General features: G+C 52.0%; 4 protein-coding genes and 2 long non-coding RNA genes across 12 annotated transcripts; 3 read left to right on the top strand and 3 right to left on the bottom strand.

Moving 5' to 3' along the window:
• The first annotated feature begins 23121 nt into the window (after nt 1-23121).
• UBE2QL1 (ubiquitin conjugating enzyme E2 QL1) lies at nt 23122-58858 on the top strand. The gene is made up of 2 exons (XM_082725878.1): nt 23122-24436; nt 57580-58858. The coding sequence occupies exons 1-2, from the start codon at nt 23645-23647 to the stop codon at nt 57709-57711; spliced, it is 924 nt and encodes a 307-aa protein (XP_082582004.1). The 5' UTR covers nt 23122-23644; the 3' UTR covers nt 57712-58858.
• A 40447-nt stretch (nt 58859-99305) lies between these two features.
• Nucleotides 99306-110400, bottom strand: LOC309861635. Its single transcript, XR_014310080.1, has 3 exons — nt 110197-110400; nt 109227-109315; nt 99306-100358 (listed from the first exon to the last, which is right to left on the bottom strand). It is a non-coding gene; the product is annotated as an uncharacterized lncRNA (long non-coding RNA).
• Nucleotides 110401-116824: 6424 nt separating this feature from the next.
• NSUN2 (NOP2/Sun RNA methyltransferase 2) lies at nt 116825-145160 on the bottom strand. The gene is made up of 19 exons (XM_082724134.1): nt 144789-145160; nt 144515-144672; nt 143767-143871; nt 138548-138653; nt 136021-136092; nt 135194-135278; nt 133610-133802; nt 131761-131835; nt 130610-130740; nt 127601-127674; nt 126885-127015; nt 126403-126499; nt 123481-123665; nt 123160-123252; nt 122328-122463; nt 121939-122019; nt 121623-121761; nt 120390-120429; nt 116825-117724 (listed from the first exon to the last, which is right to left on the bottom strand). Exons 1-19 carry the CDS (start codon nt 144891-144893, stop codon nt 117373-117375), a joined length of 2358 nt encoding a protein of 785 aa, XP_082580260.1. The 5' UTR covers nt 144894-145160; the 3' UTR covers nt 116825-117372.
• A 43-nt stretch (nt 145161-145203) lies between these two features.
• Nucleotides 145204-203729, top strand: SRD5A1 (steroid 5 alpha-reductase 1). Of its 5 annotated transcripts, XR_014309875.1 has the most exons (10): nt 145216-145705; nt 157287-157453; nt 158423-158524; nt 160384-160534; nt 174710-174815; nt 183495-183567; nt 184184-184355; nt 186170-186329; nt 198594-198759; nt 201772-202065. XR_014309875.1 is itself a non-coding variant. In XM_082724135.1 (5 exons), exons 1-5 carry the CDS (start codon nt 145425-145427, stop codon nt 165979-165981), a joined length of 768 nt encoding a protein of 255 aa, XP_082580261.1. In that variant the 5' UTR covers nt 145204-145424; the 3' UTR covers nt 165982-167697. The 5 variants fall into 5 exon arrangements, 1 of the variants encoding a protein (XP_082580261.1); XR_014309874.1 differs by lacking the exons at nt 198594-198759; nt 201772-202065 and adding an exon at nt 203399-203729; XR_014309876.1 differs by lacking the exons at nt 184184-184355; nt 201772-202065 and adding an exon at nt 199985-200481.
• LOC309861333 lies at nt 181144-218966 on the bottom strand. Of its 2 annotated transcripts, none has more exons than XR_014309878.1 (4): nt 210680-218966; nt 184166-184334; nt 183623-183780; nt 181144-183229 (listed from the first exon to the last, which is right to left on the bottom strand). It is a non-coding gene; the product is annotated as an uncharacterized lncRNA (long non-coding RNA). The 2 variants fall into 2 exon arrangements; XR_014309879.1 differs by having other exon boundaries at nt 184181-184334.
• A 2138-nt stretch (nt 218967-221104) lies between these two features.
• On the top strand, nt 221105-268195 carry TENT4A (terminal nucleotidyltransferase 4A). 2 transcript variants are annotated; one of them, XM_082724876.1, is made up of 13 exons: nt 221105-222451; nt 248898-249021; nt 249998-250044; nt 251198-251318; nt 253458-253565; nt 254724-254852; nt 257206-257419; nt 259401-259527; nt 260607-260707; nt 261772-261944; nt 262297-262455; nt 264327-264491; nt 265945-268195. In XM_082724876.1, the coding sequence occupies exons 1-13, from the start codon at nt 221718-221720 to the stop codon at nt 266134-266136; spliced, it is 2394 nt and encodes a 797-aa protein (XP_082581002.1). In that variant the 5' UTR covers nt 221105-221717; the 3' UTR covers nt 266137-268195. The 2 variants fall into 2 exon arrangements, with proteins under 2 accessions (XP_082581002.1, XP_082581001.1); XM_082724875.1 differs by having other exon boundaries at nt 221106-222451; nt 265942-268195.
• Nucleotides 268196-283744: the final 15549 nt, after the last annotated feature.

Genomic DNA, 283744 nt, shown 5'->3' with positions numbered 1-283744 from the left:
TCCTCAAATGGACTGTACACTAAAACAAAACAAAAAAACACATTTTAATCACCAGAGTTTATAATCTGTTAATAAGGGCTATGGCGTGGACACTGAGGTTTTCAAAACTCCTCCAGGTGATTCTGATGGACAGCAACAGCCCAGGAGCCCTGAGCCTCAGTCCTTCTTTGACTCCCTGCCCTGGGAGAATGCTGTGCTGTCCTCTAGCCCCCAAATATCCATTTGTCTCTGAAGGTCAGTCTAGAGCAGGGTTCCCTGTTCTGACTGGACATTAAGTCATTCAGTGAGGTCTCCAAAACTCTTGTTAAATCGCTTTATTATTATTATTATTATTATTATTATTATTATTTCTCAGGTAATTCATATGTGCAGCCCATGTTAAGAATCAAGGGATAAGAAGTCACAATCCATTCTCTAATGAGTAGAGCTGCTCTCCCAGCCAGGCCTTGAATGATCTCACAGATGGGATTGGGGTGGTGTGATACTATAATTTATAACAGGAAATAAATATTTGGTCTTTCTCTCCTCCTGGCATAGAGCTCAGAAAACCCTTGGAATTCCCTGAAATGCTGACATCAGTTAAGGTATCTTTTTTTATGTCAATGACATGACTTTTGGAAAGCACCTAAGGCTGGGGCTGGTTGTCCACAAAGTCAATCCTGGGAATCTAGGGTTGGTTCAGTCCCATCCCCTGACCTCTGGGAAGCGGAGAGGGGCTGGAGACTGAGTTCAATCACCAATGGCCAATGATTTAACCAATTGTGCCTACTTAGTGAATTCTTCATAAAACCCCATAAGGACAGGTTTCAGAGGGTTTCTGGGCGGGTCAACACGTAGAGGTTTGGGGGGAGGGACGCACCTGGAGAGGACAGGGAAGCTCCACACCTTTTCCTCGCACCTGGTCTCCTGCATCTCTTCAGCATACCTGACTGAAGTTCTAGAGTTAGGTCTTTTTATAAAAAGCCAGGAATCAAGTAAATAAAATGTTCCTTTGAGTTCTGGGAGCTGCGCTAACAGGGGAACGGGGGGAAGCAGTCGGGGACCCCCGAACCGCAGTGGGTTGGTCGGAACCGCAGGTGACAACCTGCACTGGGCCTGGAGTCTGCAGGCCGACAGGGTCCGAATGGACAGCAGGTGTCCCAGAGGGCTTGGTGGTGGGGAGCCCTCGCATGTTGGAACTGGTGACCACTGTTCGGTGGGCACTCATGCAGGGCTAGAGGTGAGTTCACTCTTCCAGTAGCTTGGGATGGCTGGGCCTTTGCTGTTCACAAACCACCCTCTTGAGTGACACTCGAGATGAGCCTTGGGTTCTCCCACCTATCCTGGGACTTTGGGTCATAGCAAACCAAAGACCCCTGGGGAGAAATGCCTTCCCGACGTCAGCCCCCTGCCCCGGCCTCTCTTCGGAGCTCATTCATTGGTGGCATCCGCACTTCTACAGAAAGGAAGAAGAAAGCCATCTTTTCCCTCTTCAGGTTCCCTCTTTGTATTCAAGGGCATTCATAATTAGAGCAATTTTATTAAATCTTTAAAATAAATAATCCCAAATTACATTTTAACGTAGCCTGTTTCATTGTAATTAAAGTGCCCTGCTAAATGTGTATCACCCAGAGGAAATCAAGGCCTCCATTTACATTTCTAAAACAAGTGTGCAAATTCTTACTTAAAAGCACCTCGGCTCAGCCACCCCTTCCTCCAGGAAGCCCTCTGTGACCTCCCTCAAAGTAGATGAAACCCCTGGTTAAGGACCTTGTGGCTCTGTAGAACTTTTTTCCCTGTCACTCAAGAGTCCGCAGCTCTTGATTCCTGGTTGATCTGATTCCTCTCTGTCCGGGGAGGACACAGGCAGCGAGGTGGCTCCCTCTTGTATCCCCAGGGCATGGCACAGCGGCTGAGACACTCAGAGGATGAGCAGCGCTGTTCCTCCTACTCCAGAGAACAGAGCATGTGTCCCTGCTCCCACCTTAGCAGCCTTCTCTGAAAAGGTGGGACTCGCTTTCCTAGCACCCATGGGGCTATTTGATTTTGGCTTGTTCCTTTTGGGATGGTTTTTCCTCAAGATGATCAAACCCAGAGCAGGGGACATATCATCGTTGAAGGGGTCAGAAAGCACCCCGCAAGATATTAATCAATGCTGCCATGGTGGGCAGGGGCTAGAAAGAGCAGGCCTTCTTTAAAGAGCGTGGGGCTCTTTTTCCTGATTCCCTATGATTGATTGTATCCTGGAAATTACCAGACAGAATTACAATCTTAGCACTTGTTTCGGACTGAATTATTTCTCCTGAAATTCATACACTGATGCCCTAATCCTCAACGTGACTATATTTGGAGACGGGGCTTTTAAGGAACTCATTAAGGCTAAATGGGTATAGGAGTGGGTCCTCATCCGATAGTATTGGTGTCATTAGAGGAAGAGAAAGAGGCATCAGAGCTCTCCACACACAGAGGAAAGGCCACTGCAGGACAGTGGCCACCAGCAAGCTGAAGAAGAAGGTCTCTGCAGAAACCTACCTGACCTCAGACGTCCAGTTTCCAGCACCATGAGAACATAAACCTCTATTGTTTACTCTGCGCGGTCTGTGAAACTCAGTTCCTGCAGCCCGAGCAGACTAATTCAGCGCCTGTGTCTGCTTTTTCAATAACTATGTGTTTGATTTTATCAAATAAACCTGGGAAAGTAAGCAAGATGATTGACTTCTGAAAGTGGGACTGTTCGGACACAAAGTGTGGAGTTGATATCCCTCACACCGCAGCCTTGGATAGCAGGTGGCAGCGGCTAAGACTTCACTCACATTGGCCTTCAGCTCTCCTGACCTCGTGTGATCCTTTACACACTCTCTATAACTCAGGTGTTCTCGACGGGGAGCACTGTTGTCCCCTACCATGGGGACAACAATGACCCAAAGCTAGGGTCATTTGGCAATATCTGGAGACACTTCTGGTCGTCACAGCTGAGGGCACATTGCTGCTGGCTTCTGGCCGATGGGGACAGGGATGCCACTAAATGCACAGGACCACCCCTCCCACCCCACTTCCACACAGACTGACCTTGCTCCAAAGCGTGGGCTGAGAAGCCTGTTTTATTTCCAAAGATTCAAGTTCTAAGCCGTTGCCCTGTTTTCAAACCGCAGCTTCCTTCAACGAAACCAATCATTTGCTGAGGTGTGTGGAAATTCTATTGTAGAGACAGAAGAAAGTCACGGAAGAAGAGAAGAAGGAATGAAGGAAGGAATCATTAGCGTTCAGTGGGGTTTATTAAAATCAAACAGTTAGTCTTATCACATCATAGTGCGAATAAAACATCAGCTACCAATAAGACGAATGTCCTTTTTGATGCGGACTTTGTTACCTTGGCGTGTTTTCGGACGGGTCTCACATGATAACAACGGCAAGGGAGAGCCGCACGACATTCTCTCTGTAAATACAATGTCACCCAGCAGAGGGGCTGGTGATTACAGCCGCAGGAGACCAAGCTTCCCAACACATGCTTTTCCTGCTCCACATTTTACAATTTAATAATATCTCATATAATTATACACTGTTACAGGCTGTGATGTCAGAGGCGCGCTCCGAACTCTTCTTTGGTGGTGCAGGGGGGTGGTTCGGTGGCTGTGCTGCACCCAAATGCTTTACCGATCTTCAAGATGCGCTGGTCTTTTTATAGATCTAACTAATAGAAACAGAGAAAGCATCAGCAAGACAGCTGCTACCAAGGACCTCTTTGTGTTGAATGTCCGTGCCCTCCGTGGTGCCCGGGCACTGCGGCATTCAGGGAGGTGAGGCTCGGCTTCATAGCATAGGGCTCCAACCATGGAAACAGTCTGAACCTGCGAGACACGCGCCCAGTCAGTGCACTGCTCCCGACCTTGTCTTGCTCCAGACCCTGCATCGGAGTTTCCCTGGGCTGTCGTAGCTGAGTCCCGACAGCTGGGAGGCTGAGACGGCAGCAGTGGGCTGCTCTCAGGCTGCAGACCCGAAGTCTATGGTCAAGGTATGAGCAGGGCCATGCTCCCTTTGGAGGTGCTGGGAAGAGTCTGGTGTGGGCTCCTCCCCAGCGCCCGTAAATGGCCATCTTCTCCCTCCCTCCGTGCCCGCCCCTGCATCCACATTTCCCCCTTTTATGAAGACAGCAGTCATATTGCGTTAGAGCCCCCTTACTGACCTCGTGCTGCGGACTGAATATTTTTGCCCACCCCCCAAATAAGGAGATTGAAGCCTAAACTTCCAGTATGATGACATGGTGGGGGGTGGGCGTTTGGGGGTGCTAAAGTCATGAGCGAGGAGCAAATGCTTGGTGCCGGCCTCAGATGTAACCACTCCACAAGCAGGCACAGGTTGAATTTACTCCTGCTTGTAGGATGTACCAGGAAGGACGTCTAAACAATTTGTTTCACGGTGGGGTGCTGGAGGTCTGACCAGTTCCAAAAGCCACTTGCCTAGCCCAACCTCTCTTTATTCTTTGTAATTCTAGAAGATTAGCATTACCGTAGCTCTTCTAAGGACCTAAGAGCTCTACCACTACCCTGGAGAAAACCAGAAAGCCCTGGTGTGTCACGAACGTGTCATTGGGAAACTTGCTTCCATGCAGGACTTTGTATTTTCAACTTAGGAGACAAGCCCAGCCCTTTGGCTTTGGCGTGACTTTGTCTGAGTGCTGTGGTTACGGTATTAGAGATCCTCTCTCTGATTATTCGTGTTCTGTTTTCTCTCAATACAGAATTTCTTGTCTGTGAAGCAGGCGGTGACCCTGCACAGCTCTCAGGGGGATATTCACTCTGTCATCTCGGTGAAGACAGCTTTGAGGGCAATGAGCCTCATCCCACAAACCTCAGATGAATGAGGACCCACAGGACCCGTGTTCTGCCGGACCCTGACTCCCTGACTCGGAAGCACGTGCCTGAGTCAAAACCCCCGATGAAGTCATCACTCTCCCTCCTCACTTCTCGGCTTGCTCCCCTTGACCCATGTCCACCTCCCAGTCTGGCCAGAACTCCTCAAGCAAGACAGATGGCGTGCTCTGCCTTACAAATCAAAACATAACATATTCCGTCGATTTAAATGATGTCCATGACTTTATGCCATATTAACAAATGGAAAAGCACTCTCACGGCAACGGGGTGTATTTCATGGAACAGCCGTGGCAGACGCAGGCTTGTGATCAGGGAATTAATACAACACAGGGTCTGCCCGTGGCCCCCGGGATGGCTTTTACCATCGGCCTCATCCCCTTCCTACCAAGGCCTTCCAGACGAGCATTCCAGCTCATTTCCTCACCTCCGGTTACAGGGTGCATTGTGCCCCCACCAAAAACTGAGACTGCCGCCCTTCCCCCTGGTACTTGTGAACGTGACCTTATTTGTGGATAGGCTCTTTAGAGATGTGCTCGAGCTCCGGGAAGCCCTGGGTGGGTGAGTGCTAATCTGAAGAGTAGTTTCTCTAGAAGAAAAGGGAATGCCGTGGGAACACAGACACTGGGGAGGCCGCCGTGGGGTGTGGGAGGAGCTCGGAGCAGAGCAGCTGCAAACCTAGCCGTGCCTGGACTGCGGGGTACCCGCAGCCGGGGGAAGCAAGGCGCACGGAGCTTCGGAGCCCCGCCAACACCTCGGAGCCACGCGCCTGCCCTCCAGAACCAGGAGGTGCTTCCAGCCACCCAGATCACAGCACCTGGTTCCAGCAACGCCCGAGGCACGGCGCCCAAGCCGCCGCCTCAGCCAACCATCTTCCGAGCTGAGATTGGGCTGGGGTACGGCGGCGAGGCACAGCCCATTTACCTAAAACTCATCCCGGCAAAATTTTGCTGAATTCATTTTAGGCCAAAAAACAAAACAAACAAACAAAACTCCTCTGAAATGGATGAACTCCTCCGTGCTCCAGGCGGGACAGATGACACGCTTACCGCTGCTTGCCCGCGGGTGGGGACTTGGCCTGAGCAGCTGGAGTGCGAAGTGGAGGGGTCCCTGTGGGGGGGCCAGACCATGGCGCAGGGTGGCAGCAAGCCCGTGACTCCTGGCTGGCTCTGGGACCAGTGAGGGCCGCCAGGCTGGCAGGTCCAGCCGGGGTGTTGGTGTCACCTCCGGCCGTCTGCTCCTCTCTCCTTCAGCAGCCCCCTGCACTATGGCTGATCAGCCTGGTTCAACTTCTTCCCTCACGGGGAAGCGGTTACCTGCATGGGCCATGAGACAATTAAGCACTCACACTTGGAAGGCCAAAGAGGGACTAAGGGAAGACCACAAAGGAAAGAGACAAACCCCTGACCCACAGCCATCCCCGCCCACTTAGGACCATATTGGATCCTCCTGGCAGCTAGAAAGGATGGATTTTATGAAGCAGGTGCGTCCTTATCAGTCTGCTACAATGATGTCCATTAATGGCCACAGCCTCTCAATCTAAAGGATTGAGACAAAACAGAGGTGGAAGAAGTTGTGATTAGCTTTGTGTCTAAGCAGGCTTTTCAAGGGTGACAGGGACCCACCCACCCCATAGCCCTGGCTCTCAGTGGAGTTGCTGTCTGGAGTCTATGATCGGGATAGTGGTGGTCAGCTTGCTGCCTATCCCGGCCAAGTGCATGGGTCCTGGAGAAGAGCCTCTGACACCCTCCAGGATAACTGTGCCTCTCTTACCACCAAGCCCAGAGTCTGGTACAGGAGTAACTCACTCTACTCACTCTAGGTGACTCCATCAGTACCGGCATTTCCCAGGATTATTCTGCCAAGTGACCCAGGTCAGCTCTCTCTCAGAACCTGCCTTGTGCCCAGCAAGGTACCCCTGGGGGTTCAAGAGCCGGCATATGGCCCTGTAGGAGAGCACTGTCCACACTGGGCCACACTCTGCTACAGCCACCCAGTCAGCCACATAGGCCACCTTGGGCACTGTCCACAGCACTACCGTGGATGGGCCACGGAACAGAAGGACAAGCAGGCATGCTGTGTGGAAAAGCTTCCCCTTCTTAGGAGGCTGATGAGTTCATGCTTGCTGCTTGGAAGAGCGGCTCTCCGAGCTCCCAGCAGGGTCCAGGCCCCCTTGACGAGAGCAGCGTGCCCCACCTGGGCCGGGACACTCGGCACGGCAGTGGCTGTCTACCACCTGTCCGCCCAGGCCAGCAAGCCCAGCCTGGCTGCACAGTGACCTGCAGAGATTTACAACCACCCACGGCTGAGCGTTACCCAAGAGGTTCTTTTTAATTTTCCCTTGGGAAGTGGACATCCGATTTTCCCAAGACAGACCCCCACCCTCACCCAGATGAGTCTGTGTGTCGCCAGGTTGAAAAGAGATAAATGAGAATATAAACCTCTGTCGTCCTAGTATTACATCTTACTCTTTTCTTACTTTCTTTCAATTACAAGTCCTAGCACAGTCTACCCTTTGAACAAATGTCCCATGAATGAATGAATGAGTGAGTGAATGGAGGAGGGAGGGAACGGAACCTTTCTGTGGCTTCCTCGGTTGAGAGGAAGAGTTCTAAACCTGTCTGCTAATTCCAGGGATGTAAGGTGGTTACTTCCCGTTACATTTTCATTCCCTGGAACTTGTCATTTGATAAGAAAGGGGAAACGCTGTGTGAAAAGTGAACAAGGGGTTTTTCACACTTGCAAAACTGACAAACTGCAAACCTGTCTGACTCAAATAAACCGAGAGTAATTTGACTTCGGAATTAGATTCACCATGAGGGTGGCTTGTGTGAATGGGAAGCAAGCAGAACCGGTGAGTGGAACAGGGTCCAGCGAAACTGTCTGCCGGGGTAGCTGTGCCACTGGGTGTGTCTTCGTTAAGTAAAAACCCCAGCATCTGATCCAGCTCAGCCCACTGGCCTCGAACCTTTACACAGTAGGGATAACCCTTCAGACAAGTGGGAGGTTAAGAAATAATTTTGAAAATACAGAAGTCATGAAGGAAAGTAGGCACAAGTTATGTGAAACCGACCAGTGTAGGATTCTTCAAGGAACTGGATGTAGACAAACCTCCAGTCTCAGAGATGAAAGCATTTCTAAGTGGGTAAACAGAACAGTGAAATTACTGACTGAAAGAACAGAAGGAAATGGGTTTTCATAAAGAAAATACCAGCCTTTTTATTGTTAATCCATCTTTTTACTCCTCAAGAAAATATATTTAATAATGCTCTTACATTAGGCTTCTTTTTTTATTAAAAATGTGCTATGTTAATTCCTATGCTGGGCTCCAACGAATTAAAATGTCCTTGAGAACAAGATGATGCGCCTCTTCCTCCTACCATGTACCAGCGCAATGCCTAACGCCATTCTGCTGGGGAACACATGCCTCGAGCATCTTCATCTAATTATGTCATCTATGACAACATATGCATGTACGTCTATGATATATAAATAATATTGTATGGTATGTATTATATACTGTATGTTATAATTGCACTAAATGTAATTATTCTATTTATTATAGAATATCATAATTTATTGTAATATTTCCGTACAGTGTAATTATATTTATAATTACCTAAATATAAGGTAGTTAGAAGTATATCATATTGGAGACGCGTAAGTCTCTCTGAACTTGATTAAGACACAATTTGTATAGCTTGCGCCTAAAGATCTTTGGATGGACGGATGGATGGATGGATGGATTGATATTGATAGATAGACCTATATCTTGAATCAAATGACATTTTTTTATAGAAGAACTAGAAAAGAGTTAACACGCTTGATATAACTACAGTTCGTAAGATTCTCCCAACATTTCTCTGAAAAGACTTCTTTTAAGGCTTCTTTAAAGACTTAAAGAACAGCCTCGCATGTTCACAAGTAAATATATAGAATTCAATATACACCAAATTTATGCTCGAATGGTCAAAGGAATTAAGGATTTGGTAAATTCCCAGCACCAATTAGCTTCCTTTGGGATAGTCACAACCTCAAAAGCACGTGCTTTCACTTAAGTCTCTAAGAAAGTAGTTCTGGGCAGGGTCTCTCCTGTGCTAAGTGCCCATCCTTCTTAGGGCTGAGACAGGTGAACACAGAGACAAGGTGGGGAGTTGCAGTCCTGGCGTCTGGAGAGTTCTCTGGACTCGCTCCATGCTCGAAGGTCCCTATCTAGAAACTCAATCCTTTTAGGTTAAAATAGGAGTCCAAGCCAGAGTGATTTGGCCCCCAGGGAACATCTGGCAACATCCAGAGACATCTGCCGTCCTCACAACTGGGGCAAGGGCTGCTCCTGGCGGCTGGTGGGCGGAGACCAAGGCTGTTCCTCCGAGTCCCAGAATGCACACGGCACCCCCACAGCAAAGAGGTATTTGGCCCAGAAAGTTAATACTATCAAAGTCAGAAAACTCTGGGTTGAACTGATGAAGCTTTAGACACCTGAAATGAAAATAGGGGTGAAGACGAGGCCGTCCATGTCTTTGAGGTCACTAAAGGACTGGCCACAAATGTCGCCTGAGCGCCTAATATGTGCCAGGAACTTGGGAGAATTTAGTATGTCGAATGCTTGACAGAACCATGGGGAGGCGAGCTGTTACCTTGTTTTTATTAATAAGGGAAGTTAAGTTTCCAGAAGTTAAGTAATGTGCCCCAAATTATGATGGTGCCCATAGAATCAACCCAATACATTACTCGCCAGAAGCCTCTACTTATCAAATCAAAAAGTCTTGCCAAAGCACGAAAGATGTTAGTTTAAGGCTAAGAAAAGTATGGACTGCCTCACAGGGTCATGAGCAGATATACAGAATTCAATACTCACAAAAGTTGGTCGAAACTAAGAATAAATATAGCTTCCCAAGTGCTGTACGAATGTACTTATAATATTATTAATGGCATTTGTACAGGAAAGTAGACTGGTGGCTGCATGTTTCTGAAATCAACATTAGAAAGGACTGTCATATCTTTCTAGAAGCTTCCGTAAGACTAGGCCAATTCTGGGTCTCTCACTCAACAGCCAATCGACAATTGTTTGTCCATTAATCTGAAATTCTTGGTGCTCTGGTCAAAGACAAAATTCAACAGAATGGGCCACGGAGATTTCCAGGCTTGATGATTTGTACGTCAGATATTCTTGGGTTTTTTAAGAGAAAGGGAAGATGAAGGAAGGAAGAAGCCAGGGAGGAACGGGGAGGGCAAGGAGAGACGGAACGGAGTGGATGAGGCCGGCTCAGGAAGCGACAGGATGGGGGCAGTGACATTTAAGAATACATAAGCACGTTCCAACCACCAGTTCAGGGAAATCTCCTCGAAGGCAGGGTCATCTATTCAGGCATAGTTTCCAGATTTCTCCACTCATGTATTTCTATTTTAACACAATTTTCAAATCTGGATATAAGAATACAAGTCCCAAATCTGAATATTTTTAAATTGTACTTTTTTATAGAACTCAGCAGTCTGCAACCTTTAAATCAGGAGATTTCACCTGTCCTCATGACCACAGACCTGGTGACGTTCTCGTACCGACAGGAGGCAGCGCACAGTCTCCGCTCTGCACGCGGACTCCGCCTATGTCCCACGCATGGCTTTCGTGTATTACTTTTAAAAATAGCCCACTTGGGTTCCGTGCCAGAGCTGGCTCCTCTGTGGCTTCTGCATTTGCTTGGAGAGGTTCCCAGGCTGGAGGGTTCGGTGGAGACGTGCGGGGGAATGCAGGTCCTAGCCGAACCTGCTGCAGCGTTAGGCTCAGGAACAGCTAACCAGAGGCCCACGGGATGGCTTTTGTTCCCATCCCTGAAGCTTTCCAAGAGGCCCTGCCACTCGGGAGCCTGCCTCCGAAATCCAGGGTTGGACCAGATGTGTCTTTGGGGTTCATCCAGCTGGGGGCAGGGAGAGCAAATAGCCCCACAGATGCCAGCCTTTCCCCCACCCAACAGGGGCCGAACTCAGCTAAGCTGGGCCACCTCTGGCCATGCTCCTCTGCCCCCTTCTTTCTCTTACAGAGCCCTGGGGGCCTAACTCTTCCACCCTTCAATAACAGTGTGAGGGGACAGGGAAGGAAAAAACCTTTTTATCTCACTGGGTGCCTTGTCTGTGTTGGGGAAGGGAAGGGAAGGTGGGGAGGGGAGGGAGGGGGGAGGGGGTGGGAGATTCCCCTCTGCCCCTCTCCCTCCACTAAGGACACAGCCCCCATCAGCACAATCCCTGGAGCCTTGGGGAGCATCTAGGGTCCCAGGGGCTCTGCTGGGTGTGGAGAGGTCCGAAGAGAACGGGAGGTCCTGGTCACGGGCAGTTCATAACTCGCTTGGGGAAAAGAAAAAGCCAAGCCATCCATTAACGGGAGGTGCTTTCCGATAGAGGCATGAAGGCAGAGCAGTGGCACTCAGGTTCCTCTCCCGCCCCTTCTGTCCCAGGTCCCACCTGGCTCCGCGGAGAGTCCCAGCACCGCAGCCTGGGGTAAGCAAGGGAAGCCCCAGGGGTACCAGCAAAACAAAAAGCCAGTGAGCTCCCTGGGAACAGAGGTTCAGTGTGTGTACTTGTCTGTCTGAAGGGTGGTGAGGACCGAGGGTAGAATGACGGTCCAGGAAATCGTTCCATACCCTTAAGTTTCCAAGGCCACTGGGCGCCTTTTCCCTGCACACGACAGTGTCCCAAGGACAGCCACATTCCGTGCTCCAAGCAGACTTCAAAGTAAGCCTTGACAACGCGGTGCTTCCCAAACTAGCCGGAGAGGAGGGTGGAGAACAGAAGCCACAGCCGTCCAGAGCAGACACGAATCCCTGTGCAACCACATCTCCCCGCGTTCTGCACAAACGCAGAAGGGCGACTCCTTCAGCAGGGTGTGCCGCTTTACTGGGACTCCCACAGCAAAGCGCCATCTCCTCACAGTTCTGGAGGACAGAAATCCAAGATCAACCCTGGCACACACAGGGCTGGTTTCTTCTGAGGCTTCTCCCTTGGGCCCCGAGATGGCCAGCTGCTTCTCTCTGTGGCTTTCCGCGCTCCCCGCTCCGCGGGTGTGGTCTGTGACCGAATCTCCTCTTCTCATGAGGACACCAGTTGTCCTGGCTCAGGGGCTCACAAATGACCTCAGTTTGCCTTAATTCCTACCACAAAGGCCCCCGCCCCCCATACAGTTGCAGTCTGAAGTCCTGGGGGGCTGGGACTTCACGGTGTAGGTTTGGAAGGTGGGGAGGACACAGTTCAGCCCACAACGGGGGGGGATGTGCGAATGTGTGTCTTGGGCTGGGCAGGGACACAGCACTCCTCTCGCCCCGACCCACACTCGTGGAAGCATGGCTGAATAACCCGAGTGACCGTACACCAGGGGCCACAGGTAAACTGAGGAAGGTGAGCTAAGGGTGTCTCATGGGGAGCGAGGCCCTCGGTGCGAAGGAGAGATCGTTATCCAGCAGAGAGAGTGGAAATGGGGGGCAGCGGGGGGCGGTGGGGACACAGGGCAAGGTGAGTAGGGGGAGCCCTGGGGGCAGCGGGGTGAACAGGAGGGCTGGCGGGGCTGGAGTCCACACGCGGCCCCGGTGCTCAGACCAGGCGGGCAGGTCAACGCACACATGTCGTGAGAGGAAACGGCTGAGAGCCCTGGAGAGCGATCCCCGCCTCAGGGCCAGCGTTTCCTCTGACTCAAAAAATACAAATACATTGGCACAACAATGCTCTGCCCTTCCGGACAACATTCTAAATTCTTCCATCTGAAAACCAAAATGGTGTTTATATAATGAGTTTGAAAACAAAAAGAAAATATTAGAAGGCTTTGTTCATGAATTCTGATAAGGATATTACTCTGTTTGGAGGCGTCCTAATTATAAAGCTACACAATAAACCTAATTCCCACAGAGCTATTCTTCTCTATCAGGCAGATGGCAATTGCTTTTTAAAATGTGTGTGTGTGCGCACGCATGTGTGTGTGTGCACGCATGTGTGTGTGCATGTGCGCGCGCGCGCGTGTGTGTGTGTGTGTGTGTACAACTCGTGGCTTGTCTGTTTAAGGTATCTGTTTGGAGGAAGCAATATCTATCTTTTCAAATTGCCTAATTTTTTATTCCGCGGAGGCTAACTCTGAATAAAATCTCTTTTCAAGAAACATATTGCTGCCTAGATGAAAAAGCAGTGCTAGGAAAATAGAATATATTCTCAGAAAAGATGAGGTTGCAGAGGGATGGTTTCCGAGGGAGGTGGTAGAAGCCTCTCCCATCCCCCACTCCCATCGCCCACTCGGGAGTGCGAAGGGCAGCAGGAAAGCGTTGGACCATCATGCAGGCGGCAGGCCAGGCAGGTTGGGATGAAAGAGGCCCCCAGGTTTGGCCACATCCCGGTGGGAGGTGGAGGAGGAGTTCCAGCGTTTTGGGAACAGCCGAGTATTGGTTACTTCCAAAGACTTAGAGGGTCATTCCCTTTCTTTAAGAGAGGGCTTCACATCGAGCGCTCCAGCCGTAGCCCAGAATACTGCTTTCCTGCCTGTAACATGTTTCCTGGAGACAAATATTTTGTGGCGGAGAGAAGGGGTTACCTTTCATTAGTGGAGGACGGTATAGGGCAGAATTATAACACTAGGTCCAAGCTTATTAGACAGAAGTGAAGTCGAGTTAGCATTTTCTGAAAAATGAAAGACGCGGCTAGACTAGACCAAAAGAGGACAGGACACTAATAAGCAAATAGCGCCCGGCCGGGCATGGAGAAAGGGTAAGCGCTATTTTGAAGGCCTTGCATACCTTCAGAGTTAAATGCTAATTCGGCCTGGATGTCCACTCACCAGTGACCACCCTCAGGGCAGGAAGGGTGACTGCTGCCTCTGAGCCACCCAGGCCCAAACAAAGGTGCGGGAAGGGGAGGAAGGCCACCTAGAGCAGCAAGAGCAGCACCAGGCGTCAGGGAGCCTCGCGGAAGCTGCGCCCGTGCCCGCGCGGAAGCCCCGCTCTCCTGGCTTGCTCGCCCACAGAACGACAAGCAGCCCGGCCTTCTCTGCCATGTTGACTCATAGAGCCGGTTTCAACAGAGAGATGCAAGCCCCAGGCAAAGAGGAAAGGGTCGTCGCAGTATCGTTGTGCACTAAAATACAGCACCTTGCAAGCACGATAATGGGACATCGGAGACATTTTTAAAAGGGTCCACTTGCTTCTAATGAATTACTATAGATTTTTCTGTCATGGTGCCTGTGTATGCAACAGCCCATCTGCCCCACACACGTACATTTCTTGCAGAAATGTTTATAATTAAAATTTACATTTATAACAAGCTAAAGGACAAAATGAAACCCAAACATGGGTTTAGCGGAATAGAGGCAATTCAGAATCAGCAGCATAAATCCAAAAACACCGCTCGCTCCTGAAATAAATATCTGATGTCTCGATATCCTGCTTTCGTCCAGTTAAACACTCTTGCACTCTGGGATACTGTGGGATTCCAGAATCATGATGAGACAACAATAGCCTTACGCCTTAATTACGACCTCCGCATTCCATCAAAATCGTCATGATGCTAGACACTGACTCGTCCCATCCTTTCTCCCCTCGATCACATTTACTGTCAGGTAAGCTAGACGTGAGTGTGTCGCCTTCCCCTTCCGGCCCTTTCCGTGTGTTTGAAAGACTTCCACGCCAGAGCTGCCCGGTCAGCGGATTTGTCTGTCTGTCTGTCTGTCGGGGGCTCTTGTCACACACCACAGACACAACCCTTCCCTAACCCCCCGCCAGGGATACCAGGAAAAGATCTGAGCTCAGCGACCCTGTGGCATGGCCTCGGTCTTGGCTGTTAAACAGCAGTTGTGACTCTTTCCGGTATGGGGTAACCAGTGGCGTGTCTCCCATATGGGGCCCTACAGTTTGTGGGGTCATGTGGCTCCAGGCAATGTGGGATCTCGCTGAGGCTGGCCGCACCCCTGAGACCCACTGAGAGTCAATCCCCAGCTTACCAAGTAAATTCATAGGACAGTGGGGGCAGGAATCAGCGCTCCAACAACGACCACATAAAATGACGGCTCAGGAGACGCTCTGCCTCCTTCTTGCCTGCAGCACCAGGTTTCGACTCAAAGGGAAGCTGAGAAACATGTTTCTGGAGAGGCAGCATCACCGGTGGGGACTGCTGTGATCAGGACACCGGCTTTTCTACTTACGAACGCATTCCTGGATTAACCCATCTGCACGCGCATCCAGTCCCTCGGGAAGAGCGCGTTCAGAAATGCACCCACGGGAGGACGGCAGACCGAATTTTATCTCAAATGGCTCCTGAGGATTATCGCTGACTCTATTAAAATCTCTGGTTTTGCTCTTTTAGCATTGTTTCAGACGTCCGTTCTTTGTTTAGAATCGCTTTTTCTCAAACGTTTGGTGGAGTTTTATTCCCTGTGAGTCTGTGATTGCCCGGGAATTCCTGCCCGAATCCTGAGGGAGGCTGATCCTGAGTTTCTTGTCTCCCAACGTTGGAGGTGAGGAGTATCCTTCCAGAAGGAACCAACTGGCACTGGTCACCCAGGGGAGCGACTTCCCCCTCATCCTGGGGTCTCTAGCTCCACCACACTTTCTCCAAAGTCTGGGGACATCTTCCAGCCCTGCCTGTTGCTGACACAGCCAGGAGCCCCTTGGTGACTCTGGGGAACCCCTCCTTGTTCTTGTTCTCCACTCAGAATGAAACGGCTCCAAGCTTTGTAGAAGAGCTTCTGTGCTGTGGATTTTCCATTCTTTGACAATTTGCTCCAATCTGCTATTGTCTCCCAAGGGCTCCTCCAAATTTCTTGTCCACAGATGAGCCTGTTGCTTGTTTCGTGGCAATTATGTTGGCGGGAGTGTTAACTGGACCAGTCAACGTGGAAAGCATTTAGAAGATACTTGTCAAGTTAAACACACGCCTAGCCTTTGAACAGTCCTGCCACTTCTCGTCACAGACCAGAGAGAAGTGAAGACGTATGTTCCAGAAGACCTGCCTGCGAGTGTGCATTGGTGCTCTATGCACCACGCTCAAAACTGCAAGGATCCAAATGTCCTTCCCAAGGAAGGCAGATGAACAGATCGTGGGATGTTCACGCAGTGGATTCTGCTCATCAATACAAATGAACGATCGACACACACACAACATGGACGAACCCACTTTATGGTGATGAAAGTCACAGCAGAGCATGCTTCTGGTGGAGGGAGGGGGTGAGGTTGGGGTGGGCTGGACTAGAAAGGAACTTTCCGGAGTGACGGGACTAGTGCATATCTTGATTGGGGTGTAAGTTACGCAGATGCATACATTTTTCAAAATCCACTGGGATGTGCAGTTAAAACCCATGCACTTCATGGTATGTAAATTAATCCTCTATTTAAAATAACTTTTAAAATAAGATGCAATTTCTGAGCATGAAATATGCAAGGTTTATTTTTAATTGTATTTTTCAAAGCTGACGTGAGGCAAGAAGACATTCACTGTCTTACACTGCTGGTAAGATAAACAGCAAAGAGGCTCAAGAGATCCCACTACGTTCTAATGCTTTGAAAATGCGTAAGATACAGATAATATATATTCTCAGTTTCAGCTAATTCTAATATTTCACTCACCACCCCTCAGCTGTGCCAGGAAGCAGAACTGACTTTCCTTTCTCAGAACACTATATTCCGACCTATATTTAGACCGAATATTTAAGGTAACGTTGAATAGAGATGCCACCTTGACACACAATATCAACTGTCATTTCACACTTCCACACAACCAGAAGGTAGCTGCCTTGCCTCAAGCGAAGATGAAAAGGACAGGAAAAATGAGATGATTATCTCTGGAAATCTCTTTACCACCAAGCGGGTTTCTTCTTCAGAAAAGAACGCATGACTCATTTCATCACTCAAGCTTTCCTTCAACTGCCAGGCAAAGTCTGTATTCCGTAATTACAAAAGCTGTCTCAGACCCGTCCCTCTCTGGCCCAAAAGCTCAGCATAGCCCAGGAGGAGCCATGCAGAGATTGCCACAGTGATGGTTCTCCCCGGCGCCTCCAGGGAAGCTACATACCCCCACCTGTGGCACTGAACCACCAGACTCTCCAAGGTCCAAAATGAAGGAAGGTGTTGTGCCACGGGGCTGGCTCCCTGCGGATGCACCAGTGATGGCAGAGGCCAAGCGGCTGTGGACTCAGGCAGCCCTGGGGCCGTGCACCTGCTGCCCTTCCGGCTCCCACAGTGGTTTCTTGTGTGGCCCCCGCGCTCCCACTCTAGGATGTGAGCGGCTAACACCTTAGGGGAACACCCCTCTTTCCTTTGGCTCCTTTGGCACCCCCTTTCTTCTTTTGTTTCTTAAGCATTTCAGCACCCTTGTCACCAGCTACCTGGGTTGACTCTCTTGTATGGAAACACAGCGTGCTTCTGTGCTCCTCGTCAGACCCCGATTAACACAGGGCTGAGGACCAGGAGCAGGTTCCAGCACTGGGCAGGCTCCCAAACAGCACTGAGCTTGGACCCAGTGATGGGCTCCATGCTGAGGTCAGTACATAGAGCAGCAGCATCACCATTCTGTAGTCACACCATCTGTGGCCTGAGATGAAGGACGCAGGAAGCAAGGAGCAAGTAGCTGTGCCCTTGACGATTGACCGGGGCAGGAATGCTGACGCCACTGGGGGTGCTCAGGAGGGCTGCGTCTGACTGCCTGGGACAGCTCACAGGAGAAAAATCACAAGCCTCAGGATGGGAACTCTGAGCTCAAGAAGAGTCAGAGCTGGCAGAATGCCCCATGGGCGGCCTAAAGGCTATCCTGACTCTTACAGCTGTAGGACTGGTACAGCCAAAAATCAATCCCCAAATCTGATTCTTGGAGTTGCAGAATTAAATAGTGCTTTGAATTCACAGCTTGGCCAACCCTCTTATGCAGAATTAGGGCATCAATTGGGAAAAGCAACACCCTGACCACTGAAATGGGTCCACTGGGTTGATTTAGAAAGTTTTGAGAACCTACGACCCTAGTATCCTTTGAGCGTTCCTTGTGCTCGCTTCGGCAGCACATATACTGAAATTGGAAGGATACAGAGAAGATTAGCGTGGCCCCTTTGAGTGTTCCTTGCCCAAAAAGTAATTTCTCCTCACCTGGTTGAGGACACTAGCTAGCCTTCCTTTGCCTGAAGACACATAACAATCTTGCCCAAGGAAGTTGACTTGTAAGGGGAGGGCCGATTGTCCTCAACACTTACCCACCACGTTTCATTGCCACCAAACCTGGAGCCCGGCTCGCCCTGAGGGGACACGTGCCATGTTGGGTCCAAGAGGAGAGATCTTATACTCCAAAGCAATTGCAGGATGGTGTTAAATTGTACTGGCAGAAACCTGTGTCCCAATCCAAAGGGCAGAGTGGGGAATTGCTCGGGGGCAGGTCAGAGGAAATGCCAAATAAAGATTGCCTGCATGCATGTTCCAAAACCCTTCATTCTACAGCTCCGCTCTCCTAAATTGACCTTTAGGAACTTTACTAGGAAAGTACACGTGGTGAGGATTCCTAAGTGACTCCCAGGGTCCAGACCTCCGTTTCCTTCTAGTGAGCGGGAGCTGGCACCTGCTGTCCAGGGCAAGACTGCTCCTCCCAAGATCCCTCAGAGTCAGGTGTAGCATGAGTATGAGTAAAGGTGGTGTATCTAACCTCCAGGGCATTTAAGGACAGTCATTTCCACAACCAGGAGAAGACAGCAATTGAAACCACCAAGAAAGCTGTGTGGCAACTGCCCTGTCTGTCCCGTTACATACAAGAGAAATTAACTTCTTATTTGAGCCTCCGGATTACTTCTTGTTAAAGCAACTTAACCAGTGTTCTAACTAATGCAAGCACTCTTTTAAATCATCAGTCCTTCTAGAGAACTACGCATTACTTAAAATTTCATATGAATTCGTTTAACCAAGGCCTTTTCTTCCAGAATTCTTGAAGTTAAGTCAGACAGCCCGGTACTCAGAAAGCTGCCCGCTGGGCACTTACGGCAGACAACCGTAACTGATGGCCACGTTCTCCAAACCCGACACCAGCCCTCATCACAGCACCGCAGCTTCTACTCAGTGATCCAAGTTGGTGAGGACAACAAACCCACATACTATCCTGAGTTAGGTTTGGATGGGAAAATGGTAAGTGGGTTGGTCCCTGAAGAAAAGTTTTGGAAATTAAGAGCAGCGTGAGGGCCCCGTGAGTTAAGAGTGAGGGAGAGCGACTCGTGAAGCACACTCCCAGAACACGTGCTCTGTGGGGACACCATTCCAAGCCCGGGCCGTCACCTTCAGATCCCAGTTATAGAAGTCAAGAGTCCTTGCTTACCGACTGTAGAGTTTATCACCCAAAAAGGAATGTATAAATGTCCCCCGAAGATGCTCCAGGTTGGTCAGGAATTTGTTTTAGAGGCCATGTGGCTTGAATGACACCGGAATTATGCCCCTGAACCATCCCAAGGGAGCTCCTCCTGCTCTAGCTGGGCTAAGAGCATCTAGATGGAACCACCAGCCCTGGGCTCCAAAGCCCCCCTGACCCAGCCTGAAGCAGTTACTGCCTCTGAAGTGAGTCCGCCCACTCACCAGGAGGAACGCTCACTGGGCCCTTATCTTCTAACCCAGTGTCCTGCTGTTACATCAGATTGGCGGAGACCTCGATGTCTCTCGATTTACTCATTTATAAAGGGGAAATAAATACAGCACCTACTTAGTAGGTACCGAAGTAATGAACATTAAGTAAATACATGTCAGCGGTTGGGATGGCACTTGGGATGCGGCAAGTGCATCTAAGGGCTAGCTTTGATGGTCTGTAAGTGAGTGGCATAAATTTGTTATGTGAGCTGCTGACATCAGAGACCCACCCTACGCTGCCTTGGAGTGAGTTCTTCTGGAAGGAAATGTTTTTGAGTTTTGATAGTAATCTTACCACCTCCACTTGAGAGAATGAACAGTGTGTATGCGTTGGGGGCAGGTGTTTTGACGTGGTCTGGCTGATGCCTCTGTGATTACAGGATTGGAACTCAAGAAGAATTAGACAAACTGGGGTGTAGTCCTCTGAGGCAAAGAATAAAGGGGAAACCCCCACTTTGTCATCTCTTTAGAAAAACTGTAACTGGAGAAAGCTGGCCCCTTCGACCATTGATTCAAATGCTCATGGGAGAGTCATTGGCAGAGACAGTGCAGTTCCCAGAAGATCAGTGACCAAGACAACCAGCTTCCGTTCCTCCCTCTTTTCCTTCTATGGTAGCTTGGCAAGGTTCTTCCTGCAGACATTCCCGAAGTGTCCCCTTCCCCACCCATCACTACTCGAGAACAGAGAAGCAAGAGACTCACAACTGCCTTAGAGATTATTTTATTTAACTAAATGCTCTCAATTTGACTGTCTCAATGTAAACTTATCCTATAAGCTAATTTTTAAATTTGTTAACAATTTTTCATTATAATTGTAATATATTCCTTTTCAGAGTATTTGAGAATCAAATAAAAAATTAGCTATATCAACAAAAGGTAGCCTCTACACATTACTGGCTGAGTAGGTATCCATTCATCTATCCCTTTCTCTGGAGTGGTAGAACTTTCTAGAATCTTCTGAGATAAGAGAGTGAGGGAGGTTTGCAAACCGTCCGGGCTCGCCTCCCAGCCCTGCACCTCCCTACCATGCTGTCACAGAAGCAAATGTTTGGATCTGTCGTCATTGTTACCATGTAAATTTTTCTCCAACTCCTCTTTTGTTCTATGCATAGTTTTATGTTGTTGTAGCTACAGTGTGGATAAAATTTTGCTCTGCTTTCTCACTTGAAATTATTATGTAGATCATAAATATTTTCATTTTGCTATATAATCCTCCTAACTATAATGTGATTGCTGCATAATACACCCTCAAGTAGATTAGGTAAAGTTTACTTGCTGCTTCCCTTCTTGTTATAAATCTAGGTTTTTTCCCATTTTTTCCCTAACATTTAGCTTTAGTCCTTTCAAGACTTGATGGAGATTCTATAAGCATGATGGATAGGTGCGAAATAAGATGGCTACCATCTTGGGTATTGGGCAGTCCTGCATTGGCTAGCACTTCATTCTCAAAAAGTATTTACATTCAGGTAATAAACTATGTGACCACTCTAGTAATAATCCCATTCAGACATAGAGGTTTTATGTTAACTATCTGGGATTTCAGCTACACCATTCCCAAATCAGGTAGAAATGGCTACTGTCGCTGCCACAAATGTTGGCAGCGACAAATGTTTCTCTGAGGCCTCACTCACCCAAGCTCAGCTGACATCAGTGATGACAGTTACAGCCATTTCTTACCCGCCAGGGGCTGGCGCTGATACCCCACCCAGTCTGTGTTATGGCTGTGCAAGGTGTGGTCAGGAACAGCTGGTCAACCCAGACTACAAAGCGGAGAGGCGGGGACCAGGGTGTAGGTCACAGCACAAGGCTAAGCTGAGCATCCTTCGAACGGTTTGTTCATCAGTACAATGGCTCGGATAAAACCCAAGAGGGCTTCTGAGGCCATAAAATGAGAAAACGTGCGATGCCTGCCCATACCCCCCTCCAATCTCACCATCCACCACATACCTCTCTTCTTGCAGATTAAATGAATTCATAGTACTAGACAGACAGACATCATCATCTTCCTTTTCAACCTATCCTTACAAGACAGCGCTGGACAAAACGAGGTTACCAGAAACCCCCATGAGACCTAGACAAACAGACCTGCAGTCACTTGCAGCTGAAATTGGATCACCACCCCTGGTCCTGCCTGGACCCCCACACTGCTCGGAGGCCTGCCCACCTGACCACAGCCTCCAGCATATGCACCTTTGTATACAGTCCTCTCTCCAGGGGACTGTGCCCCTGGATCACAGTCCCACGATGGAGAGGATTATGCTAACACCTGTTTTTCCCTGTAGGCAACCCCAGAAAACCTAGCTCCAGACCCATTCGGTCTCTACTAGTCCTCGCAGTGACCTGAAGAATTATTTTTCGCCATGAAAATACTTAATAACTTGGAAAAAGTGAAAATAATAAAGAGGCTTTAAAAAAAAAAAATGATGGCGCCAGAATGAACAGGCTCTGCTGATGAACTCAGAGGCTCCCCAAGTCGGAACCCAAGTCCCGGAGAGCAGTGAAATGTACAGTTCTTAGCTATTGAGATTTAAGGGGTCATTTCTCCAATATTTCTGGGAGATGTGCACGCCTCTCACCACTGCGCAGTCCGGCCGCACACCCGGGCCTGTGAGCGGCCGCGCAAACCTCTGCAAACCTCTGTGCTTCGCTGGTCCTTGGGTCGTCCCAGCTTCTGGAGCCCCGAACAAGCTTTTTGCTTGAAATTTCACCAGATAAAAATAAGTTTCAATGGGTTAAAGGCAGAAACGGAGAAGAGGGGTGGAAGCGTCCAGGTTGGAGAAGGATCCCCTCTCCCTCCGCGGGCGATCTCCTTGTGGGCCGCGGGTACCCGGGACTCCCTTGGGGGAGGGGGGCGCAGAGGGGTCGGCCCTGCGCCTTGAGCACCCGCCTGCGCCGGATGCGTTTCCCCGGGCAGTTTTGGGAACGAGTCGAAAGGCAATGCTCCGCGTTCCCCTCCTCCCCCTTTCTGAACGCCGCGGCCCAGTGGCGTGCTGGGCAGGAGCGGAGCCGGACTGGAGGGGGTGATTTCGCGCAACGTTCACCCCTTCAAGTCGTGCCTCGAGGGGGCTATTCTGGAGGGGCTCCGCGGCGGGCGCGCTGCCCGCGTCCTCCCCGCCAGGCCCCGGTTACTCCACAGTCTTTCTGAAAGGTCCCCGCTGCTTGTCCCGGGTCTCGGGCCTCCGCCGGCCCGGGACTGCTGTGTGGGCTGCCGGGCTCCATCCGGTCCCAAGGAACCCATAAACAGGTTGCTTCTACCGTTTCCCGACACCCGTTCCCCTCCGGATTGCTGTAAGGAGGTGAAGCCAGGTCGGAAGCTCGGACCCGGGGCCGTGGCGAGGCGGGATCCCGGGCCGAAGGACCCTGAGCCTCCGCGACCCCCATGAGTGCGCGCGCGCCCCTCCTCTCGCGGCTCCCCGGCCTCGCCCGGCTTCTGCGGCCGCTCGGCCCCGCGCCGCCACTCCGCACCCCGCGCCCGGCCGGCCCGCCGCGCGCCGCTGTCTCCCCCCAGCGGCCGTGGCGTGTCGCCGCGGGAGCCGGGCGGCGGGCGGGCGGCGGGGGCGGCACGGCGCAGGCAAGCCCGCGGCTCCGCCCCGCGCCCCCCCTCCGCGGCCGGCAGGGCCGCCCCCTCCGCGCCGCGCTCGGCTCAGACGGAGCAGCCGCCTCTGCAATGTCAGCAGCCGCAGCGGCGGCGACGCGAGCGGCAGCGGCTGGGGCCCCGCGGTAGCCGCCAGAGCGGCACGGCCCGGCGGGCGCGCACGGCGCGAGCCCGCGGCCACCTCGCTGCCTCCGGGGCGCTGCGGGCGGTTCTGCGCGCCCCGGCGCTGCGCTGGGACTCGAGGCCAGCCCGGCTGCGGCCGCGCACAAAGGACCGCGGACACCGGGCTCCGGGGGCTGCGCCCAGGGACCGGCCGGGAGACGACCAGCCGCCCCGCGCCCGCCGCACGCCCGCCTTCGCCCGGCGGCCGGAGCCCGAGCCGGAGCGGGCCCCGTCATATGACAGCGGCGACACAGCGGCCGGCGAGCGCGCGTGCTGCCCACTCGGCTGCGCCACGGCCGCCGGCGCCGGGGGTGGCCCGCGCCGCGCCCCGCTGAGTGCTCGGCCGTCGCCGCCGCCTCCCCGCGTCCCCCGCGCCCCGGCTCTCGGGCACCGGGGGCAGGAGCCGAGGGGAGAGCCCCGCCGGCGCCGAGCCTAAAATGGCCACGCTGCTCCGCAAAATCGGGCTCATCCGCCTGCACAACCGGGACACCGAGGACCCCAAGCACCACCACAACCACCGCGGCGGCGGCGGCCAGCAGAGCGCGTCGCTGCGCGGCAAGGGCGGCGCCAAGAGCGGCGGCCACAAGCAGCAGCAGCAGCAGCAGCAGCAGCACCCCCCCGGGGGCGCGGGCGACGCGAGCCCCGGGCCCGGCAAGGGCAAGGGCAAGCGCGCGGCGGAGCCGACCCCGCGCGACAAGCCGCCGCAGCCGGCCGCGGGGGCGGCGGGGGCGGCGGGCGCCGGGGGCCCCCGGGAGCGGGCGGCGGGCGCCAGGGCGGGGCCGGGCCCGGCGGCGGCGGCGGCGGTGGCTGCGGGCGGCAGCCTGGTCCCCGCGGCGCGCCAGCAGCACTGCACGCAGGTGCGCAGCCGGCGGCTCATGAAGGAGCTGCAGGACATCGCGCGCCTCAGCGACCGCTTCATCTCCGTGGAGCTGGTGGACGAGAGCCTCTTCGACTGGAACGTGAAGCTGCACCAGGTGGACAAGGACTCCGTGCTGTGGCAGGACATGAAGGAGACCAACACCGAGTTCATCCTGCTCAACCTCACCTTCCCCGACAACTTCCCCTTCTCGCCGCCCTTCATGCGGGTGCTCAGCCCGCGCCTGGAGAACGGCTACGTGCTGGACGGCGGCGCCATCTGCATGGAGCTGCTCACGCCGCGCGGCTGGTCCAGCGCCTACACCGTGGAGGCCGTCATGCGCCAGTTCGCCGCCAGCCTGGTCAAGGGCCAGGTAAGGCGCGCGGGCGCGCGGGGAGGGCAGGGGGCGCGGGGCGCCGCGCGGCCGCGGCGGGAACAGGGGACCCGCCTCCGACGGGGCGACGCGCCGCGCCCCGCAGCGCCGTCCTCCGGCCCCTACGGTCCCACCCGGTCCCGGGTCTCCGCGGCTTGTCGCCCGCGCTCCCGGCCTCGCGACCGTGAGCTCACTGTCCGGCTTTTCCCCGGACCCTCCGCTGCCTTCCTCCCCGGTTCCTCGCGCGCCTGAGCCCGCGCCGTCGTCCCTCGCGCCCCATCCCGCCACCCTCTGTGCTTATGGCTTTCTCCACTGCCCACCCACCTCTGGCTCGGCCCCTTTGCCCTCCACCACATCGTCGGATTTCCCGCCCCCTCTCTCCCTTTCTTCCCTCCCCGCCCGCTTCGTCTCCCGCTCCGTTCCCGTCCCGTCCCCATCCCCCCGCCCCCCTCATCCGCTTCTCCCCACTTCGGACCCCACCATCGCTTGGGGGTGGCACTTTACATGTACTCAGGATCTGAATGCTCAGGCGAGTTTATCACTCGCCCCCCTCCCCGCGCCTGCACACACGCGCACACACACACGCACACACACACGCACACACAGGAAGGTCTCCTCCCCAACATCTCCGGTGGGTGCTGTGCAGCTGGGTGCTCTGTGGAGGCCTGGCCAGCTGCTGAATCTGCTCCCTCCTCTCCTGGCTCTTTCTGAGCAGCATCTAGGGCAAAGGTGAAAACTGTGCTCTTGAGAAATTTCGCGGGGAGAAGCTGAGGTGAGGAGGTGTGGTTTGCGTGGTTCCTTAAGTGACAAGGCCAGACTCTCAAGGAAACGCTTGGCACCTGCCCCCTTCCAGAACCATCACCTCCCTGCCGTTCTTCCTCAGATCTGTTTCTTCCCTGGGGTTCCTCCTGACTCCAGGAGTTTAATCCTTTATGAGGGCTTAAGATGTTTAACTAAGTGGTGAAATCTGGGCTGGGGGGCAGGGAGCTGGATGCCAGAGTCTTCTGTGCCAGATGGCAGCTTTACCAAAAGAAATCCAGGGAACCCGAGCGCAAGGAATGAATGGGTCTTCTGAAATGTGTTCCCCCCTGGCTGCAGACAGGGGCATGACCGTTTGTCTTTCCACACTTCTGTGTCCTTGATCATGCTTGAGCTGGTTGATATTTTCTCAAAATCAATAGCAAACAGTTAATAAAATCATACTTTCATAGGGGCAACTGTAGATTTATGGAGAATCATTGTTTTATTTAGCAGACCCCGAATGACCTCTCGGTTAGATCATTCTGCAGCCTGCATATCAGAAGCATGAGTCCCCTGTCACCTGCCTGTGTCCCTTTTACTGCAGGGTCTCTCACACCGATCAAATCGTGCTGGTTCTGCCAAGTTCACTGGAGGTGGAACCCCTGGGATTCCACTCAGATAGCATCCTAACGCCAGTGCAGGGTGCCAAGTAACTATCCTGCCAGCCTATCTTTTCTGGGATTTACATTCATTTCTTCAGTTAGGAAAGGGATGGATATGACAGCCCTGGAAAGACATCTTTAACTGAGAGAGAGCTTTTTAATGCTTTATCGTGAGAACGTTCGTTCTGAATTCTTTCCGTTCAGTGCTGGATCTGATGTAAGGTGCCTGAAATTAAATACGAGCCACAGGAATGGGGGGGGGGTAGCTTTATTTTTTGAACAGAATTTATACAAATGATGTGGGAAAATATTCTGAAAAAAAATGACTTTGTTACCTGTTTCTTAAATCATTGCTGAACAGAATTCTTTGGAACAGTGTCTTACCTTCATTCATTCTCCACAGTGAGATGACTTTGGGGACCAGGGGAAGAGGAATGTCGTTTTGCCTTAAAGAGCCACAGAATCGTGACATTTTAGGTTAGGAGGAGATCCTAGAGGTCCCTTGGGTCACAGCCTGCATTTTGAAAGATATAGGAAAGTAAAGATTCCAAATGGGAAATGAGGAAGTTTCTCAAAAAGAGATACATCTTTGTAAATCACACGATTTCCCTGTGTAAATTAGTGCTACGCATGCACGCCTGTGCACTTCTCTTAAAATAAGCAGGTCCTTGGGTCCGTGGTCCTTTCCTGCATGACTGAAATTGAGTCTTGCACGCCAGTTGCAAGTTAGAGACTTCAGTGTTGAAAATAATTATCAATATTTTTATTTATTATTTTCAAAATATCACTCAGTTGAACTCAGGGCCCTCCACCAAGCATGTTGTATTATCAGCTGGACTGTAAAAGATGTAACTGAAGGCAGGAACGCAGCAACTTATGAAAACATCAGTTCAGTTCCTTTGCATTTTCTGCGCTGACTTCAACACCCAGAAGACACAGGTGTGGGATACACACAACCTCTTCAGAATGCAGTGTGAGAATCAGAGAAGTGAAATCATTACGCTTCAAGACTCTGTGCTCAAAAGGATTCTAAGAGTGTTTCCGGGACCTGAGCAGTTCCTTTTATGAAGTCCCTGCCTACAGACTGTGCAGTGCACATACTATAGTTACCAAATTATTTCCGTAGTTAAAGGTAATGGGGTTTGGGAAAGGAATCAAAGTACCTGATTAGGTATTCAAAGAGAACCGGGACTGCTACCAAACCAATAATTAGTTTAAGAGAAAGAGTCATTCTCCTGTAGCTGAGTTCCTCCATCTGTTGGCTTTTCTTTTTTAGGATTCGTTTCTCTTAAGCAACAAAGTTAAAGGCTTGTTTTCCTCTTGCATAACTGCTCAGCTTAACTCTCTGAATTGAGGATATACTAAGTTCGTTTTGTTTCTATGCCTTCAGAGAAATCGCCAAATAATTTTAAAGGTTCCATTGGTAATATTGACAAAAGATTTGCTTAGCAGTTTTGTGCAGAAAATAAAAAGTTCGGGGTTATCATGCAATGTGCTAAGTTCAGTCATTTCATGAGACCCTCCCCTGCCTGGTTGGCTGTGCTGCCGTATGGACTGTGGTTGTTTTAAATGAAATTCCATTCGTTGCCTGTATGACGTATTCTATGTGCAGATAGCGACGCATCTGCCCTGCCTGTTACTGTCTACTACTAGTCCTCCTTTTGACTAAACGGAGACATTTTAGGTAATTCTTTTGGTTTTCTGCAACTGAGTGAACAATTCCCATACTCTTAAAATGAACTGGTGAAAATGCTAAAACTTCAGACCATTACTTACATCCTTCATCGTTTACCAAACCAAAAGAAGATCTATAGCTCGAGGGGAGGATTTCCGACATTTGGATCTGTAAAATGTTGGTGTGGAAAGTTAGGTCGGTTGCAGGGTGAGCCCAGGGTTTGCACCTAGTAGGCAGCCCCACGTGTGAACTCCATTTGCGGAGATTTCCGAGAACAGGGTCTAGAAGCCTGGGCTCAGGAGCATCAACGTTGGGAGGGCCCAGCCCCTAGGAAGTGCAGGGGAGTTCACTGGCATATACACCGGGTTCGGAGCCTGGGATCATGGAATGACAGCACAGAGACCCTCTGCTTGCAGTTATTCAAGCAGAAGGGTCCCCAAAAGCCGTTCAAGGGGGCTCTAACTCAGAGCTCCGTTTTCGCATCACTGTACCTCCTGAGTGTCCCCTTTTCAATTAGTTAGACGCTGCCAGGGGCAGGGAACCAGATGGCTCTTGAAAGACTGTTCCTCACTCCTCCTCTGCTTTCTCGGAGCCAAGCACACGACGCAGGCCAGCAGGCAGACGCTCTGCTGCTGGCGGCGCCCTGCTCCAAGTCCAGTCCCCGCCAGCTAAGTGAGCCCCCAGGCTGCTTCGCCTGACTCGGTGCTCGTCTCTCGATGGTCTCTGTACAGGTGAGGGAACTGTAGCTCCACGGTCAGGCGAAATCGATACGTCTCGTTCTAATTCTAGCAGTGAGTGGCAAGGCTCTGGAACCCGAGCCACCGTCAGGAAGCCGGTCAGGCAGGGCAGGGCCAACCCGGGGGGCCACCTCAGCTGCTGGCTGTGCCCGGGCAGTCGTCCGCTCACTGGGACCCGCGCGAGAACCGTGCGTGTCTGCAGAGAGCTGACACCCGGCCGGGCGTCGGCAGAACGGTGAGAGCAGGCGACCTGAAGCATCTCAGATCTTAGCTTTTGAGCTCCAGACTGGTCAGCGGTTCCAGGACCGTCTGTTTGCCTCCTGGATCAGTCTCTGGGATCTCTAAATAAAGGAAGCTGGCAGGGTCAGAATGTGCTAGAAAAGGAACGGGCTCTGCATGCCAGCCATTTGACGATACGCCGCATCTCCTGAGCTCGAACTTAGGACTTAAAACCTCGGCATCATGCGTGCCTCCGAGAACCGTGCTCACGCACCGGTGCACACACATACGAGGGCCGCCTTCTTCAGAACTTCTTCCAGAGGTCGAGGCCTAGGAACAGCATTTTACTTCCGACTGGAACATCTGCAGGTGTCATCAGAAAAGGTGATGAAGGTCACCAGCCCTCTGGGTCCCAAAGTGGGTTGGCTTCCAAGCTGTTACAACTGACACACGTTTTGTGTGAGACCCCTAGGGCTGCTGGGTGGCTTAAACAGCAGAAATGCGCCGTCTCACGGTTCGGTTCGGGAAGGCAGACGTCGGAAATCAGGTGTCAGCAGGGTGGGGCCCCGGTGAGGCCGTGCAGGGGAATCTGTCCGCGGGTGGCGCTCGGTGGCCGAGAGAAGGCTGTCGTCTTCTGTGTCTTCACGGGCTTGTCCCTCCGTGCGTGTCTGTGTTCTCATTTCATGAGTACACCCGTCGTATTGGATTAGGGCCTACCCTAGCGATGTCAGCTTAACATGATTACCTCTGTAAAGACCCTGTCTCCCAATACAGTCACATTCCAAGGCGCAGGGGACGAGGACTCCCAATGCAGGGATGGGGGGGGAGGGTCACAGTGCAGCCCAGAACAAGCCCAAACAGGAATTCTGTAACTAATTCAACCTCGTGTCTCTAGAGGCTTTTGCTGGTTCGCAAAGTGCCGTGAACACAGGACCACACTGCGGGAGGCCCGGAGGACCAGCCTGGAGCAGAGTTGGCAGCCCCTGGGGAGAGGAGTGGTTTGGGGGCAGGTGGGGCGTCAACACGGATAACCTGGCTGGGAGAGGGGAGGGTGAAGCCATGAGTTCACCAAGGAGAATGCATTGGCGCGGAGATCTTATGAGTCACTCTGTCATCTTGTCCTGTGCCAAGTGTAGGTGACAGAGATAATTGCCCACCCAGGATGACTCTGCGGCTTGAACTGTTTGAAGAAAAAATAGCTTGTTCTGATATCAAGTAGGACGGGCAGGAGGACACAGGCAGGACTCTGTAACCTAAAAATAGTCCCATGCCAAGTTGGCGGGCTCCCATAGCTCGCTCCCCGGCGAGGGCTCACAGCCCGCGGCTGACGGCACAGTTAATAATAGTAGCGACTTACTTTACCCTGAGTCGTGGACTTTGAGAATCTGAATTTGCGAGACGAGAATGTCACTGTATTTCTGTTTATTTTTCTGATTTAGATGAAGGGATGTGAGAGGTTTGTTCTTCTTACTAAGGGCCAGCATAGTTTTGGGGGGGCTTTTGTTAGTGGAAAATGCCAATAAGTAACAATAATTCAAAGTTTGTTTTAAAGCATGAGGCCCAGAGCAGAGAGTTCTGCCCGTTTTCTTCCTTAGGAACAAGCGGGTATGAATCCATGGTTAGAAGTAAGGTAGTGCCATTTGGGGGACAGCTCAGGAACCAGCAAAATAGCTTTCATGTGTGTTTTGTTTTATTTTGTTCTGCTTTTAAAGCAGCTACTAAAAAATAAAATAAAAATAAAAATAATTTTTAAAAAGCAGCTACTAATAGTGGGTTGCTGGAGCCACATTTCAGATCTGGTGGAAGTGAGATCTTTGCTGGGTTGACAAGGCAGCAGGGAGAGACAGGGCGGGGTGCAGAAGGTGTAAGTCCTTTGCTCTCTGCCAGTGGTCCTCAGCCGCCCAGTCAGTCAGACGCCCTGGGAGGGCTGAAATCATTCCCGTGCCTAGCCCGACCCTCAGGGAGTCAAACTTCCTGGGCCTAGGATCAGGCCCAGGTGGAGGCTTGGAAAACTCCTGTGTGAGTCTAACATGTGGTGGGGGTGGAACGAACCACCACGGACCGACATGTCCCCTTTCCATGTCCCCGTCCCCACCAGCGGCCACAATAGGAGCTTCAGGTGGCGAGGACGGGACCGACCTCGCACCTTCCCTCCTGCTGCCTTGGCGGACGCACCGTCCTGGGTGAACTCTGGCAGAGCCCCCCGGAAGCCCTACTTTCGTAGACAAGCCATCCCAAAGCCACGTCCTTCTTCCCTGGACCAGGGGGGAGTGTGGCCTCGGAAGGACGTGTGCCCAGGAGAGCTCAGTGACCCTGAGACACAACGGGGAGGGCTCAGGAGCTCGGCCTACCCGGAGATAACTGGCAGTAACTCACCGGTGCCTGTGGCACAGGTATTGAGTGCCTACTGACTACTCTGTACTAGACATTTACTGGACACACGGTGGCACCTAAGACTCCCATGGAGTGCCACCGCGGAGAAGTAACCAGAGGGGACGACGGGAAACCCATTCATGTTCATCTTCGGCATCCCAGGCCGCTGCAGTCAGACCCGGCGTGGACACGTGCCCGTTCATTGAGTGTCCGTGGACCTGACCGCCGGCAGTGGCTCATGTGTGCCCTGGGGACTTGGGAGACGTGCGGTCCTGGGGTTAGCAGGGTTCAGACCTGCGTAATGTTTGCAGAGGGAGCCTTCAGGGTGGCCTGAGTTTCTGAATGTTACTGCGTCGCCAAGAAATGGGAAGATCGGGCGTTCCCAAAACACACAGGGGAGTCGCTGTAATGGCAGAAGCGTTTCCGGTGACCTCCAGGCTCTCCCAGCGGCGGAGTCAGCAGACTACAGTAAGGGTGAGATGTTCGCCGATTCCGCCTCATCACGCGTCGCTCGTCCTTTCGTTCCTTCCTCCCTTCCTTCGGCACCCGTGTACCAAGGGTCTGGCATGCCGCGGCTCCGCAGCCACGCTGCCCGGGGCACTCCCGTGACACCCCTTCACCATCCCGAGTGTCCTCTCTGGCCCTCCTCCTGGCTGGCTTCTTGCCACTTTGGTGAGGCCGGGGGGAGTACGTGGTGTAGGAGGACCCAGGACCCCGGATGGAGAACACAGAGGAGGAAGCCAATTTGGGACCCACCAGGTGGCAAAGGATTGGAAGTAGAGGGCAGGGCATGGCTGTGGGAGCCGAGGGAAGCCACCCGACGTGCCCCGTCCCCACCCGGCGGGACTGACGTGGCCAGGGAGCAGGATGAACGGAGACTCCTCCTCTCGTGGTTTCCCGCCTGCCTTCTCTTCCCCACCCGCCCTCCTGCCTCATTAGAAGCTCGTCGTCTCCTGCCTGGACCCGGGCCATGCCCCGTGCGGTTTCTCTGTCTCCTTCCGTCCTCTCTGCCGCCGTCCTAACTCCTCCGAGACACAGACCTGGCCCTCTCACATCCTTTATCCTGACCCTTACGGAGTACCCCAGGAGCCCCCGCGCGCTACCCATGCACAGCGGCCCTCCCCGCCCGCCGTGGCCCCCGTGGAGGTCTGTCCTCCTCCAGCCGCCCCCAGCCCTGGCTGGTCCTTCCTGTCCGTGCTCAGCTCACAACCACCCCTCCCTAACGTTCACGCGGTGAGGCCCAGCCATCCTGGAAGCCCCATCTCCTCTACGAAAGGCCCTCTTCTGAACAACCTCACATTTTCCAGAAGACACGCCTGGTCTTATCCTGCTAGATGCCATTGACCTATGCCAACTCTATTGTCCCCCCATGGCACAACGCCCCACACACCGTGTGCGCCGAGTGAGTTGTTGGCCATGCAACGTGCTGATCTGAGCAGACACCCCATTCCCTTCCCTTTGTCCCTGCTGGCAGCAGAAGGCTGCCGCTCTGGGGCCGGTACTTAATGCAGACGGGCTGCCATGCAAAATGTTTTCTGTTGGCCATTGGAGCCAGTCCTTGCAATGGCCTGTGAGTCAAGTGCTGTCATTATTGCCAGTTCACGGAGGAGAAAACAGGCTCGCTGAGGTTGAATCTGTGCCCCAAGCCGATGGCTTAGTGAAAAGCAAAGCTCAGTCCTCATCAGGCCGTCCAGAGCTCGGGCCACCATGTTTCCATGAGCTTCCATGGGCAAGGCGGAAGCCACCCCGCCAAAGAGCCCGTGCGGTCGGCTGCTCCTCGTAGGTCCCTGTGCACCTTCCAGATGTCTTTGCAGTGATACTTTGCTAGGTTTGGATCCACAAGGAAGGGATGACATACCCATTGAATCTACTGAATTATCTATGGGCCCAAATAAGCTCATGGTACACATTGTGTGACCTAGAAGAACGTTTTACATCTTTCAGAACCGTAGGAGAAAAATAATTATTGTTGTTTTATTTCTTGTCTCCAGGAAAGGGAGAGGCATTTCAAAATTTCTGAAAAACTCAAGAAAGAAATGCTTTTTGAATATAATGGCTACATTGGTGAACCCACTCAGATTGAAGAAATTACTGTAAGATAAATACTAATTCTCTGTCACAATATTTGGCAGGCAGTCTGGAGATTTTTTTTTTTTAAATTAAAAGTTCTTTGATGAGAGAAATGAGGAAACAGTATTTTAGAAGGGATTGGGTTACACTTTAAGTTGTAATGTACCCAACTCACTTGGGAATCAAAGGAAGAATTTACAGAAAAATAGTAAGGCAGTGCTTTCTGGCTTTTTTATTTTGAAAAGCAGACGTTTCCAAAAATCAGAATATGGAGCTATAGAATTGACTCTATATTGGTTCTGATAAAAAGCAGCCATTCTTATTTTATAAATTTGGACATGTTGTGCACTTAGTTATTAAAACAGTCATTTTTGCCTCGCTGACACATAGGAGTTAGCATAAATTTTGAGTGTCAGGCTGGATGCCCATTTTTGCTTCCCAGGAGACACCAGTCAGAAATTGGATGTAATGGTACAAAATAAGTATTAATTGCTGCAAGGATTAATCTGTGTTGAGGTGTTTCAGGATAATGACATACCCTACTTCACTCTGCTTCCCAGCCAGGGAAAAGTAGAAATAACATGGAGGAAACTTGGAATTGAATGTATTACAAGTTTAAGTTCATCGTAACTAGTTGAATATTATAAGCCTTTAAAATGTAACTTTCAAAAGTCATCTAAGTACTAGAATCATATTGCTTTCACCTCCCTCTGTGGACGGGGGCTGTTTCTCAGGGAAGCTGGCTCTTCAGCAGCTCGCTCCCACGCAGAGAGCACCCCCCTGGGGTCCGGGAGCCCCCAGAGTCCCACCTGGGGAGGGCAGAGCGACTGCGTTAGGGTCCTGGGGAAGTGCCCTCGCCAGCCCGAAACCAGCCCAGAGGAGCCCCCCAGAATGGGCCCAGCGGCCCCACCCCTTCCAGAACCGCTCGTTTCTTCTTGGATCACTCGCACAACGTATACTGTGAAACTTCATCATCTCAGCTCCCGGGAGACCGTTTCTCTAAAGGTAGGATCCAGCCATGAAGTTGTATGAAGCTTAAAGAAAATCATCGTAAATTAAACGGATCTAATAAAAAGAGAGTTTGAAATCCGCTGGATGGAATTAGGGTGATTTTTTTCAAGTAATTTTGTTGAAAAGGGGATCCTGGCCTCGGTGTTCTCGTGGTCCGGAGAGATAAAGGTCATTGTTGGTTGTTCCCCCACATGCGTCCGAGAGGAACCGGAGAACTCAGAGCCCCTTCTTGCCACCTGGAGGACCGCATGCCCTTGGGCATCAGGGGGGGCCCGTGGACCCCTCCTCGGAATAATTTCATTTTAAACGCACAGAATAAAATTCGCAGAATTTCAAAGGAAATCAATTATGTCGAAACACATGTATCACCTTTTTAAAAGTGTTGGACTAAAATAGGAAATTAAGAAGTGCATCTTTATTCACGTATTTAGTGTTGAGATCCGAAGACGGATCTGACAGCTCCTCTAATTGGACGTAGTAAAAGGCCTTTCAAGTTGTCTGCACCAACTAGAATGTGATTTTTTTTTTAAATCTATTTTTCTGTTGGTGACAAAGTCAAGGCATTGCTCACAAGGCTGCAGTTTGTTACCTTCAGTCATAATTCAGTGAAGTGCTGGCTTGTAGTGAGGAGGTAGTGAAAACAAACTCATGTTTTCCATCCAAGTTTACGTGGCCCCAGGTGAAGAACTCCAAAGAGCAAGTGACTCTCAGTGTCCGCGGTTGTCTTGGGAAAGCTCTGAAAGGTTATACAGCTTCCGGCCAGAACCCTGGGCTTGGGGTTGAAGGTCCAGCGTATATGTCATTTCCACCACCACCCTGCTGGGTGGACTGGGGATAAAGCCATGGACAGCAAGGCCAGCACAGGGCTCCCACACCATCTCTCCTCTCCAACCTGCTTTGCTGCTGGGCAGCTAGCCACCTCCTCAAGCCTCAGGCACCTCCCCTGAAGATGAGACGTGTAACCCCATTTCCCAGGTGAATCGTGATCCCCAAGGACGTGATGTACAGAAGCACCACACACGGAGGAGGCGATCAGCGGCTGCTCCTTCTTTCTCAGAAGGCGAATACGTAGTGAAATAAACACACAAGAGACGTTTATCCAAGACCCAGACCTGGACTCACATTCAAATCCCATACACACAGGATCTGCTTTCGTAACTGTTAGCATTTCCGGGCAAACGCGACATCCAGTTGGCTCAAATTGTTTCACACTCGCCCACGATCTTACAAACAGTCACAAAAATCTCAGGATAGCCTGCCACCGCCGTCCACTGCGGGCGTCTGTTGGTTTCCATCCTCGAGTCATCGTCTCCGCCAGGAGCTGATTCCTGATCATAACTGTGACCGTGTATTGTCCCACCACAATCTGAGGGCTGCCATTCACCTCTCTGGCTTTGCTCTCTAAGGATTCCATGTGTTAGTAGTGTCTTTAAATTAGCTTAATTTTCCGGGCTGTTGCTAAGTCACAAAGTTACACACGAGAACGTTATTTAATCCCTTTCTTCTACCGTATCTCGTGCGCACCATGTGCTTTTGTTAGCCGTTAAAGTATTGAGATGCTACCTTCATTATGGAACATGATAGCCACTGGACCACTTGGGTTACATTTTGTTTCAAGAGGAAGACCTGGCTCGGAAGTGAAATTTGAAATTGTGTAAAATGCTCTGGACGCCAGCAGTGGCCACAGATCAGCGGGATCGCCTCTGATCGGTGCACAGAGAAGTTCACTGTGCTCAGGCTTCCTTTGCCTTTCTGAAACACCTTCAGGAATGGCCTTTCCCTTAGTGGAATTCGAGGGAAATCTAATTGAAATGTTCAGCCCACAGGATTTGCATTTGCTCAGAAACATCCGGGAGAAGATATGTGACACTGTGACGGTCGGAGGCGAATCAGCCGGGAACACTGGTGTCTGCCTCACATTCTTGCAGCTCAGTTAGGGCCCTGAGTGTTGGCCCCAAAACCAGGGTCATCTTCCTGCCTCGGACAGGAGAGGACCCGGATGTCACCAGCATCCTTGCGACCCCTCGGATTCCGGGGTTTAGGAGCAGCATCGTCACAAGGAGAGGGGAAGACGCACAGCGTGCCGGTCCCCCAGGATTTATGCACTGTTTCTGTTGTACTCTTGATGGTTTTCCCGTAGTTGAGCCACACTGATATCTGAAACCCAGCCTCTGATGTTGTTAGAGCTGTGAGTGTTCTCCCCCCTGGGTTTCTCAGCCTGCTGCCCACATCGATCTAAGAGGGGGTGTTCTCTTGCACGTGAATCTGTAGTATGGAAATCAGTGGATGGGCTTCGGCGAGTGTGAACCATCTTCAGCATCACAGCTGGCAAACAGAGACAGTTCTACCCACCATGGCTCAGACCGATTTCTCACATTTCTATGTATTTCTTTTTCTCTCCCATCATCACCTCTTTTGGTTGAGATCATGTCAGTGGCCCAACCCTAAGAAAACTAGAAAAGGACCTCAGCCTGCACCCTGGGGCTGACCACACACCCGTGTGTGTCTTGGTGGCTTGCTGGTCTCCTAATCAGAGAAGCCACAGAGCTCTCCCGGCCTCGCTGGAAGGTCAAGCCCAACAGGCTGTGTACCCACGGTTACTCAACATTTGAGGGTTTTGCCCTTGACAGGGCTGTAAGCTGCATGAGGGCAGGAGATATATTTATCCTCTAAGCCCTGTGGAAAAAGGGACAGAGGGCACCACTTCGATACTGGGTCTCGCTCAGCACCTGGCTAGGAAAGACAGTCACACCTGGGTGTGGGAGGAGGTGTACAAAGGATGCAGACATCTCTAAGAGGCAGGAGTGCAGGGGAAAGGTGCGAGGGTTCTGCCAGCAGGTGCCGGCCAGGGCAGTGTCTGGGGTAGTCCTGCAGGAGCAAGACAGACCGCCATCCCAGAGCATTGTGGGCACTCAGCTCTCCCATATCCAGAGCATCTCCGCGGGCATGGCTTTCTGGAGGTCCAAGACAGGGACAGGTTCTGGCATGAGGAAGATGACAGGCGGGCAGCCAGGAGGGGCCAGGCAAGGACCTGTGTTCTCGAGCTCTCGCTGGTAACGTGCTTGAGCAGGACCACCGCTTCTCAAGCAGGACCTGGGGACTTAGAATTCCAAGGTGCATCTTCTCCCGTCTCTGCAGTGGAACTTGGTCTCATCCCCGTGGCACCGTCAAGTAGGAGTTGTCAGAGACCCAAGTCCAAGAGACCTCTCATTCGTGAGAAGGCGGTCCTCCGTGAAGGTCTGGGCAGGAGCAGCTGGCGACGGACCCCAGGAAGAAAGCGCTGCTTTCTCTCCGCGCGTCAGGACAGAAGGGGCTTCATCCGAAATCCCCGCCAGGCCACCCCTACAGGTTCAATGCAAGCTTCAGCTCCGTGCTGTGGAATTAAGTTGCCCCCGAGTGTTCGGGGAAGTGGGAAGATCTCCGCAGGAGGGAGAGGCCACTGACATTGCCGGCTCCTAAATCTACCGGGAAAAGCTCTTATTTTACAGTGTGTTTGGCCTCGCGAGGAAGGGGGCCGTGACGCTAACGGGTCTGTGGAGTCAGGCGGGGTTTGAGAGAGAGGCAAGGAGGGAGACCTCCTGCAGTCGTCTTTCCTTTCAGAATATTCTAGAAGGTATCGCTCAGGTTGGATAAATGAAACCTTTAAAATCTATCTTGCAAACCTTACACATGCACATATGTTCAACGTCTCACATGGTAATCTGAGGAAAGCCTGGGGGAAGAATGCGGCTTGGGAATGTGTGCAGAGACAGGAAAGGACCCCCGGATGAAGAGGAGTGTGGTGTTTGCTGGGCGGGGTGCCTGGGGCAGGACACCCTTCCAGAGTTTGTTGGCTGGTGGTGTGACCACGACCCCCTCCCACACTCCATGGACTTCGGCCCCCGTCGGGCCACAAGGGACCAGGAGCTGAGCCTTGAGCCAAAGATTTCCCAAAGCCCAAGCTTAAGCTTAACATTTGTGTTGACTTTCAGCTGAAGGTTTTTTCCAGAATATTCTAAGGGGTGTGTGTGTGTATAATTTGTAGAATCACATCATTAAACAGGGCTGGGAAACTAAGCGAAGCGAACACACTCACCTGTAAATGAGGATTTCACTGATAGTGATTGAGCTGTGATAACATTGGCATTTCTTTGCCATTTAAATATAATTCTGCAAGAGATTTAAAATCCTGCACCAGAGAAAATTCCAAAATCCCAAGGTGAGAGCAGTGAGTTGTTATCCCATCAAAGGCAAAGAGAGGAGAATAGCCCCCGTCCGGTTGCGGTGGAACTTCCAGCACGCGTACGTTCTGTCTGCTTGCCTGCCTGCCTGCCTGCCTGTCTGTACGGCCGCTGTCGTCAGAAGCAGCTGACGGCAGTAACGCCTGCTTCCTTGCTCAGACTCTGTCCACACAGTCGTACTGGAATCCCAGAGCAAGGTGAAATAGCAGCGAAACTGAGATTATGGCTAAAGAAAAGTGAGTATTTTAAACTCATAACGGAAAACCAGGAAATCGGCAACATGGAACTTACCAAATTGCTGTCCCAGGACCCGGTGTTCTCAGCCTTGACCTCCACCGCCCTGAAAGAGGAGAGATGCTGTGGAGACTGAGTCGGGGGGCGGTGGGGGGGGTCCTGCACTGCCCCTGCCACCAGCACTCTGGGGGCGCCCTGAGGTGCTTCTCCTAGCCCCCCACCACGGCTCCCCCAGGACCCAGGTCCCAGCAGCTCCAAGTCCGGGTGAGCAGGGAGGCCACGGCTGGAGGACAGGGGTCAGGCCCCATCCTGCTTGGGGACCAGCGCGGGAACCCAGGACCCGTCTCCCCAGCAGCTCCCTTGTACCGCGTGACGCCCACTCGGACTTTCCAAGTTAACCCCCATCAGGCTTCAGTGAAAATGGAAATTGGACTCATCATTTCCCCAACTTCAGACTCTGATCTTCCTCCTGTGCAGACAAGTGTCGAACCCCACCCCTGCACTGACCACCTTCCCACTCACTACCCGCTGTGGCCCTCTGCCGTTCAGCCTTCCCTAGGCCTCCCCCACCCTCCCCTCAGCCCTCCGCCCTCTCCCCTGCTCCCTCCCCACCTGCTCAGCCCTCTGAAGAGGGACTGGGAGGAGGGAGACCCAGCTCAGTGCCCCAGCAGTGGGTCTGCCTGTCCCTTCAGCTCCGCACGCCCTCCTCACTCTGTGGAACCAGAATCCACGTGGCAGGCACCGGAGGACTCAGTGAGCTGCCCCAGGGAGGAATTTGGCTTCCCTTTTAGCACCCCAAGGCCAAGTCTCCTGTTGGAATCCCAGCATCCAAGCAGACCCATCTCCGCCTCACACCCTCCCTGCTGCCTCTGCCCCGCGGGTGTCCGGGCTCCCGCTGAGTGCTCCTGTGTCCCTGCGCAAACTCCAGAGCCTTCTGCCCCTGCCTGCTGGCCACATGCGTCCTCCAGCAAGCCTGGCAGTGCCTCCCAGCCTACAGAACTGAATGCCCCCCCCAAGGGAGAACCTCCCCCTGTGGGGAGCACTACACAGAGCCCAGGGAGACAGCCCAGCCCTGCCGCTGGTGGTCCCTCCACAGCGACCGTAGAGAGACTGAGGTCATGGCCTTCAGGTACTGCAGGATCGTGACTCATCAAAGGAAGATTACTGGTGGTGAGCGGGCTGTAATTGCAGTGTTGGGAAGGTGGACAGTTTTAGCAACAAAATGATACTCGATCCAAAGACGTTCGCTCGTTGACACCAAGTACCAAAATAACCTTGGCCCCAGCCCCGTGTGCGTCCCACGTGGCCTGAGTTTTCTCTTCTTCTCTCAACACCGAGTTTACTGGTCATGGTGTTTCCAGAAACGAGAATTGGCTTTAGTGTTTTTGGTTTGAATCACGTGCCCTTGAACTGTCGTCATCCTACTCCCCCGAAACCCCGGAGGCGGACGCCTGACGGAGGGCAGGGTGTGGGCTGGGGGAGAGTGAGGGACCCCGCTCTGTAGCCGGCGGTTCCTTCCCTCCAGCAGTTCCGGCGTGAACGGTGGGGTGTGAAGAACTTGTCGGCAAACATCTGTTCCTTCCCTTCTTCCTGGCCTCGTCCTGACTGGAGGTTTCCGAGCCTCTGTGCACTTTCATTCCGTCCGGCTCTCTGCCTCTCTCCTGCCCTCGCCTCTCTCCCTCCCTGCCTCCCCCTCCTCTTCCTCCTGCCCACCCTCTCCCCCTCCCTCATGTCCTCTCCCCCTCCCCTCCCTTCCCCCCTGTCTCTCCCACCCTCCCTGTCCCTTCCTCCTCCCTCTCTTCAGCGACGACCTTTCTGGTTGGAGCCTGTAGTAGCCTGTTTGATTACTGAAGGCCGCTGGCGTCACAGGGTACCAGACAGGTGGCTTAAACAACAGACATTTACTTCCGCACAGATCCGGAGGCTGGAAGTCGGAGACGGAGGTGTGGGCAAGGGTGGTTTCCCCGCGTGACTGCCGGTGCCCACTTCTCCCCTGGTCTTCACCTGGGCGTCCCCCTTTGCAGGTCTTTGTCCTGATCTCCTCTAGAAGGACACCTGTCAGATCGGCCCGGGGCCCCTCCCTACCTTGGCTTCGTTTTACCTTAATCACCTGTGGGAAGATGCTGTCTCCAAATGCAGTTAGATTCCAAAGCCCGGAGGGTTAGGACATCAACATGTAAATGTTGAGGACCCAACTGAACCCAAGGCAGAGGCTTTGCTTCAAAGCACAGAGCAGTGTCCACCAGGGCTGTGAGCTTGGAGTCTCACCTCCCTGTTGCCAGGGGCCTCGGGGTCTCCCATGTGACAGCTGGGCTCCGCGGGGCTCCTGTGACCACACATTCCTCGGCAGGAGCTCCAGCTTTTCCAGAGCACTTTAATTTTCTGGGTTTTCCCAGAATGTCTCCCCTTTCTACTTTTTCATGATCATCGTGATTGCCTTTATTATTTTTTGAACCTAAGCAGGCTCCACGCCCAGCATGGAGCCCAACACAGGGCTTGAACTCATGACCCCGAGATCAAGACCTGAGCTGAGATCCAGCGTCGGTTGCTTAACCAACTGCACCACCAGCAGCCCCTTCATTATCTTTCTTTTTCCAGACTTTCCTTCTCCTTCCCACCTGTGGTGGGTTCTTCTCCCTGTGCTTTTATGGGGGGAAGGGACCCCATCCATCATGTGGGGCACTGCCCCAGCCCCCCATTCCTGCCGGCTCTATTTGTTTGGCCCCATTTCACTGTTCCACAGTCCCCTTAGTCACCCCACCCCTGCTCCCATGCCACTCCCCCCGTGTCCCCTGTTCTCACCTCTCTCTCCAGACCTCACTGTCTCAACAAGCCTATCATCGCTGGACTGTCCCCTCTCCTGTGGCTCCTCTCTGGCTTGTGTTTCTGTGTTCCACTTAACCCCAGGGTCTGTGTCTGCCTCGGGGAAGCCTGGTCTGCTCAGTCCTGGGGGCAGGTAGCCCAGAGAGGGGCCTCCCCAGCACACGTGTCCGTCTGGGGCTGCAGGGAAAGAGGATGTTGGGCAAAGAAGAAGATGTGGAGCGTGGCAGGGTGTGCAGATAATTCAGAAGGACCGGAAGGTTGATGGTTATTTCCAACACCAGCGAGAGTCGGCGATCCAGAAATTCCATAGTAGTGGACGGCGGAAGGTCAGACGTAGAAAGAAGATGTTTTAACCAAATGGTTTTTCTGCTGAAACCTCCAAGTGGCTGCATTCTTTAATCAGAACTTGCTTTTATCATTTCAGAGGTCCCCATCAAACCCTGACATAGGATGCTTTCTGAAAACCCTCAGTCCCATTTTTACAGTAATTTTACTCATTCGAATTACATTTGCATCAGAAAATGACTCTTAGTTGTTACTTTCATCGATCGGCTGGTTTCGGTGACCACCATATCCAGCGCAGAGGTTTGGGGCGGGCACTTTGCACATTGCATGCTTTCCTATTTTATTCAAACTAAAATATGCCCAAATCTCTCCACTGGCCTGCCGCCGAGACCCCCGAACAGGCAGGGATCCCCCTCCTGGAGGACGCCCCAGCAGAGCTAACAGAACGGATACGCAGAGACGTGGGCCCCTCCCCCAGCTTCCTTGGACTGCTGTAGACCTACAGCCCACCCTGAACACCCCCGGGCTTGTCTTCCCAGAGCTTTGGACTCTGGAGCGAGCAGACGGGCTCCATCCCAGCACTGAGGGAGGGCAACAGGCGGTTGAAGCCTTCCCTGCCCCTCCTCAGTCCCGAGCACCTGATTTCCGTGTCCAGACTTGCATCTGGCATAAGACACACGGCATCACCCCCACACCCGGCCGAGGGGCCCCGATCCCACGGGTCCCACGAGCAGAGAGTTTTTCCACAAATGTCGCAAACATCGGAGAACCCAGCAAAATATCAAAGCACCGGGTCCCTATTATATATAATCCAAGGCTTTCATTAAATATAAAGGCCTATTAAAGTGTGTAGTTTTCTTATTCCAACAGTATACACTTAGATGATCACATGTGAATTTCAGGATGACACCCCTGACTTTCACAATATCCTAATTAAAATGGTCTGTAGGGTTTGTTTCTCCCCCACATGCATTTAACCAAACAAAGCAATTAAGTGAAAAAGAAACTGATTTTCTCTGTTTCTGTTGACTTTGATCTGCCTTCTCGGTGATCGTGGTTTCTTAGGGCAGTGGACGGCCCCAGCGCAGTCCAGTTTCCCAGCTTTACTCCCCCGGGTCAGCTGCCCTCCTGCAGTGGACATGAAAACAAGAGACGTCGCAGGCAGAGAGTCAGGCCAGGCCCTGCATTGGTCAGTGGCCTTCTGGGTTCATGAGCGCCGGTGACAAGCCACCAGCTCTCCCGGGCGGGGGCTGAGTTGCAGGCCGGTTGCTGTGTCCCAGCTTCGAGTCCAGTTACCGGAAGGTCCTTCTGAGAAGGGGGATGGGCCTGAGACAGGATGACACCTGGATGGGCCCCTCGGAACACGGGCCCTTCCCCGAGGGCTTTCTGGAAAGAGGCCTTCTCCATCTCCAGATGCTCCAGTCGACGCAGGGCCCGTGAGGAGCGACGTCTGGACATCAGAGCCTCCGTCGCCATCACCACCGTCTTTGCCGTCAGCATCTTCACCGTGACTTGGGATTCTCGCCGTTCGTCGCTCCCAGTTTGATGAAGGGGTCAGAAGCAGCGCAGACGGAGTAAGAGCGCACGACAGTCTCTCATGTCCGTTCTAGCTTCTGGAGCTCTTCGGAGTTTTTCTGATTACAGACATGCCTACTTTACAAAATGCGCGCAGTACCAGCAGTTACGAAGTAAGGGACGGAAAGCTCTGCGATTCGGCTGGCCAGAAATGAGCCTGAGGACGGTCGCCGACCCCTTTCCTCATCTGCTCTCTGGGGAGGACCCCGGCCGCCCTCCGGCTCCTGTTTTCGCAGAACTGCTGCCGCCCGCCTCCTTGCCTGGCCTTCCTCGGAACACACGTGCAGACTTTCCAGGGAGCGGGGCCCAGGCGCGACTCGCTGGCATCAGGCCTGTGCGTGCTGACCTTCTCGAGGGATGGCCGGAATCTTCCAGAATGGCTTCCCTGGCCAGTCCACACGCTTCCTCAGAAAGCCTCGGTGTTACCTTCCATCCTGAGTCTTGCCCTTGACAGCGAGCAAGTGGTATCTTATCTCTGTTCTAAAGTTCTCTGATCACCGGTCAGCTCGGACGTTAAACCCTGCTCTTACCAGCTGTTCTGTCTTTTCTCTGAATGGCCTGTTCCTATTTTCTCCCCAATTTTCTTTGGGTTTTCTGGTTATCTGGCTTTTTCTTAGAATTCTCTGTTTGCCAGATATAGTTTCTTGTTTGGGTTTTACATGTTGTAAGTATTTTCTTCCAACATGTGCATTTTCTCTCTGTTGTTCTGTCTCATCTTTTATTGGGAAAAAAAAAAAAAACCCTCTACTTCCGAGCTTGCTCCTTTCTCCATCTTTCCATGGTAAAAGCTATCTGCGAAGACCATTACGTCACAAGATTTGCCCTTCTATTTTCTTCCACTGGCTTTGTAAACTTGCCTTTGCATTTAAACTTAGCCCATTGTCTTCCCCACACGCTGTTAAGCAGAAGTCCAACTTCCTTCCCCTCCGTGAAGTGAGCATGGTTCCTCAGCCTTGTCTTCTGGCCCACCTGGCCCTTTTCCACTGCCTTTTATTTTATTAATTTTATTTTCTTTTTTGCCATTTTTATCCTGTGACAAGTCCCCATGTAAATATGACTCCTTTACCTGCATGCTTCTGGACACATACAGTTCTGCCTTTAGGAACAGCCGCCCCGTCTAACATCAAGTAGACAAGACCCCTTCTTTGCTCTTCTTTGCTTTTTGTGAATCACGAAAGTCCCATGTAAGTTTTTTCAATGACGAGTTTTGCATGTAGTGGGGATTTACTTCCTGCCGCAGAGCACCCCCTGAAATCCAGCAGGACCAATGAACACGTACTTCCTGCACACGGTCTGATGTGGCTTGGGGCCCCTTTCCACCTTGTGGCTTCTCCACCTGGAGCACGTGGCCCTGGAGCTCACAGGGACAGGGCACAAGAATGGGCCAGCACCTCCGCTCCTCACGGCCCCCACCCGGAAGGACGTGTATCACCTCCGCCTCAGCCCACTGGCCAGCACTGGCCACAAGCTGGGCTCCCACTGGCGGGAGCTGGGAAGCACATGGCGCTTTGTAAAGCATTAACCTGCCCAGCACGTGCAGTTCATCAGAATGCCCATGTCTCAGACTCAGCAAGTTGTGCCCTTTAAATACGTGCAGTTTTCTGTATGTCAGTCATACCTCAGTAAGTGGTTTAAAAAAAATAGCGAAGGCTTTAGGATTTTCGGTGTAGCAGTTGTACCGTAGACCAGTAATGAGATGGCCAAAACCCTCCATCCCGGTGCCACAGAAAACCTCTCAGTGTCGCGACAAGCAGCCAGACAAAACCAGAGCAAAACCATTGTTTTTGCCGGTTCAGATATGAAGGCGTAAGAAGTTTGATTTTTTGTGTATTTGGATCTTAACACAAGCCAACAGAAGTATGAGATAACAAAGCGGGAAGATTCGTTCGAGAAACTGGCCTTTGCCATTGAAGACATCACTGCAGGATCTGCCTGGGGCCAGCTGCTGTCTCGGGGAACAGGTGTTTGAGTGGTTTGCTCCCAACTCCCCTGGCATCTCGTTAGCTGGCCCCGTGACCAGCCCCCACAGACGTTTTGACGGCAAACATGACCGCATTGAGGGAGATGTTTTCAGTAAACAGGAGACATTGACTTGGAAATTCCGGCTTGCTGAACATGTTCGCTTATCCATGACACTCACTGCAAAGTTGGGCTAGACGTTGAGTGCGGGCAGAAGTTTCTAGCCTGCTAGCGCCAGGGGACACGGGGTCCTAACGGCCACCGCCCACGGTCACCATCTGTGGGGGCACCTGTCCAGCGTGGAGCACCGGTTCTTAGGCTCTTTGGAATGACAAGGGCAGGCCGGGAGCGGGGTGGTGGGAACGCGGCAGTCTGCGTGCTGCTGGGAGGCCTGGAGAGGCTGGGATATCCGGGCTTTCACAGAGGTGGGGACCATTCTTAGAGCCACAGGGATGCTGGTGTTTCTGGGTGACCGTCTGATCGCAGTTTGCAGAATGCTCCATTTCCCAGAAGTTTGCATCGTGGGGTTCCAGCCTCTTCCAGACCCAGGCTGGGGGTGCGGAGGGACGCTGTCATTTACCATTTCTGTGCCACCGAGAAGTCACTTGCCTGTTCTTCTCCACCCGATCGTTTGCACAACCGTGAGAAGCGTACCTCGTGGGTGACGCGTAGATGAGCTAACGTGGGTAGAACACCACACAGGACACCCGCGGGGAAGTGTGTGCTGCCCTTGCTTTGGGATTCTAGCCTGGAGGTCAATGTCGATAATTTTTCAAGGTTCATCATCTGGCCCTCAGAAAGCGTGTGTACGCACCCAATATAAGTAAATAAAGTGACCTTTGTTTTTCCACAAGGGACTGGCACAATTGGATAGATTTAATGTTGAAATACAATCGGGAAATGCTCAGTTAAAAACTGCACCAATATCATGCAAACCTACTCATGATCTAGGCACATGCAGGGTGTGGGCCGCCGCAGGGGGCATCCCATATTTACATTCCTGTCACCTGCTGTTGCTGTCTCCAGCACAGCATAGCTGGGAGCATGGACACTGGGGCCCGACTTCTTGAGCTCAAGGTCCAGTTCCACTGCCTACCTACTCTGTGACCTTGGCACTTGAACTCAGTCTCAGTTTCCCCATCATGAGGGAAGTCGTAGCAGTTCGTCCCTAGTGAGGACTGAGTGAGTCCGTACACAGCAAGCTCTCAGGACAGTGACGGGCATGAGCTTTACCTATACTGCATTCTAAAGTGTGCGCTGTTTGAAGATCCCCAGTGATGTATATAAAAATCAGTGGTTGAATTCTTCACTTATTATAATTTCTACTTAATCAGAAAGAAAAGGTCCTGTGGCAACACCATCAGACCAATAAGAGTAGAAATCAGAACATCCCCAAAGTAATGACCTAAAAGTAATAATAGCCATCCCAGTTGCTTATAGAAAATCACTTTAATTTTTATTAGGTCAGCCAAAATCAGTCCCTCAGTTTTCTAAGCTGTTCAGCCAGAGCCCAGAAATTTGAATTTAGAACCAACTTCCGTTCTTGATTGCAGTCTTAAGACTGTTTTATAACGGAACACTGCGTCTTCCAGAAAGATCCCTACTCTTGGCTTTCTCAACAGTTAGCTCTTTTGTGCCCTCTCTTTGCCCCGTGTTTTCCTGCAAACGGAAGATGCGCGTGTTGGGACTCTCACCTGTGTAACGCCGGCCGGTATGGGAAGATGGGGTCCTGGTGTGTTCCCTGAAGTGGTTTGACTCCTTTACTTTTATCCCCTACACATAGCACACTGCCGGTGGATGCTAAGTGCTCAGAGAGGCCAGTGTTCAGTGGAGGGTGGGGGTAGGAAGGGCAGGTCAGGGATCATGGAGGGGTGGGAGCCGGCGGGGGCCAAAGGAGTGTGGGGTAGGGACTACAATGCGAGGAGGAGTAGAGTCCAGCCTCGGGGGCAAAATGCTGAATTCTGGTGGCTTCACGTCCACGGTGCAGAAATGCAGCTTTCCGGAACGGGCCTCCGTCGTGGGTGCTGGATTTTCCCTCTGGCCCCGCAGGAATGTGTGACTCATGACGATGCTCCTCTGTGTTTAAATCAGTGCGTTCAGCCTGCTGGGCCTGGGGCAAAGTTCCTCACCCAGCAGTGACTGACCGGACTCGGAACGCTCGCGGTCCTCCGTCTGGGGACCACAGGGCAGCTGGTGGCCCTCCCCACCTCTTCCCCCAGCAGCATGTGCTCTGCTAATGGCCGGGAAGTGGGGGAGTGGGCCGCCTCCCCCCAGCACCCTGCCCCTCATCAGTGCCTCATTAGCGACCAGCGCAGGAAAGATCAGAACTGTGTTCTCAGGGCTCCACTTACTGACTCTGCCGTGTGTGCACGTCCGAAGTTCTCCAGCGCTTGGAGGCCTGCACCGCCCCGGGGAAAATCCGCGCACAGACTCCATCATCGGCTTTGCTGCGAGGACTCGGCACCGATGGTCCCCTGCGACGGGGGAGGGACAGCATCCCCCACGGGCACAGAGCCCGCCCCGGGATCACACCAGGACTCCTGAGCGTGTACAGAGAGCGCACGTGCTCTGGGATGTCCTGGGGGCCCCTTTTCTGTCCCTTTCACGACTCGGAGTGACCTTCAGCCGTATCGGGTTAGTGAGGCCCGTCCACTCACTACGTCCTTGGCAGGAAAATGGACTTTGGATTCGTAAAGGCCAATCACAGCTGTCTTCTCGGGATGCTAGCTGCCACCCACGGGGACATGCCGTGCCCATGGCAGGAGTGGCCCCCTCCTGGCCTAGAGACGGGTAGAAACGGCCCTTCCCCCGGAGTCCAGGGATGCTGGGGTCTCGGGAACCCAGAAAGGCCCTCTCCACCCTTCCTCACGAGGTGCAAAGAGAATTAGAGCCCAAATCGTAGCATTTTCACATTTACATTTTTCGGGAAAATATTCTCAAGATTCCCAATGATTTCGAAGTCTCAAGAGCTTTTTTTATTTAATGTTGCAGAATTTCCTGTAGGGTTTGGAAGATCCCATGCCAGCCGTGTCACGCGGCCAGGCCTTTCTCTGTCCTCGCAAGTCACAGGGCTCGGGAAGGGCACGGAGCCACGAAGGGCTACCGCACGCCGCGAAGTCACACGTGCCACGAAGGGCTACTGCACGCCGCAAAGTCACACATGCCCCCTGAGACCGGACTGCATCTCGAGGGGAAAACCACGTTACCCTGGTTGCCTGTGAAAACCTTGTGTTACTTCTTGATGTAATTTTTCCAGAACAACACGGTTTGGGATTATTTTGTCAGACTCAGGAAGCTCCCGCCGGCAGGCCAGAAAGCAGAACACAGCTGCCCCCGTGCTGACGGACGAGCCCCAGCGGCGGCCCCCCAGCGGCGGCCCCCCAGTGTCTCATTTCCAGTGACATTCATGGTCTCCCTCCTCTCTTTGGAGCTCCCGGCAGCGGCGTGTGGCCGTCACTGTTGTCTAGACGAGAGAATGCTCTTCCACGCGACCCGGAATGACAGGCGTGGGTGGGGGGTGTCGCTGGTGATGGGGGCGCGGGGCTCGTAACATCAAGCAGAGCCTGGCTGGAGGCGGGTCGCCCCTCGCTGTCGTGGGGTGAGGTGGCAGGAGTGAGTGACCCGTGCCAGCCGACCTGGCTTCTGTGGGGCGGAAGGCAGAGGGGAGCAGCGTGCGCCTCTCACCTCGCTGGCAGCCGTCAGCGCGGCTCATTCCCAGCTGCCCACGGGCCCTGCCCTCCCTGGAGGAGAGGACGATGGAGGCAGCTTGGGGCATCAGACCAGGTGGGCGGCCTCAAGTCAGCGTGAGTGGGGTCCCGGCGCCCAGAAAGGAGGGTGCCGTGGGGACTGAGCCACCAGGAACGAACGGGTGGACTGAAACCCCAGCGGGCACCGGGGAAGAACTTGAGCCTCATCCTTTTCAAACTGTGCTCCGGAAGGAAGGGGAAATAGGGTGCGTGAGGAAGGTCCAGGGTGTGGGGTGATGGCTGGCCTGGGCCCCGACCTCGGAGGTCAGGCTGGCAGGGAAGTGCCATGTTTCCTGCCAGTGGTTCACTCAGGGTAGAACGACGCGGAGCAATTGTCCACAGGAGGACAGGGGTCATCGAGGCCGAGACAACTGACGCACACCTGCTCGTCCCAGCGGAGCCAGGTCCCCGGGAGAGAGATTTACATGACCGGAGATGCACTGCATTCCCAGGCAGCGCCCAGGGAGTCCACCATGACAGCAGGGACAGACGCGTGCTCCTGGGACCTCGCTAGAAGCCCACATGTAGGCAGCGGGACTCGGCTCATAAGTCGAAGACACTGAAGGAGCGGCTGTTTGGGGCTGAACCGATCCTTTGGTCTCAAAAATGGAACACGGCATCCTTGGCTTGGCCCGTCAGTGAGCTCCCTTTGCTTTCTCTGTCTGGCAAAAATGGAAAGGACAGGCGGCCAGCCGTCGTGAGGGACCGGGACCATGTGCGAACACGTGTCTCACCGAGGAAGGCCCACCTGCTCAGAAGACGTAGGATCCAGGCTCGAGGAGGCGACCGAAGTCCACACTGTGGCAGGAAGAATGGGCAGGTCTAGGGCACTGATCCACTCAGGGTTTAAACAAATGCTGGCTACTGTGGGATGGCAGGCCCGGAGCTCCATGTTACAAAGCAGAGGGACATGGGGGTTCAGGGACCTCAGAGCACCCCGTGTCCAGTGGGAGAAGGGCAGGCTGGGCCAATTTTATGGAGTCGATGGCCAGTGTCTTGTTGTCCTCCTGTCGCATCCACAACCGTTATCTTGTTTCCGAGAGCCTGGCCTTGGGCTCCAGCACTGCCCTGAAATCCTGTGAGACTCTGAGCACGCTGCTTGACCCCTCTGTGTCTGTTTATTCAGCTGGAAGTCAGAGGCGATTACAGCGAAGCCGCCCTGGTGGGCTTCCAGGGCGGGTTTAACAGGTGTGTTCAAACCCCGTCCTGAGAATGATGTCTGCTGCACAACCATCACGGCTGCCTTTAATAAGGACGTCTAGCTGTCACTTACTGCGTTCCAGTGCTGCTAATGAAACCCACAGGGGCCCAGATGCTTATGCAGAAGTATAAGTATTAGTGGAATCTCCAAAAAAAAATTTTTTTTGAAACGATTATCTGAAACAATTTAAATTTTTAGTGAAAAGGGTTTTTTCTCTGCTTCCTTCTTCCAGGGCAAAGACCATCTGTCTCAAAAAAAGATTCAGTAATTGCTAGAACTTTCTTTAAAGTGTAGAGGAAAGAAATGCTCATGTTTTGCATGCATCAGAAATACCCACGAACCCTGCCTTTGGTGCTGCCAGTGGCTTGAGGATGACTCACAATCATAGTAAATAAGGCGGCTCCAGTTTAGCCCCTACTGAATGTTACCAGAGTTTGAATGAAACTGACGCTGGCTTTGACGTCCCGAGATGCTCACAAATTGAAGAGAAGATTGAGTACATTCATTACCTAGTCATTGGGAAATATTGGAGACTCTGGAAGAAAATCGGTTACATAAGATTTCTCAATGGAAAATTCTAGAATGCTCTGGTGTAAACAGTCCTTCCTGAGTGAAGTGGCTTTGTATCCTGGGCGATATTCTGGAACGTTGCTCTCGTGAGAGTCAGTGCCATGGGAAAGCTGGTCAGTTGTCTGTCCTCCTGGGACAGTGAGCTTGACTCCGGCCGAAAGTGCTCATTCATTCACTCACCCCTGCCTGCGCCCACCAGGCTCCTGGGTGAAGCCCTGTGTGTCGCCCTCACCTGCTCTCACCTGATGCCTCCAACAAGCCACATGAGGTCTGTTGGGGGTTGGTGCTTACTAGAGCTTTGGGAAATATAGGTTACTTTCTTGGGACTTTTTTATAGCCAGGCTGTGCTTGAGAACCAGACTTGTTTGGTATCGAGGTGCAGAGATTGCTAAAGTATAAGGCCAAGGAGAGTTTTTAAAGTTTCGATTTCATTCAAATCAAGGAAGCGTCACACACACAGCGTGGGCGGTTTTCCGGCACTCACTGGGCATCTGTGTGCCGACTGCCAGCTGTGGCATTCCCGTTGCCCCCTCGATTGCCCCCGCCCACTCTACCCTCGGCTCCTTGCTTCTCCTCTTGCCTGGCCCCCCAACCACTGCCCTCTCCCTCTCCTGGGCGTGTGTGACTAGTGTGTGGCACCAGCTCCCCCATCACTGTGCCCCACCTGGCGTCTCCCCACTGCACACAGGCCCATTCCTGGTTCTCCTTTCTCCAAAGGCTCACTGCCGAGGCAGGTGTCACTGTGTGCAGGACTCGGGGTGGAGACAGGCGTAGGGAAAGAAAGTCACTCAAGAGTCAGTGGCCATGTCCCCTCCTTCCTCTCTCCCCCTGGGGACCCTCCCACATCTGTCATTTGGACCTTGTGGTGAGAGAGCCCAACATCCAGCAGCCTCCTCCTGCCCTTGGTGCTGTAATGGTGAGCACTCTGGACTCTGCATTTCTAACACACATCCCAAACCCAGTTCTGAAAGGAACACAAGATCTGATTCTGGAAACCTGTTTCCTCCTGGATCAGAAACCCAGAGTGCCCCAAGCCTCCCTAGCCACAGAACAGATTCTTCTCTAAGTGGCCAACATCTCACACCTGACCAGCCATCCATTTCCCAAGTGACACATCCCTAAAGAAAACCCAACCCTGTGATCTGCCCCCCACGGGAGAGGGCCAGACTGCAGGGTGGTGGCTGAGGAGCTATCACGACCGACTGCCTCTGGAGTGAGAAGCGTTGTGTCCCCCACACATATGCAGAAAGACTGAGCACCCCACCACCACCTATGGATGTGTCCTCCTCACCCAAAGGATCTTAGCAGACGTTAAGTTCAGATGAGGTCATGCTGGGTTAGGCCGGGCCCTAATGCAATGGTCAGTGTCCCGGTAAGAGGAGGGAAGTTTGGAAACAGACCCACAGGGAGAAAGTCACATGAACATGAAGACAGAGATTGGGGTAATGCATCTGCAAGGCAGGGGTTCCTCATGAGGGGAGGCGTGGCACAAATTCTCTTCTAAAAGCCCCAGAAATAGGAAACGTGATCCTGGGCTTCTGGCCTCCAGAACTTTGAGAAAATAAATTTCTGTTGATTTAAGCCCCCTGGCCTGGCCTTCTGTTCCAGAAGCCCCAGGAACGAATGTATGTCCGGTCCCTGATACCTCTCTCTCTGTCCTCCCAGGAACACCAGGACACACACTCCCCAACTTGTCCTTTGAGTCCACCCCCAAGCTCCTCCTCCAGGCAGTCTTCCCCGCTTGTCTAGCCACCAGACCATGGAAAGTGCACCCATGTGCGCTCGCCCAGCACACTCCCTGCTCAGCCCAGAGCAGGAGCTACCAGAGGACACTTGGCCGTTGTGGACACGTCGTGGTGATCACGGCTGGCCTGGAGCTGCTCTGGCATCTGCTGGGCTGGGCCCAGGGACACTGCTGAGCAACCGACAGCACGTGGTTCAGCCCCCACAGCCAAGAATGGTCCAGCCCCAGATGTCGGTAGGATCGCATCATTCTGCCCCTCCCCCTTCTGCCCTCCCAGTCCCTCGGCACTCCCCCTCCCTGCCTTGGCTAGTGCTGGACAGACTCCCTGGCAGGCAGTGGTGGGGGTCTCCCACTGTAAACTGACCGTCCTGCACATGGGCTCATGAGGCCCAGGGCTTCCCTGACTCAGCCGGAGTGCGGGGCTTCCCTCAGGGTTGCTGTTGGCTTCCGTCAGCGGCCATTTCACCACAGGGACACTCATAGCCCTGCTTGCCGCTCAGATATCACCAGCACAGCCACACACACTCACACACAAGCACAGAGGAGTCCCTGCACACCCATGATTAACTGTGTGCATACTTGTGCACATACAAACACATGGTACTCATGCAAAAGTCTGTCCTTGGTATGGACAAGGTATGTCCTTGGGCATGCACACACATGTGTGCACACACACTCAGATGCCCACGTGTGCACACACCCATGCAAGGCCTGGATGCATGCCAGCATGCAGATGTGCACGCGCACACTCAGGTACCCACATGTGCTCACACGCGTGCCCAGGTCCGTGGTAAGTGCTTCAGGATCCTATCAGCGTGTTCCACACTCAGCTTCTGTTCGATCCTGGGACAGGATCCAGCTCAAGTCCTTCCCTCACTGGCCAGCAGCTCCGTGTAACTATCTGGATTTGGAAACACTTCTTTGAAGCTGCCTCATCTGTTACAGGGACAACAGAATTATTGTCTCCAGAATTGTGTGATTGATCGGCTTTGCACATCGGGCCTTAACGAGAGGCAAAATCATGGCTGCCTTTCCAGGCAGTGCTCCTTTCACAGATCCCGAGAGGGCGCCTCCCCACGCCCAGCACCTTCTTTGCTCCAAGTTTCTCCCACACACAGCCGTGGTACGGAGCGAAGCTGACCCAACACAGCACACATTAGAAACCCGTGTTAGAGGGGTTAGGGATTACGAGAGCTCTTAGACTAACAATTACATGTTCAAAGTCTTTGAAAACGAGTAGCCACTCTGTAATTCAGCCCTGGAAATGAGAGAAAGAACCCCAAAACTTCTCATGAGGAGTCTGGAAAGAACAGAAGCCTATAATTCACAGGCAAGTGAAATATAGAAATGCCACGAAAGTAGGTTTGCAAGGAAAAATAAAATAGTAAAAGAAAAAGAAAAATCTAAAAATATCTAAAAGTAAAAGTAAAAGAAAACCTAGAAGTAAAAGAAAAATCTGATCAAGGAAGAAACATAGAATGAGTGTATTTATCTCCTCCTGTTATAATAGACATGATTGAAAAAGCAGGGGAATGAACCCCATAAATGCCAGATATGGGACTTGCCTGAGGACACTGTGACAGGACAAACCAAGTCATACTGGCCATGCAAAGGACAGAAACTGTGTGTGTGTGTGTTTTCAAGAGGCCAGAATGAAGCCAGCTTTGTCAAAGGGTAAGATGGTCTGTGATAGTCCCAAAAACAAAAAGCTCCATTTATTGTGTCCGCCCTGTGCCTGGCACTGTGCCAAGCATCTTACGTGTATTAACATGTTGAGTCCCTATAAAAATCCAGGGTCATATCACACTATTATAGGTTTATTTTACAGATGAGGATATTGAGATTCAGAGAGGTTAAGTTACTCACCCAAGGTCACACAGCCAGGAAATGTCAGAGCAGGGATCTGAAGCCAGGTCCGCTGAATTCTGCACTCTCATCCCAACACACACACACACACACACACACACACGGCCTCCAAGCCCCAAATTCGCCAAGTGTCTCTTCCATTGCTCTCTGAATATAGCCAACTGTTTCAGCTTCTGCTTGTCACCATGGCCTGGTAAGCACCTGCCACCCGTATGTGAAGGCTCAGCTCAAGTATCATGAAACACAGACGTCTTCCTCGATGCACAGACAACCAGGGCTGCCCCCCCCCACCCCCCAACCCCACGGTGGAACCCATCCTCCCCTCTGAGCTGGGTGAGGGCCAGAATCGTTTCCACCATAGAAAGCCCTGCTGCCAGCCATTCTCAAAAGGGGCTGATTTTACCTCTGCGGGGACATTTGGCCTGTCTGGAGACAATGCAGTTGTTGTAACTCTGGGAGGACCAGCGCCTCTAGTGGTGAAGGCCAGCAATGCGGCTTAACGTCCTACCCTTCACAGGACCATCCCCAGCAGGAAGGAACGGGCCCATGACGCCGACCGGACTGAGGCTGGGAAGCCCTGATGTCCGCCTTCTGTCTCAGCGACCCATGCCGTGATGGGCTCCAAGTCCCCACAGGCAGGGGCCACTGTCACTTTGTCTTTCAAACCTTGCACCCGACTGACCGACTGACCGACTGAATGAAACTCGGTGCGCACTGGGCTCGTGGAAACCACAGAAGACCAGGGGACTGAACGGAGGCCCTGGGTTTGGAGCTGCTTCTAGTCGTGTAGAAAAGTGTAGAAATGTGTGGCTGTATGAATTTTTCATGTTGGATGATGATGATTGGCCCCAAAAAGCTATGGGGGAAAAAAAAAGACAAGCCGAAGTACCAGCTAACGGTTTTGTTTAACAAACACAGCCCTAGAGAACTGTATTCTCATCAGCCCTGTTCCACATCAGTGTTATGGAGATGTTTTTCAGGTCTTTAGGGAAACGTCCTCGGGTTGTTCATGACCACACATTTACTGTTGGGGGCTCAGGAGAGGGAGGCTGTTTACTCATCTAAAGTCTTGGTGACCCCACAAAGCTCTCACGGTGGGTTGAGCAAATTGTCACATCCAGGTTGTTTCGCATTAAATGCAAGTAGAGAGGTATTTTAGGAGAAACAGGAGTTATTCCAGGAAACCCTCCAGAAGAGACTTTTTGGCTATTAGTTATATGGAAACAGAGGAAGAAATATGAATGTCATGACAATGAGAAAAACAGTTCTCAATTAACTGTAACAATTTACAGTTTTCAAAGTGTTTCTAACTTCAGTATCTTATGGTGTTCCTAATGATGCTAGGCAGTGAACATGGTCCCCGCTTTATAGAGGAAAATATAGAGGGTCAGAGCCCTTGGGCCAAAGGTTACCCCACAGTCCATGTTACAGGAGACGGCCCTGGAGGGGCAGAACGGGAGCCAGCTCAACGTCGGATGGCCTTGAACATCAGGGCCCTGGGCAGATGGAGCATCCCCTTCTTGGTGCACTGGGCGTCTCTGAGCACCACAGCAAAGGCAGCTTGGCCACCCTGGAGGGGCTGACCCATGTGAGTGCTGCTCCCCAAGCTCAGGGTTTCCCTGGGTGATAACTCAAGCGGCCAATCAGAAGAGGACAGAAGAGATCTGTTAACGAGAAACTGGCGTGCCAGAGACTACGGAGGAGGGGAAGGTCTTTGCGGGCAGCTGAGGGCCTCGAAGGCCCAGAGATCTCCAGCGGGCTCTGCCTCCTGGTCGCTGAATGGACCGAGTGCTGGGGCTTTATGAAGTTCATAATATCTCCTGCAAAGAAAGGGACACAAAGAGTGCTCTTTTCATTCGGGGTTTTCTGTTGTGTTTTGGAATAGTTGGGACTTTCATAAAAAACAGGAAAAGTGTGTGTTCACGCCAAAAACGACGGAATATTCCAAGATTATCGTAAGCTTATATTTGTCTGGCTGTTTTCAGTTCAGAATTATCAAGCCGTACCACGAACCTCCGGTATTCTAGACCAGGATGGCAGAGATGGCTGGAATGTGCATTTTATACAGAAGAACGTGGCCTGACATTGCTTCCGCTTGGTGCAGAGATTGCTGCGGCATCCTTGCAAAGATGCATGTGCTTGTATTTAACGAAACGACTCCAGACTTCAGTCTCACCCCATCAGGATGATAATTGTAAATGTATTAGTTATTCATGGCCCCTTTTCATCAAGTGTTACTATACCATTTAAGCAAAGTAGGAAGCTCTAAAATTAAAACTAGGAGTCAGATCCTGGAGAGGCATGGGGAAGTTTCTGGAAGGCAGTAAATGTCCTTCTCCTGCCTTCTTCTTTTCCGTCTTCTTTGTCCCTTTAGAAGCGCATTTGACGTGAACCGAGCAGCAGGTTAGATGAGGTGGCATTAATGGGCCTTCGTGGGCAGATGGACGAGTTCAGCCAGAAAGATGTCCGGAGGGGGCAGGACACAGCTGTAACGCTGGACTTCCGGCTCCTTCCCTGGGCATTGGTCTCCGTTTCCAGTGTTGAAAAGACAGATGTTGAACCATATGCCCTGAATTTAAGAGCATCACACAGTCCTCCATTCCTAGTTTTAGTGCTGTTTTCCCCGTGAGTGGCAAGGCCGGTATGGCTGTTTTCCCACCAGCACTGTCCATGGGCTTCCAGAGACGGCTGTGAGCGGAAGGACCTTGCCTGCCTGTCCTCACACAGACCCAGGCGGCCGCCGCCCTGGAAGCCTGTCCAAGGGAGCACCAGCCCGGCTGCTGGTGCTGAGGCCTGGTTCCGGCTCAGGCCCACAGGTGTGCCGTCACCGAAACGTCACTGCAGACACACATGTCCCATCTTTCGGGCAAGAAACACCGGCTCCCGGTGAGGGGGACAGGCCTAGCCCCCCGTCCCGGGATTGTATAAGGAGCGGCGGACCGTCCCCTTTACTCCCTCTGGGGACTCTCGGACAGCCTCGCTCCTCCCCGGAAACGGCTCCCCCACCCGCCTTCGCATGAAGCGGCCCCCACGTGACACGAATTACAAGAAATTCACCCGCTGCTCCTGGGCTTGAATTTTAAGAGATTGGAAGTGTGCGTGCGAACCTAGAAATGTGCACATCGAACTGAATTCCCGTCTCAGCGTCCTGTGAGGGGAGGGAAGGCCTTGGGAGCCCCGCTGTGCCCCAGGGACACCCCGTGTCTCTGCGGGTGGCGGATGCTCCCTGGGGCAGCTGGCCCTCTGTCCTAAGCCGCAGGGACCCGGGGTGGTGGGGTGGGGGGTGTCGTGTGGAGCAGGTGCTTCCCAGGCCAGGAATGAGGTGTCGGAGGAAGCCGGGCTGCGCCCCTCCCTCACGCCCGCCCGCGGCCCTGCGCTGCTCGGTGCCATCAAGCGGGCTTCTAACCGGGCTTTTCTCTCCCTCTCCTGCAGGGGCGGATCTGTAGAAAGGCCGGCAAATCAAAAAAGTCCTTCAGCCGCAAGGAAGCCGAAGCTACCTTCAAGAGTTTGGTGAAGACGCATGAGAAGTACGGCTGGGTGACCCCGCCCGTGTCCGACGGCTGACGCGCCCGACGCGCGGGAGACGCTCCAGCCACCTGTCCACTCACACGAGTTCCCAACATCTCCTCCTCAACACCGAGCATCCTCACCCTTTTCTACTCCAGCCGGAACTGAATCCCGAATGCCAAGGAGACGTTTAAGTTATTGATGAACAGATGTGTTTGCAGGGAAAGCGAGGGAGCCAGCACCGTTCGGGATTAGGTTCGAATGTCAATGAGCAGCCATCTCGACGTCACTTTAGAACCGATGCTGAGATGGTGACATTCCCCAGCCCGCCTGCCCCCCCACCCCGCCCACCCCTCACACGGCCCTTGGCTTCTTCCCAGACAGCAGCTCCGAGGAGCAGGCAGGAGCCCCAGGGCCCGCTGCTCGACCCACTTACCGTACACGGCACGTTCCCACGTACCAGGAACGCCCCGCCTCGCTGTGCTCTGTGTCTCTGTTGCTCTCCCTGGCAGGTCGACCTAACCTGGAGACGTGTCTCCCTGTGGCCCCATGTGACGTCATTCGTGCTATGACCTTTGGCTCCTGAAAACACAAATTTCATATCGCCAGGTTCTTGTGATTTAAAACAGCGACTGCCGCGTTGGTGAACATGGGGTCCCCGTGCGACACGGCTGGGCCCGGTACGGAAGGCAGGGCTGCTGCGGCCGCCGTGGGCTCCCTGGGGCTCCGCAGAGGGACAGCCCCCTTGGTACTCCGAAACGCTCCTACGACTCCACATTTGTGTTTCTGTCTCTTCCCAGTGGGTCAACCCACCACCACAAGTGAGAGACACTTCCCCGTTCCCTGAATCATCGGACTCATGTTACTCTCCATGCTAGTGACAGGGAATGCCAGAACTGCCAAAGGACACCACGTGATGGTCCGAGGGCTTGCATGACCGGGTCTGTCCCTCACCCTCCCGTCACTTGTGTCCCCGGGGGCTGGGCTGTGTGATGCGTGAACACCCTCGCTGTCATAGCAACTCGCCGTTATTCCTTCACCCACATGTTCATTTTTCTCTTCTGTTAAGTTACTTAGAACTTTCTAAGAAACTCCATGAAGTGAGGAAGCACGGTTTATAACAATACGTGGGAAGAGGTAAAAATGTTCATCCCAGGTGGAAAACCTTATTGGACACATTTTAAATAAAATCATGCATATCTGACACCTGCCTCCGGAATCCAGTCACTGGGGGCTAGCCTTCCCTTTAAAGCATTTCATCAGTCTTTAAAACTCAATATTCCAAATACCACGACGACATTCTCCAGCGAGGTACAAAAAGTGAGCCTTAGGAACCCACAGTCTCCGCAAAAAACTCAGTGCGTTAACATGGTCCCCGGAAGCAACCAGGGAGGCCACCCGAAGCTAACAGGAAGTGTGGAGGGTTGATTTGGCCAAACTCGGGTCCTGCCGATGCCATTTCCCCACTGGGAGGGAGAAGAAATCTTTGCTGGTCACATACAATTCTTCAGGGAGCTTCGGTAACTTGGGGACCTGTCTGCTCGCCCAGGGCTGTCAGAGGTCCGTGAGACCTGGCCTCAGAGGACAGGGGTCAGCTCCCGGCACAACCGGTCATTCGCCAAATCTACTCTCTCCTGCTGCTTTCGTTGATATTTTTTAACCCCTTTCTCATACACCGCTGCCTCCCACGCCGCTCTGGCCAGACGAGACGGCCGTGCGTGCGGGACGCCTGCCTGGTCTCATCCCCCCCGCGTAGTGATAGTCACGAAAGCCCATGCCCGAGAACTGAAACCATTCCTTCCTCTGATCTCCCAGGCGGAATTCTCCATCCTGGAACGCTGACCTTTAGGGCCTGGTCTTGGGCCCTCGGGCTACTCCTTGTCATGGGATTCTGGTCTGGATCCCAAACAGATAGGACAGAAGCCGCTTGCTGGGGAAAGCACCTGAGCTTACCTCTTCCCAATGTTTCCCTCTCCTGATGCAAAACGTAAAGCAACTTTCTGTTAAGAACCATTTGGATGCATCTGGGTACACAGACAGTACATGGTGCGTACACACACATGACGTGCAGAACACGTATGTGACCCCACGCAGCCCGGGCGCTTCCGGGCTGGCTGCTGGCCGACTGAAGACCGAAGCATGCCCGAGGCTGAACTTGCCCTTCCTCCAACTCTCTAAGCTCCGGCCCACATGAACGTACGCACCCCTGTCCAGTTGTCCCCCTGCTGTCTGTCTGTCGGAGGAGCGGCTGTTTCTGGGTGTGCCCCCACCCCCCGCTGTGAGGGACAGCCAGGACGCTTGCGACACCCTGCGGCTGGGCTCAGTCACTGCCAACAGCGACGGGGAGACACGCGGCCCAACCTCTCTGCACACCCTGAATTTGATTTCTTGTGCATGTGACTTCCAGTCGGTTTGCCAGGCACTGGAAGTTGTCGAGGAAATGTTCTTTAGTGGAAGACATTCCCTTTTTCACTTAAATGAGTAAGACTCATTTTCAAAGCAGTGGAGAACAGTTGAAAATGCGACTACTGTTTTGACTCTGAGTTGGAGGAAATTTTTCAGCGGCTGAAGGCATCACTGTAAGCAAACAGGGCCACGCTAGCCAGACGGGGGAGCCTGGCCGTGGCCGTGTCCCACTGTCCCACCGTGTCCCACAGGAGGGACCTGCCTGCCTCGGCGCCCAGGGTGGGCGGGAGGCCGGCTGCAGACCCAGCAAGCGGCTGCCAGGGCTCTCCTTTCCACACAGGCCGAGAACGCCGCTCCTCCTCCGACAGACAGCAGGGGGACGACTGGACAGGGGCGCGCACGTTCACGTGGGCCGGAGCTTAGAGAGCCGGAGGAAGGGCACGTTCAGCCTCGGGCATGCTTCTCCTGCCCGCCCAGAGGCTTTCCTGGGCCCCTGCCGCGGTCCTGGGGTCTGCGGTCCTCGCCACAGGCCACGGGCTGTTCAAGTTCCACGTGAGCTGCAAGAAGATGGGCCCGGTCCCGCACACACAGACACGCACACGTCTGCAACACACACGTAACACACACGCACACACAGACACACACGTATGCCCTAGAAGACTCCCAGACTCTAAAATCCATTACTCAGGGGGAAAAAACAGAGTTTAGGTCCCCATGTTTTAGCTCTCAAGCTCACTCTATCAAAATTCAACCTTATTTTTTGAGAGGGAAATCTGCGACTATGACAAAGACCTGTTAGAAGGACAGGCGCCGCTGTGTCCATGGGACTTGGCAGGAATGCCACCTGTTTGAGCCTCAGTTTCTTGGGCTGTTAACTCCCATGAGACTCATCTGAGAACTGACCTAAACCCTGAGGGAAAGTGCTTGGGAAATGCAGAATTTGTCACGTGACCTTTGCGTGTGGCTTTTCCAGTGTGGGGAGCTCTGTGTTAAACAACCAGTTTTCATCAGAACACATAGAAAAAAAGGTTCCAGTTGAATAATTACAATGTTTCAATAGAAATAACCTGTGATGATACTGTGTTCTGTCCCCAGTCCCCTACTGTAAGTCAGTCAACCAGACTTACTGGTCATCTCTCCACTAACTCTGACATAGGGAAGGACAAGTTCTAGACATGCCTCCTTCCCTAGAGGAACTTAAAAGGCAAGAATAACACACAAGAGGGACGCCTGGGTGGCTCAGTTGGTGAAGCGTCTGTCTTCAGCTCAGATCATGATCCCAGGGTCCTGGGATCGAGTTCTGCATCGGGCTCTCTGCTCAGCAGAGAGTCTGCTTCTCCATTCCCTCTGCTGCTGCTCCTCCGGCTCGTGCTCTCTCTCACCCTCTAATAAATAAATAAAATCTTAAAAAACAAACAAGTGACACTCGTGAGCCACCAACACGTGTGGGGACCAGAGGCAACTAACCGCTACACAACCCCACTGACCTGGTAGTCTTGGTCCGTACACAGAGGTCTCCAGACTCCACAGAGGAGTCAGGGCTGAGTGATGGCTGAGCAAGAGGGAAGAAAGGCAGGTGTTGACGCGGGAGAGGGCGGGGACGCCCCTGTGGAAGACATAATGTTCGTCCACGCTGGCCCTGGAGAGGAGGCCTGGGCACTTCTGACCACTCTCACCTGTGGAGCCCATCTCTATAGACCCGATTTCAGGAGGCAAGACGAGTCAAACCTAAAGCCTAACCTGGCGTGGAGGGCTGGCCCCTTCTCTAGGATTATATTTCCGTGTTTCATCTGAACCTTCTAACAGCATGAAAAATTTTAATGGAATGTGATTTCTAGGGGGCAGAACTTGCTTTCCAACCACATGAAGGTTGAACCACGGAATCTCAGAGGTCCCTTAGTCTACCTTCAGACACTCTGCAGGGGAGGAAACCAGCCCAGGGCCATGAGGCAATAACCCCTTGGCTCGCGCTCACTCTGAGCTCACCGTTGGCTTTTCCTTGAGCCACAGCCTTCCCAGCTGGTTGGGAACCACCCAGAGTGATCCATTACGCAGCAAGAGCAAGTTGGTGAGAAGTGGTCTGGGGAGCTACAGCTTGGAGCTCAGCCCGTGTGATGGTCATCAATGCCCTTTCCCTCCAAAGACTTTAATACAATATGCAGCTTTCCTGGCTTTAGGTTCGGCTCTACCTTATCTTTCTGACTTTTGCAACCTCCAGTGTATATAGCACCAAGTATGCTGGCAAAGAGACATAGTCAAGGCAGCGTACTTGAACAGAGTGCAGATACAAAGGGAAGCGAGGTTTAATTGCAAGGTTGTAACAAGCCTAGACAAATAGCAGAGTGCCTGGGGCAGGGGTCAGTCTCCAAGGTCATCCTCTTGGGTCCGTGAGGCAGTGTGTGTTGAGCAAATAAGCATTCGCACTGCTTCCCACGGCAGACTGACCCTGTTTCTCCGACAGAGGGTGCTTCCTCCTTTCCTCTATGGGAGGTGAATCAAGCGGCTGTCCGCTAGGCAGTCATGCAATCACTTTATGTGGCTGGATCTCGGCGATGTCAATGACTGAGCAACAACAGAACAACTGGAGCTGGCGGTGCGTGGCTTTACCTGGTCTGCCAACACGACCTTGTTTCATGCACCTTGTCTCCATGGTGACCTTGGTAGGATGCCGATCTACATATTTTGGGGTCCTATAAGCTTTCAGACTGTCCTCCCAATTCGCACCGAAGCTTTGGTGTAGACTCTTGCTAAAGTCGTCCAGATCTGTGCTCCTCAAAAGGACGGGGGAGGAAGTAGAAAGAAATGCTGACTTTCAGCAGAGGGTGGACGCGGGAGTCAGAGAAAATGGAGGCACTGTCCTTAGGGGAAAAAACAACAATTCAGAAAAGTAAGACTTCAAAACCAATAAATGTCTTCCCATGGAATGTTTGTTGAAGTCCTTGCATGGTCTACGTTCAGTATTTGCTGGAATGTGTCTGGGTCTCCACATGCGTTTATCCAACACCGTCCGCCGTGGGTGGTTTCCCGTCATGTGCTGTCCTCTGATCTTTCGTGCTTTGATTTATTTGTGGTTTGCTAACTCGGAACTTTGAAGCACGTCACGAGTATTCTCTATAGAAATCAATGAAATGGAACGGAACCACACCTAATTAGGCAACACTGTGATTTAGATCCCTTCTTCCGCTGCCGTTTGCGTTGTAAAGATGGTTGAATGTGCTTCCAGAGAGTTCCATTCAAGTTGAAACCGTATGGTTAGCACAATACTGTAACCTACGCAAATGCGGGATTATAGAGAGACTCCTTCGAAAAACTGTTACAGAGCAGCGATTCTCGAACCTGACACTCGTCACGCAGACTAAGTTCAATCTGTTTAAAAGGTTATTACAGCTAATTTTTCACACTGGTATATAAATTGGCTTCTAGTTTTTATTTTAATCTGTGTATCAGAGAAACTTCCCAGCCTTTGTGTCAATATTTGAAATCATTTTCCAGTCAAGAGCACATGCTTCTTTGAAAATCTGAAAATGTGACTGTGTTAGTATTGAGCAGTGACGGCTCAGGGATCAAACAGTCTTGAATCCACCTTCTGCCTCCTCTCCCACGTGGACAAGGAAGGTAGCCGCTTAGACTCTCAGTCACCACTTTCTTACCTACAATAGGATGTGAGCCTCCGCGGTGGAGGGTGGCAATGACAAGACAGGCGGTATGTGGGAAGCATGAAGCCCTGCCTGGCCTGGAACAGAAACCCAGTATGTTCTTTTAGAGATACAGTGAGAGTGGCCCGGCAGGATCAAGTCCACAGCTGGAGCTGTGTGTTGGAATCCACTTGAAGTTGCTCTTTCCATCCCTTTGGGTGAAGGCATGGTGGAAGCCCCCTCGAGAGGGCTTCGGCTGGGAATTTCTCTTGGGCAGTGGAGGTGGGAAGGTGGCTCACCGCACACTCTCCCGGGAACGTACTCCCTCCAACTGGGTGGGGGAGTCGACGGCACGGGCTTGCGCAGTCTCTGCCCAGGGACGCAGTTTTCTCAAAATTTAAGACCCAATAGTACTGCACCTGCACCCTGACATAAAGAATTTAAGGTGTGGTTTCTGAGTCAGTAGGTAGGGGCTGATCAAAATGCACAAAATGGGGGCTCCTGGGTCGCTCAGTCCGTTCAGCGTCCAACTCTTGATTTCAGCTCAGGTCATGATCTCAGGGTCCTGGATCGAGCCCCACACTGGGCTCTCTGTTGCGTGCTCTGCAGCGAGTCTGCGTCTCTCCCTCTCCCTGCCCTCCACCCAGCTGTACCCACTGTCTCTCTCTCAAATAAAGGAATAAAACCTAAAAAAAAATTTTTTTTAAAGCTGCACATAGTGCCTGGGCTTGACCTCTGCTTTGTTTGTCCCTTAAGTGTCTGTCTTAGAGTCGCTCCCACTAGAATGAACCCAGCATGATAATGGAAACACGGGATTTTATCCGACGCATGGTGCCGAGTGCCCAGCCTACAGCGGGGAGGGATCGCACACAGCCTTGTAGGGACCGGCCAGCCTAGAGGCGACAGAGTCAGGATTTGAAAGGACAACTTTTTTTTTTTTTTTTTTTGGTTTAAATTCATCCCAGAACATTTTTATTCATTTTTTTAAAGATCTTTTTGTTTATTTATTTATTTGAGAGAGAGAGCACGAGCAGAGGCAGGCAGAGGGAGAGTGAGAAGCAGACTCCCTGCTGAGCAGGGAACCCGAGGTGGGGCTCTATCCCAGGACCCCAAGATCATGACCTGAGCTAAAGGTAGAGGCTTAACCCACTGAGCCCCACAGGCTCCCTCCCAGAGCGTTTTTAAAAGATTTTTGGGAGGGCCATGAAAGGTTTTCTAATAAATCATTTTGAAGGTTAAACTAACAAAATAATTCTAGACAACAAGAATAAACTTTCCCATAGCAAACTATTCCTATTTTTTTTTCCTGTTCCTACATTCGCAAAGCTTTCAATTTCTCCAAGACCTTTTAGAACTACCTTCTCCTGTCCTCTCCGTAGGCCACGTCCTGAGGTAGGTTTGAGGCAGCCCTCGCCAAGCTTAGAGCCAGGAAACAGGCACGAAAAGTCTGAATTGAGTATTCTGATCTGATTTTACTTAAACACGGTCAGTGGGTTTCCCGTGTCACTAAAACATGACATTAAGTCCGTCGTGAGACACCTTTTACGTCTCTACCTTCAGGGAGCATTTGTAGCTACGACTTTCCGGAGTTTGCCCCTTTGAAGCAATGCAGATGACCCTCCGTGCGACGGGACTCCTGCCTTCTGCCCTCTACCGAATGCACGCACGTGCGCACGCACACGCACACGTACACGCACACGTGCACCGGATTCATGAATCTAACGCTCTTTGTTTCAGGGCTGTCTTTTCGACGGACCCTGCTTTCCGCATCCGCCAGTGTCGCTTCGCCACAAAACGTCTTCCCTATCGCCTTCCCAAACCGGACACAGCCCCATGCAATCCCGTGCTGCCTCCGCTGTCCTCCGGCCATGAGCGCCTCCCCGAGGGTCCCCATTGTCACCTGCTGTGTCCTCTGTCCTGTCCCCAGAGCCCTGGGCTTCCAGGCATCCAGGGTCAGACTTTCCCACCACATTCAATTTGGGGAGCGGGGGAGGGTGAAAGTTGAATTTAGTCAATGATGGCTTGGAGCTTGCCGCACTCACTCGAGAAGGCGCCGGCAATAAAAGCTACGTCTGCCACTCCTAACCTCCGTGCGATGATTTGCTTAACGAATGAACCGGAAAGGTCTCGGAGATCACTGGAAAGAACTCTGTCATTTACTCTGGCTCCGTCGGCCCGCGGCTGAGTCCCTGCTCAGACTCTGATCAAACACGTCCTTCCCCGCACACAGAGGCTCTGAAGGGAGAATATCCTAGTGACTCCTAATAGTGAAAAGATTCTTTATAACCCAGACACCTCATTTTTCAGAAGATTTTTTTAAGGTGCAGGACATTGCATTCGGAGTCCAGGGTCTTTGCCCAATAGCTTATAAAACTGGGACCAGAAATGGGGACCTTGTTGCTTCTAGTGCTGCTGCCCCGTGTAAAATACACCTATATACGCACACGTGTGGGAGGCATCTGAGAACCAGGGGCTATCTTAGAGCATGAAGGAAAAAATACATATAAATATATAGTAGTGGATTGAATTGTGGTCCCCCAAAAGATATGTCCAAGCCCTAAGCCCCAGAACCTCTGGAGTCAACTTTATTTGAAAAAAAAAAAAAGTCTTTGCAGATGCAATTAAGGTCACGATCCCAAGATGAGATCATCCTGGATTCCAGCGGGGCCCCAAATCCAAAGACAGGTGTCCTTATAGGAGACAGACTCGGGGAGATTTGAGACACAGACACACAGAGAAGGTGATACGAACAGGGCAGCAGACTGAAAGGATGGGCCAATGCCATGGACAGACGGAAAGGCCAGAAGCCAGGAGGAAGGCATCCCATGGACTCCCCGCTCCAAGCCCCCAGAAGGAACCATGCCGGGGTCGAGCGGCCCTCCTTCGTGGATCGGTGGCTTCCCTGATGCTCTCTCACCAAAAGCTTTCCCTTTGAGCTTCTCTCTTTAAAGCCCCCAAAATGTGTAGGTACCAAGACTTTAGTGACACTGGCACTTTCTTAAGTACAGAGCAAAGGTCACCATGGTGCGACGGTGGGTTCACAGTGCTGGGAGGAAGAGACCTGGAAGAAGTTGAAGGCTTACGGAGAGCCGACCAGCAACAAAGATGCCCTCGCCGAGTCAGCCACACCCGAAGGGCCACAGTCCTGTATGACCCCCTTCCCACGATGGGGACAGACTCATAGAAGATGCGTGACAATGGGACGTCACCTCTGATTATGTCCTGCTGTATGGCCAGAGGGAAGACGGAGTCCAGCCTGCGTGAAACCAGAGATTCTCCTGCCGACTGTGAAGAAGGAAGGCGCCACGTGGTGACAAGGGGCCGCGCGGAGCTGACTCGAGGGGGTTTGGGAGCTGAGAGAGGCCCCAGCTGACACCCACAAGAAGCAGGGGACTCAGTCCATGGGTGCCAGGGACGACACTCTGCCGAGAACCGCCTGCGCTTGGGAGGAGACCCCAGGCTCCAGAAAGGAGTGCAGCCCAGGAGACACCTGGATCGCAGACGCGTGAGACCCCGAGGCAGGGGCCCGGCTGAGCCAGGCCTGGGCTCCCTGAGCCACGGGGATTTCGAGGAAATACATGTGTGTTACCTTAACTGCTGAAAGTCACGAAGTAATAAAAAAAAGAACATACCAGGCAAACCTCACATTTTTCCCTGTTCTACCCCTACCGGAGACGTAGTCCCCTACTCAGTGGTAAAGAGAAGGTTCTGGTAGAGGAGGGTGGGCCTTGCCCAGATGTCTAGTTGTGGTTTCTTTGGGGGCCTTGGCCACTGTGTTTGTTTCCTGGGGCCACCACCACTGATCGCCCCAAACTGGGAGGGTTAAAACCACATGCTCTAGAGGCCAGAAGTCCAAGGTCATGACACGGGCAGGGCAGGCCCTCCCTCCTCAGTGAGCTCCAAATCTCCTCCTCCAGAGAGGCTGATGGTGCCTGTGTGCCCCTCCCCCGCCAGACATCACAGCTCCACAGTGGAAACCCAAGCTCAGGTCCGTCTTCGCGGCATCCAGGTGCTGGTGGGAGTTGGGGTGTGGTCCCGGCCGTGCGTTGTCCCATCCCCCATGTGCGCTCACCCACGGCCCAGCCACAGGAGGGACACGTGGGCCCAGAGCTTCTGTGAGGGAGACTGTGGGGAAGAGGCAGGAGGAGAGGCCGACGTGGCTCTGCTGTCTGAGTAAGCCTGAGTCTGAGTAAGCCTCGACGGCAGCTCCAGGTTGGCTCAACTTCCCCAGGAAACCCCCCCATCAACTCCTTCAAGGGGTCAATCACCAACCGCCCAAGTGCACCTTCCCTTTAACTGGATTTCCCTCCACCAAATCAGATCGCTCTGAGTCAGGCAGGCCTGCCGGGAAGAGTTCGTGAGTCACCAGCTGAGGGCCATGGTCCCACCGTGTGGTCCCACAGATGCCATCCCGTGTTCCTGGCTCGGATCCTCGGCGGCCGGCCATCCACTTGGCTCTGGACAGGCAGCACCTCGGGCACATGACATCAGGGGAAAGAGAAACAAGACATTAATTTTGCTATAAAAAGTCAATCTCTTCCTGGAAGAAAAAGTGCCAGCCCTATAAATTCATCCCCAACAACTGCTAGGAAACATTGCTGCCCCCTGAGAAACAAACCTTCCGGGACGCCCCCTTAAGCCCCCTGCAGCCCCTCCACCACACTGCCTGGGCCTAAGTGCTCCGGGACCCCAAACGGCGGTACTGCCCGCAGCCAAGAGAGAAAGCCCCCCTAGCCTTTCCCCTCCTGTGCGGCTGGTCACCCTCCCTGCTCACTCACCTCTCTCCACCAGCAGAAAGTCTGCACCTCCCCCAGGATGAGTCCACACGGCGTGTGCCCCCCACACGGCAGAGCCCCACGTCCGATGCTCTCACAGCCATCACTGATTTTCACCTGCTGCAGGGGCCCAGCCCCGTGCACAGACCTGGGAACCTGGTGGTGCCATCCCGGCTGGGAGGCCTGGGGAAGGGTTGGCTAGGAAGAGAGAACCACTCCAATTAGAGGGAGGTCAGGAATCGGGACCAGGGAAGGAGAGCCCGGCATTTTTCCTTCTGTGGCTGGAGCTTCGGAGGGCGTGTGGGAATGCAGGGGTGGGTCTAGGGGACGTTCATCTCTTGTCTTCCCCAGGCTGACCCGGGGGCTCTAAATGAAGCCCTGAGTACGCGTGAAATCATCAAACTATGGTTGGATCAGATTCTGTCCCTGAGATCGGGAGGGAGCAGCAGGGCTTCCCGAGTAGAATCTGGTTGTGACGGGTTCCCCTGGAGCCCACAGTCCCAGCGACCACGGCCACGCAAGCCTGGGGGGAGGAGTACTCTTGGCATGATGGCCACATGGCCCCCCGGGTCTGCTTCGATTCCAAGCCTGACACACAAGATTGCTGTTTCTCAACCACACGCAGGACACAGACCAGCCACGTAAGCAGGACCTGTCCGGAAATACCCGCCCGCACTCACCCTGTAATTACCGACCGCCTCTCACATGGAGAACTGCATTTTCTTTCTTTCAATGGCTTCTTTTTCTTCCCCAGGATTCTGAACGCTGGACAGAGCAAGAGAAGCACCAACAGAGGCTTCCTGTCCCGCTGGGGGAGGCTGGCTGGGACCTACAGTTCATGCGGGCGCGGGGTGGGGGGACCGCGAGCCCCGGTGGGGCGCCCGGACGCCTGGGCCCGCGGGCTACAGAACTCAGACGGGACGCGGGGGGGGCCGCGGGTGCTTCCTCCAGTTCTCCATGTGGGCTCTCTTTTCTTTTTTCCTTTTCCCATTTCAGAAAGGGGGAAAAGCCATATATTTCCTGTAGTTTTTTTTTACTAAAAGAAAAAAAAAAAAGAAAAAGAATAGACGCTGCCAGAGCAACGCGAGAAGGAGGCGGCGGGACAGGACCCGGCACACAGGACTCCGGAGGGCGTCGGCGTGGGCCAGGAGGGTCGGGAAGACATTCAGTGGCTTTACAGTGCCGTCGCCGAATCACGCAAACAGGGGGAGCGAGGCTGAGAGACCCCGATGTACCCCAGGCCGGTAGGGGGTCGAGGGACGCGGGAACAAAAGAAAGACTCCAGCACGAGAGTGATTCCTCCTCCGGCCCCAGCGGCCCTGCCGGAGCCCCACACGGGGGTGGGGGTCGGTGAGCCCTCCTGCCCCCGCTCCTCCGGCACCCTGCCCATCACTGCACCTGACAGGTGACAGCATCCACCCTGGCAGGGACCGGGGGCTCCGACATTCCAACACAGCAGTTGCTCCGTACGTGCCTGTGAGCAGAATGGAGAGGGTAAGGAAGTGAACTCCCCGTGGGTTCTGACGCGGCGGCCGAGCTGGCCCTATAGAAGCCACAAGAGAGGAGGATTCCTGGGTTATGGAGCCACGTCCCTGCCTCTCGGGACGCACTTCCCACCCCAGGAGGGTTGCCAGATCCAACAGAAAATAACCACACCCCCCCCACCACAGGAAGCTCAATTAAAAGTTCAGCTTCAGACAACAATGGAGAACTTTCCAGGGTAAGTATTGCGTGGGAAATACTGATACTAAACAATTTTATTAATCTGAAATTTGAATTTAACTGGGTGTCCCATATTTTCTCTGACAGTTTATTTCACTGCCCCCCGTGCATCCCGGGTGATGGACAGAAGGAAGACTCTTGGGAGGCGGCCGAGCACAGGCCCTGCAGGGACCGGACAGCCGGCTCTCCCTCCGTGCCCTGCTCCCGCCTCACTGCCTTTGTGACCCCAGAGCCCTGACTCCCTAGCACAGCATGAGGGGGGCTCCCCTCCCTGTGAGAAGTCCCCAGGGCTCAGTCCAAGGGCACCTACACCACGGGCTGGAGGCAGCATCTCCCTGTGCCCACTCCTGGCCCTGGACACAGGCTGCCCCTCTGCACCCTGCTCCCTGTGCCTTGCGCCTGGCAGCAAGTCCCCAACCTACCTTCAAATACTGTGCGGCCAACAAACGTGCCCACAGGAGGTGGTCGGGAGAACTCAGGGGCAGCAGGTGACCCATGAAACTCGGAGCAGAATGCCCGGCAGAGCGAGCCAAAGTCAGCACAAGCCCTGCTTTCTGGTCACCTTGGTGCTCCCCACGGTACAGGACCCTGAGGCCCAGCCCCGGAAGTGGGAGAAGGCAGGACCCCAAATCCTCTGCCGCGTTCAGGAGTAGAGCCGTGCTGAGTTAGGAGCCTGAAGCTGAGTTTCTTCTTGCTCAGGAATAACGTGATGACCCCCCAGTGCCTGAGCTCAGGCAGCCTGACCCTGGCCGTCCACACTCCATGACCAACCTGCCCCCCCGCCCCGCCGGGCCTCCACATCCCATGACCAGTGTGTACTCCCTCAGGCCTCCATACCCCATGACCAGCATGTCTCCCGCCTTTGCCCAGGGCCTCCACACCCCATGACCAGCATGTTCCTCTGTCCTGCAGAGGTCTCAATGGGACCCGTTTCGCAGGGAGGGTAACAGAGTGAAGCTTTCCTGAAGACTCTACGTGTCAGCTCAGAGTCATCGCTAGGAACTTTCCAGAATCGAGAGCACTGGGTGAGGCCATCAGGGAACATCACAAGTGAGCAAATACAGACTCACTTTCCACATGGCACCGGCGTCCTGTACCTCCGAGCCCAGCTCTGGAATCTCGGCCAGCCGGTGACCGTTCCTGATGATTTCCCAAAGGCCCCCATGGTTCTTCCACAAGTCAGTGCAGCACAACCTCCTTCCCTTGTTGAGCGACGTGCCTAGAGGTAGAGTGAGGCTGACACGGTGCCCTGGGCTCGGGGGCATCTTTCCCGAGCCCCTCCCCGGCTCCTGAGGTCCTGGCGTCCGGGTTCAGGCAGGCGGAGCGGGCAGCAGCATCCGGGGCATCTGAGCAGGGGACAACCGCCGGGCGTGCTGAGGACCCGGCTGATGTCAACCCAGAGTGTCCCCAAGGGTGCCCCACAGCGCCCTATCCAGTCAAGATGTTTCTCCCCACAGACGCCTCCAGAGGAGATGGGGTCCAAGCCTCTCACCGGGGAGCGTGCCGGCCGGGGCTGCAGGGAGCCGGGCGCCCGGTGCGGTGCCAGGGAGAGCTGGTTCCACGCGGGGCAGAGCCACGGCCTGAGACAACCTCGGGGCCGAGGGCCGCAGGGCAAGGGGGCTGGGCAGAGCCGGCGGCGGCCTGAAGGCCTGGATTCGGGGACACAGAGAGCTCCGTAATGCCCGGGGGGAAGGAGATGGCATCCGACAGAGAGACACACTCGCGGCTCCCCGGCCGGTGCCGCCAGCTGTGGTGTAGACCGGTCTGTGTGGATCTGGGGGAAGCAGCCAGCACGCTGCTGTGACCACGTGAGGCCACACGAAGGGAGTTGATTCCAAGTCCAGACCGCGTGCTTCTCTGCTCGCACTGTGCGGGGCAGGTGGCGTTCTGAAACCTGCCCCGCACCCGCACACCTCATGAGTCTGGATCGTGCGTGTTTTCCTGATGTGCGGTTGCACTTACAGGACAGGAAGGAAAATTTCAGAAGAAACCAATAAGGCTAGACTCCAAATCCAGAGACATCAGGAGGCCCCGGGCCAGAACCCTGGGCAATTCCTGTCCCCAGGGGTGTCTGTCTGGATCCGTGGGGACAGGACGCAAGACCTGGATGAACCCCTCCCCCACAGCCCGGGCCCCCGAAGGACTCCCCTCTAGTAAAGGTGCGGGAGAGCAAGTTGTGTGATGCACACACTGAGAGGCACGTGGGAGCAGCTGTTGCAGGGAGGAGAGAGTGCAGGCTCCTGTGGGAGGGGACAGAGCCACCGGAGGTCACTTGGCAATGGCGGCTGAGATCACCAGTGGTGGAGGCGATGCCACCACCACGAGGAATCCCAGGACCTGCTACACTGGGGTCGTAGGCCCAAAGGCTTCGTCACCAACAGGCAGGAAACAGATCGTGGGGGGAGGTGGGGGTCACCAGCCCTCAGAGCATAGGGATGGAGAAGGGCAGGGTGGTGTCCAAGCTCTGAGGGTCTCACATGCTAGAACCTTTGCATCTTATTTCAAGAGAATGTGGACTCCACACGGGACCGGAGGCCCAGGCAGGGGGCCCAGGTTATACCACAGACGCACCAGGAGACCCTGGCATGTGTTCCGAGAGGGAGCCAAGTCCTAGGGGCAGGGCTGAGAGAGGAGATGGGAGCAGGGCTGGGGTGCATGGGGTCCCGGCACGGGCAGCAGTGACACAGGCCCGGTCCCAGCTGAGGAGTTAACACGACGTGATTGACTGGAACCCACGGTGTCTGAGGGCTTCACGCCAGCCCAGCCCGGGACGGGGAGCGAGCTTCCAGCTGAAGACACCAGAGGGCGGCTGTCTCAGGAAGACATCTCGGGCCAACACAACAGATCACCCCAGACCAGGCGGCGTAAACAACACACTTTCAGGTTCTCGTCGTCTGGAGGCTGGACGCCTGAGACCAAGCTCCAACTTGGTTTCTGCCAAAGCCGCTCTCCGCGGCCCACAGGGGATGGTCCTCTCCTGCTTCTCGCACGGACTGTCCTCTGCACCGGTGCCCATGGTTGATTCCTCTTCCGGGGATGACGCCCATCCCCCAGGATTAGGGGCCCAGCCTCTGAGCCCACGTTAGCCCGAACGACCCCCACGGGGCCCCATCTCCCCTGACCCACCCTGGGAGTTAGGGCTTCAACAGAGGAACTTGGGGGCCAACAATTCGGTCCATACACAGAGTGAGGCCAAGGATTTGGGGTCGGGGGGGGGGGCTCTTGAGAACATCTGGTGCAGAGGGAAATGATACAGCCCAGCAGAGCACGGCCCCCCCGCATCCCATCGGGTCACGGCCCCATGAAGAAGCCCTGAGTGGGGCTGACAGGGCGGCTCCCAGGGCAACGCATGCCCCCCAGCCCGTCCTGGGCCAGATGCCCTGCCCCTCATTCGGGCCGCAGAGTGGGCACCCCCACATCTGCGTTCTGGAGCCCTGGAGGCCCTGCTTCCCAGCTGTCCTGCCCATATGGCTGGGGCAATGGGCCCTCCCCCCTGCCACAGGACCCAGGAGAACATTTCCTCCCTGCTTTGGAAGTGACCTTCTGGGGGGGGTTCCTTTTCTGCTTTATTCTTTAACTTCTGATTTTTTCCCTTTTATTTAATTTTAATTTGATTGGAGCAAAATACATAGACCGTAAGTTTACGTGTTAGCCATTTTCAGGGCCCAGTTCAGCGGCATAAAGCAACCCCCCCTCCACCACCCTCTCTCTGCTCCCTCTCTCTGCGCCTCGAGCCTGTCCCCACGGAGCCCCAGTTTCCCGTTCTCCCTCCTCAGCCCCTGGCGCACCCCGTCTGCCTTCCACCGCCGATGCTGACCCATCTGGGGACCTCACGGGGTCGGAATCACACAGGACCTGTCCTCCTGTGACTGGCCGGCTTCACTCAGCGTCGTGCCCACGCGTCCCTCCACGTGGTGGCGGGTGTCCGAACCCGAAGGCTGAGAAAACGCCACTGTACCGACAAGCACGCCGTGTCCACCCGCTCGTCCACCATGGACACGTGGGTGGCTTTTCCCCTCAGGAGCCCGGACCCTCCCACACAGGCTGGTTCCACGCCCTTGTCTCCGGGACAGCCACGCGCGGTGGATCTCTGCGCTCTGCCACGTGCTGTGCTGGACAGAGGAGGCTCATCCAGGTTCTCCGGGTATTGGAGTAATAGCACGTCCTCACCGGGCCCGTACCTAGGCCCTGGGGCCTCCTGCCCCTCGCGCCATGGCTGGAGACTTGTCCCCAGTCAGCAGCAGAACGGTGGGCCAGAGACCTCCTCCTTGTAGGAGTCAAATGTCTTCAGTAGAAGAGAGAGGAATGGCCCCCAGAAAGACAGCCGGCCCTCCGTGCCTGCGCCTGACCCGAGAGCCATCACGACCCCCACGTGTGAGCAAGGACTTGCAACGGAGGGAGCAGCTGCCCGGGAAGCAGCCGCCCTCAGGAGGCGGGAAGCTCCTCATCTCGGGGAGTAGAGATGGCAAGACAACCAGGAGGGAGGGAGGCAGGCTGAAGAGGTCTCGGAACGAGAAGGTGGGGCGGGTGAGGCAGTCCCCACGTCTCTTCCACCTCCGGGACCCAGGCCCAGCCCGCCCGTCGGCCGCCACACCACAACAGGAAGACAGCACGTACAGCCTCACCTTCAGCAGAAGAGGGACCCGAGGCTGTGGGGAGAGAGATGGAGCATGCCAAGGGAGTGTGGGACTCAGAGACAGACACCCCGAACGAGAACCAGAGTTCTCCCCGCCGTGCAGGCCGTCGGGGTGTGGCCTTGGAAGGAAGGTGAGCAGGCCACCTGCCTTCCCGTGTTCACCAGCTTGCCCCCACGGGTGGCAGCCTTGTTCCTGTTGGGCTTGTCTGGCAGGACTGAGCCGGGGCAGGGCCTCAGCCAGGGACCCTGAGGTAACGGGGTGGGCAGGACTCCCCCGCCTCCATGCGGGGGCTTGGCTGGCACGAGTCTCGATGACTCAGGGCTCGCCCAGGAAGCCACAGACAAGGCCACGGGGTCAGACCCGTTTCTTCTCTCGGCCCCTCAGCCTTCTCTTCAGGGACCCCAAATCCGTCTCTGAGGCCTACTCCTCTGAGCACCCTCAGCCTCGGTGTTCCCCAAATCCAGGGCGGGAGGATCCTCGCAGACAGCTTCTACTATTGGCCATGTTGGGTGACTCGCGCCACCCAGCAGCAGCCACGGGCGAGTGGAGTCCTGCCTCACCTCACCAGCCTTGTTCAACCCCCGGGGAGGGAGTGGTTGTTACCCCATCCGGCGATGGGAAAGGGAGGTGCGGTTGTGCAAAGAAACTCGCCCAAGGCTTCCAGCAGAGGACAGGAAATCAGAAACCTTCCCTACCAGGCCGGGGTCCAGAGACGCAGGCTGTCCACTGCGCTGGCTAGCTTCATGTGTCCGCTTGCCCACGGCGCCCAGCTGTTCCGCCAAACACCAAGCTAGGTGTTGCTCTGAAGGTATTTCTAGCTGTGATAACCGTTTCAGTCGGCTGACTGAGTAAAGCAGACGGCCCTCCATAAGGTGGGTGGGCCTCATCCAACCAGTTGAAGGCGTCAAGAGCAAACATTGAGGTTTCCCAAAGGAGAAACAATTTGGCCTCAAGACTTCACCAGGGAAAACCTGCACGACTCTGGCTAGTCGCCCTGTGGGATGCACACGCGGGACCGCACCATCCAGTCCATGTCTGTATCCTGCTGGCTCTGTTTCCTGGAACACTGACCAGACACCCCACAACCTTGACCAGAGACCACAGATGGTAACGAGCCTCGGACCCCATCAGGCTCCTGGCATTGGGTCACCACGTGGAACCCTCCCCCGTCCCGTGTCCTGGCTTTCACGGGCACACAGGGAGCATCGCCAGCTCGGGACTCGACCAGACACGCTCCCCCAGTCCAGCTCAGCAGAGGACACAGATGGCCCTCGTGTGGGTGTATGTTGGTTCCAGTCTTGTTTGTCTTTCTTTTGAAATATTGAAAAGGCTTTTTTCCCCCACTAGAATGTGTGTCTCCTGACAGGTTTTGATCTGTCTTCATTGTTCTGTAATTGCCACTCAGACATGGTATTAAGTGGTGAATGAAAATCCCTGCGTTGCATCATTGTAATGGAGGGTTTTAAGAAAAGAAACATTCTGGAACAATCCTGCCTGGTTCTGTCGCCAGCCTGGCATCTCTGTTCAGGGAGGGCACAAGCGCCAAGCTGGGGACGGCCAGCAGGAGGGGGTGAGAGTGGCCGCGGCTGTGGGCTGGGTCGCTCCAGTAGATGGGGGGCAGGGGAGGTCCACTGGACCATTCACTTGGACTGCAACAGACAAAGAGAGAATTGGGTATCTAATTTTCAAACATCACCATCTGCCCAGTTCATGGCATACAGTCACATCCTAAAATAGAAAACTGGAAAAAGGGAAAGATATGATTGTATGTCATTAAAACAAACAAACAAAACACATCTGGAGTGTGAGATTTCCTTCTCCCAGAAGTCCTGTTCCAACGATTCGTCATCCGTTCTGGAGATTTCAGAACGCCTGCGGTCCCAGAGAGCCCCCAGAGGAGGACGGGTTTCCTTTCACAACCAGAAACTATTCTTTTGCATCTTGTGCTCCCAAGTCCTGAGTCTTCTTCTCATAAAGGTGGCGAGAGGCGTCTGCGGGCACCGGCAGTGACGCAGGGACAGCTGCCGCGGGGTGGTGGCTGGTCAGGCTGCCGGGGCCGATGACTGCCCCACGCAGGACCTCTCCAGGGAGGGGTCCCTCCAAGGCGGGCTCTGAGGAGGGAACCTCCGGGGTCTGCCTCAGTCCACCACTGACTCCCTTAACACCTGGAAGCTTGGTCTAGTCTGCACTGTCCAGTGTGGTAGCCGTTAGTCACACGTGGCCCGCCCCAGTCGAGACATGGCTGAAAAGTCTATGACACGCACTAGATGTTGAAGAGTGAGTCTGGAAAGAAGAGAGGAATGAGAAATATTTCTGTAATAATTTTATTGATCAACAGTTGAAATTATATTTTAGATGCATTTGATTAAATAAAATACGTTATTAAAGTTATTTTTACCAGCTTATTCTTAGTATTTCAATGTGGTTACAAAAAGAATTAAAATTACCCCTAGGCAGGCTGTAGCAGATTTCCGTTGAATGGCGTTGCTCTAAGCCCTAGCGCAGTGGCCTCTAGGACGGCTCGAGGACACGTGCTTCCGGGCGTCCATGGCCAAGTGTCATCGCCTTCCCTGGAGGGACGGCCTCAAGCCAGGGGATCAAGGCCACGAGGGCAGTCAGCTTCTGTGACTGGATTACAAAAGCTTGCGACTCTGTCTTGCTGGACCTCTCTCTGACTCTGATACAGCGAACTCCATGAGCACGGACTCTCGTGGCAGCCCCTAGCCGTGGCCCGCACGGAACGGGATCCCCCCAACAACCCCCGCGAGGGCTGGAGGCCCATCTTTCTGCGAAGCTCAATGTGATGAAGGCTTGTCCACACCTGGATGGCAACAAGGACCCAGCAAAGCAAGGCCGGGTTCCTGGCCCCTGAGACAGTCAGGGAATAAGCAGGTGTTGCTTGAAGCCACAAAGATTCAGGATCATTTATTTGTACCCCCACCCGACAGGGGTTCACGAGACCCTCTGGTCTCTGGTCTTGGGTTACGCTGTCTGGGTTTCAATTGTCCAGGCAAACAGTGGAGACACAACCCCGAGTGGGAAGGAGCTGGTTCTCAGAGCGATAAGCTGGCCGGACGGGTGCTGCCGTGGGGCAGAGCGTGAGAAACGCGGTGGCTTTGAGACAGAAAAGCAGCCCCGCCTCCACTCCTGGCCCTGAGCATCTCTGCGCTGTCTGGTGATTAAACTCAATTATGTGCCAGACCCTTTCTGCCTGGTCAAAGCGCCCAGCCGGGCTCCTGACCGAGAGCCTCTTGTCTGCAGGCTGCGTAGTGTCACCACTTTGGGGTTCTCTCCTTGACCATGGGGGGCTCCGGCATCACCGTGGGGCAGGTTCAGCTTCACAGATGAAGGTGTGAGCAGAGTCCAAGTCCCCCCTGGTCAGCACCAAGATGGCTTCTCAAGGCAATGAGGAGCCAGACAGGGGCGGGGATCCCAAGCGCCTGCAGTCTGGGTCCACAACCGGCACCAGTGAAGACTTCCAGTCCAGGCTTCCCAGACAGCCCAGCGGCTCCCCAAGATCCCTCACCTGGAGTCACACAGGCTCCGCCCTCAAGGGCCGGATCCATTTACCTGCAGGGTCCCCAGAGAATGGATGTGCACACACACACACACACACACGCTCAGGGCCCCAGGTTCCTCCCCATCCCTAAGTGACATTTAATGACACTCAAACCCAAGAGCATCCCCACACTTTTGGGATCAAGAGTCTGGTCTCACACTGCCAGTGAGAACGTAAAATGGTGCAACCAACTGGGAAAACAGCCTAGAAGTTCCTCAAAAAGTGAAAATAAAGTTACCCCGTGACCCAGCATTTCCACTACTGGGGATGCATCTGAGGGGAATGACATGCGTCCATGCAGAAGCTTCCCAGCACCATCCATGACAGCTCGCCGGTGGAAGCAACCCACGCATCCACCAAGTGACGAATGCACAAGAAATGTGGTCTGCCCGTTCCATGCAATAGCACTCATCGATAAGAGGCGATGAGGTACTGATGCCCACTAGAACCTGGGTGCACCTGAACATGGGCTCAGTGAAGGAAGCCGGTCACAAGTCCCCAGATCAGGCAATTCCACTCATATCAGGGGTCCGGAATAGCAAATCTATAGAGACCGCAAGTAGATCAGTGGTCGCCAGGGTCTAGGGAAGGGAGGGAATCTGGAGAGATGGATAATTAAAAGTGCGGCACTTCATTCGGGGTCAAGAAAATGTTCCAAGGTAGGTGATGGCTGCACAGCTTGGTGAACATACCAGAAACCACTGGTATGAGTCCGGGCTCTCTAGAGACACGGAACCAATAGGATATGTACAGAGAGAGAAAGAGATTCATTTTAAGAAATCTGCTTTGCTCAATGAATGTAGGTGTTAATCTCATCCCTAAATTACCCTCACAGACTCACCCAGCATCATCTTTGAGCCCCTCTCTGGACACGGTGGCCCACCCCGGCTGACACGGAACACAGTGCATCACAGCGCGAGGTCGTACGCTGAGTGAGAGGCGCGCGGCCCGGGAGCGGCAGGTCAGCACGGCTCTCGTGAATGAGGAGCTTGGCTGCCGGGTCCCACGCGGGTCTGGGCCGCAGCGGTGCGCGTGCAGAGGGCTCAGCAGTCCTGCTGGAAAAGATGCAGGCCCCGCACAGATTCAGCAACTGGGGGGACCTGGGCTGGTCTGGGAGCACAGGCCCTGCCGGAAAGCCCACCTGTCTGCAGGACCGGCCAGGGAGGTGCCGAGGCCACGCTGAGACCCAGACAGAAGGTCTACATCAGCCGGGCGGGTGAAGACAACACTGGGGCTCCAGGCAAGGGAAGAGCCGAGAAACCGAGGCAGGAGACCAAAGGGAACAGTAGCCCAGTTTGGGACACAGAAGAGAGAACAGAATATGCACTTTTATTTGTCACTCTTTATTCTGCAGTGGTTTCTGGAAAAGCCCATGGAGCCAGCATCTTCCAAACTGTAAGTCATCAAGCGGGGGCGGGGGGGGCCGGGGTGCAACCCCTTCCAATCACACAGGGTTGGGGGGGGTCTGATGAGCTGCGGGGCAGGGTGGGCGGGCTCTGGTCCCAGCCACACCCTAACCAGAGCTGTGCCCCTTGTCTCTCCTGTGATGTCCCCATGCTCCTAAGTAAGGTCTGTGAAAGTGAGCGTGCACCGGCTTTTCGGTGTGTGATCCGCCACTGCTGGCACACGGGTTTGGGCGCCGGGGCCCGGAGGAGGCCTGGGCTTCAGGGTCACAGACGGGAGCCCCGCGAAGGAGCACGCCCAGCTTCTAGTCCCAGGAAAGGTGCCCCATCCCTGCAAATGCCCCTGCTCTGCAAGGTCCTTTCTTTTCTCTCTACACAGACACCCTGCTGCCCCCTGAGGAAGATGTCCCCAGAGACCCCACGCCTCGGGGTTGGGTACAGCCCTGAGCTCCTGTATCCTCACCCCATCCACTCAGCTCGGGAACTCTGACCCCAGACGCATCCCAAACACCTCCACCCATCCTCCCTCCCTCTTTCCTTCCCAGACCTGCTCCCCATCCCCATGGCATCCTCTGCCCAAACTTGGCCCCTTCCAGGCACCCTCTCCCTGGGCCCCTTCGGACTACACCGCCGTCCCTGCTCAGCGGCACCCAGGACCACTCCTGAAGGCACCTCGGAGCCTTTCCCGCTACCCACCTCTTCTCTCTACAGCTCCCCCAGACTCTGGGGTTTTGCCAGAAAAAATAAATAACCATTGGTTTCCTGACGACCTGACGACCAGACGACCAGCTGCATGCCAGGTGGCCGCCTGGTGGCTGGTTCTCGTCCCTCCCCCGCAGCATCCCAGCTCCCCACCCCGCCCCCCTTCCTGCCTAACTCTCTGCCGCTGCCTCCTCTACCGGCTCCTGGCTGCTGGCTGCGATGCTGCCTGCTGATGGTCTGCACCCTCTGGGTCACCTCACTAGTCATGGCTCCCCTACCCGTGGGTGCGATCTCTACCCAAGCCTGTCCCTCAATATCGAAGCCCCAGTTCTGGCAGCCGAGGGACCTCTGCCCAGGGTCAGCTGGGCTTCCCTAACATGCTCCTCCTGCCAGCTTCACGGCTATCAAGCCCAAAACGTGGGCACCGTATCTCAACCTCTCTTCTCCTCACACCTTCCGTACCAATTAATCATCAAGACCTGTGTCATGTGCTACCAAGATGTATCACCATTAACCCTAACCTCCCTTCCCCAAGGGTGCTGGGATTTGGTCCAGCTACATACAACAGAGAACCTCCCAACAACGAAACTAAACATGAGTGTTCCTTCTCTCACATAAAATCAACTTAGAGATTTCGCCTCTGGCAGAAATTCTCACTTAGTCTCTGGCATTAAAAGCCTGGGGTTCCCACCAGAGGCTTATTCGGGTGACTGGCATCATGACCCCGTGGAGTTAGGGCCCAGGCTCCATCCCCATCCTGAGTGCCTCATAGTCCAAAATAGCTGCTTTAGCTCCAGGCATCACATTCACATCCCAGATAACAGGAAAGAAGTGCATGTTCTCCGTCTTTTCAAAAATAGTTCCTAGACACTGGACACACCACCTCAGTTTACATCTTGTTGTCCAGAACCTGACTGCGACAGAAGTTTAAAAATGTGTCTCTCTCACTGATGCCCTAAACCAAACCAGGGTTTGTTACTGTAGAAGGGGAAACTAGATGGAGGGGAGCAACCAGCCATTGTGACCACACCAAAGTACTTTTCTCCAGCTGAGCCCCAAAATGAAGCAGTCGGCTCACACTTGAGGATCCTGCTGTATTTAAAAGGAAAGAGAGAGAAAGAAAATGAGATTAGAGCTGCAGGAGGCTGGCGTGTGTCTCCACCGAGCAGAAGGCACACGCTACACGGGGCAGCTCACGGGAGACACAGGGTGCCCACCCGGGCAGAGCGGAGAAGAGCGGGTAGAACTGTCTCTCTCCCCCCGCCTCTCTCTCCACCATGTCCCACTGGATGGGACAGCACTGAGCCTTCGCCCAACTGCACTGCCTCTGCTCCCCCTGCCTGTGCCCTGCACAGGTTCTCACACGAGCTCTTCCTCCCGTCGCTCCCTGCAGCCTCTCCCGACCCCACACCAAGCCCCTTGCCTGGATCCTCCCTCGCCCTCTCTAGCCCTGGTCCATGGAAGCACCTGCCCTGCTTTATGAGTCCATTCACCCCTGACTGTCCTCCTCCCCGAGGCTACTCTTCTCTCTCTCTCTCTCTCTCGCACACACACACACACACACACGCACACGCACACTGGGAGTGCTGCACAGCCTTCTCTTTGTAGACTCCTATAAAACATGCTGAACATTTAGGGTGCCTGCCTTCTTGCGTGATTTATGTGAGTGAGTTTGGCTGTAGGTCTCAGGATGTTTCTTGCTTTTTCCATCCAGCCCGATGTTTTTAAGACCTGTTGCCGTGTATACAAACATCCTGGGGCCTCCAGCTGCCCCTGGAGCCTGACGGAGCTTGCGTGGCTCCGTCACGCAATTTCACGCAATTTCCCTGGGATTGCACCAGAGAAACAGAATGGCGGGACGGGGGCGTACAGATCTATGAAGAGGGTTATTGCAGGGAAGTGGCCCACCAGTCCTGGGGGCTGGGCTGGGCTGGGCAAGGCTGAAGTCCGCAGAGCAGGCTCCAGGAAGCACAGGCTGGACCTCGCGGGCCAGCTGAGGCTACTGTCCACGAGCAGAATTTCTTCAGCTGATGGACTCGGGGCCACTAGGATCCTCCAAGATAATCTTCCGTAAGATTAGGTATGATTATAGACCTAAATCTCAGCTGCAGAATTCTCTGAGATCTGTCGCCGACTGTCCTTCCCGGGGTCTGCCCCACGTCCTGTCACTCCCTCCCCTGGAGAGGACTCCCAGAGGCCACCACCTTCCTTCCCACTGCCTAAAGAAGTCTATGATGAACATCTTCACACAACTTGCCCCAGGAATCCTGGTGGGATTTTGTCTTGGATCCATCCGTGGGAGAACTGGTGGCCACCGGTGTGCATACACTTACGTTTTCTGGATTCTGATGAGTCGTGCTAAAGACTGCGCTCCCCCACCCCAGGGAACAAGGGCTCTAGCTGCGGGCACGAAGGGCATCGTCCAGCTTTCAAATGTTTGCAAGCCTGCTGCCCGTCAAGTGATCATTTTAATGGGTGCAAAGTGAGAGCCTTTTTCTCAATTTGCAATTCTTTAATTACGAGTGAGCTTAAACAACTCTGTTTTTATAAGTCTTTGAAGTTTGTTCTTCTGTAAATTACCTCTTTGTACACTTAGCTAATTTTTCTACTGGGATTCTTGATTTATTCTGTTAATTTCAATGTTTCCTTGTGTAACTTATTTTAAACATTATATAGACCTTCTCCCAATGAGCACTGAACAGAACTTCATCGTGGTACCATTAAATTCATCAGCTGATTATTGTCTTATAGTATCTAGGGATGTTATCCAACAAGTCCTTCTCCACCTCTGTGTTACAAAGTATCCATTCACATTCTCTTCTATTATCTCTAGGAGGTAATAGTTGGCTGTATATTATATCTCTACGTGTATGGGGTCCCTTTCTGGGCTTTTTTGACTCCATTGGCTCTGTTTTCCTTCAAATATACCATATTTTTTTCCCATTACTTCATGTTTCCAGAATGCCCTGATACCTAGTGGGACAAGTCCTCCTCTTTCTCTTCTTCTTCAAAGTCCTCAGAGATCACTGACAAAATTTGTGGTAAGTTTATCAAGTCCCTTAAAATAATCAGCTCCAGACGTGAGTGGGCTTATGCTGGATTTATGGCTTAATTTAGGAGGAGACATCGTCTTGTACCACTGGTGTGCCATCCCAGAGCATGGATTGTTTCCCATTTATTCCCATCAATTTCTAGATCCTTGGCTGGAGTTTTAAGTAATTATCATTGAAATTTCATATAGTTTCAGATGGTTCCTACACACCTTCAAGTTTTTGTTATTATGGAAGATAGTATCTTTATTTTATTCCCTGGTTGATTATTTCTAGAGTGGAGAAACACTGTTCATTTTTTAACTTAATCAGGTAACCACCAACATTGCTAAGGCTTATCATACTCTTTTGCTGATTCAACTGTTTTGTTTGGTTTTTGTAAGGTGATCACATAATTCGCAAACACCAATCTTACGAAGATAATCATGCGTTTGACTCCTTGGAGATGGCAGAGTCATGCATGATCTATGCTTTATCACCACAGCACCAAAACAAAGTGCAAAGATGTTTGACTTACAGTTACTGTATGTATAAATGAATAAGTCATCAAAAGAATGTGCTGAAGATACTGCAGCCATTCAGAAGTGAAAAATTCAGGCAAGTTGGGTTGAAGAAAACATACATGTCTAATCGATTGTCATGGGTATCTGATTGAATCTAATTCGCAGCTCACATCTTTGGGGACTTATTATCAAAGACAAACCGTAGTCGAATCCACAGGCATAAAGACAGTATGGGCAGATGAGTAAAAGACAAAGGAGAAGCAATTAAGCAGCAAGAATGCAACTTTTGCAGAATCGCAGTGAGCAGTGGGAGTCAGTGGCCATAGTCAGTCTGAGCAGGCACCGTCCATTCACATGCTTCTACTCAACATCTGCTTGGGTTTCTCTTTCCTCTCTCCTCCCCAGAAACACAAGCTTGGCCTCTGAATCTGTAGACTTTGTAGTAAAGTACATTGTCCTCCCCAGTATGGATGGGCTCATCCAACTCTTTGAGGGCCTGAATAAAACACAAAAAGTTGAAGAAGGGACGGTCTATTGACTTTCGGTTTGACTGCCTAAGCTCCGTCCCACCAAGATGGCAGAGGCCCTCAGTCCAGAGCAACTGGAAGGTCCCGATCTCAAGAAGATGAAAAGCCCACCCCACTCCCTGCAGATTTTTGGTAACTCTTCTGGAATGACATTTTTCTTTATGCTAAACTGTCAGTGTTTGGTGGGGGAGGAGCAGAATGGTGTTCAGGTAACCCGAGACTCCTGACAGAGTGGGGACACCCATGTGCCCGCTCAGAACTGGCCTTGTCACTCGGTGTGATTTCCTACTTTCTGGCAGGGACTTGGGTCCTTGGCAAGGTGACGATGGGGACCAGGACTCTTCTGCCCAGGCTACGGAGGCTGTGGAGGCCAGGTAAACTGACACCCTGATGTGCTCTGCAGCGCACCTGGCCCTCGGGAAGTCCTGGATAAACAGATCTGTCACCCCCGCCTTCCCACCGCCAGCACCCAGCCCATGGCTCTGCACACAGGAGACGGCTGGCAAACATTTGTTGAATAAATAAGGTTATTGATGTTTCTCCCTTGCCAGACAAGACCTGCTATTTGGGGAACCTGTTTGTTTTTCCAGATAAAACAGTGTCTAGTTGGGAAGCTGGAGAAGCTCCTCTGGGCTGTGGTTCCCGACCCCGGCTGCACGGGGGAGCCTTTGAAACCCTGAATCCCAGACATCGTCCAGGCCCATGACGTCAGGAGCAGGTACGTTTTAAAGGCTCCTGAGTGGCTCTGAGGCATGGTCTGAACGCTGCCACTGTGCAGATGGAGGCAACCGGGCTCAGGCAGGGCAAGGGCTTGTCAGCAGGCACCTGGGGTGGGACCTCCTGGCCTGACTCCTGGTCGAGCGCTCTTCTGCACAGTTTGCACAGGCTACCCTTGCAGAGACGAGGGGAGTTCACCGAAGTCACCCCAGCTGACAGTGGCTCACAGTCTTCCTTCCTGGTTACCCTCCCTGGCCTCTGCTCACCGGACGTGACCGGACCCTAGGAGTTAGGCACCCAGGCAACTGAAAACTTGTCCCCACGGCCCATGGAGCCCTGTAGAAAGCCCCCTACACAGAGGGGCAACAAATGAGTTAAAACATTGCAGGTCTCCGTGGCACAGAGCATCAAATAGACAGCAGCCCTGGGCAGCCCTGTGCGCGTGTCCGAACTTCTAGAAAAGCAGCTTGTTTCCCATCTCATGTCCCACTCCCGGGGCTGTATTCACTTTCTGTCACCACAACAGGGCACCAGAGAGGGCAGGAGCATCGCCCTCCCAGCACAGCTGGGCAATAACATCGCACAAGAGCCGTGTCTGCCAGCCTCGGCTTCTTTGTCTCCTGACAGCAGAATGCGGATTTCCAACCACGATTCCATGAAAATGCATCGTGGACACGGAGCTGGAGACTGACCCAGGGCCCTTAAGTGCAACTGTGCGATGTCGACTGGGACCAAAATGAGGGCTGTGGGTGTCTCAGGAGTCCTTTTTGTTTTCTGTGCTTCAGCGGAGTTTGCAGAGAAGGAAGCCGGTGGCAGAGGTGAGGCAGGGAGAGGGACGTGCTAACGCGGCGCTGTCTGCTGTGTGACCTGCTCGCGTCCACACTTCTCTGTACCTCGGGGTCCCCAGGGTCAGGACTGCCCGAGGCTGCTGACGTGTTAAATACGTTCATAGGTAAAGTGATTAAGCAGAGCGCTGCGCACCGGGTGTGTCCCTGTTGAACACGAGCTGTGGTCATGGGGAGGCCCGGGTCGCTTCTCTGCCCTTCCCGCCTCACTTCCTTTTCCGCTAGGAAGTCAGACCCGAGCGGTAGCTGGTGCGGCATGGCGACTCGCGTTCTTCACAGAATCGTGTATTTGTCCCACGAGGGCGGATTGGACCCTGCCATGCCCTGCACGTGCTGGAGGCGCTGAGGGTGTAGGGGTGAAGCAGGATGCATGGAGGGAGGGGGCCGGATCCCAGGGAGCGGCTGAGTGCCATGTCCCCAGTGTCTGCAGGGGAGGAGGCAGTGACCTGGGAGTCCTCGCCGTGGGAACGGGGCTGAGCCTGCGGCCCCATCTGAAACACCCGAGGGCTGCGCTCAGATCCAAGCCCTTCCCACACCAGCATGCAGTGAGTCCCGTGCTAGACGGCCTCCCACATCGGTCACCAGCCATTTTACTAGCTTCCAGCTCCATCCGGGGCTCTCACACAGGACGGTTAGTTCATTTCCGTGTGATCTGGTGAAATTAAACCGCTAAATATCCATTGCAGATTTACTATTTTCACTTTCTGCCACTACCAGAGGAGAAAAGTTTCCATATGATGCAGTCCTGGGGCATCTTGGTGGCTCTGTCGGTTAGCATCTGCCTTTGGTTCAGGTCATGACCTCGGGGTCCTGGGATGGAGCCCCACATCGGGCTTCCTGCTCCGCGGGAGTCTGCTTCTCCCTCTCCCTCTGTGCGCGCGCTCTCTCTCTCTCTCTCCCTCTCTCGCTTTCTCTCTCTCAGATGAATTTAAAAAAAAAAAAAAAAAAAGATGCAGTCTGTTCCTGCAAGGGCTTCCCAGAGCACCCAGGAGACCAGGAAGGATCTGAGCACCACAGAGTTGTGTGCACTCTCAGAAGGCAGGTCAGCAAGAGCGCGCTGGCCCGGTATAAACAACAGTAGGTGCTTCGAGGGAGAGCAGGCTCACCCGTGCGGTGTGTGAAGCCTCACGTATGAGGCGTGACGTGAGCTGGAACGGAGAGGGAACTGGCCTTGGACAGGCAGAGATGTGGGTGGACATACCCATCCGTTCCTGTTCGTGGCCAAGGACCGAGAGCAGCAGATGAAACACCGGAAAGGTGTTACCTCACTATTCCTGTACATTCCCCTCTGATCCCCCGATGTCGGGAGCCAAAGGACCAGGCAGCGAGCGCTCCCTCGGGGACGCCCCCTCTGGAAGCCCCGCAGGACACAGAGCAGACGTCCCCCGCATCCATCTTGTTTTCTCGGGGATCTGGGAAGAGGAACCAGCTCGTGTAGGGCATGCAGATGGCGTCTACTCGAGGCCTTGCCTGCTGGCCAGCGCCCCTCTACTCCCGACGCCACAGAGGAAAACAAAGACAGCGGGACACAAGGGTGGGAGCCCGGACAGGGAGGAAGGAGCCTTCACGCACTGTCGGGGGCAGGAAAACAGGTGCATCCACCTGGAGAAGAGCGGGGCCTCCTCAGAGTATGACAGAGAAATGCCACCCGATCCACGTATGGGAGGGACCCACATACGAGGCGGTGAGAAAGGAGCAATCCTGCCCTCTGTGCCACCTTGGTTGGGCCCTGAGGGCGTGATGCTGGTGAGAGAGGTGGGCGGAGAGGCATGGCCGTCTGACCACACTTAGATGCACAATCAAAAACAGCAACACAGGGAACGCACTAGTGGTGGCTGGAGGCGGGGGGCGGGGAGGATGAAGAGGGTCAGAGAGCACAAACCTGCGATGACTAGTTAACAGTTCGTAAGTTGGGGACAACCCTTCTGCCTGGAGGGCACCTCCCTCTCCTCCAGGACCCCTGCCCTCCCCAGACCACCTGGGCCTCTCCTCTGCTGGGTCCCACCGTCACTGACCTTGGGACGTCCTTGTTGCTCTGTACGACCTCTCGCCCATCCAGCCCCACCTTGCTCATACTGCTAACCCTCGCAGACATGGCCCCCGTGTTCCCTCACCCACTTCCCCTCCCCGCCCAGGGACCCCCACCATCACTGGCCTGGCCCTCCACTCCTCACCCTCACACCCCATGGTCCCCACCCTGAGGCTCAGATCCCGATGCAGCCTATGTCTGCGTGGGGACATAACTGAACTGGGGCTGTCCTCAACCCCACTCTCACTGTCCCCACCGGACAGACAAGTGTAAATGCCTCCACGGCTGCACCATAGAAACTCGTGGCTCTGGGGGTCCTCCCCGCCCACCCCCAGACAAGCTCCGACTCCCGGGGACAGTGATCAGCCTACTCATTTTACACCCCACCAAATGGTGCACCTAGCAAGCCTCCTGGTACTTGAGAGAGGCTCAAAGTGATTTCTTAGGAAAAAATGACAGTTGTCCAAGAAAAGCTATAGATCATTCCTTTTAGACAATCCTAAAAACTCTAGGGCAGCACTACATGCTTAATATTAACATTTTTTAAAAGATTATTTATATATTTATCTGACAGTGAGAGAGAGAGAGAGAGAGAGAGGAGAAACGAGTAGGGGGAGCACCAGGCAGAGGGAGAGGGAGAAGCAGATGCCCCAGTGAGCAGGCAAGTCCAATGTGGGGGCTCGATCCCAGGACCCTGAGATCAGGACCTGAGCCGAGGGCAGACACTTAACCCACTGAGCCACCCAGGAGTCCCTAATATTAACATTTTAATGTTTACTTCAATAAAACGGTCAGTGCTTTGCATCTGGGGTACTTCCAAATTGTCCAAGAAAATGAATTTTGGGGTGAGCCTCTCATGTAGCACAGAGGCCCCCATCGGATTCCGTATTCCGTGTTGGGAGGGAAATGATCAAGACGGACTCTCCTGGCAGCTCTAGAGTTTTCCAGGCTGGTGGCCAGGGACTGGCGGTGGCTTGTCCTGGGATGCAGACAGGATGCTGTCTGGGGCCTGAGGGACCACCTCGTGCCTCCCTGAGCTGAGACAGGCCGCCCCTAGCACAAGGACAAGCCCTCGGAGCCCCGGCTGGCCCGTCCCAGCTGTGACTTGGCTCTCTCCGAACTCACTGATTGCCTGCCCAGGGTAACAATAGTCCTGACCAGCTAAACAGGCTGAAAAACCAGCCTGAAAAACCAGTCTCATCAGGCAGCTCCGTGTCTTGCCTTCTTGAGACACCGTAGCACAGCCCCAGAGTGGGGATGGGGTCTTCTGGAAACAGCCCCTTCCTTCCCCAACTTCTCAGCAGGCCCCAGGACCTGCCCACACCTTCACACTGGGGCCCTCTGAGAGGGGAGAGGCCTGTCCCCATGGGGGCCCAGTGCCTGCGTCACTGAGTGCAGCAGGGGACAGCCAGAGGCACCGGGGAAGACACAAGTCCCCCCTCTAGCCTCCCGAGCCGTCTGAATCTCCTGAAGCCACAGGATCACCGCTTCCCACTTTCATCCCCTCTCTGGGGAGCCCGCCTCCCCGCCCCTGGGGCTCTGGAACACCAGCTCAGGCTGAACACAAAGCCTGCTGCCAAGTCCAACGCCCTTCTGCTCCCACAGGGAGGCTCTCCTCTCCAGTCTGAACTCTCTGGGCAGAGCGTGCCTGGTCCCTGGAGGGGATGCAGCCCACCAGGGTGCCTTTCCCCGCTGAGAGTGGCTGGGTGAGTCAGCACGCAGAGCCGCCACGGGCTCCCAGCCACTGGCCACCTCCTTCCTTGCGTCTGCTGCAGGCTCTGGGTCCCGGCGAGGTGGCCGTCCAGCCATCAACGGCTCTGGCCAAGACAAGCTGTTTTTCTAAGCCCTTGTGGCATTCTGGGCCCAGAGGAGAGAGAATGCCACCGGCCACCCCCAACCCACAGCACCGCCCACGACACTCTGCAGAGCAACGGGCGAGGAGGCCCCTCCAGCAAAGCCTCTGGAAGCCCAGTTTCCCAGGGAATCGCACCTTGGCTCAGACAGGCCCCCATGGAGACAAACTGAAGAGGCAAAACTCAACCTGTCACGCGACAGCTCTGGGGACCCCGCCCCCCCCAACCCTGACCAGGTAGGGAGCAGGTGCACTGGTTTCCTGGAGGGACTTGAAGTCTGGGACTGACACCCCCAAGCAGACGTGCTGACCCGGCGCAGAATTCCCAGGTGCTGCTGCTCCCCGGGGCCTGTTCTCCACTCCCACTCGCCACTCTCCCCCCTCCCGTCTCCCCCTGCCTCCCCAAGAGTCCGAGTCTGCACAGAGGCAAGAGCCACTGGTCTGGGGCTCCTGGGTAGCTGGTGGTCACCTGAGACCCGTCCAACAAAGGGAGCCATGGGAGTGGGGACCTCCTCTGGCCTCGCACGATGACAGCGAGGGAAGCAAGCCTCGATTATCACCTCTGGTTTGGCTCCTGGACCTAATCGACCATCCTGCTGCCTGATTTGTTTTAATGATAATTTGGGGGCCCCCAAACTTCCCCTGTGGGGTGACGATGCTGGGAAGAAGTTCACTAGGAGCCAGCTCGGGAGGGAGCACTGGGGCCCCAGCTGATGGCCCCCAGGTTGAGCCACAGTGAAGGCCCCCGGGGACGAAGTCTCCCGGGCAAGGTCACCCCCGCTGCCAGCTCCAGGCCTCCCTGCGGGGCCCCCCCGTGCTGCATAGCTCATGTGCGAAGCATGAGGATGGCGCGTCTTCCCTCGCACACTGGACCGGCCCCTGCATGGGCTCTGCTCCCGCTCCGCGGTGCTTCCAGCCTGGCCCGGCCCTCAGGCAGGGCTCATGGGGGGAGGGGCACAGGCAGGGAGAGAATGAAGGAGGCTCTGACCTCCGTGAAGAGCGTCGAAGTGTGTCCCCCCTTCTGTCAACCCTTCCGTCAACTCTCAAGCTGCTGCGGAAACGCGCCCACGGCTGTGTGCTCACCTCCTGCCGCCGGAGCCACGGCGTGACCGGTCTGGGCAAGCCCGGGCCCCGCGGAAGAGAAGCTTCTCCTCTCTGGGGACTTAGCTGTCCTCAGCTGCCACGCTGGGAGCAAACCCAGGCCTCACAGAGAGGCCACATGACGTGTCCCGGCCGACGGCCCCACCTGAGGTCCGAGCTGACAGCTGGCGTCGGCCACCGCCAGCTGCGGACACCTGCCCCGGTCACTGTCCGGGCGCCATCAGGCAAGAGGCCCCAAGAGCCAGCCGGAGGAGCCCACCCACCGCCTCAAGGGCGAGGAGGAGGGACAAGCCTGTGAACAAGCAGCATCCCTGCTTCCCTGAGAGCCACCAGGTCCGAGGACGACTGATTGATTGCCGTTCGTTCGCAGGAAACTGAGCCGGAGGGAGTCCGCGGGGAAGGGTCTCGGGCTGCGGGGGCACAGCTGAGTCGCACTCCCCGGCACGGCGCAGGCCTCTTTCTCGTCCCCGTGAACCTTCTGCGGCGAGATCCTGCTGGGGTCGCCAACAGTCCGCGCCAGAGCAGAAGCAAGCTAGAGCGTTTAAGGGCTCTTGGAATCTTAAAAAGCCCATTGGCCATGCGCGCCCTAGAGGCGGCGCAGCCCCAGTACCTCCCTGAGCCTGTTGCGTTTGTCCATCAGTGCGGCGTTTCCCGGCACGGTCCTTCTCGGAGCAACATAAAACTGTTTGCTCAGGGACCCAGTGTTTGAGCATGAACAGTTTGCTTTAATAATTGATAATTGAGTAACTTCACAGAGAATATAAATCAGAGCAAAGCACAAGAGAAACGCCCGAATGCAGATGAGGGAGGTTGGCCGCACGGCCATGGGGGAGATGCCCTCTCGCCCAGCGGGCCAGAGGACGGTCCCCTCACACTCCGTACAGAGGCTCAGAGGGTGTCAGCCAAGAGCGGGTGACAAGCAAGGAGCAGTTCCATGTCCGTGAAGGAAGTTCTTTGCACATCAGCGGGAACTCCTCCAAACGGCGAAGGTTCCAGAGCACAGACTCTGGGCCTTGTGTATAAAAATGCCCCTAGAACACGATGTTGCTTCGTGTTGCCAGAAAGACAAAACCAAAACAGGGCCAGAGGAAGCTGTTAACAGGCACCTGATGTCTCCATGCAGACTCTTTCCCCAGATCCTGAGGCGGGACAGAGCGCAACAGGCGCTTACTTGGGTGGGGATAACCAAGACTGTCGGAAAGATGTTAGTAGCATTACGCCTTAGGACTTTCAGTCTTGCACAACACACCCTTGGACTGACAGCGTCTGTCCCTTCTGGAAGACAGATCTGAGACAAATTTGCAACCCGAGAGCAACCCACTATATTCATAAACAGAGCATTTCTTCCTGGGCATCTCGACACAGGTGGGAGTTCAATTCAAGTAAGATTTCTTTTTTCTTTTTTTACAAAATTGGACCTCAGAGGCACAGAATTGAGGTCTGTGCATAATCCTAGATCCAGGTTACAATATCAGTGCTGGTCCACGCATGGCCCCCTTCACTGTGTGCATCCATCCATCTGCATTTTATACGAGAACCCTGAACTCAGCAGCCAGTCCAAGGCCGAGAAGACCACAGATAACGAATACCTTCGGGGCACACTTTCCATGATCACTCTGCCTCTGAAGCAGCCACTGCCTTGAATTTGGGGCCCATCATTGCTTTGCTTTAAGAAAAAAAACGATTATGACATATACACGGAGGCCTAAACATATTTTGTCCAGCTGTTCACTTTTAAAACTACATAAAAAGGATCTCAAAAAAATACTATATGAAACGGATATCATGCCATATGAGCCTGTAAGACAGGCTTTCGCATCCACATTCCCAATGGAACAAGCACGTTTTTAATGTGGCTGTACTTTGTGCCTCTTCGCCACTGTAGATCTAGCACCGTATTAGGCGAATAGACTGATTTTTACAGGTATTGGATGTTTCCAGTTTCGCATTAGAAATAGCAGGGCGATGCATGCTCTGTCTCGTAACTTCCTCTGTGCGTCGGCGTTTTTCTCAGCTCTATACCTGGAGAGGGAATCGCCAGGCTCTAAGGTATGCTAACGTTCAAACTGACAACACTGATTTCCAAAGTGGTCATAACAATCTACGGTCTCACCAGCAACACATAAAATACAATCTTTTCAGAACAATTCTTGGAGTATAATTGACACACGTTACATTCATTTCCCGACTACAACAGAATCACTGTGGGAACAAAGTACACTGTTGATCTCCTTCCTCTCCAAGACTTGGTGCCATCCGACGTCATGATTGTGCCCATCAAATACGGGGGTGACGGTAATCGTCATGTGACTGGCATGTCTCTGATTTGGAATGAAGTTTGTCATCTCCTCTTAGACTCCTGCCTCCATGTGTTTCCTCTTCTGTGAAATGCCTATTTATGTCTTTTACCCATTTTTTAAAGTCACTCGTCTTCTCTTATTCATTTCTGGAAGCTCAAAGCACAGTTAACTTCTTCTGTACGGCGTGGGGTAGGGAATCCCATTTTACCGTCTTCTGATTAGGCAAAGGAAAACCAACCTGCCCAGTTCCATTTACTGAACAATCTCCCTTTAGCCAACCATGTTTTCATCTCATTTCTGTCGCGTGTCGACTGGTTGTGCATCTACGATTCTCAGCTGTGTCCCATTGGTTGACTTCTTAAGCTTCGCCCAACAGCTCACTGCTTTATTACTACGAATCGCTGTACACGATGAGACCCGGCCTCTGCTAGTCACATCCTCCTCCCGTCCTTCTTCTTGAGAATATTCACGTCTCTTCTCAGTCCCTTCATCTTCACTATACATGTCAGAACTCAAGTGTCAAGACGAAAACCTGCTGTGATTCTAAGTGGAGAGACACTGAACCTAGAGATCTCTTTGAAGAGAGTTTATATCCTTACACTACTCAATTTACCTACTCATAAACAGAGATGTGCGCGCACGTATCTGGTCCACCTTTACATTTTTGTGGGTAGGAGCTTTCCGTGTAGGAGTTTTACAAATGACTTCTTGAATTCATTCCAAATTAATTTACAGATTTTTTTTCTATTCTTTATATATTCTTTTCTATTATAAATTTTTGTTACTGATTATTGTAAATCAGTTTTATATCCAGCCACCTTCATAACATGTATGTTTCTAATAATTTATAGACGTGTTATTTCTGCAAATACTGACAAACTTTCCTTTTTCTATCCTATGCTATTAATTCCTTTTTCCATATGATATGAAAAAGGAACATAGAGATATAAGTTGTCCTTGTCTTGTTGCTAATTTTAAAGTGGATGCTTTCGATATTTCACTAGCAGATGATTCCAGTTTTCCTAGCACCATTTATTGAAGAGACTGTCTTTTTTCCACTGTATATTTTTTCCTGTTTTGTCGAGGATTATTTGACCATAGAGTTGAGGGTCCATATCTGGGCTCTCTACTGTGTTCCACTGGTCTATGTGTCTGTTTTTATGCCAGTACCATGCCGTCTTGGTGATCACAGCTTTGTAATAAAGCTTGAAATCAGGTAATGTGATGCCCCCAGCTTTATTTTTGTTTTTCAACATTTCCTTAGCGATTCGGGGTTTCTTCTGATTCCATACAAATTTTAGGATTATTTGCTCCAGCTCTTTGAAGAATACCGGTGGAATTTTGATCGGAACGGCATTAAAAGTATATATTGCTCTAGGCAGTATAGACATTTTAACAATGTTTATTCTTCCGATCCAAGAGCATGGAATGGTCTTCCATCTTTTTGTGTCTTCTTCAATCTCTTTCATCAGTGTTCTGTAGTTCCTCGAGTACAGATCCTTTACTTCTTTGGTTAGGTTTATTCCCAGGTATCTTATATCTTATGGTTCTTGGTGCTATAGTAAATGGAATCGATTCTCTAATTTCCCTTTCTGTATTTTCATTGTTAGTGTATAAGAAAGCCACTGATTTCTGCACATTGACTTTGTATCCTGCCACGTTGCTGAATTGCTGTGAGTTCTAGTAGTTTGGGGGTGGAGTCTTTTGGGTTTTCCATATAAAGAATCATGTCATCTGCAAAGAGAGAGAGTTTGACTTCTTCATTACCAATTTGGATACCTTTTATTTCTCTTTGTTGTCTGATTGCTGTTGCTAGGACTTCTAGTTGAACAAGAGTGGTGAAAGTGGGCATCCTTGCCTTGTTCCTGATCTCAACGGGAAGGCTGCAAGCTTTTTCCCATTGAGGATGATATTTGCTATGGGTCTTTCATAAATAGATTTGATGAGGTTCAGGAATGTTCCCTCTATCCCTATACTTTGAAGCGTTTTAATCAGGAACGGATGCTGGATTTTGTCAAATGCTTTTTCTGCATCAATTGAGAGGACCATGTGGTTCTTCTCTCTTCTCATATTAATTTGTTCTATCACATTGATTGATTTGCAAGTGTTGAACCATCCTTGTAGCCCAGGGATGAATCCCACCTGATCATGGTGGATAATCTTTTTAATGTGCTGTTGGATCCTGTTGGCTAGGATCTTGTTGAGAATCTTAGCATCCATATTCATCAGTGATATTGGTCTAAAATTCTCCTTTTTGGTAGGTTCTTTGCCTGGTTTGGGGATCAGGGTAATGCTGGCTTCATAGAAAGAGTTTGGAAGTTTTCCTTCTGCTTCAATTTTTTGAAACAGCTTCAGGAGAATTGGTGTTATTTCTTCTTTGAAGGTTTGGTAGAATTCCCCAGGGAATCCGTCAGGTCCTGGGCTCTTGTTTTTTGGGAGGTTTTTGATCACTGCTTCAATCTCATTATTAGATATTGGTCTATTCAGCAGATGATTCAATTTGTATAATTTTAGGCATCTTTTACCAGGTGAAAAACATTTGGTATCACTCCCAGTGTAGTTAGAAAGTTTTCAATTTTTGTCACGGATGCTTAATGCCTTTTCTACATTTAGTGACATTATTTCTCTTTACAAACAAGGACAATTTCAGACTTTCTAATATTAAATCTTCCTTGCAACCCAATTCTGAGTTACTGGTTATTTCCATTTTCATATACTCTCGGGTTCAGTTTGCTATTTTGTTAGGGGCCCATCTTTGTAAGGGAGGTGGGCCTGCCATTCGGCCGTCATGCTCTATCCTTGTTTAGTTTGTTTAGATCACACCTGTCTCCTAAAATGAGCAAAGGACAATAATCTCAAATAAATTTTCTATCTCTGCTGGTTGACCTCCTCAGGGTAACCTGACCATCTCAGTGAGTATGAGAGTCAGGAGTTCCAGAAGCACGAGGGGCATTTTGCAAGTTAGGAAGCTGTGAACACACCTGTTTTATAAAATCTGACCGTGTCATCCGGCAGCATTCATGGAGTTGCCTGATAAACACCATTTTAACAATGTTTCAATTAAGTTAAAGCTCCGGAGGTCGGGGGAAGACTGCCCATCTGCTTCTCAACCTTGGCTGCAAATTAGAATGAGTTAAAAAACAAACCAAAACGATGATGGGCACCCACAGGCCAGTTAAGTGAGAATCCCTAAGTTGGGGCCAGTATCCATTAAAAGCCCCCCAAAGTGAGTCTAAGTGCAGCCAGAATTTGAAATCGTGGCACATAAGAATCTGAATTTTTCTTTCTGTTAAGTGGTCCCAGAGATTTCCATCTTGTTAATGGCTCAGTCCGTCCATGTCTCAGCCAGTCCCTGCCGCGGCCGACCGGCTTGGCGTGCGAACAAGCGTGCTGATCACAACAGACACTCAACAACACAGTCAAACTGTGGCTCACTTGTTCAACGAAATCTCTGCAGCCTCCAGAAGGAAGTTTTACGAGATGTTAGTGATGGAGAGTTTGTGCAGAACAACACAGTAGGTGCTGTCATAACATTTCATAAAATGTTTAGAAAATATTTAGATACATGAAAAAGTCACGTAGATAAGCAACAAATAAACACATCACCTGACTGATGGTGAAATCAGGAACTGTTTTAGTTTGCTTTTGTACGGCTTGTTTCTGCTGGCCTGTGTGGAACGTGTATGTCTTATGCAAAAAGAGGGAAAATAAATGAGGGAGCCAGTCCCTGTTGTACCTGCTGACCCACTGGGGCCACTGCTGTCCCCACTTCTAGATGAGGGGCCTGAGGCACAGAGGCCGGAGGCATATATCGACCTCCGTGTTCAAGTTCAGGGCACCCCGACTACATTCCTCTGCCCTCAAGCCCGCGTTCCCCTGGGATTCCACACGGGGCCTCGGGCCATCGGCGTCTCCCAGCTCAGCCTCCTTCGCTTTCCACTTCCTATGCACCGTGAGGCCATGTCTCTCCGCTCTCACAGCCGCCTCCTGGGGTAGGACCTCTCCAGTCTGCCCCGCATGACCGCACTGATGCCCAAGATGCCAGGCCTGCTCAGGGGTCTGCTGCACTTGGGCTCAGGTCAGCAAACAGCCTTGGTGACCATTTCAACCGCCCACCTGACCGTGCCAGCTCCCTGCTTGAAGCCCCTCCGAGTCCCTCCCCGCTTCCCTACTGCCTGCGGCCACATTTCTTCAGGCTGGACCTTAGCACATTATTCCCGGGAGATGCTCCCAGCAGAAATTCAGTAGAGCACAGGCACTGTGGGTCAGCACCCTGTCTGCTCTTCCTGGGACCCAGGGAGCCCGTGAGCACATTCCGGGCTCCGCATCTCCCTCCCCTCCTCACCTGCATCCACTTCCCCACGCACACAACCCCTCCCAGCAGCCCTGGGCAGCCTCTGAAGCCAGGAGGCTTTCTCTAGCCCTGCCAGTTGACCCTGGCACTGGGCCGGCCCGGATGCCCAAAACTTATCACGTCCCTGATTCAACGGAACTGGAGAAAGACTGCCCGCCTGGGGCAAAACCAACCTTTCTGCCCCTCCATCCTCCTCCTCGGAGCTGGGGAGCAGTTCCGTACATAGAACGGTCACACTAAAAATCTCTCCGTTCTCATGGGTAAAAACACCATAGAATGACCTTTAGTCTAAGCTGAAATGCACAGACACCCTCAGAATTCATTCTAGAACATCACCAGCTGTCACAGCCATCATCCTATGAGACTGGCATGCCCGGTAGAAATATTTTCTAGGAACAGTCTCTCCATTTGATTTAAAAATATGTGTCGATCCCTCCGCTGTTGCCAAGGGGTTCAAAAGAACCGTTTTCAAAAATGTGTCATCATAATCAGGATTTTCTGCCCCCCCACAAGACAGAGTGGCCAGCTCGCCCCCTCGCAGCCGTCCTGCGCTCCAGCCTGGGGAGCACACACGTGCCGTCCTTTCTTTTCCTGCGGGTTGTGGCTCGAGCTGGAGCCCACTCAGCTGTGAGCCCGGACAGACTGGGATGGGAGCAAGATGCCGTGTCAAAGTGTCCCCAGCCAAGGCATGGAGTCACAGGGACATACCAGTCTGGAAGAGGCTGAAGGAGGCTGGTTGAAGGGGCCCTGGTGCAGAGGGACACTTTGCACGAGACTAGCATTTTGCAGTGCAGTGTCCCCGAGCTCAGCACGGGCCGCTTCTGCTCACACTCCCCGCCCTCGGCTATCAGAGGGGAAGCGGGACACAGACACACACTGTCGGAACGTTCACGGTGCGCGTGTTCCTCAAACACAGCCGGCTGCACGAAGACTTCCTTTGAGACTCAAGCTCTGCTTCTGGATCAGTTTTCTAGGGCTGCATCCCAGCCTACAGAACAGTCAGCAGCCCGGGGACTCGGGCAGGTCCTCGTGGCCCACACTCCCAGCAGCGTCGCTCACGATGGCCAGAAGCTGGAAACCAGTCAGTAGACAGACGCACAAACGCAGCGTGGTCCGTCCGGAGAGCGGACTATCATCCACCCGCAGAAGGAAGAAAATTCTGACCCCTGCTATAACATGGAAGAAACTCGAAGACAGTGTGCTGAGTGAGAGAAGCCGGGCGCGGAAAAGGCAGACACTGCGTACTTGCGGGGGTGTGAGGGCCCGCGACAGTCTAATTGGTGGATACAGAAAGTAGAATAAGAGGTTGCCAGGGCTGGGGGCTGAGAGCGGGGAGCTCTTGTTTAATGGGAACAGAGTCACAGTTGGGGAAGATGAAAAATTTCCAGAAATTAGTGCTAAGAGTTGCACAGTACTGTGCTTTTAATGCCGCTGACTTCTTTGCCTACAGATGATTTAAATGATATATATATATATATTTATTTATTTATTTATTTATAATAAATAAACCTAAATAAGAAGATAAGACCCCACGGATGCATTATCTCTCAGTTTCCATGGAGCCTGAACATTCTTCAGCTGGGTCCTCTGTGCAGGGCTGCGGCTGACAGTGCCCCCGTCTGGACGCTCAACTGGGAAAGATCCACACCCTGTGTCGCTCATGTTCTTGACAGGATGTGTTCCCTTGTGGTCACAGTTCTGAGGTCCCTGTTGTCTCGCAAGCTGTCAGCCAGAGACCACTCTTAGCTTCTCGAAGTCACCCTCAGGTCCTTGCCCCATGGTCCCCTCCATAAGCCTCTCCAATGTCCAAGCTCTCCTCCAGGAAGGGCCCAGTCCCTTATGAGGGCTCACCCGATTAGGCCAGACCCACCAAGATAAGCTCCTTTTTTGATTAACTAAAAGTCAGCTGATTAGTAACCTACTCACCCATATAGTCCCAGATCCCTGAAACCCAGAGAGGTGACTATAAAGGGCATACCTGTCACGGGATAGGACCGGGGGGTCATCCTAGAACTGTGCATACCACAACTTCCCATGGGTATCGGCCATCCCGCTAAATCTGATTTAACCTGTGATAACCAGGCGATGATGGGCGCCCACAGAGCTTCTCTGCTTGGCTTGCAGTGCCTTCGCCGAGGGATGCAGAAGGAACAGAAATGAGTATTTTCCCTTCTGAAGGGCCCAGCCCTCTTTGAAGTCCTCAGGAGCCTCAAATGCAAGGCCCAGTGAGAGCAGCTCCATCTCTCTGGAGAAGGGAGCCCCTCGTGGTTTTCAATCAGCCATGCTGGCTGGCTTCATGGTCTGGCTCCAGCTGTTGCTTGCGCTCGGAAGGAAAAAACTGGGCCAAACGAATGGTTTTCGGTGTCCGGAGCAAAATCGGTTCATCATCGTGTCAGTGGCAGAGTGCAGGGACGGCGGTCTCCACCCAGGCTGCCTGGCAGAGGACGCTAAGACAGCCCTGTGCCTGTGCTCCACGCCAGGCCGGCGACACCAGTTCCCCCGGGTGCTCTCTGCGCAGCTCAGGTGGTTCTGATGGGAGGCCAGGGCAGGGAACCAGTAGGTTGGATAATCATTTGGGGAACGCATCCTAATAAGATAAAAATTAGAATTCAAGCTGATTTCACGGAAGGGTATTCAGCTTATTAGAGCAAGAAGCGAAGTCCTGCAGGGAGTGCTAACGCAGCCTGCGAGCAATTGGCTCCGTGCCCTTTGGGGAGGGAATGGCTTATTTGGGGACAGGCATGGCCAAGCAAGGAGGATTTATGAAGCACTTCGCAGCGCGGGTGCTCAGGATAGAGCCGACCGTGTACGAGACTGACACAGCCCCATGGAGCCGGCGCTCTCCCAGGAACGTGCAAGAACAATACAACATGTCCGGAGGCCTGCTGCGAGCCTGGCTGACTTTTGGTAACCGCAGCATAACGAGGTTCAAGTCCACCCCGCCTTGCACTTCTTCGGAGAGAAAACCGTATCGTCACGTGACAACAGCACTGCACCTGCGGCTCACGGACATTCATGAAGGAAACACCAGACGGTCCTGCGTTTGCTTCACAATCATCTAGGACAGGCGTGTATGTAGTTACATCTGTCTGTGTCAGGAATAAGGGTCTGTGCACAGACATAAGACGAACCCAAATGTCACTTGTTGGAGCTGGTGATGCTCGCCCGAGGGGAGGGTCCCTGCGCCCTGCCCCCCACACCTGTGCATTTGAAATTCCCCATAATAAAAAAGTTAACACAATCCAACTGCTGAATCAAAAGACAAAAGAAGAATATCACAATTAAAACTTAAAAGGTAAATGAAAAAGCAAATGCGGAGCTCAGAGGGGGGCTGAGGACCACTGTTGACGACATTGAACTTCTCATCCCTGAGCATCACCACTTGCCACGAAGGTGAAGTCCTGTGTGCGGCTCAGAGCGCCGCCCCCACACTGCTCTCCAGGTCGGACCTGCGGGAAGTCAGCCTGCGGTCGCTCCAGGAGGCTCGCGGACACATTTGATGAGTAACTCACAGCCTCCTCAAATTTCTGTTTTTGTTGTTTTGTGCTGTTTCCTACGTAGGACCATCCAGAGAAAGCCAAGTAGGCTCCCCTCGCCCGTCACCCAGGCACCCTGCTTCTAATTCCGCCCCCGGCCTGCCCACCCGACAGCTTTCGTGCGTCCCCTCCCCGAGCCATGCCTCTTCCACTATGAGGCCTGCCAAACACAAGTGACAGTGGCCGACTCCTGGCCCCAACACATTCAGAATCAATAGCCCGTGCTTTTCTCATTTGGTCCTTCATTTATTTCTACAGCCCTCACCCCAGGCTGGTTTCCTCCCACCTCGGCACACAGAGTGTGGCTGTCCCTGGCCGGCTCGGCGCCCTTCTGCTCCTCCTTGGTTGCAAGTCTCCAGGTCGCCTGTTCTTGGATGGTTTGCCCCACATTCCCACTACCCCCAGGACATCCTCTCAAAGCACCTACCCCCTCCCTCCATGGTCCTACTCCTCTTTCTGCCCTTGCTGGTCTCAGGACTAAAGTTACCAGATAAAATACAGGATGGGAGTTAAATCTGAATTGCAGAGAAATAACAAATAATTTATTGGTATGAGGATATCCCAAATATCGCATGGGACATACTTATGCTTAAAAAATAGATAGATGTGGTTTATCCGGTAGTCACATGCATCTGGGTGTCCTGTGGTTTTATTTGCTCTATCTGGTGATCCTGTCTGAGGCTTCCCCAGCTGGCCCGTTTGCCGGTGCCGTAACTGGACACCTCAGACCTCCCGACAGCCCAGCCTCTCTGCTGCCATGCCTCTCTCTCAGCCCCTTCCCCTGCGCTTCTCCAGGTTCTTCTCCAGCAGGCCAAAGGGACGTATGCAACCCTCAGTCCGATGAGGACTTGGGACAAGAGAAAATAGCCTCTAGCTGCAGAGCTACTACCCCCAAGACTTCCAAGGAAGAAGGAGAGGCAGGGTGCCTAATGCCCCACAGAGCACGCGCATTCAGAGCTGCCGTAGGCGATTCCCACCATGCCTGCACCCCCCCCAAGCTGCGAAGGGGGTCCTGTCTACTGCCCAAGAGTCACACAGTCACATGCGTGTCGTGAATCTGATCCTCAAAACAACAGTATGTGGTCATGTCTCCCCACGGTTCAGGTGGGGAAACTGAACTCATAGCAGGGCTCGGCCCACTCTCTGAGCACGTCATCAGACTGGGTGCCCACCCTGCCCAACAGACCAAGTGCTAACAGGGCACACAGCTTCCCTTCGGCCTCCTGATGCATCCAGGCTGGAATCTGAGAGGACAAGGGCAGGCAGGGCCCGCAGAGTGCGGGAGAGCTTAACTCACCGGCCAACGGCTGCCTTCTGCCCTCGGGACGCACCTGCTTGGGCCATGAGTCCAGCCACTCTCCCAGATGCTGGCTACTCGCTGACTAAACTGCAAATGACATTTGTCTGCTAGAAAAGATGACCTCAGAGGCCCCACCGTTACTGCCCAGTGGCCGCTCCCCAGTTCTGCGGGTCCACAGCCAGCTTCTGAGGTACCTCTCGTCCAGTTGACTTATCAGTCTCTGCTCCTCGAAAGTCTTGGCCATGGTGCTGCCCGCACTCCCGAGTCAGTCGTCCATGAGTCGTTGATCCGGGCTCACCATATACTTGTCTCTGAATCATGTTCTGAAATTTTTGAAATTATACTTGGACCTCATGATGACACACTTGTGTTTACCAGGCATTATATAGGCTGCAAATCAAGCCATGTTAGGAAAAAAATCCCACATCCGGTAAAGCACCGATACCACGATTAGTCTCAGGCTGGTATTCACTTAGTCCTCAAATGCCACCACTATTTTCTGAAAACAGAAAAGGCGCGCCGGGGCGCGGGTCAAGTGATGGGAGACGGAGCCCGGGAGTCAGCCCCTACACGGAAGCTTGTCCACCAGCTTCGGGTTCCAGCTCGAGTGTCAGCCCTGGAGCTTCATGGCTCAGGCCCCTGAACCCCGTGCCCCGGCTCCCTCCCCAAATAACGAAGCAGGTGGATGGGGCCCTAAGCCCCAGCTGTGGGGAGAGGCTATTTCAAAGCTCCTGGAAGCAAAGTTGTGCTGTCCCTCAAAAGCATTAGTCAACACGAAGAGCCCAGCAGTACTCTCACAAGCACTGGGTGTTCAGAGATCTCCGCCGTGGGACATTAGGAAAGAAAGTTTTCAAACTCCTCTCCTTCCCCGCCGCCCCGGCCTTCTTCAAGTTTCTCGTACCATTTCTTACCCCCGTCACTCCCTCCCCCCGTGCTTCTGGTTCACAGAACTGTGAGAAGGAGAAAGATTCCCCTGACAGTACTTCTCATCTTCTACCTAGATTCCAAAGCAATCTAGAAGGCAAGTATGTATCTGAAACGAACCCTCTGAACCCCGAGTTATAGACGACGTTCGGACGCTCGCAGTCTGGGAGGACGCTATCACTCGGGGCCCCAGCACAGAAACGGGAAGAAAACCAGCAGAATACACCCAGAAGGTGCAGACAGAGGGGAGGAGCAGGAGAGAAAGGTTAAGGAGTAGCTTCCGCAGTCACAGGGCTTACATGTGTGGAACCCGCAGGGCAGGACAGCAGGAAGGGCCAGCTAGAGACTCTCAGGCAGGGGCTGATGCTGCAGTCTTGAGGCAGAATCTCTTCTTTCTCAAGGAATCCTCAGTTGTGCTCTTAAGGCCCTCAACTGATTAAATGAGACCCACCCACACAAGGAGGAAAGGTAATCTCCTTGACTAGAGTACAGCTCCACAGCAATACGGAGATTTGGGGGTGATCGCTTAGCTAGGGCACGACATGAAACGGACCACAGCAAACACAGTAGAATTAGTCATCCCAGCCGAGCAGGCATTGCTCCCGCCTTTGTGAGCTGCCTGACATCTGGAGTGCTGCTGTGCGAGCTGCCCCCAGACCATAAGACACACATAATGGGCCCTCGCCACCCTCTGAACATGTGGGGACAAGAGTCCTGTCCACCAGCCTCCCACCCAAAGGCAGAAAGTACTGGGCGGGGATTCACGAGAAGCTCTCAGGTCTCAGGCCCTCGCCCCTTGCCATTCCTGCGGTTACAGAGGAGAAACTGAGGCTGGGAGGCAGCCCCTATGACTGCCCCAGGGGCGTGGATGCAGGACTGGACATCAGCCTACAGCATGAGTAATGGGTACAGGACCTCATATGCAACACATTGCCCGTTCCCCTTGACTCAGGATGACGTGGAAGACACAGGGTCATCCATGTAACTCTCTGCTTCTCCCCAACCCCAAATGCCTTCTACACCCAAGTGTAAGAAAAACAATCCAAAGTTTAAAAAAAAAATACATATTGGTAATATAGAGTCATCCTAGTCTTTTTGTCACTGTGGCATATTATTCAATGGTGGACACATGGCCACCTACTTAATCAATTCCCTACTTGCTGATGGTTTGCAATCCTTGACTCTTACTACGCCCGGGGGTTAACCCTGCATAAACACCCTTACACTTACCAAGGTAGTTGTTGGGTAAGCGCCCGGAGGTGTAAATCCACGTCAAAGGGCATGGACATTTTCCATCTGACAGCGGTTGTCAAAGTGCTCTCCAGAGCTCTAATCAGCCCTGTGAGCGACGTGAGGGCAGGCCGTGAGGGCGGGCCTCTTGTGATACAGTGTGGCAGAGACAAAGGCACAACGTAGCTCATCCCCTGTGTCTATTCCCACGAGCCTGAGTCTCTACTGGCCGTTCGTATTTATATGTTTTGCCTACTCTTGTCTTCTTTCTACTTGAGGCACTCTGTATTAAAGAAATTAGGCCTCTGATTGGGAACACCTTTTAATTTGTCTTTTTTCTTGACTTACAGGGTTGTGTGTTTTTTGTTGTTTGGTTTTGTTTTTCCATAGAGGAGATTTTTACATCTTTGAATTCATGATTTTTTTTTTCATGTGTCTGGATTCTGAGTAATATTTTTAAAAGGCTCCCCACTCCAATGTTGCAAAACTCAGCTGACTTTAAATCCCCTCCACACACGTGCACACTGTATGAGGCATACAGTCGACTGCACGGTGGCGGGGGGGTTGGACAGAGGTCCGTATGTCCAGCCACAAGTTCGCACTGACAGAATTGAGGTGACGACGATCACCTGAAGTCACATAGCCAGCGGGCCACGTGGCTGGCTGGGCACAATGGGCCCCCTCAGCGTCCCCCCATTCTGCCCACGCCCGGCCTCACAGAGACAGCAGCGGCGGACCCTGGCGGATGTGTTGAAGAATGGCTCCCACTTCACAACTTTCACATCCGGTTTCTGGGTGAAATTCAATGGAGTTTAAAATAATGCTTTGGCCAGAATTTGGAGACACAGGCGCAACCCCAGGGAGTAAAGAGGAGATACGTTTTCCTGCTGGTCCTTTTTCACGGGAATAGAAAAACGCATTCCTGAAAAAGCTTGTCACGGCCGCGGCTCTCCCTGGGAGAATGTCGCACGTGACCACACAGGATAAAGAGCTCAGGATGAAGGGACCGCTCTGCGCCCACACATGCAGCCCTCGGGGAGAACCCAGTGGAGGACACCTGGGGGCCTGACCAGCCCCTGTGGGAGGTGGCGGGTGGGGAGTGGTGCAGAATGGGGGCAGCATGGCTCTCTTCGCATCCTGAGGATTAATTATTGGTTATTAATTATTGCTGGCTTGCAGCTCGTTGAAATCCAGACCACCAGCCACCTACTTTGGTCTAAGAGAGGCCTCCGACCAGGGGGTGGCTGGTTGCTGATTTGCTGGCACGCTTCTCTTCCCTTGTCTATACAATGAAGTCATTCCTTATCCACCCCACAGGGACGATTAGCTTCCCAACATCTCTGAATCAGAGCAATGCCTCGAACCACCTGGTACACGATCTCAAGTACGTCCGTGTGACCTTCCGCTCGACACCGTAACTCACTGGGGCCCGGGGCTCAGAGGATGTGTCCAGAGCCCCACTGTGGTTAGAGCAAGGCAAAACCATCCCAAATGTGCAGTATGGGGACCCGGCCAGCTCCTGCCCCCTCCCTCCCTCTATGGGCCATGCTGAGGCAGCTGGGCGCATAGGTCCCCCCTCCAAGGGCAGCCCTCCTGTTTGTGGCTCCAAGCTGCCTCTGCTGTCCCTCTCAGCTGACAGTCTGAGAGCTGCACCCCTGGGGACAGGTGAGGCCACCCCACCGCCAGGGCCAGCTCAAGGTCTCAGGAAAGGATCCCGGAGCAAGGGGCCACTGGTGGGTCACCATGGCCCGTGGCTGCACTTCCTTCCGCAGCTGCTGGCATTGGTGTATTTGCTCCCGAGACGGGGCATCTCGAGTCCAGCTGCACACGTGCCCTGACCCAACGCGGGCCAGTCAGGGGGCAGCCCCAGCAGCACAAAGACAGCTCCACGGGGACTCGGGTGCATGTGCTTGCGGCGTCCCCTCCAGATGCCCAAGTGTGAGGCGGGCATGGACACTAGCCACCTGAGGGCCACCTGAGCCCAGCCAGCTTGCGTGCTCACCCGCCTCGCCCTGCCTTCCAGGTCCATGGCTCTGGCTGGCTCCAGACCTTACCATCCCTTTCAGATGAAGCCTCGTGTGTGGCCCCCACCCAGCTCCAAGATTTGGTCCACTGTGCAGAGGTGGGGGGTGGCCGGGGGTTGGAAGGGGGTCTCCTATATAGCTCCACTGGCCAAGAGGATTCTAATGAGTTTCATTTCCTGTAATTACTATTTTTTTAAAAACACTTTGAGGGTCATCTTCCAAATGTGAAATCCATATTCATAAGCCAAATACGTGTGTTTTAAACTACATCCCCGCAAGGCTCCAGAAGAAGTGTCCGCTCCCAGCGCTGCCCTCGTGGGGCAGGAGACAAGGCCCCCTGGGAGTGTCCTCTTGCTTCCTCCTCCTAAACCAGGCGAGGTCTTGAGGCCCACCTCGGAGATGAGTGGCCCCCATACTTGCCGGCTAAGCAGATGAGTGGGGGATCCAAGCAATTGCTGGCCAGGCAGGCGGCTCAAAGCACTGCTCAACAAGGGCCAGCTCCCCGAGGTGAGCAGGAGCTGGGCAGGGGGGGGGGGGCTGGTCTGAGACCCCTCCCTGAGTCCTGTGATAGGCTGCAAAGCGGTGACTCCCCCTACTTCCTTCCTTCCAAACTGTAACCCTAAGGCAGAGACACCTCACAAGGCCCCGACAGAGACTTCAGCGTCCCCTCGAGAGGCGCCATCACGCAGGACACCTGCTGCTGGCGCATCGGTTCACCAGCATTCACTCAACAGATGCTCACAGAGAACCTGCTGGGCCTAGGCCCCGGGCACGGACCACCTGCCTGTCTTCGTGGAGCTTGCTGTCGAGAGGGCGGGAGGCCGACAGGAAGCGAAGCCAGCCCGTACAGATCCTGGCAAAGAGATGGTCCAAATGCCGTTCTCACGGTTTACCACGAGCTGCCCTGAGCGGGAGGAACCCCGACTCTGAACTTAAGCTGGTGAAAGAGCGGGGGGAGAGCCTCAGCTCTCAGACTTTGAGGTGACACCCGAGAACAACTTTATGGCTTCTGTTTTCTTTGTGGATCTCACGCTAGCGAAGAGCTCCACTAGGACTGTCACCTCGAGAGGCGTCACAGGATCAAAATCCTCCGCACAAACACCCCAGGAGGATGAGGCTGCTGAGAGGAAGGTCCTCACCCATCTGACTCCCAGCTCTCTGCAGCTCCTGGGACCCAAGTCCCTGAGCAACCGGGATCCACATACTCAGATGTTCTCTTAACCCGAGGGCAAGATGGGGGTGTTAGCAATGCGGCCTCCCCCGGAATCAAACCAGCAGCACAGGGAAAGGCCATCTTCCAAATAGATGGCCCGCAACAGAAAGTGCCCATTTCCCCCGTCATCATCACTGGATATTAGTACTCTTGTCACTTTGATGAGAGAAAAATGGATTTTTTTGATACTGTCATTTTTCATTTTTCAGCATGAATGAGGCTATTGTATGTCTTCTTCTGGAAACTACCCATTTATATCCTTTGACTTCTTGTAAATTGCTCATCTTTTTTTTCTTATTGATTTGTGGATACTATTTACATATGGTATGGACATTATGTGCTATGTACTATATACATATGGTGAATATTCTCTCCCAATGTGTCACTTTGTCAAAATCTTTATGATCTTTCATTTTTATCAAACTACTGAACCATTATGAGTTTGTATATTTTTCCTGTTTTTTCTCTTGGATTTTCACGCAAGGATAATTATCTGACCTGCAAATAATTGCAGGGTTAGTCTCCACTTTCTTCCTACTACACCTGATCTCACCTCTTGATCTTCTTGCGCTGGCAAGGACAGGTTGACATAGGATTTCTGATAAACGTCCCTTATCAAGTTAAATAAGTTCCCTCTCATTCTCAGCTTATTGTTATTTTTTAAAATGGGTCTCGAATTTTAGCAAATCAAGATATTAATTGGTCTCCCTTGACCTCTTAATATCCTTTATGATTCCTATATCATTATATTACAACATATAAATTCCTACATAACGTATTTTGTAACATGGGTATGTCCTGAATACTATCTGTAATACATGGAACAGAATACGTAATAATAATTTACGTAATTAAATGTGATTATGTATCATAGAAAGTGCGTAACTGCTCTTGCTCCACGAATAGATCATGCTGAACCCGTTCCGCCCATCTGCTCTGTTCCACTAATACTCAGGTATTCTCACTACTCGAGTGGTAGCAACTACTGGCTGAATGGCGGTTCTTCTGCTTGGCAGCCTTGTCCATGCAGAGCCCCCTGGGTGTGCTGGTGCGGAATAACAGGGGAAATGTTTTGTTTCTACAAAATGAATTTAACAGAGGAAATAGATGTTTCCTGAAAATGCAGCAAAGCTGGTCTGGAAACTTCCCTGGACTCCACTCCTGCTTTGGTGGGGGGGTGGGTGTTGTGGAAGTGAGGACCTTCCAACTGACTCGTTCTTCCTCCTACCTTGAAGGAGGCTGATAATGTGGCTGCCCCGGGCATTTTCATTTCAGCTCTGTTTTCAAATTGTTGGCACGGAAGGCAAAGCAGTGTTCCTGCAAGTGGGAACCTATTAGTAGTGTAACGGCTTTCTCTCTTTTTTCTTCCTGAGTAGGTACGAAAAGATTTATTTTATTGGTCTTTCCAAAAGCTTTCAAACTATTGATCACCCTGAATAGGGGCTCTATTTCATGACTATGTGTTTACTCGCAATTGTTAATTGGTAACTCAGACGGCTTTATCCTACTTTGTCAATTTCTGATCAATGCTGTTATTAAAATTTCTTAATATAATGGTAGGTTTGTCAATTTCTTCTACTGGCAATATTTTCTCCTCTTCCAATATTTTGTTTAAGGTGCTGTAAAGCACATTCTTATACATTCTTACAAAATATGTTCTACGTTTTATAACTATAAAATCTATACAGTATTCCCTGTTTTTCCTATAATGCTATGAATTCCATGTTACTTTATATTAATATTGACACACCTAATACCTATCATAATTTAAAATGTACATACTCCTTGACAGGTAAGTTAGTACTTCTAGGGGACTTTTTCTCATCCACGTGCCTGGGCGACATTTGAAATGGAGGTACACTTTATTCACTACAGGCTTTGGGTAGTAGCAAAACACTGGGACCAAGCCCAGCACCCGTCCATGGGTCTGCATACAGGGCTCCTCTGCAGCTTATGGAAGAATGGAGCTCCCAACGGGAAACGACCTCCACGCTGTATTATCAAACAAAAACTGTTGCTGAAAGCCGAACATTCTGGACAGACATCAGCATCTGGGGGGTGGGGTGGGGGGCGGACAGACCTCTCACAGGCGGCCCCATGGAGAACGGGGCCTGGAGGCAGCACCCCTCTCAAATACTGAGCTCTCTGCACGCTGAACTCTTCAAACCACAATTAAAAACAAATGAACAAAAACCCACCTGCATCTCCCATGACCGTTGTCCGTTTCCATGTTTTTGAACTATTTGTGTTTTGTGTTTATTATGTTTCCTCATTTCTATTTTTTTCCCATTCCTCCGCTTCCCTTGGTTGGACAGATACGATCTGGAGACCTTTTTCCTTCAGCAGTTCAGAAGACATAGTGCCTCTCGACTTGACAAGCGAGTCTCACGGGGGCTCGCCCACGTGTATGTGGACCCAACCCCTAGGGATCAATCCAAGCTCCCCATGTGCCAATCTCCAGCCTGGAACCTGTCCCCAGGGAACCTACAAAAACAAACATTGCTTCATCGGCCTCATGGAAACTATGATCTCCCCGCCACGCAGGGCGCATACCTCGGCAGACCTTGGCCTTCCCTCTCCTATCCGCACCTGACTGCCTGCACTCACCACCAACGGAGCCCTGCACTGTTATGCATTTCCACTTACTCTGGGTCTTTTTTCTCCAAGGACTGGTTCGTCTAACACGTTCGAAGAGCCCTGCGGAAACGTACATGGGTCCGATGCGGTCAGTAAGAGATGATCGGTTACTAAAAACCTATCCATGCGCCTGTACCTGGACAGGCCCCTTGAGCGTGGGCTCTGGGTGCTTTATACCGCTCGTGTTTAAAACTGGTTTTTAGGCTTTAAAACTCATTGGCTATTTAGAAATTCTGTTATTGGGAAATGCCATTTGCTCCAACCAAACTCCACCCAGAAAAACAAACCACAGATATTTATTTTTATTTTAAAAAATGCAGACTTTCTCCAGACACCAACAACAATCAGATAAAAACTCCAATCAGAACACACATTTGCATTATTTCCCGGGTGTTAGGATACTTTCAATGTTGGGCCAATGTTTTCTGGTTTTTACAAGTTTTTTGTCCACTAGTTTAAAATAATCATCAGTATTAAAGTTTGGCTTTAAGGATGGGAGGGGCCGGCAGTGGGAGGGATGTCTGAATGGCCTCACTTCTGTCACTGACCGCACTGTCAAGATTGAGGACGTCACAGCAGCAGAGTGTGTGAGCAAAATCCACAACTTAAGCTTTAACAAACTTTACGCACATGCTCTGGTCTGTCTCTCCTGATCAAATCTTAATACCAGAAAGAACCAAGTGCGTATCAGGAAATGCCTTTTCTGAGCCTAAAAACCCAGCATCCACCTTGAAACACTGGATCTCACAGCTGCTGCCCTCAGTGCATCCCACAGTCACAAGTTCAGTTCCCAGCATTCCCCGTCATGAGACCCATCTCACAGGTGAGCAAACGGAGGCCCAGTGATGCCAAGAAACCTGCCCAGGGTCACGCAGTCAATGAGCCACTGTATCCGTCATCTGTGGCCGCCCAACAAATCGCCGGAGAACTTGGGGGCTTGACATATCTCTTGTCTCTCGGCTTCTGTGGGGCAGGAATCTGGGAGAGGCTTAGGTGGGTCTCTTGAGAGGTTCGAGTCTTCTCAAGAAGACTGTGGCCACACTTACGATGGGCACAGCACAGCATAAGAACTTGCCAAGTCGTGACGTTGTACCCCTGAAACTAATGGAAACTGTGTGTAGCCATACTCAAAAAAAGCTTTAAAAAAATGACTCAACTAGGGAAAGACCCACTTCCGAGCTCACGTACATGGCTGTTGGCGGGGTTCGCTTCCACGAGAGGTGTCGGACGAGGGGCTCAACCTCTCCCGGCTCCACCAGCGTGGCGCTCACCCCTTCAGTGACTGAGCCAGTGTGGCGGGGCGCTGGGAGCAAGTTATCACAGCAGGGCTGAGACCACTGTCCTCGGAAAGGCACCAGTATGAGGCTGGCTATTGGCTGGCGCCTGGAAACTTGGATTTGGGGAGTGCCCCCACGCCCCCCCCCCCACTGATAAGGAGGGTTCACTGTGCCTGAACTGTTGATGAGAATGATAGACTAACCACCTGCCTCCCTCGTGGAGGTCTGCGACTTCAGAAGGTGCCTGTGCGTCCTGGGCGCCGAGTCTCCTCTGAGTCCCCCCAGCACACATGTCACACACACGGCCCCATCTTGCTGAGTGAACCAGGTGCAGCCTACCCGCCTCCCCTGGGAGTGGGCTCTTGCGACCTCGAGTCTGGTCTCCGCCGGAGTCAGCCTGCACCCTTTCCCTATGCACCTGCAATCCTTCCCCGTAATCCGCCAGGGCTGGGAGTCCGACTAGCCTCGGAATCCCCCTGACAACCATCAACTTTAGGGATGGGGCCGGGACTCCTGACTCACTGACAGTTATAGCAAGACAGAATTCACCATCTCTGGTAATTTAACTGAGAATATCAATGCCTCGGGAACCCCTCCCCAGGTCCAGCCCGCAGCCACAGCCCTGGAGAGCACCACTGGTAGGGATTCAATTTTTGAATGGGTCTGACATTCAAACTCTCCATCCTGACCTTGCCTCAACCCACCTGGATCGCCTCCACCAGTAAGCAACCTGCACTGCCAATCTCTTCCGTCCCTTCCCCCAGTTACCCAGTGTACTTTTAAAAGCACGTGCTCCTCCCTGTGTACACAACCGGCAGCTGGGTAAACACATTTCTGTGTACACAACCGGCAGCTGGGTAAACACATTTCCCTGCTCCTTGCCTTCTCGCTTCCACTACGTGGCGATCCCTGGGACCAAGTCCACCAGAAGCTCCGCTGCGTGGCTCTGGCTCATCTAGCTCAGCAGAGCTCCTCGTGCACGGACCAGGGTCCTTCTGGTTTGCTGCCATCGTACTGGGTCAAAGTAATGCACATTTGTCATTCTTTCTGGAAATTTGTCTCAAAAGGCGTTTCAATGCTCAAAGGGCACAGAGGGTCCTAAGCGGAACACATTACCTCCCTTCTAGCCCACCCGCAACAAGGGCGGTCTCCTGACCCACGGGTCTACTCCAGAAGCGGCCCAGGCACATACACGCGCGTCCACCTACGGACAAGAACCTTCTTCAGCCCAGTCTGCCATCTGCAGTGCCTTCTTTCTGGAGAAGCCCCTTGCAAAAACATTGATTAAAACTGGAGGAGAGGGGCGCCTGGGTGGCTCAGTGGTTTGGGCTGCTGCCTTTGGCTCGGGTCATGATCTCAGGGTCCTGGGATCGAGCCCCGCATCGGGCTCCCTGCTCCGCAGGAAGCCTGCTTCTCTCTCTCTCTCTCTTTGCCTGCCTCTCTGCCTACTTGTGATCTCCGTCTTTCAAATAAATAAATAAAATTAAAAAAAAAAAAAAAACTGGAGGAGAAACTTCCAGTGTAATTGTTCATGTTAACAACTTCCTCTTTTTTGGTTTGTAAATGGTCTCATCAGGCTTGGTTTAGCTCATTTTCCAATTAACGGGGATTTTAAAAAAACCTTCTGCTGCCTGTGTAGCCTACACCTCCACCTAGTTGCCTTTCCCTGTTTGCTTTGATGCCTGTCTTCGATGGCAGCGGCTGTCATCAGATGTCGCTAATCCCGGCGGTGTCTGTTCCTGATTCAGCGTGGGGTGAAAGGGCACGTGGGGCGAGAAGCACCATGTCGGAGCATCTTGTCCTCTCTGAGGGGGTGCGACAGGCTCTAACTTGAGAGATGCAATACTCAGGCCACAATCTTTCAGTCTTTTCTCTAGAGCTGGGCAGGTTCCAGAAAAGTCTCCCCCAAAGATCTCCCGCTGGGAGACCGGGGTCGGGCAGCCCCACACGTTCCGGGAGCCGAGGGAAGGGAGGTGAGCGGACAGCCGCTAACCCCCTGCCCTCCACTGTGTCCGGAACCCCCAGGCCAGCAGTGAACCACCTGCTCTGTGAACCCAGCCGTGTCTGACACTCAAGAATTCTGTGGGGCACAAGGACAGCTTCTCAGCTGTTCCCACCGCGGGATGAAGCTTTGCTCTCTTGCTTCCCTACCGGCGCCCTTCCATTTGCTTCCCGGCTTCCCGGACTGGGCTGCGCCCACACTCCCCTTCACCGTCCAAGTTGTGCGACTGCAGTGTCACTCGGGTTTGGGAGGCAGTAAAATTCTACGTGTGGATTCAATTCTTATCCTAACCCAGGCCAACCCTCATTATCCTCTGCTTTGGTAAAAGTTCAAGTTTACATTTGACAAAAGAGCTTAGAGATTTTAAGTAGCCTTAATTTAAAAAAAGAAAAGAAATAAAATGAAAAGAGACATCTACTTAAATACGATCTTTATCCCTCTGTAGCCTCATTCATTTGTGGCCAATTTGGAAAGCTGCTAAAACCTTGAAAGCAGATCACGTCAGCGCAGCTGCAGGGCCCGTCCGTGACAAGGGATCACTCTGGGCCGGGAACCCCCAGATAAAACTGAGCCGTAAAAAACTGGGCTCCTGACTTTGTCACTTACTCTGTGACAGATTGTCCCTGGATTTTCTTATCTGTGTACAGGATGGCAACACCCCTCCGTCCGCCTCTGAGGTTGCTGGGCTAAATGAGTCATAGGTCATCAGCGGACCGCCTCAGGCCTCCACAGTCACCAGCCGTCACCCCCTATCTCAACGGATCTGGGTCCTTAAAATGTGTTTGGCCAGCTGGCGCCACGTGCCGCTGTCTGCAGGGGCCCCGGAGAGACACTCCAGGAAGACACTCCAGGTTTCCTGCTGCTTGGCCACGGTGCCCTGGAGCCTTGAGGTGCGCACGCCTGTGGCTTCCCCGAGCCTGGCTCCCGCAGTGCACAGCGTGCAGCCGCTGTCCCCAGAGCCACCATGCTCTCTAGCAAGACGCCTCCGTCGAAAAGGATTTCCCTAGCAGCCTAGATGGCAAATTTCTAGCAAATTCGTCTGATAAAACAGCGGCAGCAACTTCTCCACCATCAAGCCCTCCCAACAAGCCCCGGGAGGGCGGCAGGCTCGACAGGCGCGGTCTCCCTTGGCGCAACAGCTGCTCCGCCATCGGTCCTCTACTGCTCGGCATCCGCTTTTTACCAGCCAACCCCTCAACACTCCAACCCATCCGTTAGCAGCGCTAGTGAATCTTCCCTGTGTGAACCACTGTGGCTCTTCCCAAAAGCAGACCATTTAGATTGTATCTGTGACAGCCAGGCACTGTCCTGTCGGATGGCTGTCACCACGTAGGCCTCCGTTTGCATATATGACAAAGAGTGAAGAGATCTGTGTCTATTGTCCCAGGGAGGCCACGGCCATCAGGAGGCGGTGCGGACGTAGCGGGCCTCCCACCTTGGCTCTGTCCCGCAGTATCTGGTCGACGATGCAAGCACGTCTATGGGGTAGAACGGCCCTGAGCGACTGGAAAGCACCTCGACCAGACATGCGTTAGCCACCTTAACCGCAAAGAAAACCCTAGTGGTTCTAATCTTTCGTTTGAGGACCACTTGGTAGATGAGCTAGTTTCTCAAACCGGGGTTCCTGGACCTGGCCACAGCACAACCACAACGGAGTCTAGACTCCACACAGCCACACGCAGGAGAATCTCTACGAAGTAGGGCCAGAGCGCCCCGGAGCTCTGGGGGGGTAACTGCAGGAGGGCGCGGAGACTGCCCATCCCTTTAGTGGGGCTGAAGGCCATGCGGGCTCTGACCAGTCATGGTCTCCCAGGAAGCAGGTGAAGGATGGTCAAGTATGGCCCTGCCAGAGCCGTGGGGCGCGGGAGGGTCTGGACCTGCATTCCACAGCCAGCCAAACGGGGGAACAGATACGTCCAAGGCCAAACAGATACATCAATGCAGTGGGGAAAATCGGGGCCATCGGCTTGAGAAGGGAGTGACCCGTACAGATGGAGAAGTGACAGCAGAACCCACGGCACGGGCCGGAATCAGCTGTCTGGCTGTGACGGGGTTTAGACGACAAACTAACAGGCATGTGTTTCTATGTTGGCTGTGTGTGTGCTCAGAGACACTTAATTCCCAGCTCTGTCTGGTCTGTAAGAAATGACACCTCATGGCAATGAACACACCTAACTCCAGATCTGAGTTTCTAACCACCAGCCTCCATGAAAGGGAACTGGAGCTCCAGGGGCCCAGCTTCCTCCCAAGTGTTTCAGAGAGCTAGGGTACGGACACAACATGACTGGCAGCAACTGGGGCACGGGGGCCGGCAGCGGGCGACGGGGACACACAGGTTCACCACGCCACTCTCTCCTGACGACGCTGAAACTGGCTTTGATGCTGAGCTGCATCCCTGGCCCCTGGGACCCTGCCTGGCACCCAGCAAGGACACTGCCCTGCGGCCCCTGCCTGATGAGCATCCCCTCCGGGGCCCCCACCACGGTGCCTGAGGGAGCCCCGCTAGGGCTGCGAACACTTCTCACCCGGCCCGTCAGGCCTGCACCCACCGACCCTCCTGCCCACAGAGCGCGCGTCCCCCCTGACCCTCCCGGCAGCAGGGGCGTGAGCGCTGCCATCTGCGGAACAACAGGGCAGCCCAGGAGAAGGGCTTCACGTCCCGCCTACTCCCCCGAGAGCAACCTTTACATGAACACTCCTCTTAGGAGCCGCGAATGCTGGGAAACGAACGTTTCCATTTGCCAAAAATAAGTTTGTTCTTCCCCCCTCACAGAGAGAAAACACACACACACGTCATCATTAATAATTTATTTCACTGTTCCAAGGATTCCAACCCCATTTAAAAACAGAATCGCAAAGCACTCCATTCAATAAAAGGACACAAAACCTCATAGTATCACAAGACAGCTCTTACTCTGAGAAAAAAGAGTTTATTTTACTTTTTGTTACAAAGGCACAGAAGCCATCTGAGACCTCAGATGCTAATCCACCGCGTGTTAATGTCGCACCACTAATGTGCAACTTCACACAATTGTTAACGTTCACGGGATGTCTTCCAATGGCCCACAGTGAGTTATAGATTCTCTCTATAAATAATAATTAAAAGAAACACCAGACCACAGACCAATAAAGGCATAACAAAAGGAACCTGAACATTCCCGCAAGGGCAGTTTTGCTTCCTAAGAGTAAGACTAACGGCAACAGTGACCGGCTGGCCACAGACACAACGGACCCAGTTTTGCAAAAGAAACAGTAAAATGAGCAACTTCTAACAAAGCTAAAAAAATATATGAAAGCAGTACTGAGATCATTTGCGACTCTTCCACCATTCCGTCCATCTCCAGCCTTCAAGATCCTGTACTTTACAAGTCAGAAGTTCTGGGTCTGGCCTGGGACACCACAGAGGACCCCTGGGCTGCCCACACAGACAGTCCCGGGGCCTCCTCGCAGGGACCTCCTCACCGGGGCAGGGCGGCCTCCCTGGGGGCAGGGCCTGAGGGATCCGAGGCGGGGTCCGCGCTGGCGTCCTCGCTGGCGTCCTCACTGGTGTCCGCGCTGGCGTCCGCGCTGGCACCTGCGCTGGTGGCCTGCTCCGCTGCGTGCTGGGCACTCACCTCATCCTCCGCCAGCCCAGAGCGGTCGGCGCTCTCCTGAGCCACGACAGTCCCTTCCTTCTTCTTTTCTGCCAACCCCTCCAGCCCCATCATCCTGAGATAATGAAGCCGTTCGTTCTTCGGCACAAAAGTCCGAATGGAGGCCTTTCCCCGCCATCCACATAACACAATAGGACACTGAAGGGTGTCTGGTTTCCTACAAAAAAGTGGTTGTGTGTGAATATCAAGTGCCCTCCTAGCCAATGAAGGATTAAAAAGGCGACCTTCCAAAAGCAGTATGCCCAGAGCACTGGGGGCCATCTCGCTCTGTGATCCTAGGGAGTTTCCTCAAATGAAGACTGGTTCCTGCATCAAGTCCTAAATATTCTCAACATGCTCATGTTGGCCAGTTTTTCTTTCTAAAAGCTCCTGATGGAATAACCCCCACATTCAGGGTTCATACACACTTTTCAGCGTGAGAATTTCCAAACACCTCCATCTTCTCCAAGGCGAAGACCCAGCTGGGAGGCCTCAGCTCTGCAGAGCCGTCCGGGAGCCAGACCGCCCACGCTGTCCACACTCCATGCTTCCGTGCCTTCCGAGTGGGCAACCCCAACTCCTCTCGGTCACCCACCCACATGACAAGACAAGCCCTGGCACACCGTGCTCACCCGTTTCCAGCATGCAGTGTTACTGGGGCCCAAAGCACCCCTACCTCCCTGAGTCTGCTCAATCCTACCACACAGACATGCCCACCTGCTCACCAGCGACTTTAAGTCCCGGTCCCTTGGATGAGACGCCAGTTACCGTGTAACTCACATGCCCCCTCCCCAGGACCATGCAAATCATCGTTTCCCTTCAGGAGTGACTCCACTCTAGCATTCTGGCCCCTAGAGCCCCGTCCAATTAACTCTACGTCCCATTCTATGCCACTCAATGCCAGGCATCAGGGTCACTGGCAGAGGAAGGAACTAACACAGGAGGGTACCCATCAGATTTAAAGAAAACATACCCAGCAAAAAAGAAGGGGTTGAACCAATGAGAGAAATAAACCATGACACAAAGGGAAAAACCTCAGTACCTTTCCATAGTCCCTGGGTAGAGCCTGGATGGTACACTGAGAAGACACAATGACAGGAAAAGACAAGAGTCCTCACCACCCAACCCTTGCTGTCGCTCGATCTCAGGGCTCTGGCACCTGCCTGTGCCCATGAGCACCCACCTGCTCACAGAACTAGGGACAGTGGAAAAGCACACGGTATCCAGACCTTCCAAACCCCACTTCTGGGTCCCGATCTAAATGCTTCTGCGACACCACCCCTCATTCCCGGCAACCCACAGCGTGTTTTCCTTTTCTTGGGTTTTCCACGTGTATAGAAGCAGGCTGAGGGCTCCCCCACTTAGACCTCCTCTGACCCAGCCACTGGCCCAGGAAAGCCCCATTCACTGTCGCCCCCACAGATGCCTGGCAGGCACAGTCCACGCCAGCTCCCCCGGCTCAGATACGGGCCCATCTCCCCGGCGCTTCTCTGCGTTCTCTCTCCTGCCTGTCCCCCCTTAGCTGCTCCCATCTCGCAGATCTGGACCCCAATACTGGCACAAGAGCCTACAAACCCTGCTTCCCATCTGCACCGCCCTCGGGAGCTCTGGCATCAAGGCCGCGGCTGACGCAGCACTGACACACTCGGGGACGCTGACGACCCACACTGGCAATGACCTCCCCTCAATCCCCAACACTTCCGCAGAGCAGCCTGCCCGTCTCCTACGGTCTAGTGCTGCATTTTCAAATTCAGTATATCGGTTCTCCCCCACTCTTCCCTTCACTGGAGGACACCAGTGCAGCTCAAACCCAGAAGCCGACCCGGAGCTCTCCTGCACGTCTGCACTCACAGCCCCCCGGTCTGCGTGACCTGCAAACGCAGCCCCGCAGGCCCCCACGTGCACCTCTCTCTCCAACACTTGGCCCCTGGCACCTGCCTCCCACCTCCCATGCCGCCCCCTCTTGCTGTGCACCTTGCCTCCCACAAGCACACTCAGGGCCACACCCGGGCTCCTGTCTTCACTGCAGCTGCAGGCCGTGCAGACCATGCAGGGCGCTTGGGCCTGCCCTCCTCTGCCAGCTCTACCCCGGCTGCCTTCGAGCTCATTCCTTCCTCAGGCTGGCGCTTCTCTGCTTCCTTTTTGCCATTCGGAGTCTGGCCAACCACCACCTCCCACAGAACCGCCCACAGCTCCACCTAAACTCTCCCCCAAATCCCTCTCCGGCCCTGTGCCCCATTTTCCTTCCTCCCCTTGGAAGTGGTATTTTACTTTACAAAGAGGTGGCTGTGACACATGAGCCGTCCTGGGTGCAAGCCCTGCCTCTGGCACTCCCTAGCTGGGGCGTGCTGGGCGTGCGGCCCGAGCTCTTCGCCCCGCTCTGCATAGCGTTGACCCTCGGCGCCTACTCCCCGCAGACTCCTGAGGGCTGCATGGGCACTTGTGAGCACCATGGACGGCGGTCGGGCAGAAGGGAACCCCCACACCCCACTTTGGAACAACACTGCCCAACGCATGCATAATCGGGAACCCATAGACCAGGGCTAAACCCATGGCAGAGACAGAAAGCCTTGACCTCTCTCAACTGTTCAACTCTTCCATTCATTCTGTTTAAGACAGAAATCAGAAGCAGATTTCTCAGCCACAGAGAAGTACTGCACATTCTATTACCTCAGTGAAAATACGTTTGGTCTGAAGGGAATGTCCTAGAAGAAAGTACTCTGGTGAAGATAATACAGCTACGTTCGTCCTAGAATTTCTACAACACTACTTTTAAGACAATGTTTGTCAAAGGCTCCCACGACCAACCCCAGCTCCCCCCCGGCCGGGGTGCCCACACTTACGCAGGGTCTGGCTCGTACTTCAGGACAATGCTCCCCTTGGCTGGAAGAGAAACAGACACGTGTTGGCAAAGCCTGCCGGTCATCGCTGCTGCTCACGTGTCCAGCATTGTGGAGAAAGAAGCAAATAACCTGCAGAGTCTCCATGGAGAAGAGCATTTTCTTTCTAAAAACAGAACCACCAGCGAGTGGGGCGGTCCCGGCCACGTGGCGGGACTGCGTGAGACCGCTCGGGGGTGTCGCTGGAGCGGCTCAGAAAGTCCCTCCCAGCAGTGGGGAGAGGGAATGAACTACTCGTTAATTCTCAAAACTGAAGATTAAACAAACAGTTGCTCCAACTTCCAGAAACAGCATGAAATACACATAAAAACTCACAAAAATTATACCACAATCATCTCAATGTGGGATTAAGACAAAGAAGAAGCCAAGTGCAAACTAATCTCCACTTTAAATGCAGCTCCTGCCTGAGCCACCAGGAGCCAGATCCCACTCAGCCTGTTTTGTATCCTTCGGTTTCAGGATAAAATGTACGACCCTGTAATTGCAGTAACTTGATTTGTGCAGTTTTTGGACCAGCTGAGTCAGAAATAGTGAATAAAGTTATAAAAAATAAACAAGAATTAAAAAAAACAAAATTAGAATTCTTGGTGAAATTACTTTTGTTCTTAGGTAAAAATATCACTAGAATAACTTGAAGTTTATAAAACGTGTAAACAAAAACGTGACCAAGGATCTATTTTGGGGGCTGGCCAGGCTGCGGCAGGAGCTGGCAACACTCGCATCCGGCTTCAACTCAGCGGATGAAACGCCAAATGAAGAGGACGCCTGCGTCAGTCAGTGTCCTGCACCTCGTGACGGGATGCAGACGAGCCCGAGCACCGGGACATGCCCTGCATCCCTGCGGGGACCTGCCCTGGCTGTCCCCTTGGCTGCAGGCACTCGAGGCTCTGGCTCACGGGACGGCCAGGGCTTAACATCTGCAGACACCTATAGGCTGGTGGGCGGCACAGCCCTCCACCGTGGCCTGGGGAAGGAGGGCAACCCGTGGGGTGCCTCTGTGCCTGGGTACACTCTGATGTCTCCGCAAGGCCCTCTGAAAGCTGACAAGGCTCAGCAGAAAGCAAGCCACAACATACTAAAATCTAAGACTGAGAGACTCTGAGAAGCCTGCACACCCACGGTCTTCGTTGGCTTTACGAGGACAAGTCATGCCCCTATGCAAATCCAACGGCTTACCCAAGTCCTTGGCTTGGCTGTAGGTCTCACTGCTAAGTTTTCTAAAAAATGGATTTTCCTGGGTTAATAGAATTTTGACATCTTCTATGGATACAGTGATAATTCTTGAATTAATAAATGGATACAGCGTGTATATTCCCTGTGTGGATAAAGAGAGGCCACCATTATGAGTGAGAACCATCACCCACTGTCCCCGAGGCCTTGGCACACACCTCATCCAGCCCCCACCTCCCCGCGGGCACCAGCCCAGCTGCACGGCACCCACGCCCACGGATCCACCTCCGGCTGCTGCTACCAAGTCCGTGTCCCAAATTACCTCCTGTGCCAACCGAAAAGCGCAATCAAACTCTTCACCACTGTTATTCCGACACCACACTTTTATCCCCGTGTTTATAACCTGCACGTAAGACAGTAAGAGGACACACACATATAAATAAAAGCTGAATAATCAATTAAAATAAGCCCTTCTTACCAAGGAGGCACAGCTGTGAGCCGGGAAGGGAAGTAAAAGAACACGGAAAACTTCAGAAGTCTGACCAAAGCAGGGGTTCCCACAGCCTCACTGATGCTCTCAGCTGAGGCGGGCCTAGCGCAGCCGAAAAGGATGAACGCATGACAGGCATCCGACCAGGAGAGCTGGGGTACCCTGCCCGCTCCGAACTCAGAGCCGGCACCCGGGCCTGCCCGTGCCCCCACCGCGCACACCTTCATCCGCTCGCTGTTGTTCACCAGCACGTTCCTCAACTCCTTGGAGACCATGTAGAGCTGCCTCTTCTTCCCTTCCGTAGTCCTAGTCAACAAATTCATCTTTGGGAATGAAGGATCCAACGCATAAAACTTCCTACGAACGAGACAGAGCTGTTTGTGAGTTTGGTTCACACATGACAGGCACCCCCCACCCCACCCCCCCGCACGGACTCTCCCCGGACAGGGCTCGGCGTCTCATCTGTGGCTCAGGGCGCTCGCGCTCTGCCGCACACGCCCACCGTCCACACTTGATCGAGTTCCCCGGGAACAACTGGAGTGGGAAACTTTACGGACAAGTATGCCTCCGCTCTCTCACCTGTTACTCTGGTGACCTGACAACCCCCTGCCCACTGAGACAGGTAACGAGCCACAGGGCAGCACACGTACCACTGTGGCAACTGGGTACTGAAACTTAGCAAGCAGGAAGAAATAAGCTGGAGCCTGTTAACTTAAGCACCTTTTCCCTCTGCTCCAGCTGGGGAGCAGTTTCCAGCTGGGGTCCCCAACCTCCCACCGAGACCCACTCTCCAAGTCCCACACAGGACCTGGGCAGGTGGCTGTGGCCATGGGTCTACAAGCTCCGCCGGGAAATGACATTCGGGGGCCACCGTCGAGCTCCCCACCACTACCCCAACCCAACCCCGAGCACCTTACAGACTCCAGCAGCTCACCATACACTCCGAAGTGTCACCCAGCTCTACCAAGCGACACGCAACTAAATAACTACACAAGGTCAAATGCTACCAGGTACCCAAACTTTAACAATTCAGGACGATGAATTAATCCTTACTGGATAGGTGGAAATAATGGATCATCTTCAGGAATAAATACAAACGGATCTTCTTTAAATCCAAACAACTTCATTTTCTTAGATGGAGGAGGACTGAGGAGGGAATCAGGACGAGAAACATGCACTGTAATCGGTCCTAAGGCAACAAGCCAGCAGCACACTCCCCCTGCTGCCAGCCCTGCTGCTCAGCCCCCCGCGGCCCATGCTCTCCACACGCATCCGACCCCGCGACACACAGAGGCACCGCCTGCTGCAGGACGCCCCCGTTCCGGCAAGCTAGGGGCTGGAAGACACAAGGGAGCACAGAGCCCCTTCTCTTACCCGCACACTCCGTCCTTCCTGCTGCTGCTGTTCTCTGCGTGCTCAGATCTTTCTGTGACGTCTGTGTCATCCATCCCACTGGCAGCTTTACTCTCCGGCGCGGCGGGGTCCACAGCTGCTCCTTCCGCGGGGTGTGCGGGGCTGGACCGCACAGGCTCTCTGGGCTCCACCAGCTCACCCTGGATCTGCAACAGGGGACAAGTGCGTCTACACTCCAAGCACAACCCACTTCACACTGCTGCAAAAAAATGAACACTCACTACACAAAACCCATCCTATTTCTCTATGGCATTTCACACATCGATGCTACAGAATGTTCTGGAAATATCTTAAGTCTGTTTGCTGTTATGTGCAGAAGTCGTCGGCATGGTTTCTACCTTCCTTCCATAAACAGCACATGAGGCCATTTCCCAGTACAGGCCGAGGACACAGCCGGTTCAGCTCCACTCAGAGCCGTGAGCACGCACTTGCCCTGCGTGGCAGCAGGCGGGGCTGGCACACGGGTGTGCATAACTGCAGCCTGCGATGGCCCATGCCGCCACCCGGGTACAGGCCCCCAGGAACGGGACGCAGGCACGACGCACCCCAGGGAACACAGGGAACTAACTTTGGAACCGGGGCCATAGGATCACTCTGGCTGGCAGAGAGCGCCAAACGGCTGACTTACTGAAACTGCTTCAGATGCACTTTATACAAGATACTATACAAAAACTTATTTAAAACGACATGTCCTAACAAGTCACAGGGTTGGTGCAATTAGGACACTTAGGCAAGAACAGTGAAACACGCTCCCCAAGGTCACAAAGCCCAAAGGCAGATGAGCTGCTGGGATCCCACACTATGCAAAACTGCCTCCCAGAAAATACCTTTTATTTTTAAGGGAAAATACAAAACAATCACCCAATCACCCTGCCCGCCCCCTCAGATCCTAGAAATGCTACTCCCGGTTCCTCCCAGTGCAGCTCCAGTGCAAACCCCCCCCCAACCCCGGCGCCCTCTGGGCCAGCTCTGTGCCTGCGGGCCCCCTCACTTCTACGTGGGGACACACGCCTCAGTCAGCCGTGCAGCCCAGGAGCACGGAGCCATGCCCGCATGCAGAGCAGGCGACCCACACCCAGTCCCTCCGGGGAGGAACGAGGAGCCGGAGCAGCAACAGGAAAGGCGAGGCTGATCATCATGGAAAAAGCACGTGACAGCAAGCCCTTCTCCATAGCCACACGCGCACCAAAGCAGGGAGCGGGCAGCCTCTGGGAACAGTTGACGCTCGTCCTTGCAGGCGGTCCCGTGACAGACATGTCCGCGCAGCCTATGGTGCGCACACACAATCGGCTCCACCCCCGTGCCACGTGGTGCTGGAGCAACGCCCAGGGTGAGCTTTTTCACCGCTGCCACAGGACCAGCGCAAGGAAGAGTGATCTCGGCTGTGCCCTCACGTGGCTTCAAACACTCAGTGAGAGACACAGAAGATGACCTACTAGCAACTTGCACGGAGACCACACAGTAAACTTTTATGTATATTGGGACAAACCAGTTATTGAAATGAATTTCGCTTGTTTCCTTGTGCTTTTTTTTCATTTTTACTTTTTAAAGATTTATTTATCTCAGACGGTGATAACACGTGAGCACGGAGCGGTAGGGAGAGGCAGAAGAAGCAGATCCCCGCTGAGCAGGGAGCTCGGCGTGGGGCTCAATCCCAGGACCCTGGGATCATGAGCCGAAGGCAGACACTTAACCATCTGAGCTACCCAGGCACCCCCTGTGTGCACTTTCAAAAAGTGACCACGGCAGTGACACACGGAGCTGACACACGTCAGTGACAGTGCTGCTTGGAGCTCCCGACCCAGGAGTCCGGGGCCAAGGAGCAGCCAAACGACCACACACAGCGGAACCCTCTCCAGCCTCCCACAACCAGCACGGTGCCTGCGCGGACGGGCCGGGTCCACTCCTGGGCCGCTGTGAGGCCAGACATGGACACGTTCATGTGGGTTGGCCAGATCCCAGGAACACTTTCCTTTCTGCCTCTCCAAAGTCTAAGCATTCTTTGTGCTCCTTTGTAAGCATTCATCTGAAAGAAATACTGACCTGCAGACTGTGATCCCAGCCATGTTCTGACATTATGGAAAGGCTGAGGTACGAACTAGAGAAATAAATGTCCTGCTGATAATGAGGAGGCCGGCAGACATTACATGGGAAGGCTCAAAGGCTGCCCTCCTACCTACCCTCCCTGCTCCAGGGCCTCCTACAACAACCCATCAGGACGGCTCGGGTCTTCTCTGCCTCCTTTTCAGCCAGGCCTGGACAAAGTCCCTGTCACTATCCCTCACGACCAAAGGGAAGACAGGCTGGCCTCAGGCTGGCGGAGTTCTGTCCATCTGCAATGGGCTCAAGTGAGCCCCAGGGCACAGAGCACAGAAGCCAGCATGGGGGCTCTGACTCTGGGCCACAGGGCCGTCATTATGTCTTTTCAATTTTTATTAAAGAACTGGACTTGAGATGCAGAAGGAAAGTGATCCCCCAAGTCTGCCTTTTTCATGGATCTATCCTTTTTTTTTTTTTCTTTTAAAGACTTTATCTGAGAGAGAGAGAGAGCATGAAAGGGGCGAGGGGCAGAGGGAGAAGCCGGCTCCCTGCTGAACAGAGGGCCTGATGCGGGACTTGATCCCGGGACTCCAGGATCATGACCTGAGCCGAAGGCAGTTGCTTAACCAACTGAGCCACCCAGGTGCCCTGGATCTATCCCTTTAAGACATTGCAGCTTTTTGGAAAACTCAAAATTTAAATGAATCCCTGCCCCCACCACACCCACTCATGCTCAGCTGCTCTCCACCCCTCAAAAACGGTTCCTCCAACTTCTGCCAGTGTCTGCCTCGAAGGCACAGAAAGCTTATGTGATAATGCTGCGTTATTTCAGAAGATGCTCACCTTTGGAGGACGTTTATTCCACGGCATTGAAGACTTCTTCACTAACACTGCCACAAAGAACCCTCCGGTATTCTGATGATGTGGTAATATCCTAAGACTGAGGGAAAAAAAAAACCCGCAATGCACACGTTTTAACTGATTCAAAATACATCCTTTTAATACTAATTAAAACAAAAACTGGCAAGACGACCTTTGACAGAGACATCCTGTCTTCTGGTCAGTACTCAGGGAGCCCTCACGGGACGGCCGGCACATGCTGTGCACACAGTCAAGGGAGCACGCAAAGTTCAAACCTTTAGATCCTCCCCACCTGCCGTATTTACGAACACTCAGTGCCAGCAGCGAACAGGAAATGTGAACTTCTTTCTTTCTGGCAAGTTCGCACACCTGAAGTCAGCCACACCCACGGCCCAGGCCTTGCAGGAACGCTGAAGATCCCCTCCCCCCGCCTTCCCAAACCTCTTCAAGCCCTACAGACTCACCAACGCTCGAGGTGCATCGCCTGTAACTTCTCTGGGTCCTTTGGTGGGAACATGGTGGGCCGGATCTGGGTGTGTCTGCTGTGAGGCACCTCTTCCCACTCCGAAAACCACTGTCCGTCTTTCGTCATGACCTGGAAGAGGAGAGGGCAGAACTCCACATCACCACACGCTCGAAGAAGAAAATCCCAGATAAAGGCTCTCAGATGTGGTAAACGCCAACTCTCACTGCTCTCCAAAGCTGAGACTGTGTGGGGAGCGAGAAGTGAGAGGATCCTGTATTCTAACAAACAGAGCAGTCATTTTGGAAAAGAGCATTTTCCATATAGGATTTTTTTTAAAAAACAAGTCTCAGGTTTTTGCTGGTTTAAAACTGAAAAGTAAATTGTTTCATATTGGAAATGAAACTTGAATCCCAGCCAGTAATAAAAAAAACAGCACAGCTATACTTATAAGGATGAAAATACACAAAGCTAACTTCTAATTGCAAAATAAAGGCAGGGAAGCTTTCCTAAACCAGAGAAAAATATCTGTGGAATCGTACCATTTGTCATTCAACAGAATTCTGAAATTAACTCTAAGCCAAGCTGATGGCACAACCAGCAGTAGGATTTACTGACATTACCCCAAAGCGGGGGTGCTTTAAAATGTTCACGACTCGGACAAGCCTGGCCAGCTGTTCCTGCTCTTACGAGCCAGAGTCCTCCCAGAAAGATTACCTTCCAATGTGCAATTCCAGGCATCCATTTCAGTCCCGGCAACTCAGAAGACACATCAGCAAGCTCCAAAGCACCTACGGACCAAAAAAAAAAAAAAGTCCACATTTTGCCCAATGCAGAATTCCAGATGCAGAAGCTCATACACCATATAGCTTGATTTCTACTAAATGCCCAGGGAGAGCACTTCCATACAACAGAAAGCGGGCCCGGCTCCTGGGGCAGGGACGGAACAGGCCAGAGCACACACAGCTGCTTCGTGGGGGGTCAGAACCGGTCTACGCCGGGGCCAGGGGGGGACGGCTGTGCACAGACACTCCATAAAGGTCACTAGTCATACTCTTAAAACAAGTGACACTGTGGCACGTGAGTTACTGCCAGTGAAGCCACAGAGCCACATAGCAGCTGTGGAGTCCCACGGCCTGCGGCATACCCGACATGAGCCCCGCAGCAGTGGCACACGCACCCCCGCCGCCGCCCCCGCCCCCCACCCCGTGAACATATCACAAGGCCAAGAGGATCTGAGCGTTCCACCCACTCCTGGCTTCTAGATACACACCAGTTAGAGGACGTGGGTCTTCATGCTTTCCCATCTAGTAAACAGCCAAACAGTAACATTTATAGTGAACTGAAAATCTGTAAACCTTCTGTTCCAGGTTCAAGTTAAGTTGAACAGGATAGGACAACAGTCCAGCTTTAAAAACACGCATCCACCATAACAACATCATGAGAGGCTACAAGATGGGGCCACAGTGGGATCCTCCACACATGCCTCCAGCTGCCGATCAGAGACTGGACAGCCTCACGGAAGAGGAAAATACAACAAAGCCCCACGGAAGCTACCAGACGCTCAGACAAATATAAAAACAACGCAAGAGAGCCCTCAAGGCAGAAGCGTCCTCCTAAGAAATCTTTGACAAAAGCATCGTGCGGACTTGCACTACTCTACCTGAACTGCCTTCCTTCTAAAAGCAAACACTAATAGCGCCAGTTTGCAGAAGCTGGCTTTGTCCCGCACCCCCTGCCCAGGCAGGGCTCAGCAGTGACGGACTCCCGACCAGCGTGGGGGTCAGGAGATGCAACGCTGGCCCAGCGTGTGCAGACCGAACGCTCATCAGCCGCCCCGCCTGCAGCCAGGTCTGAGCTCCTTCAGGCAGGGACCTCGCTGCTCCCAGAGCCTCAGTCACCGTCAAGTGCAAGGTTCAGCAAAGGACTACTCTGCCATGAAGCCCTGCTGACATGTGAAGCCTCTGAGAGACGAAGATGGAGACCTGTGGCCTGATGGCTGTCACAGCAAACCCAGAGTGGAACCCCACCAGCCCAGTAAGAAAATGATGCAGCACAGGACACCTGCGGTTTCAGTCACCTTTCAATGCCATCCGCCTTCTCCTCAGATGCCTCTGAAATGAAGTCCCACCACAAACACAGAGACTATGACCCTGCAAAGAACACCATTTAGAAATCACACCTTTACACAGGCCAACTTAAGCATAGCCAAACAAAATAAACACAACGTACTCAATACCGATCTCAAGGACTCCGAGTGGGAACAACTAGAGAGCAAACTACACAGCACAGGTCAGTCAGCACTGCAAAGGAGGTAACTGGAAGCTGGAACAGCTGGGGACACTGGTCTCGGTGCTTACGGTCCAGCTTCCTTCATACACACGTGTGTAGCGAATGTGGAAACATTCTACTCTGGAATCCTAGTTTGAAATCCATCATTATTGGCTTTAAGGAGAGTGTGATGGGAAAAGTTAACATGTCAGTGAAAATTTACATAAGAAGAAATAATTTACATCAAACCATTATGGAAACAGTCATTGAAAAACACTTCATACCATCTGTGCAGTTTCCCAAACGAAACCATGCACTAGGACGTCCCACCCACTAGGACGGCTACTCTCAAGAAAGCAGAAGGTAACAAGGGCCCCGCCGGCAAGGAAGGGCAGAAGTGGGAACCCCTGGGTTCTGGCAATGTAAAATGGGGGAACCTCAAAGATGAAACAGAATTATCGTATCACTGACAATTCCACAAGATATACACCCCAAAACCTGAAAGCAGGGTCCTCAAGAGCTACCTCTGCAGCCACAGTCATTGCAGCACGGGTCACAAGAACTAAAACGGGGAACACCTCAAGTGTCCACGGAGAGAAGAGTGGGGAGACAGAATGTGGCTCATGCGCACAGCCGGCGTTTTCAGCCCTTAGGGCTGGAGGAAGGAGACCCTGAACCCCGTGACAACACAGAGGAAACGTCAGGACAGGATGCTGGAATAAGCCAGTCAACAAAAAGACACCCACGCTCTGATTCCACCTGTAGGGTCCCGAGAGTGATCAAACTCCAGAGACAGCAAAGAGGACAATGGGGGGGGGGCGCCTGGGTGGCTCAGTGGGTTAAGCCTCTGCCTTCGGCTCAGGTCATGATCTCAGGGTCCTGGGATCGAGCCCCGCATCAGGCTCTCTGCTCAACAGGGAACCTGCTTCCTCCTCTCTCTCTGCCTGCCTCTCTGCCTACTTGTGATCTCTCTGTGTGTCAAATAAACAAAATCTTAAAAAATAAGTAAGTAATAAATTAATTTAAAAAAAGAAAAAGAGGACAATGGGGTGGGAAAACAGGGAGTTGTGATGGGTCCATAATTTCAGCTTGGCAAGATAAAGCGCTCGAGATTGGCCACACAACAAGTGAGTGTTCTCAACACTCCCAAAATGCACATTTGAGAATAGTTGAAACAACGGTAAACTTCAAGTTACAAGTGTTTTATAACTAAGATTTTTTTCAAAAAAACCACTGTGGTAAGGACTAACCAAATCTTTCAAACCTAAGAGATACCAAGGAGGCAATCCTTGTAATTCATCGACTAGGAGAAACCCGCTGTACAAGCACGCTGTAAGCAAGGGCAGCTCACTTCAGGGCTTCCGGGCTAATCACACTAGCAAGTGCCCAGAAAAGGTCTACGTGCATATACACTGCAGCAGTAAACGACGTGTTTAACGTGTCCCACACGCTTACCTTCACTTTTTTCCAGCAAAGAGGCTATGACAGCTTCGTCCTCAATGGGGTTGAGGGAACACGTGGAATACACCATCCTACCGCCTTCCACCAGCTGCTCTGCACCCCGCGTCGCGATCCGCAGCTGTAAGCTAAGGGTCAGACACTTGGTCACCCCAAAACTAAACACACCCACGCAGCACACACACCACCCGTTCTGCCACGCTTACTGCAAGCTCTTACGACATGCTTAAAATAAAATACAAAATCAACAACTCTCACAAAAACAACTCAAGGTCTTCAGTGATGTTACAATAAAGCCATACGAGGTGTCTCATATCGACCAAAACGTCGATGTAAACAACACATTTACTGTTCTACGTCCTTCCCAACAAGCCGGCAAGCAAAGCACAAAGCCGACTGAAGTCAACGTATTATGTAAGTCTCACCATGAAAAAGCCCCCACACCTGTACACATATTTGACTTTTCATTCTATAAACAACTTAGGTCCCTTCGTACATTCTAATCCTAGTATCTAACTCACAAACAGTTAAAAAGTATTTAACGGAAAAACAAAATCTGCCGCTGCAGTTGTTTATGGTGAATATTCATGAGTACAGTATAGACCACCCACAATTCTGTAATGCCTAACACTAATGTCAAATGAAAAAATCCACAGCTGTGTACCCCACACACTCGAGACTGGTGTGCTACCGTCCCGATGCACAGAAACCTACCCACGGCGCCCCAGACATTACAGAAGTTATCTGATTTACGAGATCTTTTTCTTCTACTTCTAAGAATTTTCCAAATTGTCTTTAACCACAGTATTTGAGATCAAAATGCTAAGCAAAGTAAGTCAACATGAAAGAACAGAAAACAAGAGAAGAAAGAGGAGTAAGAGAGTAAAAGGTTAAGTGGTCACTTCATGGAAAACAGACATCCTGAAATGTTATAGGAAACTGTCATAAAAAGACATTTTTAATTAACGTGTACCTGAAATGTACAAAGTGTTCAGTTTACCACTCCGAAGAGTTCTAAAAACGCCTTCTGATACATATGCAACCTCTCTCCACCATGACCATTAACAAACCCAGCTCCAATGCTGTCCCCAAATGCAGTGCCCTCCCCTGCTCCATGTGGGACAGCCTGCCAGACCAGCCCGACTCACCCATGCAGCTGCAAGCTATTCAAGGTTGTCCACTTCTTCCAGACATCAATGTTCTTTCTCATAGTGCCATCTCCACTAGGAAGTAAGGTATTTCAGAACTTAAAAACTGTCCAGGTAGACCGATCAGAGTTAACAATGATGTCATATATAAGCTAATTACAAAGTGGGTATTTTTATTACTATAAACGCTAATTAGGACACCATCTAAATCCTCACAAACTACCATCAACTTTCTATTTCTGCTCTGGGGACACTAATGACATTAAACTTTTAAATCGTACTTAAATTTTCAATTAGATAAGGAAATAACAGAACTCTAACAGATAATCTCATTCAAGAATTACAGAGGTATCAATTTGCTTCCAGTTGAGAGAAATACCAGCAAAACTAATTTTCAGACCTATGACACAGAAACGTGAAGGCATTTGGATCCTGTTACTTAACAACTTGGTTAATCAATGGTGGCATTTTAATCAGATTTACGTGAATAATGATAAACTTATACTCATAAGGGATTTTCCACAGCATATTCAATTAAGCCAATTTAACTTCTTTATCAAGATTTTTCTATGCATCAGTTAAACACTTGATTTTCTACTTTCACTTAATGGAAATTATTTCCATGTAAATTTTATAATACAGACTTGATCGATTCATCTTTCTGTCCACGTCTGACCTTAACCACCCATTTTTTTCGGGGGTAATTCCTGGATCTGCTGGCTTTCTGTAGCATTTAATCTCCCTGGGTGGTCTAGTTAACTGTCTTGAGGGGGACGCGGCTGCAGGAGGAAAATGCCCTATGAGATACAACGGCTTTCAGTGACATCCCGTGCTGGTACAGTGGTGGCTTAGAATTCTACCATAATGGTTAGGATATCCTCAGCTTACAGCTCCGTGCTCAGAAGTTTCCTGCATTCTCCAAGATGACACGAGAAGTTACAGGTTTCTGGTCAAAGGAGCACAGGAATGGGAAAACATCTGATCTAAAGGAGAACCAGACAACAGTGGCTCATGACCCATTTTAAGTTTTATTTCACAGGGCGCTCCTGCAGGAATTTTAAAGCGCCATCCCATTCATACTAACGACTTACAGCTCTCACACTGAGTTTAAACGCGATGGAGTGTGGTACTGGATGTCTCACGTTAAGCACTGCATTCTGTGCTGAGTTTTATGGTGATTTCTACACTCTGAGCTCAACAAATCCTTGTGCTCGCTAGGTGACCATGGCCTACGTCACTGTCTCTGGGAACTTAGTGAGGTCTTAAGTTTTCTCCTTTTCTTTTTAAAAAAACTCAAGTTACTCAGTTAATCCATAAAATTCTCTTACAGGTATACATACACACGTAAAGCTGGAAGAAATGTATGTGTACAAATACAGGCACAGTGAGTTTCTCAAAGGTCTGAACTCCTGAACTGCACTGTGCTGAGGAACAGAAACTCCTCCTGAAAGCCCAGTGTGCCCCCCACCCCTCCGTAATGAGCGGAATCAGGAATGCGGGCGCTTGGCAGGAACCGTCATTCCCAACAATCACTCCTCCTAGAATGACTACAGTCAAGAGCTTGACACTACCACCCTCCCGGTGATCTCCTTGACCCTCGGGAAGACGACAGAACCATCCCACCCTGTGTCTCTTCGCGCCGTACCCTCGTTCTGCTGTGCTCGGTGGCATTAAAGTTCTGAGCGTCTGTCTCCCAATTTAAGGTCACAGAGTCTATGTCTTGACACCGGCTGCCGCAAGAACAATGTGTACAGCTCCGTGGGTATTTGCGTACCAATTCACATTAGTCTACATTTGATCTGACTTCCTTAGCGGACTGTAGGCTTTTTGGTCTCCAAATGACAAATACCTGCAGGGGACATCACATAAGATGCGATCGTAGAAGAGAATCTCCTTCCTCCCGTCCACATCTATTTTGAGTCTAGGTATGCTGGATGCATCGTGGTTGACCACCATGATGCAGGGGCTGCTCAGCCTTTTGGCCTGATGAACGAGCAGATAGCAACGCTTGTTGTCCACGTCATTCGCGATGACGAACCCCTCTGAGAACATAAAATTATACCATCAGATGAAACACAGCAAAAGCAGAATAATTTTCTGAAATACGTAAGCTCCTGGTTGGCAGGTGAGAAGCAGGAATCCACCAAACTTAAGAGCCAAGCATCAGATTAACCAGAATAAGCTGAGTAGTCCAAAAAGACGGCTCAGCACAGATTTTTATGATCACATAAAATTCTAAAACTACAAGACTTATTTTTTCAATAACTGAATTATTCACTTTGTAACAATTACTATGCCAAAAACATCTTTTCTATTAGTAACAAAATGGAGACTGGGGGGGTAGGGGGGAGAAAGGGGTAGAAAACAACAGCATCCCCTGACAAGTGTTTAAACTACAGCCCATGTAGGCTGGGCCTCCATTCTCGAATCTGTGAATCGCGTTTCTGGGGTGAGGCCCAGGCTCCTTCTGAAGGCCGCCTGGAAGATTCTGGTCTCACCTCTGGCTAAGACCTGGGTGCTGCCCCTTCTCACTTCTGGTTCTAGCACCGGCAAAAAGGATCGCATGGCCTAAAAACATTTTACAATCGAGACTGCTCTTAAAAAAATATGAAATGCAAAACCATGAAAATAAAAAGAGGCTCTTTACCACTGATTTGGGGAAAATAATTAAAAATAGAAAATAATAAAGAAGGCTTTTAAAGAAAATTATTTGTCACAAAAAAAAAAAAACCAAAACAAAAAACACCCAAAACCCAACTTAGAACTAAGCTACCAGCATGCCCATCAGAACAGAAGGAGAGCAGGTGGCTTGAACGGAGGAACGGGGAACAGACGCAGGTAAAACATTCAAAGAGTAAGACCACCACAGACAGGCATTTTCAGAGAACCCCCAGAAAGGAGCACCGGCGACACTTGGATCGCTGACATGGCCTGAGCCCTCTGCAAGCTCAGAGCACCCGTAAGCCCAGGACTGGTGCCCATTTCATAGGTGACGCCCAATACTGCCGCCCACCGCGGCGGGATGTGAAGCCGGCGGACCTGCCAGCAGCTCTTCAGGACGCTCTACTGCCTCTCGCGTGGGCTGAGAGTCACCGCGGAACCAAACAACACAGAGACCCAGCCTGGCGATGATACTACTGCAGACACAAACGCAAGTCTCCGTACTCTGGCTGAATAAACACCACCTGCTTTCACAGAAGACCCACAGAATTCTAAAATGAAGCCACCGCCCCGCCGCGACGTACAAACACCTTGGTTTGGGAACTAGTCACAGTGGCGTGCTAAATGCCCAGTCCTACTCCTAGGGACAGAAACCCAAGGTCTTGTCGCAGAAGGCTTCAAGACCCAACCCACGGGCAGTGCGACCACGTCCTCGCCATGTCCACCCAGCCCAGCGGCACTCTGGCCTTCCCCGGAGCGGGGCAACGCGTACCTGGGAAAGGGACACTCATGTCGGCGTGTAACATTTCAATTAATTGTGTGGTCTTTGATCCAGGCGCTGCACACATATCTAAGATCTATTAAAAAGCAAGAAATGTTTGAGGTTTTAAGAAATCAAACAGCTGACACTTCATTTAAAACAATTTTATGAGTCACCCTAGTATTTTGCTCTGCACACTTAAACACCTCTTTACAGAAGGACTCTACGACGTGATGGATTTGACTTCTGGGGGCTCAGGAGGAAAACGCTCCACACGACAGACTGACCCAAAGGCCAGGGGAAGCCCCGTTCGGGGCAGAACGAGCAGGGACACTGCCAGCAGCCGCACAAGCAGCCCACTCCCGGCCTCCAACGGCCACTTGCTGGCGCCGCACCCTGAGCCAGCTGCGGCCAGTCTCTTTGCCTCCTTTCCCGCATCTGGAAAAGCAGGGACAGGCCAGCATCTGCCCTCCGGGGCCTGTGTGGATGACCACGGCATGAGCGCGCCAGAAGAGCACAAAGCGGCGCTCGCGGGCGACACGGTGGCAGGCCGAGCTCATGGTGATTTTCCATCTATCTGAGCCAGGCAAGGCCGCGGCCCACGGTCTGCGCAGTAAACACTTCAGTGAGCAGACTTGAAAAGAGGAGAAACCCAGATGAAAATGTAAAAAACAGAACCTAAAATAAAACACAGCATTCTCAAAAATAAATAAACAAATACTAAAAAAAAAGCATTCTTTATCAAAGGCATTAAAAAAAAAAACCCCCACAAAGCCCTAGGAATAGCATCAAGAAAAGGCGTCGGCCCGCGAAGCCGCTCCCAGGTTCCCACGCAGTACCTTGTGGTGCGGGTGAGCGTTGAGTAACAGCGGAGGAATCATGCTAACGGCTTCCTGACGACTGATATTTCCCTTAGAAGGCAAAATTTTAAAAAATCAGGAACAGTATCTAAAAAGGCAGAAGTTTTCAACACTGGGCATTATTTCACGGGCAACGGAGGAAGACCACGTAACGCTGACCGAGACCGTGTCAGCACCCCGGCACCAGGGCCCCGGCGCGGGGACGGGCTGCTGCACTCGCGGGTCCACGGCTGCCGCCCGGAAGGTAAGGAAGAACGGCCGTCCCCGGCGAAACTCCCGCTCAGCCGCGAGAAAGGCAGGCACAGCCCGGGGTGCTCCGGGAGAGAGGGCGGTGCGGCCGGACACACAGCGGCAGCGGGAGCAGCGGCTCTCGGAGGCGGACTCGGCCCCGCGGGACCCCGGGCGGAGGGGAGCGACGGCCCGAGCACGGGGCAGAAGGCCGCGGCCCCGCCAGGCCTCGCCGCTCGGCCGGACTGGAGCTCGTTTCTGTCCTCGTCTGTCTGTACGAGAGCCCCGGCCTGCGGCCTCCTCCTGAGAAGTGCCCGTCGCCGGACGCACACCCCGGCCGGGCTCCCCCGGGCCCGCAGCCAGCAGCGCTCGGGCTCCGCCAACGCGCCCGCCGCACCCCCGGCGCCCGGACCGGGTCCAGCGCGCGCCCCACCGCGGCTCGGGCTCCGCAGCCGCAAGACGGCACGCCTGAGAAAGAAGCTCTCGGCAGGGGGAGAGCGAGAGGCCGCCAGCCGCGGGGGCTCTTCTCGTCTGAACCCGGCGGGCCACAGCCGCCGCTCCGCGCATAGCCGCGCCGGCGGGAACCGGACGGAACCTCCGGCAAGCCAGCGCATGCGCAGCTCATTGGCTCCGGCAGCGAGGAGTCCGTGGAGACCGGCTAAGGAGACCCGCTGTGGAGACCGGCTGAGGAGACCGGCTGAGGAGACCGGCTGAGGAGACCGGCTGTGGAGACCGACTGAGGAGACCGACTGTGGAGACCGACTGAGGAGACCGGCTGTGGAGACCGGCTGAGGAGACCGGCTGAGGAGACCGGCTGTGGAGACCGGCTAAGGAGACCCGCTGTGGAGACCGGCTGAGGAGACCGGCTGAGGAGACCGGCTGAGGAGACCGGCTGTGGAGACCGACTGAGGAGACCGACTGAGGAGACCGGCTGTGGAGACCGGCTGAGGAGACCGGCTGAGGAGACCGGCTGTGGAGACCGGCTGTGGAGACCGGCCGAATCCGCAGCCGCTCCCCATGCACACGGAGCCCGAGCTCCAGGTTACGCGGATCGACCCGAAAAGCCCCCCTCCCGCAATCACCCAAGTGTTTGATCAAAGCCTCCGAGCTGCTCGGGGCCGGGGGTCCCTGACCAGACAAGCGGGCGACAGTCGCTTCCTTCACACTCAAGTGCCCGAGGGGCCTCGCAGCCGACACCCCGCTTCCCGCACCCCGCACCGCACCTCCCCTGCCGACGCCCATCGGGAACCCGCAGGAGGCCCCGCAGACGCTCACCGCAGCGCTGCTCCGCTGAAGGTCAAACCTCCCCCGCTCTCAGCCCCCCTCCCCGCCCTCCGGCCGGCCCGACAGCGGCGCTCCCGAGCCCTTCTCATCCTGACGCCCAGACAGTGAGCTGTGGGGCAGCAGCCGGCTCCGCTCCTCCCCTGCGGGAGGGGGGGGGGCTGGAGAAGGCCATTTACCGGGTCACCTAAAGGGACAGAAGCCCCCACGGCAGGAGAGAACGGGGCAGGGGCAGGGCCGAGGGCCTGGAGGGGAGCCGCCTGGGAACCCCAGGGATCCTGTAAGCCCGGCGGGAGCTCAGGATGACAAGACGCGAGGGCCATCTGGGCAAACACAAAGGTTTCCTCGGCGAGAAAAGGGGACTCGAGAACAGGAAAGGGGAACGCAGATTTTAAATCCGAGTGACAATTCGAAAAAAAACCAAAAAGTTCACCAGTGAAATCTGTGGGCACCAGGTTTCACCGAGTGAAGCAGGAGGGAACTGCGGTGAGAGAAGGTGCCAGGCGAAAACTAAGCTGCTCAGGGACCGAACCGAACTGGGGAACTTGGGATGGCGAAGAGACAGGGTGAAGACACGGGGTCGTGCAGAACCAAAGCTGTCAGACTCAGGTTTTGCTGTTTTTGTGTGGCAAAGGTGGACTAGAAGGAGCCCAGAAAAAAACAGGCTGAAGCAAGAGAAGGCGGGAGTCGCCGCGCGATGTCTCATTGCGCAGTGTGCGGCTCTCCCAGCGCCCTGGCCAGCCAGACCCAGGAAGGGCAAGGAAATGACACATCCAGGGGACAACTGTGGCTGAGATCCTCCCCGAATTCCACAGCTGGACGGGACGTGCCAAAGAAGAGGCAGCTGTGGGAGTCCTCAGAACTTAAAGGGGATAGATACACTTTTCCATATGCCGTCCCTACTGGGTCGCTGACGGGTGTGGACAAAATACAACCAAGATACTAATGCACATTTCAAGCTTCAAGGGAAGCAACAAATCCAAAGAAATCTACTCACAGATTCGGTTTCGCTAACCAGAAACTGGTGAAACTTTTCCAACTGTGGAGACTTTCTCAAGATTTTTCGACTTAAATTTGTGTGCCAGGCAAGTTCTTCAGGATACCTGACCAAAAAGAAAATAAAGCATCCACGGATTATATATATTAAAGTGCCCTCTTAACAACTTCCTCCTTTTACAGACCATACACCAATGAGACATCCAATATTCCTCTACTTGCTCACATCCACGACCCTCTTCGCACACCTGGCCAACACTGCGGGATGTCTAACTGTATCACAGCCCAGGCAGAAACAGGAGAACCACGCAGCTTGAAGAGATATACTTATGATGCTACCATGAAACTGCAATGATGAGAAAATGGGGACTCAGGTGCTCTTCCCCGTGTGTGCTAACGATGGGAAACAGACCATCAGAAAAAGTCACTTAAGCATCTGACTCTCGATTTCAGCCAAGGTCACAGGCTCAGGATCCCGGGATCAAGCCCCAAGCTGGGCTCTGCACTCAGAGGGCATTCTGCTTGAGGTTCTCCTTCTCCCTCCGCCCTTCCCCACATTCTTTCTCAAATAAATTAAAAAAAAGAAAAAAGAAAAAAAAAGAATGAAAAAGACATAACAAATTAAAAAAATATAGATCAATCAAAATAACACACCTGAAGAGCTGTCAAAATGTCTGACATTTAACTGCAATCTTCTTAACGATATTTTTCACTATGTCTAGAACAAACAGCCTGATAACGTACTGAAATACATTACACACCAAAACCCCTGGGATCACAACGGCACTGGCCTGCATGCCTAGGCTGTTACTTATACACACCTAAGAATGAAGAAGTGTCTCCTGCCATTTCTGTATTTAAGCTTTCTAGAACGATGACATCACTGATGAGGAAACAGGTCTCTTTTAAACGTGGCTCACACGGATCCCTGAGCTCCAATGGCTCCAGTCAGCGCACTGCTACGACACAGAGCCACACTCAAACCCAGCCCAGCGCCAAGTGATGCTCTGCTTGGTACTCAGTGGTAAGTACGCTGCAGACTTAGGACGTGTTCCTCAGTATCTCCAAGCATCAGATTGTAGCTAAGGTGACAGCCATGAAAATGAAACCAGAACTGTTGCAGGATATTCATGACTGCTTTGAAAGAGCGATTAGTTGAAACAAACTCAGGTCCTGAGATTTCAAGACAGCACTTTACTATGATGCTATTACGAGATATATCTGGGAAGCACTTTCTACCAAAAATATGAAGCTGGCTGATCTGTTCACGGCCGCCCTCCAGCTGTCCCCACACCGTCTCTACTCCTTATGCCCAGGGCCTTCTTCAGTATTTAACCTGATTCAAAAATCTATATCAAAACACAACCATACTTATAAGGCCATTAAAAAAGAGTTTAGTCTTAAATATTTCCTTTGGCCTCCTTAAAGCTAAAACAGAACACACTCGGACTTGCCTTCATCTGCAATATTTGGCAAAATCTGCTGTTTCAGTGCGAGCCCTGCAAGACTGGGGAGCCAAACATCTACTTTTCGAAATTTCTTGCAAACCTGAACTGTGTGTGATCAATGACTTTTACGAAACTCCTTCTAACCCTGAACTGTATGTGATCAATGACAGTGAGTTATGCCAAGTTACCACCTCGCCAAATCACCAAAACATCATGAAGCTGAACACCTCAGGCATGCAATCAACCATGAACTGCTCAGCTGAGCAGTCAACTGTTAATAGCTGAGTTTTCATTTTCAAATAAAGATAAGTAGCCTAGATATAATCTAGGCAAATACTTCCTTATGCACCTTTCAGACTGAATTTCCATTTAAAAAATATAAATTTACTAGGATGAAAATTCCACGGCAAGTAATTAAGATTGTGAAGGTTATTAATCTTTTGAAAAAAAATACTTAACTTTCAAATCATTAAATATAAAAAGTGACAGTTAAAATGAAAAAAGTGGGATGCCTGGGTGGCTCCGTCAGTTAGGCGTCTGCCTTTAGCTCGGGTCATGATGCCGGGGTCTTGGGATCAAGTTCCGCATCCAGCTCCCTGCTCAGCAGGGAGTCTGCTTCTTCCTCACCCTGCTGCTCCCCCAGCTTGTACTCCCGTTTATCAATAAACAGTAAAATAAAATAAAAAATAGGGGTACCTGGGTGGCTCAGTGAGTTAAAGCCTCTGCCTTCAGCTCAGGTCATGATCCCAGGGTTCTGGAATCAAGCCCTGCATCGGGCTCTCTGCTCAGCAGGGAGCCTGCTTCCCCCTCTCTCTCTGCTTGCCTCTCTGCCTACTTGTCTTCCACAGCTTAGGAACCATTTTTTTCGGTGGAGACAACAAATGTTTATTAAAATCTTTGTAGCTTTTAACATCAAATAAGATTATCCTGAAGAACTAAATTTAATTTTTAGTTGTATAATTCGAATGTAGCTCTTGGGTCTTTAAAGTCCTACTTGGAAACTTGTCATGTTTTCTGAGGATGAATTAAAAGCATTACTGTCATCTTTATGCCTCAAAAATTCTTACAGGAAAAAAACAGATGAATACTCATTTATGATAAGTCATCTTCAATCCATGTGTTAAAAAAAAAATCAACAGAATGACAATAAAGCACACTCTCCACAACCAAGTTTCAAAATGAGGCTTTTGTAAGAATGCTGTGGGATAACGCCTTACAGTTCTGAGACTACAAAAAGGAAAAAAAAATAATAAAACTGCCCAAGCTATGAGTCCTACACTTAAATTCCTTCTATAAAACAAGGTTCCCAAAAACACTTTCCTAAATTTAATTCCACTATGTACCAAAAGGTTAAGAATATTACACAATTTATCTCTGGCTTTTTTTTTTTTTTAAGATTTTATTTATTTATTTGACAGACAGAGATCACAAGTAGGCAGAAAGGCAGGTGGAGAGAGAGGAGGAAGCAGGCTCCCTGCTGAGCAGAGAGCCTGATGCGGGGCTCGATCCCAGGACTCTAGGATCATGACCTGAGCCGAATGCAGAGGCTTTAACCCACTGAACCACCCAGGTGCCCCTATCTCTGTTTTTTGAACAATACAGAAAACCACTCCAAGATTTGGGAAGTTTCTGCTCTGCTTGCTTATGAAGAGACTTATGAGTAGCCCACACCTGACCCACAAATTGGACTGAATGCTGGCACGATAAAACCCATAGGCAACTGTCCCTGATATTGGAAAAACTGAGTGTCAGGAACCCAAATCACACAATATGTTGCTCACACCCTTCAGTTGTGCTCAGAAAGTTCCAGCAAACAGCAATGTGAGAATCACCAGTAGTTACTAGAGATTGACTCCTATTCCTTCTACAACCAGACAACCCACAAGGCCTTTCTCAGACGTTGGAGAATTGCCTATTCATGGACCCCTTGCCACTGTTAACGATCAAGATGGAAAAGCACCTGTTAAATGTTGTAAGGTCTAACAGAAGTTTAAGTGCAGTTTGCAAAGAACAAGAAATTATCATGTATCTGTTGGAACCTGCAGAAAAAATGACCCACCCAGAGGCACTTCTTTCCTACAGGATGCATGCTTTTCAGCTCTCTACTGGCCTGTCAGAATTCCTCACCTGAAAACCTGCATTTCTAAACACAAGGTTTAAGGAACAAAGTTTTCTGATGATTATATGAAGCAGCCAACATGCAAGACAATTTGAAATGTGCACAAAGGCGACCTTAAGCCCCCTTCTTTTGAAAGTATCAGACGGCCCTTGCTTCAAACACCAGTACCACCTGTCAAATCTCCAAACCACCGGTTATGTGGCAACTGCAGAGGAGAGGAAGCTGCATGATGCGAAGGCTCACTCAGCGCTGTCAGAGGTACAGCAGCGAGAAAAACCTTTCCGTTCTCAGGGACCTCCGCACAGTGGGCGTGCCATCGGTAACCATCCCAGTGCCTTCCCTACATCAGAATGTGCGGCTTTGACAATCTGACTAAAATGTCTGATAAACCATTGTGCAAGTTTGGGGGGCTGAAAACTGTGGATTTATTCTTGTATCCCAGAAATGTGTTTTACTATGGTGACGTCTGCTCTTGAGCTCAGCTGAACACTGACTTTAGCATTTGGCCATTCAGCCTCTACTCAGAATGGGTATGCTGCGTACCTCTGTGATGGGGCCGCTGAAAATCCAAATGACTGATGGTAAAAAGAAAAGCAAAGCTATAACCCATGATTAATGAAAAACCTGATCTTGGTTTGTGACCACCAAAGGGCATCCAAAAAGGAAAGAGAGTATCATACACGTGAATAACCAAAATCTCAAGAGTTGTCAGGAAGTGCTGGTTAAATTCACCTTTTTATAGTGATCATTTAAAATCCTTGTGCTGCGAGAACTCTCAGTGCCTCAGAGTTGATCATCTGAAATATGGAACTATAACAATTCACTTTAATGATTTTGAAGTTTATCAATTAACCCAGAGTTTGGGGCCTCTACAGTTTGTGTTTGAGTATTCCAGGTGTTTTCCAGGACATGTGGGACTGCCCTCACTGGAATGAAACCTGAACTGGCCCTTGAGAAGCAAATAACCCACAGGATGCCTCTAGGACAAGCAGTGAAAGAGTTAGCATGTGGGCCAAGAGTCTACTCGAGCACGAGGGACACTGGGAACACAGAATCAGGGGCACCTGGGTGGCTGGGTTAAGTGTAACTCTTGATTTTGGCTCAGGTCATGATCTTGGGTTGTGAAACTGAAGCTTGAGTAGGGCTCCCTGCTCAGTGCAGACTCTGCTTGGGGTTCTTTCCCTCCCCCTCTTCTTCCCCCCTGCTCCTTGTGTGTGCTCTCTCTAAAATAAATAAAATCTTAACTAAAAAAAAAAAGAAGAAGAAGAAATGCAGAATCAGTTGGAATAGTTTGTGGCAATCTTTCTCAGGCTGATTCTGTCCTGCTAAAGGTAGGAGAACCATGCAGTAACAGTTTCGACAAAAGGAAACAAGGGGTTTAAATGGAAAAGGGGAGGAAAGAGGCTGAGCAACTTGCAAAAATTAACTGAACCAAGTAATTCTTAGTTGCAAACCGTGCATTAAAAACTGTGCACCAGTATAAAGTCATATGGGTAAAAAGCACTGGGTTAAGAGCACACAAGGATGTCTATGAAGTACATTCAGATTCTCCTCCGCTAGGAGAAAACACTTTGCCAAAGAAACACGCTGTCAGATGACAAAGATTAAAATCCCCAAAAAACCTCCAACAGGATAAAGACTTGCTTTACCTACCAACTCAGGGGCTGTGGAACTTCAACTTTCTGACCGTCCACTTCCAGGTCTTCCAATTCCTTGAAATACTTGTTCTTTAAGCAATGAAGAATCTCCTTCGCATGGCTATGAAAAAATAAGTAAGTTTTGATTCACTCTGAAAGACTCGTATACATTTTATCTCTTTTGAACTTAAGATACAAGTGTCTTAAAACCAAAACCATCTTTGCACTGAACGCAGAGCTCTTTCATGGCTGTCCTTCTAGCCTATCCCTTCAAAGTTTAAACAACTGTCCTTGCTTCATCGCTAAAAGAATTACTACTGCATTCAATAAGCGAATTACTACTGCATTCCTTCGCCCCTAAATATTCCTACGGTTACTGTTTACTTGCAACTCATCTCGGAAGGATGGAACCACAAAGATTTAAAAAGACAAGAGAACCAAAGTTTCGCACAAACTCTGTAATATCACAAATTCTCCCGTGTACCAAAGGGGAGGCATCCTCAGCCCCGAATGCCCAGAAGTCCCGTCTGTCTCAGATCTAATTTCCGCGTCCTGCAGCCTCCCGACCCGCCGCACCTCCCCAGCCTGCCCGTTGGACCCTGTGCTCCCACCTCCGTGCTTGCAGACGCGGGAAGCCACAGCGCCGGTAAGCAGCCGCTCGCCAGCCCCCTAACATTCTTCAGAGGCCAGGCGGGGCCGGAGGGGTACCCTCCTCCAGAGCTGACCCCAACTCTAGGAAATCAAGGCTCCGCGAAGCCCCCTACCTTTTGTAGCCAGTAATTCGCAAAGTGGCCGGGAGGGGCTCCCGGAGCGCTTCCATGAACTGGTCCCACTCGCCCTCGGGCACGATCTTGAGCTCCTGGTAGTAGTGCTCGAAGAGCTTGTTCTCCTTGACGATCTCGGGGTACCCGCCTTCCCAGCCCTGAGGAACGAGACACGCGTCCACCCAGGGCCGGAGGAGCCGCTCCGCGCCGCCCCGCAGGCCGCGGCGGCCCGGAGACGGACGGGGGCCCTGCCCGCCCGCGCCCCGAGTCCTACCGCCTCCTGACGCTTGCCGCCACCCTCGGCGCCGTCCTCCGCGCGCGGCGGCCGCTGCTGCTGCTGCTGCTGCTGGAGCCGCCGGCCCCGCGCCCGCCGCCCCATGGCCCACGCGGCCGCGCACGCCGCCCGCACACCGCGCCCCGCCACCGCCGGCCGCGCGGACTTCCGGGCTGGCGCGCGAGGCCCCGCGGGCTCCGCGCCTGCGCCGCTCCCGGGCGCGCTGCGTGGAAGACGCCCAGAGCGCCGCGACCCGTGCTCCCGCAGAGCAGCGAGCGAGGGGCAGCGCCGGCAGCCCCGGCGGGGAGGGGGCCCCTGGGAAGCAGCCCCGAAGTAGCCCGCGCGGGCTCCGGCAGCTCCGCGGACAGCCCGCGGCCGCGCGTGCGCAGAGCGGCGGGGGCGGGGCTCCGGCCTCGGGGGCGGGGCCGGACCGCCTCCGGTCCGACCTGCTGGGCCCGTGCGCTCGCGCCTCGGGCGCCGGGGGAGGAGGGAAGGGGTGCGGCTCGGGCCCCGGCGCCGGCTGCGGGCGTCCGCCTCAGGTAGCCGCGCCCCCCGCCCCCACACCGGGGCCGCCACCTCCCTATAAGTGGCCCGCCGCGGTCGCCAGACCATGGGGCGCGTCTGCAGTCTCCCGCCATGGAGCCGGCCGAGAGGTTCCTGCTGGACAGGCTCGCCTACCTGCAGTGCGCCATGAGCCTCCTGGGCTTCGTGCTGCTCCGGCTGCTGCGCTCGTGCTACGGGCGCTACGTGTCTCCGGGCTCCGCCTTTCGGGTGCCGGCGCGGGCCGCCTGGGCGCTGCAGGAGCTGCCCTCGCTCGCCGTGCCGCTGTGGGTGTGCACCGTCACGGCGGCCGAGCGTCTCCACCGGGCCCCCAACCGCATCCTCCTGGCCATGTTCCTCGTCCACTACGCGCAACGGTAACGGCCGGCCGCCTCGCCCCTCCCCGCGCCCCCCTGCCCCCCGGCGCCCCCGCCCGCACCTCTGCCTCCCTCTCCACCGCCCTCCTCCCCTGCCCCCTTGCCTGTCTTCCTCCTTCCCCGCTCCCGTGCCTACTCCTGGCAGCCTCTTTCCCGCTGCCCTTCCCAGCCGCCCCGCTCTGCACACCCGCCCTCGCGCCCTGTCCCTGCTGACCCTTCCCTGGTGTCGTCTCGCGGCGCCGGCCTCCCTCCGCCCGTGCTGTTCTCGCTCTGTGCCTGGCCCCTGCCCCTTCTCCCCTGCAAGGAGAGTTTAGCTTAGCACAGTCTGCGAAAGTGGGCGGGGCGTGGGCGCGGTGGGAGCAGGGGAGAGAGGGCTGCCTGCGGGAGCTGAGTGTGTGACCCGCGGCTGCAGAGGAGAGGAAGCTGCATGATGCGAAGGCTCGCTCAGCGCTGTCAGAGGTACAGCAGCGAGAAAAACCTTTCCGTTCTCAGGGACCTCCGCACAGTGGGCGTGCCATCGGTAACCATCCCAGTGCCTTCCCTACATCAGAATGTGCGGCTTTGACAATCTGACTAAAATGTCTGATAAACCATTGTGCAAGTTTGGGGGGCTGAAAACTGTGGATTTATTCTTGTATCCCAGAAATGTGTTTTACTATGGTGACGTCTGCTCTTGAGCTCAGCTGAACACTGACTTTAGCATTTGGCCATTCAGCCTCTACTCAGAATGGGTATGCTGCGTACCTCTGTGATGGGGCCGCTGAAAATCCAAATGACTGATGGTAAAAAGAAAAGCAAAGCTATAACCCATGATTAATGAAAAACCTGATCTTGGTTTGTGACCACCAAAGGGCATCCAAAAAGGAAAGAGAGTATCATACACGTGAATAACCAAAATCTCAAGAGTTGTCAGGAAGTGCTGGTTAAATTCACCTTTTTATAGTGATCATTTAAAATCCTTGTGCTGCGAGAACTCTCAGTGCCTCAGAGTTGATCATCTGAAATATGGAACTATAACAATTCACTTTAATGATTTTGAAGTTTATCAATTAACCCAGGGTTTGGGGCCTCTACGGTTTGTGTTTGAGTATTCCAGGTGTTTTCCAGGACATGTGGGACTGCCCTCACTGGAATGAAACCTGAACTGGCCCTTGAGAAGCAAATAACCCACAGGATGCCTCCAGGACAAGCAGTGAAAGAGTTAGCATGTGGGCCAAGAGTCTACTCGAGCACGAGGGACACTGGGAACACAGAATCAGGGGCACCTGGGTGGCTGGGTTAAGTGTAACTCTTGATTTTGGCTCAGGTCATGATCTTGGGTTGTGAAACTGAAGCTTGAGTAGGGCTCCCTGCTCAGTGCAGACTCTGCTTGGGGTTCTTTCCCTCCCCCTCTTCTTCCCTCTCTGCTGTTGTGCTCTTTCTTTCTAAAATAAACAAAATCTTAAAAAAGAAAATACAGAATTCGTTGGAGCAGTACACAGGCACATTAAACAGGCACAGTCAAATGCTCAACAAAGGATTTCCGGATCCTGTAGTCCTGACTCTTCAAGATTATTCCAGTGAACAAAATTGTTGTCAGGCTGCTAGCGTTTTGCTGGTTTGGGGTTTTTGTTTTTATATTTTGTAATGTTGTCAAGCATTAATGTAGTTTGAATGTCAGTAGACGAATGTCATGTCTATGTACATTTCTTCATAAATATGCTAGAACCTGTGTCTCTCTGTTTCTCTAATGGCCAAAAGCAAGCTCTGGAGTCAGACTGCTAGTCTCCCAGCCACGTCACTAAGGACATGGGATCAGTTACTGAGCTGCTCTGCAGCATGTTTCCACAGCAGTGGGATGGGCATAGTGATGGCGCCAGCCCACAGGATAGCATGCATTTAAAAAAAGACAATTGCAGGGATGCCTGGGTGGCTCAGTCTGTTAAGCATTGGGCATGATCGCAGGGGTCAAGTCCTGCCTCAGACTCCTTGCTCATCAGAGAGTCTGCTTGTCCCTCTGCCTGCTCTGCCTGCCTCTCTCTCTCTCTCTCTCTCTCTCTCTCTCTGACAAATAAATAAAATCATGAATAAAAATAAAAATAACTCCATAAAATGCTTGCACAGGATTGGCAAATCCAGATGATTGGTAAATAATGACCAAGACCATTCCACGTCACTGTGCAGGTGGGCACAGCCACGTATGTGCCCCTAAGGTAGTTGACATGCTGCTGCCAGTCTCAAGTGCCAGTAAGAAACTTCTTACTGGTGGCATTGGAAATGTGTAAAGGGTTAGTCGGCTGAGCTTGGAAAGCCTGAGTTTAGCCTTTTAACTAAAACATTCTGTTTCATTGTTTCCACTCACTGTAGGGGGAGACTGGGTGAATACAGCACCCCCTGGGCCAGAATCCCCTGGAGAGTGCCAGAATTTGACCCTTCACACTGGGGAGGCCTCTGAGACACAGAATTCAGGTGCTTTACCCAAGGCTATTCGATGGGGTGGTTGGGACTAAACCCTGATTCCAAGAGCAGAGGCTTTAGAAACATACTCCAGAGGATTTGCTAGGTCAGGTGTAGCTTTTCACCCTGCTGGGATGTTCTGTTTCAGGTTGTACTTGTGACCACACATATAGCCTATGTGGTTTTGATACTCAATGTTTTCCATATAGAAGAGATAAACATTTTCCATTCTACCCAAATAGCTTATTTATTAAATGGTCTACTTGGGTTTCTCTCTCTCTCTCTCTGAAATGAATGAAAATCTTTAAAGAAACAAAAAAAGATACTCCCTTAAGGAATGCAGAAATGCAAGACCAAAACACATGCAGGATCTTTGTGGCAGAAGACTCTGATAAAGACGGGAAGGCTGTCATGGAAGGGAAGAAGGGACAGCTATGGGAGAGAACATCCCAAGGACTCGGGTGGCTCCCCCTTAGGTAGTGAAGGACATTTGTAGGAACGTTTGTAATCCACGACAAACAACATAGTCTTCCGCAGCCCTCAACAGTTACAGTGTTTGCCCGAATCCTATCTGCACTGGAGTGTCTCATGCTGATCTCATTCTGAGTTCTGGAGGGCTCAGGTGTCTTGTCTTGCCAGCTTCGATTTTGCTGTGCGTGGAGCAGTGTCTGACCTCCCTCGGGCGAGTGCACATTAGCTGTGGGAGGTAGTTTCCTGTGGGCCCCAGCATCAGTGCAGAGCCATTCTGCATGTGTCAGAGGCCCTTCTAAACTCTAGTCGGAACTCCTGTTCTGCTGCTTTCTTTCCTGCCAACCAATTTTTTTTTCAGTATTCACTGAGCTCAGGCTGCCTTTGCTCATGAATTTTCTCTTGCCACTTGGTAGGTTAGTGAATGAGTCACTGGGCTTGTTCAGTTTGCTTGTCCATTTAGCAGTTGTTACAAAGCCCCCTTAAGCACATGGTCCTAATTACCACCTGGGGCCCCAGGGACCACCTTGACCGTGAGGCAGAGGGAGCGTGCTGAATGCAGACTTTGGCATGCCCACAGGGCCTCCTCTTCCTAACACCCTCCCCAAGGGCAGGGCTCAGCCAGCTCCCTGAGCTTGCAGGACCTTGATTCTGTTGTTACCCCTGACAGTGATCCTCAAAGAATCATACCTGCCCGGATTCATCGTCTCTCCTGCTCTCTTCTACCTGTGGTCCCATGGGGAGAGCCTGGCCCTAGCCCCACTTCTAAATGTGCCATAGGGCACGTGTAATATTAAAACACACCAGGGAACTAGAGAAGGTGAAGCCCACAGTAAACCCTTGGCCCTTGCCCTGTGGATTCAAAATTTGGGAAAATAAAAAACAAAACTTTCATTCAGAAGTATAGAATGACATGTAATGAAATATTCATTGCATTGGTAACCTTGCCTTAAAAGCACACAGAGCTTATGTAAGTGTGTGGCTTTATAATCTGTGCCTTTTGTTGCAAAAGAGCATTTCAGAAGGGAAAAAAAGTAACAGGAACTGATTGACATCTTGGAAGTGCTATAGATTCCAAAGACGTCAAAATGTTGAGAAAAAGTAATATAGTTATTAAAATTATAACAACCACTTTCAGTTTTAAACATTTAAAAATGATTAACTCTACTGTTAGATTTGCTGCCAAATCACCAAATTGGATGTTTCATTGTAGCTAGATCACATTTCCAATTGGTTTTGAGTGCCAAATCATTTGTTGAATGAATATGCAGTTTCTCATTGCAAAATTACTGGATGTTGTTCCAGTTTGTTGGGAGAACCTGTGGGGTGAGGACATGGCCCTTGAGCTACCACTTCTGAGCCTCCGGTCCCCATCTGTTACATAGGTTAATAGTAACAGTTGTGAAATGTTAAAAAAAAAAATGTTATTATATAGGATTAGGAATTGCTGGACACATTACATCAGGAATTGTAAGAAACACTCACACCGTCCCCAGGCTTGTACACTGATGCATGCAGGAGGCAGACAGCAGGCTGCCCGGCCATCGAAGGTCCCAGACATTCAGATTCTGAAAGCTCTCAGTTCAACCCCTCATCTCTGTGTCCCACAGTCCTGGGTGCTTCACAGCCACAGAGATGGGCAAGTTTCCTAGGTAGTAACAACTTGATGAAAAGTAAGCTCTGTCTCTTTAAGTGGAAGGGAAGGGGGGAAATGGGATATTGTAACATGGTAGGAAACAAAGAGTCAAATTCAGTCCCACACTCCATCTGAGGAGGTAGAAAACAGAATCCTTTTGTAGCTGCCTGGGACCTGACAGTATGATGTCCTTTAGCTCATTATCGGAACCGAGCATTCATTTATATAACACATTACCTAAATAAGGTATTTTTTAAAAGATTTTATTTATTTGTTTGACAGAGATCACAAGCAGGCAGAGAGGCAGGCAGAGAGAGAGGAAGGGAAGCAGGCTCCCCGCTGAGCAGAGAGCCTTACTCGGGGCTCGATCCCAGGACCCAGAGATCATGACCTGAGCTGAAGGCAGAGGCTTAATCCACTGTACCACCCAGGCACCCCAATAAGGTATTTTTAAATGCAAGCTCGTCACGGTTTACCTTACAGATGATTTCCACATTAAGGGATATTCAACTTCCAGCTTCATACGTTTTCTCAAAGAGGGATGATAGCCATTTCCCACAGTTCCCATGTGGAAGGGTGTTCGTCAGTGCAGATGAGACACCACGTGAGAAAGGCTTTTGAACTGAGATGGTCTGGGTCCCCCAGGTCGGGACTAGTGCTGTGTGGGTCCAGCAGCCAAGTCTACCTTCCTCACAGAGCCTGGCCTCATGTCTTGAAGTAGATCTTCACCATAAGCAGCCTGGGATCCACTGTAACCCTTGGGTCCCCTTGTCCCTCTAGTGTCTAGATGAAGACTCAGATGAAAGTCATGCCTAGAAGCCCCATCTGCCCCATTTTGGCTCCTAATTGACCCAATTCAAAGGAAGCCCTTTCCAGCAACTGTTGCATGGACTTCCAAGGAAAAGAAGTAAAGCTGAAGGGAGTAACTTAAAAGAAGAAAGGCAATCCCCAAAATAGCAAGAGGGAGCAGAGTGATCCCCTCTGGAAGGTGCATTGCATCTGGCCATCTGGCTTGCTGAAGACCCCAGAGCCAGGAGGGCTTGGTTCATATCGGTGCCCTCAGCCTGTGGCGCAGGAGAAGCTGGGGAATAAGGACTCCCCCAGGAGCCCTCGTCAGGGTCTAAAGTCATAAGTGACATTGCCTGAGGCAGCTTGTTCCCCTTCTGCCCGCAGTGACTTTATGGCTAGGCCTGTGGGCGTCAGGGCATTGCTGTCCTTTCAGAGGTAGGCATCCAGGAACAGAAGAGGTCGGCATCGGCCTTTCTGAAGCCCCGTTGCCAGTCCTTGCCTCACTGCTGACGCTCCTGTGAGACCAGAGAGAAGTGCGTCTTTTCCCGGCTCTCGCAGGGCATACCCTGGAGCAGATCAGCGTGACTCTCTGTTCCACGCGTAGCTGAGGACCCAGATGCACAGACCCCATCCGGCAGACCTGGAGCAGACCAGCTGCACCCCCGTCCAAAGAGGCTGCCTGCAACCTAAGTACTGGGGCCTTGAGCAAGGGCATTTGCTAGGAAAGTCACAATGAGGTTTCCAGAGTGTAACTCCTATTTTAACCTAGGTCAAGGATCAAAACTTTTTGGAAAGGGCCATATAGTGCTTCTTTTAAGCTTTGTGGTACAGGGGACAAAATAAACGATGTAGTGAAAGAGATATTTCACAAAGATTTCTATTGAGAAAATTCTAATTCTAATACCTTAATTTTTTAATTTTTTATTTCTTTTCAGCGTAACAGTATTCATTGTTTTTGCACCACACCCAGAGCTCCATGCAATCCGTGCTCTCTCTAATACCCACCACCTGGTTCCCCCAACCTCCCACCCCCCGCCCCTTCAAAACCCTCAGATTGTTTTTCAGAGTCCATAGTCTCTTGTGGTTCACCTCCCCTTCCAATTTCCCTCAACTCTCTCTCCTCTCTAACTCCCCTTGTCCTCCGTGCTATTTGTTATGCTCCACAAATCAGTGAAACCATATGATAATTGACTCTCTCTGCTTGACTTAATTCACTCAGCATAATCTCTTCCAGTCCTGTCCATGTTGCTACAAAAGTTGGGTATTCGTCCTTTCTGATGGAGGCATCATACTCCATAGTGTATATGGACCACATCTTCCTTATCCATTCGGCCGTTGAACGGCATCTTGGTTCTTTCCACAGTTTGGCGACCATGGCCATTGCTGCTATAAACATTGGGGTACAGATGGCCCTTCTGTTCACTACATCTGAATCTTTGGGGTAAATACCCAGTAGTGCAATGGCAGGGTCATAGGGAAGCTCTATTTTTAATTTCTTGAGGAATCTCCACACTGTTCTCCAAAGTGGCTGCACCAACTTACATTCCCACCAACAGTGTAAGAGGGTTCCCCTTTCTCCCCATCCTCTCCAACACACATTGTTTCCTGTCTTGCTAATACCTTAATTTCTGTAACAGATGTAACACGGAGGGTGGAATTCTTTATTTGGTGGGGAGAGCATTCACTTCATTGGGCTTCAGAGTCAGCGTTCCCCATGACCAAAATCCTTGGCCAGTGTTCACCCCGTGATGCTGATTGATGGGCGATGAGATTTTCTCTCTCTCTCTCTTTTTTTTTTTTCAATTTTAAAGATTTTATTTATTTAAGCAAGGGGGTAGGAGGGCAGAGTGGGGGGAAAGAAGCAGACTCTCCACCGAGCAGGGAGCCCAAGGTGGGACTCTTGGATCATGACCTCAGCTGAAAGCAGACGTTCACCGATGGAACCCCCAGGCACGTCAAGATTTTCTCTTTGAAAGTGTCTTTTCATATGCATTGGTACTGCCAGATTTTGGTTTCAGTCCACAAGTTTCTGATTGTAGTTTAACATGTTCATTACTTGGAAGATGTTTATGGAATTCTGTTGGACTCTTCTGTTGGTATTTGTCCTATAGTGTGTTTCTGCAGTGTAAGTGAGTGTCTTTTGGTTGACAGGTGGCGGCTCCTCAGTTACAGTTAAATAAGTCTTGAACAGTTCAAACACCACTGGAGGAACTCCGTCTGGAGCTTAGAAATCGTACCAGTGCAAGTTTGCATGAGAAGGCAGATCTCACTGCTGCTTTGACTCTACCAGCACGGAAAGCCTGGGAAGGAGTTTGATGTGACTTGTGCTTCTGCCAATGTCACTTGTTGCTGAGGAGGCCAACGCCGTGTACGTTTTGCACATAGGAGATATTTTTGCCTTACAATTTTAGGTTGAATTCACTGAAAAACATTATCAAGTCTGCAGCAAAAGCTAATTTCCAGATCCCTTTAAACCTCAGTAATAATGGTTGAGGCACTTTTTCTTACAAAGAAAAATTTCAGTCTTGGCTTTGAACTCAGAACAGTGGTTATGTCCATGGACAGAAGATCAAGTTCACTGTTGACACTGACGGTTCCGTCACAGGCACTAATCAATTTGGTGGTGTTGTGGTTTGGTTTCTTTTGTTTGTTTTGTTTTGTTTTGTTTTTTGGCAAAGTACCTGCCATATGGGGAGCAGCTCTAAGCACCTTCTATTCTCACAGGCTTTGTAAATCTGTCACGCGTGTGTGTTTACCACCAGCATTTACACGATCTTAGCGGGTCTCCCCTCGGTTTCCTCAGCTTCTGTGCACACGCTGTCACTGCTGGTGGTTGTGCGAGGACCCGTTGGAGCCTGATTTCTCTGCCACTTCAAACTCGGTCCCAGCTCAGTTACATGTCAGTGACCTCGGTGACATCGCAGGAGCCCAGAAGCCTGCTCACTCAGACACTGGCCTTGCTTTTCAACTCTCCGCTGACCTCACTTTCAGCATCCTGACTCCACAAGCAGCCGTCCTCCCCGAGGGGCTCATCGTGTTCCATGAGCTTCTGTCCTCTGGACCTGTGTCTTTGCTGCAGGGAGTGAGCTCACCGTTGGCAGACGGCCCTCCTTGCCGGGTGAAACAGGAGGCGGCCCCCAGGAACTTCCAGTGGTTGTAGCCTTCTTTTCCTTTCTTTTGTAAAATTCTAGAACTGGATTCTTTTTAAATTCTTGCTTTGCCCTGACCATTGCTTTCCTGCAAGTGGGGGACAACATCACAAGAACTGCTTGTCTGGTAACGCTGACCTCTAGCCTAGTCTTGCGACACAGCCATGGTGACCTTGCATCCCAGAGTGCTGAGCCACTTACCACGGGAGCAGAGTGAGCCATACCCCACTGGGTCTGTGGGGCACACAGAGGCCGCTTTCCCTGTCTTCACGGGACAGGTGCACACTGATGAGAGAACAAAGTGACGTGCACTCTGAACGCCACTTGCCGCGGATCTGTGCACACCGTGCAGGGACGTGGACACAAGAGACCGCCACACCACTTGCCGTGTCACTCCTGCGCAGCTCAGCCCCAGCTCCTGAGCAGCCACAGAATGGACCCAAATGAATGACTGGGGCCATGTCACAGCGCTACTCTATTTGTGGACGTGGACATTTGCACTTCGTGTGATTCCCGTGCGTCCTGCAATATCCTTTTGATCGTGTCCCCTACCGTTTGAAAAGGTAAAAACTGTTCTTATTCTCAGGCTGTACAATGTGGTACAATGTACAATTCCAGTGGTGAACTGGAATTGGGCCAGGGGCTGTGTTTGCTGATTCCCGATCCAGATGCCTTTACCATCACGGGCATGGAAGGGACATTAGTGACAGATGAGGAGGGGGGCGTGAATACCACACGGGACAGGTTTGGGTTTCACCTCGAGAAGGTGCCAGCCCGTTTGCCAGTCGTTCACAATTCAGCCCTGAACTTGAAACTGAATTGGAAGAAATGAATCAAAAGTTTGCTGGACATAATTCTCATTTAGAAAGTCTACAACTTTTTTTTTTTTTTTTTTGTACATTCTGGAGGGAAACATCTACCACGTTTGCAGACTGGTTTGCTCGGTGTTGCTTCTAGAAGGCTTCTTTCATCTATGATGTAGACATTTGTGACATCTCGCCCAGACATCTTCCCACGTCACTGTCCTTCCGTAACGATTCTGTGTGTTTCAAGCTTCCACACTTTGTCCTTCCCCTTCCTGACCCTGGGTCCCTATTACCCTGCGTTGAATTTACGTGGGTTTGTTCAGGTCCCCAGTTTCGGGTTCTGGAGAAACTGAGCATTCCACGCTTTCGCAGGCTTCTTTCTAACCGAGTCCAGCCTTCACCCCCTCCCATGGTTCTTTCTGCTCTTTTTTCCCTAGTTCTTCAAACTTAGAATTCTAACACTTTGTCACTGTGGTTTGCCCCCTGGGAAATTCCCTGAGATCGTAACTCCCAGGGAGGTTTTCTCTCAATTCCTCATCCTCTGGCCCTTCTCTGCTTTCCCCTGCCGAAAGAATCGTCCCTTGAGCTGACGCTCAGGGAGAGAGTGAGAACTGATTGTTTGCTCCTGACTCTCCTGCCAAGGAGCAGGATGGGGGTGGGGAACGAACACCATCACCACGATGCTGGATCGCAGCGAGTCAGAATTTCTGCTTGTTTCTAAAGGCTCCCCCACTGGTCCAAGACACAGTTACCCAGTCACCCAGATCCGCCTCTTGTGGTACGGACGTGCACAGTGGGCCTGTATCCCAGATGCCCGCTCACTGTCCCAGCTCTGCTCAGGCATGAGCCGTGCTTCCGCGAAGCAGAAATGGCTGCAATTCCTTGTTGTCTTTGAGAGAGAACAGGTTTCCACACTGGTTTCCAGGCAAGCAGCTAACCTCACTGATGACACACATCGGGGCCGGACACATGCTTACATTCAGCTGGTGCTTTGCCCTAAACCCACATGAAGTCCGCTCTGGGGGAGTTGGCCTGGATAAGAGAGAACCTTGAAGACTGCTTTTGATTGCAAGAATGTTCTTCCCACGACCTGAGTGAGCCTGTCACAAGAGAATGCCTTGAGGACCTGTAGCCAGCGTTAGGCTGTCACTACTGCTGCTAAGATCAGTTCTGGTTTTGCCCTTGGGTAGATGGCCAGAATGGAAACAAATACAAGCTTTTATATTTTCCCTGTTTTAAGATATAACCTACGGAGGATGAAATGCACTCATTATTAAGAATGTGGTTTGGTCAGTGTCGATGGTTGCCTACAGCATATAATCGCCACCACAATCAAGATACAGAACAGTTGCGTCCCCGAAAATGTCCCTATGCCTCTGTGCAGCTCGTCCCCTCCCCCAACTCCAGTTGCAGCTCCTATAGAATGTTAAAAGTCACTTTAGTCGCTTTCATTCGTAGAGGGCTGTTCGAGTTGTCGATTTCCTTGTGGGTCAGTTTTGGTCAGCTGTGTCTTAAGGCTTTGGTTCGTGTTGTCCAGAGGGACACATTTATTGACATGAAGTTTTTAGATGGTGATTCCTTACTATCCCCTTAAGGTCCATAGGCTGCGTAGCGATAGCCCTCTCTCCGCGTATTAGGTACTGATTCTACAGAGGAGATTCAGAGTACGATGTCGCGTCCTTTTTTCTCCATAAGATCCACTTTCTTTTCTGTTTTCTCCCCCTAAACTTTCACTGGTGTGGTGGAGCAGAAGAAGGTGAGCCTTGAGATACCCGGTTTTATATGAAAGCTCAGCCACGCACGAGCTCTGTGACCGCGAGCAGATGGCTTCCCCACACTCAGTCCATCTTGTGCTCTGTTCTGCATGTGTCATGGGGTTTCCTGTGCGGGTGTCTCCAGGTACCACAAGTGGGGTGTTGAGTGCTCAGCCAGCACAGCTGCCGTGCTGACGGGCGGCATGCGGTGTCCCCCACGTCATGTTGCGCGGACGAGAGCGAGGGAGGATAATATTGAGAGCCTCTGGAAGCCTTTAGTTTTCTCTCCATGTGTGTCTCACGTTTGATACAATCAGAGTCCTGAGTTTATGCACTGTTGTGAACATTACTGAAACGTGGTTAACTCTTTATCTACAAATTCTGCTTTGAACAGAGTATATCAGTACGAGCATTACTGAGAATGATTTCTGAACAAGGAAACAAGATTAAAACCCCAAGACTTGAAATAGAATGGCAGAAATGAGATTCCTTATCACTGGTCTATGTTTTATGTAAATGTGTTTCCGTTTCATGTTTCCTCAGGTCCTTGATTTTCCCGTTCCTGATCCGAGGCGGAAAGCCCATGCCCTTGTACACATTTGCTTTGGCCTTCATGTTCTGTGGCTACAATGGCTACTTGCAAAGCAGATACCTGAGCCAGTACGCCGTTTATGCCGACGACTGGGTCACAGATCCCCGATTTCTAGTAGGTGAGTGTCCCCCTAAGGATGCACTCCGTTGTTCTCATCAGAACCTGGGTTTTCCTGTCCCCGCAGTTCCTGGTTAGAAAGCCCATGCTCCTTGAGAGAGAGGAGGTGGTGCTGGTCCACGACCTCGTGGCAGGAGGCCGAGCGCCAGAGGGAGAGGCACGTGGCCCCAGCAGCAGCAGATGACGCACATCACCCCTGACTTGGCCCAGAAAGCATGAATACCTGTTCCTAAAGCAGACCTCAGAGTAGCAACAGGTTCCGGCAGAGCAGACGACAGAGGGAAACTGAGGAGCTCCGTCACTAACCCTGTAATCTAAGACCGTCATTAAGCTCCTGCTGTTCCTAACGGAAAATAAGAAGAAGTCCGACTGGGTCACCTTCCAACAAGGCCATTAGAGTTTCCTGATTATGCTAACTTGCAGAAGCTATTAGGTCTTGTGAAGTTTTTGATTTTTTAAAATCTTTATTATTTTTGTGTTCTAACTAAAGCCTTATAAGTTCTGAGGAAAAAAGAAAATAAAACATCAGTAGTCAAAAATATATGCAAGAGTGTAAAAAAAAAAAATACACCCCCTCGAGGCTCCTGGTGATGAGGAAGTTTCTTCTGAGTTTCAGAGAGTCCCGTGGCTGTTTGGTTCTTGGTTTAGCGCTTCCTGGAAAGGAGCCTGGGCCGAGTCTTAAGTCCTACTTCCGAGCACACCAGTTATCCTGTCAGAACATTTAGAGCAGACTAGCTGATTTACTGGTATTATTAGAAAAACAAAGCCCTCTTTTGCAGACCTGAGTGCAGCACTTAGGTCTCTGAGGGAAGCATTATATTTATTACAATGACCTTCACTATCAGTTGTGGCGACCTGCTCCCTAGTAACGATAATAGGACGGATTGGGGTCATCCCGTTCATTCCGGCTTGGGCCTGGGGGTTTCCTGGTTTATGGACTTAATGCTGCTCTGTATCGCCTTTTCTGTAGGGTTCTGCCTGTGGTTGATAGGCATGCTGGTAAACATCCATTCAGACCACATCCTGAGGAATCTCCGGAGACCAGGGGAGACTGGGTATAAGATACCGAGGGGTATGTACTGACAACGGGAGACTAGATGCCGGGCTCTCTGCAGGACGCCTTGCTCTTTCAGTTTTATCCGATCCAATAACTAATATCTAGTCACAGCCACAAATTTTCGATGTGAGTCACGATTAAGATAGCAATCACTGTGGTTATTGTTTTTTTAGAATGACAGAAGAGCTGATTCTGGCTAACCGAGTGGCTATTAAGCAAAAAGGAAACTAGTTGTATCTGTTTGGAAAGAGAATACGAGGAACATCTTCTGGTTTACCAGGGGTGCCCAATACCTCATTTCTGGCCATAGCAGGAATAGACGACTGGTCCTCTGTCTGAAAACAGTTTAAAATGTTGGGTACATGTTGTTGTTTTTATCTTTTAAGATGCATCTGTGTGATGTCCAGAAATGAAGTCAATCATCAGAGAGCAAAGGCTGGGTGAATGCTTGAGTCCAGGACCCAATACATAAGAGTCCGTAACCGCTAGCTGCCCTCATGCCCTCAGCTTTGTAGCTGAAATGTTTGCCAACTGTGGACAGTCCAAAAACCTCAAGTCAGGAGTTAGGATCCGTGTGGTCCTAGGGAGGGGGTGCCCTCCTGCATCCAGCCCGCACAAACCCAGATCCCCAAAGAGACCTGTCTTCAGCTCTAGCCTCTGAGAGCCTGGCAGGCCACACGCCACAGAATAAGAGCCACAAAACCCATGAGGACATATGGTGCCTTGAGTGAGAGCTAATTAAACTTGGGAAATTTTAGATCTTAGAGTTAATAGAAACAGATCACGAAGTGAATATCTAGTTGTTTAAATAATTAAAAGGGATGAAATTATAAAAAAAAAAAGAGTAACATATCATAGAAAGAACTAAATAGATACAAGATAGAAAGCAAGGGAGATTCTCAAACTAAAACAAAAACTTTAAGACTCAGTGGGTAGAACGAAAACATCAGTGGAACGGGAAATCACATGGCCGGGCTTAGATTGGAATCCTTATCTTCCTGGGAACCCTACAAGGGGAGAACACAACATGACAAGCAAAGGACGGGAAAAAGCCTACAAATCTCAGGTTGTTTAAACCGTGGCTCTAAGGTGGTCCTTGGAGCATGCCCCTCTACTCCCCAGCCTCAGAGCCTTTGCTGCCTGGAGACCCCAACCTCCAACCCCCAACCTCCCCTGCCAGCGAGGCCCCTTCCAGCCACGGCCACGACCAGCCTTCCCTCCGCCCACAGCCCGCCACGGCCACGACCAGCCTTCCCTCCGCCCACAGCCCGACTTCTGGGCCCCTCCCACATGCTCTGCTCCACAGCACTCCCCACCATGTGCTGGGCTCCGTGCTTTCCTCGTGGGGCTGCATCGGGATTTAGTGTTCCGGAAGGGGACATGTTGTCCACGGTGCACTCCCAGTGCCTAGAGCTGGGCCTCACCTGTCGTGTGGACTTGAAGGATCTATGAAAATGGATGACTGAATGAATGAATCTGCCCTTGAAAATTACTACTTTCCTCCAGTTTGGGTCCAGGCCTCTGTGCAGGTCCGTCTGATTAAGCTAGTGCTTCACTGTTACTCTGTGGTCTCTGTCCCTACCTGGGTTCCATCTGTGGGATTCACTGATGAGTCAAGTGACATAGTAAAGTACACAACAATTGTAGCATTTTATATTCAGATGAATGGTACATAGTTACTCCCAGAAATCGGCAGACGAAGTGGTAGAACTAGTACCGCTGGGTGTGTTTTGTTGACTGCAATTCTGGAGCAGTCGTGTTTCCCAGGGCTGAGCTGGTGCTTTCTAAGTAAGCGCCCACGGCTGTCTCGTCGGTCAGGGCTTTCCCGGGCGTCATCTGTAGGAAATGCACCCCTTGCCTGTGTTTCCTTGCAGGAGGCTTGTTTGAGTACGTGACAGCAGCCAACTACTTCGGGGAGGTGGTAGAGTGGTGCGGCTACGGCCTGGCCAGCTGGTCCGTCCAGGGCGGGGCCTTCGCCTTCTTCACCGTCTGCATCCTCTTCACCCGGGCCTGGCAGCATCACCAGTAAGTCCGCCGACACGCTCCGCATGCTGGCCCTGTGCTCTGGCCTTACTATAACCATTCTCGGGTTATCACCAGTAAGTCCGCTGACACGTTCCGCATGCTGGCCCTGTGCTCTGGCCTTACTATAACCATTCTCGGGTTATCACCAGTAAGTCCGCTGACACGTTCCGCATGCTGGCCCTGTGCTCTGGCCTTACTATAACCATTCTCAGGTTCCGTTCTCGAAATGTTCACATTGGTTGGAACTGCCAGCTCACGGGGTACACCGCGCGTTCGCTAATCGAGTCCACAACCACACAGACGTCCAGAGAAGAACCCGCTCTAAGAACCACCGGGTGCACATCAATGTTATCATTGGCTGCACCGGAGTCTGAGCCCCTCCAGACGTTTGTCGCTGGAGCCCATGGTCCAGTAAAGCTTCGGGCAAGGGACTCGTGGTCTGGCCAGGAGCACGCCGTCTGCAGGATGCCAAGCGCCCACAGCTGGGCCCGGAGGCGCACGCCATGTGTGGAAGAAGCCCGGCTGGACCCTCACGCAGCCCCTACACATGAGCGCCCCACACCCCTGCAGACCTGCAGTCTCTGTCCGGACTCCCAGGCTGTGCGCGCCGTCAAAATCACATTGTTTCCCAAGGCGAGGGGCCCCGGCCTGTGTCAGACCCTCCAAACAGCCTGTGATCTCAGGGACCCGTACAAACTCATAAAAACCAATCCAAGGCTGTCAAAGGGGAAGCGACCTAGGGTAGCGCCCCTCCCAGTCCCACGCATGAAGGGACTGAGGTTCAGGGAACAAAGTCCCAGCTTTTCGGACGGGAGAGGTCTCGGGCTGCCCCCTGAGGCCATGGCGATGATGGAAACTGGGCAGGCGGCTCACATCAGTGCCCACGGGGATCGTTTGTGTCCCCTGAGCTAGAAAGGGCCCTGCCCCCCTTCCCTGGCTGCATTGCCCCAAACACATTTCGTGAAGCTCTTCGATGCCGCCCATACTCTCGGAGGCAGACACAGACACAGCGTCGTCTGACTCCACGGCACCCGCCATCTCTTGAAATGGGGCAGAGAGAAGCCCCCAGAAGGACAGACTGATGTCATGGCATCGTGGGATGCAGACAGACTTTTCAGAGTCAGAATTCCTAGGTTTCTTTCTGGGCTCACCATGTATTTAAAGATGCAGAAGATTATTATCAGAGACACTGCGGAGAACGGGCAGAGCTGGAAGGTCTCCTTAGCTAGGTTTTGTAAACCTTATGCCGAAAGCCCGAGATTATTGAGATCACAGGAGAAGAACCCTCCAGCGCTCCATGCGTTGAGGTGCCCCACTGTGCTCCAGACAGTGGGGGATCTGAGAGCTGGGACCTGTCCCTATTCCGGAGCTGCGGAGGGGGACAGAGGTAAGGAAAGCTCACACCAAGAAAGGCTCGGAAACAGGTTACAGCATCAGAGGTGACAGGAAACGAAATGATTTGCTATGATGGGTTGAATTGCATTCTCCCCCCGCCCCCCAAAGAAGATGTTGCAGTCTTGACCCTGTGAATGTGACCTTATTTGGCAATAGGGGTCATCGCCATCACAGATGTCATTAGTTGGGGATGTCACACTAGAGTAAGCAAGCCTCTGACCCAGCAGGACTGGTGACTTTCTTAGGGAAATTGCACACGTGCACACAGGACAAGAAGACACACACGTGCAGACACACACACAAAGACAGCCATGTTAAGTGTGGAGGAAGACCGGGGTGATGTCCCCACACACCCTTGCGGCTGCAGCAGCTGAGAGAGGCAGAGAAGGAGCCTCGCTGAGAGCTTAGGAGGCAGCATGGTCAGGCCTCTGACCTCCGGAACTGGGAGAGAATAAATCCCTGCCTCTTTGGAAGCCCCCTAGCCTTTGGGGGCCTTTGTTGCAGAAGCCGCAGGAAGCCAAGACACCGGCCTCTGAGCCACCCAGAATCCGCTGGGCTGTAAGGAAAGATAGAGGCAACGCGTGTGAGTTCTGGAGCCCTGCGTTTCCTCCTGCCAGAAGACGCCACGCCAGCCTGGCCCCAGAGCTCATGCTGCTGCAGGCGCGTCTGCCCAGGTGGGAACCAAGCCTTTTGGAGAAAAAGCAGTGGCAGCAATAGCAGTGAGTCTGGGTCCAGCGCAGCAGTCCTGTGCTCCTGGGGACCCCCTGCCCCATTCCTCCCTTCCCCCCACCCTTCCCTCCTCCTCCCCAGCCAGGCCCCCACCACGGCCGCCTTCCCATTGCTCACATCGCCTCTGAGGAACGAGCTACTCTGGGGCATTAGTTCCATGAGAGAGTAGGAAGCAGATGTTGGCTGGTTTCTAGTAATGGAGAAATGAGACAGTACTGGTAGCTAAGAAGTTGGATCACAGGAAGACTGAACAAGAGCTGAGTCGGTGGTAAAGACGCTTCCTCAAATGACCATGGGAAGGTCTCTCTTGACATGTGAGTAGGAGATATTCAAATTTCTAATGGGAAATACTCAAATTCTATCATTTGAACAGGAAATAGAAATAAATAATTTCATTTTCCGAATGAACGTCTCTGTTAATAAAAACCCAAAGGTATTCTTTGCTGAAATCTTCACGAGTTGAAAGGATTCTTTTTCATTCTTTTGCTATTTATACTGATGTCACTGCAAAACCAATATTAATTGCCGGAAATTTAATGAATTCAGCTTAGTGGAAGTATGTTCAGAAATGTTGATTTACCAGCTGAGGACAATGGAAAAGCTATCTTTTTTTTTTTAGCTAATCCCGCAAACCCAGCTGATTACAGAAAACAATCCATGGGGCTATTCCTAGCCCTCTGTTTGGTGTTTTATGATGTTCTCAAACTAATGTTTTATTACACTCAGTTTATTTCCATAATCAGATGTGAAATGTTTAAATTCGTAGAGAATTACACTGACAATGAAGCTCTAGGTCAGAAACATTGGGTCAGCTGTGCCAAGTCGCTAACAGATACAGTGGTTTGAGGGCAAAATGTCAAGGAACGGGAAAGAGGAATGTCTTTGGACTGTTCTCTCCACTGCCAGCCTCGAGCCGCGTGCTCACATAAGGAAGCTTCCCTGGCTTGGAAGCGCTCCTGCGGTGCCTGGCCAAGGGGTCATCTGAGCCCAGGTGTGTGCTTGTCCACACCAGGGTCTTGCAGGTGAGGCCAGCCTTCGGGGACGGCCTTGGAGGAGGGGCTCTGTTGAAATAAAAAATTGTGTGTAATCTCATTTAGAAAACTGAAGTCCATGTGTCTTTGGGACACAATGACAGACGGCGTCATGACCTAAACCGATGAAGACCCACCAGAACGAGTCTGGGAAGGACGTCCTTGTTCTCACAGCAGAGCTTCGGGTCTGGGAGTGCATGGAAGGAACGGGACCCGCAGGAGAGGGGCACGGGGCACTGAACTTGCTCATGGGCCGGAAAGACCACTGGTGCTTTGAAGAAGAATTCGAAGATCTCTGTCCGATTCAGCCTAAACCGCATGTGATGACACAGGCAGCCTTCAGTGACGGGTTGCCTTAGTTTCAACCTCAGTTCGGGCTCCACAGTGATAAAATCAAGACAAAAAAAATCCATATCCAGCTCTGGTCAGTGTCACATAAGTGACAGCTTTGATTCTAGGGATGGAACAACACGTGAGAAAAATATGCTGCCTGCCCTATTAAAAGTGTGTGTGTGTGTATAATATACATACACATATTTATAAATTTTGAGATATGATTTCTCGAGCTGGATCCACAAACGTCATGATGTACATGAATGAGAAAAGTAGTTAAATCATTTTAGCAAAGTAAGTTTTATTCCGATAGAATGGTGTCTATGAAATGAATCGAATGTATTTGGCAAATCTCTGCATCGGGTGACAACACTTCGATCTGATACAGGCTCGCTCTGACATCATAAGGAGCCAGCTGTGCTGCCCCGTGCTGCTTCTGACCGTCCCAGAGGCGCGTGTGGGCATCACCGGCCTGGTCTTGCTGGTCTGAAGGTGTCACTGGCTTCCGGGCGGGTGCCTGGCGTCCGAGAAACCTGCTTGTGGTCCAGGGGTGCCCACAGGCTGAGTGCCTTCTGGGGGCTGTAACATAAACACTGTAGATGGGGGGTGGCGGGCAGAGGTCTGAGGTCGGGGCCAGTGTGCTGGAGCTCCGGTAACGGCCCCTGCTGGCTGTACAGTCCGGTCCTCCCGCACTGCCCTCAGCGATGAAGGGCCATGGAGCTCTGGGGGATCAGGACACAGATCCCATTCCTGAAGGCTTCACCCCATGACCCAGTCCCCTCCCAGAGGCTCCGCCTCCTAGCGCCGCCCCCTCAGGCATCAAGTTCTTAGCCTAGGAATCTGGGTGGGTTACGCAGGGGGAACACTAGGGCCAGCCTTCGAGGACTTGCTGTGAGCAGAGAGGAGCTGAGTATGGCACTTGCCAATCCGCTCCGTGCTGCTGGTGCCGCAGCCACCTCGACGGGGGTGTCCGGTGTCCGGGCTCCTCACAGTCTGGAAGAGAACAGCCCCACGTAGGAAGTGATGCTTGCTCCCGAGGCCTGCATCCCAGCTTCAGAGCGCGCGGTCCCCCCAAGGGCGCAGGACAGCGCGTGGCCTCCCCGGGGACGCAGGACAGCAGTGGGTTCTCTGGAGGCTCACTCAGGACAGGGCAGTGCACGGAGGCACCCATGGCCGTCTGAAGGGCTGCAGTTCCCCCTTGGGTCTGCCAGCCGCAGGGTGAAACATGGCAGAAACCAACAAATTCTGTCAGTTCTCTGTCAGGTTGCCTTCATGATGCATTTCTGCCATATGAGCTCATAGTCGCTTCCCATCATGATGCTTCGTCTGTTTCTCTTTTGTGCTGACGGGAACTCCTTGTTTCTGGCTATTTCTCCATCTTGTGGGGTCACTGTAAGTGTTCACTCCATCCACATAGCTGCTTCCCTCCCCAGCTGGCCTCTACCCCAAAACAAATGGGGGGACTTGGCATTTATATCAAAGCGGAAAATGCGTGTTTGTTCTGAATGCTGGGCTGTGCTGCATCTTCCAGATTTGTCTGACAGCCCCCTGGCATGCAACCAGGTGACTGTTCCACAGACGGGGGGTCTGCAGCCGTAGCTCTCCTGGGAACTGCAGAAACCAGAAAACGTCCAAAAGAAGACCTTCGAGACACTCCTCCCGAGTGAATTAAATGGATTTCTTCCTATGAATCATGCTTTAGAATAAAATATATTTAGTTATTCATTATAGAGACAAAATCAAACTACATATCTGAAATGCCACAGTTTTTAGTGTTACTCCTAAAAATCTCCATAATGCATAATGAAGTGTTGTCCATTTTGTCAGCATCTAAATGTTTAAGCAGCGAAATTATTTCTTTTTCTTACTGTTCCTTTTTTGTCTTATTTTAGGTGGTATCTTGAGAAATTTGAAGATTATCCAAAATTCAGAAAAATTATAATCCCATTTTTGTTTTAAGTCCATTGTCCGTGGAATGATCTTTGACTTGAAGCATTTCATGATTATATAAATGAATTATGTCTCTGTCTTTTTCCTTTTACTGGATCTTTTTTCAAGATTTGCTGTAGGAATTTTTCCCTATGAGTCTATAAGCTACCTAATAACAGACTAATCAGACCGAAGCACAGGTTGACAGACTGGGCTGCATACTGGTGGAGAATCCGGAACTCCGAGTCATCACAGCGGACCATTTCTCTGCTTTCGGAGCCTCCTGTTGACTATATACAGCTAAGTGTGCACAAGACCAGAATGACAAGCCCTATCTGGTGGCCTCTGTGGACTGCCCCTCATACAACTCATTCCAGCCATCAGTTCAAGGCCAAAGGTGACGTTGCTCCCTCCCCTGATAAAGGCAGGACTGCCTCTCCGGTTCCTCTCACCCCACTGGGTCAGAGAGGCTGGGGCACCCATGGAGGGCCACAGACCCAGGGAAATGCCTGGGCCCTCACTGTGCGTGCTGTTGGGCAGGGAACTTGGGGCAAAGAAAGAGACACAGGAGACCTGGATGATGCCTGAACAAAGAAAAACATCTGGCACTTTCTACAGCCTGCACCCCAGCTGACTACACTGCAGGGCACGGTCCCAGATGTGCTCCTAAGGGGTAGGCCGCTCTGTCCTCCACTCAAAAGACTTCTTAGAGGCCCCGTGATTATGTTCCTCCTTATGCTGATTGCCAGGGCCTGATTGCCAGTAGTCTGTGGTCTAAGATTATTTTTTTCCCTTCTGGGTAGAATGAGGATGTTCTAAGGCACTCTTTTTAAAGTGCCCTCAATATTACAAGACGGTACCTTAAAACAGAATTTCTTACTCTAGATGTACTTGAAAGGCCCATGAAGATAAATGGCAGTGATGATATTTACTGCGCATTGCCAGAAAGAAACCTCCTAGAAGACACTCTGTGAAGCTCTGATGGTCCGGCGGTGGTGTCCTCCAGGCCTGGGACAGCGGTGCCGGGGTGGCCATCTCCGCGGAGCAGAAAACCGTGGGAGCCGGGAAAGGAGCGGGCTCTTCACTCTGGCCCGCCGATGCTTCTCGCTGGTTGTGGGAGTGGGCGTCCCGAGCACCCAGAGGGCCGGCCCTGCACCCTCTCCTGGCTGCCCTTCCCAACCAGGGTCGGTGTCCTCACGAGGTTTTACGTAGAGGCCGTGTTCTCAGGGTTCGTGATTATGAGAGTCTCTTGTGGCTTCAGAATTCACAGAAAACTTGCCCAATGCCCCCCTGTGCTTCATTCTCACTGGAAAGGGCACATTTTTTGAAGAGAAACTTTGTTATTAAAAGAACACCATTCCTTTTTCTGACCATTTTCCAATTACTTGAAAACATGAAGCAATAAGTATTCACAAAATGCTGAGCACATCAGGATCAATCGGGGCCGCCGGGTTCCAGAAGGTGCCCGGGGCGGGAGGGGGATGCTGGTCTGAGAGCTGGGAAGCTTCTGTGAGTTCCTTCTTCATGTGAGCTGCCCGGGGCACTGGACCTCTGCCTTCACTCAGGATCTGATGCGTCCTTCCTGGTTTCACCAGCCCGCACTGGGTCCACGATTAATAGGAAGGTTCCCTGTTCTCTCTTGGTTCCCTGCCCTCCATTTCCTAAAAACTGTAACTTACTAAGCTGTCATCAATTACTGTGTTAATTTCAACAAGAAGATTAATAAAATTATATATATAAAGTCTAGTCATTTTGTCTTCAGTATGACTCCAGTGTATCCACACGGCTGCACTTTAGAAGTTCAGACGGGAACAGCATCTTGAGCCCTGAAAGCTGCTTTCCACTAATGTTAACAATTTCGCAGCGTCATGTACTCCCAGACCTCGGCAGAGCTGTGCCACGGACAGTTTCCGTGTGAACCTGTGCACTTGCGGGAAGGTCATTCCCAGGTGTTGGATGTTTTGTTCATCGTGAGCATCCCCAGACACATTCTGTAGCTAGGAGACTTCAGAGCTATCAACGGTAACATATTTGCCCCATCCAGCCATGCTGCTGGAAGTATTTTATGAGTTCCAGCGATTTTCTTTGGTTACTCCCAGTTCCCTTGCTTTGCAGTCATGTCGTTTGCAGACATGTCACGTTCTTGTTTGGGAGTATTTGAAGCTGTTGCTTTTGTTGTCTGCTTCTTACAGTAGCAGGACATTTGAAGACAATACTGAATAAAAGCAGGGATTATCAGGATTCACTTGTGATTTTAACAGGAATGCTTTCCTTTGAGATTACTATTTGGAGCATTCTTCTATTTTCTTGCACACTTATTGGCCTGTTTCTACTTTAGCCAATGGGATCATTTATTTGCTTAAAAAATCTGTGGGCTTTCTTTGAGATTTGCACAGGTACCACGTAGATCAGAAATGAGGAGGAGGGCTTGCGAGCAGGTGTGAGGGGGCAGGACCTGGGGACTCGTCCACTTGGACACTGATCTGGTGGATGGTTTTCTTCATTAGTCAGTCTCTGTTTATCTTGTTTTACTCTCAACTAATTTGTGTTACGGTGATTTCCCCTGTATCTCCCGACTCCGCGTCTGCTTCTCTCTCGCGGTCCCTGTTCTGGTAGGGGATCTTGTCGTTGGGATCCTGACTGCTTAGGCGAGTGCCTTGTTCAGCTGCTTTCCCAGCGCTGTTTTCAGCCTTGAAGCCTGTGTGTTTGCGAAGTGACACCAACCACATTTTCTTAGAATTAGGATCCTAAATGGTCTCCGGCTATACTTCCTAGATTTACTTGGATCTCAGTATTTCTAGGAAATGTTTATTGGAAATGGTGCACTTTTTTTTTTCTTTTCAGCCATTTGGGAGATTTCATTGAAAGCCTTTGTTCTTTTTCACACTTGTGGATGTGGTTGAGATTGTTTGCTATCAAGTCTCTCCTTTGCAGATTCTAAGGTTTCCTTTTGCAGCCTCGAGCCTTTTATAGCAATAACAAAGCTGTTCTCTTTAGTTGATGCTGTTTGTTCTGTGGTTTGTTCATTCAGGAATATTGATCATATTGTTAAAATTCTTTGCAACCTTGTTTTTCTTCCATGTCAGATTTTTCTTATATTTCTAAGAGTTTTTGCTTTGTGGTTTTTTAAAAAAATTTAAATCCAATTAGCCTACATAGAGTACATCATTAGTTTCATCAGTAGTGTTCAGTAATTCCTCAGTTGTGTGTAACACCCAGTGCTTTGTGTTTGATGCGGGCATTCTGCAAAACTTTCTGTCTCTCCCTGCTAACAGCGTAAGGTGCTTTTCTGCTGAATGCTGCTTGCCTGGGATCCGGCTCTCATGTGGGAACTACCACTCTGCTGCTCTTATTGGCAAATTTTTCATCCAGCATTTCCTGGCCCTTCCAAGCCTTCAGATGTCATTTGTGTGGTTATCTTTAACAACATGATAAGCAGACTTTGCCATTGAATATGTTGGCTCGAATTCTCCCACTAACTGCTATACTGAGATGCCTTTTATCATATTTTCTGTTTTTATTATTTGTTTGCAACTTCTTTTCTTTTTTACATTTTCTACAGTGATTTAGAAAGGTATTTTCTTAAAAAAAAAAAAGCCACATTAGGAATGATTTTTATGTTTTTTAGAAGTATACTTAAAAGTCCCCAATTCATTATGATGAACTCCCTCTCCTGATCCCAACCGGCTGGAATCACTGTGAGGGAACTGAAGAGCACAGGGCTGGCGCTGATCAGGTGGGGAGGGGGCCGTGGCGACAGCGGCCCGCAGTGTGCCCTGGGGAAATGGCAGGTCCTAATGCCAGGGCTGACGGAAGAGGGAGGTGCCGCTCACACCAAGGTGAAAGCAACTGGACTTCGTCAGAGCAGACAAAAGCACCCCCCTCCACTCAAGAACCCCACCAACAGCACAAAAAACCCAGAAGCTATGTACACACCCACTTCTGGGAAACACACAGTGGGAGCCGGGTCCTCTCATCAATAAAAATGAGCTATTTGAGGAGAACCAAAGTTGGCATTCCAGAAAGAAACATTCCCCACACTGGGTTCGTGGGGAGCCACCGGGGTAGGAGCTGGTCCCCTTCTGCCTCATGTCGCACCAGGGCCCGGAGAGGCAGGGTCTCCTCGGGTACAGGTTTCTACCCAGCTTTCCTGGAGCCTTTTCAAATACGGGACTGAAGACCAAGGACCACCAGGTACTGAAGTCTACGTCATGAAAGGAAAGCATAGGCCCCTGGAGAAACATCACTCCCGAAGCAAAAGGGAAATATTTTAGAAAAAAATAGAGGAGCTTGGGCATCAGTCGGTGCGTGGACAGAGCATCATGTGTCCCAGAACAGGACTCCGCAATGTGCAGGAACAGACCCCTCGTAAGACGGACAAATTGCCTCCAAATACATAAGAAACTCTCAAATTCCAACAAAAATTTTAAAACAATCTTTTTAATGGACAAAAGATTCGAACAGATCCTTCCCCACAGAATACACACACACAGCAAGTAAGCTCAGGCAGATGCTTGCCATGTTTGGTCATGAGGGAAGCGCCAGTCAAACTGCGGGAGACACCGCTATCTACCTACCTCTCGGAATAACTTCCGTTGAAGAAAATGAGCAGCAGAGGCTTGGCGAGGACGCAGAGGCTCTGAGACACGCACCCTGCAGCGGGAAGCGCCGTGGTGAAAGCATTCTGGCGGTGTCTTGAAAGTGAAACACACCCTTGCTATCCGACGCAAATATGTCACTCCTAGGTAATTAGTTACCCAGGAGAAGCGAAAGCATGTATCTAATTAAAGACTTTTACATGAACGTGCATAGCAGCTTTATTCGCAACAGCCCCAAACCGGAAACAATCCCGCTGTCCTTTAGCCGGTGAGTGACTAACCGTCTGCTGTTTGTGTCCATACAGTGGACCACGCCGTGAGAGGGACACAGCGGCAGTAACAAAGTGACAGCATCTCAGAGCGCCATGCCGGCCGAAAGAAGCGAGACAGAAGAGAGCACAGACAGCTGTGGAAGGTGAGTGTTTGCCTGCGGGCGGGGGGCAAGGGGGCAGCTTACAGAAGGGCCAGAGGAAGCACTTGGGATCGATGCTCATTATCTTGCTAGTGGGATGGTTTCCATCTGCCTGCACCAAATCCTCCTGTAAATACATGCAGTCCATTGGATGTCCATCACACCTCCATGTTTTAAGGACCTGAGTTTATCGTACCCATACAGCAATAGGATGCCATGAAAACAAAATTACCCGAGAACAGTGCATCTAGGAAATTGGAAAACAAATATGTGGTAGAAGAGGTAGAGGGTAAATCAAGTCAATCCTAGAAAATATAACAGAAGGCCAAGAACCAAAAAACACAAGATCAGTTAAGAGGTCGATGCCTGGCTGGTGGGTGTTACAGAAAAGCGCTCTCCATACTTCTGTGATGGGGATGATTTCGGACACGTTCTCCACAAAAGCTGATCAGAGGTTTGCTTCACAGTGACCCGTGAGACAAAGAACCGCCAGACCTGGTTACCCTTCGGGTGAAGGGAGGAAGCAAGTGGCAGAGTGGTTCGCAGGAGAATAGTACAGTGCTAGCGGTTTGAGAGGAAGCGCAGGAGAATTGTTCAGTGCTAGCGGTTTGAGAGGAAGCGAAGCAAACGTACTGTCTGCGGGGAGCGCGGGTGGAAGAGACGTAGGAAGATGTGGGCTGCACCCACGTTAAGCCCGTGACTGTGATTATCTTCGAGGATGAGGGTCTGAGGCAGGAGTCTAGGTGACAGCAGTGCTATGCGATGGGCAATTCTTCCTGCTGGTTTGAGAAATCTGAAGCAAATGTATCAAATCTACTTTTTCTGATCGGACTAGTTATACTGGGGGGTTATGTGATGTGACTAGTTATACTGGGGATGCTGTAATACCACTAGTTATACTGGGGGTGATGTTGTACTTTGTAGCTTTATGTATTGTTTATTTCTTAATTTTAAAAAAGAGAACACAGAGAAGGGCCATGGAGCCCAGATTGTGAGGAGAGTGAAGCCAGGGTGTGTAAATCAGGAGGGAGACATGGGGTAACAAGGCAGGCGGGACCCTGGAGAGCCCCACGCAGGCCTGCGGCTGCCCCTGTATCCCTAGGACAGCGTCTTCGACATGGCTTTATTGTCTTAGTTGGTAGAATTCGGGGTTCAAGGCCGCTCAAGGAGTTCTTGAGCCCCTCTGCAGACTGGCAGGGGCAGGGGAGCAGGGAGGTGTTTCACAGGTTAAATATACATCCCCTGAGGCCTGGGGCCCGAGGGAGAATGGCAGGGACAGGTCACTCAGTCTGTGGTCCCTGAAGCTGCCTGCGGCCCACCGTGCAGGCTCTGCATGACACGAGGTGATCAAAGGCAAAATACAGTTTCGTCCTCAGGAGATCTGTGGGCCGGCATGGGGACCGGTGTACCATGAAAATACAACCTGATATTTGCATTATGGGAATTTAAAAGGACAGAGGGCCCCGCGAGTCTGCTCAGAGAGGGCAGTTTTTGTATGATTCAGGGAGAAACAGCCTGGGCACAAGTGATACCTGTAGGACCAGAGGTTTGGAGGAGCGAGGAGGCTCACCAGTTAGGCCGGTGTGGGTGAAAATAAAGTGAGAAGAGGGAGTGGGGCGTTGGGGGCGAGATGAGAGGGACAGGGGAGGAGCAGAGCAAGAAGGTGCCCACGTGGCTGCTGCAGGACGACAGGAGGACCCCATCGCTCTGGGGCAGCAATGTGGAGAGCCGCGTGCGGGCCGGGGAGGGGCTGCGGGGCAGGCAGGGAGTTGGGAGAAGAGGAAATGAGGATCAGAAGGGACGAAGTACGGGATGTGGAGAGTCGGAGCGGCATTTGGGAGCGGGAGCTGAGGCGGGGCTTTTCCATAAGCGTAAGATTCAAAGAGACACGGACTAAAGAAGCTACCTGGGAGACAGAGAAGCAGGTGGGAAGATGCTTAACCTCTTCAGTCACAGGGAGGTGCAAATTAAAACCGTGACCTACACCAGAGACAGCACACCTACACCGTGACCTACACCAGAGGCAGCATCAAAAGGCCCGACCTAAGTGCTGGCGAGGTGTCCAGGGCCGGGAGCTCTCACCCTGCATTGCAGGGTTGAGGAGGAGGGGGTGGAGTGAGCCAAGGGTGGGGGGAGGGCCTGGGACGGGGGGCGGGGGGGGTGAAGCATTGAGGCCATGTAGGGCAATCTCCAAATTCCAACTTCTTTCTTTCTTCTTCTTTTCTCTTTCCTTCCTTTCATTCTCTTCTTCTCTCTCTCTCTCACCCCCCCCCTTTTTTTTTTTTGATTATCGGATATTTAGTGCTGATCAAAGCCCCAGTAATACACGGTCGTACAGTTCACCATGACTTGATCATGAACCACAAACACTACTGGTCTCCAAAGGGTCATCTACTTGCACCCAAGAACACAGCATTTTCTTAATTTTTTAACTGTGAGTTTCAAAGTTTAGCTGAGTTTCTCTTGAAACTTAGGAAGTTTTAGCCATAAACATTGAATTAAAAAAAATTTTTTTTACATGTTCCTTGAAGAACATTCAGTATGAGTTTAATCTGTGCACCATTGCAAACAGTATGATTTTAATGTGTGCACCATTGCAAATTTTAGTAATTACGTTTCTGATATTGACCATCCTTGGACTAAAATTACTGAAAGCTTTGCTTTATTGTCAAAGCTCAGAAGTATTTATCCCATGGACTGAATTACAAGTGTGTTATTGGGGGATCTGGAGACACTTTATCACACACTAAGTGTAGACTGTAATACCGTAAGAAATTCCAGTTCAAGCTGGCAGGCAAAATATAACTCAGGCTTAAGAGTTCTGTATTTAAAAAGCAAATAAAATTTCAATTTGAATAAATAATAATTTCACTTATGAATAAATATTGTCATTCATCATATATTTCATGAATATCATATTTATGAGTAATATTTCTGAGACACATTTGAAAATATTTTTGAAACATATTTGAAATACATTTGAAAATACCTATGAATATTTTCATTTACAAATTTCATTTGTGAACACATAATAATCTCATTCATAAAATAATAATTTCATTTTCAAAGGTTTGGCTCTGCAAAGAATGGAATGCACACCTGAGAACCGTTCCTACACTATTACCCCACTTGGCTCTTTCTGGAGATGTCAAGCCCTGAAGACACTGGGTGATTCATAACCCAAGAGTTCGCAGGCTCCTACATCAGCCGGCTTCGCATATAGCCCTTTGATGTGAAAAGCTGAAGCCTATAAAAATTCACTCTAAGTATGGTAGTCACCAAAATAGGAACATTTTCCCAGTAACACTCCAGAGTCATAAAGTTATACTACTATACTGTGTATATAGCACATATGTTATATATATACTCTAAGTTATACAGCTATACCATGTATGTGTATATATATATATACACACATACATACAGTAGCTAGTTATATATACAATGCTGAGTTACAATACTTCATTAAATATTTTCACATTTACATCAAATATTTAAAAAGTACAGGTTTGCTCAAAGTAGAGTTTCTCCAGGTACAGTGCAAACTGGTTGGACCAGAAAAAAAGTGAATATTATTAACTAAAAATGTCATTTTTATTCACAAAATTTTAACCTGATTTTTTCACTTTAAACAAGAAACAAAACAACTAGTTCAAAAGTGGCCTCATCCTATAAAGATGCACCTTTGCCCGATCACAGTGAAAGAGACATGAGTGATTCCTCTTTTCTTTTCTACTATCTGCCTTAGGGTTCCTCGCAACATTGCTGTAATGCACGAGCCCCACACCTGCAGGACGCGCTACGGTGACAGCACTGTGTGAGACCATCAGACACAAATTCAACAAAAGCAGCAGGTTGGTTGTTAGTGTGTTAAGATTGTTCCGATTTTGACTGGTTCTATGCTAGTTATTTACCTAAAACATTGCCACTTCCCCAAGCTATTGCTAGGCCGTCCTGAATGGTAGACACCCCAGAGTGTTCCATTTATGAGGGTTGGTGGCAGGATCTCTGGTGAGCACCACATGACCTTCGTGGTTCACACCACACACACATGTACTGTCCACTGCAGTCCAACGTGAAGAACTAGTAGGGAGCCCTGAGTAATAGGGCTCAAAATGCTTGTTAAATACAGAAAACGACTTTCACTTTGCTTCTTACCAGAGCCAGAAAGCCACGGTACGAGAACCCCGGGCTTCAGTGGAAGCCGGAAATGGCACTGAAGCCCAGGGATCTGGATCCCTAAGGAAGAGTTGTGCAGGGGGATGGTGGCTTTCAGGAGGAGGGTCTGGAGTACTGTGCCTGGCATTGCCCCTGGCTGGAGGCCTTCAAGTCTGCCGCCAAACACCACTGGCCAGTGTATTTTCAGTCTTGGAAGCTTGTCTCCTTGGAAGCAAGTTAGTGGTACCTACAGGGAAGGAGGGGTGGCCGTCGCAGGGCAGAAGTAACTTCTAGAAGCTACAGCCCCTCCCTAGGACAGTGCGAACCCCTATATCTGCCTCTGGGCTGTTACTTGACCTCATTCTCAAAGCACTGACTCAACCCTGACTAGTTTCACCAACGATGAGATTTGGGGAGTCCTTGGGCTACCATGAAGTCCAAGATTGCCAAACAAATCGTAACTTTAAAAGCTGTAGCAAGTGTCAGTCTGTGGTCGCCGGTCCCTCCGGCCTCCTGCGCTCCTGGGGAGGGCCCGCGGCCTGCTTTTCCCCATGTGTGAACACGGGTCCCGCACCCCACTGTGGGCAGCTCTTAGCTCGGGTTCAGCTTGGGACCCTGGCCTTGTCTGCCTGTGCCTGCCGGGCAGGAGGCCTCTCTGCAGGGAGACAGATCCGCTGCTGGAGCCACAGCCTCTCCTCGGGACCCATCCTGGCCGTCCCTGGTCGGGGTGATAGCCCCTGGCCCTCTCTGCCTGTCCGCGGTCCTCCCTTGTACCTGGGGGTCCCTGGAGAAGCAGGTCCGTACAGACACCCTGCTCACTGCTCCCTTCGGAGCCGCCTCTTCAGGTCCCAAGGCCCTTGCGAGCTCCTCCTTGACTGCAGTTACCCCCTTGCCGCTGCCTCCAGGCTGGGGCCAGAGGCAAAAGCCCTTCCCACAGTGCCCTTCTGGCTCGTCTGCCCCTCTCCCTACTTGAAGCCAGGGTCTGAGAGCACCTCCTTCCCCACTTCAGCGTCCCCAGGTCCCCAGCATTGGAAGAGGTGGTTCCCATGCTTGTCCCCAGCCCCCGGCCTGTCTGTGGCCTCAGTCTTGGGATTTGGGTGTCACCTAGGCTGCAGGGCAGAGGGAGGGGCTGGCCTGGCAGGAAGGGGTTGAATTCAGGGGGCATTCCAGAGGCTGTCACCATCTTAACCATCACCAGCAGCAGGTTGTTTCCATCTGGCCCTACAGCCTCTCCTTCATGGGCTCAGAATCCCCTCCAGCACCCCCAGGGCTCAGAACTGAAGCTTCTCCCCCCTTGACTTCCTGGCGTCTGGAGCTCTTCCTGGCAGTGACTTCCCTCCCACCTTCTGCTCGCTTTCTCCCCGAACCATCAGCGTCCCAGCTTCTCCCTCAGCAAGGCCGCCGGGTATGGCCTCTGTCACATGCAATCTGGGGACACTCGCGGGCTACCGGCGGCGGGCAGACTCTCCCCGCTGGCCGTCCAGCTCAGAGTGGAAGCGCACCGAGGCAGAAACTTCTTGTACCTTCCTCAAAGGACGCTTCCCAGGGTCAGGAGTACCTTCCACACTATGGACTGAGGGCAGAGGGCACCAAACACGGTCAGAGGGGCTTCCTCCTCCAGCTGTTTTGGGTCATTTCTTTCTTTTCTTTTTTTTTTAAGATTTTATTTATTTGCTTGACAGAGAGAGTGAGAGAGAGAGAGCACAAGCAGGGGAGAGGCAGAGAGAGAGGGAAAAGCAGGGTCCCCACCGAGAAGGGAGCCCAGTGTGGGACTGGATCGCAGGAGGCCAGGATCAGGACCTGAGTGAAAGGCAGCCGTGTAACTGACGGAGCTCCCCAGGTGCCCCTTTGTTTGGGGTCATTTCAGTACCAGAAGTGTCAGAAGAAAATAAGTGGCATGCTAAGTCAGCCAAACCGTGTCCTGGTCCTCCCAGGGCCTCACCTGAGGGCCAGGACCTCATGAACACAGTCAGCTGTGCTCCAGCCGAGGATCTGCTGGAAGTAGACCACTTTCCCGGCGCTGGCTTTATTTATTTCTTTTGAACATCTTCCCCTTTTCCTTGAAGAAAGCGGGGCTGGAACATCATGTTTCTATCACCGCCGACCAATGGATGTCAAGAACGCTACTTCAGAGTATTCTCCTTTCATTTATAAACGCCTCAATGCAGCCAAATGTAAACCAAATATTATGTTGTTATTTCTTCAAGGCCTGCTTCTGCTAGAGCAGTCAGCTGTTCTGTAAAGTGAACAGATGTCTAATGGGGCAGGATAGCAGTGCCTCCGCAGGGCTGTGTCTAGATGTCTATGGCCAGATGGACAGGTACCTGTCTGGGAGGCAGAGCATAAAGGCTTGGACACCATTCTCCTGCATTCTGGAAGGGTGGTGGGCCTCCTTCTTCCACCAGGGAGGAGACAAGACTGCCCACCTGGCTTGGAGCCTCGATGTTTAAGGGAGCATCTTGGGGAGACAGCGCATCCACACGCAGCTGGTCCTGTGATGAGCATCGTTTCTGCCCCAAGTGGGAAAGGGGAGGCGGACCTTACATCCTTCGAAGGCTGATGCAGGCCTCCCAGTAGGAGAGGAGCCCTGCCGTCGGACGGCCCTTTGCCGGGGTACCTCTCTAACTTGATATTTCGTTTAGGAAGAGGCCGGAAACGGGGTTGCTTTATGGGTCACACTGGAAGAATGGGTCTTCATCACCTACAGTGGAGCTGGCTGAGAAAGGATGACTGAGACTGTTAAAACTCTGTGTTCTGAAGAGAATATGTAGGAAAGCTTTGTGTGATGCTCAGAGCTGATTAGGAGGCACCGTCCACAGGCCAGACACAAACCCCAGATGACATGAAAAGACCTGCCACTTCCCCATCTTGCTTCTCAGAGCGAGGCTCATCAGAGCTTCGCCAGGACAGGGCTGAGGACCAGGAAGCTCATGGCCAAGCTGCCCAAGTGCAGAGGAGCCAGAAATAGTCAGCCTGGACTCCTGGGCATCATGAATTAAAGAGGCATTTCAGAAAGCTAAGGCTTCATTAATTCCCGGTGCTTAAGGCAGAAAATAATCGAAGTCTCTAGGACCAGGGCTGTCTGCACACTGACTGTTGAAGGATCCCATTAAGCATCTTGGACCAACAGCCACTCTGCTGTCAGGCAGTCCCATCTCAAGGGATGCACCTGAGAGCAGACAGTGTCCACCACTAACGTCCCCCTAGAAATGTTGGCACGAGCCCAAGCATCATGGTCAAGGTGGACACCGATATCGCAGCCGTCACGTTCTCATCTGGAGAGGTCTGCTATCCCTGTTGATGTCTGCATATTACTGCTGTGTTCCCATGATGGTGAGGACAGGCCTGCCCCTCCATGCCTCCCTCACTGGAGCAGACGGAGTGGTCCTCAGTATTGCTGTCCTAGGAAATAGCGGCCTAGGGAGAATGTGCAAGGGCAAGCTCAGACACTAAACTTCTTCGGTTTGATAGAATTAAAAGCAAGAGTCAAAGAGATAATGCTTTTCTTTCTCTCTTAACATCCAGCGGCCCTGGCCTAAAATATGTACGTGGGAGGCAGGAATGTAGAAACATCTCAAATCTATTGGTATCTTACTCTTTGCAAAGTATTCAACAGTCTGGATTGGTTACTTACCCTTCATTGCAAAGCAGCAAAATCTGTTCTCCAAGGATCTTTGGGGCTGAGAAATCTCCATCCCCAACCAGGATTCCCTAAGGAGGGCCCCACTTATTCCCTATTTTAGCGCTGATGGCCAAATTTGAAAGCACCTTAAAAAAAAAGGAATGTTACTTGATATGAGTATCCTTATCCATCACTTTTGAAAGATGTGGTGAAGGAATGTTCAGCCCAACCAGTCTAGAAACATGTTTCCCTTGTCACCGTAAGCCAGTTCTTTTTGCTTGGAGTAAGAAATGTCTGTATTAGGGCCATAAGGGAAGAAACACCTGTGCAACAGGCGTCTGAGAAAATGCTCAGTATCCTGTGTCATCAGGGACTCGCCAATTAAAACCACCGTGAGATGCTGCCACACCCCATCAGAGTAGTCAAACCCAGAACACTGAGAACCCCAGGCACTGGTGAGGGCGTGGGGCAGAAGGAACTCTCCTGCGTCGCTGGCTGGAGGGCAGTGCGGTCACTTTGGGAGGCAGCATGGCAGTTTCTTACAGAGTTACACTCACTTTTAACCAAATGATCTAACACGTGTGCTCACCTGGTTGAAACGAGTTGAACATTTATTTATGTCCACACAAAAACATGCACATGAATGTGTGTAGCAGCTTTATTTACAATCGCCAAAACTTAGACACAACCAAGGTGTCTTCCACCAGCCGAGTGAGTGAAGAAACGATGGCCCATCCCGACAGTGCGATATTATTCTGAGCTAAAAAGAAATGAGCTATGAAGTCACAAACAGGCCAGGAAGAAACTTGAAGGCAGAGCACTCAGTGGAAGGAGCGGATCCACAAAGGCCACATGCTGTATGATTCCAGCTACGGGACATTCTGGAAGAGGCCGAACTTTGAAGACAGTGAAAAGAGCAGAGGTTGTCGGGGTGGGGGAAGGGAGGACAGGTGGAGCTCAGAGGATATCTAGGACAGCGAAACTACTCTGTACGATACTGTAACGACGGGCACACGTTACTACGCATTTGTCAAAACCCATACAGGATACAATGCCCAGAGTGACCAGTAATGTCAACCATGGACTTCAGTTCATCATGATGTATTATTATAATATTATTACTTCATTATAATCGTTTGTATTTGTCATTTAAATGTTCATCTATTTTAGTTATTCAGTTTAAATGCTGTTTAGATTTTGCTCTATTTGAATTATTACTGTATTATTAATATCTCCAGTTATTACAAATGCACCATGCTAATGGAAGATGTTAATAATAGGGAAACCATGTCTGGGGAGAGAAAGGTAGATGGGAACTCTACTGTCCACTCAATTTCTGATGCTCTGATTTTCACGGGGCTGTGCTCCTGTTAAAAGGTGCCCAGGAGAGTGGACAGGTGACTCTGAGCTCTTCAGAGAGCCGTCGTGCTGGATGGACTTCTCAAAAGCAGGTGTGTAAACCCCAAACAGGGTCCAACTTCCCAGCAGTCGATTTCAGGACAAGCGTGCCACGTGTTTGCACAGCTAGTCCCTTCTGCAAACCAGACACTGTGGAGGGAGAGTTAAGGACAGTGGGACGAGCCTGCCCCATGTGGCCACAGCTAGCTCATGTGGCACTTTGGGGCAAGTTATAAAAAGGTGCCCTTCTTCTCATCTACCTGTCAGAAAATTGTCACTAGGTGCTGACTGTTTCAGAACAAGACACATCTATCTGCTAGAAAACTGTTTAGAGAAATACAAACCTATACTATTCACACCCCTGAGGGTATCCCCTAAATGTAGCACCCCGACACAGCCACCACCCATCAGCTCCTGGCCCATCCCTCCTGGTGACGGACTCCCTGGATGACAGACCAGGGCCCTGAGAAGCCTCCTCCTCCAGGCTCACAATCACACACCCCAGCTTAGGAGCCAGAGACATTTCAGATAATGGGCAGAATTCCTTTGTGCAGCCTCCTCAGGCACCCTTTGTTTCTCAGATTAATACCAAACAAATGAGCTGTTGTTCCGCATTTGTGTGTATTTCAGTCAGTTAATTGGATTCAGTTCTGCCTGACTGGGAAGGTTTTCTGTCTTGAGCTCCTGGAATAGTGAAGTCTTGGGTCACAGTCCTAAAGTCTTCAGGGGACAGCCTCCCCACACATCTCCAGTACTGAGTGGCAACTTAAATCCTAAGAACATCCAATGCCTGTCTCTTATGGACTTTTTTTTTTTTTTCCTGTAGTAAGTAACAATTTAGTTCAGGACAAGAGATACTATTCAAAGAAACATAAATAGCAGCCTCTGCTGGGAGCTTCATTGTGCTGGGACTAGTCCAGTGGGAAATGCAAAATTACCAAGTGAACATCAAGAAAGAGAAGGGGAAACAAGTTGCCCACTTGAAAAAATAAAAAGGAGCATGATGTTACTTTCACTTTTATTAGAAATCATGTCTTATGATAGCCTCCAATTGTTTCCTTTCTACTAGAAAAACCCCATTCTGCTCTGCAAGGAGGAACAGTCAACATTTCCTCCTAGTCTGGCCTCCCTCTGGGCTCCTCGTTTTCTTGACAAACAGCACCTGCGAGTGCCAAGCTCGGGTTCTACAGAGATGTATACAGGACAGTTCTTTCTTCTTTTTCTTTTTTAACGTGGAGCGCTCCATGAATTTCTATGTCATCCTTGCTCATCTTCTCTGTATCATTCCTGTTTTGGTACGTGTGTTGCCAAAGCGAGCACTACGGGACAGTTCTTCACCTCAAGGCACTCCTTACCTGCCAGTTCTACAGACAATAGAATAATTTTTAATCGAAGTGGCAGGTGCAAATTATGTACAAGACACAGTGTCAGTGGAGGAGAAATGCCTGATTCTGCAGAGATACCAGATGACATTTCAGACTGGTCTTTGTGCCAGAAATCTAATTATCATCAACCATTTAATTATCTTCCTGGACGCCCAGGAGGATGACATTAAACATCCCTTTGTACCTGAGTGGGGCCATAAAACTAATTCTGACTGACGGAATGTGGGCAGGTGTGATGTACAGAACATCCAGGTTGGCCCGTAAAGTCGTGGACACCTGATCTTTCCTCTCTTCTCCTATGGCAAGTTGGAGCTCCATGTTGGAAACAGCAGCATCCCAAAATGGAAGGCACTGGATCACTGAGTCATTGTCTGAAGGAGGGTGCCCTACCTGGGAAATCCCCAGTGGATATGGGGAAGGTGGCAAATGAATTTATTTTGTGGAGCCACTGGAATTGTGGGTTGTTTGCAACATGATTGCAACATGATAGCATGATTTATTGAGTAGTGTGGAAAGTGGTATCTTGAGGAGGTTGTGACTGTAACAAAACTATGTATCCATTTTCTTAGCAGTTGGGCAGGAGGCAAGGAAGACACAAGGCTTATTGGATGGCTGAACATCTGCTTAGGTACTGACAAAACATGGCAAGAGGGCTGCCTGCAGAGACTTGGAAGGCAGACCTCATCACTGTAGGATCATAGGAGGACTTGCTGGAAAATTGAATATTAGAAATGTGTTTTAATTGAAAGTGGCCTGTTTGGAAAGGCAATGCAAGCAAGAGATGAGCTCAGGGAGTAATTGGCTATTTTGTAAGCAGAAAATGAAAGGTAATAGGATCCAGAAATTCAGGACCTTGTAGGGTTGCAAAAGGTAACTTGCGTCTAGCCCCCAACCAGTAAGTAATGGAATAAAAAATATTTTGACCTCGTTAAGTACTGGTGAATCTTCTAAGTTAAGGTTCCTAAAGTGACTGAGGGCCAAGGTGTGAATAAGTGCATGGACTTCCCACTCATCCTGGTGGCCTCAGAGAGCTGAGACAGATTCAGAGCAGGGAGGAAGCGGTGAAACGAAGTAGCTTCCAGAATGACATCCAGAAAAGGGGTATGGTTACTGTTACAATTAGATCAGAAGCCACTTAGTTTTTGAAACCACTGTACTGCCAAGAATACCATGAGTCTGGACCCCAAAAGTCCTTCAGTTGTTTGGGACATAAAAACAAACTTTGATTCTCCAGTCTTTGCTAAACAGGAACTGAGCTCCCAAAGCTGTATTGCCACCAGGAGAACACACTCCCCAAAGGCCACTCCCCTGTGGCCATGCATAATAAGGACCAAGGAGGAGCCCCCAGAGGGTGAGGTCTGGGTGGTCTCCACGGGATGTCAGCCTCCAGAGCAGAGAAGGTCACTACAGCTGTCCTGCAGGACTCAAGTGCATCTGTGATGGGTGTGAGCCTTCCCTGCTCCCCTTCTCCAAGAGGGAGGGTTCCATGTGTTCCCAGACCCCGATCCACCACTATGGATTGGAAATCAGGGAAACCAGTGGAAAGTCAAGTATTTCTCAGGTCACAGGGGACCAGACCAAAAGGGCTGTTCCTGCTCTCCATGGAGAGGCCAGATCCACTCAGACATCCTGGGCCCTGAGTTGGTTTCTGTAGCTGAACGGCTGTGCGCATTCTTTCTTGGGAAGAGTGTGCGCAAGCTCTATCCTGTGGGGAGAAAATGAAAGCAGTTTGGTGACGAGAAGGGTGGCCAGCAGCAGAGATGATGTTCTAACTTGATTCCCTTGCTTCATTTCCCTCCTGGGTTACAGTAAATGACAGTTCCCTTTCTCTTGCCTCTGGGCACAACCAGATTTGCTCTGACCCATGTAATATGGGCAGAAATGATGCGAGCCTGTGTTGGCTTGTGCTGTTTAAAGAAACGACGAAAGCTTCCATACACACTTGTCTTTCTTCTTTTCTGTGTCCTAAGATGTTCGCACCACATGGAGGAAGGCTTCTCAGGAGAGCCACCCAACCAACCAGGGACACCCACGCGGATTCGGGTAAGTGAGAGTGAGCTGCCGTTATGTTGAGGGACTGAGGCTTAGCATGACTTGCCTAAATAATCCTGTCTGGAGCACTGGTCGGGAGTCCACATGGCAGGTGAGGGAAGGAAGCAGGGTGTTGAGCTGTAGTGAAAAGAGGCTGGAGCGTGTTCACCAGAGGGGGGCCTGGGCCGGAGGTCATGAAACACACGACTGAGGATCCGTCATAGGCTGAGGAGACGAAGGTCACAACAAATTAACCATGATGTGGGATCCTGGACCGTAAAAGGACGTTCAAGGAAAAGCTGGTACAATTATACAAGATCTGTAGTTAGTGTTAATTTCATGGTTTCATGATTGCGTGAAGGGCGTATGGGAACTCTCTACTGTTTTGCAACTTTTCTATGATCATCTAAACCTATGACAAAGTGAAAGAATGAAAAAAATACATTGCAGGACATGGCGTCAGATGGAACAGCTAAGCAGGAATTCAGGAGTTCTGTCTAAAGGGCCTCTGGCAAGAGGTGGTGGGGGTAGGAGGGCTGGTAAGGGACGTAAGGTCGGCGAAGGAGGCAGATGGAAACCCCCAGCCACACACGGGTTATTATTTCAACACCTCCGACTCTGATACCAGATGCCCATGACCGTGGATGGCACATGGGTCCTGACTCAAATGGATGTCAAGGGTGACTTGAAGCTCGACTCAGACATTGAGCTGGTGGTGCTCCTTCCATCCTTTCTGTGCTCAGCCAAGATTCATCCTTGGAGCCGAGACATGGATATGCCTAGAAGTAGAGAACAATGAGGTAAGTAGGGAAATAAAAAAGGCTGTATCCAGTTGAGATATGGTCAAGATTTACTATTCTAATACTTAGAACCCAAACTTTCCATTATGGATGAGGTGCAACCTGACCCACCAACTTGGGGTGAGTGTGTCCCCATTCATCATCAGGTGGGTCCCCAGTGGGTAGCATAAATATGTGGTTCAGAGTGAGACACCTGTGCACCCTGTGTTGCCTCTTTTTCCTTGTGGGGGTTTCCTCATGTCTCCTTGACTGGGGAAGAAAAGCCCTCATGTGTGCTTTAGGGGTGGTCTTGAACCACGTGGAGGAGCCAGCTGGAGGTGGTCTGCTGCAGCGTATCAACCCCATCAAGAAAGATCCAGAAAGACCATACTGGAGGAAGAGCTCCACAAAAGCCAGAGGGTCAAGGAGTTCATTAGGTCGTCCACTCTGTCCAGACTGAGAAGGACCAGGACAGATCTGCCCTCACGGACAGGTGGCAGCTACTGGTGTGTGCAGTTGCTCAGAGACTTAGAAGCAAAAGGTTGGGAGATTGGTAACAAGGAGGTGGAGGGAGAGGCACATGCTCGGACTCTCAGCATTTTATGCGGCATCTTTGGATTTCCAAATGTAACTGATTTGGAAGTTTCAAAAACACTGCACAGAGCAAACCATGCATGTCCTTGGGCTTACCTCCAACCTTGGGACACTTGTAAATTATAAAAACAAATGCAACAAAACAAGTGTTAGAGACCTGCCACGTTCCTGCATTTCCCAACAAATCGGGACAAATTACAAATTAGAGATGAAAGGAGAAATGTTTAAGTCCCTTCGTTTGGGGCTCCAAAAATTGAGGTTGGGAATTCAGGTGAGCAGAGGATGCTGGGCAATGTCCCCCATTATCACCGGAGCAGGACCAACATGCCCAACTACACCCAGGACACGATACACATCAGGTTTCTGTGACATCAGATACAGCTGGTTCTCGATACTCAGTTTACATTGGCAAAGTGGCAGCACACACCAAATGAGCGAAGCCTAGGCCACGGCCCCTAAAGAAGATACGGGGTTAGTTTCCTCTGAGCCTCTTGTCATAACCTTTCCATCAACCAATCAATACATAATTCTGCTTCCTTGTTAATTAATGAATTATTGAAGACACCTTATTTTATATGTATATAGTCGATCTGTTAAACACATTGGATTCACTGTCAGGAGTGCTACAGCGAGCGTCCAAACCCGCCCCTCTCTGCAAGGCCCATCACAGCCTTCTTGCCCTAGGATAGCTAGACAGCGTGTGGGCACTGTGTTGGGGCCCTTGAGACAGGGAAATCCACAGAAGGTGCCACAGCGAGGACAACATGGGACTCTAGACTGCATAAAGGAGACTTGGTTGTTGTTGGGGGGGGGGGGGGTTCGAAATGAGAAGGCAGAGCACTGCTTTGTTCTCTCTCCGCTGGAAATGAAAGCACACACTGGGTGGTGACTCCTTTTTCCCCGACTCCGCACGTGTCCGAGATTGTGGCCGTGTTGCCGGTGCTGACTTGGGGGTGGGGGTAGAATACACATTTGAGCAAGCAGGTCAATCACCGATATGGAATCCTCTAGTAAGGAGGATCGACTTGTGTGTATGTGTGTGAAAATTACCTGTGTGTGAGATGGGGAGGAGTCAGGAGGCCGGCACAGACAGGTGCCAAGACCAGGGTGACAGACATTTACACCCCCCAACACGCCACCCCCAGCTCACCCATTACCGTGGCGACATCCACAGACAGGGCTGGAAAAACTGAAGTCAGGGGTCACAAGTCTCAGAAGCTTCCATCTTGTGTTAATCCCAGGGGCGTCATGTGCTGCGTAGAACCCACCCAGCACCCCCAGGCCCCACGGGAACTGTGCTGGCTGACTGGAGATGGTGGCAGGCGCTGGAGAACCAGGACACCGATGCATGGCATTGCCTGTCTCGGCCCAGCTCTGCGGCTACCTTCACCAACCCTCCCGGTGAGTTCTGCCTACCAACCCTCCCAATGGGTTCCTACCCACCCAAAATATCTTCACAGGAAAATATTTTGTACATATCATGAATGTTTCTCGTCAATTGACTTTTAAGCCAAAGAGAGAACCCTTAATAATGTGGGTGGGCCTCACCTAATCAGATGAAGGCCTTAAGAGCAAACACTAAAGCTTAGAATCTGTGAGAGCAAGAATTTTATTTTGAAGGTCAGATGGTGTTTCGTTTGTCAAATGTCACTAAAGACAAACACTTCTAAGCATAAAAGTAAATAATGAAGTTTTTTGTTATTTTTTTCCACTTTTTGAGAAGAACAAATCAATGTCTTCAAAAGATAGAAAGCAGAGAAAAAAAACCCCTCCCGCCATCTTAGGAAGAGCAGTTCAGAAAAAGTACAAAGGTTCATGCAATCCATGTTTCTATTCATAGTGAAAAGTGGTTTAAGTCCCCCGAGAGTAAAATGCAGATTCCTGCAAATACATTGCCTGGTCAGTGAATGTAAGAATATCACTGATCAAACTGCATCTTCACGACGGTGTTTCTTCTTTAAGCACAACCGAGAAGTCAGCAGGAAGAAGCAGGGTTCCAGGTTTTTACCCTCCTCTTCGCCTGGTGTTTTATACACTACCTGCTGTGCGCACGATGCTTGAAAGTCTGTGTGCAGTTCATTCCCGAACAGTGTGCCTGTATACTTCAAACCTAGAAACCTACCAGACCTGAAGCCCAAAATAAACTTTTTTCTCTAGTCAAATCTCAGCAATATTTATATAGCTAAAAACACTGCGTTTTAGAAGTGATAATTAAATATTAAAATATTATGCATAATACCAAGACGATCTTGGGATGAGTAATGCATGATAATAGTGAGAGCATTCCCTGAAAATTAAATACAAAGAGATGTTTGGCATAATTATGAAAGAGGAAGATGAAATGGAGGGAGAAGGGGAACACTCTGTCTGACCACCTACAGCAGGGTTTGGCAAGATTTTTCTAGCAAGATAGTAAATATTTTCAGCTTTGTGGGCCGTAGGGTCTCAGTCACGATGACTCAACTCTGATGTGATCACTCAAAAGCAGCCAGAAACAGCATGGACCAAGTAGACATGGATGTGTCCCAATAAAACTTTATTTGTAAAGAGAGAGGGCCGGAACTGGCAAGGGCCAAAGCTTTAGACCCCCGATCTATGGTAGACAGACTGAAATTAACGAAGAATGCAATGACTCACTGGCCATCACAGACCCTCCATAACCACTCAGAGAAAATTAAAAACCACGTTGGGATTTAATAATATGTCTGAAGCATCAATTCACTATGAATTATTTCATACCTGCACTTAAATGGAAAACTACAATTTACTTTACGTTTCTAAAAGGATTTTAAAAGACATGGAAGACGTATTTTATTATAAGGTGAATTAGAATGCAGGATACTCACAGTAAATTAAACAGCGATGGTTCTCAGGGAGTAAGTAATTCTGTGCTTTCCCAAGGAAATTGCTTTAGAATTTCTTTTAAATATTTATATCCCTTGTTAAATTTACTGTGTTGGTTTTAGAAACTGGAATTTCCAATAAAAGTGATAAGTGATGGGGAACATTTTTAATCTGATGAGATATTATAGCTCATTTGTTTTAAAACAGTAAAAGGAGAAACGTTATCAACCAGGGCACCTGGATGGCTCAGTGGGTTAAGCCTCTGCCTTCAGCTCAGGTCATGATCTCAGGGTCCTGGGATCGAGTCCCGCATCGCGCTCTCTGCTCAGCGGGGAGCCTGCTTCCTCCTCTCTCTCTGCCTGCCTCTCTGTCTACTTGTGATCTGAGTGTCAAATAAATAAATAAAATCTTTAAAAAAAAAAAAAAAAGAACCCCCCCCCCCAATTCCCTGCACTCCCCTGGGGGCGTGTCCTGCTGCGGGAAGAGCCCGAGCTTGAAGGACTCCCGGCCACCTCTCACCGCTGTGTGGTTCCTCCTGTCCCTGACTGCTCGGAGCCTTGGTTTCCTTACCTGCAAAATGCAAACCATTGAAGTGTTCCCTCGAAGAGCTGTTGCTCTGATTAAATGAGACGGTGTTTAAGCCCCCAAGACAGGGCCTCTAGGCCAGGCTAGGCTGGCTCTTAGCCCAGCTCAGGGTCTGCTTCCTGAATTCGTTCTGCCTTCTTCGGTGAACAGGAGCCTGGGTCAACTTGCCTTCTTTAGCAGAACAGCACCTGTCCTTACACAAGTACCCTTGTTTCGATGGCAGCATTACATTTTAAATATGTAATTATAAGTCAGGGTTTTCCAGAGAAATAGGCCAATAGACAGATCAATGGATCAATAGATAGATATAAAAAGATATATTTTAAGTAATTGGCAAGTCTGAAACCTATAGGGCAGACCGGTAGGAAGGTGGGCCAGAGTTTCAGGCAGTAGTTGATGTTTCCACCTTGAGGCAGAATTCCTTATTCTCTGGGAAACCTTAATGCTTGCTAGTAAGGCCTTCATCTGATCAGATTAGGCCCACCCACATTATCAAGGTTCTCTCTTTGGCTTAAAGTCATTTGACGATAAACATTCATGATATGGATAAAATACCTTCACAGGAACACCTGTGTTAGTGTTTCCCCAGACCACTGGGTACCATGGCCCAGCCAGGTTAACCCATAAAGCCAATCACCCTTGTACTGTTTCCAGGCAAGTGATCTCTTTTCAGAAAATTCCGCCCTTGAAAATATCACCCTGTATACAAAAAAAAAAAAAAAAAACACCAAAAAATTACTAAGTTTTACTCCAGAGGGATCCACTAGAGGGATTGATAATATTCTGGGGCAGGTCAAGGCCTCGGGCTGTTGGAGGCAAGCACAGGAGGAGAGGAGAGGGTAGGAGGTGCCAGCCTGCTCTCCGGTGTTCCCCCCAGAGCCCCCAGGCTGCCGTCAAACACCCAGACTTTCCTGGGCCCCCACCTGCTGCCGTGTGCGTGGGGTCAGATCCCAGATGGGCCAACAGGATGGCAGGCCCCTGCCCTCAAAACCAGACCTGTGTTACCCTGCCTTTCACAGGGGATTTATTCCAACCTTCCTACTCATCAAGTGCCCACTGGCCCTGCAGGACCAGGAAGCCACAACCCAGTCAGAAGGGGGAGGCTGCGGGAATGACTGCGGCGGGGATAGGTCAGCTGTGGGGCTTTCCTGGGAGCGAGAAGCAGGGGGAGGGAGGAGGGACATTTCTCTATCTTGAGAAGGTCAGGGAAGGCTTCTTGGAAGAGGTGACCCTGAGGGGTCTTAAATCCTGGAGCAATTTTGAGAAGATCGAAACACAAACAACCTGAGCCCATTTGTTAGGTCCAAAATGAAAGGGTGATTTGAAAGGGTCCAAATGAAAGAGTCCAAAATGAAAGGTCCAAAATGAAAGACTTAAGACTTTCTCTCTAACATGAACCACATAAATGGTCCGAGTCCATTCAGAGTCACTAATTCCCTATGTATCCCCGTTGCCCATCCTTCTCCCATTCCTGTGAGCCTGAATTAGGCTTATCAGAAGTTATCTCTAGGAATTTCATACAAATCTCTTCAAAACAACATAAGCTCATCTATATGCGGTGTATACAGCAGCTTAAACAAGCTGGCGGAGGTGAACGAAGACCAAACAAGCAGCAATGGCCTTGAACGTTTCCAAAAAAGGCTGACGATCCATTGCAAGCATCGAGAGGGTCGGAGGTCACCTAACTGAGCCGAGGCCTCTGAAGAATCAACCCGGACAAGTTCAGGAACCAGAGAACTGACAAACCCACGGGGACATCTGAGCGTACCTGTGTGGTTCAAGCCTTTCTGCGGGAGGAGAATTAACGGCTCCTCACGGTCCTTCTTCACAGCAGTGGCCCCTTTTTGGCGGGGTTCTCGGAGGGGAAGTGAGCCCAGAACCAAATGTGTGCTTGGAAGTCTAATTTACTCGTGAATGAAACGCAGGGGCTCAGTGGCAGGGAGAGCGGGGTAACCGGCTTCCTGTCCGCTTGGCCGCCAGGACAGCGCGCACATGGGGCTCACGGGCACTTACGGACGTGGGGCTGGTGAGCGAGCCGTCAAGAAAGAATGCTCGAGATGGTTTTGGTGAAAAAAAAAAAAAAGTGACTTTATTACAGCATAGGGGCAGGAGCCATGGGCAGGAGGAGCAGCCTAGGGCTGAGAGGAGTGGCTGATGCTCGCTTTGTAGTTAGTGGGCCTCAGGGATAGTGACATCTCTAGGAATTTGTGTCTGTTCAAAGTGAGGCTTTGATCTCCCTGATATGAGGAAGTGGAGATGCAACATGGGGGGTTTGGAGGGTAGGAGAAGAATAAATGAAACAAGATGGGATCGGGAGGGAGACAAAACATAAGAGACTCTTAATCTCACAAAACAAACTGAGGGTTGCCAGGGGTCAAGGGGGTGGTGGGGAGAGGGGGGTGGGGTTATGGACACTGGGGAGAGTATGTGCTATGGTGAGTGCTGTGAAGCGTGTAAACCTGGCGATTCACAGACCTGTACCCCGGAGTTAATAATACATTATATGTTTACTAAAAATTTTTTAAATTAAAAAAAAATTATGTTTTCTCTAAACATAAAAAAAAAAAGTGAGGTTTGTCAGACCTTAGAGAGCTAGCTATTGTCAAGATAGCTTACCTTGGAGCGCCTGGGTGGCTCAGTGGGTTAAGCCTCTGCCTTCGGCTCAGGTCATGAACTCAGGGTCCTGGGTTGGAGCCCTGCATTGGGCTCTCTGCTCAGCAAGGAACCTGCTACCCCCTTTCTCTCTGCCTGCCTTTCTGCCTACTTGTGATATCTCTCTCTGTCAAATAAATAAATAAAATCTTTTTAAAAAATTTAAAAAAATAGTTTACCCTTCATTATCCAGTAAAACTCTGGTCATGAGGCCCTTTGGCAATGCCACCTTCTGTATGTCTCAAATGTGTATCAGTGGGCCACATGTTAAGATGATTTTTGTGGTTGTTGTTATATTTCTCTTGCCTCTTTATTCTTCTCCTCATTTCCCCCCAAACATATTTTTTAAAAATTTTATTTATTTATTTATTTGACACAGAGTGAAAGAGAGAGAGAGAGAGACAGCAAGACAGATACTACAAGTAGGGAGAGTAGGAGAGGGAGAAGCAGGCCTCCCGGTGAGCCCAATATGGCGCTCGATCACAGGATTCTGGGATCATGACCTGAGCCAAAGGCAGTCCCTTATCAACTGAGCCACCCAGGCGCCCCCCGCCCCCATCCCAGAACATTTTTGACCCTTAAACCTTTCAGGTTGCTCAGGGTGGAAGGTCTTGTCTTCTCCCACTTCACCTTGCTGAATAAGGAGGGGAGGGACATCTCTTCTACCGGTCAGCACTGGTCAGGTGGGAATGTATATGTAGGAATTTTGAAAGGCAGAGGCAGCTGAATCCAAGGTAGACAACATGCACAAACCTCCTTGAGTAGAAAGGATCCTCTGTCTGCGTGAAGGTGTCTCCACCAGTAGAGAGACTTCAGAAAAAACAGCAAAACATGATTAAAATGAATGAAAAAGAAGCCCAAATAAGATCCTTTGATGACCAAAATCTCCCTCCAGTCCAGGAGTTTAATTATTAAAGCAGTGGGAGGGATGGTTTGAAGCGCTGGTAGGAGTATTCATATCTTCTAGCAATCCTGTTACATTTTTGTGATAATCTGAGATATATTCACAACATCCCATTCTAATCCTGGGGTGCCCACCTCCTTGGGCTGCTGTCAGAACATTGAATCTACTCTATTTTGTAGGATTGTTTCAGGCATCTGTGTTACTTCAGTATCTAACCCACAGTGCTGCCTGGGAGTCATTTAGGACTTTGATCGTGTACTTATTAAGGGCTTCCATGTACCAAGTGACATCCCCCAGTCATAAAGAGGGAACAAAGGTAGGTGTCCACACCAGTGAAACGTGAAGTGTGTCCACAGTTCTTTTGAATTCGGAAGGTTGGCTGGGTTAGTAATGGTTTTCAAAGTGCATTGGTTCATCCAAATAAAACCCAGAGTGCAATGACCTAGCCAGCCTAGGGGAAGCCATGGCCTTAGGTTACAGCCATGTACCCACTGGGTCCCATTAGGAGCCTGCTGCCTAATTCTGGGCCTGCTTGTCTAATCAGTAGCAAACCAATCAGTGGCCTGAAGAACAATGATCGGTGAACGTATTTCGGATGGCGGCCATCTTACCTGCCCTGGGCCCTTCGCCCAGGTATCATCATTATGGTTTCTCTGTTCCCAGCAGAGAATCGTTTTCAGACTCAGCCGCCCAGTTGTGGGGGTGAGCCATATATATTTGTTCCAGATCTGATATATTCCATCCTGCATATACCGATAAGTTGGAGTTTGTCATTTAGACATTCTCTGGTACGTATTTATTTGTGGATGATGGCCAGGGAGATTCCAAGTGGTCCTGATCACAGGCCAGAGGGCAACAGTTTGTTTTGTGATAGCTCTATCAGGAAATGTCGTCATACTTGTGTCACAGGTTGTAACTGAGACACGGGTATAGAAGGAAAGCCTGTGATGGGGAGACCCACCAAGGCAGACCAGATGTGCCCAAAACAGGCAGCATCCTATGTATCCGGCAAGCTGTTTGATTTTGATGTTCAGCAAAACGCTGGGCCCGTGTTAAGAAGGAATTATCAGTACAAATTGGGGAAAAGAGAATGAGAAAGAGAGGTACAATGTTCGGTGTCATTTGAAGAGAAGTCTGAGGTCTTCCACAGGTTCACGGGAGTAAGAAAGCATGGAAGTTGGCACCGTGGGGTCCTGTGAGGAAGATACAGGTTGAATTCTTGGTAAAAGAATCCACGAGGAATGGCTTTCTCATTGTACGGCGATGATACATGATCCGGCTAGTAGGGACCCTTCCGTTTTGGAGTCAAGTCCCCCTCTCCTAGAATTCCTATTCTCTAAGTAAATCCCATCTCTCAGGTCTGTCTGAGGTGCATGTTACTGTCAGATCAGGTTTAGGGAGGATATGGTCTGAGTATTGGTGTCGAGATTCATGGATTAACCCACCCTCGAGTGAGTAATTCAACAGAGTGCTGTAGGCCCCATCTCTGGACAGATCTACGGTGAGAACAGGCATCCAGACAGTAATTCAAAGGGCCTTCCCCCTGCTGGTTGCTCTGGGGCAATTCTCGTTCTGGGAAGTCCTACTAGTAAATGAGTAACCCAGTTTTCTTGAGTGGAAATGCTGACTTTGGCAAGATGTCATTTTCAGGTGTGGGTGTCCTCTTTCGCCCTCCCAGAACATGTCGGATGCCGGGCCGAATGCAAACAGCAGTTAAATTTTAAGTCCTGGGCTAATTTGCTCAGTTATTTGTGCAATAAAGGATGGTCCATTGTCCCTTTGTACCGACCAAGGCAGTTCAGATCTAGGGTTGCTTTCCCTTAATAAACATTCTGTCACTTCAGTGGCCTTTTCTGTTTCACAAGGGATCGCTTCTATCCATCCAGAAAAGGTGTCTGCATAGACCAGTGAGTATTTATATCCTTTACAAGATGGCGTTTGTAAAATCTAGTTGCCAGTCCTCCCCAAGACATGTCCCCCGACTTTGGACTGGTTTTAAGGGGCAGGGTTGAGCCCTCTGGGATTTACTTATGTGCAAACCACACAGGGTTCCTAGTGGTTACATGAATCCCATCAGAGGTGTTCTTAATCATCTGCTGCACGGCCTTTTCACCCAAACGAGTAGCCTGATGTATACCATGCATTGGTTTCCATTGGTTGCCTTTGGGTATAAAGACTTTTCCTCTATCGTTTTTAAACCAGTCTTGTGCATTTTTTTGAAAATCCCCATTCTGGGGCTACCCAGATTTCTTGGTCCGAGTAGACTGGGGCTATATATCTGTTACTGGTGTCTGGACTGGTGTAGGACTCGGGACTTGCACCGTCTGCAGGTGATTGCCTCTAGAGTCCCTCGACAGGTCCTTCTGACGTCCCCTGAGGTGAATTACAGCCTCTGTCTTAGGTTTGGGGTACAGTCTGTAAAAGGGCTGTTAGTTCAGGCCCATATTTAATGGGAAAGTTATGGCTTGTTAATAAGCCTCTCTCTTTCCAAATTGCCCTGTGCATGTAAGACTAGGAAAGCATATTTAGAGTCAGTATAGATAGTAACCCTGAGGTCTTTTGCCAACTGTAAAGCACAAAGAAGTGCGATTAGCTGCACTTTCTGGGTGGACATATGTGCTGGGAGGGCTGTGACCTCAATAGTCTGGGTTAGACAGACCGTGGCACACCCTTCACCATGAAATTGCTGCCCTCCATAAACCCTTCGTCATGTGCATCACCCGCAGGAGAATCTTCCAAGACTGATCTGCTAGAATACATGGGATCAACAACGTCTGAGCAGTTATGTTTTACAGAAGAACAATGGTCAGGGCTGGACCTCAGGGCAACTGGGTTTCAGGTCTGGCAGGTCTGGAGGAAGTCTTCCGGTGTGTTTAAAAGCCAGGCCTGGTATTTGTAAGTTTCCCCTCATCATCTGTCAGTGGCCTTTAGTTTCTAAAGCACTTTGGACCTGATGTGTAGTCATCATAGGCTGGTACTGTCCCGTGGAAGTTCTGGGGCGTCCTCTCCCAGGCGGGCGGGGCCAGCCACCCCGCAAAGACAAGCCAGCCCCACGTGAACTACGTTGTCAAGTGAAAAATAGCCCACCAGACCCATTTCATGTCCTCATTTTTTGGGTCTGAACTCCCAAAACGTTTCCCTTTTTTTCTGCTACACATAAAGCAAAAGCTTTTCCTAAGTTCAGTAGAGCCAAAGCTGGGGCTGATAAAAGCTTTGATGAGACGCTTTGAAGGCTGTCTGCTGGACTTTAGTCCAGAGCAAAGTCTCTTCACTGGGACCTTTAACTGAATCATCTTATCTCTTGGCTAAGAGCCCAAATCCAGGAATCCACAGGTGGCAGAAGCCTGCCATGCTTGGGAAAGTGTGGAGTTCTTTGTAGTTGGGGACCCAAGATCTAACACAATCTTTTTTCTAACAGTAGGTGGAGTTCTATGACGTGGCCTTAGTTCATATCCCAAATATTGTACTTTCTGTGTAGATATTTGTACCTTTTTAGGGGAGGCGTGATGCCCTCTGTCTGCCAAGAAATTAAGTGAGGTTATGGAATTACTATCCGACATTTCCTTTGTGGGACTATGGATTAAAATGTCAACCACATGGGACACCTGGGGGGCTCAGTCCTTAAGCGTCTGTCTTCAGCTTGGGTCATGATCCCAGAGTCCTGGGATCGAGCCCCGCATCAGGCTCCCTGCTCAAAGGGAAGCTTGCTTCTCCCTCTCCCACTCCCTGTGCTTGTGTTCCCTCTCTCCCTGTCTCTCTCTCTCTCTGTCAAATAAATAAAATAAATATTTAAAAATAAATAAATAAAATATAAAATAAAGTAAAATAAAATAAAATATCCTTTACATTTTGAATTATAGTCCCATGAGGCAAGGATCCCTCTGGGAAGTCTTTACTGAGGGCAGCCCCAAGTGAGGACAGTCTAAATCCCTGGGCAAGACCGTTCAGGTTAATTGAGCTGCCTGTGGGCTTAAAGGTGAGGCCCATTCAAAAGCGAGTAGAGGCTGTGCCTCCTCACTTAGCGGGATGCAGAGGCAGCCATCTTTTAAGTCAAGCAGTGTTACATGCAACAGATGAATCACTGAACACTCCATCAAAACTAATGATGACTATATGTTGGCTAATTGAATTCAAATTAAACAAATAAATCAAGTACTGTAAACCAATGGGGATCCCCAGGGACCTGGGAGAGAAGAGTATACGGACTCGGTGCCATGGGATGAAAAGGGACCCACGTCCCACGTAGAGCTCTTCGATCTTAGGCCGTTCGAGAGTCCCCGCTTGGCTTCTTGACTGGTAAAACTGAAGCGTTGCAAGGAGATTGACAAGGCCTTAAAGTACCAGGTTTGAGAAACGTCAAAGAAGTGGTGTAACCCAGCTTTCATTCTGCCTCTGGCTTTAAGGGAAACTGTCTCCTATGAGGCATAGCGGCTGGGTCTTTTAAGGCCACTTTCACAGGTTGGGCTTTAAGAGTCCATCCTGGGACAGGGCAATCCCAGACCTGTGGGTTTACTACCTTCCGGATATTAGAAGGGATGTCAGGGTAAGGGTCTGGTCTCCAAGTGTTCAAGAGGACAAGCCATACTCTTCCTTATAAGAGCAGAACAGCTCCCTGGTTTATATATGAAATCTTGCCCAAGGAGTGGAGTGGAACAGGATGGAAAGACCAGAAAAACTGCATCTCAGCAGATGTCAGGCGTCGACCAGCTCACATAGACTGTGTTTAAAGTAGCTATTCCCGCCGGTGTCTTCGGGTCCTGGTGTGTATATTTACAGAGAGCTTCTGTGAAGCCTGCAACAGCCGGATTGTCAGCAGCAATTTGGGGGACTTTCCGGATTTTGTTCAAATTTACAGATTTGGAGAATCCTTTTTCATTTCTTCTAACAGGGAAGGGGTCATAGGATCGCATCTCTCTCTCTCCCTCCGTTTTCCTGACATTTCCAGTGTGGCTCAGTCACTGGGACAGCAGTGCCCCTTAGATAACATTCTCCATCTCTTGTGGCCAGTTTTTCCTCAACAAAGATTCAATATGATAGACAGACACATGTCACATATGTGTGTTTATCATATATCATATATATAACATCATCCCTATATGCATATATATGTGTGTATGTGTATATACACAAGATATATTTATGTATATCTTGTCAGGTCAAATCAAACACAGTGACTACTTGTTCAAAACCCTTGAAAAACTGAAAAAGGTTCCCAGAACATTGACCTAATAGTTATTTTATCTGAGCCAAGTGTGCCATGGAGGACAGGACATGGACTCCGATAATGCCCATTTCTCCATTAGCAGCCTCCCTAAGGGATGCAACACTGATTTAGGGGGAACTGCCAGGAGATGGGGAATTCTGTTCCTGGTGTGTCCAACTGGACCTGGAGCAGAGGGGTCTTGAGGCTTGTAAGGAAGAGGGCTAGTGATAGCATCAATGTCTCCTTTAGTGGGAGGCTTGTGGCTCCTCCGGTAGCCGAGGTTTATTAGGAGGAATGGGCATTCATCATCCAATACATCAGGAGGGGGCTTATTAGCCTGGCTAGTGGCCAAACACATTCTGCAAGAGCCCCTGAGGTTGGGATCCCAGTTTTAGGACCTTGAAGGCTTGGACATAGTGTACCTCTGTCCACTTGCCCTGTTTCCTGCAGGAGAGATCTAACTGGTGCATCATATTCAAGTTTAATGTCCCATTAATGGGCCATTTTTCCTCAGGAAGAAGAAGAGGAGGAAGGGGAAGAGGAAGAAGAGGAAAGAGAAGGAGGAGGAGTGGGAAGGGGAGGAGGAGGAGGAAGAGGAGGAGAAAAAGTGGTGCTGGTGAGGAGGAGAAGGAGGGGGGGAGGAAAAGGAGAAGGCGATGATGAACAGGCTTGTCTTTCTTAACTCTTGCCGTCTGAATTGACTCTAGAGGGTTAAAAGGCATACCAAGAGAAAATCCTTGGGGACTAAAGAAGAACCTGTGTTCCTAGAAAAGTAGAGAAAGGTCCATTACCAAGAAATGGTGGAGTTCCATGCAGGATGTGTTCGAGGTTTCTAGAGTCAAAGCAACTGGAGGCATCCCTCCAACAAAATTGCTACGAATGCAGTTTTGCACTATAGGAGGGATGCTGGCATCCCTCCATTTCCCGCATTGTGTCCTGGGCTACAAATGGGTGCCAGTGAATGGACCTAACTAATGTGCTGTGCCAAGAAGAACCTGCTGTTTTCAACCCATGGAAAACACTAGAAAAGTTTTACAAGGGGAAATTACACAATGCTGTAAGTAGTTAGCAGAGAACATTGACGGAAAGCAGTGAGGATAGAAGTCCATCATGGTCTAAGCAACATTCCAACACATGGCGTCTTTCACAGCCAACTTCCCTTGGAAACAGGTCCCTGGTTGGGTTTTAATTCAATTGCGTATTGGTTTTGGCCGGCTCCAAGCGGAGGTCCCATGGCCAGAAGCAACTAGACCAGGGATGTGAAGAGGATCACATTAGACCAATGAGGAGGAAACCTCACATGGAAGTCTTAAGATTGGCAGCCGTCATGATGACTTAAGTGCCTGTCCCGTTCCCGAGGTAGACAACTTTGTATAAGAACAGGAAGGAAGAGAGGGCATCAAGTTTCTGGGTCTCATTACCATTCTGGCCATGATACTAGCTTCTAGCCAAAACCCAGACTTTCTCCTCCCCGTAGAATGGCTAGAGGACTACAGCCTAAGCAATCCACGTGAACGGGTTCCACTGAGACCGCACTCCTGGAAGAGCCCCGGCGTGAGAGTGAAGAAGAGGGAGTCACTCTGGGAGTCACTCACCAAGTTTGCACTATGCACTGTACTATGACTCGGAGTCCAGACGAAAAGGTAGGCCCCACTCTGGGAGCCAAATTATGATGTGGGGGTCAGTGAGTGAATGGTCAAGAAAGAATTCTCAAGACATTTTCTGTGCAAAAAGTTGCCTTTGTTATGTTAGTAAGTGTCAGGGATAGCAAAGTCTCTAAAGAATTTGTGTCTGTTGAAAGTGAGGTTTCTAGGACCTTAGAAGGACCTAACTATTGTCAAGATAAGGTTACCCTTCGTTATCTAGTAAAACATTAGTCATGAGACCCTTTAGCAAAGCATGTTCCATACATCTCAGATGTGCATCTGTGGACCACACAGAAGATGGTTCAGTGTTGGTTACATTTTTCTTGTCTTTGTTCTCCTCATTCATGTCTCCCAGACCCAGAAACTGGAAGTCCAAGATCAAGGTGTGGGCAGGTTCAGTTCCTCCTGAGACCTCTGTCCGTGGTGTGCACAAGGGCCCCCTGCACTGTGGCCCCACATGGTCTATTCTCTATGGCGACATGCCATGTGTGTCTTTGTGTGTCCTAATCTCCTATAAGGACACCAGTGCTGTTGGACTAGGCCCCACTCCAATGGCCTTATTTTAACTGAATCCCCTCTTTCAAGGTCCTACTTCCAAATATAGTCACATTCCGAGGTTCTAAGATTAGGGTTCAATGTAGGATTTGGGGGGACACCATTCATCCCCCAGCACTTCTTTAGATGGTGGGGAAATGGGTGTGGGGGGGGGGTGGATATCCACCACCATCGCTCCAAGAAGCTGATATTAAGGTGAAAGCAGGACAGGTGAGGAGTCAGCCATGGCGGGGGGTAGAGGACCTTCCAGACAAAGGAATTGGCTGGGGCTCCGAGCCTGGCCCGGAGGCCAAAGTGGCTGCAGTTGGGTAGAGTGGGGTCAGAGGGGCTGGACAGGCTGGTGAGCGACCCAGGCCTGACCTGTAGGACCCAGGAAGGGGTTGGGCTTGATAGAAATACGGGGCACTCCAGTATTGTTTTAACCTGGAAGTCGTCTTTACCTTCCTGGTAGCTAGTTGGCAGAGCTAGGCTGGAGACCTGACTGTATTCTTGGTCAAGGAGTTTTGATAGGAATTCCTTTCTGTCCTCAGGGTCAGCCTCTTATGTCCCTGCCCCCTTTACTCCCAAGGCCAGATCAGCCTGTCAAGTATATTCAACTACTTGGCCCAACTATTTCCACCAAATTAAATTTCCGATCTGTAAGGGCCTCACTCTGTCTTTCTGGTAGTTTTCTCTCAAGTGGTCAGCCCAGAGGTGTATCACTCCTGCGTGATACACAGGGAAGAAAGCTGGTATGAAGGCTCGGGTGCCCGACAGTAGTTTTGTGTTAGAATCCTGAAGGGACACTAAGATGTTTGAATAAAGGGCCAGGACCACACGCAAACCTCCTTCCTGGGCTCTCCTGTCCCCAGCTGCCCTGTTCAAGCCCTGGAGTGTATTAAGAGAAGGGGCAAGGTCAACCAACATCGTATACCAACAGATGGCCAGACTTCTTCTAGGACAGTAGTTTCTCCCCCCACCCCGAGTCTCGGATTATAAGCTGGACATTATTCCGTGCTGTTCGCATACAGCCGTTCTGAAAGGCAGAGCTGTCTCCAGTGTCCGGCGAGGCCCTCTGACACATGGGCTTGAGGCTGGTCTGTGACCCGAGAAAGCTGCCCGGCAGACCCCACAAGGCATTCAGCCAGACGGGATCAGAAAATCCAAGTTCAAGAGAATCGCTGTTACACGGCTAACGACTGAAGTGGGGGTAAGGGATGACCGCGGGACGTTCACTTTTAAGCCGCGTCCCCTGGGGTGTGCGTCCCCCCACTCGCACAGCTGAGCAGCACACGGGCAAGCAAGGGCCACGCCTGGGGCAGGGTGGCGGGGCCCGCGGGTGCAGGGACGCACACAGCCCACGCGGGGGCCACACTACACGGGGCAAGGAGTAGGCTTTGGGCTCAGACTGCCTAAGATCGGGATCTTGGGAAGGTTATTTAAACCCTGAACCTCACTTTTCTTACCTGTGAAATTGGGACGTTCATCATGGAGCTAGAGGTGACCAAGGAAGCTGCATGTGTAGGCCGGGCCGATCACCACCCGCCGGGCCTGGGCCCCACAGCGTCTGGTTTTCCCCTCGCTGCTTCTGTTCCCGCTTCCTAGAGCACCACCTTCTCAAATGGCCCTGCTTCCTCCCCTACAGACACCTGCATCCCCAACACATACACGCGCACCACGTTCACTCACGCTCCCTCACAAACACATTCATTCACATGTACACACACACAACATTCACTCTCACACGTTCACTCACACTCACTGACACACACCACATTCTCACACAAATTCACCCTCACACTACATATTCACTGACACATTCACTTACACTCACACCACACACACACAACTCATTCACTCACACACATTCAGTCACACTCACCACCACATTCACTCACACACACACATTTACTCCTACACATTCACTCACACTCACTGACACACACACACCACATTCACTCTCACACAAATTCACCCTCACACTACACATAATCACTCACATTCACTCATATACACCACACATTCGCTCACACACATTCACACACACACACACCTCCACACGTTCACTCACACACACTAACACTACACATATTCACTCAGTCACACTGACACACCACATTCACACACACATACCACATTCACTCACACACATTCACTCATACACACCACACATTCACTCACACACATTCACTCATACACATTCACACACACATACCACATTCACTCCCACACATTCACTCATACACACTCATTCCACACACACACCATGCATTCCCTCACACACACATTCACACCACCACAGACACACATGCAGTCTTGCACACGCACCTACACTACAACAGGTGCGACTAAGTGTCAGCTGTGACTCTAACGCGCCCACCTCTCAGGGACCAAACACAGAACTGCCTGCATCAGTGTTTATGAAATCTGGGAACCCTCTGCTTCAAAGTCACATTATCTTTTCTTTTCCCCTAGGAAAAGCCAGTACATCGTCTTTTCCTCAGACGTTTGAAATACCACATCTTTTCATTCACTGGACTCTACATCTGCCTGGGTCTCTTTTGCTGTTCACTACTTTGCTTGTTAATTTACTAGACACGAGATTTGTGGGATACTGCATTGTTGGGATGTGCTATGCCGTTCAATCTACTATGTCTGTTGGAGTACTGTACTCTCACGTTGTTGTGTGATACCTGGAAGGACAAGTTTCCTCCAATTATTTTTCTTCCAAAATGTTTCTCTTTTTAAAAAAATGTAATGCTTTGGGACGCCTGGGTGGCTCAGTTGGTTGGGCAGCTGCCTTCGGCTCAGGTCATGATTCCAGCGTCCTGGGATCGAGTCCCACATCGGGCTCCTTGCTCCGCAGGGAGCCTGCTTCTCCCTCTGACTCTGCCTTCCACTTTGTCTGCCTGTGCTCACTCTCGCTCGCTCTCTCTCTGACAAATAAATAAATAAAATCTTTACAAAAATGTAATGCTTTCAGACATTTTCTTCCTATATTTCATGTCATTTTTACTTTATCCCACTTGAACTTTTAACCAAGGGAAGTGGCCAAAACAACCCCCACTACACCTTGTCCGAGTGTAATAAAAACTCACGTTTTGGTGGCTCAAAACACTGGAGTGCGTTGGGTGAAGATGTGCTCCTTCAAGCGAAGACATGAGGCAAAAGTGGGGGCCTGAAAAGAGACTGCATGTGGCTGGGAGGAGTGCAGGACTCTTAGAACATCAATAATGCGTTTATTCATGAAAGGGAGGAGTTCGAGTGTAAAAAACAGTGAAATTAAATAAGTGGATATAAGATGCCAGATTATACTTAAAAGGTGGAAAAGTGGTTAGTAGATAAAACGGCAAGCACGGGGGGGGGCGGGTGGGAGGGTGCGTGCACGTGTGTGTCCTCGGACGCTTGGGGAGATGCGGCAATAGATGACAAATCAAAACGTAACATGTAGGGACGCCTGCGTGGCTCAGTGGGTTAAGCATCCGACTTTGGCTTAGGTCATGGTCTCGGGGTCCTGGGATAGAGCCGAGCTGTTGGGGGCTCCACGCTCAGTAGTGGGTTGGGGGTTCTATTTCACCCCTTCCCTCGGCTCCTCCCCTGCTTGTGCTCTCTCTTTCTCAAATAAATAAAATCTTTTACAAAAAAAAATGACATTCAAACCTTCACCCTGAGAATCAGAAAAGGCTAGCTCGTGAACCTGTGTTAAGAATGATCAATACAATCATTGTTAGAGTTAAAAACCAGGATATGTAACTTTCAAAGACCAGAAAATATTGTAAAGCACCTCTCCACACTAGTGAAAAAATGAAATTAAATTTAATTTAAAAAATGAAAATGAAGAAACAACAAAGAAGTGGAACAAAGAACAACATAAGAGAAGTAAGGAAAAGTATAGCAACCAGAATAAAAAAATATAAATGATGTAATACCCCAGAGTAAGAAAGAAAACTTTCAAAAAGTTCCTTAAAACAAAGTACAAGCATGTACTCTTTATAAATTGTGCCTACAAAAAGCTGATGTGCTTAGGTTAGAAGTTGAAGGAAGTGTCTGAGCAGAAGGAAGCCAACTTTGTTCTAATTCAAGATCCTCTTGGCTATTTTAGCATTTTGCATTTCCATTTTTGGAATCAGCTTGCCAAGCTTCACGACGCTGGAATTTTGCTTAGGATTGGGTTCAACCCACAGATCAATCTGAGAAAACTGGCGCCCTTACAATGCTGGTTTTGCAGTCCCTGGAGATGACGTGCCCTCCACGCACGGAGCACTTAGACTCCCAAGGATGCTTTGAAGCTTTCGTCTAAAGGTCTTGCACATATTTTAATGTATCTATTTCTAGGTATTTGATTTTCATACTATTGTAAATGAGGCATTTTTGAAATTTCATGTTCTCCTTGTTAATTACTGCACTGAGAAATACAATTGATTTTTGGGGTGTTTTGGTTTTATATTCAGTAACCTCTCTAAATTTACTAATGTAAATACTTTATGTAAATCTCTTTGGCTTGTCCAGGTACACAATCATGTCTTCGGCAAATAATGAGTTTTATTTCTTTCTTTAGAATTCTTCTGCCTTTTTTCCCCCTGGCCTTATCACACACACATAGGACCTACAATATAATGGCGAATTGTGTGGCATCATTGACTCATTCCTGATCTATGAGGACAGCTTCAATAGTCCATCATTAGGAAGTTTACTTAAAGTTTTTGTTTACGTTTTGTATTAGATTGAAGATGGACCATTTTACCCCATGTTTTCAAGAGTTTCGGTTGTTTTTTTTTTTTAATGCATTAAATCTCATAAAATGTTTTATTTTTCTGGATCTATCTAGATCATATGGTTCTTATATTCTTGATGTTAATGTGGTAAATTACATAGACTTTTAAGTGTTAAATCAGTCTTACATTGTAATAAACCCAAATTTGACCTAATGTATTATTATTTTTATATGTTGTTGAATTTCACTTATGTTTTATCTAGGATTTTTGCATCTGCCTTCAAAAGAAAGACTAGCCTACCATTTTCCTTTCTGTGATGTCCTTGATGGGTTTTGGTATAATGTTTCGTTGGCCTCAAATCTGATTGGGGAGTCATCCCTTCTTTTTCAATCTTTGCAAGAGTGTGTGACATGGGTGGCTACGCAGTGTATAGTTATGTCCCTTTTTCCTTTTCTAATATTGGTTATACATATTTCTTTCTTTCTCCTTTTTTTAATTAAATTTCTTGGTTTGATTTAAATTCAAGTTAGTTAACATATAATATATTATTGATTTGGGGATAGTCTTTTTCCTTTTTCTTGATCAATTTTATTGAGGTCTTCAAAGAAGGAGCTTTTTGACTTTTCTCTATTGTGAATTTGTTTCCTATTTCGTGGACCTCTGCCCTTGTTCTTATTCATTCTTTCTTCCACATTTTAGATTTGCTATTCTTTTTCTAGTTTCTTGAGAGACTGACTTTCAGCCCATCTTCTTTGTAATAATTTCAAGCTGTGAGTTTTTCTTTTACACTCAGTTTTAGCTTTCCAGCACAGGGTGTTTTTTTTTTTTTAAGAATTTTATTTATTTATTTATTGGACAGAAAGAGAGAGAGAGATTACAAGCAGGCAAAGAGGCAAGCAGAGAGAAAGGGGGAAGCAGGCTCCCTGCTGAGCAGAGAGCCCGATGCGTGATTTGATCTCAGGACCTTGAGATCAAGACCTGAGCTGAAGGCAGAGGCTTAACCCTCTAAGCCACCCAGGCACCCCTCCAGCACAGGTTTTAATTGGTCATAGTTTCATTATCACCTACTTCCACCAGATATTCTCCATTGTCTTTTCTGATTTCTTCTTTCACCCATGGGTTATTTAGAATTGTGTAGTTTAGTTTTTAAACAGTTGGGGGATTTTCTAGTCCCCTCCCCCGACTTTACTTCCACTGTGGGAAGAATATTCTTTATTATTTTAACTGTGAAGAGTTTTTGGAGGCTGGCTTTATTGCCCAGCCATGATCAGTTTTGGTAAATGCTTCATGTGTGATTCCAAACAATGTGCATATTGTGGGTTTAGAGGGCAGTGCTCTATATATGTCAATTAAGTCTTTTGCTAATTGCATTATTCAACTTTCTTGCTTTTTAATAATTCTATAACACATTTGAAATATGTTAAAATCTGCCATTATGGGGGCACCTGGGTGGCTCGGTCAGTTAAGCATCTGCTTTCGGCTCAGGGCATGATCCCAGGGTCCTGGGATTGAGCCCCACATCAGGCTCCCTGGTCAGAAGAGAACCTGCTTCTCCCTCTCCATCTGCTGCTCCCCCTGCTTGTGTTCTCTCTCTCTCTCTCTCTCTCTGTCAAATAAAGAAAAAACAAAAACCTACCATTATGATTGTGAGTTCATCTATCCTCTATGTCTTGTCAATTTTGCTTCACATGTATTTTAAAGCTCTGTTATTATATGCACAGATTAAGATTTGTGATATCTTCTTAGTGGGTTGGCCCCTTTCTCATGCTCAGATGTTTATCTCTGGTAACATGCTGGCCTTAAAGTTGACTTGGTTTGGCATCAGTGTAGCTATATCAACTTCTTCTGGTCTGGTTACCAAGCATATCACTTTCCATCCTTTTACTTTCAACCTACCTGTGTCTTGGTGCTTAAAGTCTGTTTTCTGTAAATGGTGTATAGTTGGATTTTAAAAGCTATGAGTCACAGTCTTCATCTTTTTTCGTGGAATATCTAGGCTATTTACGTTTAATGTAACGACTGATAGAGTTGTGTTTATATCTACCATCTCACTGTTTGCCTTTTATTCCATCCCTCTGCTTTATGTCCCTTTTTTCTCTCTTTATGACTTATGAAGTAATCAAATATTTCCATCATTTTATTTTTCCCATGCTAATATTGGTTATACATTCTCACAATATTCTTATAGTGATTATCTAGATAACTTTTTATTTTAAAATCAGGAAAAAAATCTATTTAAACAAGTATCAAAGTATGCTACAGAGCATACTGAGAAAATATATCAAAACGAAAATAGCAATTATATGCCAAACAATAATTCAATGTATATTGGTTTGTAGTATATAAATCAGGTGAAGACTAATGAAACTACATTTCCCAGAACCCCCTTTTCTGTATGGTTCTGTTTAGACCTGAAAGGAGAAATGCACAAACTTGGAAGTCCGGAATGCTCAACCTTAGCAGCAGAAGTCACTAATCATAGAAGGATGTGATGGCCACCTGTAGTGACAGACAAATGCACAGACAACTGGTAGACCCTAGCTATCTTTACTTTCCCCCACTCTGGGTCCAACTCATCCTCCTGATTGCTGGCCCTTCTAATCAACCATGTGCCCAGGCCACCACCAGACACCTGTGGGTCCTACACAGGTGACAGTTACTCAGAGGCAAGATCTCCCTTGAGGCAAAAGTTTCCCTAGATTTCACCATGGGCGCTGCCCTGTGTGGTCCCACCTGTGGAGGCTAGACCTGCAAGGTCCCTTATGTCCACTAGCTCTGGGTCTTCAGTGAGCTGGTAAATGGCTTCTCTGATCCTCCCTTTCCCTTTCTAGACCTTCATTCACTGAGCTCCTCCCACACCTGGAAGCTCTAATTCCTAGGATAAGTCCCTTATTCTCTTATTCTCATAATACTAACAGTGGCTCTGTTCTTCTGACAGAATGCTGACTTACATACAGCACAAAGAGAATGAATAGAGCACAGGAGGTCATTTTATATTGTTAGATTGTACAGTTCAGAATGTCATATAACTTTAATGAATCAATTACCAAAAAACAGTACTTAAAAACAAAAGGCAAAACTATTCAGAAATACCAAAAAGAAATTGATAGAAACATGGATTCACGCTATCAACTTGAAAACATTGATGTTTTGCTAGAAAGATGCAAATAGCTGAAGAGGATTTGATAAACAGGAAACCAGGAAAAGGATCTTGAAATTTCAGAAGTTATCAAAAATCTGTCTTCAAGAATTTTGTTGTGGTCAGATAATTTTACAAGTCATTATCATGAAATTTTTAGGGAACAAATGCCACTATGTCAACTATATAAGACTCACAAAAACTTTAATAAATATTAATGTATATTGTCTAGTAGTCTATTCTAGTAATAATCCCCCCAGTCTAAAGTATATCTTATTGCTGGAATGTAAAAATAATTTAACATAAATGAAACCATTTTATTATTCTTGAATGAATAACTAGGTGAAGAGGAAAAGACTATAGGCCTTCTTGATAAATATAAAAAAGGTATTTGAAAAAAAAAGGTATTTGATAATATTCACTTCCGAATTTTTAAAAAGCTTCTAGAACTAGGAATATAATGCAATTTTCTGGGGCACCTGGGTGGCTCAGTGGGTTAAGCCTCTGCCTTCAGCTTGAGTCATGATCCCCAGGGTCCTGGGATGGAGCCCCACATAGGGCTCTCTGCTCAGCAGGGAGCCTGCTTCCTCCTTCCCTCTGTGGGCTTCTTTGCCTACTTGTGATCTCTGTCTGTCAAATAAATAAATAAAATCTTAAAAATTTTTTAAAATGCAATTTTCTTGTAATCTATTACAAGAACCTATTGTAGAACCTACTGTAAACCACCAATGAAAGTATATTTAGCAATTTAAAAATATGGGCACTCCCCTTAAAATCAAGAATACAAAAAAATCCTGCAATCACTAGTACCGTTCATCACTGATTTGAAATTTTAGACAATGAAATAAGATGAGAAAAACATGAAGCTGCATACTGAAAACCAGGAAGCAGTATCATCTGTCTTTACAGACAGTTTGATCGTCTATCTGAGGAGCCCAAGGAAATCAACTTCTTAAAACTGCTTTAGTTAATAACAAACTCAAATGGAGTGGCTGGTTAGCGATCCAACATACAGAAATCAGTATCTTTCTGACACAGCAGCAGTAACAAGGAAAGTTTTAAAAAATCATCTCTATATTTTTAGTAAAAAAAAATAAAGATACCATCAATAAACTTAGAAGAGAATGCGCGGAGTCTCTGTGAAGTCACGAATAACTAATAACAGTCACTAACAAAACTTACAGACACACATTTCTGAGTAAGTAAAGTGATAAAATATCCTTCTGGGTGGGAAGACATATTAATTTTTATATATATTTAATACAATTTAATAGAACTAATTCATAAAATCTAAAAATGTAACAGTTAATGCATTTGAATCCATAGAATTATGGTTTTTCTTAACCTTGAAAAAATTATTCTAAGATTTACCTAGGACAACACATTTATTGGAATACACATGGTAACTTGTTTCTTGTACAAAAACATTCAATTTTGGAGGTGGGAAATCCCCCCCTTACCAGACACTAAACAGATCAATTTACAATCTAATAATTAAAATTGTATTTTTCTGGTCAAGGAATGAATAGACCATTAATGATCAGAGCAAAAAAAAAAAAAAAAAAAAAAAAAACAAAACTTTCCAACACACAAGTGTTTGTAAGAATTTAGTATATCATAATCTCAACAATCAGAGAAATAGTAATTGGACTGAATGACTGATCATTTGAAAAAAATAATTAGATTTCCTATGTCACATTTTATAGGAAAATCAATTCAAAATGCATTAAAGTTTTAAATGTAGGGTATAAAGGCAGATGGTGGAAATAAGGGTATTTGACTGGGGGAGGAAATGCTAAGAATGACTCACAAAAAAAGTATTCTATAAATAGCTCTTCTCTTTGCTTTAGCTGATCATTATTCTTAAAGTTTGCACTATATTTTATTCCATATTTATTTATTTTTAAGGAATTTGTACACCCAACATGGGGCTCGAATTCACGACCCTGACGTCACGTTGCACGCTCCGCGGCCGAGCCAGTGATGACAGTGCCCTCTGTCATCATTCTTAAAATATTATACTGACCCATCAAACTGTCGTTTCATGTTTCACGACCCAGTAGTTGAAAATAGTATACCTGGTTTTGTCTCAAATTATCCTGGGGGGGGGCCCACAGAAGTAGAAAATATTTCCAGCCTAATTTACCATATATTTTTCCTCCCATAAAATCACGTGTCACGTCTTGGACCTCAGGAGACTGAGTCTCCAGGTGTCCCAGTTTGAACGTCAACCTTCCCGCCTCTCACGCGCTCGCCAGCCGAGCGGTCGGCGCGCACCCGAGACCCGCCGGCGCGCACCCGAGACCGGCCGGCGCGCACCCGAGACCCTCCAGCGCGCACCCGAGACCGGCCGGCGCGCACCCGAGACCCGCCGGCGCGCGCCCGAGACCCTCCGGCGCGCACCCGAGACCGGCCGCCGCGCACCCGAGACCCTCCGGCGCGCATCCGAGACCGGCCGGCGCGCCGCTGGTCTCCGTCCGAGCTCGGACTCTGGAAACGCCCGCGCCGGGCCGGCCCGTTCCGTGGGCTCCGGACGTTCCGCAAGGAAGATGCTGGGGAGCGGCCCTTTCTGTGTCTCCCGCGAGCGGCGGGAAGGCAGCGCCCCCGACGGGGTCAGGGCGCGGGGCACCCGCGCCGCCGCGAAACGACGGCAGCGAGTCCTAGAAGCGCCGCCGGACCGAGCCGGAGAGGAAGAGCGTCCGAGCCGCGCGTCTCCCGGGGGGGCCCCCGCGTCGCGGTGGCGCTGAGGTCGCGGTGTCCCTGCCTGACGCTGCGCCCGCTCGGGAAGGGCCGCCGCTGCCCCCCGGGGTAGAAACCCGCGTCTCGCGCCTTCCTGGGGGCTCCGGGGCGGCGGAGCGGAGCCTCCCGACGTGTGCGGGTCCCCCGCCGCCTCCGCCCCGGCCCCGGTCCGGGCGCTGGGCCGTGACACGGCGGGCCTTGTCCGGGTCTTCCGAGGGGCTACGCGGGCGGGGGTCCCGGGACGGCTCCGTCCGGGTGAGTCCCGCCGGCCCGGCGCGGAGGGTGCGGGTGGCTCCCCGGGAGTCACGCCCGGGCCCCCAGCGCCTCCCGCCCGCCGGCCTGGGGCTGCGCCGGCCGAGGGCTCCGACCCCGGGGAGGGGAGTCCGGAGCGAAAGTCTCCGATTCGAGGAAACCAGCGAAGGGACGAGGGCGGAGGAGCGTCTCCGGGGCTGTGTTCTGCGACCTCAGGACTTCCGACTGCGCCCCCCGGGGCCGCGCCTTTTCACCGCCCGCGCGCGGTCTGGGGAGGCGCATTGCAGCGGCCCGCGCCGACCGGGGCGCAGCCTCGCGCCGCACCCGGAGCCTGCAGGGGGCGCGTCCGCCCGGGTGCGCCCGGGAGGTTGCCGACTGCGGCCGGCGGAAGACCGCGCTTCCGCCCCCTCCCCCTCCCTCCCCCGCACAGCCCCTCCCCTCCCCCCACACTCCTTCCCTCCCCCTCCCACGCCCCTCCTTCTCCCTCTCCCCCTGCCCCTCACCGTCCGCCTCCCCTCCCCCTCTCCCTCAGAATCACCTTCAGTCTGCGGGGCCCAGCCCCACTTTGCAGCGGTGGGGGCGAGCCTCTGGTCCTGGTGCCCTGGTGCCCACATTCAGAAGGAAGAAGGCAGTAGGATGAGCCCTTGTTCTCAGCACACAGCCCATTGCCGATTGCCGATTGCTGGAGAGAGCCCAGGCATCGCCTCCATCGGTTTTTCTGGCCTCACAGAATTCGACGGAAAGCTCTCTGCCCCGTCCATCCTCCAATCCTCCAACTGCGCCTGTAAGGGGGGCCGCGCCTCCCCCTGTGCCTGGCTGGGTCCCGGAGGCCTCGCTGTCATGAGAAAAGAATTCACGGGTCCAAAAACTCGCTATTTTTAGGTCTTGGTGGATTTGAGCCAGTTTCCTGAGTATAGTAATTACCCAAATATTTTATTGAATAGGACCTTGAAAAATAACAGCTCGCATCTTACTCTACTCGGAAGTTCAAACAGGTTTAGACCCATGCCCCTCATCCGCGAAGACAAGTGACAGGCTTCTCTCCTAAATGCAGGACTTGTGTACCCCCTGCTTCCTGGACATCTCCTCAGACCTGACGTTTCCAAAGGGAACGCTTCTTGCACAACCGGCCCTAGGTGCTCCTCTGGGGAGAAGTTTTGGTCCATGGCTCCAGCCACCAGACTGGGACCCCGCCCTTTGCCTCACTCCCCAGTTGGCCCTGGTGACTCCATTTTCAGACTCTGTAATGAATCTGCCTCTGGGTCCCCGCAGCCCCCACCAGCCTGGTACCACTATGTCTCTTCCCCTGGAGCTGGTGCCTTGACTTCCCCCTCCCCCAGCCTAGGTACCTCTTCACATACACACAGATGGATCTGTTAGAGAACGTATATCATAAATCGTAGATCCCATTTGGATGGCTCGCCTCGGAGCCATGCAGGTCTCCACCCCTCCCCCGGCCTGTGATGGAGGAGTCAGGTGCCTGTGAGTCCCCTCCTCTTACCTCTGTTTGCTTAATGTCCGGTACAGAAGCTTCGGACTCCGGTGAAGGTTTAGCAACGATTGCAAAGAGAGATGCCTCCAGTCAACCCAACCCCAAGTTTGCACAACAGAACAAAACACTCACCCCAAAGTTCAGCTAGGGAACGAGAGCAATCAGAGAAATAAAAAAATTAATGACGTCATTAGAGTGGGGGCCAGTGAGCGGCTCCCTTGCATCAGCAGGGAAGTTGGAGTGTGCCCAAGATCGGAAAGCAGGCAGCAGTGCTCCCTCGGCCGCGTCTTCCCCTAATTAGAGAACAGACTGCAAGGGACAAAATTGCAAAAGAAATTCCAGCTTCTCTAAGAACCTCAGAACGATGGCAGCATGAGCACACAGTGGGCAGGTACAACGCACGGGTCACTCTGGCAAGCATTTCACGGGCGCTGATCCTTCTCGTCGTCACACAGTCTGAAAGTTACAACTCTTGTCCCTGTTCAGCAGATGAGCAGACTGAGGCCACTGAGGCTAATCAGCTCACCCGAGACCTCACAGTCAGGAAACGGCAGAGCCATTGCAAAGAAAACTGGTTCCGCACTCCCTGTTCCTAACCAACTCAACAGATCTGAGTTTGGGAATGGACTGGACGCCCTGCTTCAAGTCCAAAAACAGGGACATTTCAGCAAACTTCATAAGCCAGACCATCGGACTCATGCACCCAGAATGGCCTCCCTGTTCAGCCAGACTTCCGGCCATGGCAGTGAGGTTCAGACAAGGCTGTCATGGACCTCAGCAGGAGAGGGGCCTGGCAGCCGCGGGGCGATTCGCTGCAGGTGTGTGGGACGGAGGATGACACACACAGACCCACTGTGTCCCTTGCTAAGGCAGTAGCTATTGTGCGCACCACCAAAACGTCCACCCCAGGCTCCTTGGTGGGAACCTGGAAGCTCTCCCCTCCTCCATATGGGATTAATTATGGGGCCTGAGGATGATTTTACCTCTGAAACATTCTGTGGCAGAGTCAGTACTGTTTGTTGGCCAGACCCGTTTCCTTTCTGCTCTGAGCTCAGCTCAACTGCACTTTTGAGACTCCTCCTCAGCAGCGGGGCCACAGGTCCGAGTTCTTTCTGATAGCCGGGACGCCAGGACGTCGGCCGGAGTCCCGTGTGGGCCACCGCAGCCTGGCCCCCGGCCTCCTGCGGCATCTCCCATCGTCTCTGTTCCCTCTCCGGCAGGCGCGCTGCAGAGGACAGCCAGGCCCAGGAGAATGGATGGAGGGGGGCTGGGTCCCTGGATGACCACATGGAGCGGACCTCCCTGCCACAGCCAGGCCCCGTCGCAGACTCACACTGGGCTGGGCTGTGAGTAAGAAACACATTCACCGCACTGAGGTTGGAGGGTGCGTCCTGCAGCAGACATAGCTACTTGACTAATTTCTCTTCTCCTAGGTGATCCTTCCAGAGCTACCGCTGCGCCCATCACTGCCTTTCTACCTCTCTCCTTGCCCTCCCCGCCTCTGCCCCACCTTCAGCCATCCCAACTCCAGCTGCTAAGGCAGAGCGAGCCTCTTAAAGCCCAAGTCAGTCTATCTGCTCCTTGGTGTACAGCTGACAATGGTACCGCCAAATGCAACCTTGGAGGGACCCCAGTGTGGCACGTGGTCTTCCCAGGCCTGCTTTCGTCCACGGTCCATGCGCCAGCTTCGTGCCAGCTCTCTGTTGCCACCCGCAGGGCCTGGCCACGGGTGCACTGGGCATTTATGTCTTCATGGCTGCTTCTCTCACCAGACTCCTTCTGGAATGTCCTTCCATCTCTCTGCTATTTCCCTCTGTCGGCTTAACTGCTCCTCATCTTGTGGGATGAGTCTGGCCACACCGCCTCCGTGTCCCCCCGCCACCCCCTAGGGACGCGCACACCACATACCACCACTGCACTAGGAGTGCTTGGCATAGAGAGTGTTGGTTGTCTGTGTCATTGACACAGAGCAGGGCCTCAACAACTACCCAACACCCCGGGAGAGGACAATAAAATTATCTCCGGACATTGTCCAATGTCCCCCGGAAACAAAGTGGGGCCCACCCGAGAAGCCCTGCTCTGGGGTCATGTCAGAGAAGGAACGTCTGCTAACTGTAACAAGAATTCAGAGGGCATGTTATCTTGATGAGCTCACCCTAGTCAACGCTGACCTGAAACCAGATTGTGTCCAAACTGCCTCTCAGAAGCCAAGTTGTGGGGACCCAATTCAGAACAGGTTCAGGGTGGCAGACCTGGGGTCTACTGAGTACCCACCAGCTGCTTCTCCTTTGCCAACAGACCCCAGGCTTTTTCAGCATGGCCATATGGCCAGCACAAGCAGTATGTTGAGATTGGTCTAGGCCATTCTGGATCATTCTGGATCTTAGTATCCCAGCCTCTCCTGCAGGTAAGGGTAGCCTTAAAACCAGTTCAAGACAAGGAGATACAAGGGGAAGTCTGTTGTGAGGGTTTCTTAGATACTTTTGCTTTTCTGTTAGGGTCAGAAGCAACAGACACCACCCTCCTCCAACCTCTCTCCCTTTCTGATTGCAGGCATGAGGGCTAGGGCAGGGGGAGAGTCACAGATGGGCCAGCTTTGGCCTCCTGGAGCACACACCAAGGCCCTCTTCCTTCCGCTTCCTTATTACGAGAGGAAAAGAACTCCTGGCATTTGTTTGTGTCCCTGTTTGGGTTGAACACTGCCCCCAGCCGTTCATGTCCACCTAGAACCTCAGAATGTGGCCTTACCCAGCAGTAAGGTCTTTGCAGATATGACTGGACGGGGATCTTGACATAAAGTCAGCCTGGGTTTGGGGAGGGCCTCAATCCCATGACTGGGGGCCTCACAAAAAGGGAGCGGTGGAGACAGTCCAGGGGACAAGACCACATGGGGGCAAGAGGCGATGAGGGCAACAGCGCTGCCACATGCCTAGGGACACGAGGAGCCCCCAGGATCCCTCAGGAGCTGCAGGAGGGACCCTCCCCTGGGGGTTCTGGAGGGCAGCTGGGCCCGCTGACAACTTGATCTCGGTCTTCTGGCCTCCAGAACCGTGAGCGAGGCAATTCCTGTTGCTTCAGTCCGTGCAGTTTCTGGTCGTTGGTTCCGGGCCGCCTCAGGCAACAAGTGCGGCCCCTCCTGAAGTCTTCTGTGCCTTTAGGAGGACCGACTCATGAGCACATGGACGGGGAGCCAGCTCAGATCGCAGCCTGGGGGGGGGTTCTCTCCAGGTCCCCTCCGCTGAGGAGAAGGGAAGGGAGCCAGGTGGAAGGTCACTGTGGGGAGAAATGAAGCCGTCTCTTCTACTTCTTCGCGGGACTTTTTTTTTTTTTTTTTTTTTAATGTGGCTCTCAGTATGTACCACTAATTTATTCCTTACTTTTCACCATCGAGACATTTACAAGGTGGAAGATTTATACAATCTGAAGAGAACCCTGAGTATCACTGAGACCTTTAAAATGGAGGAGACGCATATGCCGCTTCATTTGTCTTCCACTGTGAGGAAACACAACTTCCCACTCAAAGTGGTATCACACAGAACTGAGGCTTCCCATTCTCTATGGTCACAAACTTTGAATATTCTCTACTTTATACCTATTTAATATCCACTATTAATTTGAAGCACTTTGAAATATCTATTTTTTGCTATCTCAAACCAATATTTTTAAATATGCTCTAACTTAAGTAAGAATCTTTTTAAATGTCATTTCATTTATATTAATAAAAATTGTGTATGTTTAAGGTATACAACATGGGGATTGGATCCATCTATACACAGCAGCACAAATATTGCAGTGCTAATTAACTTATCCGCCTCCTCACATAGCTTACCCCCTCCTTTTTTTTTTTTTTTTTTCCCCAGGTGGGGTCTTTTGGGATCTGCTTCCTTTCACAGAGCTCACCTTCTAGTGAAGGACCTTGTATACTTACCAGGGTCAGGGAGTGCTTCCTTGGGCAAAAAGAGCCCAAGTGTAATTTCTGGACCCCCTAGATCTAGATTTCCTACAGACCATTTTCTCAATTTTTCCATGTCCCATTAGGTCATAGTCCATGTGACATACCAAAGTTAATTTTTTATGGGGTTTAATTTGTAGGACTTGCTATGCTAAGCCCCCAACACTGGTCATCCCTATGGGCCTTTGGTGGCGGGCCAGCCTCAGAATCCCCACCTGGAAAGCAGAGACCCTGAGTCTGCTTCTTGAATGCTGTGAGAGGGGCCGTCCTGGGATCCCGCGGCATTTGAAGGGTAGGGAGATATAACTGGCAAATCTAGACTGTGGGGTGAATGAACCATGTTCTTCAACAATAGATGCCCCCTCACAACCTGCTCCCCAAAAGATGACAGAGAAACCACAGATTAAAAGCATGAGAAGATCTAAATCATTATAAGGACCTTTTGTTTTTGACAAAACCACCAGTAAAAAATTTTAGAAGATAATCAAAGATAATATGGATCAGATATTTGATGATATGAAGGAAGACATTGTTACTACTACTTAGATGTGGTCATATTGTAGTTACGTTTCAAAACATATGCTATAACGCACTAATGCATACTGTGTCATTTATGGATGAAAAGATGTGTTACCAGGGATTTGCTTTGAAATAACTGGAGGAGAAATCAGGTGAGGACATTGGTGAGCAAGTCTGACCTTGAGCTGATAGCTATTGAAGGGGTTCGGTATATATAGTCTCCCCAGTGTTATGCAAGTTTGGTACTTTCCATAATTAAGGATAGGAGGAAGATAGTTTTGCAGAGAAACTCACTCCCAAGATTTCCTTTAATGAGTGACACTGGCGCCTAAAACTTTTAAAGGGCTCAGGGTTCACCCTTGCAGGTGGGAACCCACCTCTCAGAAGGAAACCTTTCTTCAGGACAGGCACCGCTCACCCCGCCCCATCGTATTATTTGTCTTCTGGTGACCAGAGATTACCCACAAGCTACGCATTACTCACAGAGACGTCCAGGTGACCCTCCACGGCACTTTAGCATTTTTCTGATACTTGCTATCCTGGGTGCTTTCTGTAGCAAATGACAGTGTGACCTGCCCAGAACACGAAGCAACCAGGGTGGGGCTGGACTGGGGGCTATGGTGTAGTACGGCGGGCGCTTGGGGCCGCCACATTCATCCTGGTTCCCAGGGCACCAGTCCCATCTCTCTTCTGGTCTCAAGGTGGCTATGGTGGTGCCAGGCATCCTACACAGAGAGAACTGTGTCCACTGGTGATGTGGAGAGTGTCCTCTGGTAGATCTCTTCTTCCTCACCTGGAAGACTTTCCCAGGAGTGTTCTGGAGGCCCCCTCCTCTAGAATGGGGGTGTGTACTATGCTTATGTTGGCACTGGCATACAGAAAGATGGCACCGGGGGCAACCTTTCTGCATACCTGCCATGCAGATTCCTGGGCAGGACCAGGGCTCTGCCACCCTGAGAAGAAAGGGGCGGTGGGGACAAAGGACTTGTGTGGGCAGCCAGCAGCATCTGCCTAGAGGTTGACATCTCAAACTGGGAGGATTCAGGCTCACGTCTACCTGTCCAGGTTCTCGGGAGACTTGACGTTGCTGACCACCTGTGGAGGAGTGCCTTTCCACTCCCGTGCACCAGGCAGGTGCTCTCCTGGATCTTACGGTGCCCACCACTCCTCCTTCAGGTCCCACTGGGGTCCCCATGATTCTCCTCCCAGTGTCCCGCGCCCCTGACAATGTGACTGCAGCTTCTCCTGTCAGGACATGGAGGCTATTTCTCCCCCTCTCGAATCTCATCAAGGCCCCGTCATTCACTTGGATTCACAGAACGCGGAGGATTATGCTGAGGAAATGAAGACATGCCAGGTCTTACTCCAGGCATGTCTCTTGCTTTCTTGAAACCCTGTTCAGCCACCCTGAGAATAAGCTGAGGCTCCCCTGCTGGAAAAGGAGAGACACATGGGCCCATCAACCCTGGTGTTCCAGCTGCCAGCCAGCCAGCTGCCCGTCACGTGAGTGTGGCCACTCTAGACCAGCCAACCTCAGCTCTCCTGTCAGCTGAGTGGAGCCTGAAGTGACTTGTAAGCCGAGATCCGCTGTGTCTGACCCAGATCAGCAGAACCACACAGTTGATCTGTAGACTTGTGAGCAATAATAAACACTTCCTTTGAACCACTGTGTTTGGGGGTGGTTTGTTACCCAGTAGTAGCTGACCGATGCACATACACCTTGATTTTTTTCAGTTACTTACATAACCTATTCAGTTCCTGTGAGCAATTGAGTTTGGGAACCCTGAATTAGGCTTAAAATTGCCCAGGGAATTTACTTAAAATGCAGATTCCTGGACCTCACTCTGAATAAGTTTCAGGTCCGGTGAGCCCTCGCTGTCTGCGTTTTAACCAGCATATCCGATTCTGGCACGGGAAGTCCATGGTAGTCAGAGTTCCAGAAACGATTTGTTCATGAAAACAGCATGAGAAGAGAGAGGAGTTGGTTTTGGCCACAGAAGGAAAAATCTGGGCTTATCTGTGAAAACTGATAAGCAGTGAGAAAGGCTTCCTCTGCCCAGAGCCACAGGGACTGCAACAGGGACTACATATGACTTAGTATTCCTTCTTGTTTTGCAGAAAGAAACATATTGCTTCTAATTTACATAAGAACTTATGATCAAATACATACAGCATGAAACCTTGTATCTAATTATAAGAAATTAACTATGGCTGATGAATCAAAGTTAGAGGGATTAGCTAGAGACAAACTGCAAAGATAGAGCAGGAAGCCATAGGAAAAAACAACTTAAAATGTTGTAAAGAAGTAGAGCAATCTGTGGCTAGATCCTGAAGCCAGGCAAGGCTTTCATTCCTATTGAGTTGGTCAGCCGACTGTTGGTCATTTCACCAGTAGCCATCCAGGACCTGCCATGTGCCAATCACAGTTCTCAAGCTCACACACAGCAGGGAAAAGCACAGATAAAAATCCCCCTCCTTGTGTAACTTAGATCCTAACTGGGTGAGAGGACACAGATGATAAATAAGGTAAATAAAATTCATGAGATGGCACAGTGGATTGAATTGTGCCCCCGCCCCCTCACCAAATGAACTTCAAGTCCTAACCCTGGATATCAATAGAATGTTAGCCTTATTTGCAAATAGGGCCTCTGCAGATGGAATCAAGGTAACACGAGTTCATTAGGGTGAACCCTAATGCAGTACGAATGGCATCCCTGTGACAAGAGGAGACACAGACATTGGGAAAGCTCCATGCAGTGATGGAGGCAGAGAATGAAGTGAGGCACCTACAAACCTACCTGCCCTGGAGACCTCAGAGAGAGAGCATGGCCCTGCCAACACCTTGATTTCAGGCACTGAGCCTCTAGAACAGTAAGAGAATACATTTCTGCTGTTGTGAGTCACCTAGTTTGTAGCCCTAGGAAACCAATGGAGATAAATGCTAAGAGAAACATAAAGCAAGGAATGGAAGCAGGGAGTGTTGACGGTTGGGTTTGTAGTTCAGATCGAGCAATGTCGTCCCTAAGGTGTGAGAGTGGGTAAGGTGGGACCCATGGGGGTATGTAGCATCCAAGGGGAGAGAGAACAGCAAGTGCAAAGGCCCTGAGGCACATCTGTGCCTGCTATGCTTCTGGCTGGAACAGGCTGGGTTAGGGGATGAGCTGGAAGACGAAGTTGGAGAAAAGGAGAGAAGGACCAGCCAATGTAGGAACTTGTAGGTCATAATAAGCCTGAGTTTGAGAAAGGAAGCCACTGGAGAGTTTCGAGCGGGAGACTGACATAATCTGACCTTTTTTTTTTTTTTTTTTTTTTTTTTTTAAGGATCACTCACAAGCTGCTCTGTGGAGAAAATGCCAAAGAGAACAAGATTGGAAAGTGACGAACTAGCTAGGAGGCACTGTTTCAAAATATGCTAGAAATAGTGGTGGCCTTAAAGGGCTGTAGGTGAGTAGATGGAGGGAGTGAGGGGTAGTTGTTGAATTTTGGATGTTTCTTGCAGGTAGACACAAGAGAATCTGTTGGTTATGGGGAGGGGAGACTGTGATGACCCCAGGGATTTGGGCCCTAGGCACTGGAAGCAAGAAGATCCAGAACAACTGCTGTCTGGCTTGTGTGTGATCTCCCAATTTATTTAATGCACAAGTTCTAATCCTTCGTCGTAATTTCCACGTCTGTATTGTACAGACGCCTGAAGCAAAAAGTCATTTATAGTTCGGTTAGCATTTGCCAAGAAGCCTTAGCAGGCAATACATGGATTTTCACGTTGTTAAGATGTCCTGAAGTGTCAAGCGCTGAGTAACGTGTACTCAGAAGAGCAGGTTAGAAAGGGCTTCTCTCAATGTTTAAGAGGAATACCGGCCCAAGCGCTGAGCTTCCTCAAAGTTGCCTGGCCAGGGAATGCATCCGCTGGGTGCGGACCAGGACAGGCCTGCGCTCCAGAGGGGCCACGGTGTCCACCACACCGGCTGGGCTCATGGGGCACACGCAGGCTTATATAATGGCACTCTGGCATTTGCTCTGCACTCCACAGTAGGTGTGCTTAGCGGCAGAGTCCTAAAGACAGCACGGTCAAACCGGGCTTGAGGGATCCTCTGGACACAGGGGACTCGCCCCGCGGACAGGGCCTCTGTGGAATCCGGCCACCACTGTGCCAGCTGCGAGCCCAGACACCCAAGCACGTGGGCCGCTGCCCTGATAGGCAGCACTGCCAAGCCTGCCTGGGGAGTCACGGCAGTGAGCTAACTGCAAAGTTTTAACTTCATTCTAGGCAATAGGAAATCATTTCTAAAAGGAAACAAAAATGCCTACGAGGAGATCCTCCCAGGAGGGTCCGCTCTGTCCAGGGCGGCGGCTTAGCGGGAAGCGCCGCCCGGGCCGCTGGCTTGTGACCGCTCCTCCCGGAGGACGCCGGCGAGCACGTGGGCGGGCACGAGTGACCGCAGCGCTACCGGCTGCACAAGGACCCCGGAGGGTGGACGGCAGGAAGCCTGGGGGCACTTTTGTCCTTCTCCTGGGAGAGCGGCCGGACAGTGGTCCGTGCTGCCTCGGCTCACTGGTACCGCGAGCCGGCGGTCCCCAGGCCAGGCCTGGGGCCGGACCTCCGGCCTTGCCGGGCGGCGCGGAAACATCCACGCAGCTGCGGCGGCGGCGGCGGCGGCGGCGGCGGCGTCTCATCTCTACGCACGCGCAGTGCGACCAGGCGGCTGCCGGGACCCCGGCCCCAGCGCGCATGTCTCCAGGCCTCGGCCTGCTAGCGATGGCGGGAGGTGGGGCTGGCGGAGGAAGTCGCGGCGAAGGCGGCGTAGCAGCCCCCTCACTTCTTGCGCGCCACACTGCAGCCAAGTCTAGTCTAGAAAGACCCACGCCGCCGCCGCCCCTTCAGCCCCTCCCAGTCGCGTCTCCTTCCGACGCGGTGCCCTCCTCACCCGCAAGGGGGAGCGTCCCAGTGCGCAGGCGCGGTAACCAAGGCGGCGGTGTCTAGTGAGGATTTGAAATCGGCCGCGCGTGCGCACTGACGTCCCGGCCCCGGCGAGGGAGGCCGCGCTTCCTCCCCGCCCCGCTCCCTCCCCGCCCCTCATTGGAGCGGAGGCGGCGGCGCCCCCTCCTTCCCCCGCGCCCTGTCGCCGCCGAGAGTGTCTTTTCGCCGCCGCCACCACCGCTGCAGGAGCACGGAGCGAGCGGCGCGAGCGTGACCGAGGGCCCGGCGCACGGCGGCGGCCCTCCCGCGGGTCCCGGGCCGCGCGGCGCCTGGGCCCGCCCCCTCGGCCCGGCCGCCCGCCCCTCTCCGATGGCCTCTCCCCCCGGCCCGAGTGGAACGCCGCCGCCGCCGCGGCCCCCGCGCCCGCCCCGCGCCGCGTGAAGGGAGCCCGACAGGCCCGAGCCGCCCGCCTCGGCCTGCCCCGGGCCCGCCCCGCGCCGGGACCCCGACGGGAGCCGCCGCCGCTGCCGCGAGCCGGCCGGAGCCGCGGGCGCAGGCCCGCGCGCCCGTCAGCCCGTCCGCCCGCGGCCCGTCCGTCCGTCCGTCCGTGCGCGGCGCGGCCGGGGCTCGGGGCGCGGCGGGGGCGGGGCCGCGGCGGGGCGGGCGGGCGCGCGGGCCCGCGGGGCGGCGCGTGGATGGATCCGCGCGTGGCCTGGATCCAGCCCGAGCAGAAGGGGCCGGCCAATGCCCTGTGGATGCAGATCTGGGAGACCTCGCAGGGCGTGGGCCGCGGCGGGTCGGGCTTCGCGTCCTACTTCTGCCTCAACTCGCCCGCGCTGGACACGGCGGTCGCGGCGGGGACGGCGGGGCTGGGCGGCGGCGGGGGCGGCGGGGGCGGCGGCGGCCTGGCGGGGCCCGCGCTGCCCGCCGCGTCGCCCCCGCCGCCCGCGCCCGGCCCCGCCGCGCTGCCCCCCGCGCTGCTGACGGCGCTCGGGCCCGCGGCCGAGGGCGCCCGGCGCCTGCACAAGTCGCCGTCGCTGTCGTCGTCGTCGTCGTCCTCGTCCAACGCCGAGTCGGGCACCGAGAGCCCCGGCTGCTCGTCGTCGTCCTCGAGCAGCGCCTCGCTCGGCCGGGCGGGCGGCGGCCGCGGCGGCGCCTTCTTCCACTTCGCCGACGGCCCGCCGAGCGCCCCCGGCGCGGCCAACGGGCACCCTGGGCCGCGCGGCCCCGCGCCCGCCGGCTCCCCGCCGCAGCACCAGTTCCACCCGGGCCGCCGGAAACGCGAGAACAAGGCCAGCACCTACGGCCTCAACTACCTGCTGTCGGGCAGCCGCGCGGCCGCGCTCAGCGGAGGGGGCGGCCCCGGGCCCCAGGCGCCGCGGCCCGGCACGCCGTGGAAGAGCCGCGCGTACAGCCCCGGCATCCAGGGGTGAGTGCGGGGCGCGCGGGGGGCGCCGGCGGCGACCGCGCCGGAAGGCTTCTCCTGGCGCGGCACAGTAGACGCTGGTGCAGAGGAGCGGCGGGCTGCGGCTGCGATCCCCGGACCGACCGCGGAGGACGGCGGCCGCTGCGCCGACTTGGGCCCCTGGAAGGGGGTCTGGGGCCCTTCACCTTCTTCCCTCTCCCCAGACCTGTTAGGGACCCCGTGTCAAAGTGGGGCGCAGATGGGTGTGCAGCTTTATGTCAGCTGCAGACGGTTTTAGTATTGCCGGGAACTGGAATCGAGTTGAAGGCAGATACTCGTTAAATAATAACTTTTTTTTGAGAAAAATCTTTTTGGAAGATGATTCATTGTCTTTTTTTTTTTTTAATTAGTGATACAATTTAACCAACAGTGAATTTAGAAGTAATTTTTTTGGATGAGGGTGTGTGTGTTATGATTCAATTTTATGCAGAAATTAACATAAAAAGCATTTTTCTAGTTTTGAAAAAGTAGTTGATTGTCTTCAAAGAAGACAAAAACATTTGTACCACGTATTCTTTGGAAGATGCTATTTTTATTTAAAATATTTCCACGTTGGCCTAGAGGGGATTCGAAGTTCTACTTAAGTTTAGTGCAGTTACACATGACAGGGACTGTTTAAAAAACAAAACGTGGGTGTGGGAGTGTTGGTTGAAACAGTCCCAGGTGAGGCTGCTCAGGTGGGAATGCTCCCTGCCCAGCCCTTTGGCCTTCCTGTGCTTTTCTGAGCATCTGGAAACAAAGCCTTTGTATATAGATATTATGTCGTTATTTTAAGACTTAAATCATAAACTTTCTTTGCAATTTGTATGCTGATTTAAGAGCTGCATAAGGATTTTCCAGGATACTAGGATTTTTTTTTTTTTAACAAATATTAGAGTTCTACTAATCCAGGGATTGCTAGGTGTTGAGATTACTTCTTAAAGTAATTCTTTTTTGTTATAAGTCTGTTCATTCAGTTTGGAATATGGTTAAGTTGATACTACTTTAAAGCAAGTGAGATGCATCCTAAGAGCTTCATGTCCTGCAATTTGTTTCACCTGGTTTGGGTTAGAAGTGTTACATTTTTAAATTCCCTGAAGCCTCAGTGTGCATTTCAGCCCCAGGTAGGAGCCATTCTCCTCTTGCTTCTCTTTCTCCAGTCCTTACTTGGCAAACTGTCCAAGAAAGGGTGGTCTAGAGCGATTTCTCGACGTATAGCATCATACCCGAGTTCCTTGGTTGGGGGGTGGGGTGAGGCATGCAGGTTTCCAGGCTGTCATATTTCTGGAACTGACTCTGTGTCTTAGCACTAGGAAAATAGGAGGACATGTGGTCTTCACTGGTAGAGCATTTTGGGGTCCAGACGGCCCCAAGTCTTGCTTCTTCCATGAGCTGTTGGCAGTGGTGGCATCATGCCCTTCTACAAATTACTTAGGCCCTGGAAAATGTTTCCTCACCCTTAGGTTTCTAGAAATCTTCAATACATACATTATTTATTTATTTATTTATTTACTTGAGAGAGGGAGAGAAACACACACCAGGTGTGGGATTGGGGAGGAGGAGCAGAGGGAGAGGGAGAAGCAGGCTCCCCGCTGAGCAGCGAACCAGAATCGGGCTTGATCCCAGGACTCTGGGATTTGGACCTGAGCCGAAGGCAGATGCTTAACTGAGTGAGCCACCCAGGTGCCCGTGCTGGTGCTTTTATTAATAAATAAGCCCACCAAATATGAGGTTCTTTGCTAGGACCTGAGGGAGTAGTTGGCCTGGAAGATGCCCATCTCTTGATCCTGCCTCTGAACCCTGGTCTCCATCCGCGTGCCCCTGCGCAGCACACACTAGCACAGTGTGCAGATCTTTCCTCTTCCTTGTCCGTCTCCCCCATCTAGTCTTTGATCAGATCTCTTTATCCTCACGCAGCACGTCACTGCTCGCGGAGATTGCTCCAGCGGCCAGTGGTCCTTGCACACACTGTTGCTGGCCCTTGGGCCTCTCCCAGAGTGGCCAGTAGGAGAATCTCCCCCATCAGCAGGTTTGGTTACATCTGTCCCCTTTAGAACGCCATGATGGCATCTCTGCGGTCCTCCTAGGGTTAAAGACTGCAGCCCACAACTAAGCCTGCCTCCTGGGTGCTGCTGCTCTGGGCCCTGCCTGGGGGCCTACTGCGGGTCCCACCCTGCCCCCACCATTGGCCTGTGAGGTTTCTGCTCAGAGGCTGCGTGGAGTGTTGAAGAGTAGGTTCCGAAGCAGCCCAGCCAGGAGTTCCCCGTTTTAACCTACCTGAATAGGAGCGGTGCAGTCCTGCTCTTGGTGATGCTCCTTCTTTTCTCCTTGGCTGCCTCTGTGGCTGACGTGTACCACTCGGGGTCTGTCCACTTACTGCCATCTCTGCCTAGAGGAGAAGCCTGCTAGGACTGCCTGCCGTGTGTCTGGAAGGGTGGGGTGCCCCGTCTTGGTTTGCTACACGGAATGCTTCTAGCAGGCCACCGTTTGGGGCGGGCGGGACTGAGCAGAGGAGCAGGAAGTCAGAGCAGCCCTTGGACTGTGGAGGTTTGCCTGTGGTCAGAGGAGGGAGGTGTCCCTCATGGTCCTGCCCGTGGCGGGCCGCTGGGCTTATGGCAGCTTTTTGGTATCGAGAAATAAGTCGGTCTAGAACTCGCCGCCAGCCACCAGCTTACTCAGAGTCATGAGGAAGGCCACCACCACGTGTTTCATTTATAGCTCAGAAGGTGAAAGGCCTGCGATGGGAGAGCCCTTGACCTGGTCAGTAGAAAGGAGCCTTGTTGGTGAGTAGTGGCTCAGACTTACTGTGTAGGCCCAGGACAGGTGTTTCTGGAAGGACCATGTCTGTAGTCCCTAGAAAGGCTGAGCCACTGGCTGATGCTGCGGGAGGCTGAGTAGCATCAGCCGAAGCCAGTCGGGCGTTTGCGTGGTGGCGTGTGGAACAGGTACACTGTCTGCTCTTTTCTGGGCTGGAAGGCGTTGCCCTTCGAAACTGTACTGGTGGCCTGGCCTCACAGGGCTGCCGGTCTGCTTCCACCCTTGAGGAGGTGACGAAGCCAGGGAAGGCAGACAGGGATCCGAACGGGAACCCTCGGAGCAGGGAAAGGGAAGCACTTGTCTTGGAGCAGCTGTTTTGTGTCTCCTTTGAACGCTCAAACTTTTGTTTTGGGAACGGTGTGGAATGTGCTCTCTCCCCTCTACCTGGGCTTCTGACTTAGGGACGTGGGCAGGTGTGGACAGGCTCCTGGGCCCTGCACTTCCCAGCTTCCGGCCCTCGTCACCTTCCCATGCCCTCACCTCCACTTCCTGGCCCAGCGAGTTGTTACGTTGCCCTGGTCAGTGCTGCCGGCTTCAGAAACCTCGTGAGCCTCAAGGCAAAGAAAAGTCCCAGGTGGGGGTGGGGGGAGCTTGGACCCCAGGTGTGTTGCTGCATCCTTACTGGTGCCCTGTAGAGCCCCGGGAGGAGCGCAATGAAACGAGGGAAGGCCCCTGGCCTCTGGCGGGCCCCTGCAGGCCGGGCCCTGACAGGCTTCAGTGTGTGCTTTGGCCATCTGTGGACTGTCCTCTCTGGTGTGCCTGAGTGTGAAATGGTCATGGAGCATCCTTCCTGCAGGGCTTTTAACAGTGTTTATTTTTGACATTTTCTGTTCAAAATTCAGCTCTTCGTCTGATACTGGTGAGAAACGGACCCGTGTGGTTTGTAGGATGGTGACCCACACCCCGCAGGACTCCGTGTGTGTTTCCTTCACTCTTGTTTGGAGAGGCTGAGCCTGGCGGAGGCTTCAGAAGGCTTCAGGATGCCTCCTCTCCCTCTGTGCTTCCAGCCTGACTTGGCACTACGTAAAGTAGCGTGTGGGTGACCCTCTCCCCCGGTGCGTCCTTGTGGGGACCCAGTGGGAGGGTGCAAGTGAAAGCCCAGCAGGGCTCCTGGCAGACGACAGCATCGCCACTCCTGGTGCGTCCTCTCCGTCCCCTGTCCGCCTACACACATCATGGGACACATGGGAGAGGTTAGAATGAGACCTGCCCTGCAAGGTGACAGTAGCACGCACAGGCCTCATTTTCTCAGTGTTCATCATCTGCGAGCCCTGCGTATGGGGTCGTGCATGGAAGCCGTGCCCGCATTGCTGCTGCGCCGAGCATGTGAAATGAGCTCCTTCTCAGAGGTTCCAGCCCCCTTAGTAAGAGTGTCGCTTGTTCCCACCCAGTATGCCCTGGCCTGTCACTGCAAAGTGAGATCGAACATCTAGGGTGGCGTGCGGGCTGTGATGAAGTTGGGGAGAGTTGCGCCTGGTTGCTGGTAAGTGAAGATGCACTTACTGCTGACCCTCGGAGAAGGGCTGGACAGACGCCTTGGAAAAGGATTGTGGTATGAAACAGGCTGGAGGAGTCCTGGGGGAAGATAGAGACCTCGAATGTTTTTTGCAGAAAACAACCTTGGTAATGCCCGCGCTGCCACCGCGGGGTGGGGCGGACCCTGTCGCTGCTGGGCTGCCCAGGGCATGTGAGGGAGGAGCAGCGATGCCGGTGGCTTCTCAGCAGTAGCACGGGTGAGACAGCACCTTGGAGAAAAATTTTTAAGTAAATGTTTTAAAGTATCAATTTTTCATAACTTTGGGATTTTTCAAGGTAAAGCCTCAGACTTCCTTTGGGCACTATTTAATAAGAAATTTTGTTTCCCGCTGTAAATGGAATCGTGTACGTCCGATGGGTGGAGGCATCATGGTTATCCTGGGAAATGAGGACTTCTTGCGCATTGGTTTAGGACCTGTTTTTTACGGTGCAGAATGAAAGAAGCTATTAAAAAGCAAGATGGGGGCACCTGAGGGGCTCAGAGGGTTAAAACCTCTGTCTTTGGCTCAGGTCATGATCTCAGGGTCCTGGGATCAAGCCCTGAATTGGGCTCTCTGCTCAGCAGGGACCCTGCTTCCATCTCTCTCTATTTCTCTCTCTCTCTCTGCCTGCCTGCCTACTTGTGATCTCTGTCAAGTAAATAAATGAAATCTTTAAAACACACAAACAAAAAAACCAAGACAGAGCAAACAGCAGCTTGTGATGTTGAAGTTGAGAAAAGCTGTGTTGCTGCTGCACCTGGGCGCGGGCTGACAGGTGACGGGGCGCGGTGTCCTGCTCACGGGGTCTCGAGGAGACTGCTGCTGGCCGTGACTCTGGGGAGGCCCCTCTGGACTCTCTGGTGTGAAGGCTGCTGGGTGAGTGTGGCACCGGCGTAAAGGCAGATGGGTGACCTCGGTGACTGAGACAGTTGCCCGAGATGCTTGTCCCCCATGCCAATCTGTGTCCCAGGTGAGGTGGTCAGGGGTGCATCTTCTTACAGTGCGGGATTTGCACCGCACATTAAATGGCTTACTCCAGGGTTTCCAGGCTGCAGTTATTCTTTGTGGCCGTGTGACAAATGAGCATAAACTTAGCAGCTTAAACCAATACTCCTTTACTGTCTCATGGACTCTGTGTGTCAGAGTTTGGGATAGCTGGGTTGGCTTCCTGCTCAGGCTCTCACCAGGGTGCAGGCACGGCGTTGGCTGCTGCGTTCCTGACTGGAGCCCAGGCTCCACTTGCATACTGCTGGCGAATTCAGTTCCTTGCTATTGCAGGACTGACTTACTTTGCTAGCTGCCAGTTGGGGGACTGTCTCAGCACCTTAAAGCCATCTCTGCCTTCCTTGGCTTGTGGTGCCCCCATCTGCACACTGGCAACAGAGCTTTGACTCTCTGGCCACACCTGTGCCAGCTGGCGGAGGCCCTCTGCTGGAAGGGCTTGTGTGTTTGCGTCAGGCCCTTTCAGGTAGTTGTCTCTCTTAAGGGCATGTGGGGATGATTTTGTCTCCGCCACGGTTCTGAGGCTTGGGGCATGGGGTCTTCTGGAGGCTTCCTTCCATGGCTGAGGGCATGCTCCTGTAGGTAGACTGAACCATGTGGTTGTCTTTTCCGGCACTTCTCTCCCTCGACTGGACTCCAGCCCACGGTGATGACTCTGGTAGACTGTTCTCTGTCCTCTGGCTTGGTTGTCACGACTGAACTCAGGCAACCAGAGACTAGCTCTCGGGGCCTTTCTGTGCTTGTCTCCTGTGTCACCTAAGAGACGTGTATGTGAAAGCCGTGTGAACGAGTACATGAGAACTACCGCAGTTGAAAAGTCCTGTTCCTGAGGCCACGTGCACTGGGCAGCTTGGGAAAGCTGTTATTCCTCTCGGGGGTCGGCGGGGATGCGACATGATTCACTCATGTTGCCTCTGGAATTTAGGTCTAAGCACATAACAGACCATGTGTGCTTTGCACAAGACCCCACACCGTGTGTACAGCAGCCCGAGTTAATGCGAGTGGGCGCCTCCCCCTCCACAGGCTGTGGCCCTCGCTTCAGAGCAAGCACACTCCCATGCAGTTCTTCCGTGGCCTCTTCCTGTGGAGTGACCGCCGCTCATACACAACTGACCATTGACCGCTGGTCTTCTGCTTCCCCTGGGGCGGAGGGGCCGTGTCTTAGCTGCATCCCCAGGGCCAAGTGGGTGCTGCTGGCCAGCTCTGCATCAGGCTCTGATGAATGAATGAGTGAGCGTGCGTGACAGGGTCTGGCCGCTTAGGTGGTTTAGGTCAGATGCTGAAAGTAACTTTGTTGTCTTGGAATTTTTGAAGATTTGATTGCCAACTCTGAAGTTACTTAAGTGCAGAGTATTAAAGTAAAATTGATTGTAGTTTTTCTGTTTATCTTCCCAAAGAGTGTGGTTAAACCACTTTTATACCTTGCAGTGTAGAATCAAAAGCAGAAAGCTCTCAAAAAATTGTGTTTGAAAGGCATTTCCACTTAGATTTAGCAGGCTTCTCTTTGTTGTTCGAAAATTAATACCTAACCATGGCAAAGTCTGAAAACTTAGGGAAGTATGAAGATACATTGCCTGTCCTTCAGCCACCTGCTGAGTGTCCTGGGATCAGGCTGAGCATGGCCTGAGCTCAGGGGCGTGTGCTCCGAGCCCTAGCAGCAAGGAGGAGACGCTGGCTCTCCCTCGTGGCAAAGCGGTCCCTGCTCAGGGGTCTGTCTGTCTCCAGGCTGATGGGGCAGGCTCGGTGGGAGTGTCTCTGAGGTTCCCATTGGCAGGGAATGTCTTTCATTGTCAGAGATGTGCCTTTTTATTGTGGGTTTGTGCTCTTTTTAATTCCCAGATCAGTTGCTCTGTAGAACCATTTAGGTCCTCCTGTGGTTTAAGACTGGAGTTAATTTCCTAAGTGATAACATGTGGATGTAGGTGGTTTCTATCTTTCCGTATTTGAGAGAGATTTCAGATCGTCGTGTTTCTGGAATCCGGTGGATCTGAAGCCATGGCTGGGATGCAGGAGTGGAAGGGAAATGAAAAATCAAATCCTTCTGTTTTTTGCTCGGAGCCCTTCGGCTGCGATCTGCACGTGGCCTTGAGCTCCCTTGGTTCTCCTGTGCTCCGCTCCCCTGTAGCCTCATGCACAGGCCTGGTGTTGACTGATTTCATGCTGGGTCCTGACTTTTGCGCCTCAGTTTCCCCACCTGGGAAGCTACGTCCACGACATAGCCCTGGCAGGATGTGCTAAACAGAGGAGACTTGGAAGTGCCATGTGAATTGTGACGTGGAGAGCTGAGCAGGCCACTCCTTTCCTTCCCTTTTCTCCTCTCTTCTCGGAGGAAATTGAAACCAAAAATTAGGCGGGGCGCATTGCCAACTGGACAGAAAAGGCCTTTTGCTCCGGGTTTGAAAATACAAGTTTCCCTCTCAGGCCTGAGCTTTTCTCAGAGAAGCTGCTAAAGCCTGAAGGTCCGAGTCTTCAGGAACCCACGCGGTATCGGGAGACGCTTCTCCCTTGGAGTCAAGGCGTTCTTTTCTGATTTTAAAAATTTAAACCGTGCCTGAGTAACGTGTTCTGAGGGTCTTAAATTAAGCGTCTTTCCAGATCTTTCCGGGCACCGCTCTAGTATCAGCTGTGTGGCTTCATGCGACCGGTGGGGGGCGGTTTAGGATTTCGGGTTCTGTTCACATAGTAGGAGTGCGTGCTCTTTCTCTGAGCGCTTTGCAGCTTCAGGCTTGGCCTCTGTGAACGGTGGGACGGGGCGCTGTGGCGCGCTCTGTGAGGGTGGCCGGGCCCGGGTTTTGTGCAGCCCAAGCAGTTGCTGCTGGCTCTGTGTGGCCCTGGAGCGCTTGCCGTGCGCCTGATGCAGCTGTGGAACTGAATCTTAATTGCATTTCATTTTAATGAACACTTAAGTAGCCTTCTGACTTCTGACAGTGCCGACCTAGAGTAGCTTTAGACTCTCTTTATTGCAAACTCAGTAGTTGGTTCGGTAACTGCTGCCTAAATGAATCCAAACTGCAAACAGCCGCGGAAGCCGTGGTGCTCAGCGAGCCACCCCTGGAAAGCTCTAGAATTGGCGTTTCTGAGTTTCCAGCGGGTCTCCGTCTCAAAGGGCCACCGTTTCAGTTGCGCACACAGCATGGTCTCAGTCACGTAGAGTGCGACGCGGAACAACTCAGTCCAGCCTGGTGGGGGGGGTGGCGGGGGGCAGCGCTCCTGCCCGCCCGCTGGTGCCCTGCCTGGAGCCTCTGCTCTTCTCGGGCACGCGGGGCGGCCACGGCTCCCGGGGCGGGGGCTCCGCCGGGGTGGGCTCTCGGGTCGCTTGCAGGAGGGTCGTGCGTTCTCCGAGCAGGCCTCGAGATGGGTACCACACACAGAAAGCTGAAGCCTGGCCAGGCCGACATCCTCCTGGCCTGCTGGGGGAAGGGGACCTCTTCAGGACTTGGGAGGGGGTGGCAGCTCGCCCTGTGAAGCCAGCCTCCGTGTGGCTGTAAGGGGACATTGCAAATCGAGGGAGAGAGAGAACCTGGGGGCACCTGGAGTCAGATGGCAGATGATGGAGATGCTGGGGGTGGGCTTGGGGGGCTTTGTGGGGGAGGGTCTGCAGGGTCTGCTCCGGTTCACTGAAGGTCCCGCTTTCTGCAGACCGTCCCGGACTGTGGGGCAGGCGGGGCTCCTCCCGTCTGGATTTTTCTGGCAAGTTGTCGTCCAGGAAGAGTGGAGCAGTTGGTGAGTTGCTGTTTCAACTGAAGACTGTTGAAAGCCGGAAGCAGGGCCAGTGAGCGTCTGTTGCCTGCCGCCTCCCATTTTTTCTCCTCAATGATTCGGTTTAAAGAGAGTCAGCTTCAGTAGATGAAGCGTCTCCCCGAGGGGCAGCCAGGCAGTCGGAGAGTTGCAGCCCCCCAGCGGGCGCGCGGGGCGGGAGAGCCGGTGCACGTCACCGCCACCCCCCTGGGAGGGAACAGGGGTGCCGGGATCAAGAGCAGGACGCAGGGAGGAGGCGACCTGGCAGAGGTGGCGGCCTGCGTGCAACGCGCTTCAGGTTTTTGGTTATTAGCATCTTCTCTAAACTGAAGCAATCAGAGTTTTAAAAATAGAAGGAGAACCTGAAGAGATGGCCGGCCTGTGAAAGAGGACACACACCTTCCTCGGTGGCGCCCTGCGGAGGTCCTCGAGTACCACGGAGCGTCTGCGGCCCCGTCAGAGGCTGGCTCCAGGAGACTGAGCAGCCCCCCGCGGCCGCAGCAAGCACGTGGGATGGAGACCAAGCTCCAGAGAATGGGGACCTGTGCGAACTGCCCCAGGTTAAGGTTTGGGATGAACTGAAACTCACAAAATTGTTAAGAGTAAAAATGGCCTTTTTGGAGGGCTTTTGGGGTAAGACTATTGGAAGTGAGCAGCTTGTAGTTGGGGAAGAGGCCCTGTGTTCTCCAACCTTCCTTCGCAGGTGCTGTCTCCGCCTCTCCTTCGCTCCCACCGAGCGAGTGGTTTTCAGCACTTGTCACTGTCACATGTGTGTGCTGTGTCACTCATCATTGGGGCCCCGTTGAGCCCACAGGCCTTCATGCCGCACCCCCCGCCGCCCTCCCGGGTGCGGAGCAGGGGCGCAGGTCGGAGCACAGGGGTTGGCTAGCTCGCACGGCAGGTCAGTGAAGCACTGGCTTTGGATCCCAGGCAGTCTGAGGCCACAGCATTTCTTCTTAACCACTAGACGTGCAGAGCAGAGAGGGGGTTGTTCAGAGAGGTCTGGTACTAGCAAGAAAAGAAAGACACGAACCCCAGTCTCTGGGGTAGAGACAGGACCTCTCAGGTTGCAGAGACCATCTTGTAGGTCTGCCCAGGCTCTGAATGGTGCGTCCCAGTCTCCCCAGGAGGAGTTGGAAGTATTTTCTCGCAAACCGGGCCTGTGGTCTGGTGCTGTCCCCTACCTTGCAAGAGTGACTCCTTTAAGTGGTCAGTGACACACACCGCCACCGTGCGTGATGCTGATCCTCTTAACGGTTCTGTTTGCTGATTGCTTTAGTGAGAGGTAATGTCTAAGAGTGTTTTCTGCTGACTTTTAAATGATTATTTTTATTAAGTGGATTTGTGTGTGTGTGTTTAAAAAAAGAAGCTTAAAAATCATGGGGTCCATCCCCCGGCAATAACCAAAATACAATTAGGTGACTGCCACTGTAGACCTCTCCTTTTAAGCCCATGGCGGACGGACACATGAATTGATCAATGGAAATACTTCCATTACGAGTCATGTTCTCTTTAAACACGGTTTACTGAATTTTTGATTTTGGTGGAAAGTGAAAATAATGTGGAACCTCTCAGATGGAAATACTAGTTTCTAGGAGGTATTGCCGAGACCAAGAGCATAAATGATGAGGGGCGCCTGGGTGGCTTAGTTGGTTAAGTGACCAACTCTTGGTTTCAGCTCAGGTCATGATCTCAAGGTCACGGGATTGAGCCTCATGTCCTGCTCTCCTCTGGGTGTGGAGTCTGCTTGAGATTCTCTCTCTCCCTCTGCCCTCTCCCCCTCCTTAAAAATGATGAAAAGCTTAAGTGACTGAGTGCAAAAAAATCAAAGGAAAAGTTTTGATGACATCATATCCGTTTGCTTACTGCTGTGGAGTGTACAGCTGTTGTTAGTTCTTGCTGCAGACTGAGTTGCGTCCCCTAAAATCCGTATGTTGAAGCCCCGACCCCAGTGTGATGATGCTTGGGGAAGGGGCCCTTGGAAGTGATTAGGGTTAGATGAGGTCACAGAGGCAGGGTCTCATCCTGGGATTAGTGTCTTTCTAAGAAGGGGCCAGATTGCTTACTGGCTCTCAGCCCTGTTACAGACCGAGTGAAAAGGCAGCTGTCTGCAAGCCAGGAAGAGGGCTCTCACCGGAGCCTGACTGCGCCGGTCCCCTGATCTTAGACCTGTAGCCTCCAGAACTGTGGGAAATAAATGCCTGTTGTTGGACTTGCCTAGTCTGTGGTGTCCTGTTCCAGCGGCCTGAGCGAACTAAAATAAAATAGCTCTTTCATGTATCTTCACTTCCTGATTTGCACTGAATTATTTTGTCAGCAGCAGTTAGGCGTTTATATTTTGTTCTGTAATTATAATCACTGCCATCTATTGAGCCTTGACTAAGTGCCGAGTCCTGTTCTGAGTACTTTGTCTGGAGTCATGAAATCTTCATGACAGCACCGTGTGGATGCACTGGCCGCATCCCGCAAGGTCTGGTCGCTGGAAAGCAGCAGGGCCTCTGACCCCAGGCAATCAGGGTTCCTAGTGACACTGCAGTCCTGCCTGGATGTGGGAGACCACAGTTTGCGGTGGGTGAGTCTCGGTTTTGTATTTACAGAGACGTCCTGCTCCCCACCAGCACTCGTCCCTGGACTCCTTCAGATTTCGGAGTTCTTTGCGTGGTCGGCATGTCTGGGGGGCTCCATGGAGGCTGTGTCCTTGCGGGCAGAGCTTGCAGGAGCGAGGCCGTCTTCCTGGCCTGCGTGTGCTGGAATGAGCTTCACAGCAGCAGACCGTGCTCCTCCGGCTGTGACCCTGGCCTTGCTCCCTGTGGTCCTGGCCCTGAGCTCGGCTGAGCGCCTGGGGCCCCGGCTCCCGGCCTGTGCTCATTCACCAGCTCTGCACGGGGAAGCCTGCGTCAGGATCTTTTTGTTGTGTGTGTTCAGTCAGGTCTTTAAAGAGAGCTAATTGGTGCCGCGTTCCCTGAGGCCTGCTGTGTGTCTCAATACCCATCTCTCGGCCTCAGAATTGCTCCAGAATTGCTCCACGTCTCTGGCTGTGAGTGTCGTCAGAAATCGGAGGCAAGACTCACTCCCCTCTTGGTGAAGGTGGTCCATGTTGGTTAATTTGTTAGTTGCCTTTTGGAAGCCGCCTTCTAGTCCACACATGGCCCTTGGTGCTGCGTCCGGCTCAGTGTGGGCCCCCAGCATCTGTTCTGCCTGGAGCACAGCTTCCCTTCCCCCCCACAGAGCGGGCTGTGCCTTTGCTTCAGGTACACCGGCTCTTCCACGCGACTCTACGGGGCCTTCTGGGCTCCTCTGCTGCTGGCTGGCAGCGCCTCTGTCCCTCGGGAGACCTTTTCCCCTTGGATGACTTGAATCATTTTCTTTTTTCTCTGTTCATCTTGTTGAACTAGGTTCTTGTTGCTCTGGCTCGCGGTGTGTGTCCTTAGCACGGTAGCTCCCCTGTGCCCTCATTCTGCTGACTGTCACCAGGGAACCCCGACATTACTGATGGTTTCTGACCCAGGTTGCTTTTCTATAGAACAAGGTCCTGGAGCAGGTTTTTCCTGAACTTGGCTTGTGTGTCTTCTTCGGTGCTGGGTGTTGGGTGCTGGTATTGTTTCTGTCGTGTACTGGGTTCCTCTCCTGTTTCTTTTTGTTTGCTGTGGCCTGTTCATGAGGTTGCTGCCAGGGCAGACCTCATAGTCTGTCTTTCTGCTGAGGTGATGTGCGTGTGTTCCTGCTGTGCACCTTCCGCCTCACTGAGAAATTTCAGCTCAGGCTACAGGCTTGAGAGGCTGGCCATGTCCTGGGCTAGCTTTTCTGGGACCTGGCAGCCCCGTGGGGAGAGGGGACAGGCTTGGGGCAGTCGGCAGGCACCTTTGTCAGGGCCTAAGTCTTCCTGAAGGGCTCCGGCGTTCTCAGGCCTCTTTGGTCCCCTTCTTCCTGGCCACTGGGTTTCCTCCGAAGCCTGGCACTCTCGTTTGCCCCACAGTTGGCCCAGGGTTGCTGCATTCCAGACTGACGGTGCCTCTGTTCCCAAGGCCACACGGGCTTCTCCTGGTTCCCGAAGCCTCCCAACCTCATCCTTGCTGCTGGGGCCTCGGCCTGCTCTTCCTTTTTCCCGGATGCTGCCCTGACCTGTGTGTGTCCGGCCGCTACTTGCTGTTCTGTCCGGGTTCCAGTACCGGCCCCTCACCACCTAACCCGGGAGCCCTGGGCATGGCCATGGGCCACCAGTTGGCAGAGTGCACTCGGTGCCCTCTGGTTTATTTTGGGGATCATTTCCCCTCTCCATGCTGCCCTGGCTCCGCTCCCAGCTCAGAGCAAGGGCCTCAGTGGGTCGCGCTCACTGCTCTGTAGCCAGTGTCCGAATAGTCGGGCTGCGGGAAATCACCGGACAGAGGCGTCTGCTTTCCACGCTTCCGTATTGACTTCCTCCCCTAGGAGGTACCTCCTTTCCCTGTCTGTTGCTCTCAGCCTCCTCTGGTAGCAGCTTCTCCCAAGGGCGTCACTCTTCCATTAACATATTAAAAGCATTGTAAGGGTAGCTTTGTTCAAAGCTTTTTGGGGAGAGATGGGTATACAGGTGGTCTCTGGAGTGGAGAGATGCTCAGAGATGCTCATGCAGCTAGTTAAACCTTTGGCTCCGTTAAGTCCTTTCCTGTCCTTTCAGTTTTTGGCAGTGTTCCAGCACTCTTGTGTTTTTTTCTTAAAAATTGTTTCTGGTCATCTTGGTGGGGCCTTGGGAGGTCGGTGAGTGTGATGTCTAGTTTGGACCCAGGAGAACTGGTGCACATGTCTCGTTTCCTCCTTCCAACTAGTTGGCATCAAACCTGGCTGACTGACTGACAAGTCAGTGCTCTGTGTCAGCTTTGCCTCTCTGGACTTAACTGCGTACACGTATCGGATACAGTGAAGTGCGGCAGCTTCCTTCCTGTAGACCTCCCAGGTGCACCAACGCGCTCGCGTGGGGGCCAGACCCGGCTCTCGGTGGCGCTGGCATCCGGCAGGTGATGAGTGTCCGCTGTGCGCGTGTCTGCGGGCCACGCGGAACTGGACACGGGCTCCCTGGGTGCTTCACCGGTCTTGGTGATCATCACATCCCCTGTGGGGCACTGAGACGATGTGTCCCGTTAGAACAGCAGCACCGGAAGTGAGACTCCTCGTATCTGGCCTCTGATACCTGCTGAGGGGTCAAGGTGAGGCAGGCAGCCGGTAGGAACAGGGCAGTGCGGGGAGGGGGCCGAGTGGGCGGGTTCGGGCTCTGCAGGAAGCCGACAGGGCTGGGTGGCTGGGGGGCCGGGAGGCTCCAGGGAGCGCCTTGAGCCGTGGGAGCAGCGGGAGCCGTGGGAGCCGCGCTGCCCTGCCTGAGCTCTTCAAGCAAGACGCGCGCCGCTGGCAGGTGCTTTACGGGCCGAGCCGTCCAGAGAAGGGGAGGTGATGGTGCTTACGGGGATCGTGCTCAGTGACGTGTCGCACGGAGCCCGCACGGAGCCAGCAGGTGGCAGATGTCAGCTAATAATATGGATATGATGCACTCACCAGCGAGTGGTGGGCTTTTTCCCGGCGAGCCTAAATGTAGCCTCTGAATCTTCTCTCAGCTGTGTGACCGCAGTGCCTGTGTGGAGAGCGGCCCGCGGAGAAGGCCCGTTCGCTGCGCTTGTGGTGGTGTGGCCAGAGCGCTGCGCTGCTTCAGACCAACCCTCTTCCTCAGACAGGTCTCCTCCGGGCCGGTTCTCCCGCATCTGCAGAGGATTTTCTGGGATCGTAGGGGCGGTGTTTCTAGGAGCCCTGTCTGGTGGGGGGAGGCTGTGCCGCAGTCGGGAGTCCCTTCCAGAAGCAGTGGCTCGGGTGGCTCTAGAGCCAGAACTTGAGGGCTGAAGGGACCTGTAGCCTGTTGGACTTGACACTGAGCCGTCCGTGGGGTTCCCTGGGCCTCCACCGTGCCGCGCCTGGCTCACTCGGGGCCTGGGACGGAGCCAGAAGGAGACGCCCCTACGGCGGCCCCTAGAGGAGAGGCCGGAGACCAGAGAATGAGCACAAGCACACAGAGTTCTGCCCTGTGACCTTCGGGGGTGAAGTTGGTGTCAATTAACCAAGCCAGACAGAGTAATGCTTTTTTTGGGAGGGGGTTATGATTATAAAAACAGTAATGTACTTATTGAAGAAGTTTGGAAGATACAGAAGAGAAATTACCCTTAATTTTCCTGCTGACATTTGAGCATATTTCCATGGTTTTTAATGCTACTCTAAATACAGTGCACAGATGGCCTCTTGTATTTGTTTAAATCGGATTCAAGATAAGTGGTTCCTCTGGTCATTGAAAAGCTCTTTTAAACAATTTAAAAATATTACATGGATGTACATGATTCTCTAAATAAAGTTCTGCTTACAACTTCCTACTCTTTATAAAGGGACCCACAGTGAGTTTCTGCCCGTGTTTCTGTATGTTGGGTCACCCGAGTGTGGCTTGAGCTTTCACAGCTCTGGGTCCGAGTTTTGGCGGCATGATACTGGCTGGTGACCATCGGCCTAATGAATACTTAGTTTTCTCATCTGTGATACGGAGACAGTAGTATTTGCTTTGAAGCCTGTTTGGGAGGCTCTGATGAAAATGCCACTAACGTGGACAGTCCTGGCTGGTGTTCCCCAGAACGCTAACGTTTTCAGACTCTCACTGATCTTCCTCACAGGGTCTTCCCAGCTCACTTTCCCAGTGAAAAGGGCTCTCTGGAAAGACGACAGAACATACAGCTATTTTCATTTCAAAAATGATGCAGCTAGTTAAGCTGGCGAGCAAGGCTGGGGACCCTGGCTTTTTGACATAGCCACGTGGTTCCCTCTGAGTCCCCTCTAGGGACTGCAGTAGTTGCTGATTATGTTGTGGCTGCCTTGCGTGCCTTGGGGCCGGTGGCCTGTGCCGGCAGGAGAAAGCAGCACAGTGTAGTGCCGTTTTGGCCCCTCCCTGCCCCCCAAGCAGCTCTCCTGGCTGTGAGCTCCTCCAGAGGCTTGAAGGCCCTTTGGCCATTTTTGCCCCATGCTGGGTTATGGACGTGCTAAGCAAGTGGTTTTTCTCCAGCTGGTCTTTGGAGCATGGGGTGGTTTGGAGGTTTATAATGCAAAATGGTTCAGAGTAGTACTGACCCTCCGCAGGACTGTTGACTGAGGTTGTGAAGTGCTGGGTTACCTCCAGTCCGGTCTGTAGGTGCTCCCAGGTGCTTTACTAGAGTTTCTCTAGAAGCCATGTCTGAACATCCTTTCTACCAGCAACAGGTAGATTGAGAAGAAATGGTTAAATTAAGAATGTTTGTCATAGCTTAAGTATAAGCTTGTGGTATCTGAGTTCTTGCTCTCTGTTCTGAGGGGAGGAGAAGACGGCTGTGGTTCTCTGGCTCCCGGGTGGCCCCAGGGCCTTTTCTTGCACTTGCAGTGTGCTTGGGTTTCCTTGGCTAAGGCAGAAGAGTGTCATTTCCTTTGTTGGCCTTCAGTTGAGGTTCTGAAACCCTGTCAGACATGTACCTGAACCAGGGTTCAAAGTGACCGATCCCCCGAGGGGTCTTGGTGGGAAGGGGACAGAGAGCTCACTTTTCTTGGGAGCCGATGGGCAGGGACCAGAGTTAGAGTAGCAGTGATGATTCCAAACCGTAGAGCCTTCTGACCTGGCAGTTTTGTGAATGCTTGGATGGCTTTAGCCTCTTCAACCCAGCTTGGCCTTGACCTGCTTCATGGCAACACTGTGCCCTCCCAGCCCACCCTGCCTACTCCCCCCTCCCCTAGGAGGTACCTCCTTTCCCTGTCTGTTGCTCTCAGCCTCCTCTGGTAGCAGCTTCTCCCAAGGGCGTCACTCTTCCATTAACATATTAAAAGCATTGTAAGGGTAGCTTTGTTCAAAGCTTTTTGGGGAGAGATGGGAATACAGGTGGTCTCTGGAGTGGAGAGATGCTCATGGGGCGGCCCTTAAAGCAGGCTGATGGGAGCCTGGCGGGACAGCTACCCCATTAACAACATAAGTAAGGGAACATTCTGGAAACACACTGGGTTCTAATTTGCAGTTTCAGTTGTCTTTCTTCCATTTTTGAGCTTTTATTAAAACAAAACAAAACAAAACACGAAAAACCCAAAAAAACCTTTGAAGGTCTGCCTCAAGGTTTTCTAAGTAATTGGTGCAGGCATTAATTTCCTTGTAATGTAATTAAAAATAAATAAAAAAGGATTTGTGTCATTAGCTGTATCCACACATGGGTAATTTAAAGAGGATCATTCACGCCTGAAAATGGAAATATTCAGCCATTCCCGTGTGGATGTCTGCACTTGCCGTGGGCTCAGCAGCTCATTTCTTTTTTTTTTTTTTAAGATTTTATTTATTTATTTGACAGAGATCACAAGTAGGCAGAGAGGCAGGCAGAGAGAGAGGGGGAGGCAGACTCCCCGCTGAGCAGAGAGCCCGGTGCAGGACTCCATCCCAGGACCCTGAGATCATGTACCTGAGCTGAAGGTAGAGGCTTTAACCCACCTGAGCCACCCAGGTATCCCTCAGCAGCTCATTCTTTCTAGTTAGGGTCTGTACCTGCGCTTGCCTCTTGCCAGTCTGTGCCTGTGCCCGAGGGGTGCGGCCCGAGTCCCCGTCCCACTGCAAGTCCGTCAGCGCGCTTTAACGTCCGTACCACTCCAGCAGTTAACTCCAAAATGGTTTCACTAAGACATGATTTGGGCAAAAATTTAGACCGTGAACATTGTGGAGCCAAGGGGAAGGAGCTCCAATTTCTGAGAAACTGCTGGCTTTTTAAGGCTTTTGAAGGGTTTTAAGAAGAGTTGGGCAGGGGAGGGCAGGGGAGATGGAATAAATTAACAGTGGAAGATGATTTCTAGTATTTTCTGTTGCATTTTCCATTGTAATGGAAAGCTTGGTTTCCCCCCAGCATTTGGAATTGACCAAGTTCACGGGGGATGTTCCGGGTAAACTGGGACCTGTGGCTAACAGTATGGACAGGGACCATGGGGACGGGCCCTGGGAACCAGTGTTTTGGGTTTAAGATCTCAGGGAGCTGGACAAGTCCAACATTGTGACCCTTTAGAACGTGTTTGGAGGTTCAGATGCTGAAAGCTAGAGGCCATGTTGGAGGTCGCGCATGTGTTCATCTGCCTTCCCTGTTCCCCTAAGAAAGTGATGCATAAAATCTGCCCTGATCATTGCTTTCTTTAGAAGAAACAATGGGATTTAAAATCCATGGGAGCAGACAAAGCCCCCTGTGCTTCTCCCCTCACAGGCCGGCATCATTCACTGTCAGGGGTGGTTCCTTTGCCTCCTTTCTTCCCATGCTGTTTTATTTAAAATACATTTCATTGTCTTCACTTTGGGCCCTGTGTTTGTGTGCTTTACCTGCTGCAGCACATCTGCCTGTCCTCCCTGGGGAATACACAGAAGTCTCCTTTGGGCCACTTGCAGTTTGTGCTGGGCTGGGAGAGGGGTTGGGGCCTGGCTCTGCCTGGGGCCTGTTTGCCCAAGTCCCCCGAGTGAGGGAGGCACTTGCCTGAGGCACCTGCAGAACCAGTGCCCCACGGCCCCGACCCCAGGCTCTGAGAACCATGGAACCCCACCAGCTCAGCTTCGAAAATCAGAAATCACCCTCCCGCAGCGGGTTGTCTGTGTTCATCAATAGCTCTATTTGCTGTGAGTCAGATAGTTTGACTTGGTAACTGAATAATACATCTTTCACCTTTTAAAATAACCCATGGAATTGTGTTTCACAAATATTTACAGCAACCATACACCAGTTGCTCATAAGATAGACGCTAAAATGTTGCTGACCTTCATTATTTGGTACTAAAAGCAGAAATTAATTTGGGAAATGTACTAAAAATTGAGCAGTCATTACCCTTTGAACGGTTGGACTCATGTAAGAGAGCAGTTGTAGATGAGAAACGCCTTTCTCATTCATCACAGAGCTTTATTTTCTAGTATTCTAGGATTTAGTTTAAAAGTACACCGGAGAATAATGCTTCGGAGGTCCAGTGCTTTCGTGATTAAAACTGAAAGTTACTGCAAGCCAGCTTCACCATGTCCATCTTAAAATACCCAGAAAAGGAATCATTCGGGGCTCGCTCCACTGTGATGTGCCAGTGTGAGAATCTCCTGGATCGAATCTCAGAGTTGCATCTGGTCTGTACCAGCCGTTGCCTTGGCCGGAGTGTCCGCCGCGTTCTGCTTCCAGAGACGGGCCATCCGGGGTGTGCCATGCACTCCCGTGGTCCTGCTCTTGTGCGCAGGGCAGCAGCCCTCCTTCCCCACTGCCCATGCCCAAGCCGGTGACCTCCTGCAGGGTGAGGCGAGCATCTGTGCGCTCTCTCCGCGGCACCGGGTGCGCTTGGCTTCTTGGCTCCGTGCAGAGGTTCCTGACTCGATTCATGGCTCTGTGGCTGGACAGTGGCTGAGTGGGCCTCGCCTTCGTGTGGGTCCTGGCTACATACTCTTGTTGTTCCCCAAGCCTGTCATATGGTCAGCTTCTAATCCCGTATCCTGCTGGGTTCGAGGTGCCATTGCATGCAAAAAGTCGAACCATTTGAAGCTGCCGTTTTTGTGGGTCGGAAATACAAACTTTGTATATAGGCACCTTCCTGTAGGGATCAGCTGACCTAAAAAGATGCACCGTTGTGCAGTGTACCATGAAGGAAGAAAAACGCTTATTTTTGAACTGATCTGGTGCCCAGCCACGCATGGAAACTTGCCTCCCAATTTCAGACATGTGAGTGCTTCCTAGTGAAGATGGAACAATCGTCTGCCCAGCTCCATAATTAGATCAGTTTCTTCGGAAATGCCCTAATCAGCACCGCTGTTACCTCTTCTTGGGCCGTCAAAGCCTAGCTTCATTGTAGCGCGGAACACGTGTTGAAATGACATCAAGAGCTGTAACACCTAGCTTTGGCAGACATGGTTTGTGTCCACATTTAGCCCCAAGGATTTAAAACGTTTGTTTTAGAGGAAGTTTAGAAAAGAGAGTCCGGAGACCTACTAGGAAGTGTTTTGTTTGTTCTTAATGGAAGTGCAGTTGTCACACCGCGTCACATTGCCTCCAGCGCCTGGCACTGATGCAGCAGTTGCGTCTGTCTGTCACCTGGCGTTCCCTCCAGATGCGTGTGGCCACCACCTTTCTCCAGACGTGGCCCGCATTCCAGTCCCTGCTGGACTCTGCGACTTATTTTCTAACCGGAAGTTTGTATCTTTTCATCCCTTTGCTTATTTGCTGCGTCGCCCACCCCCGCCCCTCTGGCAACCATGTTTCTTCCCTGACTTTATGAGTTCATTTCTGGGCTTTTTTTGTGGTTTGCATATTCTTTGGATTCTACATGTAAGTGAAATCGTCTGCTCTTTGTCTTTATCTGACTTATTTCACTTTGCATAATATCCTTGAGGTCCATCCATGTAGTTACAAATGGCAAAATGTCCTTCTTTTCCGCGGCCGAGGACGGCTGCAGTGTACCTGGGTGCCGCATCCTTGTCTGCTCACCTGCCGCGGGCCGCTGGCTTCTCTCGCACGTCGTTTGTGCAGATGCCTGACATCACGCATCGTCAGGGAGATGCAGGTCAGAGCCCCGAGGGGGTAGAGCCTCACACCTGTCAGAATGGCTGGTGTCAGAAGGACAAGAGTAACAGGTGCTGGCGGGGGTGTGCAGAAAAACCTTTGTGCGCTTTTGGTAGGAACGAGAATGAGTGCGGCCACTGGAAACCAGTGTGGAGTTTCCTAAGAAAATTAAATACGAAACTACCATAGCATCCGGTGATTTTACTGGGTATTTGCCCAAAGCAAATGAAAACAGTACGTTGAAAAGGGAGGTGCACCCCTGTGTTCACTGCAGCGTTGTTTGCAGTAGTGTGTTGTTACTCCATGTGGCCTCCGTTGGGAGGGGGTGTTTGTGCAGGTGGCGGAGCCCCCAAAGTGAGCCTTACCCGCGGCGGGCCACTTCTGTTTCTGTGGGCTGCCAGGCCTGCGAGGGTGGGAAGAGGGACGACCTGGGGGAGGTGACCAAGCCCATGCGTCCTGTTCTGGAGAAGCTTGAGAAGCGTGCTCTCATGGGGCTCCCCCTGCCTGCTCCCTCTTAGGTTTGGCCTGTCTGGGAAGAAGCAGCCAGAGAGCCTGTCTGAGATGTCACAGGTGGCTGTCCAGAGTTAAATGAAGTCAGGTGACAGCTGCAGTCGCCAGGGCAGGTGCTCAGTAGCCCCTCGCACAGAACCTGTCCGCGCCCGCCAAGTTGTGTTGGCTGCACCTTGCTGGAGAGCAGGCGGCTGCCTCCCCTCCCCTCCCCTCCTTTCCCTCTCCTCTTTTCCCTCCCCTCTCCTCCCCTCCCCTTCCCGCCCTGGGCTTGCTACCTGTGCACCCCTCAGCTGTCTGTGCTCAGCGCCTGCTCTGTGAACCCAGACCCGCACAAGCCAGCCTTGCTCTGGGAACTCATGGTCTTGGGTTAGGTGGACGGGAAGAGGCTTCCGGAGTTTGGAAGCTTAATTTGATCTTCTTCTTCTTCTTCCCCCCTTTTTTTTTTAAAATAAATCTGTATTCGTCATTAAAATTAGAGAATGCACGCCAGTAAAAAACAATATAAAAATCACAGTCTTGTCATCTAAAATGCAGTTGACTTTTTCCTGTGTATTTTTTAAATTTATATAATGAGCACATTCTTGTAAAACACAAAAAGGCCTAAGTAGTAAAGAAGTATCTGGAGTAGAAAGCGGAGTGTTCACACAGCAGCCCCCCTGCCCTTCTGGGTGGGAGACAGTGTGGGCTGGGCGTTGGCATGTGGCCTACTGGACCTTCTCACGTATGTGGTGCGTATGTGGGGCAGACATTCGTGTGGAGGTGGGGCTGTGTCTTCACCTGCACCAGTCGTCTGTCATGGGGGTCTTTCCTTTCTGGTGCACACATATCTTCCTCGTTCCTTTCCTTTCTTTCTTCCTTCCTTCCTTTCTTCCTTTTTTTTTTTTTTAAAGATTTTATTTATTTATTTGACAGAGAGAAATCACAAGTAGATGGAGAGGCAGGCAGAGAGAGAGGGAGGGAAGCAGGCTCCCTGCTGAGCAGAGAGCCCGATGCGGGACTCGATCCCAGGACCCTGAGATCATGACCTGAGCCGAAGGCAGCGGCCTAACCCACTGAGCCACCCAGGCGCCCCCCTTTCTTTCTTTTTTAAGAGTTATTTATTTATTTGACAAGTAGGCAGAGAGGCAGGCAGAGGGAGAAGCAGGCTCTCTGCTACCCAGGGAGCCTGATGCTGGGCTCGATCCCAGGACCCTGGGATCATGACCTTAGCTGAAGGCAGCTGCTTAACCCACTGAGCCACCCAGGCAACCCCATCTTCCTTGTTCTTAATGAGAGGACAGTGACTCACATGGGACCACGTCCTACGGCCAGAGGTCCCGCTTCATCGGAAGCGGTGAGTTGTCCGCTTACCCCAGGGTAGGCCATGGCCTGGTCTAGTGCAGACTCAGATTTGTCATGTTCTGCCCTGTACAGTTGTCATTTGGCTTTTAGTTTGTTTATACTCAGCATGGTTTTGGATGAAATTCTTCAGTCTTGGTGTTGTGATTGTCGTTTTATATTGGAGTCTGGAAAAGCCTCCTCCAAGTCCAAAGAGGGGGTGGTTCCTGTGGGTTTTTTCTTCTCTTGGCTTTTTTTTCACCTGGAAATTTCAACTCTGCATCTGTATCCCATTCTCACGTGTAGAACAAGGGAGGAGTCTCACACCGTTCTCTTTAGTTTCCTGCATCAGGAGTCTCACACTGTTCTCTTTAGTCTTCCTGGCTACAGAGGGCAGAATTCATGGAGCCCTGGTTGTCCAATCCAGATCACCGGCTTATCCCTCTGTGTCGCCTGCCTGCCTTGCTCCACACTGGGGGCCTTTCTCAGGGTTGTGTGGGCCTCTCTGCCCTGAAGAAACCGTCTGAGGAAGTGTGTTGCCAGCCTCCGCTGGGGAGCATGTGCTCCTTGTGCTTCACAGGGGCCAGGCGATGGCTCGCCGGCCACCTGAGGCTATGGGAGGGGCCCCTTAGCATCCTGGTGGACAGCCAGCTTCTGCCGCAGGAGGCCGTGTCCCAGGGCCTCCCATTAAATAATCATAGTTTCCTGCTGGTTTTGAGATGCCACCTCTGTGATCTTTCATAGAGGAGTTTCTTCTGTGATGGTCACAGCGTAGAAATTGTCATGGGAGATTTGGAGACCGGCCGCTGGTGGGCTGACGCTGTGCCCTACGAGGCAGAAGCTAATTGTGGAGAAGGAGACTTAGGTGTGGTTTTCTGTCGATCTCTTGTCAGCTGTGAAATGCCTTTGAGGTTTGATATGTGAGAAGAGTGAGCTTCCTTGTGTTTGTTTCTGGGCAGTAACGATCGTATGGATGTAAATGATGATGTACATTCATGAGGAGCTGCTTTGGAGAGTTGAACATGTGGGTCATAGGCCCATAAAATGGCCAGGGTTGTACTGACGCCTGCAGCGGTGCGCGGCTGACGGCGCGTGCTGGTGAAAGTGTGTTGTCAGACACATGCAGCTTCCTAAAGTGAGAGTAAGTACGGGTAACGTTAGCACGAAGTAGAATATTGCGGGCTCTTTGGCACTGTTTGGGATGTGAAGTTGGGATATATTTTAAGGGAAACGTGATCTTAAATGACAGGCGCATAAGTGAAATATTTATTTAACTAAATGGTGCTCTGATTCATCCGTTCCCGTGGGTCAGATGCTGTCCGCGAGCAAGTGGTGTTCTGGTGCCGGGATTAGGCCGTGAGCCGTGAGCCCTGCACCGGGCTCCGGAAGGGCCCAGGGAAGAGGGAGGGAGGGGCGTGGGGGCAGGGGTGCTGCCTGCCCCGTCTGGCGTGGGTTCTGTTCAACGGCTTGGATTCCACCGTTCCTCCCGGAGTGGTCAGCTGTCCCCTCCCTGCCGAGTCCCCTGCTCGAGTCCCCTGCCCCTCACCTGGTCCTTGGTCTTTGGTGCTTCCTCACTTGGAGGGCAGGCAGCTGAGGGGTCTTGGAGTTCGCCCGGATGTCACCATGGTTAGACCTTCCTGTGTCTCTCTGGGCCGCTGGTGTCCTCAGCCCAGAGCGCCGTGGTCTTGAGGCAGCTCCAGGGGCCACCAGTGCCTCGCCGAACCTTGTTTGCCTTGAGGAAGGCCAGCGGGGGCTTCTCGCACCCCTGGTCGGCCGGAGTGCCCCTTCTGGTCCCGGAAGGCAAAGCAGAAATACTCTTCCTGGCTAACACTTGTTACCGCGGGTCACTTTTAGGCCCCATTTCATACTCATTTCAGATGTGTGTGTTCTTAGTGCATCCTCTCGGCAGATGGGACACTTGAAACCAGGAGACCTGTGTGTTCCACTTGGCACCGCTTCCTGCTCTGGGACCGTGGGCATGCCTTGACCTCATTGTTCATCTGTCCTGAAATACGGGCAGGAGAGAAGTGCTCGGCAGCCCCTTCTTCTGTCCAAGCAGACGTCAGATAGAACTGACACTGTCCCACCGATGGGATCGTGTCCGCGCGGACCGGCGCAGGCCTTCCCTTTGTGCCCCTTCCTTTCCCGGTGTGTGGAGGGTGACTGAGCACGGGAGTCCTGGAAGCCGGCAGGCGGGGGGCAGTTTTATGTTGTTATTTCAGATGTGCGGAGCCTAAGAGAAAGTTGGTGGCACAGTGCGCACGTTGCTATGCCCTGTTTACGAGGTGTTTTAGCTACTAAATTTCTGGGGTGTGGGTAGAATTTTAGCGTGCTAGCTTGGATATGCTTCTTTGACTTTGGGCTGATTGTTTAATTAGGTCTCTCCTTGTTATTTCGTCTCTAAATTTTACACTGTTAGCAGTACTAGGAGTTGTAGGAGAGCACATGCTCTTGTGCTTTCCAGGGACCAGGTGACGGCCAGCAGAGCGCCTTCTAGCAGTTCTCCGCCTCGACAGTGACCGACGCAGGAGACCCCACAGGATGTCCTTGCTGACAGCCAGGGTCACCTTTGGCTCTTCCTGCTGTGGCCACTAACCCACTAACCTGACGTACCGAGTCCTGTTAACCATGTGGCCAGTTGATAGCAAGTTCTAGATGACGTCTTAGACTCACACAGGCCATCTGAGCTACTCAGCCATAGGGCTGTGGTTTGATGCTTTACGGTGTTGTTGGTGCTTAGTGACTGTTGAAGTGACAGAAGCTTTAGTCCCCAAACCTGGGAGTTTGATAGGTATTTTGGGAAAATTCAATTTTGTATGACTTACAACCTTCTTGGATATGTTAAACACTGTCCTCATGGCTGGCCGAACCACCGTCGTAGACGCGATAGACCTTAAGTTCCAGCGACAGCGTAATTGGTATTGTAGGTGTACTGAGAACAAGGGGGTTGAGGACTGATTTCCTCCTAGGGTCCCGTGAATGCTTGCAGGGGCCTCCAGGCCCCCTCAGACCTGCTGCTGAGTGTTAGCAATGGTGGCTCTGTGTGGATTTTCGGGGTGTGGGCAGCACTTCAGGTGAGACAGAAGAGCCAGTAGAGTATGTGAGGGGATAGGAGGCCCCTTGCCTTTGTCACTGGACATTAATTGTCCTGTTGAGAAGTATTCCCTTCTGGTATGCGAACTATTTTGCTAGCTGTTGAGCTAACATTATTGTATTATTATTGAGCAAATTTTATTTTGTCTTCTCTTTTATTAATCAAACTTAGAGTGAAACAGGTAGATTCGATTTGTCTCAATTTCCAGGATTTGGTTACTTGGCCCTTAGAATTTATCTTTCAGACTGACTGGGGATGAGGGTCTTTGCTTCTCCCAGGAGGAGTCTTCGCTGTAGATCCTTGGCCCTGAAAGTGAACTCCACAAGCCCGGCCTGCCCCAGGACGGCCTTTTTCGCTTGGGGCGGGTGGAGGGTGCGAGAGGTGGCTCCTGGGGTTAGGAGAGGCTGAGTGCCAGCGAGGCGGCTCTCATCTCCCTCTTGTGGGAATGCTACTGTTGGAGCTCTGTTCCGAAGAGGGCCCTATCCACCTTGGCTTGGAGACTCCTTGGGTGGCTGGCGCCTTCAGGAGAGGACAGCTGAGTGGTAGCCCTGGGGGGCTTGGTGGCCTGCAGGGTCCCGCTCTGGCCTCCAGGAATGGGGTGTCCTCGGCTTCCTAGGGCGGGCCCCGCCGTGGCCATCGTGGCTGCAGCTTTCAGCGCCCAGAGCAGTGTCCGTCCTGGCGCGGGCAGGGTTGGCCTGCGGGTCTGCACCGCTGCAGCGAGCCGGCTGTGGGGGTTTCTGTGGCGGGGGGTCCGCCTTGGGGCTCCTGTCTAGCCTGGGGCTCGTGGTGGGAAGAAGAGCCGTTGTGTTTCTTGCGCAGCATGTGCTCAGCTGTAAAAGTAACTCGAGTGTGTTTTCTCTTTTGTCCTCCAGACTTCATGAGGAAATCATTGACTTTTATAACTTCATGTCCCCTTGTCCTGAAGAAGCAGCCATGCGACGGGAGGTGGTGAAGCGGATCGAAACCGTGGTTAAGGACCTCTGGCCAGCGGCTGACGTGGGTCACTCTTTACTGCACTTGGGTCACCCCAGGGATGGCGAGGGCTCGGGCTCCTAGGGTGTCCCTGGCCCTGAGTCCCTGGCTTGGCCCTCGAGGGCCCGGGGTGGGTGGCGGGGTGGCACCCGCGGGTTCCCAGGCCCTGCCTCGCACCTTCCCGAGAGGCTGCCGGGGGGTGGGGGCACAACCCGTGCTTCACATGCGCTCTGGGTGAGTGTGGGGACCGTGGGCCGAGGGAAATTTGTTTCTGGAGTAGTGTGATTACCGTTCTTTTCAGCTCCCCTTGAGGTTAGAAATTCTACCCCTTGTCCTCATTATGCAACGTAGCATACGTTCCTTTTTGTAGAACTGGGAAGAATTCCCCCACCTCGCACTTCTACTGTGCATGAACGTGTGTGCCTTGAGATGGGGGTCGTGGGCACGTGGGGTGCTTGGCATAGGCAGTGACCTGTGTCCTGTGACCAAGCTGACGATGGTCCAGGGCTCCCTGAACAGTCAGCCTGCTGTGCTGGTGGTGACGTAACTGGAGACCACCCAGTGAGGGACGGTGAGCTGGGCTGGGAGGGCTTGCGTGCCCCCAGGGGGCAGGGGCAGCCCCTTCACTCCCTTCCTCTCCTGTGATTTCACTCCACATCTTTGTCTGTGATCTTGGGTGCCCTGGGGCAGAGCCCGATTTCTGCACTGTAGCTACAGGTTTGAAAATTGTCCACTTTGAGCAGTTTTGGGAAAGGCCAATAATTGTTTCATCTCTTAACCCGAGTTTTTAAACATTCCTTCTTGGGGTAGGTCTTTAGCGGGCGGGCAAAGAGGATTTTGCTTGGTGGGGCTTTGCTGCACCCTGCCCGCCCCCCCCCTCTGGCCCCTGCCTGCAGGGCAGGTGTGTCTGGCCCCAGAGTGGGCGTGTGGCCTGCCAGGGCACAGCAGGGGCTCAGCAGTGGCAGCCGGGTGCAGTGACGCGGCCTCGCTTCTCTTCCAGGTCCAGATATTCGGCAGCTTCAGCACAGGCCTCTACCTCCCGACCAGGTGGGTTCCCGGCCGAGCCGCTCTGCTCGTGCTGCCGCGCGCTTGGGGTGGGCCCATCTGCGTGTGTGTCAGGGCTACAAGTAGGTTTCTCAGGCTAGAAATGGGAGCTAAAGGAAAAGACTGGAGTACAGAGGAAGAATTGCAAGTGAAACTGAATGTAGTGTTAGGATAATTGAATGTAGTTTTCTTTTGCACTCAGTACTGAAGTACCGTGCAAAAGTGCGGGCCCCAGAAATGTGAAGACCCGCGGGAGCGTCACCGGAAGAAAATGCGGTGGAAGACGCTCTGCCAGGTTTAGATAGGTTTTGGAAAATTGATCGTCCGTTTTAATGAAGATTCAAGCAAAATTCTATTTAAGTAGTATTTTGTCTTTTTTATTTTTTTATTATTTATTTATTTTTTTTTTTAAAGATTTTATTTACTTGAGAGAGAGACAGTGAGAGAGAGCATGAATGAGGAGAAGGTCAGAGAGAGAAGCAGACTCCCCATGGAGCTGGGAGTCCGATGCGGGACTCGATCCCGGGACTCCAGGATCATGACCTGAGCCGAAGGCAGTCGTCCAACCAACTGAGCCACCCAGGCGTCCCTATTTTGTCTTTCTTAATTGAAAAACATCCAACAAGATCGCGTCTTAAAGTTGTTCTGCAGTGTCGTCGTGTCAGGAGCTGTCGCGGTACCCAGATCCATTTTATGTGCATTGTTTGGCTAAGAGCTTGTGGTCTCCTCACCCACTCTTAACGGTCTGGACTGCAGAGGCTGTCGTCTCAGGACTTGGGGTCGGCATTAGCAGGGCCCGTAGGGAATTGACCAGATTCCAGGTGCCCAGGAAGCCCAGGTCAGCAGGCATGATGCCGTGTAGACGGCACGGGAGGAGGAAAGAGCCAGGGAGCGTCAGAGGGGCAGCGGTTTTCATTCCGGACCTCCTCGATTCCCTGGGGATGCAGGGGAACTCAGCCTTTTGGCTCTCCATCTGTTTCCAGTAGTTCAGGAAGTGCGCCTTCCCTCCCTCAGAGGGGCGTGCTTCACAGGGGTGTGCGTGTGGCCCTGGAAAGAGCTGGGTGTGTGCACGCCGTGGCACGGTCCGCCCCAGATGTGTGTGTTCCTGGGGAGTGATGTGAGCCGAGCCTTCACACTCACTTGTTCTTCCGTCCAGTGACATCGACTTAGTGGTCTTTGGAAAGTGGGAGCGCCCTCCTCTGCAGCTGTTGGAGCAAGCTCTGCGGAAGCACAACGTGGCCGAGCCATGCTCCATCAAAGTCCTTGACAAAGCTACAGTAAGTGTGGGGCCTCGGCGCGCAGCCCCGCGTGGGCGCTCACACACCTGCCAGCAGTGTGGTTCGCCTGCGGCTTTAGCTTAGGCTGTGGACAGGAGACCTCTCTCCTGCTGATATAAATGTACTTGCATTTGTTTAGAATGTTGGGATCACTAGCCGAGAACGTATTTCATGACGCCCCAAGTGACTGCAGGCTTGAGAGCATCACACTGCCCTTGGTGCTAAAATACGATTGTTCAACTTTCATTAGGACTGTGAGAAAAAGACACGTTCAGGGCTGCCATTTCAGGCACACATAGTTGAATGGTGAAAGCATGCCGTCTGCCCAGAAAGTGGTTACCACTGCCAAGTTATATTTAAGAAACAAAATTTGCCTATTCTTTCATTCAAAATTTTACCCGTATAAAAACCTTTGATCTTGGGGAGAAGTTGGAAGATGAGGGTCCTTTGACGTGTACTCGTCGAGGTTTCTCGGAGTCCAGGATTAGAGACGGCCCGGAAATGAAGTCACTCGCCCTCTCTGTGGTCACGATTAAATCCCGGAGCCCTGTCCTCTCGGGGCTCTGCCATTTGTCCCGTGGTGTTGGCTTCTCGGAGAGAACAACGTGATGGCTGTCTCTGACCAGGTATCCTGCTTTAGATGGAGAGAGGTGAAGAGGCCAGGCCTGCTTGTCCTGGGCTCCAGAGCATTCTAGAGGACAGACCGCGTCCGGTAGGTGTTGCAGTGACACCACATCGTCTGCTCTGCTGCCAGGGGTGCAGCAGAGAGAGACATAAGGGCAACTGAGCCGCCCTGGTCTTCCGCTGCTCCTTTCTCTCCTTGCGAGCTCTTGTAGGGCAGCCTTCTGCGCCGGGCAGCCTCCACATCATCTGGCTCGGGGCCCCGGAGCCTGGCGTGACGGCTGTGTTTAAGAAGAAAGGTTGTGTATATTGAACACCCACTGAAAAAAAAAAGTATTGTGGCACTGTTAGTAATCTCTAGGATCTGGGGTTCAGCCTGGGAGTATGTAGGAGAGTGTGCGGGGGCAGGTGATCACCAGGAGTGGTTTCGGGGAAGCACTCAGTGAGCGTGGAGAGGAAGGTCCCCAGTGGTGATGGGGACAGCAGTTCTTCACGAGGGAGGTAGTACGTTGTGGAGGCTTGGGCTTCTTCTGAAATAGTTCGTGGTAAGATGCTTGGGAAAGCGTCTTCTTTTCTGCCTTCCTAGACCACTCTGGCTGGGGCTCCCTGTGCCTGGCGGTCCTGGTGATCTCCAGGAGTCGCTGTTACCACCCGCTGCCCATCCCTGTCACAGTGTGTCCTTTGCAGTTTGCCACCCTGGATTCTGTGAGGTGTCCTAAACCTCTAATTAGACCTCGCTCGTTTTGGTCAGAGAACGTCCTTTTCCATTCCTTGGAGGCTGAGGGAAATAAAGTCCTGCCTTTTGTTCAGGGAAGAAGAGTTTTGTGTGGGGGTCGGGAGGAGTGTGGCCTCTGTGGCTGCTGGGGCAGCTTCGGTGAGGCTGGTTTTGAGCACCTTGTCTTTTTGATGAGAATATTTCCAAAATAGCTTCTTATTCTCTGGTTTTACAGGGAAGTGGTTTTTTGGTTTGGGTTTGTTTGTTTGTTTAATTAAATTGTCTTCGTGAAAACACTAATTGTCTTAGTGTAGAATTGTTTGAAGAAACATTAGCACAAAACCCAATTGAAAAACTGGCTTTTAACTTAATCTTAGTGTTTTCAGAAATTCTTGCAAATGTCATTTGGGGACCTGGCGCCCTGCTCTGTCATCAGGCACCCCTGGGGGGTTGGAACTGGGGGGTCAGGGACTTCGCTTGTCCTCCTGGAGCCCCGGCCTTTCCGCAGATAGTGGCTGATTTTGAGTCTGTCCAGGAGGGCTGGGCAGAGGTAAACCCTAACTGTTTGCGGGGTGGGGCAGGGGCCTGGGTGCCAGGACTAAGGTGGCCGACCCTGGCAAAAGTCCCTTTTCTTCTCATTTTTTAAGGTCTGGGGTTCATGATCTCTCAGCCCTTTCGTGAGTTAGGGGAAAAAAACCTCTGTGTACAACATAGGAAACATTTTGATGCCAGACTGCAGTGAATGTTGGCCATTAAAGCTTAGTTTTTTTTTTTTTTTTTTTTTTTTAATAAACTCTTCGCAGGTACCGATAATAAAACTCACAGACCAGGAGACTGAAGTTAAAGTGGACATCAGCTTTAACATGGAGACTGGGGTCCGGGCAGCAGAGCTCATCAAGAATTACATGAAGGTGCTGTCGCCGGCGAGTTAGCACTGTCAGAACGGGAACCTGTTAGGTTGGGCATCTTATGGGACTTTAAACTGAACAATAGTCTTTAATGATAAAGACTTACAGTTGAATTATTTATCTTGCAATATTATTTCTAGAGATACACCGAAGTTATGTAGCTGTTTTGTAGATTTACTTTCCTGGCTAACCACAAAGTTGAGTGTTATTTTAGAGAGTTTGTGAAAATGCTCCTCTCATGATTACAAAATGACCATCCCGAGAGCTCAGTGTGCCTGATGTGCGAGTTAAGTTTATTGGAAGTGGAAGGCATCGTGATATAGTTGGCTTACTTGGATCATCTCGGTGTCTAACGATGGGAGCTAGTGGACCGAGTGTGTGGTCCGGTCAAGTAGATGGTCTTTCGCTCCTGTTTTAAGGAAAGGGATGAAATCCTTTACAGAGGCAACCTCAGCATCGTAATGTGGATACTGCCTCTTCCCACAGGTTCAAGGACCTTGTTCCTTCAGTTTTTCCCTTAACTGTGCAGCAGCAGGCTTGTCCGCCTAAACTGCTTCCCTTAACTTCTGGGCCCAGCAGAACATGACAACAGCAGACGCTTCCACTGGCCCCCAGCCCTCTTCGCCAGCCTCTCCATTTCCTTCTTACCTTCAGCTGCTGTCCATGTTCTTCTGCTCGTGGCTTCCTGCCTCATCGGCTGTACCATGCCTCCCCCCCCCCCCCCCCCCCCCGCTCCTCTCCTGGGGGCCTCTGGGCATTGGAGTTTTGCGCATCGGTTCTAGGTCCTTCCTGGCTCACGGCCTCATCCCCTCCCCTCCTTCCTGCCCCCAACCTGCACCTGTCACGGAGCAAGCTAGGCCTCGGGAACTAATCGGAAGGAAAACACTCCTTTCCTTCTCCCTGAGCTCTACTTTGGGGAGGAGCTCCTCCAGCCTCATCCCTGCTGAGCCATGACCTGGGATGTGGCTCCCGGGGGGCACTTAGCAAGTCTTCACACAATTAATTCTCAGGCACCTAAAAATTGAGGATGATGGGCCTAGAGCCTTCTAGGTGGTAAGAGGATTGAGAAAGCTTCTTTTTCTACTATGTGAAGTTTGCTATGTGACACATCTTTAAAGGTATATTAACTGATCTTTTTTCTTTTTTTTTTTTAATTTACAGAAATATTCATTGCTGCCTTACTTGATTTTAGTATTGAAACAGTTCCTCCTGCAGAGGGACCTGAATGAAGTTTTTACAGGTGGAATTAGCTCATACAGCCTAATTTTAATGGCCATTAGTTTTCTACAGGTGAGTGTGCGTTCTCTCTGCAGCCTTACGTGGGAGCACGTTGCACATTCTCCCTTGATGTTGTGAAGCCATTGCCTCGGGGGTTCCCGCTGCCCTGGCTCTGCACGCTTCTGCTTTGTTTTAGAGAAACTGACTTCTGTTTGTCACAATACAACTATTTTGATGGGTACTTCTTTCCTCCTCTCCTTTACAGCTCATTGTCATAGTTGATTGCACAGTTTGAGGGGGCGGGCTCGCCTCGTCTGTCCATCAGGCTCACGCCGGTCTGAACTTGAGGACACTGTCCATGGAGAGACTTTCATGTCTTGATGGACGATAAAAAACTGATTTTCTTGGTTACTGACTGTGATTTATGAAAAATTTGTTTCAGAAAAAAAATTAGGAAACACATATGGTAAAAAAAAAAATTGCTGAGGAGAGAGCCTTTCTTTTCAGATTGACAAGACATAAATATTTTGTCTCAAATTTTATGTTGCCCTTATTTATTGAGTACCGTGGGACAACCTGTCAATAGAAAACCTACCTAGACGTATTAAATGCTGTGATGTTGGTACTTACTTGACATATAAGATAGTTTTATTTAATATATGTATACACTTACATGTTAGTTACTTAACATATAAAATAGTTTCTGAGTTAATGAAAACCTTAACCCCATTTATATTTTCTTGAATGAAGGATATTCTGTTTTTCATGAAATCTTTCCTGTATCTTCTAGCTGTTTCTCCACGTTTGTCATTAATTTTGTATTTGTGATTGTGCTTAGGGTTTTATGTCCAAATTCAGCTCTCTTTCCCGTTAATACTGCTGATGGAGGTCGCGGTCACGCCGCCTCATTATTTTGACTTCCGTGGCGCATATTTGCCAGAAATACTGGAGGAATAGTGAAAACAGAATCCCCGCACCTGTTTTCTTACAATTTAGTCACATTGCTTTGCCTTCCGTGTTTTCCTCCGGAAACACGGAGACATTCTTCCCTAATTTTTGGATATTTTCTTTTGAACTAAATATAACCTGTTGCTCTTGACTTAGTTCTTCATGTTTTTCCTGATTTGAATTATTTCAGTAGCCTTGTTATCATGCCTGCCCCTTGTTTCTGTGGTGCTGGGCACTGGCCTCAGTGCCTCCTGTGTCCTTACCCCATGGGGTCCTGGCAGCAGTCCCATGACCCCACGGAAGCTCCCACGCAGAGTGGCTGGCTGGCTCGCCCCTCGGTGCCTTAGAGCTGTGCCTGTCGTGGCGTCTGAGTGCCTCTCTTGACTCACTGAGGTAAGAGGGCCCAGCCTTGCACCGGCCAGCTCTCGGGTGTTTAACTAGAAGGCAAAAGTGAGAATACTGTCCTGCCCGAGCAGATCCTCAGAAGCCACAGTGCTTGTGGACCCTAGAAATACTGGTGAGCGTCTGGAGGTGCCTCTCCTTAGGGCGTTGTGAGTTGTAAGTTCTCAGCCCTCCTGCTTCCGTCAGGAGCTGTGATTTCCCCTGGATGTGACCATCAGTATCCAGACCTGCGCCGCCCGTTAGACCTTCCCATGCCTCTGGCGTGTCCTGGGTCTGCACAGGCCATCAGGGACCCCAAGCCACACGTGCCGACTGAGCGCTTGTCCTGTGGCCAGCCAACTAATTGTTTAATTAATTTGTTTTAATTAACTTAAGTAGAAATAGCCACCCATGGCTGTGGCTGTCCTCATGGGCCGCACAGGTCTGCACTGTGGGCCTCTTGGGTCAGGACGATGTCCGCAGACAGAGGCTGATGTTCAGAATAGGTCCATTACCTGCTTGAAGAAAATGTGGCACTGAACTGGGGCCGGCACTAATCAGTGTGACAAGCAGGGATGTAAATTTGGTGTAAATATTATGACGCAATCCTAATCACCTGTACACAGTTAAAAATTAATCTCTCCTCTTCCGGACTGGCACACTGATACCGTTCAGTCTCATACTGCCCTCTGTGGGTTGTCTTGAATAATGGGATTAAGGTTAGAACCTATAACATGATGTCTAGTTGACTCTAAATTGTGGAGAATACGTTCTGCTTAGTGATCCATTTTGGGTGACTTGTTAATCAGAGGTCTGTGTCAGTAGGAAGACCCTCAATGGATGATGAGTTTCAGAGAATTAAAATGTAATAAAAAATCCAGATTAGAGGTTTGCTTTCTTTCCAGCACTGTGTACTGACTAAGGCCTCCAGGCTGCGCGGGTGCCTCCGCGTGTCGCCGGAGCGCCCGCAAGGACGCGGTGAGTGAGCAGGCGGCGCTGGGTTGTGTCCTTGCCGAGCCATGAGGTAGCGGACCTCGCTGCATGCAGTCTTCAGAAAGTGACTTGAGTCCAAATGTGGGGTCTGTTGCTTTTCCAGTTGCATCCGAGAATCGATGCCCGGAGAGCCGATGAAAACCTTGGAATGCTTCTTGTAGAGTTTTTTGAACTCTATGGAAGAAATTTTAATTACTTGAAAACTGGTATTAGAATAAAAGAAGGAGGTGCCTATATCGCCAAAGAAGAGATCATGAAAGCCATGACCAGTGGGTACAGACCGTCGATGCTGTGCATTGAGGACCCTCTGCTGCCTGGTAAGGGTGCCTTGCTCCTCACTGGCTGTGAGCCGGGGGCCTGGCTGGCGGCTGGCGCAAGGGAGGGGAAGCCGGTGTCTGCGGTCCCCAAGCCAAGGCTCCTCTGCCTTGATGCCGGTTCCCGCTGTCCTGACAGTTAATGGGGACACCTTCGGAAGTGTCTTAATGCCTTCTGGTTCACTTCTTATAAAGTTGGAATGTGTTTATGTTCTGTAATTTACCAGAAAAATGTAGAAAATAAAAATTAAGGAATAAAAGTTTATTTTTTCTGATTAGGAAGGTATTTGTTACATTTCATCATAAACCACTCACTTCCAAAAAGTATATCACAGAAAAGCAAAGTAGACCACAGTCCCCTTCCATTCTGATGTGCATTTCTCCATTTTTTTCCTACATGGATATTAATATTTATTGCAGTCTTGTTAGTTAAATGGATCATGTAATACATATAGTTTTGCGACTTGTGTTTTTAATTCAGAACAGCTTCTAGATCCCCTTCGTGTGTGTGGATGGCATGTTCTATTGTGCGGATTGCTGCATTGGCCGTCCCGAGGTGGTGTCTGGTTTCCCTAGTTCTACTCCCAGGAGCATAAGGAAGGGCACGCCTTCCGCCTTCATTAGGGTTGGTCTTTATAATCCTCGCTGCTCCTATAGATCCATGCAACATACTTGTGCCTTGAGTTTGCATTTCTTTTTTTTTTAAAGATTTTATTTATTTATTTGACAAGAGACCACAAGCAGGCAGAGAGGCAGGCAGAGAGGGGGGAAGCAGGCTTCCTGCTTAGCAGAGAGCCCGACGCGGGACTCAGTCCCAGGACCCTGAGACCATGACCTGAGCTGAAGGCAGAGTCTCAGCCCACTGAGCCACCCAGGTGCCCCAAGTTTGCATTTCTTTAATGATGAGTGAGGAGAAGCAAATATTTATTTATCTAGTCCACAAATACTTATTGAGTATCTAGTATGTGAGACACTGTTGTTACTGTTGGTGATGAAGTCAGTGACAGGTGACAAAAAGTGGTGGAGAACTTCCGCCCAGGTGCACTGCACCTGTCTTCCTGTTGTGCACATTCACATGCTTTGTCCGTGTGTCTGCCCAGCTGTGTTCCTAGTGACTTTGGGGGATCCTGCCTCTTTTCCATCGTCATGCTCCGCTTTTTTTTTGCCCAAGTTTGTCCCTTGCATCTGTATTTGGTGTTTTTTGTTATTCTGTTTCTATATATATTTTTAATGTCCTTAAATTTAATGGATTTTTTTGTTTGCTTCATTTCATGGCTGCTGGAGTATGAAATTCACTTCTTAAGAATCTTGTGGCAGGAAACTACTGAGGGTCCTGTTTTTCACAAGTAGCAGGACTGACGGATGTTTTTTCAGTCTAGCTTTTCCCAGCAGCAGAGGAACGTATTTTCACATCCGTTTGTCTGTGTTTGATCAGTTAAATTACAGGGATTCCAGTGTCTTCAGTGTCTGTTTAAATGTACTTGAAAAACGAAAGCCCACGTTATCACTGGATTATAGTGTCAGACCTGGAAAAGAGAAAATTCCAGTCCTCAGAATGGCTTCTAGAACGTTCTGCTTCCTTGAATTGTGAAGAATGAGTTCATGTGAATTAAAATCCCAAACTGTGCTGTTATTAAACGTTCCTTGACTGGGGTTCACTTGGTGACTGCAGTGACGTTGGCTTCATCTGATCTGCCACCCATCTGGTCCCAAGGAGACCTTGTGCGTTCTGCCCTGAAGGATTCTCTTCCTGCAGGTCCGGCGGGTGCTGACTGAGCTGCAGGGTGCCCGGGCCAAGGGCCCGCTGCAGTGCACGCCCTGTCGGCACAGCTGCACTAGGACTGAGGCTGCTGCCTTGGTTCTCTGGTGTGGTCAGGGAGTGTGTCCATGGCCAGGGCCCACTGCAGAAGAACTGGGACGATCACACAGGTCTGGACGAAGGGCCCGGTGTCTGCAGGGTCTTACAGCTGCCTTTCTGTCTCAGGAAATGACGTTGGCCGCAGCTCATACGGGGCCATGCAGGTGAAGCAGGTGTTCGACTACGCCTACATTGTCCTCAGTCACGCCGTGTCGCCCCTCGCGAGGTCCTATCCCAACAGAGACTCGGAAAGGTAATGCAGGTCATGTGTCGCTGTCCTGGGCTCACAGCCCTGGTGGCCTGGCAGCTCCCTGCCTCCGCCTCTGTGCGGCAGGGGCGCTGCTGGTCTCGGTTGTTGGCCTCCATGAGGTTTATGGATGGGTTCGCCATTCATAGTACATTCTGTGTATATCCTACTACATAGGCGTAGAATGTGTACACCAGTATGCACCATTCTAGGACCTTCTAGTAGAACTTGCGATGATCGATGAGGAGGGCCACGTGTGGTTCATCCGTGGCTGAGCACTGAAAATTTCTTACTTGGGGGTTGTCCACCATTTCTTCAGGGCATTTTATTTTGGGGAAATGATTTCTGGTGCTTTTCCCACTTTGGAATGTGATGCTTTTTCTTCAGGTTGTTCTCAAAATGCACATGATGAGCTTAAAGGGAGAGTACACGTGGGTCCGCGCCTCCCCCCGCCCCGCGTCTCTCCTGCAGACCAGTCCCTCATTCTGCGTTTGAGCTCACTTGTGCAGTGTGCACTTTTATTGGCAGTGAGAAATCCTGCAGAGTGGCTGGGAGGTGGTGGGGTTGGCGGGCGGAGGGAGGGAGTGAGGGCAGTGGAAAGGAGGAAGAGGAAGATGGTGGCGAGAGGCGGCGGGCGCTGTGCAGCACGGGGGTCCCGGCGCTCGCACTCACCGCCTTTCGGTGGGTTCTGTGCCTCTGCCTACTCAGCGGGGCTTTCCGGCAGGGCTCTGTGCCGGGGTCCGCAGTCTCGGCACCGTCTGCTGGTACCAGACCTTCGTGGGTGCTGGGCGGGGTGGGGGGTGCTCTCCTGCTCATGCGCAGGGTTGAAGCCATCTTCTGTAGTAGCCGGCTCTCGGCTCAAGGACATCTGTGTAAGGGAACCCACTTTCTCTGTAGTGTGATCTCAGAGTGCACCTGGGCTCCGGCATCAGAAATCAGAACACAATTTGTAAAATTATTTTGGCTTTCTTGTTTTTTCTTGACAAAGTGATATGTTGTTGAAAATATAAAAGAGCTAGTCAGAAGGGCTTGTGGGTTCCGCAGCCGCTCTGCAGCACGTTGGTTCCCCCGCTGTCCCTCTGCAGTACTCTAGGAAGAATCATCAAAGTGACCCAGGAGGTGATCGACTACCGGCGGTGGATCAAGGAGAAGTGGGGCGGCAAGGCCCCCCCGGCACCTGAGCTGGGTGAGAGCTTGTCCGGCCGCGCTACTCTTGAGCTTCTGATGCCTTGACGCGGGAGTGTCTTTCTGTCCCTCGGAGTGTCTTTCTGTCCCTCGGTGCTCATTGTTCCCTCTAAGGAAAGGCCTCGTCTTCCGTAAGCGTTTCCAGCTGGGAGATTTAGGGCAGTGGGAATACAGTGCCTGCCCTGCACGGACCTTTAAAGTTTCCTGTAGTAACTGCATTAAAAATGTGAAAAGAAACAGGTGAAATTCCTTTTCCTATTGTATTTTATTCAGCATAGTATTGAAAATAGTAATATTTCTTTCTTTTTTTAAAAATATTTTATTTATTTGACAGACAGAGATCACAAGTAGGCAGAGAGAAAGGAGGAAGCATGTTCCCCACTGAGCAGAGAGCCTGATGTGGGGCTCGATCCCAGGACCCTGAGATCATGACCTGAGCCGAAAGCAGAGGCTTAGCCCACTGAGCCACCCAGGCGCCCCCGAAATAGTAACATTTCAACATGGAGTCTGCATAAAGAGTCTTGGACCGATTCCACCCCCCCGGGCTGGTGCTGTGCCCATGACACCCGGTGTGCACAGCGCTCCCTGCCCCAGCCTCCCCAGAGACGTGTACCCTGCTGCAGAGTCCCTAAGATTTACAGTTGAAAACTGTTTACACATCCAGGTTGTTCTAGACATATCTCAAGGTTGTCTAATAACTGAAAGAAGTACAATTTTTTTTTAAAGATTTTATTTATTTATTTGACAGAGAGAGATCACAAGTAGGCAGAGAGAGAGGGGGAAGCAGGCTCCCTGCCGAGCAGAGAGTCCGATGCGGGGCTCCATCTCAGGACCCTGAGATCATGACCTGAGCTGAAGGCAGAGGCTTAACCCACTGAGCCACCCAGGTGCCCCAAGAAGTACAATTTTTAAAATTAAGTAAATTAGGTAAATCAGAAATCAGTTTGGGAGTCTTGTTAGCAACGTGTCCAGGCTCGGTGGCCCCTGTGGCTGGAGGCTGTCTGGCGGGGTGTGCGCGACTGTCCTCTTAGCAAGTGGCTCAGCTGGGCTGTGTTGTTCCCACAGACAACAGAATTAAGATAAAAGAGCGAGTAAGTGCTTGCGACGGGGATCCGCCCCAGCGCCGGGACCCGGAGTCCCCCTTCAGCCAGCGCCTGACCTTGTCTCTGCCCAGCCCCCAGCTGCTCTCGTCCGGCTCTTCCGCCTCCTCAGTGTCTTCGCTTTCCGGGAGTGACATCGTGAGTGTGCCCTGGGGGAGCGTCCGTCGCAGGGTGCGTAACCTCCCCTCCGGGTGTGTCTGTGCAGCCCCCCAGACAGCACCGAGGGGCCCCGGCTCTGCCACGAGCCTCTGCCGGCCGTCGGGGACCCCATCCTTGCCTCTCACACAGCTGTAGCGACTCCCTGGGAGAGCGTTTTAGAGCTTGCGTGGGGTGACGCGCTGAACTGAGGGGTCTGTCCCGTGTTCCCTGAGGGAACTTGGTGGGGGGCGTCTCAGTGGCTCGGGCCATGTGCTCATACCCTTCTGTGGCAGCGTCATGAGGAAGCAGCACAACTCTCTACGGTTGTCTCTGTTGTTTTTCCTACTCCAAGGACTCGGACACGCCGCCCTGCACAACGCCCAGCGTTTACCAGTTCAGTCTGCAAGCGCCGACGCCCCTGCTGGCTGGTCTCCCCACCGCCTTGCCCATGCCGAGTGGCAAGCCTCAGTCCGCCACTTCCAGAACGCTGGTCATGACAACTAACACTCAGGTATGCGGCGCGCCGATGCCCTTCCTCCAGACGGGCCCCTGGGGACCGCGTCTGAGCTGGTGCAGGTGCTCTGGGGGCCCCTGGTACCATAGAATTAGAGACAGATCTTCGGAAATCTTCAGAAGGTACATTCCTATCTTGTAGGGCATCCTTGTCCTTCGTGGACAGATCAAATTAACTCCTTTCATTCTCTAGAAGACTGTGTCCTTGAGGACCACCCTGTGCAGTGTTTGTGCCAGGGGGGCTCCTGGCTCTCCAGCACTGAGGGTCTTCAGACAAGGTCCGGGTTGAGCATCTTTCTGAAAATGACTGATACCGTGCCCGAGACTGTGGTCCTTGGGGCCACGTCAGTTGGATTCTGGTACTACCTGCCCCACGCCCCTGGCAGGAAAGGACCACGGTCCTGCTTCCTCTCAGAGTGTCTACATTTATACTGTCAAGAAGTTTACACTAAAACTTTGACTTCCTCAAGTTATTATTAGACAGTATATAGAATATGTCCTCTGTTCTTTTTTTCAACTTAGATGAAATTAGAAGCCTGAAAGATAATTTAAAAAATATTAAGTGTGGTATCCATAGTTAAACATAATTGAACATGTATGTGTAAAAACCTGTGTTAATTCACCTGTGAAGGAAGGTCATCTCTGCGGTGTGGGTTGTAATTTGAGCAGAGAGAGATGTGGGCGCTGGCAGACCTGCAGATTCCTGTCTGTCATCGGGCTCTGCCCTGGGAGGGCCAGTTCTCACGGGGCTCCCGGGCCTTGGGGATGGTGTCAGTCCTGCGTGAGCCTAACGCTGGAGCCCGGGGCAGTGGTCTCCCTGATGCTGTGTGTGTGGTTCTGGCTGGTCACAGGCCGCTGCTGGCACCCTGGTCCCCTCTGTCACTTTGCTAACAGTGGGTGAGGCTGAAGCTAAGATCATTTACATCGTAAGCCAAGGCTCGAGGCCCACTATCTCGTTTTGTTTCTAATCTGTAAACTTGGCTTCTAGTAGAGCAGCTCAGTACGCGCCCGCCGTGCACATCACCGGCATTCTGTCCCTGGGAGTTTGCGGACGACAGAGTGCCCCGCTCGGGGTGACATGGGCCCTGAGAGCCGGGGGCATGAGTCCAGCTGACCCAAGCGTTGGCTCTTCCCAGGGACACGGGCTCCCGGGTGAGGGAAGACCCCGCCGAGGAGAGAGCCTGCTGCATGGGCTCCAGCCCCCCGTGTGTGGGCTCTGTCGCCCCCATAGAGCAGCGCCCGGGAGACCCCAGCTCCCGCTCCATCCACTGCTGTTGGGGTGGCGCCGCAGCCAGTCTCCGAGAGGGCAGATGCGTGGGGCTCCTCGGGGTGAGCTGTGCAGGTCCCGGAGTTCTGAGAGAGCTTCGCACCGGCACCCCTGCCCGCGGGCTCCGTGATGCAGAAAGACAGGCGGTCCCGGGGCTGGAGGGACGGGAGGCAGGGAGGGACCAGCCTTCTGCGGCACCCATCTGCAGGCCGGCAACCCTCCACGGGCCATCGCCTCGACCGGTGTCCGGCCTCCCGTCCTGGGTTGCGGGTGGGGCTGCGTTTCCGCTCTGTCCGGAGACCAGGGGCAGGTGTTACTCTGAGGACTGATCTGTTGAGCTGTGGCTTGGTCTTTGTGATGAACGAGACTTTACGACTCGCGTCACTGGACCTGCTCTCTGTTGGAGTGCCATCGCAGGGTGTGGAATGCTTCTGATGCAAAACAGATGCCTTCAACTTAGAGGAAGACACAGACTCCATGAATGAGCCTGTTTGCAAATGGCCGTTCCGAAGCAGCGCCCTCCCTTCAGGGGCTCAGCACAAAAACTGCCGACCTCTGTTGGCCTGGGGCCTCATGGATGCCTCTGGTCTTTCTGTTCCTAGACCAGGTTTACGATACCTCCACCGACCCTGGGGGTGGCCCCCGTCCCTTGCAGACAAGTCAGCGTTGAAGGAACTCCGGCGTTGAAAGCTGTCCACCACATGTCTTCCCCGGCCATTCCGTCCGCGTCTCCCAACCCGCTCTCAAGCCCTCACCTGTATCACAAGGTAGGCCTCCCGCCTGGCCCGGGCCCGGTGTCCACAGCCCAGGGCTTCCTGCTCTCTCCGCCAGAGATGGGGCTCCACAGAGATGTGATTTAAAACGGAATTTGTTTTCTCATCATTCAGCTTCCTGTTTGTTTTTCTTTGTGGTGAATGAAACTTTAAAAGTTATTTTCAAATACAGTTTAAGCATCTGATTTCCTTTTCCACTGAATTAACTTCCATGCCAAACACCTGGCTGATACGTCAGGCACAGATGCTGGTGGGACCCGTGGCGCGGTGCCGCCCGGCCTGTGTGGCTTCACCGGCTCCTCTTTTGTGTTGGGCGCCCGGGGCAAGGGCCCTGCATGGGGTCTGCTTTCTTGGTTCCAGCGGGGCCCCGGGAATGCATCTGCTGGTGCCCTTGTGGCTTCTCGAAGTCCAGAGTCTGCACACAAGCAACCGTTCTGGAGTAGGAAAACAGGTTGTTAGCTCATTCCCTGTGCCCTTGAAGGGCCGGAGTGTTTCTGAGAGCTGTGGCAACGTTTGCCTGTAGGAGTCAGGTGCAGTGTCTGAAGGTGAATGTGTTCCCTTGGGCTCTGACGACACTGGGGCCACTGACCTCGATGACCGTCGTCCATTTCTCTGTTGCTTATCTGACTGTATTTTGCCGGTAAGTTTTTAATGTTTAGGGGTTGGCTCTCTGAAGCTGGCATTAAGGCCAGATTGTTGTGTTCATTTGGAGCTAAGTCAGGGAGCTTTCCTCCTGGGGTTCACCCCTCGGGTCACAAGGGGGTTTTCAGGGCACCCGGGCGTCTCCCGCCGGCCTGCTGGAAGGACGGGCACGAGAGTACTCCTTGAACGGGGACGCACCTTCCTTAATGCATCTTGGCTTTCCCGCACAAGCCCCCCTGCTGCTTGTTTGCTCTGCGCCCTTCCCGAAAGCGGCCGTGTTCTCCTGGTGGGCTCCGCGCCAGGCCGCGGGTAGAGCAGCAGCCTGAGTGCCCGCCTGGCGTGTGCGGCGTCCCTCCTGGGGGAGCCGGAGTGTGGCCCGCGGGACGTGAACTCCTGCGTGTGTCTGCACGACGTCAGAGCTGAAGTGGGGAAGATAACGTTCTGTGCCCACACAGGACCAGTTGGGAGTGTGACGCTCACGGCTTCAGATGCGAGAGTGTGGATGTGCTCTGAGCCGGCCGGGTCGCTAAGTGGGCGCGGTACTGTCTGCTGGGTGTAGCGGTCCCTGTGACCCTGCAAGCTTGGGGCTCTGCGCTCCTTCCTCCTTCCGTCCCCGGGACACTGCACATGGCAGTCGGGTGCAGCCCTTGTGCGCGCTCACTGTCCACGGGCCTGGTGGGGGGGGGTGGAGGGCGCAGCTGGGGCACATGGAGGCGTGCTGCCCCCGACCGAGCCCCGCAGCAGCGGCGTCTGGGGTCTCCAGGGCAGCTGCCCATGCTGCCGTCCCTCTCTGTCTCTCCAGCAGCACAGCGGCATGAAGCTGTCCCTGAAAGGCTCCCACAACCACAGCCAGGGCGGCACGTACAGCTCTGTGGGCAGTGGAGGCGTGCGGCCCCCCGTGGGCAACCGAGGACACCACCAATACAACCGCACCGGCTGGAGGAGGAAAAAACACACGCACACGAGGGACAGCCTGCCCGTCAGTCTGAGCAGATAATAGCCCCTGATGGCGCCTCCCGCCCCCCTCCCCTCGGCCTCGGCGCCCAGCCGGGAACTGAGACCAGCATCCAGCACGTCGGCCCGGGCCCCTCGGACCGCCCGCCGCTGACCACTCTGCATGTCCCTTGTGTGGTGGTCACGTCCATCTGAAAGAACAGCTCCTTGTGCTCATCTGTGAAGCCTTATTAAGCGTGGACGCTGTGTCTGCCTTCCCGGGACGCTTCTCCTTCAGGGCCGGAGCAGGTCTGGACCGGGACCTGTGGTCCCGGCGGCCGGTCTGGGTCCGTTGTGGTTGGGGTGTTGCCAGGGCACGTCCGCCAGAGTAGCAGAGGTCAGCCCCCGTTCTCGCTCCTTCCCCAGTGGGTAGGGTTGGGAGGTCGCCATTGTGTCACTGCCCTCACGTTTTGTTTTCAAATTTCAGAACTGTTTTTCTATGTAAATATTGAAAACTTATGATTTGTGCAATAACTCAGATATTTTTATTTAATTCATATTTTCACATAAGTTATATTTAAGGGAGGAGGTTTTTTAAACAAGCTTAGGTCCTTTCCCGAGTCGCATTTTCTAAGTTGGGTTCATCGTGTCGGCTGGTTGTCTGAGGAACACCGCTACCAACACCGCGAGGGAGGGGCTCGGGGTTTCTTTCTGTGTTTTTCTTTTGGTCAGACACGAGGCCTCTCTGTTCGTGGCGGGGGAGTCGAGCAGCCCCGCGCTTCCCTGCAGGGGCTCGGCTCCCAGGCCTTCTGACCAGCTGCCCGCCGGCCCTGCCGTCCGGCCTGTCTGTCGGCTCGCTCGGACCGCAGACCTTTAACATTTTGGTTTTCGGTTCTTTTCAAGTAGACAACAAATCCAGCATTTAAAGTGCCAGAAGTATAACTTTCTAAGGGGAGAAAGGGTTGTCACATTATAAAATCTTAAAAAAAAAAAAAAATGTGAACTTTGAAGTGCTTCGGTTTGTTTTAGTCACATAGCCTGCCAGGATGGGTCCGGTGACCGTCAGCGCGGACGAGGGCACCCAGTTTTAGGAATGTGGAGAAAGGAATTATGTTGATTCCGTTGAGGAATCTGTGTAGTAGTATGCGTTCGTTCTGTTAAGAGCAAATCTACGAAGAGTACTTCAGCTGCTCAGTGCACGGGGGAGTATTTGTAACGCGTCGCAGGAGGGCACAGCCCGGGGTCGGGGCCCGCCCGGAGCAGCCGGTGCGCGACCTGGAGAGCAGACAGGTACACTGTGCAGGTGTGGTCTGCAGGTATGGTCTGCCGTGACAGCCGCTGTCTTCGTTACCTTCTTTTGAGCAAGAATATATCCACGTGGCCGAACCCTGAGTTTTTGGAGCACCACAGTTGTCCTGGGTGTTAGTTGCATCTCATAGGTCACCTGACCTCCCGTTTTTAAAATGGGGGGTTCTGGCCCTGCTGAACACTACAGGTAGGTTGGTCTTTGAAGTCCACTAGTAGAGAAGGTCAAGTCAAAGAGACTGAACTACCACGACATCTGATGGATGTGCGGAGCGGGGAGCTCGAGTGTGGCCTGGGGGCGGGGTCCTGGGCTCTCCCCCAAGACCCCCAGAGGCTTGGCTTTTCCCCGGGACCGGCCCCTGGCTGTGGCTGTGGCTTCTCCAGGGGGCCTTCCAGAAGAGAGTAGCACATGTTTGCAGTTCTTGATGATTGAAAGTTATCAAAAATATTTAAAGATATTTAAATTGTGAATCTATTGATAAAGAAATATTTATAAAAAACTGATACGTAGGCCTGTACTAATCTCCACACATTAGCAATATTGACTGTCCCCCTACATTAAGGAACCCCTGCGGGCCGCGGGTCCCGCAGGGGTGCATTTTAAAGCTCGATTCACAGACACAGGCGCCACGCTCCACCCTGTTGTGGCGAGCCGGATGAATTGGCCTGGCCACCTGTGGTCGCGCGCTACACGGTGAACAAAACGGTATCATGTTTCGATTTTTTGTGTGTGTGGACAACAATGTGGAAGCTAAAATTGACATATTTTTATGTAAAGTTTTTCTATTCTTTGATTTTTAATAAACTTTGGAAACCAGGTGGCGTTTGTGTTGGAATGTTTGCTTTCCACTCAAGAGGAAGGGCGGCTCTACCATTTCACATTCTTGAGCTCAAACGGAGCAGTGAAAAGTTCCCTTCTCCTTGGTTTGGGGACTTGAGGGCTGTGTACAGAGGAGCGGCAGCTGAAACCGAGCTTTGCTCACCTTCTGGGCCGGGAGGGAGTCCCTCGCACCGTTGACGGACACCGTCCATGTGCCGTGTCCGACCAGCCCGTTGGGTGACACTGTGGCACCGATGGTGCTTTCCGGAGAAACTGCTCCTTCCACATCTCCCTTAGGTCATATTAGATCACTTAAAAATAGCACTTCACAAAAATGTTCTTTTTGCATTAGCACAAGCAGGGGGCAGGGCAGTGGCAGAGGGAGAAGCAGGCTCCGCTGAGCAATGATCCCGATCCCAGGACCCCGGGATCATGACCTGAGCAGGAGGCAGATGCTCAACCAACTGAGCCACCCGGCGCCCCTAAGAAGAACACATTTTAAACAGCCAAGCAGTCAAAATGTAGCTTAAAATGTAACATATTTAGAGTTTATGAGGAGGTATTTAAGGAGTCCTACAGAGCAGTGAGTGACAGAACCACGTGTGTCGGCCTCTCGGGCCCCGGGAGGGTGTGTGCTAGAACTTTCCACCGTGGGTCCTGGGACAGCCTTTCATTTGCTCCTTCCCCAAGGGTTTCCCAGAGGGCTTCCAGCAGGGACTTCCCCGAGGACACAAGACCCTCCACATGCAGCACCTACATTCTGACAAGGCTGCAACTACTGTAACCCACGTCAGTGCTGTGAACAGCGGCTGCAGGCGTAGTGACAGGTGTGTCTGTGGCTAGGGCCACTGGAAAGCCCTTGAGCTGGGACCAAGTGGCCTGAAGGAGCTGGCACGTTGGTGGCACAGCAAGGAGGCTGTGGAGCACTGGCCAGGAGCAGGTGCAGAAGCCGAGACTAGGGGGAGGGGAGCCGTGATGGGAAGGCAGAGGGTTTCTATGTCCCTGTGGCCACTCACTGGAGAGCGGCTGGAAGCGGTGTTGAGGTGGTCCAGGTGAGCAGTGACCACCCTGGGGGGCCCTGGGCAGGTGGGATGGGGCTGGCGAGGCCACACTGATGGACTGGGGCGGGGCCCTGCTGCCCTCGGCCCTCTGCACGACACGGTCCACAGGAGCCCCAGGCCCCTAGAAGGAGCCCATCGAGTCAGTAAGTCACACCTATCAGCCGGGAGCCCAGGGCGGGGGGACCACCTGTCTCCGGCTCAGGGCAGGCGAGAGGAGGCCCTGTTCCCTGGGCCTCCCTGGGAAGTGGCGGGGCAGCAGGGTGGGTGCCTGAGGCCGCTCACGGCTCACACCGTCCGTGCTACTCAGCTTTGAGTGGAGGACCCGCAGGTCACTGCAGTGACCTCCAGTCCCCAGAAGTCTTAGGATTCCAAATTTGCTCCCTTGTGGCCAGGGCTCCCTGACTACTTCCAGTTGTGCGGGGTCATGCCCCACCTTCATCCACGCTCGAGGTACTTGGGGTTCGTGTGCACAGAGTGTGGGGCCTGGGCTCTGGCAGCAGGTGCACACGGGAGGCGACGGTCTCCGCAGGGTGGACGTGCCCACTCCTGGCACACGTCTTTGTTGCAGTCGGCCTGTGGTCACCTAACTGAAGTCTTGACAAGGGTGCGTGGTTTATCCTCAGCTTTTCTAACTTGCGAAGTCCCTACCAGTCCTTAAGTAACTTAGATGATTTAGGGAAGGGGAGTGGCCACCGAGAAACACCTCAGCCCCGAACATCATGACCTTGGGGCTAGTTCTCACTAGGAATGGCTGGAAAAGAGGTCTCACTGCTGTGTTCCCTTGGCTTCCCGCGGTGAGGCAGTTCCTAAGATTTGTCACGAGGGCCCTTGGACAGAGCTGCCGCGCCCCTGTAGTCCCAGCAAAACCGTGTCCTGGAGCAGGGCCGGCCCATGACTTCAAGGCCCTGCGCTGAGTTCCAGGCAAGATCCATGAAGGAGGCCAGAGTCCTCCCACACTGCGCTCTTTCGGCACCACCTCTGACCCAGAGTTTTCGAAGCACTGATGGTGTTAAAGGTCACACAGAGGTTCTCTTGTGAGTCACTTCCAGGTCTGGAAAGAAGTGTGTGACAAGGCAGATGTGAGGCCTTCCTGCCTGTGTTTTCTGTGGTCCTGAGTGTCTTCACGGTGATGGCTGTGGACAGCTGTGGCCAAAGCCAAGCCCACTTAGCGGGTGCATCCTCGGGCCCGAGATGAGACCGTGAGGGGGCCGCCTGCCCTGGGGTGAGGACGTGCCAGGCCCCGATGTGAGCAGCGTCCAGGGCCGAGCGTGCTGCAACCCCGCTCCCGCCTGCGACCTGAGGGACAGCGCATCCTGACTGGGGGGGGTCAGGGATGCTCTGGTTCTCCAGTGGTCTGAGAGCCGCTGCTCAGTTTGGGTGGAAAACTTCCACTTTAGGTTACCATCGAGTCCCATGAGTTTCCCAATTGGCCTGTTCCATGGTCCCCAGAAGGTAGAGCCTCCCTGGACGGTGGAAATTGTCCCGTGGACCCCATGGGGAGCCGAGAGCCACCTGCTGGGCAGTTGAAGTGGTTAGGGGAAAAGCTCTTGGCTCACGCACGGTGGAGCTTGGCTGCTGGCCTTGGCCGTGGTCACGACAGTGCTGCTTGGAAAGGCGGGTTCTGGAAGAGCACGCTGGGACCGCTTCGGACACATCCTCTAGCCCCAGCCCGTAGCCGGTTTAGCTCGCTCTGGACTTGCCTGCGTCCACCCCGGGCTTCTTGCCGGAGAGCAAGTCTCTGTGCTCAGAAGCCTCCGTCGGCTGTTTCAGTCCCATTCTCCCGGCCAAACCCCACCCTGCATCCCTAGGCCCTGCACGCCCGGGACGACTGCTGGAGCCTTCAGCCAGGCCGGGGTGCACCGCCTGTGAGGCTGACGGTGTGAGCTCAGTGGGCCGGCCCGGCCGCCACACGGCCTGGACCATCTCGTGGATGTGAGCTGGAGACCTGCGGGGATGTGCCGACCGCCGTGCACGCCGCCACCGCCTCCGGGTGCAGGGACCTTTCCCATCTCCAGAGGAATAAACTGGGGCCCAGAGTGGGTGAGCATCCTCTGCTGCTGTTCAAGAGAAACTCGGAGGGGCAGGGTCCACAGTGCTTGGCCCTTCGAGAAGCCTCTCATGTGCTCAAGGTGCACTGAAAGGGGCTGGGTTCTGTCTTGAATCTGTGGAACAAAGAGGACAAAATTCATGTCCTGAATTTTTAGCTCATTGCAGTTTTTGAAGGCCCCAGGGGTAGGTCTGGAGCAGGGCAGGGGCTCCTGCTGACTTCGGTCTCCACCTCACTGTGTCCCGTGTCCCTTGGAGCATGGAGTGAATGCTGGCTGGCCTTGGGGGTCACTGCATCCTCCTTGATTTTCCGCCCTCCCTTTTGAGGACCGGCCCCTTCGTCCGTGTCCTCTGGGTCCCTTCTCCTTCAGAACAGTCCAGAAGGATTGTTTTTCTCTTTTCTAGTGTTGGGTCCTGGAATCCTCATTCAATAACTAATCATGTCTTCTCTTTGACATCCACTGTGTCATGGTCAGAAAGTAAGTTTATCATCTTTTTGGGACACCTGGATGACTCAGTCCGTTAAGGCTCTGCCTTAGGCTTGGGTTGAGATCCCAGGTTCCGGGATGGAGTCCCGCATCGGGCTCCCTGCTCAGCAGGAAGCCTGCCTCTCTCTCTCCCTCTGCCGGCTGCCCCCCTGCTTGTGCTCTTTCTCTCTCTGACAAATAAATAAATAAATAAAAATTTTTAAAAAAGTGTATCGTCTTTTCTGCGTAGATGGTGTGCCTTCTGGAGTGTGAGCCCGGGGGCTCGCAGGGTCAGCACCGTGCCGGACGCCCGGAACTTGCTGACACGCTCCCCAGTGCCCACCTTTGTGCGCGTGCTTCCCTCGTGTCAGTTACTGAGAAAGTCTGGAACAAATAAACAGCAAAACTTAGTGAATGAAAAAAATTTTCATGTTAAGAAAATCAGTGACAACTAGGTTTAAGACTCAAGGTGTCTTTTTTTTTTTTTTTTTTCTGTAGGAAAATTGGAATCTAGGTACATACCAGGATTTTTTTAAATGTCCAGTCCGCCCTGGGGTTGTGGCTGGAGGGTTGGGTTTGGCGCCCACAAGGGAAGGAGGAAGGGGCTGCCCGTCCCCATCCACATCCTGTTCGTTGTTGGGCTCCTGGATGGGCTGTGTCTACTGACCGACCCGTCTCCAGCGAGGGGGTGTCGGTGGGCATCCAGGCCCCTCCCCTGCCCCCTCTGAGTGGGTGCTGTGGAGGGCTCCCTCCCCGCAGAGCCCTGGGCCCCTCCGGAAATTCTAGCGGCTGGGAGTGGCTCTCTGCAGGGAAGAGAGGGGGCGCTGCTGCCTCACCAGCTGGTTTCCTCATCCCCGCGCACCTCTGTCACCTCCGTGTCTCTGCAGAGCTGAACGTCTCCACGTCACCCCTGGGCTGCAGAGGGACCCTGGGGGTGGGAGTGGTCCCCCACGTTGGCTGTGAATTTGTTAATATTTGAACGGAAACCGTGTGCTCTGGTTAAAAAGGACAGGGAAGTCAGACTGCCACCTTTTCTGTTACCGAAAAGAGGAAGGATCTGTAGCGTCCTCACAGTGGCAACACCGGGTGAAGCTGGAGACCTCGGGAGTGGGAGGGGCTGGGGGTGGGGCCAGGCTTGCCACCTGCGGGCGGGGTGAGGGTGGGGGTGCCTGTGGGTTCTGATGGGGGCGGTCACTGCCAATTGTTGAAACCAGACTCCCACTCTCTGCAGAGAATCTAGCTGTGCTCGGGCCCCAGCAGGGGGATGAGTGGTCCCTCTGGTCACCCCGGTCCCCAGTGTGCTGGAGGGAGCCCACATGTAGACTTCTCCACAAAAGCCCTTTGCAAACCTCCAGCTGCCTTGCTCACTGCCCGCCACTCCCCAGCCCTTCCTGCCTGGGCTTCCCGATCACAGCTGCCCTCTCCTCCTCTTCCCCTGCCCCAGGCTCTCTGTCCAGCTGTCTTGGCACCGAGCTGCCTGGCAGGCCTCCTGGCAGAGGCTCCTGGGAGCTGCAGAAGGAGCAGCAGGGCACTGCGCGGGCCTCAGGGAAAGGTTGTGTGGGGAACAAGGCTCTTGGTTCCTGCAAGCAGGGGAGGGATCATCCCCTACTGTGGGGAGACATGACACCCATGCAGAGGCCCCCTGAGTCCTGGGGGGGTGGGGGGAGGATGGAGGGGCTTCTGCCGAGGTGGGGGTCGGTGAGCAGTGCGGGAGGAGCTGCCACCACCACCTTGGGGACAAGAAGGGCCACTCACCTCCAATTCTGTCACCCCCACGGGAAGAGCCATTTTGGTGAATGGTTGCTAGACATCGAGAAGCTTCTTCGGTGGTGAATAAATGTCTTCTCCTGTCAGGGGAAAGCTCGACACTCGCTTCAAAGCCTCTGCTTTCCTTTTGGCACCAGCTGTCTCCTCTGCCGACTGAGGTCCTGGGCAGTGTGTGTGCCACGGGGCTGAGCGGACCACGGGGCTGAGCGGACCACGGGGCTGAGCCGCTGCCTCTCATTCCCCAGGCCGAGCCCGTCCATGGGTGCCCTGGACTTTCCTACCCGCCTTCCCCTCAGATGGCAGGTGACAGGCCAAGACTCCACGGGGACGGAAGGCCACACATAGCTCAGCTAGCCTCCTTTCCCTGGTGGACGTGACCCAGTGTCCCCCAGGGATCCTGTTAATTCCTGGTTTTTCTCAGAAACCCAGTCGTCCCCAGGACCCAGGCTTTTGAGTATCTGACAGTTTGAACCCAATGATCGCGAAAGCTATTTCAATTCATGAATGTCCGGCTTCTCCTTGCTTCCTGTGATAGAATCCAAGTCACACATCAGACAGGGGTCCTGGTGTCCCCCTGCTCCCCTGCGGGTCTTGTTAGCCCCTCTTCCACTTTAGGACAAAGGTGGAGGCAGCACCCAGGCCACATACCCTCCCCTCCAAGGGAGCTGCATGGCAGATGTGAGGGTGACCCAGGAGGGCAGGCAGGAGGAAGTTCTGTTTGGACGGGAGAGTGGGCTTTCCTGAATATCGAGAATTCGGGAATAGGTGATGAGATTTCAGGAGGGGATACCAAGATCTAAGACCTTGGACCCAGAAAGTATTTGGGGCAGTGAGCATGGCCTGACCCCTTGCCTCTGCCAGGAAGCCTTCCCATGCATAAGTGTCACCCTGAGTGGTCAAGGGTGCTGGGGACGCTTGGATGTTCAGCTCAGCGGGGGAGTTTCAGCTCAAAGGGCGAGTTTCAGACCTTTGTCCAGCCCAACGGGGCTCTGGTTGCGGAGGGCTGGGCTGCGGGCTCCTGGCTGTTCAGATCCAGTCTCCTCCCAGCCCTCACCTACACTTTCCATGCGACCCTTTTGTCCTGGCTAGAGGGAGATGTGCTCTTGTGGTGGCCCTGGAAGCCAGCCTCAGGGAGACTGTCCCAACCAGGCAGGAGCTGAAAGCTCTTGTCATTTGCAGTCCTCTCTGGGCTCACAGATGACCCGCACCGTCCCAGGAGAAAACCGCATGCGGCTATCGGGGCAGAGGGAGTCACGGCAGGTTCTGGAGCCCTTGGCTCAGCCGCTGTCGAAGTTGATAAAGACAGAGAGTGTTCTTGTGTGCTTTGTCACTGAAGTGTGTGTGAACAAAGTCGCTCATCCACGGCCGTCACAGGAACGTGAAGACGTCATCATCAAAACGTCTTGATCTGGGATCACACACCCATATAAAAAATCTGGTGTTCACTGAAGTTAGTTCAAGCTGCTTCTTCTTCTTCTTCTTCTTCTTCTTCTTTTTCTTCTTCTTCTTTTTTTTTTAGTTTTATTTATTTTAGAGCATGTGCAAGAGCAGGACCGGGGAGCGTGGTGAGAGGTAGAGAGAGAATCTCAAACAGGCTCCATGCTGAGCGCAGAGCTGGACGAGGGGCTCAGTCTCACGACCCCGAGATCATGACCTGAGCTGAAACCAAGAGTCACAGCCTTAACCGGCTGAGCCAACCAGATGCCACATCTCAGACTTCTTATTACAAACATGGCATAAGATTTTACTGGAAAATTTTACACAAATTCAACTTGTAACATCTCCATATGTTGTATTTCATTTTAAACTTGTAATATGCAAAACGGGATTTTTTAACCAAGTTTCAACCATTTTTAACCAAGCTTCATTTCAATGCTCCAAATTCCTTCCAGTTTACCCCAATGTATCATAAAACTGCAGCAAAATACTTTCTGCAGACTCAGACTCCTCTGTGTCACAAAAACTGGCAAGCCAGCCCTGGGGGACAGTGGGCTTTGTGGCCGCCACCAATGTTCATTATCCTGCCCTTAAATTTATTCTGCTCTCATGATAAGAATTTACAATTGATTTGTCATGAGAAACTAGAGAAATTATAAAGTTCGTGGATCAAATTTCCTTTTTACTCCTCGTGCGCTTGCTGTTCAAGTCCCTGAATATGGGGCCGGGGGGTGGGGATGTAGAGGCCTCGGGGGGAGGGGCTGCTCCTCCACGGAACGAAGGGATCTCGTGAGACCACATCAGCTCGGGAGTCCAGGGTGGCCTTGTGTCCGCAGAAGGTTGAATCCCGCACAATCCAGGCACGGGATCTGGTCTGGCCACTGGATGCCAGAGGCTGGGTCCAGAGGTCTGCGGAGACAATCTGCCTGGCATGATCTCCCAGCAGGGTCTGTAGTGACTGGGTGTTCAGAACCCAGTCTCGGAGGGCAGGGAAACATTAACTCAGCCAGCCGGGCTTGCCCAAACCCCGCACACTGCAAAGAAAGGCGTGGTCCTCAACCCTTCCTGGAGGTCACCTCTAAGCCCTGGAATGTTCTGCCTGATGAGTGTGTCTTTGTTCAGCTGGGGCTTTGGGCGCTGACGATGGCATCCCTTGGCTTGGAGACAGCATGGCCCCTTTTATAAGGACACCTGTAGGGCCAGGGGCCTCCCCCGCTCAGCGTGACCTCATGTCCACTAGCTACAGCTACGACAGCGCCATCTCCAAGGAAGGCCACAGTGTGAGGTCCCGGGCTCCAACAGAAGATTTGTGAGGGGACACCATTCAGGCCCTAGCAGGTGCCCGTGTCCCTGCCCCTAAGTCTGCGATGGGACCGTGAGGAGGGGAGTTGGCAGATGTGAGTAAATGAAGGATCTTAAAATGGGGAGACCAATTTGAACTATCTGGGGGAGCCCTCAGGACCTTCACAAGTAGCTCCAAAGAGGGCAGCAGGGGGAGGTTTGGGCACAGGCAGGAGCCCACGTTCCAAGCAGAGCTGGGGCTGGCAGAGGCCACGAGAGGAACTGGGGCCATGAGCTTCCTGGGTTGGGAAGCGGTGAGTATGTTGTTGGCTTTGTGATGCTGACATTTCTCAGTGCACACACTGAGGAACAGACCTTGGCACACATTCCCTTCCAAGTCCCTCCACCTCCACGGTCAGGGGAGACACAGCCTTGCTCTTCCCGCTGCTGCTCTTGGTTGATACACGTGCACTCAGGCATGTGGCTCTGGCCCTGGCAGGTGCAGGGGCTGCTGGCTTTCGGGATGGCGGCGGGAGGCTGGGCTGCAAAGGACCCAGCCTGTCTCGCTCGTCCGGGCACAGCCCATAGACACGTCCTCACAGCCAGTCGCTCGCTAGGTGGCTCCCTCACCCTGGATGTCCCCACAGGGTTTGGAGGGGCGGTGGGCTTTCACAGTCCCATCACGTTGCAGGAACCCGTGGGGAGGGCCTCGGGCTGCCGCATGTCGTCATCCTGCTGGCTGAGACGGACCCAGAGCAAAACCTGCAGAGGGAAGAGCTGCATGGGGTGAAGTCCTGGGAGCCCAGATGGGAGGTGCCCAGAGCCCGCTCTGCTGGAGTCGCACAGGCTGGGTTTTGCCCCTTCTGTGAGAGCAGAGGCTGCAGGCGGAGATGCCACCAGCCAGGGAAGCCCTTAGAGTTTCAGGGCCCAGGGTTCCACGACATCTGGCCAGGTGGGCACCTTCTGCCCAGCAGGGACCAAAATTCTGAGCCCTGGAAGGAAGCAGGGGCCAGCAAGGACACAGCAGGTCCCTCGGATCAGTCAGAGGACTGGGGGAGGCCCGCAGCCCACGACTTGGGGACGCTGGCACTGGGCCTCATCGCTTGACAAGGAGGGCACTTGATGTGCTAGAGCGCAGCGGGGAGGGGAACATCTTGAGGCCCTTTCTATTTCAAGGTGGCGTTTCGTGTTGAATCTTTTTTTTTTTTTTTTTTTAAGATTTTATGTATTTATTTGACAGAGAGAGATCACAAGTAGGCAGAGAGGCAGGCAGAGAGAGAGGGGGAAGCTGGCTCCCTGCCGAGCAGAGAGCCCGATGTGGGGTTCAATCCCAGGACCCTGAGATCATAACCTGAGCCGAAGGCAGAGGCTTTAACCCACTGAGCCACTCAGGTACCCCTCGTGTTGAATCTGAATTTTAGGGCCTCATCCCACATGGGATGCTCGGCAGATGTTTGTTGAGGGAGAGCGGGGATGTGTGGTGCGGCTTCCGGAGCTCTCCCTGGGCTCCTCCGCCCCCAGCAGCTCGGCAGGAGTCCCCCAGCGCCACAGAGCCCTGCTCTGGCCTGGCCTGGGCTGGGTGGGGAGTCTCAGACCACACCCGACTCACTGGCCCCACGGCCCGAGAGGGGAGACCTGAGGGCCGCACTCTTCATCCTTTTCCTGTGCTTTCTCCACTGCTGCGTCCGGAGTCCCGAGTGGCACCTGGGGCTTGGACACTCGGTATGTATCTGCTTGGGGGAGGGCCAGCCCCTAAACCAGGCTCTGTGATGAGGGGGCAGATAGCCTGTCTGGCGCAGTCCAGCCCCACAGCCCCAGAGGCCAGGGCTGGAGGGAGAGTTCCCTCGAGCACCAGAGATGCCCACGGAGGGGGTTGGGTGGCCTCGGGAAAAACCTACCCACCCTCTGCGGTCCGCACATTCTGGGCTGATTCTTGTCCTGTGCCTCCATCTCTGTCCTGGAAGGAGAGAAACAGGGCTCCTGGGAGCAAGTGACGAGGGAATGATTCAGGACGTTGGCTTCGACAGGAGGGCTGGGGCATCACTGCCTCTGCAAGCAGGTGACTTGGAGTCCCATCTTCCTTGTTCTTTGGCCGAAAGCCACGCCTGGCCGGTGCTGGGCTCGTCCTTGCCGGAGCAGGTCCTGCTTCTGTCCTGTGAGCTTGAAGGCAGGGCCAGACCCAGCCACCCCTTCTGCCCTTCTGCTTCCCTGCACATGATGGACTTTGGCCCCAGAAGGCGGCCCTGGGCCCTTGGGGGACTGCCCTGTTCTGCTACGGTAACACTGACCCTGTGTTGGGGAAGCCCCCTGCGCCAACCCCCCCACCCCCTGCCGCGACATGCCTGCCCCAAGAGCCTCAAATACCTCGGAGTTTGATGGCCTCCCCAGGCCACTTTGAGCTGCACTGCACGGGTTTTCCCATGCACGAGGGCCCTGAATTAGAAGCACGCCAGGCTGAGCTGTACCTGCCTGGAGGAAGGGGTACTTCCTCCTAATTCTCACCAGGGACCAGTGGACTAACGGGGCAGGGGCAGCGGGGAGCCGGGCGCGGTCGTGGTGGGGCAGCTCTGCAGCCCTGGAGGTGAGCCTGCCTGGTCCCTGCTGCTCCTCCGGGCCCTGCTGCGGCTCGAGCCTGAAGGCCTCCAGGAGCAGGATGGCTCCTTGGGGCTGCCAGGGCCCTCGGGGCTTTCCCTCACAGCACTGCCAGCCCAGGGGAGGCAGGCCCACAGTTCCTAATGGTGCCCAGCGTGGTGACTGGAGGGAACCCCCAAAGAGATGAGAAGATCGAGCATGGAGCTTTTGCTGCGGCCGACGGAACTGGTGAGGTGCCTGGTCTGTTTGGATGCTGGTCCGGGTAGGGCTGCCGGAGAGCACCTGTCCCCTCCACCCCGAGTGGTCTTCCTCTGTGGCACACGGAAGCTCTTCTCCTTGACCATCTGGAAGCTCTACCGACTCTCCAAGACCACCCGATGCCTCCTCCATGCAGCCCACCTACTCCCAGCCTCACTCTCCCAGCCAGGATCAATGACTCCAAGAAGAAATGCACGCTCGTTCCCACCTGCCTGGGACAGCGTCCTGCTGCAGCGACGGAGCCTGGGAAGGGCTCGAATGGCGGACTTTGATGGAATGGGTGCTCGTGTCAGAGTCACCCCGCAGCTTGTGAAGGGCCCTGGCGATGCTACCTTCCCGTAATTACGTTTTCTCCCTGAAACAATTTCAGTTAAATTTCTGTTTGACAAGGGACTGAGCTGAACTCATCTCACCTAGAAAATGACAGAAATGCTTTTAATCTTTCCAACTTAACCTTTTCATCCTTGACACAAATGAAGAAATTAGGGCTCCCGACCGGTGTTGGTTTGAGGAGACTCCGCAGGCCCTGCTCAGCCCCGCTCACCTCGGCAGCTGAGATCTCATGCTCCATGTGTGGGGGCTCGGGCTTCTGAGAGAGGCTGTTCAGCCGGAGGCACAGCCCTGCCCTTGGCCCCACGGAGAACAGCCTAGCTGTCTGGGCGCCCCGAACTCCCCAGCCTTCGGCTACTGTCGATGTATTTAAATGCCCCCCCAAGCCCAGGAGATAGGCAACAGTATCAGCAGCTCTGCAGGGGGCTAGCACTTGGGGTCTGTGCATGACCCCCCTGGTCCCCGAGACTCCCAGCTCAGTGCTCCAGGCCCGTGTTCCGCCTCCGCCCACAGGCCTCCCAGCTTGCCTCTTCTGTTCCGTTAGCAGAGCACACGCACGGGGCTGTGAGGGCTGCTGTGGGCCCGGGGATGTGCTCTACCCACGCAGAAGGCCCAGCAAGGGAAAGGCCAGGCGCATCCGTGGTCCTGCAGGTCAACTCACTGTGACCGAAGCTGGCCACTCGCGGCCATCTCGGACGCCACATCAGAGCGCGGTGGTTGTCGGCCAAAAAATAGAACTTCTTGAAAAACAAGGGTCACACATCACATCGACAGGTGGCTTCGATCTTGGGGTGCCCGGGACCCCAGCACGGTGTCCACAGATGCAGCCTGACTTGCAAGACCCTTCCAGAAGCACCCCTTTGTTTATCCACTCGAGAGGCAGAGCTTCGCACAGACTCACAGGCTGGCAAACGTCGAGCAGAGCACACGCACAGGAGGTACCGACCACCCGGAGTCGGGTCCGGGAGGAGCGGGGCAAACGCATCCTGGGGGTCCTGCGGGTGGGCCGCCGTGTCATGCTGCCCTGACTTTGGGAAGGGCCAAGCCTTTCTCTTTTTCTTTCTCATGAGCTCCCACTGGGCTGGCGGTGCTCAGGAGGCCTGGGGGAGGCCGGGGGTGGGGGGTTGGGGGACAGAGGCCCTTCTGCCCCGTGGAGGACTTGCCCCTCCTGAGGCCTGGGAGCAAGTGTGCCACCCAGTGGCCGGGTCGGTTCCATGGCCAGACCCCTCGGCCTTTGAAACAGGAGAACCTCGGGAACAACCTAGAGGTGCATCCAGGGGGCGATGGTGAGTAACTCCAGGGGCCGTGACCCTTGGGAATACTTCGCGGCCCTTAGGGACGAGGACAAATACCCAGGACCTGTTTACTGTTAAGAAAAAAAACCTCATAAAATGACACATTGAAACATGGAGAGGGCATGGGTGGATGCTTGATTTTGTAAAAGAATGTGAATGTATTCTTGCACTAGTTCCGTAATAAAACTATAGTTAAGGACAACTATGCATTAGACGCTTTTTTCCCCAGAAAGGGAGCTTGTTCGTGGCCACCAGCTTACGTCTATGTATAAAAAGTGAGCAGGTAGTCCCCGAACTGCTTACCTCCCTTCCACTCCCTTCTACTCCTAAGCCCAGAGAGGTCTCTGCCTTCCCCTGAGAACACACCGCAGGGGAGGGAGAGGACTGGAGGGAGGGACCTAAGTGGGCAGGCAGCCCCGCACCGTGTCTGGGAGCCCTCCTGCGTGGGAGACCTGCCCCCCCGCCTGCTGCTGGACGGGGGCAGCCCCCGTCTGTCCCTTCTCCAGGAGTTCCCACGCCGGCCCTGCCAGCCCCACGGGCAGGAGCACAGTGGCCAGGCCGGAGAAGACCACAAGGATGGATGGAGGGGTGGCCTCAGCGGTGCTGTCCTCTCATTTACAGGGCTCCAATATGTGCCCCCAGGCCTAGCCCCAGCAGGCCTGAAGCAGACCCAGGTGGGGCGATGTGCTGGTGGCCCCCAGGGACCGGGCTTCTGACACCTGGGCCTGGTACCTTCGACCCTGCAGCTGGGAGTGAACCCGTTTCCAGCTTGGGCACCTGAGCCTGATCATTGAAGCCAAACGGGGGTGGGGGTGGAGCGCTGCCTAGGGTGGGGGTGAGGTGGGGAGGGGGCTCACACCTGTAAGAGGAACCCGATCCTGTAATAGGGGGAGAGCACACCGAAGTGATCTTTAACGGACTTTTCGAGTCTTTGGTGAGCACGTAAAAAAGCAACATGAAATGTTTTGTGATTGTGCCGAATGGCTGAGCGAAACCAAAGTCCTGTCAGGGGTTAAGTCATCGTCAATGGCACTTGGGGGTGCCGGAGGAAAAGAACACAGGCCCCAGAGGAAACTGCCCTGCTTTGTATCCTGTGTGACGTCAGCCAAGTTACTAAACCACTCTGTGCCGCCTCCATTCCTTGTCTAGCACCCACCTCGGTGGGTTTGTGAGAGGAGCTTGGGTCAACCTGTACAAAGCCCTCGGATGCTTCCTGGCTCACAGGACAAGCCCCGGAACACAGCAGGGAGAGATCAGGGCACAAGCCTGGAATGTCTCTCTTCTCTGATGGAAGAGCTGACTCCAGTTTGTCCCTATAAGGGACTTTGCAGACAAAGCCCCATGTCCCACCCCTTCCACATGTGATAATGGTGATGGGTCTGCCAGGCGAAGAGGTGGAGGAAGGGACACGGGGCGGCAGCTGCCTGGCGTATGTGGCTGAGGCGCTGGCTTCTGTGGGCAGCGTGGGACCCGTTCCAGCGTCCAGTCCCCCTTCGGGGTGCTGGAGATTCTCCTGCCAGAGTCCTTTGTGGCTGAGTGTTACTCCTGCGGCTCTGTTCCTGGAATGTCACATGCAAACTTGGTGCTCTGGGAATTCTGAAGGCCACCTAGCGCCTTATAATAAATCCCGCGTTACCCAGTCTGGCCAGACTAGAGCGTCACCCACATGCCGCGCAGGGGACAAGTTGCAGCATCGCGGGAACCCAGGAGCCGCCAGCAGCTCTGCTTCTCGTGGCACAGGACAGTTTCACCGGTGATATCGGAAGCATAGTACCAAACTGATAATGTCTGCCTTTTAAAGTATAAAAATAATTATTTTTAGAATAAAGGTAAGATGCACACACTTTCAGACAGCTTGGGATATAAAAGAGCTCAATAAATATTACACCACACAAGCAAAGCAAAAATAAAAATTAAAAAAAAAAAAAAAGCACAGAGACAGTTCCAGAAAGCATAAAAAGAACAGAAGGCCACCAGTAAATGAGAATTAATGAGCTCTTCACATTAAGAAAGGTTAAGATACAGTTTTACAAAAGGTATTAAAGAACTTTGTATTACTCATGAGCGACATGTAAAATAAAATGGTTTATGTTAACTGTTTTCTGGGAAGATGTCCACAAGAGAAAAGTGGCAACATAATGATCAAAGAACTCCAGGAGAAACACTTGAAATATAAGGTAAGGGGCTAAAATGGGAGGGGGAGATGACAAATCACAGGGCTGGTAAGGGGCCAGTCAACCTACGAGCGCTGGAACAGCTCTAGAAGTCAGGTGAAGTCACTCCTAGCCCGAGACCACATTTCCACCGTTAATAAGGCAAGAGAAGCAGCGCCCCACACTTCTGCACATGCTTCCCTAAGTGGACCCCAGGCCTCCTCCCTGTCAATGTGTACATTACTGCATTTTTCTTGGAAGGCATTTTTAAAAAATACATTCTGAGGCAAAGGTTCATTTAACCTTCAATACAAAAGTGTTTCTTAGAAGAAATCTTCAGAAAATTCCCATCCATGTTATTGCCAAATTTCAAAGATTTATTTATAAGTTTTGTGTTAGTCGGTAAGTGGCCATAATATAACTTGGCCTGAACATACACATCTTAGTCAGGGTCTGGTCAGGAGACAAGCCCCGCAGCCCTTGTTTGAACAGGAAACTCTAACATCAAGAATTACAAACCAGCAGGAAGTGACTAAGCACCAGAAGGTACCAGGGGAATTCTAAGGGTTCCAGAAGCATCAGATGCAAAGAGCGGCTGTCTCCTCAAGACCAATGATCCTCCCTCAACTGGACAGGTTTGTCCCCAAAGAGACTATCTGGCGATGGCGAGAGACATCTTGGATTATCACAGATGGGAGGGTTTTGGTCCTGCTGTCTAGAAGGCAGAGGCCAGGGATAGAGCTGACGTCCTGCCGTGCACTGGGCAGCCCCACGACAAGGAACCTTCCAGCTCCAAACGTCAGGGATGCCTTGGCTGAGTAATGTGTGTGTGTGTGTGTGTGTGTGTGTGTGTGTGTGTG

Source organism: Mustela nivalis, assembly GCF_964662115.1.
Source record: "Mustela nivalis genome assembly, chromosome: 3".
Lineage (NCBI taxonomy): Eukaryota > Metazoa > Chordata > Mammalia > Carnivora > Mustelidae > Mustela > Mustela nivalis.
This window is presented reverse-complemented; position numbering and strand designations above follow the sequence as displayed.

What these genes read in the sequence shown, in the direction of transcription:
- SRD5A1 (XM_082724135.1), top strand. Translation starts at nt 145,425, where the DNA reads ATGGAGCCGGCCGAGAGGTTCCTGCTGGACAGGCTCGCCTACCTGCAG. An exon ending in CTCGTCCACTACGCGCAACG is followed by an intron (nt 145,706 to 157,286) that starts GTAACGGCCGGC and finishes ATGTTTCCTCAG; the next exon opens with GTCCTTGATTTTCCCGTTCC. An exon ending in CGGGCCTGGCAGCATCACCA is followed by an intron (nt 160,535 to 165,914) that starts GTAAGTCCGCCG and finishes GTCTTATTTTAG; the next exon opens with GTGGTATCTTGAGAAATTTG.
- NSUN2 (XM_082724134.1), bottom strand. Translation starts at nt 144,893, where the DNA reads ATGGGGCGGCGGGCGCGGGGCCGGCGGCTCCAGCAGCAGCAGCAGCAG. An exon ending in GCGATGCACCTCGAGCGTTG is followed by an intron (nt 126,500 to 126,884) that starts GTGAGTCTGTAG and finishes TTTTTCCCTCAG; the next exon opens with TCTTAGGATATTACCACATC. An exon ending in AAGTACGAGCCAGACCCTGC is followed by an intron (nt 117,725 to 120,389) that starts GTAAGTGTGGGC and finishes ACTTTTTTGTAG; the next exon opens with GAAACCAGACACCCTTCAGT.
- UBE2QL1 (XM_082725878.1), top strand. Translation starts at nt 23,645, where the DNA reads ATGGCCACGCTGCTCCGCAAAATCGGGCTCATCCGCCTGCACAACCGG. An exon ending in CCAGCCTGGTCAAGGGCCAG is followed by an intron (nt 24,437 to 57,579) that starts GTAAGGCGCGCG and finishes CCTCTCCTGCAG; the next exon opens with GGGCGGATCTGTAGAAAGGC.
- TENT4A (XM_082724875.1), top strand. Translation starts at nt 221,718, where the DNA reads ATGGATCCGCGCGTGGCCTGGATCCAGCCCGAGCAGAAGGGGCCGGCC. An exon ending in GGCCTCTACCTCCCGACCAG is followed by an intron (nt 250,045 to 251,197) that starts GTGGGTTCCCGG and finishes TCTTCCGTCCAG; the next exon opens with TGACATCGACTTAGTGGTCT. An exon ending in AAGTCCTTGACAAAGCTACA is followed by an intron (nt 251,319 to 253,457) that starts GTAAGTGTGGGG and finishes AACTCTTCGCAG; the next exon opens with GTACCGATAATAAAACTCAC.